The sequence below is a fragment of the Rhinatrema bivittatum genome, chromosome 8 (assembly GCF_901001135.1).
Source record: "Rhinatrema bivittatum chromosome 8, aRhiBiv1.1, whole genome shotgun sequence".
Classification (NCBI taxonomy): domain Eukaryota; kingdom Metazoa; phylum Chordata; class Amphibia; order Gymnophiona; family Rhinatrematidae; genus Rhinatrema; species Rhinatrema bivittatum.
Window position 1 is genome coordinate 230,249,591 of NC_042622.1, and position 266,126 is coordinate 230,515,716.

The window sequence follows — 266,126 nt, forward strand, 5'->3', positions numbered from 1 at the left end:
AGATTCCGAAGAAGTAGCCGAGACCTCCTGAGGTGCCTCAAACCTCAGAGGTCTCTGCACCTGTGGGCAACCTGTCTCCTCCACATGCTTCACCTTCTTCTGTGGCCTGGCCGTAGGGTCCGAAAATCCCGAGGCATCTCTGCCCCTCTTCTTGCCTGTTCTTCTGGCTTTGAAAGCTTTGTGCATCAAAAGCACAAAGTCAGAATTAAACGAATAATCTAAGGAAGTATCCTCAGCATCTCCTGTCGGGACTTCCCCCAAATCATGTGGGCCAGGACCCCCCGAGTCGCCCCCCTCAGGGGCTATCTTTTGTGGGGATAAGCGTGGCGGGAGATTCCCTTCCCCCACTGCTGCATTCGCTGACGCGAGCGAATTCAAGATGGCGCCTGCCCTCAGCGGGAACGGGCCGAAATTCGGGGCCGGCAGGGTTCCGAATGCGCCGGAGACAGCCTGGACCCGCATGATGACCCTGGGTAGGGTTGCGGAGGCTCCCTCTCCTCCTGAGAGGCACGAGGCACAAAGTCCTTCTTTGGACAACCGGGCGTGTGCGGCGCAGCAAGCTTTACACGTGGTTCTCCTCGGCATGGCCGAATACTCATACCCCCAACTTCCCTTCAGCACCTCCCGACAACGGTGCGGCGAAAACGGCACAAGGAAAGCCCGAAGAGATCGGAGGAAAAGGCGAGCCCAGAAAAAGACAAAAAGAAAAACTTTTTTTTTTTTAAACTTGCCACAGAGCCTCCGAGTCCCGATCCTACTGGGGGGCAGTGAGCCGGGCTCCCCGGTATCACCCCCAGTACAGTGAGTAGCTGGAAATACGGTTCTCAACCCTGAACATCAGCGGTCTCGAAAACCAGAGAGGATGGTCCCCTCAGAACCTGGCAACCCTCTGGGAGGCGAAAGACTGTCTCCTGATTCTGACCATTTTTTTTTTTTTTTTTAAACACTGAAAATGAAATACTGCTAAAAAACTGTCTATGCTAGCCCTAATCCTAAGCCAACAATAATTCACTTCACAGACTATAGGTTTTGCATCTGCCATCTGCTGGAGACAGAGTAATACTGACGGACTGTAGGTGGCATCCTGGTATTTATGGCAGAGTCCATCAAAATTTCTCTGTCTCCATCTGCTGGAGGGGAGGCAAAATCCAGGGGTCTGGACTGATCTGGGTACATACAGGGAATTAGCCATACATGTGGGGAGCATTTACTGAATAAGCAACCCAAACTTCATAAAAGTATGAACTGATGACCAGGCTATAGCTGGAATGGCCTGCTGGAGGAGGTGGTGAAGAAAACAGGGGCATAGGATAAACACTGTGGATCTCTAAAGGCTAGAGGACAGAAATGATATGAGCGTGCAGGGTGGTAACTTGCTAGTACAGCGGTTACTACACTTAGCAGAAAGCATGGGAGCACTGAGAGGAGAGGATCACCTTGCTGGTGGCTGAAAGGAATCAGTAAGTTTTGCTTGGGAATTTTTTTTTTTTTTTTTAAAGTATTGGGGCGAAGTTAACTATTGGGGAATATTATTTAGTGTGTTTGTGCTTTTAATAGTCAGTAAGGCAGGGAATAAACAGAAGTTAGTATGTTTGTATTTCCCAACCCTCCACCCCTCACCCACCCCTAGCTCATCCTTTAATTTATAGGCAGGTGCCACTTTCACACAAAAAACAACAACAAAAAAACAGCCTTTTAACTTCACTTCACAAATTCCCCACACCTTATTGAGTTTGATCATTCCCCTGTAAGCCACTACCAGACATATAGTGAATTCACTAATAAATTTAAAGGATGCTAATTAGACACATTCCTACTCCCATTGCAACCTAAAACTTAACTAGGAACTGAACAAATTTGAGATGAAGGCAGCAGTCCAGCAGCAAGAGGGGGGCTTCCCAGTCTTTTGCATCGAGTGTCACATGTATGATTTTTTTACCCGCCGGTGAGAAATTGTACATGTGCATGTGATGCAATGGGCTCCTGTCTCTCAGAGAACAAGTCCAATCTCTGGAGGCTAGAGTGGCAGACCTGGAGTGGCTGAGGCAGACAGAGAGGTATATAGATGACACCTTCAGGGACATAGTAGCCAAGTTACAACTTCAGACTGGCAGCCCTGGTACTGCCTTGGAGGAAGAAGGTCTCATGATCGGAGAGCATCAACCTGGTGCAGCAGGAAGGGATCCTGTAGCAAGGACCTGCTCTCCAGGTGATGCATTGTCCTTTCGCACCGAGAATGTGTCTCCAAGGACTACTGCCCAGGAGAGAAGGGTTAGGTCGGCTGTCATAGTTGGTGATTCGATTATTAGGAATGTAGACAGCCGGGTGGCTGGTGGGCGTAAGGATCGCTTGGTAACATGCCTACCTGGTGCGAAGGTGGCGGAGCTCACATGTCATCTAAATAGGATTTTAGACATTGCTGGGGAGGAGCCGGCTGTTGTGGTACATGTGGGCACCAACGACATAGGAAAATGTGGGAGGGAGGTTCTGGAAGCCAAATTTAGGCTCTTAGGTAGAAAGTTTAAATCCAGAACCTCCAGGGTAGCATTCTCTGAAATGCTCCCTGTTCCACGCGCAGGTCCCCAGAGGCAGGCAGAGCTCCAGAGTCTCAATGCGTGGATGAGACAATGGTGCAAGGAAGAGATATTCAGTTTTGTAAGCAACTGGGGAACCTTTTGGGGAAGAGGGAGTCTCTTCCGAAGGGATGGGTTCCACCTTAACCAGGGTGGAACCAGACTGCTGGCTCTAACCTTTAAAAAGGAGATTGAGCAGCTTTTAAACTGTTGCGTCGGAGGTGGACCCGTGGGCTGAGGTGGGGTTGACGCAACCTGTAGGTAAGGACCTACGGGTCTCCACCGTCAGCAGGTGGAGTGGGCTGATAGGCAGAGGCCGATGGAGCTTCACCTATACCAGCCCTCGTTCCCCGCAGGTTGAGCCTTTGGATGCCGGAGCCGGCAGGACTTAGGTGGGCCTCAAGATAGAATAGCAAGAGAGGTTGGTTCAGCCCAGAAACAGCAGGCGAGGGATGGTGTAGTCCTATTCTGGACTGGATAAGGTTCTGGAAACTCGGACGCCAAAGAAACAAAGGCTGACTGAGGGCGCTCAAGCAAAAGTAGACCGGAGCCTGATAAGTCCAGGGAATAGGCTGAAGAGGAATCCAATGGTGGGCTGAGTCAGGACCAGCGGCAATCCAAGGGCTGTGGCAAGCGATGCTGAGGTTTGAACACGGAGATAATCAATAGCGTAGTCAATCAAAGCTGAGGTCTGATCACGGAGATAGTCAAAGGCATAATCAATCGAAGCTGAGGTCTGATCATGGAGAAATCAATAGCGTAATTGGACAAAGCGAAGGTCAGGGTCTGGAGATAGGCGGACCACGCGGAGAGGCCCGACGAGCAATGGCATTTTGACTGGCAACACTGGGGTCCATGGCAGAGCCAGAGGTACCGGGGTGGCCCAAGGACAAAGTCGGCGGCCCACCGCCGCCAGCGAGGAGGAACCAGGAACTGGAGTCCATGTAAGGTGAGGGGGCCGCGCCGTGGGTCTGCTACGGACGGCACGCGTAACACCTTTATTTACTTTCCTAACAAAAAGATTTGTTGTCTTATAACATCTCCTTTTAGTTTTGCCCACTGTTCTTCTGCTTCCCCTAGATTTTCCTATCCAGATAACTCCTTGAGTTAGTTTTCCTAAGTCTAGGAGTCTCGTCTTTGAATAAACCTTAATTTCCTGTGCCCCAATATTGAACCACACAATCCGGTGATTACTGGATCCCAGATGCTCGTCCACTATTACATAAGAAATACTGTCATTGTTGGTAAGAATCAGGTCCAGTACTGCCTCCTCACATGTGGGTTCTGTTACCAGTTGACATAACAGTTCCCCCTGTAGAGAATCCAGGATCTCCCTTCTTCTAGAAGACACTGCAGCAGGATGTCCCAATCAATATTTGGCAGACTGAAATACCATAGTAATAGCACCTCCCCTTTCATAGCAATTTTGTGAATATACTGTTAAATATCTATTCATTTCTTCTGTCTGTGATGGCGATCTGTATATACATCAATAAGCAGAGACACTAGCAGCAGTGGGATTCAAACTCATGCTCCAAAAGAGACTACCCTACACTATTTTAAATGCAAACTTGAGATTCAAGGCAACTAATTGTCTACTTGGTGAAAGCTGTCATCTCTCCAAATAATTAGATTTGAATTCAAATAGTGAGTTAGCTAATCTTTAAAGTGGCCTTCTGTGACTGCTGAGAGCATCCATTTTGTGCACTGACGTAAGAAATCCCTCCATTGTGGGAAATTGTTTTCCCTTGTTTTGATGTAAACCGGTACGATAAGACCTGTGTCTTGAATATCGGTATAGTAAAAAGAATTAAATAAATAAATTTGGTACCTCTGAAAACACTCTATTGCTGGTTTAAAAATTCTATAGTGTAACTACAATCCACTGAAAACACCATGTATCCCCTCCAAAACATTGAAGTAATACTGTACTATTAAGCACTTGTATTTTTATTTTGTGCAAGTGACATAGGACCCACTGGATATGTTACCAACAGCCTCTGAACCTTTCAATTGCTTGAAAACAGATGTTTTTTTTATCTGCCTAACAAAGGACTACTATATCTATCTTTACAGCTAAAACTGTGCCTATTTTGTTTATAAAAGCTAGTCAACACATACAAATGATAAAGAATCACAAATAACTATTTAATTCTGCAATGTTCTAGCTCCAGGCTTGTGCAGAGCAGAGGAGGGAGGGAGTCTCAGACACTATAAATGAGGAATAATGTACTTTTCCAAGCAAAATAATGAACATACACAGGTAATGCTTCTAGTTATTAATTTGCTCAATCCTGCAAAGAATTAGGGTTGGAAAGGCAGAAAGGAAAATTAGTTCTTACCTGTTAATTTTCATTCCTGTAGTACGATGGATCAGTCCAGACTGTGGGTTGAGCCTCCTTTCCAGCAGGTGGAGACAGACTAAAACTGAAAGGATATCCTATATGAGGAGAGAGCCTATCCTCTAAACCTTCAGAATAACCATTGTCAAAGCACAAAATAGCAAAACCAGAATAGGATCAAGCAAGTAACCATAAAGCTCAATGGAGCAACTGTAGAACAATGTAAGAAACATGGTATAACTATATGCTCTTGCATATACTTGGTATTCAAAACGACCAAGGCTTCCGGTGTAATCGCTCAGTATTCTTGCACAAAAATGAAGTATTAGAATCTGCGAATCTGCAAGAAACAAGCTTCGAGAGGACAGAAATAAAGCAGACAGGGAAGGGCATCTGGACTGATCCGTGGTACTACAGGAACGCAAATTAACAGGTAAGAACTAATTTTCCTTTCCCTATACGTACCCGAATCAGTCCAGACTGTGGGATGTACCAAAGCTTCCCTAAACCGGGTGGGACCGAGACAGTCCCGCTCAAAGCACTTGCTGCCCAAAAGAACCAAAAACCGGAGCTTGCACATCCAGACATAGTGTCGAACAAAAGTATGCAAGGAAGTCCAAGTGGCGGCCCTGCAAATCTCCTGCGGAGAGACAGATTGACTCTCCGCCCAGGAAGTAGCTTGAGAGCGCAATGAATGAGCCTTAAGGCCCTCGGGAACCGCCCGACCTTGGCAAAGATAGGCCGAGGAGATCGCTTCCTTCAATCACCGCGCAATAGTGGTCTTAGAAGCCGGCATACCCCGACTGGGCCCACTCCAAAGGACAAAAAGATGATCCGAGACCCGAAAGTCATTGGTGACCTGGAGATAGTGAAGTAGAACTCGTTTGACATCTAGCTTACGGAGATTGCCCCCAGCCGTACCCGAAATCTCCTCTGGGGAAAACGCAGGGAGTTCCACCGACTGGTTGACATGGAAGTTAGAAACAACCTTTGGTAAGACGGAAGGGACAGTCTTGAGGGATACCCCGGAATCGGAAAAACGCAAAAAGGGTTCCCGATAGGACAACGCTTGGATCTCGGAGATCCGGCGAGCGGAGGAGATAGAGACGAGGAAGACAGTCTTGAGCGTAAGATCCTTTAAGGTAGCGCGATGGAGAGGTTCGAACGGAGCCACACAGAGAGCCCGGAGGACCAGGTTAAGACTCCACGATGGGTAAGTGGACCGGGAAGGTGGACGTAGGTGCTTGACGCCCTTCAAGAACCGAATCACGTCCGGGTGTCCCGCTAAGGAATGGCCTTCTACCCGACCCAGGAGAGAGCCGAGAGCTGAGACTTGTACGCTCAGAGAACTAAAAGAAAGCCCCTTGGAAAGCCCTGTCCGGAGAAAAGAAAGGACCAATGAGACCGGGGCGGAGCGCGCTGAGACACCCGACTCCGCACAAACAGATTCAAAAACCTTCCAGATACGCACGTAAGCCAGAGAAGTCGACTGCTTTTGGGCAAGGTGTTGATGACCTCTTCCTTGTAGCCCTTACGCCTCAGGTGTCGCCGTTCAAAAGCCAGGCCGCTAGACAGAAGCGATCAGCCTGGTCGAAAAATACGGGCCCCTGCCGGAGAAGCCGAGGAAGGTGGCCTAGCCGCAGAGGTCCGTCCGTCGCCAGGTTGACAAGATCCGCAAACCACGGCCTGCACGGCCACTCGGGTGCTACCAGACCCACGGGTCCCTGATGGAGTTCTATTCTTCTGAGAACTTTCCCCACCAGGGGCCACAGGGGGGAACACGTACAGAAGGACGTCCACCGGCCAGGGGAGAGCTAGAACATCCACGCCCTCCGAGCCGTGCTCCTCCAGCGGCTGAAGAACCGATTTGCCTTGGCATTGCGGAGGGTCGCCATGAGGTCCAGGTGGGGGGAACCCCACCTGTCGACGATCAGATCCATGGCCGCGGCCGTGAGTTCCCACTCTCCCGGATCGAGCAACTGACTGAGAAAATCGGCCTGAAAATTCTACTTGCCCGTGATGTGGGAGGCCACCAGATACTGCAGATGTCGCTCGATGCAGGCAAAGAGACGGCTGGTTTCTAGGGCCACCAGCGGATTGATGTAAGCCACGGTGGTGGAGTTGTCGGACAGAACCCTCACCGCTTTGCCACGGATGAGGGGAGAAACTCCTGAAGGGCCAAGAGCACCACTCGAGTCTCCAATCGATTGATGTGCCAGCGAGACTGAGCTGTCAACCAGATCCCCTGGGTGGATTGGGAAAGACAGACCGCACCCCAGCCCGAGAGACTGGCGTCCGTGGTTACTATCATCCACTGTGGGGCTTGGAGAGGCATTCCCTGTAGGAGATGAGGAAGGGAAAGCCACCACTGCAAGTCAGCAACTGTAGAGTCCAAGAACGGGAGGATTATGTGAAACTGTTCTGACACCGGCTGCAAACGGGATAGCAAAGCTTTCTGTAACGGTCGCATATGAGCAAAAGCCCAGGGGACTAGGTCGATGGTGGACGCCATGGATCCCAGGACCTGTAGGTAGTCCCAGGCCGTCGGAAGAGGTAGCGAGATCAGATTCTGAATCTGGTCGATCAACTTGAGAGCCCTCGCATGCGGCAAGAAGACCTTGTCCACCCGGGTGTCGAAGTGGGCTCACAGGAACTCTAACTCCTGGGAGGGCTGAAGGTTGCTCTTGGAGAAATTCACTATCCACCCGAGAGACGCGAAGAGAGCCAACACGCGATCCACCGCCTGCCGACAAAGAGCCTCCGACTTGGCCCGCACGAGCCAGTCATCCAGGTAGGGGTGAACAAGAGTTCCTTCCCTGCGGAGAGCCGCCGCCGGCACCACCACCATGACCTTGGTGAAGGTGCGAGGCGCGGTCACGAGGCCGAAGGGGAGCGCCCAAAACTGGAAATCCCGATTGAGGACATTTATTTATTTATTTAAATTCTTTTAATATACCGATGCTCAAGTCCAGGTCCTATCGTACCGGTTTACATAAAACTAGGGGGAACCAATTAACAGAGCAAACAAAAACAAAAGTTACATTATAACAGGGAATGTGGAACTAGGCTGTTAGAGAAAAGATAGTTTAAACAAATTCTAACTGGAGAGAAGGGCAAAAGCAGGAGAGGGTGCTTACAGTATAAAATTATGTACAAATTTACATAGTGTATATGAATTAAGCAAGTTATAAAATAGTGCAATTATTCGTTCAACAACAATAGTTCCTTTGCGTTGCGGAAATGGACACATCCATGGGGTAAGACTGTGTGGGTGACCCTGAGGCTTTTCAGGGGTAAGCTTGGGCGAACAGCCAGGTTTTTAATTTTTTTCTGAACGTGATATGGCAATGTTCCTGGCGGAGATCTGGCGGGAGGGAGTTCCAGTGATGCGGACCAGCAGTTGATAGTGCCCGTTTTTCAATAGAGTTGTGGAAAACGGATTTTTTTGGGGGAACCTGGAGGGAATCTTTATATGCAGCTCTGGTGGGTCTTGTAGAGGAGTGTGGTTTGAGGGGTATGGTAAGTTGGAGCGAGGATTCTTGAAATAAGGTTTTGTGGATAATAGTGAGTGTCTTGAAGAGAATTCTGTAGCGAATGGGTAGCCAGTGAAGTATTTTTAGAATTGGGGTGATGTGGTCCATGCGGCGGGAGTTTGTGAGGATCCTGGCTGCGGCGTTTTGCAGCATCTGAAGAGGTTTGGTAGAAGAGGCCGGGAGACCAAGTAACAGCGCATTACAGTAGTCTATCTTTGAGAATAGTATGGCTTGAAAGACAGAACGGTAGTCATGAAAGTGAAGGAGAGGTCTTAGTTGTTTTAATACCTGTAGTTTGGAAGCGAAGATACTTCTGGTAATCACGGTGAATCGGAATATGGAAATACGCCTCTGTCAGGTCGAGCGAGGCGAGGAACACTCCGGGGCGAACTGCCGCGATAACCGCTCGCAGGGTTTCCATGCGGAAATGCAGGATCTTGAGGGCCCAGTTGACTCTTCTGAGGTCTAAGATCGGACGAAAAGACCCGTCCTTCTTGGGGACGACTAAGTAAATAGAATACTGGCCTGCGCCAAGCTCCTTCTCCGGAACCGGGGCCACTGCGCCCAAACTCAGGAGCCTGGCGAGGGTTTGCTCCACCGCTTCCCGCTTGGACCGCCTGCATGGGGAAAAAAGAAAAAGATCTGGTAGGTCGCGATCAATTTTGAAGGCGTACCTGTCTCTGATAATGTCGAGGATCCACTGGTCCGACATGATCTTGACCCATTCCTCGAAAAACAGGGAGAGGTGGCCGCTGAGGAAGGGGACTGAGGAATGAGCCGCCGAGGCCATCGCCTTAGACTGAATGCGAATGAGGTCGTAGAGCGCATCAGCCCCATAAGCGACTACGGCTTCGAGACGCTCAGCCTTTCCGCCTCTGCCGACGGGAGGTCCTGGTTGCAGATTAACTGTTGAACCCACCTGAGCCCTGCCCATAGCATGAGACTGCTGCAAAAAGTCGCACGAACCCCCAGCGCCAAGACATCAAAAATGCGCTTCATATGTGCCTCAAGCTTGCGGTCCTGGGCGTCGTTCAGGGCCGTCGATCCCTCCACAGGGATGGTGGTATGTTTGGTGACTGCAGAGATGGAAGAGTCCACGGAGGGATTTTTAAAAATTTCCAAACACTTCTCCGGGAGGGGGTAGATCTTATCCATGGCCCGCGCCATCCGGGGGCCCGCTTCGGGAGCCTCCCATTCCCGCAGGAGCAACAGCTTGTGCATGGGATGAAACGGGAAGGTGGTAGCCGAAGCCCTGAATCCCACCAGGACCGGGTCCATATCTTTAGGCAAAGAGGCCGTAAGGGTGTCCACGGGGGGCCCCTCCAACCCCAATTCCTGGAGGACAAAAGGGATGAGGGGTTCCAGCTCCTCCCTGTGGAACATCCGTAGGACCCTGGGGTCGTCCCCCTCCAGGGAAGGAAGGGTACCCTCTGCATCAAGGGAGGCGTCAGGATCTGGGAGTACCGGGTCCACCTGGGGGGCACCCCCGGAACCACCCACATCCAAATAGGCCCCGGAGGCTCTGCAGCCGGGCCAACAGTCAACGGCGCAGAGTGGGGAATTTTTGCCGTGGGGGGGGGGGGGGACGACCTTCCTCCTTTTCCTGCAGGCTGGCTAAATAAGATTTATGCAGGAGGACAAATTCCGTTGAAAAACGGGCCCTAGATTTCCTGGGTGGGGGAGGGGGGAATCAGGGAATTCATCCTGGGGGCCCGCGGGGCTCAAATCGGGGGGAGACTGAGAAAAATTCAGCCCCCCCCCAGCCCCAAGCAGCTCCAAAAACGGAGCGGCTGAAAAACTGGCCTGGCCATGCTGTGGGGACTCGATCCCTGGACTAAATTTGCCTGCCCTGCCGAGGAGGGACCTTCCCCACCCGGCAGGCAAGCAGAACAGAGGCCCTCTCGCAAAAATCACGATAAAGGCTGACCACAGGAGAGGCAGGCAGCCTGCCTTGGCATAAAGAGTTGCTGTGAAGAAAAAAAAAGTTTGATTGGCAGCTTGCAGGCCCGGAGTGAAGCAGGGGGGGAATCCTGCTGACTCCTGCCTTTCTGGCTGCCGGCTGAAGCCCTCTGAAGACCAAAATGAAAAACAAAATGGGTCTACTGCTGTAAGGTAAGTTAAAAAGCACTTTGAATACTTTTAACTGTTTGGTTTTTTTTTATACAGACTGAGCACAGCAGTGGGGAACTAAGCCCCTTCGGCAGCCAGAGGAGGAGGAGACGAGACCTGGACCACCAGACTCGGTCCCCACACCTGGAAGCGGCTACGGACTCAGGCTATGCAGCGCACAAGGGGGCAAAGCCCCCCAGAGTCCTGCAAGAGCCAGGAGACGGACTGTCTCCTGCACCAAAGAACAACTACAACTTCCTGTCAGTTTTTTTTTTTTTTTATAGGAAGAAGATCACACTAGATCCCTAAGGAATAAGTACTTGCTTGATCCATGAAGAAAAGAAAAGGCTGACTAGCCTAGAGCAGGAGACCGAAGAGTGAGCTGTTACACCTGCTGGAGTTAGACGAATACTGAAGGGTTACAGGATAGGCTCTGTCCTGATATAGGATATCCTTTCAGTTTTAGTCTGTCTCCACCAGCTGGAAAGGAGGCTCAACCCACAGTTTGGACAGATCCGGGTACCTACAGGTAACTAAGGTTTTGTACAGCTTTAATTATTCTTCTAGATGGGATTTATGATAGAATGCTTTTTTTCTACGATAAAGTCTTTCCTTGTTTTTCAACAAGATGAAACAAACACTTTTTCTTTATTCCCACTCTGTCTTAATTAGACTGTAAATTCCACGGAGCAGGACTGCTTCTTATGTGTATCTGAATAGTGCTGTTATGTCTAGTTGCACTTTAAAAGAAATGATAATAAATAATAGCGATACGAACATTCTACAGGTGCAGTTAACATTATTAAATTTAAGATATAACATAAAGGGACTCATTTAATAAATATTTCTTTCTTCCGTAGGTACAGAATGGAAAAAAGTCATTTTTTTTTCTTAGTAAGGCTTAAATAATTTGTATTTGTACCTACTTCAACACCACTCCCTCCCCCACTTCTTTACTTTGTCCGGGAGAAGGTTGTCTAAATGATGCTATGTGCATATATATTTTGTTCACGTGACCTTCTTCTAAATTAAAGCTATCAGAAAACAAGACTCCGGTCTGGGCATAGCCCGTATTCTGATCAGGTTAAAGTCTTTTCCCAGTTTGGATGCTGCTGCGAATGAAACACTAGCCGAACAACTGGAAAGCCTAGGAGGGGTACCGCTTTCAAGACCTGTTCATTACGCCTCAACTCCCTTAACAACGTACGCAGCAGGAAGCCACATTAGGAACCAAATAATTTTTCAATAAAAATAATAAAAGTAGACAGAGAACAACGTCTGCAAGTATTAATTCTTTTTAGTCTGGGCCTAAACCAGTCTACTTCTCTCCTCCCACCCTTCGGTTACCATGGCAATCGCAGCGTTTAACCACGCCTTTTGTGCGGATTATTTCCCGTCAGGCGCTGCGCGCGCCGGTCTCGTGACGTCATTGCCGGAGCTGCGCAGACGGGCCGCTCTCTCTTCTAGGCGCTGAAGAGGTGCAAGATGGCGGCGCTTTTGTTGTCGTTGGGGTGGTGAAGGGGGCGGGGAGACGTGGAGGAACTTGGGGAGGGGGTGGGAGGGGAGAACGAGAAAAAGAAAAGGGAGGCAAAGAAAGAAGGAAGGGGAAGTGGGGACCCGCCTCCACCGAGCCAACAAGCCTCGGCCATCCCCCCCCTCCCCACCGAAGGGTGATGAGCGTCCGGGGCGGAGGATGCTGAGGTGTACTGGCTTCTTCCGAGGTATTGACTGTCCCTTCGATAACAGCCCGGCGGAGGGGAGGTGCTCGCGGCCCTACTGTCACTTCAGGCATATCGGAGGAGGAGGCTGGGCTGGCAACAAGGCCTCGTTATATAGTGACAGCAGCAGCAACAACAGCAGCACCAGCACCAGCAATAACAGCAGCAGCACCAGCAATAACAGCAGCAGTAGCAGCAGCAGAGAGGGGAGCAGTGGGGCCAAGGCCAACACTGCAGCAGGTGGGTACAGGTGTGGACACCAGAGCCTATAGAACTGAATGCCTCCTTCTAAATCACGAACTTTTTCCGGATTGTGGTGAAGCGGAGAATTACAGTGTGAGTTGCTTTCGCACCCTCCGCTCCATTCTGTCATCAGGGATAGCCTGAGCCTCTCCTGATTTTACTCTCGTTGCTTTCAGTAGACATAAAACCAGGACTGTCTCAGCCTTTCCCCTTTGGCCAGCAGCCATCAGATAACGCGATTTATCGTAGCTTACAGGAGCTCATTGAAAGAAAACTTTACTGTTAGTATTCGAGAAGGTCATATACCCAACTACTAAAACCACGTCGCCCTGTTCAGGTTCATTAACATTCCTCATTCTGATCATCTTTTCTCTTCACAGTTATTTGAAAAAAAATATGACTTTGGTGTATAAAAGCTACCTCTTTGTTACAGTTGCTGAGGCATCTCAGTGGATCAATGGGAATACAGCTATTCTGGAGGCCTGGGTTTAGTTCCTAAGCAAAAGCTAAGAATGCTGAAAGAGTGATTATAGTCCCTCAGAGGGAGGCTTAGCCCTGAGCCAATTGTAATGGCTGCTTATTTATTCCAGGGCAAATGTGTATCTGGTTCCAGTGAGGGCCACTGCTTATGTCTCATGGCTAATGAAGTACCTCTATGGTGGCAGGGCTGTTGAGGGTGCGGCTGGGAGGAAACACATCTGCTGTGGATTAAAGCCCATAGAGCCTCTGCTTCACAAGTGTGGGTGAAGCAGATTCAACTTGGAGGTCAGCTAGCCAGGCTCTGGAAAAACTATTCAGTGATATCTGAAGTGGGGCCACCTGAGAATCTAAGCATTAACTTCTGTAGGAAGAGTTCTGAGCTGCAGCCCATTAGTGAAGACCTTCAACTAATGAACTAGGGTTTAGCATATCTGCTAGATGGTTTATCCCTGTAACCTCATAATTAGGAAAAAGTTCATAGCTTCTTATTTGCCGTAGCTCTCTACTTATCAGTAAATCGAAGACACATCTTCCCATAAATTGCTCTTAATAAATGTCAAATACTGGCAGGTATGTTTTGCTTTTTGTGGAAGTAGCCTCTTCCTTGATCTTCATGTTGTCCAGCTGAATCTCTTTTGGATAGCATTATTTTGTTTGGTATTAGAACAAGGATTAACTTTCACATGTCTTCAACTCCTCTTTATTTCTGTATCTTAGCTTTCTTAGCATCCATGCCAGACCAGTCCAGACAAGTGAGTTATGTCCTCCTGCCAGCAGATGGAGACAGAGAAAAAAAAACTCAAAACTGACTTTACTCTCCCTGTAAGGTCTGGTGCCACCTTCAGCTCTTCACTATTTTTTCTGTTTCAGTAGATGGTAGCAGCTATCTCTGCTGGTGCAGCAGACAAAGAAACTGTATTATGGAGGTGCAGCAGACAAAGTAGCTGGGTTCTGGAGGTGACTGCCTTGGGCTGATCTCCCCATTCTAAGAGCTAGGGGTGAGCAGAGGATAGTTTATAGGATGACAGGTGCTGGCTGAGCTTCCTTCCCTTTCAGAAGTGGTTCCTTGCAGGGGATCTTAACATTTCTTAACAGTGGAAAGCACACTCTGTGTGGCTATACTGGTTTTGCTTCCTTTCTTTATGACACATTTCGGCTTGGTGGTGGTTAGTCTGCATAAAGGTAAAAATGTAGAGAAGAGCCAGAAGTGCAAACGGAAGACTACATTGAGCCTTAGGTTACAGTGGGGTCATTTGGGCACTGTGAGGTCAGCTTAACCCTCTTGAGTGGACAAGCTCCAGGAATGGGCGCAGGAGCAATTAGTACCTCTGGGGATCAACATCAGCTGGTGGTACAAGCTTCCTCTGTGAATGAGGTCTGGGGACCTGGGGCTGTACTTTTTTTTTTTTTTCTTTTAGTGTTCCACACACAAATCTTGGGCAGCAAACTGGAGTCCCGACCACCCGGGCAAACAAGAAACATCAAGGCCAACAGGTCTATTATTTGGTGCGGCAGCCATGTTACCTGTGCAGTGTGCTGCATCAACAGAAGGTCCCATATGCTCCCACCATTCTCCAATAAGTCAAGTCTCGCAGGTAAAACCCCTGAACCTGTTGTGGCCTGATTCGGCCATGGAACAAGCTTGGCCCCAAGTAGGTTCTTATTTAGAACAAAGCCTTCAGTTTGGTGATGGGCATGGAGGGGGGAGTGGGGGGGGGGGGAACTAAAGAGCAAAAAACCAGTGAAACCAGGGATTAGATCCCATTTCCCTTATTGACACTCTTCCTTCCCCGGGGCTCTTTTGGGACCTGTCTTGGACAGGGACTGGCCATAAAGCAACACAGATTTGGCCCTGGAGGGTGCTGTACTCCACGGGACCTTTTGGTGATGACCTGAAAAAATGAAGGAGAACCAGGAATTAGGAAGCCTCCTAGACCTTTTTTTTTTCCACTCTGCATCAGGCCATTTATGTTAGGGTTGTGATAGAATGGGAGGTGCCATAAATATTCTTCCCTACCGCCTATTAATGTCAGTAACTCGTAAGAGGTCCATTTCTGTGGAGGGGAGAAAAGCCTTTGGATTCATCCTTAAGCCCTTCTGAGCAGAAGATATTTAGATTTTTTTTTTTTTTTTGTATACACTATTATTGTTTTAAACTGATTTTATGTTATACTGTGAATGTAATGTTGTAAACCGCCTTGCTCAATATTTCTTGAAGGGTGCGCTATATAAAAACTTTTAAGTAAATAAAATAGATTAATCTTGGTAACATTTGGGGATGAAAGAACTTTCCCCTGGCTGGGGCAGTACTGGAGAATTGCTGGACTAGAAGAGGAAGAGATGTCTAATCCTGGTAGACAGGAAAATTGCCAGTTCCCTGTACGTACCAGGATCAGTCCAGACTGCTGGGTTATGCCTCCCGTCCAGCAGATGGAGTCAGAGAGAAACTGAAAAGGCACCACTGATATACCCTGGTGCGCCCCCTGCGATCCTCCAGTATATCTCTGACTCCAGCAGATGAGAGAGCATAACCTTGCGGTCCTGATCTCCTGTAAATTGAATTGTGAAGGGATTTCCCTATCAGGTTTGACTTAATATAGAGGAGAAATCCTGTGACTAGATCAATTAGTGATTTGTACCTAATTTGGTAATAATAAGTGGAGCCATAGCAGGCCAGGCAGGGCACTGCCCTACAGCCTTTTCCCGGGGTTTTTTTTCAGTCTTACCCAGTGAGAGGAGGGGAGGATTAATCGGGCCGGTCACTCTCCCTATCCGCCTCCTGAGAAGTTTCATTCCTCGGAGAAGAAAGTTTAGTCGGGTGTGCTACACCCCCTGCAGGCTCCACCAGCCACTTGTCTGTGAGGTACTTTAGCTGCCGGTGGCAGCGCTATTAAAAAAAAAAAAAAAAAAAATTTAAAAACGAGGTAATTGTGTCCACTGCCTGCGTTCCTCACTGTGGTCTCCGGAAGGGGTGGCTTGTCACCCAGCCCTTACTCGCGCCGTTTTTCGCGCCGTTTTTTGGTGTTAAAAAAAAAACAACAAAAAACCATGCCCCGAGGCACTGTTTGTACGGCATGTGGGGAGCCGGGCCGTCGGCTCTCCCGCGAGGGCCTTTGCTCCCGGTGCCTTCCCGGGGGTGAGGGTTCCTCGCGGGGGTCAGCCGCGGCCGGGAGCTCCCCTTCCCTGCGGCGTGGGGCACGGCCAGCGTCGGCCAAATCTCGGCAGTCCGCGCTGCCGATACCGGGGGCGGCGGCCATTTTAGAAAATTCGGCGGCCATTTTAAATGACTCGGATCGCGATGCGGTTTCGTCGGAAGAAGGGGATGACTCCCCCCCCCCCCCCCCCCCCCCCCCCTGTCCCCACCGGATCTTAGCCCCCGCGGGTTACCAGGGCCTGTTAATTTGCCACCTGTGGGAGCAAAAGGAGGTTCTTTGAAGAGGCCTCATCCCTTTTCCTCACAATTTGTACTTTTGCTCCACAAGGCTTATATGGAGGCCGAAGCGGAATGGGAGCAGGGTACTCCTGCCCCAGATAAACGGGGGAGACTTTCTACTGGTCTCTTTGGCTTGGGGGATGCAGCCCCGGCTCCTCCTCAACCTCCGCAGCAGGCTGCTCCAGCTCCTTCGGCTCCCCCTCCAAAACCTCCTCAGCATGTAGCTCCGGCCCCCCTTTCACAGGATCCGTCCACGCCGGATCCTGATATGGATGTAGGGGGTACGGACCCGGTTGAGGGGGATGATCCTCAGATACTCCGCTTATTTCATAAGGAAGAACTGGATCCCTTGATTGCCCATGTTCTTCGGGAACTAAAGATTCCAGTACCCCAGGTTGACTCCAATTCCCAGCCAGGGGATTTTGAATTAGACGGGCTCCGCACGCCTGCGCATGCCTTTCCTTTTCATAATAAACTGTTTCAGCTTGTATCCCGGGAATGGGATAATCCGGAGGCAACTCTTAGGGTCAGCCGCGCTATGGATAAGCTTTACCCTCTCCCTGTGGATTCCTTGGAGCTCCTTAGGGTGCCAAGGGTGGATTCGGCGGTCACTGCCATGGCTAAACATACCACCATTCCCGTAACAGGGGGTACGGCCCTTAAGGATCTTCAGGATCGGAAGCTGGAGACGTTGCTTAAGCGCATCTTTGAGGTTTCGGCTTTGGGAGTACGGGCGGCCGTTTGCAGCTGCATGGTACAAAGGGCTACCCTTCGTTGGGTACAACAGATGTTGACATCTCAAGATCTGCCTCCGGATGAAGCAGAGCAAGCAAACCGTATAGAATCCGCGGTGGCTTACGCCGCGGATGCCTTTTATGACCTCCTCCGCACTTCGGCCCGGTCTATGTCTTCGGCTGTGTCGGCACGGAGGTTACTCTGGCTGCGTCATTGGGCGGCGGACTCTTCCTCCAAGGCCCAACTCGGTTCCTTTCCCTTTCGGGGCAAGTTGTTGTTTGGCACCGAGTTAGAAGACCTTATCCGATCTTTGGGGGAGAATAAAGTGTTTAAGTTGCCAGAGGACAAGCCTAGATTTTTTCGCCCTTCGGGTACCTTCCGCGGACGGTTTCGCGGGCAACGCCGTTTTCGCTCGGGAAGGGGGTCCTCTTTTGCTACCCGACAGCCGTCTCCGCGTTCCCAGTCATGGACTCCTTCCTTTCGTGGTAGAAGGCCGGCACGCGCAGGGGCGTCTCATACCTTCGCCACCTCTAAGGCGGCTCAATGAAGGGACGCCGGTCCATTCCTCTGTCCCGGAGGTAGGAGGACGACTCTCTTACTTTCGGGAGGAATGGGCCACAATTACCTCAGACCAATGGGTCCTCGACATTATATCTCACGGCTACGCCCTAGATTTTGCAAGGCCCCTGCGCGATTTGTTCCTTATCTCTCCCAGCGGTTCTCAGGTAAAGCAACAGCGAATTGCTCAGACCCTGGAGCGATTGCAGGCGCTGGGTGCAATAGTGCCTGTGCCGCCCGCCGAGCAACGCACGGGCCGTTATTCCATCTATTTCATCGTTCCCAAGAAGGAGGGCACATTTCGGCCGATTCTGGATCTCAAGCGAGTCAACAGGGCGTTGCGCATACCGCGGTTTCGGATGGAGACCCTGCGCTCGGTCATAGCGGCGGTACACAAAGGCGAGTATTTGGCTTCCTTAGATCTCACGGAGGCTTACTTGCACATAGGGATACAAGAGTTCCATCAAAGATTTCTGCGCTTTATGGTCCTGGGATCTCACTTCCAGTTTTGTGCTCTTCCGTTCGGTCTGGCGACAGCTCCGAGGGTGTTCACCAAGGTAATGGTGGTGGTGGCGGCGAGTCTTCGGAGAGACGGAGTGTTGGTACACCCGTATTTGGACGATTGGCTCATCCGAGCAAAATCGCGACGTCTCTGCGAAGATGCGATTCAGGCAGTCCTTCACCGGCTCCACTCCTTGGGGTGGGTGGTCAATTACACCAAGAGCCATCTGATCCCCTCCCAGAATTTGGAATTTCTGGGCGCCTCGTTCGATACGAAAGTGGGAAAGGTTTCTCTCCCACAGGCAAGGATGGAGCGTCTGATGGCGCACGTTCGCCGTCTCCTTGCCCTTCCCCTGCCTGTGGTATGGGATTACTTACAGGTTCTTGGATATATGGCATCCACACTGGATTTGGTTCCGTGGTCATTTGCGCATATGCGGCCGCTACAGAGGGCGCTTCTGTCTCGTTGGGACCCCAAATCGGAAGAGTTTCAGATACCTTTGCCACTCTTACCCCCAGCGAGGACCAGTCTACAATGGTGGTTGGATCCGGTCCACTTGCTCCAAGGCACCGATTTGGATCCGCCTCAATGGATCATTGTCACGACCGATGCTAGTCTGACGGGCTGGGGAGCAGTCTGTCAGTCTCAGTCCGCTCAGGGACGTTGGACGCCTCCTCAGACCAAGTGGTCGATCAATCGTTTGGAAACAAGGGCGGTTCGCCTAGCATTACAGCACTTTCTGCCTTTGATTCGGGACAGAGCATTTCGGGTTCTGTCCGACAACGCAACCACGGTAGCGTATATAAATCGGCAAGGCGGTACACGGAGTCTACCGGTAGCAACCGAAGCCAGCCAGTTGATGGTGTGGGCAGAGCAGCACCTGTCTCGGATTGCGGCGTCCCACATCGCAGGAGTTGACAACGTTCAAGCAGACTATCTCAGCCGGCAACGACTAGACCCGGGAGAGTGGGAACTATCTCCCGAGGCACTCAGACTCATCTGTCGCCGGTGGGGAACTCCCCGGTTGGACCTCATGGCAACTCGTTTGAATGCCAAGGCAGCTCGCTTCTTCAGTCGCAGAAGGGACCACGGGTCGGAGGGCGTAGACGCGCTAGCTCTTCCCTGGCCTGCGCACGTTCTTCTGTATGTGTTTCCACCGTGGCTGTTGGTGGGGAAAATATTGCGTCGCATAGAATCCAACACGGGACCCGTCATTCTCGTAGCTCCGGAGTGGCCGAGGAGGCCGTGGTTCGCCGACCTCATCAATCTAGCGGTGGACGGCCCCTTGCGGCTCGGTCACCTGCCTCGACTCCTTCGGCAGGGTCCAGTATTTTTCGACCAGGCCGATCGCTTTTGTCTAGCGGCTTGGCTTATGAGAGGCGGCAATTGAGAAGGAAAGGATATTCCGAGTCGGTCATTACTACTCTTCTGCAGGCTCGTAAGCCCTCTACCTCGGTTGCTTATGTCAGGGTATGGAAGGTTTTTGACTCCTGGTGTCAGGGTCTGGAAGTGCCGTCGCGGAAGGCTACGGTGTCTCATATTCTGACTTTTTTGCAAGAGGGTCTAAAGAAGGGTTTATCCTATAATTCTCTGCGTGTGCAGGTAGCGGCCTTAGGCTGTTACCGCGGTAAACTTGACGGAGTTTCCATTGCCATGCATCCGGACGTTGCACGATTTTTAAAGGGAGTTAAACATTTGCGACCCCCGGTGCGACCTATCTGTCCTTCTTGGAGTTTAAATTTGGTTCTCCGGGGTCTTTGTACTTCTCCGTTTGAGCCTCTACGAAGGGCTACTCTCAAGGATCTCACTCTCAAAACTGTTTTTCTCGTCGCTATTTGTTCAGCTCGCCGAATCTCGGAACTTCAGGCGTTGTCTTGTAGGGAACCTTTTCTCCGTATTTCTAATTCGGGGGTTTCTCTACGTACCGTTCCTTCGTTTTTGCCTAAGGTAGTTTCCGCCTTTCACGTCAACCAGACGGTGGACCTACCGGCATTTGCGGTGGACGGGGCTGAGGCGTCGCGGCAACCGGAACTTCGCACGTTGGATGTTCGAAGGACGCTCTTGCGGTACCTGGACGTTACCAACCACTTTCGGTTGTCTGATCATCTGTTTGTCTTGTGGGGTGGTCCAAAGAAGGGAAATAAAGCTTCAAAAACTACGATCGCACGCTGGTTGAAAGAGGCGATTGTGTCTACTTACATTTCCCAAGGTCGCGCCGTTCCGGAGGGTCTTAAGGCTCATTCTCTGCGCTCCCAGGCGGCGTCATGGGCAGAGAGTGGGTTTATTTCCTCGCAGGAAATTTGCCGAGCGGCTACTTGGAAGACATTGCACACCTTTGCGAGACATTACCGTTTGGACGTGCGCGCTCCGGTGGACTCATTCGGCAGTGGTGTGCTTTGTGCGGGACTGTCAGGGTCCCACCCCGTTTAGGGCAGCTTGGGTACTTCCCAGCAGTCGACTGATCCTGGTACGTACAGGGAAAGGAAAATTAGGACTTACCTGATAATTTTCATTCCTGTAGTACCAAGGATCAGTCCAGACGCCCGCCCATTTCAGTGAAGAGTGTAGAGTCCCGCAACTGTTGTTTTTTCGTGTTTTTCGGGTTCCGTTTTTTACGGGCACTTGCTTGTTTTCATGGTTTCCTCGTTTTTTCCACATGTTCATATACGTTTCATCTTTATATTGAGCTAGTCACAGAATTTGCCATTGTTTTCTAATTTCATACTGCTTTGTTATGGATTATACTGGAGGATCGCAGGGGGCGCACCAGGGTATATCAGTGGTGCCTTTTCAGTTTCTCTCTGACTCCATCTGCTGGACGGGAGGCATAACCCAGCAGTCTGGTCTGATCCTTGGTACTACAGGAATGAAAATTATCAGGTAAGTCCTAATTTTCCTGTAAGCTCCCCAGTCTTCCCTCAAAGAGCTTACCAATACTTCTGTTGGAGATGAGATCTCTGTAATAACCATATGATTCCAGCCTTAAAGTGCCCAAGATAATGAGACCTATATCTTAAATTTCTTATTAACTGCTTTCCCAGTTCTAAAAAGAAGAGTCCAAAGCACCATACAACCTTCTCAAGGAAGAGAAGGCCATCTTAGGTGGGGGTTGTCTTCCTCTTTTAAGACTACAGTTGGGGGATGATGGAAGCAAAACATTCACGGACCCCCATAATAGAAATAAGAGTCCCTGCTTAAATGTTCTTTCTTTTTACTATAGTCTCTCTTTCCAGGAACTGACAATAGATTTAGGAATGTAGGCCAGTACAGGAATGACATTCTCAAGTCCATTATAGGTCACCTTTGAGTTAGTTGTACGTGATCAGCTTCTTCTTGGATAGCTGTTTGATGTGTTCTATTAAAAACAATGGTTTCTAAGGCATTGAGTTCAGGAAGAAATAAGGGCAATTTGGCCTGCTCCAACAACAGTTTGCATGCCCCCTGAGGGCTGGCAAGCCTGCCCAGCAAGGGTGTAGGCCAAATCAAAAATGGTCTTTTCAGAGGGTAATAGCAGGGCAGCACCCTTGTCTCTATTGTATCCCTTCTGTAAGCACCTTAGTTTGTGTGCAGGCTGGAAGAGGCTATGCCTTGAATGAATGACTCCTTAGAGCTAGCGTGACTTCAACCTTGGTCAAGGTGAGCTTTCGTTCATCCCACTTTTCTGGAGTGATCTGGCATGGACACTTTAACAGATAAGCTCAAATTTTATCTTCCTTATTTCCTTTCCTTTGGTCCTGCTAGACTAGTCCATGACCTACCCAGAAAAGCCATTGCAGTCAAGGACTCGCTGACAAATTCAGAAAACTAACAGCAAGCATGTTTTGGCTTATCTTGAAGGCAGTTGGCCTAATCATGACCTTTGCGCAGGGAATATCTAATTCCTGGGTTAATGACCATGGAGTGAAGTTGTTTGGCTGCATCAGGTGCTTTGGTGGAGTGTGGTGGTGATTTGGAAACCAAATCAGCAATATGATAAGGTGGTAGCTAAGGCCAGAGGGATGCTGTGTTGCCTAGAGAGAGGCATAACCAAGGAGGTGGTAGTGCTCCTGTATAGATGATTGGTGAGAATACAGTGTTCTGTTCTGGAAACATCATCTCAAAAAGGATAAGGACAAAATGGATGCAGTCCAGAGAAAGGCAAGCAAAATGGTGTTGGGTCTGCATGGAAAGCCATACGAGATGAGACTGAAGGATCTTAATATGTATATCCTGGAAGAGAGGAGAGAGAGGGGAAATATAATATACACATTTGAATATCTAAAAGGAATTAATGATGTGCAAAAAAATCTCTTCTGATAGAAAGGAAGCCTTAAAACTAGAGGTCATGAAACTCCAAGGAGGAAGACTCTGGAGCAATGTCAAGAAATATTTCTTTACGGAAAGGGTGGTGGATGCATGGACTGCTCTTCCAGGAGAGGTGGTAAAGAAAAGAACGGTAATGGAATTGAAAAAGGCATGGGACAAACACAGAGTACTCCTGCTGGCTTGCAAATTTAAATGAAGAATTAAGGTAACCTTTCTGCTACACATATAGTACGTAGAGGATTGGGGGTGGCTTGCACAGAGCAGCAGTTGCTACTACCCTTGACAGAAGGCAAGGGTAGTAGCAACTGTCGCTCTCCACTTTGACAATGGTGGGGGCAGGAAAAAAGGCGAACAGGATTCAGAGAAGGCCAGCACTGGGCACCAATTTTTACAGTCCGGGGTACTAATATATAGACATTAGGGAAAAAGCGCAGGACTGCTTCTATGGCCAAGTCCAAAAGCAAAGTACATTCAAGCAGCATTGTCTGAATTATCAAGAAGACTGCTCACCCTGTAAAAATGTTGCTAGCAGTAATTTTGTTATGAGTTTGTCAGTTGCTTGGTTTTGAATGTAAATATTACTTCCTTAACATAAGGCTTGAGGGTAACCGTCAAGGAGGGGCAGTTATTACCCGTAACAGAGAAACTTGCTGGGCAGTCTGGATGGACCATTTGGTCTTTTTCTGCCATCATTGTTATGTTATATTACTATCAGGCCGATTATAGTACAGTGTGCTCCAGTGGAGCGCACTGTTAACCCGCGATTGGACGCGTGTTTTGGACGACCTAGCTTTACCCCTTATTCATTAAGGAGTAATAGCGCGTCCAAAACGCGTGTCCAACCCCCCCGAACCTAATAATGCCCGCAACTTGCAAATGCATGTTGATGGCCCTATGAGGTATTCCCGCGCGATTCTGAAAGCAAAATGTGCAGCCAAGCCGCACATTTTGCTTTCAGAAATTAGCACTTACCCAAAGGTAGGCGCTAATTTCTGCCGGCACCGGGAAAGTGCACAGAAAAGCAGTTTTTACTGCTTTTCTGTGCACCCTCCGACTTAATATCATGGCGATATTAAGTCGGAGGTCCTGAAAGTTAAAAAAAAAAAAAAAAAAAAAAAATTTGAAATAGGCAAAACCGGACGCTCGATTTTGCCGGCATCTGGTTTCCGAACCTGTAGTTGTCAGCGGGCTCAAGAACCAATGCCGGCAAAATTGAACGTCTGCTGTCAAAACTGCTGACAGCCGCCGCTCCTGTCCGAAAAGAGGCGCTAGGGACGCGCTAGTGTCCCTAGCGCCTCTTTTTACCGTCTGCCCTAATTTAAATAAATTTATTTACTGTATCGCACGCACAGGAGAGTGACTTGTGCTCCCGCTCTCCTGCGATTTTTACTGTTCGGCCCGTATGTTATGTAACTGCTAACATAGTCTGATGGATGAAGAAAAAAGTCACTTACAAATACTAACTCCTCCAAAAGATATAAATCCAAATATAATATGCTGTGAAAATACACTATAAAAATTTAAAACCAAAAACTTAATGTGTGTGTGTGTATATGAATAAATAATCAATTTGCTTTTTATAGCGGAACTTTCATATTAACAAACTAAATGCATCAAAATTTGCTCAATGGCAACTGTTGTTGCTAGCCCAAGGGAATATAATCAGTGGTCCACTGTATGTTCAAAAGAATTTTTATGAATTTTCTATTTGCAAATAAAATATACTTATCTTGATCAAAAGACTTAGTGTTTCTGTGCCGCACTTCTCAGCACTAAATATCCAACCTGTTGGTAAATATTTGTTGTAATTGTTACTGTGGTCCAAGAAAGCAAACCGGTAGCCGATCCAAGGTGGCTGTCAGCAATGAAAACAAGTGGATGGATCGGTGTAAAACAGGATTTATTGAAGCTTGCCCGGCTCTGGCCGAGTTTCGCTCAAAGAGCTGCCTCAGGGGCTTACAAGCCACACGAATTGGCTTAAAACATCACAAGGTGAAGTCAAGTAGGAATAACACAGCAGGTTTCTTTGAAATAATATTCAGATCAAGTACTTTCAAAGCAGATCTTTAAAAGTATGGGTATTGCATACCGAATCAACGCTCAGCAATGGATTAACAAATAGCAGCAAAATACAAGATTGCCCAGTTCCCCTGAAGCAGGATTTCTGAAACATGTCTGGGTATTGGATTTGTGGCATAGCGTGTGGTTTTAAATTTTTATAGTGCATTTTCACAGCGTATTACACTTTTGGATTTATATCTTTTGGAGGAGTTAGTATTTGTAAGTACTGTTTGATGTAAACAATGGCCTTCATTTGTCTTAGCTTTGACATAGGACTGAAGAGCAGAAGGCAGCACTAAACCTCTATGGGGAACTGAAGTCAGTTTTGAAGTGTTCTTTTTTTTTTTTTCCCCCTCTATCTCCATCTTCTGGCAGGAAGACACAACCCACTTGTCTGGACTGGTGTGGTGGGACTAACAGGTAAGCTCAGATTTCACCATAGCCAGGAAAGGGAGAACATAAGAAGTGCTGGGTCAAACCAAGGGGGTCCATCTGTCCCAGCATCCTGTCTGTGACAGAGGCCAGTCCAAATCTCTAGAACAGAGCTTTCCAAACTTTTCATGTTGGTGACACACTTTTTAGACAAACATAATTTCGGGACACAGTAATTCAGTTTACTAGCAAACCAGAGATTAAAGGTTAAACGAACTAAATGTATTTCGACAATTTATGTATGTTTCCTTAAATATATACATAATAAAATGTTTCACGACACAACCTATCTTGTGAAAACCTCTCATTTATACTAAAAATATATAATATTCCAAGATTAATGTTATTGTTCTAATTTATTAATAACAATAATAAAACAAAGTTATTGTGTTATTCAATTTACCTCTTTAATGAGATATATGAGCTTGATGGGATGAACACAGATTTTGAATATTTGGTGTTAATAAGAAAGTCCAAAGGGTCTTCTGTGTAACTTTAAAAAGCTGGCCAGTTTTACACTATATAATTATTTGATAGCCTCATTCAACTAATTCTATATGGCTATGAGAGTGAAGACTGGAATTTATAGGAAGGGACAGAATGTCAATATAAATTCTGCACCTCCAGTTCTGTAACTCTGTGCATCCACTGAAATTCCCCCAAACAATGGAGCTTGGATGTTTCCCTTACAGCTCATCATACTAAAAGATATTTTCAAATTCTGGTGTCACCTCACAGTAACAGCAGCACAAACACCTTCCACGGCCAGGCACATTGTGAACTAACACAAAACCTCGCAAAGACACTCAATCTATACTGCAATCCCATCGTAGCATAACAGTAATCATCGTAGCATAACAGTAATAACACCAAGGACTCAAACAACAATAACCCTACCTGTGAATAAGCAAGGGTAAATATTGCACTGGGTCCTAGAATACCAATACACCACCTACTGAGGAAACAAAACAAACCCAATTGCTATAGATCCCTATGCTAGCAGAATCTCTCATCATGGTCACACACACAGAGCAGAGACAGACCCTCACCAAATACAGAATAAAGGAGCACAAATTTGACACAAACTGACATGGAAACCGCAAGAAGCCAGACTCTGGGGCGGATTTTCAGAGCCCTGCTCGCCTAAATCCGCCCGGATTTAGGCGAGCAGGGCCCTGCGCACCGGTGCGCCTATGTTCAATAGGCCTACCGGTGCGCGGAGACCCCGGGACTCGCATAAGTCCCGGGGTTTTCCGAGGGGGGCGTGTTGGGGGGCGGGCCCGATCCGCGCGGCATTTTCGGGGCGGGACGTAGCGTTTCGGGGGTGGGCCCGGGGGCGTGGCCGCGCCCTCCGGACCCGCCCCCAGGTCGCGTCCCAGCGCGCGGGGATTTACGTCTCCCTCCGGGAGGCGTAAATCCCCCGACAAAGGTAAGGGGGGGTTTAGACAGGGCCGGGCGGGTGGGTTAGGTAGGGGAAGGGAGGGGAAGGTGAGGGGAGGGCAAAAGAAAGTTCCCTCCGAGGCCGCTCCGATTTCGGAGCGACCTCGGAGGGAACGGAGGTAGGCTGCGCGGCTTGGCCCGCGCCGGCTATACGGAATCGATAGCCTTGCGCGCGCCGATCCCGGATTTTAGCGGATACGCGCGGCTACGCGCGTATCTACTAAAATCCAGCGTACTTTTGTTTGCGCCTGATGCGCCAACAAAAGTACGCCAAATCGCGCTATTTGAAAATCTACCCCTCTGTGTATTAACAATGGAAAAACAGAACCACCATTCCTCATAAAACAAATAAAATCAAGAAACATAAAGCATCAGTTATAATAGTAAAACCATACTAATAAAAGAATATTTTAAAACTACTGATAAATAGAATTTCTATTAATTAAAATCATATACATTTTTTACAATTTCCCAAATACCAATAAAATATTTAAAAACAGCACATATATCAAATAACACCCAATAATTAAAACTAATAAGGATTTTAAAAAGCCCCTGCTGTCCATACGTGGGAGCTCTTGATTTCCAGTCACCCTGATATTGTCAAGGATTAGGAGGTTATCCTCTCTCTCTCTCTCACACATACTCACATGTTCATTCTCTCTCACACATACACTGTCGCATACATACATATTCATGCTCTTATACCCACTATAACTTCTCGCTCTCGCAGACACTGACACACTCTCAGGCTCTAAGACACTCTCTCCCCCTCCACACACCCCCCCCCACACAAACTCTTACTCCCCTGGATTTTCTCATACACACTCATGCTCTCACTCTCTCTGGCTCCCTCACATACACACAAACACACACACCCAGGCAAGTTCCCAATCACTCTCACACCATTCCCTCACCATCCCCCAGGCATGCACACATTCATTCTCACACACAAAGACCCCCAGACAGGCACCAATTCATTCTCACACACACACACACATACACCACACACAGGCAGGCACTATTCTCACACATACAAACCCCAGGAAGACACCCATACATTCTCATACACAGACACACCCTCAGGCAGGCACCCATGCATTCACATGCACACTAAAGGCAGACCCCCTCTCTTTCTTTTGCCAGCAACCTCAAGAGCCTCTCTCATTCCTCTGCTGCCACTATCACTGTCACTGATGCCGCATGGCTATTTGGGAGGCGCTGATTGCTGCTATTGGCACTGAAGCCCATTCTGTTGCCTCCTCTGTGTAGGCCCCGTGGGTTTCCACTTCCTCCATGTTGATCTCGTACATTGTGGGATCCGCATAGAGAAAATGCTACTTTTCACATTACCAAAAATTACATGTGCCAATCAGTAAAAAGTAATTTTTTTTTTACCTTTGCTGTCTGATCTTAGTTACATAAGAACATAAGAAAATGCCATACTGGGTCAGACCAAGGGTCCATCAAGCCCAGCATCCTGCTTCCAACAGTGGCCAATCCAGGCCATAAGAACCTGGCAAGTACCCAAAAACTAAGTCCATTCCATGTAACCATTGCTAATGGCAGTGGCTATTCTCTAAGTGAACTTAATAGCAGGTAATGGACTTCTCCTCCAAGAACTTATCCAATCCTTTTTTAAACACAGCTATACTAACTGCACTAACCACATTCGCTGGCAACAAATTCCAGAGTTTAATTGTGCGTTGAGTAAAAAAGAACTTTCTCCGATTAGTTTTAAATGTGCCCCATGCTAACTTCATGGAGTGCCCCCTAGTCTTTCTACTATCCGAAAGAGTAAATAACCGATTCACATCTACCCGTTCTAGACCTCTCATGATTTTAAACACCTCTATCATATCCCCCCTCAGTCGTCTCTTCTCCAAGCTGAAAAGTCCTAACCTTTTTAGTCTTTCTTCATAGGGGAGTTGTTCCATTCCCCTTATCATTTTGGTAGCCCTTCTCTGTACCTTCTCCATCGCAATTACATCTTTTTTGAGATGCGGCGACCAGAATTGTACACAGTATTCAAGGTGCGGTCTCACCATGGAGCGATACAGAGGCATTATGACATTTTCCGTTTTATTCACCATTCCTTTTCTAATAATTCCCAACATTCTGTTTGCTTTTTTGACTGCCGCAGCACACTGCACCGACGATTTCAGTGTGTTATCCACTATGACAGCTAGATCTCTTTCTATCGATTGGTCACAGGCTTTTTTGTTCCACCTTTCCTTTCTTATTTTTTTTGCCAATTCCTTTCATATTGTCTTTTTTTTTTCTATTTCTTTTCTCTCCATCTATCTTCTTCCCTCAAACATACAGTCAGGTTCTCATTCTCACATGCTTGCTTTCTCTCTCTCTCTCTCTCTCTCTCTCTCTCTCTCTCTCTCTCTCACACACACACAGGCTCTCATATGCTCTCTCTCATACAATCATTCATACACAGTCTCTCTCTTGCACATGCTGTCTGACTCAACCCAGGCGCTCTCTCACTCCCACATGCTGTCTTGCTCAAGCACAGACTCTCACTGTCACATGCTCTCTCTCATACAATCATTCATACACACACTGGCACATGCTGTCTCTCTCACACACACAGGCTCTCACATGCTGTCTCTGCAAACATTCAGGTCCTCACTCCCACACTCAGTCTCTCAACTCATCACATAGACGCACTCTACGGGCCCTCAGCCTCTCTCTTACCTCTGGGCTCCTCTTCACGGGTCACTGCAGGATGGGCTCTGCAGCGGCCCTCTTCTTCGCGGGCCGATCTGCGGCAGCGGCGTCCCTCTTCTTCGCGGGCCGATCCGCGGTGGGGACCCTGCTACCGGGCCTCCTCCTCCTCTCAGCCCGCTGCTCCTCTTCTGCACGTGGCTGATGCTCCACCTCCTTCCTGCCCGTGCGGCTCCGGCAACATTTTTCTTCCGGGGCCGCGTGGGCAGGAAGGAGGAGCACCACCTGCGTGACCTTTTTCTTCGAGCCGTGGTGACGTGAGCTCCACCACGGCCCTGCCGATCTTCATGCTGTGTCTCCGGCACAGAGCCCAGCACAGCGAAACGTCACTGCTCAGCCGCCAGTGGGATGAGGTCCACCGGCGGCTGCATTGGTTCCCACTTGCCGGTGTGTCGCGTGCACCGGGCTTGCGCGACACACTAAAGTGTCGCGACACACACTTTGGAAAGCTCTGCTCTAGAAAGTACTTGTGAGATCCCAGAGTAGATCCTGTTATTGTTGTCCATTCCTAGAGATAAATTGTGGCTTTCCCCAAGTCTCTGGCTAATTGTTTATGGACTTTGCTTCAGGAACCGATCCAAACACCTTTTAAACTCAGCAATGCCTTGACCACATCCTCAAGTTATAAATTCTATAGCTTAATTGTGTATTGATTTGAAACAAATATTTCTCCAATTTGTTTTGTGCTCCTTTCATTCTTAAAACAATAATAAACAGACTTCAAAATAATGTTAATTTTATGTTTCTCCCAGGACAAGCAGGATGGTAGTCCTCACAGATGGGTGACATCAACAGATAGAGAGAGCCCTGTCACGGAACACTTTTGTCAAAGTTTCTAGAACTTTATTTATTTATTTTTTATTTATAATTTTTCAATTACAATCAAATTCAAAGTTATCCAATTTCCATCGAATATTTTTAAGGATACAGGTTTATAAAAAAAAAAAAAAATTACAAGTTTAATCAATACAATTACCGTAATCACCATTCAAAAAAATACTTCACCTGTTTTCCAGTTACCAAACTAATGGGAGCTTACTTGAGCAAGTATTACATCATAAAAAAACCCAATAATAATACTACAGAAACGCAGACATCATTTAATTCCAATTATAAGGTTAGGTACCACCCTCTTCTCTTTGGTTCTTCCTCTCTTCCAAGTACTTCCCTAACTGATCTGGATCATAATACACATATCTGACTCCTTCAACTCGCATTACGCATTTACAAGGAAACCTGATCAATATTTGTATCCCAAATGTTCTTGCCATTTTAGCTAAGGCTATGAACCTTTTCCTTCTGTCTTGTGTTTCTTTAGACACATCTGGATAAATCCAGATTTTTTGTCCCAGGTATAGGGAGGCCCGTCTAATCATAAATGCTTTTAAAACTTTCTCTCTGTCAAAAGGCAGAGCAAATTTAACAATAAGGGTACCTCTCTTCTCTACCTGAGAACTGAAAGAAGATTCAATTAACTCAGTAACATTTAACGATATATATTGTATGGCTTGATCTGTTCTTTCATTTTGTTTCCTATCATTTATAAAATAGGCATTCACTATTTCAGGAAGATTATCAGGTTTCCATAGTAATATTTCAAGAAAATAATTTCTTAATTGCTCCCTAGGGAAGATCATCTTACACTTTGGAAAATTAACAATTCTTAAATTTGGATATCTAACAATATTTTCCAAAGACTCAACTTTTTTTGAAAGAGAAAGCTTACCTTGAATTATTGAAGCTTGAACATTCTTAATAGAGCCTATATCATCTTGTACCTTCGCTAACACTGTAGGTTAATTAGTTATCATAGGATTTAAATTCAATATCACATTTTGCATTTCTAGAACTTTGATTGGCACACTGTTAGTGTTTGATATAGTTGTGGGTGGATCCTTGGGCCGGTGGCAGATGACCACACCCCCAGGGGAAGATCAGGCTCAGAGTTTGGAGACAGACACACACTACCGTGTTTCCCCGAATATAAGACAGCGTCTTACTTTCTTTTTACCCCCAAAAGTCCCACTATGTCTTACTTTCAGGGTATGTCTTATATTGGAAAAAAAACCTGAGTGTTCAAAAAAAAATTATTTTTAAATACCTGTCGGAGGGCCGCGTGGGTCTAGGCGGCTGGCGGCGGGAGCCGGGTGGTCGCGTGTTAAATCTAGGCCGCGGGCGGGTGGGCGCTTGTTCCAGGCGGCGGCGGGTGGACGCGCGTTAGTTCGAGACGGCCGGCGGGCGGCGGGTGGTCGCGTGTTAAATCTAGGCCGGGTCGCACAGGCTCGCATTCATTCACTGCCGGTGGGGGCTGCCTCGGCAGCCCCCACCGGCAGTGAATGAATGCGCGCACAGGCCCACAGCGCCTGTGCGACCCCTGCGATTCGGCGCTGGGGGCTGCCGGTGGGGGCTGCGGCAGTGAATGAATTCATTCATCCAGGCGGAGGAGCCGGCTGCTTTCGCCGCTGCCGGCTGCTTTCGGCTGCCGCTGCCGGCTGCTTTCGGCGCTCAAGGCAGTCACATGCCGTGACGTCACAGCATGTGACTGCCTTGAGCGCCGAAAGCAGCCGGCAGCGGCAGCCGAAAGCAGCCGGCAGCGGCGAAAGCAGCCGGCTCCTCCGCCTGGATGAATGAATTCATTCACTGCCGCAGCCCCCACCGGCAGCCCCCAGCGCCGAATTGCAGGGGTCGCACAGGCGCTGTGGGCCTGTGTGCGCATTCATTCACTGCCGGTGGGGGCTGCCGAGGCAGCCCCCACCGGCAGTGAATGAATGCGCGCCTGTGCGACCCGGCCTAGATTTAACACGCGACCACCCGCCGCCCGCCGGCCGTCTCGAACTAACGCGTGTCCACCCGCCGCCGCCGCCACCTGGAACAAGCGCCCACCCGCCCGCGGCCTAGATTTAACACGCGACCACCCGGCTCCCGCCGCCAGCCGCCTGGACCCACGCGGCCCTCCGACAGGTATTTAAAAATAATTTTTTTTTTTGAAATGACAGGTACGTCTTACTTTCGGGGGATGTGTTACATTAGCCGACCCCCCCTAAAATTCCCACTACGTCTTACTATCAGGGGTGTCTTACTATCGGGGAAACACGGTAGTTCTTTTATTAAACAGTATATTGAACCACCAGAGGTGGCAGTAGTGAGCTGGAAGCGCCCAGCTGGGCTGTAGTCCCTCAGATACTGGAACAGCGATCCTGGATAACTGAGCTGTAGAGAAACTGAACAGAACCTTGATGGTAAAACTCACACAGTAGTCTCTTAGAAGCAGCCCAGGCGCTGGAAACTAATTAGGCCTTCGAGGAGCGAGTACCTGGCTCCAGGGAACGCTCTGAGAGAGATGGTAACTCACTGGTGTTGTAGGCAGCGAAGACTTCCTGGCAGAAGTGGCATTCAGTAGCAAGTCCGGGAACGTGGGCCCTCGAGGAGCGAGTACCGGTTCCAGACTGTGACCTGAAAAACAAGAGAGAGAGCGAGGCCCCCGAGGAGCGGGTACCTCTGGTAAAGTCCGAGGAGGCAGAGTAGCAAGGTATGCGGAGAGCGAATCCCATCCGCAGTGATACCTGGAGGAAGCTAGGTAAACCTTTCCTTTCCGTTGTTAACTTGATTAATTAGCGAATTCAGAGACCTTAAGTATCCAGTGAGGATGACGTCATCTAAGGGGGACGCCACTGAGGTTCGTGCCACTGTTGGTACTTGAATCGGGGCCGCGCGTGCGCCCTTAGGCTTCTGGGAAACATGGCGGATAGCATTGTCTAGCCGGTCCGGGGATGCTGGAGGAGGTCGGCAAGATGACGCCACGGGGGCCAAACTTCCATCAAGCAAAGAGGGAGTCGCCAAAGATGTAAGGTGGGCGTAGTGGAGACGGGCAACGACGGTCACAACACACACTGAGCATGCCCAGCATGCCGTTAACCCTGTGGCCACACGGGGTCCCCCTTCAGTCTTTTTTTCTGCGCAGCAGTTGCCTCGCAGGTCTAGGAGCTCTGAGATTTCTCTCACATTTTTTCCTCATGGAAAATTCGACATTTTTTCTTCATTTTCACCCTATCACCGGGGTCCCCCATCCCCTATCGCACACCTCCATCGTCGGTAAGTTAGTACCGTTTGGTTCCCGGCAGTGTAATTTTCGGTGCCCGATGGCCACCGACCGCGCGCCTCCAAACATTTTTCAAAAAATGGCAACCCGTTTTCGAAAGTGCCCTGAGTATCCGAGGACTATGTCCATAATGGAGCTGCACGAAGTTTGTGTGTTATGTCTTGGGGCCTCTCAAGACGTCCGGTGCCTGAGTTGCATGCAAATGACCCCTAAAGGCCAGCGTGCCTGACTAGAAAAGATGGAACACTTGTTTGCCTCCAAGCAGTTGTCTCCATCGACCTCAGGTAAGGCTGCGCCGAGTCGAAGGGATCCATCTCCATCGACAACTCGTAAGGTCACAGGAGCGGGTGACCGTCCATCACTGGGTCGACCCACTTTAAAACATCATTGTCCTCTGCGCCGGGGAAGGACCGGGCTGAGCACCGAGGGACACCGGCATTGGTAATCACCATCTGCTACCGCCACCGAAGCGGCATCTGTCTTCACCAAGCTGCCTTCGAAGAGGGCCCTAGGAGAGGAGCCTCCATCCTCCTCTGGAACCGGGACCCCGAGGCTTTCCCCACCAATATTGGTGCTGGGCACAGGGGCTCCACAGACCCCTATGAATGCTCCGATAAAGCCTACCTGCCTCCTACTCCAGGTGCTGTACCACTCACAACACCTTTTTGAGAGGAACCGGAATGGATGGTCCAAGAGGCAGTGTTGAATGCTCTTCGTGGCTTCCAGTCTGCACCGGCTCCCATGCCTCCGCCGGAACTGGCGCCTTCAGAGCCCTCGAGCGTTTAGACACCATAATCGGTGCCTTGCCATCGATACCCGCTCTATCAGGTACCTTGCCACTGAGCCAACTGCTGATCCCTACTCCGATAGCAGTATCTTCGGAGGAAGAGGATACAGTCCCATCTCAAAAGCCACCGGAGCTGATGCCAGGACCCTCAGGTCTCTCAGTCCACCAACGCCCATCATTGACACTGCCATTTGTGCCGGCGCTGGCGGCTTCGATACCAATACCACACCGTTCATCGGCGCCACCTTCCCGCCCACTTGGGTTTGGATTTCTCCCTCCATCTGGAGGTCCGACGTGTGAGGGGGGAGCCTCCCTATGACCCATGGGATGATGCTTCATCTGAACACTCCTCACAAGCTTCTGAGGAACTTCTTTCTGAGCCTTCGCCCCGGAAGAAAGACGCCGTTCCCTTCCAGAAGACCTCTCCTTCGCTAGTTTCGTTAAAAAAAAAAAAAAAAATGCCCGAAACTATCCCATTCCAATTGGAGACTGAGGAGGATGCCAGGCACAAAAATGCTGGAAGTCCTACAATTTGTGGACGCTCCAAAAGAAGTAATGGCAATTCCTGTGCGCGAGGTCCTTTTAGACCTCTTACATCGCCTCTGGGAGCACCCAGGAACAGTGTCTCCAGTTAACTGAAAGACTGATGCCACATACCTGGTACAGCAAAGCCCAGGGTTTCAGAAAAGCCAATTGCCCTATCAATCTGTGGTGGTAGAATCAGCTCAGAAGAAAGCCAAAAGGTCCCACCCTCATTCCTCTGCCCTACCTGGAAAGGAGCAAAAGGCACTGGATGCCTTAGGGTGTTTCAAGGGTCAGTGCTAATGGCTCGCATAGTGGCCTATCAGCTTTATATGACCCAATACAATAGGAATCTCTAGAAGCAAGTCTGGGAATTTTCTGAAACCCTGCCTGAACAATTCCAGGAAGGCTTGACCTCCATCCTACAGAAAGGATTAGAGGCTGGAAAACATGAGGTCAGAGCAGCATTTGATGCTTTTGAAACAGCATCTAGAGTTTCAGCAGCTGGGATTAGTGCCAGGCACTGGGCTTGGCTTAAAGCCTCTGACCTCCGCCCAGAGATACAAGACAAATTGGCTGTTCTCCCCTGTACAGAGGATTGGGGACAAGATCCAAGAGGCAGTAGCGCAACTCAAGGATCATCACGACACCCTGCGCCAACTGTCCATTGTCACCTCAGATACCCCTGCTCCAGCCCGAAGGGGCATAAGAAGGGATACCGGGAAGCAAATTTACAGGCCACGCAGGGATTACCCTCCTGCATCCCATGCTCATAGAGGCCAACCTCGTCAGCACAGAACCCCTGAACACAGCCAGCCCCCCAGACTGGACCTGCAGCCGGATTTTGACTCCTATCTAGAGAGCAGAAGTCACCCTCCCTTGTACCCCCCAACCAGTTTACCGGTGGGAGCCTGCCTGTGCCACTTCGCCAATAAATGGCACTCAGACACTACCGACCGATGGGTACTGTCTGTTGTAACCCACGGTTACCATCTCTGTTTCCTCACTGTGCCCCCAGACTTTCCCGCCTATCCCGGTGTGGAGCCTGAGTGATCACACAGTACTCCTCGAGACAACTCTCTACCCTACTGCAGTCCAGAGCTGTAGAACCAGTTCCCTGGAAGCAGCGAGGAAGGGGGGGGTCTACTCTTGATACTTTCTGATCCCGAAAAAAATCGGCAGCATACGTCCTATCATGGACCTCCGCACCCTAAACAAATTCCTTCGCAAAGAGCCGTTCAGGATGATTTCCTTAGGCACTATGTTTCCGCTTCTGCAACAAGGAGATTGGCTCTGCTCTCTAGATCTGCAGGATGCTTACGCCCATCTTTCCTCCTCATTGCAAATACCTGCGATTCATAGAGGGACATAAACACTTTCAATACAGAATACTACCGTTTGGCCTTGCCTCAGCACCTCGAGTTTTCACGAAGTGTCTGGCAGTCGTGGTGGCACAGTTAAGACGCGAAAGTGTCCATGTCTACCCATATCTGGACGATTGGCTTCTCAGAAGTCCATCCAGAGAAGGGCGCACTTCAGCCTAGGGGGAGGGAGGAGGAGCGGCCTGAGCAACAGCTGTGGTTGGATGTGCTTTCCCTGCGGGGACCCAGGTCTTGGTCCATGGAAAGCTTTTCATGGTTTATAAGTATCATACCTGTCTTGTAAGTTCTTAGGCAACTCCTATACTTCATTTCTTTGTGGTCTGCACAAACAGGAAGATTAAGAAGGGCAACTGAGGCTCCATGGAGAGCTTTCCATGGACTAGGATTTGGTTTTTTGTGGGGAGGGCATATCTAGTTGCTGCTGTTGTTCGTGCTGCTCCTCCTCTTTCTCTTTCTTCTTGTCTCCTTCCTACACCTCTGCTTTTCAGATAATAGAAGGACAAGGGTGCATTCCATGAAGTTGGCAAGTAGCACATTTAAGACTAATCGGAGAAAATTCTTTTTCACTCAATGCACGATTAAGCTCTGGAATTTGTTACCAGAGGATGTGGTTAGTGCAGTTAGGTTCAAAAAAGGTTTGGATAAGCTCTTGGAGGAGAAGTCCATTAAGTGCTATTAATCAAGTTTACTTAGGGAATAGCCACTGCTATTAATTGCATCAGTAGCATTGGATTTTCTTAGTGTTTGGGTAATTGCCAGGTTCTTTTGGCCTGGTGTGGCCTCTGTTGGAAACAGGATGCTGGGCTTGATGGACCCTTGGTCTGACCCAGTATGGCAATTTCTTATGTTCTTATGTACCATACAGCTTCTCCAGTCATTGAGATTTCTGATAAATTATCCCAAAACCCACCTGACTCCATCACGTTAGCTCTCTTTTATCGGAGCAGACCTGAACACCACCATGGCCAGAGTGTTCCTCCCTGAGGACAACGCAAAGACACTGTCCAACATGGCCAAGGCAGTACAGAATCGGCTCATCTGCTCCTAACCTTGTTGGGACACATGGCATCCACAGTACACGTCACTCCAATGGCTCGTCTTGCCATGAGAATGACACAATGGACCCTAAAATCCCAGTGGTCCTGAGCCACTCAACACCTCTCACAGGTGATCCAGGTAACCAACCAGCTTCGACAGTCCCTTGCTGGGTGGACACAGTAGTCCAATTTATGCAAAGGACTACCCTTCCAGCCACCAGAACCTCAAATAACGTTGACCACGGATGCCTCCAACTTAGGCTGGGGAGCCCATGTCAGCGGACTACAAACACATGGAGTTTGGACCAAAGCAGAAGCAAACCACCAGATCAATTTTCTGGAACTCTGGGCGATACGGTATGTCCTATTCGCATTCCAGGATTGCCTTTCCAACAAGGTAATCCTGATTCAAACAGACAACCAGGTAGCGATGTGGTATCTAAACAAACAAGGGGGCATAGGCTCTTTCCTGCTCTGCCAGGAGGCAGAGCAGATCTGGGCCTGGGCTCTATCGATTTCATACTACTGTGAGCCATCTACTTGATGGGCACAAAGAATGTGATGGCAGACCTCAGCCGGACCTTTCATCCCCACGAGTGGTCCCTAGATCCCTCTGTAGCGAACAGAATTTTCCATCAGTGGGGTTAGCTAGACATCGGCCTCTTTGCGTCCTTTCACAACTGCAAAGTGGACCGATTCTGCTCTCTACACATCAGCTCCAAGACACCAATGATGGATGCCTTCGCCCACGCATGAGCACGGGTCTGCTATACACGTACCCTCCTATTCCACTCATCAGCAAGACTCTCGTGAAGTTACGTCAGGACCGTGGCACAATGATCCTCATAGCCCCGTACTGGCCGCGACAAGTCTGGTTTCTCATTCTTTGCAACCCCTGTCCAGCAGCCTCTTCGCCTGGGCACGGCACTATCTCTCATGTTGCAGAACCAGGGCGCGTTACGTCAACCGAACCTCCAGTCTCTGTCTCTGGCAACCTGGATGTTGAAAGGTTGATTTTGCTATCCCTTGACCTTTCCACTGATGTCTCCCAGGTCCTCATAGCTTCACGGAAGCCTTCTACTCAGAAATCTTACTGATCAAAGTGGAAGAGGTTCTCCTTGTGGTGCATGCCAAAAGGTCTAGATCCCTTCTCCTGCTCCACGGCAAGACTCCTGGATTACCTCTGGCACCTCTCGGATTCTGGCCTCCAGATTTCCTCCATCCGGGTACACCTAAGTGCCATAGCCGTTTACCATAAAGGAACAGCGGCTGCCCCAATTTCAGCACAACCCCTTGTAGGACGTTTTATGAGAGGTTTATTACAGCTGAAGCCTCCACTACGTCCCCCAATTGCAGCCTGGGATCTCAATGTTGTCTTAGCACAGTTCATGCAGTCTCCGTTTGATAACATCTGCTTGCAGAATCGGTGAGCTACAGGCACTGGTAACGTACCCACCTTATATAAGATTTCTCCATGACCGGGTAGTGCTCAGCACTCACCCTAAATTCTTGCCAAAGGTAATGATTGATTTCCACTTGAATCAATCCAAAATCCTGCCCACTTTTTTTCCGAGGCCATATTCGCACCAAGATGAGCGGGCTCTGCACTCCTTGGACTGTAAATGTACATTAGCCTTTTATTTAGACCTCACTGCAGTCCATAGGCAGTCCACCCAACTCTTTGTCAAAAATAGACTGAGTTGCAGTGGGCAAGCAGACCCTGTCTGTCTGGTTGGTGGACTGTATTTCCTTCTGCTTCCAGCAAGCAGGCCTTCCGCTAGAGGGACGTGTGAAAGCACATTCAATCAGGGCCATGACAACGTCAGTAGTGCACTTCCATTTAGTACCCATTACCGACATCTGCAGAGCTGCAACTTGGAGCTCTCTCCATACCTTCGTAACTCATTACTGTCTGGACAAAGCTGGCAGGCAGGACAGCGTTTTTGGCCAGTCTGTACTGCGTAATTTGTTTCCAGTTTAGGAACCCAACTCTTCCTACCTACAGCCCACTGTGAATTTCAGGCTGCCTTCATTATTTATTTATTTGTTTGTTTGTTTATTTAAAGGCTTTTATAGACTGGTATTCGTGAGAACATCATATCGGTTTACATGGAACTTAAACAGAAGTATATAGAACAGGGTGCAATAACTGGGAGGGGGGAAAAACAAGAAGGAATAGGAAACATTGCAGATATAACTTGATTAAATGTCGAATAAGAAGACAATAATTGTACAAGCAGGCTAAAACTCAGAGAGGGAAACAAAGTTTGCATGTCATCTTACCAATATAGCTCATGGTATCTTACAAATAATAGCTCTGAAAAGGGTAGGTGATCAGGGTCTAAAAGGGGGAGGGGGGGGGTGAAGGAGAGGGAGGAGGGAAGGGTGCAGAAGGAGGGGAAGGTCACTATTTAGGGACAGAGGGGGAGGCACTTATTCCGGGAAGACCTATTTAAACAGCCATGTCTTTAATTGGTTTTAGAAAGTGTTCTAAACATCAAAATCACAGAACATATAGAAAGCTATGGCTTTACCCAAGGCAAGTCTTGCCTCACAAATCTGCTACACTTTTTGAAAGGATTAATAAACATGTAGATACAGGTGAACCAGTGTATTTGGATTTTCAGAAGGCATTTGACAAAGTTCCTCATGAGAGGCTTCTAAGAAAAATAAAAAGTCATGGGATAGGAGGCGATGTCCATTTGTGGATTACAAACTGGTTAAAAAACATGAAACAGAGAGTAGGATTAAATGGACAATTTTCTCAGTGGAAAAGGGTGTACAGTGGAGTGCCTCAAGGATCTGTACCTGGACCCGTGCTTTTCAATATATTTATAAATGATCCGGAAAGGAATATGACGCGTGAGGTAATCAAATTTGTAGATGATTCACAATTATTCAGAGTGGTTAAATCACAAGCGGATTGTGATAAATTGCAGGAGGACCTTGTGAGACTGAGAAATTGGGCATCCCAGTGGCAGATAAAATTTAATGTGGATAAGTGCAAGGTGATGCACATAGGGAAAAATCACCAATGCTGTAGTTATACGATGTTAGGTTCCATATTAGGAGCTACCGCCCAGGCAAACAGAATGTTAGAAATTATTAGGAAGGGAATGGTGAATAAAACAGAGGATGCCATAATGCCTCTCTATCGCTCCATGGTGAGACCGCACCTTGAATACTGTGTACAATTCTGATTGCCACATCGCAAGAAAGATATAGTTGCGATGGAGAAGGTACAGAGAAGGGTGACCAAAATGATAAAGGGGATGGAACTGCTCCCTTATGAGGAAAGACTAAAGAGTTTAGAGTTGTTCAGCTTGGAGAAGAGACTGCTGAGGGGGGGATATGATAGAGATGTTCACAATCATGAGAGGTCTAGAACGGGTAAATGTGAATCGGTTATTTACTCTTTCGGATAATAGAACGACTAGGGGGCACTCCATGAAGTTAGTATGTAGCACATTTAAAACAAATCTGAGTGAGAGAATAAATACGGACAATATGAAGGGAAGGGTAAGCAGAATTCTCTAAGATCATTTGTATAATTAATTATTACCTTGAATTATCAATGCCGCATACGAAAAGAAAGGGGAAAATTCGTGAGGGAACCTTGACCCCACGTTTATCTAATCCGGGGCAGACAACGATTAGAGAATTCTATCCCATGGTGGGGGTTTCTCCAGGAGGGTCGGCTGGGATGATGGAACAGGAGCAGTTACCTGAACCCCTCGACGAGACATCTTTGAGTCCTGGAGCTCCAGAGACTCCCTCCCCTTCAGCCCATGATAGAACAGTAGGTTCTGCAGAGTCCTCGGGTACGATGTTGTCCCAGAGGGAGGAAGCGATCAAGGAAGGACCTTCTGTTAAGATAGCTGGGCAATCTCAAGGTGACAGTTTTGTCTGCCTTGAAGGAAATAAATATCGGGATTTTTAGTGGATCAGGCAGTTCGCTGCAACTGTCCACGGAAGGGAGAGATCAGACTAATTTGGGCAGAATGGAAAATACGTTTCAGAGGTTGCCAGTAAATATACCGGAGATTACATTGCAAAAAAACCCAGATATAGTGACTATGGATGTGTTGTGGAATGCTGTATCAGTAATTGAGAAAGCTGTAATATCTTTGACCTAAGCATTTCAAAGCTTCCATCATCAATCTATAGTTGTTAATCAGGGGGTGTTGGCTAATTCCAATAAGATACAGGAATTAGATAATCAGGTTTTACAGATGAAAGGAATACAGGCTGGCCTAATTCAGGGGAATTGAAGACAGATAAACGAATTGAAAATCTGGAAAACAATCTCAGATATAACAATCTGAGATTGAATTTTCCTAAATGTAAAATTATTTCACCCAAGGAACAATTAAATAATTACTTGCAGGAGGTGTTATCTTTCTCATCTACTAATTTACCTACAATTTCAAAAATATATTTTCTTCCAGAATTAATTAAGAGAGGAGATAGGAAAGTGGATGGAGAATTATCTGGGGAAAACCCAGAGACATCTTCCTTAGAAGATGTCTCTGGGTTTTTGAAACTTCTCAGGAAGAGCAGATTGAGAGGAGGGGAATACTACTAGTAACATTTAGTATACCAGCTGAAAGAGATAATGTCCTAAGAAGTTTCTTTAGAAATAGGAATAAATTGTACCTGGGTGAAAGGATATGGATGTACCCGGATATTATTAAATCAACCCAAATCCGTAGGAAGAAATTTTTGAATTTATGTCCTAGAGCCCGCTCTTTAGATGCGCAAATTTTAATAAAATTTCCCTGTAAATGTATCTTAACGATTGAAAATACAAGGTATATTTTCATGGAGCCAGAGCAGTTGGAGTTATTTCTGAAATCAAGAGGAATCAGCCCAAACTAGCTGAATACTCAGGTATTTAAGTATTATCCCCTCCACCCTTTATTTTCTTTAATATTATTTAAAAGGAAAGATGTATTTTTACTGCTGCTATGTTTTTCTCCATTTTGTTCTCTCTAATTTCATAGTATATACAGGGCGAGAGCATATTATAAGAGTAAGATGTTAAATTTCTCTTTTGCTTCTTTTTTTTCTTTTAAATTGTTGTATTATTACTCTCTAATATGCTATACCTGAATTGTAAGGTATGTAATCCTTATTTTGTATTGGTCAAAAATTAATAAAGAGATAATTAAAAATAATTAGAAATAAAAAAAAACAAACAAACCCAAATCTGAGAAAATGTTTTCACTCAGCGCACAATTAAACTTTGGAATTTGTTGCCAGGGGATTTGGTTGTTGCAGTTAGTGTAGCTGGGTTTAAAAAAGGTTTGGATAAGTTCTTGGAGGAGAAGTCCATTACCTGCTATTAATCAAGTTGACTTAGAAAATGACCCCTGCTATTACTAGCATCAGTTGCGTGGAATATACTTAGTTTTTGGGTACTTGCCAGGTACTTACTTGTAGCCTGGATTGGCCACTGTTGGAAACATGATGCTGGGCTTGATGGACCCTTAGTTTGACCCAGTAGGCAACGTCTTATGTTCTTATGAAAGACTCCTTAGGAAATTACAAAGTCATGGGATAAGAGACAGAGTTCTGTTGTGAGTGGGTTACTGGTTAAAAGGTTGGAAACAGAGGGTAGAACTAAATGGTCAATTTTCCAAATGGAGAAAGATCATTAATGGAGTACTACAGGGATTGATACTGGACCTGTGGTGTTTAACTTTCCTAGCGTGTAGCAGATATTCTCGGGACCAGTGGGTATAGTGTGCTTCTGATAGCAGTTGGAGACGGAGTCAGATTTCAGTCTGACGTCAGCACTACATATACCCGTGCAGGAAGCTCTGCTCTTCAGTATTTCTCTGTCACCTTAGCAGTTTGGGACTATAGACATGCTTGCACAGCGTTAGAAAATCCAAACCAAAGAAGAAAATTCCAAACAAATAATCTTACCTCTACAGACAAGCCCCACTCTCCTGCAGTGATACCTAAGGGTCCCTCCCCCAGTCGAGAATTCCTGAGGTGATTTTCGAGATCCCTCCGAGGTAAGCCTTGGTCCGGTAGCCGGTTCCTGGCGTGAACTTAGCCATCAGGAACTGGAGTGGCTGAGAGGTAGCGGGTGCAAGACCGAGCACAGTGGTGAAGATAAATTCCCTCTCCCCCCACAGCCAGAGACTGCCCGGCTCCAGACCGGGAAACGCCGAGACAAGGTAAGGTAGAAAACTTTCTTAAGTCTCCGGTCTCCGAGGCTCGGATAACTGTACAGATCACCAGCTGGCGTCTGTCCCATCGGGTTGATCAACCCAGTCCGGGCTAGACCTCAATCCGGCTCGAGGGTCCTCCCCCGTGGAGACCCTCCGGGGGTGGGGGGTGTCGCCTTCTTGCGGTCGTGGTCGCCAACACCATTGATCGCCGTACTGTCCACCTAACTGAGCCATGCGCACAGCGAGGCGCGTGCATAGGTGCCGTGTGCACAGCGAGGCACACGAGGGTGCCGGGCGCATAGTGACACGCTCAACAGCACCGGGCACACAAGTTCGGCTGCGTGCACAGTGGCGCGCGCATCTCCGTAAGCGCACATACCGGCCTGCATGCATACCTTCGCAGCCTCCAGGCACACCTTCGGCGCACCCGGAGCGCACATCTAAGCCTCCCGGCGCGCGCATATAAATGCACAGACTGGGTTTGAACGCCCTTACGTGCACAAACCATGGCACCACTGGCCAAGAAAGCCAAAGCATAAGCCCTCTGCCCAGCCTGCCACATAAGAGTTGTGCAGCATGAAGAGGCTACTGCCCTATGCCTACAGTGCGAGACGGCTCTGGGAGAACCAGGGCAAGTTCTCCCCCCCCCCCCCCGCTAGTACAGGAATCCGGATCCACAGATAGTACCCTGGACCTCTCTATCCCCAGCTCGACCCTCCAGATGGGGCCCTCTGGGAACGCTGCTGGGTTCAATATAGACCTAGGAACCTTTTCCTAGGTGGAATTCTTTAAAGGTCTGCAAACCTTTGTTCAGGCACAATCGGTGCCACCGGTGACACAGCAACAGCCCCCACCAGAGGACCCAAACCTAACAGGCCCTTCTCGGCCTCCCAGAGACGTGCCTCTCCCGGACAAAAGCCTAACCTTAGGGGACACGGACACCTCGGAGGAAGGGGAAATCCCTCCAGGAACGGAACCATACCGAACCATGATGCGTTTTTTCTCCTAAGACGAGCTACCAGACCTCGTGTCCCTGAGCCTGAAGGAGCTGGCCATCACAGGCACAAGCGCCACAGCGGAGCCAAAGACTAACCCACTTCTGGTCAGGCTCAGTCAGGCCTCTGCCATTTCCCACTACTGCAAGCCGTACAACAACTGATAGACCTGGAATGGAATGCTCCTGAGGCCAGTTTCAAGGGAGGACGGGCCCTAGAAGCCCTATATCCACTGGAACCCTCAGCCAAAGAACTCCTGGTGTTTCCCAAAGTGAATGCCATGGTCTGCGCCGTCACAAAGCGCACCACCATTCCAGTCGAAGGAGGAGCGGCATTCAAGGATGCCCAAGACAAACGTCAGGAATCCACCTTTAAACAGTCATTTGATGCAGCAGCTATGTCACTGCAGATCGCTGCCTGCTGTGCTGTGGTGACATGCGCATGCTTGTCACTGGCCAAGAACACCACATGCCCGTCGAAACATTAGAACCAGCAATATCCTTCCTCACGGATGCGACTTCAGACATGTTGCACACCTCAGCCAGGGGCGTCTCATCCATTGTGGCAGGCAGAAGGCAACTCTGGCTCCGAAGCTGGTCAGCTGACGCAACTTCAAAGACGAAACTCACGAGAATGCCTTTTAAAGGAACCCTCCTGTTCGGAAGCGAACTGGAGAAGTTATCTGACAAATGGGGTGAATCTCCAGTACCTCGGTTACAAGAACAAAAGAAGCCAACACCCCTCTCCCCAAACATCCAAGGGCAGAGGATCACAGCGTTTTAGACCGTATAAGAATACATACCAAGCACCTCGCCCCGCAGGCAGGGGCCTGTCCTTTCGGAACAAACACAAGAGGGGAGCCAGCTCAGGTCCAGGCCCCAGCCGCACCCCACAATGAGAATCAACAGACCCATCCACAGGAAGAAGCCATAGGGGGCAGGCTTGCCCTATTCTACCAAAGATAGGTCGAAATAACATCGGACAAGTGGGTCCTAACCATCATTCGAGAGGGATACTTTCTGGACTTCCACAGCATCCCTCCAGACAAATTTGTGAAATCTCCTTGCCACTCCCCCTCCAAGAGGATGGCAGTGGAAACCACACTGACCAAATTGCTCGCCTTAAAGGCTATAGCACCCGTGCCCACCCACCAACGAAATACTAGGCACTATTCCATCTATTTTATCGTCCCAAGAAAGAGGGACCGTACCGGCCCATCCTGGACATCAAGTTGGTCAACCGCTACCTGAGGGTACCACACTTCAGCATGGAAACCCTACACTTGGTCATAAGGGCGGTACAGCCAGGAGAATTTCTGACCTCCCTGGATCTGTCAGAAGCCTATCTGCACATCCTATCTATTACGATCATCAGCGCTTCCTACGCTTCACCATCCTGGACCATCACTACCAGTTCAGAGCGCTACCCTTCAGGCTAGCTACAGCCCCGCGGACGTTCACCAAAATCATAGTTGTAGTGGCGGCGACACTGAGGAAAGAAGGAATCCTCGTACGTCCGTATCTGGATGATTGGCTGATCAGGGCAAAATCTCCAGAGGAAAGTCATCAGACGTCCACCAGAGTCAAGAATCTACTGGAGAACCTCGGATGGGTCATCAACGCAATCAAGAGCTGTCTGCAGCCCTCCCAATCTCTGGAATACCTGGGAGTCCGGTTCGACACCCAACAGGACAAGTTCATTCTTCCCCCTACAAGTAGAAGGAAATTGATGGACCAGTTGAGAAAACTTTTGAACGGCGCTCGCCCCTCGGTATGGGACTACCTCCAAGTCCTTGGACTCATGACATTAACCCTAGAAATCGTACCATGGGAAAGGGCCCACAAGCGACCACTACAACGTTCCCTACTGTCACGATGGAACTCGATGTCCCAGGACTACACCGTCTGCCTCCAGTTGCCGGCGGAGATACAGATACAGCTCCTGTGGTGGCTACAAGAAGATCATCTGAGCAAGGGAGTAAGGCTATCCCCACCAACCTGGGTGTTGCTCACCACTGATGCGAGCCTACGAGGGTGGGGAGCTTCTGTCGGGAACTGACGGCCCAGGGGCAATGGGACAAGGAAGAGTCGGGATGGAACATCAACCGACTGGAAGCACGGGCAGTCCGACTAGCCTACGATTCAGTCACAGACTCCGAGGAGAAGCGGTCAGAGTCATGTCAGACAACGCCACAACAGTGGCCTACATCAACCACCAGGGAGGAACCAGAAGCCAACAGGTGTCCCTGGAAATAGACCTCCTAATGACGTGGGCGGAAGCAAACCTGCACGGGATCTTGGCCACCCACATCGCGGGAAAAGACCACGTCACTGCTGATTACCTCAGCAGAGAAAGTCTAGACCCGGGAATGGAGGCTGTCCACCACAGTCTTCCAGATGATAATAGACCGCTGGGGAACCCCAGCCATGGATCTTCTGGCAACCGGGTCCAACACCCGGGTTCCCAAGTTCTTCAGCCGAAGACGGGAACCGCCGTCCCAGGGAATCAACGCTCTCGTCCAGACCTGGCCACAGGAGGATCTACTGTATGCCTTCCCTCCATGGCCACTACTGGGCGGAATCATTCGCAAGAGAGAACACCACAGAGGGCTGGTACTTCTAGTGGCCCCGGACTGGCCAAGAAGACTGTGGTACGCGGATATGCGAAGACTTCTGGCGGGAAACACTCTACGCCTACCTCCACACAGGGATCTACTCCAGCAAGGACCGATCCTCCACGAAGACCCAACGAGATTCTCGCTTATGGTCTGGCCATTGAGAGGTCTCACCTGAAAAGGAGTGGATACTCAGGACCAGTGATTGACACACTGCTCCAAGCACGCAAGTTCTCCACCTCCTTAACAGATATACGAGTATGGAGAATATTCAAAGCCTGGTGTGAGGACCACGACATCCTTCCACGGATAGTCAAAATCCCCATGATTCTTGAATTTCTGCAGGATGGCGTGAACAATGGGTTGTCCCTCAACTCCATCAATGTGCAACTGGCTGCCCTGGCCAGCTTCAGACCCAGGGTGGACGGCACCAGCCTAGCGGCCCACCCAGACGTCTCCCACTTCTTAAAAGAGGTCAAGCACATTCGGCCACCTCTAAAGTAGCCGATACCCCTATGGAATCTCAATCTAGTATTAGACTTCCTAGCGGGAGCTTCGTTCAGACAAACTCGCGATCTGTCGCTACGGCTCCTGACCTTGAAGACGGCGTTCCTCGTGGCAATCTGCTCAGCCCGTCGAATCTCCGAACTTCAAGCACTATCATGCCGGGAGCCATTCCTCAGATTCACGCCGGGATCCATACAGCTGTGCACTGTACCCTCCTTCCTGCCAAAGGTGGTTTCTCTCTTCCATCTAAACCAAACCGTCTCGCTGCCATCTCCAGACGAGCATAAGGACTCGGAAGACTCACGCCTTCTTCGCCACGTGAATGTCGGCAGACTCCTAGTCTGATATCTGGAAATATCAGAACCTGTATGAAAGATTGACCATCTGTTCGTCCTTCACAGCAGGAAGAAGCAAGGGGAAGCGGCCTCGCGGGCAACCATAGCCCGCTGTATCAAAGAAGTAATCAAGGTGCCCTACGTAGAGGCAGGCAAGCTTCCACCTCTACAAGTCAAGGCCCATTCCACAAGGGCCCAGGCAGTATCCTGGGCAGAAACCAAGATGCTGTCACCCACAGAGATCTGTCGGGCAGCAACGTGGTCCTCCATCCACATCTTCTCGAGATTCTATCGCCTGGATGTTCAGGCCAAGGAGGACACGGCATTTGCAAGGGCAGTACTTAAATGGGCCACGGGCAACCTCCCACCCAGTTCGGGAGTAGCTTTTGTACATCCCATTGGTCCTGAGTCCATCTGCTGCACGCTAGGAAACGTAGAAATTACTTACCTGATGATTTCATTTTCCTTAGTGTAGACAGATGGACTCGGCATCCTAGTTCAGACACCCATATTACCAGGTGTCGGCGCTTCTCGTTTGAGTGCCCTGGCGGTCTCCAGCTAGAAACCACGTCAACCAATCAGAGGTATCAAGTTACTCAAAATTATCCAAACACACATATATCCATAATTGCTTTTCGAGGAGAAAACTAGATAGTAAAGCCTCGTGCATGGGTATATGTAGTGCTGACGTCAGATTGAAATCTGCCTCAGTCTCCAACTGCTATCAGGAGCACACTATACCCATTGGTCCTGAGTCCATCTATCTGCACTGAGGAAAATGAAATTATCAGGTAAGTAATATCTACACTTTTCTGTCATCTGCAGTTTTGATCATCTTGGTCATTGCTCCCTTTTCCATATCATTAATAACACTGGTCCCAGTACAGATTCCTGAGGCACTTCAGTATTTAACTTTTTCTACTTGTAAAACTGACAATGTAGCCTTATTGTTTCCCATCTTTTACCAGTTATCTAACTAATATCTAAAGGACAGTGTAATTTTCAAATTCTTCACAGAATTGTTGTCGTTTGTGCACTAAACAGTTTTTCTGTAGACATAAGGAGAAAAACATTTGAGAACATCTGGCCCTAAGTGAGACAACTTGAATATTTTTCATGGTTCAGAATAGATCCTAATGGGTCCTTGAAGTCTTAATTGTCAAGGTAACTCTTTCTGTACCCTACAGTTCTACCACTGTTATCTTTGCAACTCAAAAAGGGTTGTCTGAGTATAGAAAGGTCAGCAGCAGAGCATTAGACCAGCCCTTCTACAGAACAGCTGTTTGTGTCTCTAGCAAGATATGACATGAACAAATTCTTTTATTTAGTAACCAGAGATCAAGTAATTTCATGTTTTTTTAATGCTATATATCTGTTTTCTATCTTCAAAACTTTATTTTGTAGTTTTATATAGTTTATTTTCAGGGCTGGTGCAAGGATGTAAGGCATCCTAGGCGAATCTTACAGCCTGGTGCCCCCCTCCCCCCTTACCAGCTGCATTCTCCCCCCACACACAATTTAAACAATTGTGCATTTATAATACTGTAGATTTTACACGAAAAGGACAAAGTACAGTCTGCTAAGGTAAAAATATTGCTTACAGCATGTGCATTATATTTACATGCACTGCTGTGGTGCCAACCAGAAAACCCTGCAAAGACACTTGAAACTCGTAGTATTAGACTTATTGTAACACATGTTTGGAATGGGCTTGGCCCTCAGAAAATCAAGAGTAAGCAGAATTATAATTACAATATAGTAAATCTCTCTTACCAAAACAGCACTAAAGCTAGCACTTGAAGATTAACAATGAGAAGTCAACACTGCAAATGTTAACAGCAGGCCCTAAAACAGATGAAGCTAGGCTGCTATAGATCCTTACACAGAAACTACATGCTAGCAGAAATCCTCACCTTGGTCACACATGCAGAACACAGACTGATCCTCACCAAATACAGAATAAAGAAACCATGAAGTATAAATAGAAACATGCAGAGAGCGACTGAACTGGAAATCGCAACAGTGCAGTACAGCAATGGAAAAGCAGAAACTTCACCATTCTTCGTAAAACATTAAACAAAATAAAGACACAAATCGTTAATCAGAATAGCAGAATCATACTAATAGAATACATATTTCAAAATAGCTGACAAATAGTTTTAATTTTTAGATGTTATTCTAATAAGGATAAAAATAATCATTTTCTTTATACATGGGAATGTTTGATTTCCAGATGCCCTGAGATTGTCATGGTGGCAGCAGCAGCCTCTTCCTCCTTCAGTCCTCACGGCCCATGGGACTGTTACTCTTTTTTTCTGACGGTGGGGTGCTTCCGATGCTGTACCTCCTGCTCCATGCTGCAGGTGCTTCTGATACTCTGCCCCCTGTTCCTGCTGCTTCTGCTCTTGACCACAGGGGATGGTGGCTGCTGTGGCCCCACTGCATCTCCTCTAGACTCCTGCTCTGGATAGCGGCCTAGCTGCTGCTGCTTTGTCTGATTGAGCACCACTCGGGCCAAATGCTAAGCCTTCTGCTCCTCACTGCCTTGCCAGCCAATGCTCCAACATGTTTGTGTGTTTCCACTCATAATGGAGATAGCATCTCCTCCCAGCATGCGTCCTCACTACACTTCTTCCTCTTTGGGGCCTCAATACAGATGGGAAGAAGGAGATTTCCTCACGGTATTGCTGTAGGTGACTGCCTAGTTTGCTTAGTGCTTCCATTGGCCCTGCTTATTTTAAGAGTTGTGGGAGGAAAGGGGTACAGTAGTGAGAAGAAAACGACACCTGCAACTAAGTTTTTTTTTGTTTTTGTTTTTTTGTAGTGTTACAGCACATATCTGTAAATTTTTTTTAACTGAAATCCGTTTAAAGTAAAATAATATCCATTCCCATTTGCCAATAGAGGTAAAAGGAGTTTGTTTAGATGTGTTTATTTCCATTTTCTTTATAAAAGCTAGTTTATATGAGGACTCTTTGCTAAATCATATACCTTGAATCATCCACAACTCTTATGGGCAGCTTTGAATAGTTTAAGCTTCACTTGTTTTTGTTTTAAAGTAGGATTTGAATTAGAGAAGTGTTTTGTATTATGTTTTATCATGTTAAGACTTGTGTTAATAATGCTTTTTTTTTTTTTTTTAATTTATCTTGTACTAACAGAGCATTGTTTTGTTTTCCGTCAATAAACAGGTTGAATTAGCCATGCTGTCTGGGTGACGTCATCTGAAGGCACTCATGCAGACTGACTCTCACCAATAAGTTAGAGCTTTGCTCTGCTGCGCCTGCGCGGCATCGGTCTCCTCAGTCGTCTTTTTTCTGTGCTCATGCACGGACATTTTTTTTCTCTCCTCATTGTGTCTCCTCAATTCTTGGAGTTTCTTCTTCCTTTTTCGTGTCAGCAAATCCCCAGAAAAGCACTTTTCAATGCTAGCCAGCCATGTCCAAGAAGCCTGGCTTCAAGTATTGTTAGTGTGAACACATAATATCTGTCACTGACAGCCACAATTATTGCTACCTTTGCCTAGGCCCAGATCACAACCAGGCATCATGTCGAGACTGCAGCCGCATGTCACCATGGGCGCAGAGGGCAGCGAAAATAGCGCTTCTCAGAGACAAAAGTGGGACGGCTTCATCTTTGGGCAGCTATGTGCCCTCACAGAGACGCTTAACACACTCTTCCCCGGGCCTTAAGATTTCCGCCTATGATGGCAAAGGAGATCGTCTTCGATGGAGCCACAGGGTAAAGTCGAGCAAACACTTGACAACAAAGGGTCAAAAGGTTGCTTAGGCACCTAACAAACTCAAGCCAAGACCTGTGGGGCACCCTAAGTATGATTTTGGTGCAGATGTGCCGTCGTCGTCGTCAAAGACCTCGCTTCAACGAACTGACCAGGCGGGAGCATTGAGTTCATAGCAGCTGAGGCATCTCGGGGACACGTCCACGCAGTCAACTCCGAAAAATCATATAGGAACGACCGCGTTGCTCCCATCTCGACCCACAAAGCATCGATGCAGACGACCAAAAAGGTGCTGATGCATGAGGTCTCAACACAAGCTACCACACGCCAGGACTCATGGCACGTCAACACAAACATGACGTATGGGGTCGTCCAACTACCACATGATTCAGTTGTTGAATCAGCGATGAAACGTGCAAAAAAAAAAAAATCAAAGCTACATGCGTCTGCTCCTCCGGGGAAGAAACACAAGCTTCTTGACGACTTTGCACTTTGAAAAGTTTTCTTGGCACTGTTAACATCCCAGATCCAGCAGTACCAGTTTTACATGGTTCAGTATCTTTATGAATGCTTATAATTATTGAAGCCATTCTTGCATTCATAAATGGGCCAGCAACTAATGCCTCAACCTTTTTTCGACCTGGAGGAGGGCTTATGTCATTTTGTTGAGGATGGTCTATGAGTCCTTTGAAACTTCTTCCTGTACCTCCATCACCACTATTGCTGCTCGATGAATAACTTAGCTCCATTAGGGAAGACATACACGACAGACTAGCAAATCTACCGTGCTCAGGCGAGAATCTGTTTGGCGACAAGCTGAAAGACACAGTATCCCAAATTAAGGAACAGAACATTGCGGTGCAGTCCTGGTCGGCGACGTTGGATTCTCAGGCCACGGCAAAGCAGTTCTATCATCAATATTGTAAACCTTACTATTATCGGAGGAAGCTGTTCAAGCAGTTTCAGCCAATCAGGTCTCGGTCCTATCAGCAATTTCAGCAATCTCACCCACAGTCCCAACCAATTCAGCCTAGAGGTTGTCAGAGAGACCACAAACAGCAGAAACCCTCGCAACCATCAATCTTGAAACTACCTTGGTCTTTTTGAAGACAGCCCAGCCACAGCCTCACTTGCCAGTGGGAGGCAGGATACGCCATTTTTCCTCGGAATGAAATCAAATCACGTCAGATCAGTGGGTTCTAAGGATCGTCAGTGAGGGTTATCATCTGAATTTCAGGATCAAGCCTTTACTTCCCCATCATACCAGCCCTTTTGAAGGATGCTTCTCAACTACCTCTATTGGAGCAAGAGATCCAATCGTTGTTCCAACAGGAGGCCATCCAATCTGTAATGAAGCACCAAATTAATACCGGTTACTACTCCCAGTATTTCCTTAATCCGAAATGCTCGGGAGGATACAGGCCCATTGCAGACCTATGATCCCTCAGCAAACACCTTCAGAAGGAAAAGTTCAAGATGATGTCTCTCAAGTTGATCCTACCATTCAGAAGAGCGATTGGATGTGCTCTTTTTGAATCTCAAAGATGCCTACACTCACATTCCAATACACCCTTCCTTCTGGTGATTCCTGTGCTTCCAGGTAGCATTGAAGCATTACTAGTACAAAGTCCTCCCCTTTGGTCTTTCCTCAGTTTCCAGAGTTTTCACCAAATGTTTAGCTGTGGCAGTGGCTCATCTAAGATGCCAGGGAATCTGTGTTTTTCCCAAACTGAATGACTGGCTGATAGTCTCCCCCAACCAGATCTTCCTACAAGCTCATCTGCAAACAACGATCACTTGCCTGGAATCTCTAGGACTCCTCATCAACTACGAGAAATCAGTATGCAAACTGACCCAAATATTGCAATTCATAAGAGCCAGGGTAGACTCCATACAGTCTCGCACCTTTCTTCCGGAAGAGTCATAAGGATCCATCACCTGGGTTCAGAATTACTCCACAGATTGGTTGTCACAGTGTTCCAGGTGCTTGTAATCCTGGGACACATGGCAGCAGCCATTCACCCTCGACTACATATGCAGTGTCTTCAGTGGGGCTTGAAGTCTCAATGGACCCAATATTGCCAACCAACAAGCAAAAAAGTAACCTTATCCGACTACATGCAAAAAGACATTCATTGGTGGTTACAACTGGGGAACTAACTATGGAATCCCCCACCCTCCACAGTCTTGTCCTCACCACAGACTCATCCATTCAGGGTTTGGGGGGGGGGGGGGCCTAATCGTCTTATCTTTATTTATTTGTTTTTTCTATACTGACATTCAATATGCAATATCACATCGATTTACAGAGTAACTCATAGGATATGGCAATGGTGTCTTATTATTTTTACATCATAACAGAATAAAATAAGTAACAGTTTGGAACTATTGTATGATATACAAAGAAACAAAGTGACTTAACTTAACCGTTTGGAACATAAGGGAGTATGAGATGCTGAAATAGCGGTGCCTTCTTCTTGAAGGGGTAACTAATAAATTACTGGCTGTTTAGAAACTTTAATAAGGGCTCAGTGGCTGGGGTGGGGAGGGGCTGTTGGGGGCTTAGAGGGGGTGCTGGGGGTGTGTGTGAGGAAAGGAGTGAGTTTAACCATGGTTGTAGAGTGGGGGGGGGGGGGTGAAGTTAACTCGTTGGCTGGAAGGCTTTCTGGAATAGCTGTGTTTTTAGGATGATCTTGAATGTCTGGGTTGAGGGTTCCGTTCTGATTCGTGTCGGGAGTTTATGCCACAGTGAGGGGACTGCAGTTGAGATGGCGTGTTCTCTTGTTGTGGTAAGGTGGACCAGTTTGGGGGAAGGAATGGTTAGTAGTCCGGTGTTTTTGGATCGGCAGTTTCTTTGCAAGTCGTGTGGTTGGAGGGTGTCCTTTAGCCAGTCTATCTTTTCATTGTTGGTCTTATGCATGAGGGTTTGGGTTTTGTATTGTATTCTGTGGGTTATAAGGAGCTAGTAGAGGTCTTTAAGAATGGGAGTGATATGGGTGGAGCTTTTGCTGTTTGTGAGAGATCTGGCAGCTGCATTTTGCAGTAGTTGCAGAGGATTGAGTGTGGATGCTGGGAGCCCGAGGAGGAGGGAGTTGCAATAGTCTAGCTTGGAGAATAGGAGGGCCTGGAGCATTGACTGGTAGTCATGATTGAATAGATGGGGTTTGAGTTTGAGGACCTGTAGCTTGAAGTAGCTCTCTCTTATTATTGCGTTGATGTATTTTTTTAGGTTTAGTTCGGAGTCTAAGGTGACGCCTAGGTCTTTTACGATTGATGTGAGTTGAATGTTAGGTTGTGTGATCAAGGGGTTTTGAATGCTTTTTGTGGAGGGTTTGTTTGATATGTATAGTATTTCGGTTTTCTTATGGTTGAGGGAGAGCAATATCTGAGTTAGGAGTTTTTGTATTTGATATGAGAGAGACTCCCATTGTAGTAATGTTCTCTTTCAAGGGCAGTAGGATCTGGATGTCGTCTGCAGAGACGTAATGGGAGAGGCCCAGGTCCGAGAGGAGCTTGTAGAGGGGGAGCATGTATATGTTGAAGAGGGTGGAGGAGAGTGATTCTTGTGGGACGCCGTGTGAGAGGGGGAATTGCTTTGATTCACTGGTGTTGAGTCCTACTTTGTATGTTCTGTTTGATAGGTAAGAGCCGGACCATTTTATGGTGGTGTCTCCTAATCCAATCTCCCTTAGCCTGGTTAGAAGGATATCATGGTCGATTGTGTCGAAGGCCGCAGATATATCCAGTAGTATCAGAAGGTAGGAGTGGCCAGCGTCTAGTCCTCTGAGTGCTGTGTCAGTGAAGGTTAGAAGGAGTGTCTCTGTGCTGAATGACTTCCTGAAGCTGTGTTGTGAGGGGTACAGTATTTTCTGGGTTTCAAGGTGTTCAGAGAGTTGGTGGTTTACGATTTTTTTCCAGAATCTTTGAGATGAATGGTAGATTGGATATGGGTCTAAAATTGGCTGGGTTGGAAGCGTCAAGATGTGGTTTTTTGAGTATGGGTTTGATTACTGCGCATTTCAGGGCTTCAGGGAAGTTACCTTGTTCGAGGGATGTGTTAATTATGTCTGCTATAGGTCTGGCAATAAATTTCTGGGATTAGTTTAAGGGTTTTAACTAGGATAGGGTCGAGGGGATGGGCGGCTGGGTTTATTTTTTGTATAATTTTTTTTTACTTCAGTTGAGGCAATGAGTTTGAAGTTGGTCCATGTAGGGACTGTTGCGCCCAGAGGGTTCAGCATTTCATTGCTTGGAGGATTGATGTTATTAATTTTGTGATTTTCTCAGAGAAGATATTGGGCTAGTTCTTCACAAGTTTTGGAGGGGGGGGGGGGTCTTTGTTGTTGGTGCGAGTGGTTTGGTTGCATCAGTTTGGAGACGAAGGCGAAAAGGGCTCTGGGGTTGAATTGGTGGTCGTGGATTTTCTTTACATAGTATTCACATTTTGCTTTCTCTGTGTTTGTTTTGTAGATGTATAGTAGTGTCCTGTATTTGTCCAGTTGGCATGAGGTTGGGTCTCTTCTCCATTTTCTTTCGGCTTGTCTGAGTAGTCGCTTGATGTTTTTCAGTTCAGGTTTGTACCATGGTGCTTTGTGCGGGTTGTCTGATTACTTTGGTGGTGATTGGACATTTGGATTTTGCGACTTCAGAGTTAATGGTGAGCCATGAGTTGATGGCTGAGTGTGCTGTGTTGAGGTCCAGAGATTTTAAGGCGGTGGGGAGGACTTCTTTAAGGTCTTCACTGGAGCAAGGTTTGAGGAATTTGATGTATTTTTTGTTGTTGGTTTCCAGTTGAAGTGTGGCCTGAATGAGTTTGTGATCCGACCAAGGAATGCTGGTTGCTGTAGGTGGGTTGTTAGTGTGTGATATTTTGTCGTTGATAAATATGAGGTCGAGGGTGTGGCCTGATTTCTGGGTCGGTGTGTTGATTATTTGTTTAAATCCAATTGCTGTCATAATATCAAGTAGGAGTTTGCATGAAGGAGGTAGGGGAGTTGTGTATATGTGGAGGTTGAAGTCCCCTAGGATAATTGCAGGTATGTCCATGTTGATGTGGGAGGGAATGGCTTCTATGAGAGAGGATAAATGGAGTTCTAGGCATTTTGGCGGGGCATAATCCAGCATTATTTGTAGGTTTGTTTTGCTTTAAAGAGGCCTATTTCCAGTGGAGGAGGTAAGTTGATGGGGTGTTCCCTGTACGTACTAGGATCAGTCCAGACGGTGGGTTATGTCCCCCGTCCAGCAGATGGAGTCAGAGCAAACTTCGGAGGGTGCTGGCATATAAGCTGGTGCACCCCTCCTGTATCCTCAGTATCTCTCTGACTCCAGCAGATGTGAGAAGGGGAACTCATGGTTCCCTCTACTGAGTGACTCGTCACTTGTTTTTTCTTATTATTCTATCTTCCGGTGGATCAAGTTATTAAATCTTATTAGTTTGAAAAAAAAAAAAAAAAAGTTTTGTTGTGGTGAGCCGGCTCGGCTGGCGCCACGTTTGTTTCTGTTCAGGCTTGCCATTTGGACTGCCTCTTCCTTCCTTTCCCCCCCCCCGTCTCGCTTCCTATCCCGGAGGGGCACAGGGTAAGTGTTTTTGGGGGGGAGTTTTTGTATTTCTTTCCTTCTAGCTCGCTTTGGCGTTCTCCGACGGTGGATGCTGGTGGGGCCAGCCTCTCCCCTCACTCCAGTCACGGTCTTTCGCCCTCTCCCCGCGGTCCCGCGACGTCACATTCCCCGGGACTGCAGGCGGCAAGGACGTTTCATTCCCCTGCCGCCCCCGGGGCTGTTGGGGCGGATTTGAGTTGAGCTCGGGCGCGGCGCCCCGCTCCTCCCGCAGCGAGTTCTTCGGCGTTGCTGCCTCGTGTGCATTGGCCCCCCCCTCCCCGGACGTTCGCGATGCAGCGCGTCCGTTGTTCAGCCTGTGGCGGCCCGGGACAAGCCGCATCGAGGGACGGTCTCTGCGGCAGGTGCCTTCCTGGAGGGGAGACTAGCACCGCTCTCCTGCCCACTTCTCCACCGCGAGCAGAGCGCCGCGGGCCTCGGGGGCTGGGCCCGCCCCCGTCGTTGGCGGGAGCGGCGGCCATCTTGGAGCTGGAAAGTAGCATGGGCTCTGACGCAGAAGAAACCTCGGGGGATTTTTTACCTCTGGCGCCCACGAGCCTGGATCCGGGGCCTCTTCCCTCCCCCTCCTCCTCCGGGCTTTCCAAGGACCCCCTTCCCACCCCATCAGCGGGCCCATCGGGTTTCTTGGCGGATTTTGTGGTGCTCATGCACCAAGCGTACCTACAGAGCCTGAATCCACAGGGGGGCTCGGTTCCCACTCCTCCTCCCGCTAAAGCCCCAAGACTGGCAGGTGCGTCGGTGGCAGGATCAGGGGCCGGGGGAGGCAGCCCCAGGGCCCCCCTGATTACGCCCGCGCCCCTACCGGGGCTGGGGGGCGACCCGGCGTCGCAGGCGGACGACGAGACACTCTCAGCTTTGGGGACAGGGTCCTTCGAGCAGGCTTCCCGGGGACCCACCCGGTTTAGGGAAGCTTTGGTACATCCCACCGTCTGGACTGATCCTAGTACGTACAGGGAAAAGAAAATTACTTCTTACCTGCTAATTTTCGTTCCTGTAGTACTATGGATCAGTCCAGACGCCCTCCATGGACGTCTCTTGAGATCTAGGAGGGAACCTGCTCGTTCGTCTCTTCTGTCTTCCTATTCTCCTGGTTATTCTCCCTTCGGGGATCTGAACCTGTGTGTCTGTGTTTTTCCCTGTTTGGACAGTTCTTATTGCACGTTGCATAGTTTTTTTCACGGTTTACGGTTGATTGTTCAGGGTTTTGCTTGATCCACCTGCCTTGGTCTGTCCAGTACTCTTCCTTGGCTTTGATATTCTCGATACTGAGGATACAGGAGGGGTGCACCAGCTTATATGCCAGCACCCTCCGAAGTTTGCTCTGACTCCATCTGCTGGACGGGGGACATAACCCACCGTCTGGACTGATCCATAGTACTACAGGAACGAAAATTAGCAGGTAAGAAGTAATTTTCTTATATGTGAGCTTGAATTTCTTTAAGGCCAGGAAGAGTAGGCCACCTCCCTTTTTTTTTTTGTCTAGGCGAGGAGACGATGCTGTATACTGAGTGAGGTAGTTGGTTGATTAATGCTGTGTCTGAGCTTTTGAGCCAGGACTCGGTGATACAGAGGATGGGAGGTTGTCCATTAGGAGGTCATGTAGTATGGGGATTTTCTTGGAGACGGATTGGGCGTTAATCAGGAACAGTGTTAGAACTGAGATTGTTGCCATGTGGGCGTTTGGGTTTGTAGGAATGGCTGTCAGGCGTCGTGGGCATTGGGGTATGTTATGTTTCTTGTTAATGAAGCAGATGCAGTTTGATGTTGGTGATTTCTGTAAGTATCCATGGTGTGGAGGGAGTGTGGAGGTGTTATGGATGGTGTGTGATGTCTTGTGGTGATTGCTGCGCCAGTGAAATTATTGTAAAGGCGGTGGGTTTGGCTGGGAGGGTTGGGGTTGTTTGTGTGAGGAGGTGCTGTGGCGGGCAAAGGGTACCTTGGGTATGGGGTGGGGGTTGGGGATTGTCGAGGGCCAAGGAGTGGGTCTTGTGGGTAGGAGAGTTTGTAGGGGTTCCTAGGAGGTGAGGGGAGGGTGCATTGGTGGGGAGGCATAAAGGGGCGCACTAAGGGACAGGCCCCTTTGTCGTGCGACGCCTGTGTCTGGCGTAGGCCCTTTAAGGGCTCTGGTCATGTAAGGGACGCTGCTGACAGTGGGTAGGGCTTACTGCTGCTGGATGGAGGTCGTGTTGGGCCGTTTGAGGGGCCGATGGCGAGCGAGTCGGTAAGTGGAGGTGAGCCCTTGTCCCCGACGGGTCTGCGCAGATCGCGCGACTTGTAGGTGTGGCCGAGTGACACTACAAGACACATGGCCTGTGGAGGAACAGTCCTACCAGATCAACCTGCTTTAACTCAGAGCCATGAGATATGCTCAAAGGGCCTTCCCTCATCTACTATAAGGCCCACACCCTTATGATTTACACGGAAAATCAGGTGGCTGTGTTCTGTGTGACCAAGCAAGGAGGCTTGGGTTCCTGCTTCTCCGCAGGGAGGCAGTATGGATATGGGCGTAGGCCATTGAAATCTTGATGACCCTACGTGCAACGTATCTACCCAGAGTGGCAAATACGTTGGCATGGAAGGTGATTCTTCTTGTGGCTATCACCTCAGCTCAACGAGTAAGTGAACTCCAGGCCTTGGTGCACTTCTCACCTTTACTTGCAGTTTTATCATGAGAAGGTAGTACTCAGGGTGCATCCATATTCCTCCCAAAATAGGGTCTGCTGCTCACATCAATCAAGCCATTTTACTCCTTATCTTCTTTTCCAAACCACATAATAGTCTAGAGAGATTATTACATTCTTTGGACTGTAGGAGAGCAAAGAATAAACAAAGAATACAGCCTCACCAGTACACTTCACAGTTGTTCTTCTCATTTAATCCTAATACACTGGGAGTGGCAGTCTCCAAGAGGATAGTGTCCAACTGGATCACAGATTGCATTCAATTCTGCCACAAGTCAGCGCATTTGCCATTGTCAGGATCAGTCAAGGCACACCAGGTGCGAGCCACACTGTCCTCAGTAGTACATCTTCGGAATGTGCCAATTGAAGATATTTGTAAAGCAGCAACATGATCATCTATCCACACCTTCACCTCTCAGTACTGCCTAGACCAACTTGCAGCTTCAGATAGCATCTTAGGGCCAACAGTTTTGTCAAAGTGTGGTTAACCAGAAAGACATGTCGACCAAGGGAGTAGGTTAAAAAAAAAAAATAGGAACAGACAAAGGAAGAACTGGAATGGTGAGATGGTACACACAAGTTCCACCCTCATCCTTTTACCTTTCCATTCAATTTTCCTTTTTTGTAACCTGAAGCTTGGGACTCCCAGACAGCATGGCTAATTCAGCCTACTTATCGACGGGGGAAAAAAGCAAGTTTGCTTACCATAAACTGTATTTTTCGTAGATAGCAGGATGAATTAGCCATGCGTATCCTCCCTCCTCCCTGGACATGCCTCTCTAATCCTTCCAGACCCCCACGGTACTGCCCTCTGCTTTTCTAAAGACTAGGAGACCAATGACGCGCTTTGCGCGGGAAGTGCCAAGCAGTCATAGCAGAGCAAATCTCTAACTTATTGGAGAGAGAGAGTCCACATGAGCGCCGTCAGATGACATCACGCAGACAGCATGGCTGCTTCATCCTGCTATCTACGGAAAACACTGTTTACAGTAAGCAAACTTGATTTTTCCAATGCTTTATCCAAAGGTCAGACTTTTGGGTTTTCTACTTCAATTTTTCAAAAACAATAAGAAGCCGTGGCAAATAGCTTTTCTGAGAAAATGAGGGCAACTTTCAAAACTATTCATGTAAAAAGTATTTTGCCCATTTAAATCTTCTGTTTGAAAATTGCCCTCCCATGATGCCACTAAAAGTCTGCATGTTGGAGGAAAATGTGTAGAATTTAGCTGTATTGAAAGGAGGCATCTCCTGGGTTGTTTGATCAAGGCATGAAAAGTATCTAGGCATCTACTTAACCATCAAGTATAACTGGCACTGATTGACCCTGATGCAGCTTGTATATCAATGATGCCCATGGTTTTGTGCAGTCAATACTGAAAATGTGTGCATTGATCCCAAAATCTGGTAAAAGTCTGAGCATGGTCCTCAGCTTCTCTCTTGGTGCCACATTTCTTCACAATAGGCATATTCCTTTTACTGTATTTGAGGACATCTCTTCATAGTACAAATAAGAAACATCACACTTGGCATCTTTTAATATATACATGCACAATAGGACTTTGTTTTCTCTTTAACCTAAATTTTATATTGTCAGCAATGCAACAGCATGTCTACAGCACTTTGAAACTTACATTGTCCACTGCAGTGAACAATAGTGCTGTTATGCCTCTCTCTCAGCTGTACAATTTTCCATTCATAAGTGAAGCCGAAAGGAGACCATTTTACCCTGGTAAAATCTGAGAATATTAGCTAATCACATCCTTACCCTTAGAGTAACCTGCATAGAGTGGCTTTTACAACACTAAACACCTTGTGGGCAGACTGGATGGACCATTTTGGTTTTTATCTGCTGTCATTTACTATGTTAGTGATTTGAAATTAAAAAAAAAAAAAATAAATAAATAAAAAAAAAATATATATATATAACTTGCAGTTCACGTTCCTAGCAAAACTAGTGAACTGTATTCTCAGATGTTTTTCATATGGGAATTATCTGTAGGTATAAAAAAATTTTAAGTTTACTGATGTGCTGTTTAAGTTTGATACCATTTCTTTTAAACAGATTTAATTGTTTTTGTGAATTTTAATTTGTGCTGAGGGATGCTGTATTTAAATAGAGTGGTGCTTTTGGATTGGTCCATTCAGCATGCATTTGGTCATTTTTAGGTTGCTGAATTAAATCTAGTCCTAATCGGTATGAAAGAAAAGTCATTAATCTCTGGTGGCCATTAAGTAGCAGGTGTCTTAGTGACCTAAGAAGTAGTTGCCCGCTGGTAAGCAGACACAAAAATCTACTCATTCAAGACTGATTGGTACCTGTACATCGAGTAGGCTCTAAAAATATGATTAGTAGTAGCCCAGGACTGAATTGGCATGGACATTGAGCTGATATCTTGCTGCTAGAGAAGGTCAGGGATTGACATGCCTTATGAGGACAATATATGGTAAGCTTACTTTATTGCTACCATTGAATAAATGAAATAATTTGTTTTAAATGCTGTCAGATTTGGCACATTCATATTTTGTGTGTATATTTTATGTATGTATAAACATATATATTTTTTCTTAACTAAGTGGCATCACAATGGGGCAGATTTTAAAACCTTAGCGCGGGCGTACGTTTGTGCGCACGACCTGGCGCGCACAAATGTACACCCGATTTTATAACATGCAACTCGCAGTGGCGCGCACGTTATAAAATCAGGGGTCGGCGCATGCAAGGGGAGTGCACACTAGGGAGTGCGCAAGTTGCGCGTACCGAGCCCTCTGGGAACCCCACTGGCTTCCCCCCCCTTCCCCTCCCTATCCCACCCCCCAGGCTTAACTTGCGTGCACCAGCCGATTGCCAGCGCGCGATCCCCCTGTGCCGGAGGCCTTGGCCACACCTCCCGGACCGCCCCCTGCCCGCCCATTCAGAAAAGCACCGGGACATACACACGTCCCGGGGCTTTACACGTGCTGCCGGCATAACCCCCCCCCCCCCCCCCCCCCAACGCGCGTAAATCCTTGGAAATCTGCCCCAATATTTGGACTGCCACACCAACTGGCATTTAACACCAGCTTCCTGTTTCCCCCAGTATTGATAAGACAACATCAGGAGAGAAGCTGATGTGTGATCCACACATCTCAGCTGACATAGTTGAGATCAACAGTCATCCACCAGTCATTGTAAAATAGCAATTTACAGTGTTATTTTAGAAGTAATATTGAACAGTACCCAGCTGCACAATAATAACTTCTAAAGAGCCTGCCAGTTACTGAATATTGTGCCCAAGGGGTGGACTTTTCTATCCTTAGTAAGTTATTGCAGACCAATAATATGGCATTTGGTTTCTATAGAGGAGCAGCTGGCTCTTTAAAGGCAGCACATTAATAAATTGATTAGGATTTATAGCCAATTCATTTGATGCCCTGCTTGTATATATGGATGCGTTTCAAAAGTTTATTCAGACCCAGGTATTCCAGGAATTCAAATTAGTGGGGGTCAGGATTGTGTGCTGAAAATAGGGTTAATGTGACTGGAAAACAAAACTGTATAAAAAAATACTTCTAAAAATAATTGGATATCAGCTTCTTACTATTGCTGTCCCTCTTCAGCAGATCTGACTAACCCTCTGCCTGTTGATTTCTGGTTGTTCTCATGTGCACAGTAAGAGGCCAGCACTAAAATGAAAAAGATTTTTCTGTTGTGTTTGATACATTTTTCCCCTGTTCCCATTGAGAAAAGTGTTTGTGGAAGTTTCTTCCTTTACCAGTTCTAAAATGCCTTTTTATTTTGCTCATTTTGTAAAAAAATGTATTCCCTGTACGTACCAGGATCAGTCCAGACAGTGGGTTATGTCCCCCGTCCAGCAGATGGAGTCAGAGCAAACCGGAGGGTGCTGGCATATAAGCTGGTGCACCCCTCCTAGATCCCCAGTATCTCTCTGACTCCAGCAGATGTGAGGAGGGGAACCCGTTGCTTCCCCTAACTGGTGGCTTCTGTTCCACATTTTTATTCTTCTCACTATTCTTCTCCTTAGGTTGGATCAAGCAGGTTTCTGTACAAAAAAAAGAAAACCAGTAGAGAGGCGGTTAGGGTTTTGCACTCCCTACCTTTTCTTGCCATCAGGGCTGCCTCCTCTCTCCTCCCCCCCCCCCCCCCTCCCCTCGCTCAGTCTTCCTTGCTGTCTCTTCGGGGGTAAGTTTTGGTTTTTTACTGTTTCTTTGCTTTGCAGCAGTGGATCTTTGGCATTAGGGGGTGGATGCTAGTGGTACCAGCTTCTCCCCTCCTCTCAGCCGCGGTTCCTCTCCTCCCCCCGTGGCCCTGCGATGCGCCATTCCCCGGGGCCGCAGCGGCACGGAGGTCCCATTCCCTTGCCGCCCCCGGGGGGGAGGGGTTCCCGAGTCGAGCGAGGTGGGCCCGCTCCTCCCGCGGTGTGACTCTTGGCTTGGCTGACTTCAGCGCCGTTGTTCCCACCCCCGGACCCACGCTATGCAGTGCACTTGTTGCCCTTCCTGCGGCGGCCCGGGACTGGGCGGGTCACGGGAAGGCCCCTGCGGCAGGTGTCTCCCTGGGGGGGAGACATGCGCCGCTCCCCCGACAACTTCTCTGCTGCGCTCGGAGCGCCGCGGGCCTCGGGGAATAGCCCCGCCCCCTCCTTTGGTGGGAGCGGCGGCCATCTTAGAACTGGAGGGCAGCATGGGATCCTATGCTGAGGAGATTCAGCATGATTTTTCGCCGCTGTCACCGCCGATCCGGGTCCACTCCTACCCCCCCCCCCTCGGTTTTTCGGCGGACTTCGTGGTGCTCATACACCAGGCATATCTCCAAAGTCTGCATCCGCCGGGGGGGGGGTCAGCTGCGGTTCCCCCGCCTGCTAAAGTTCCAAGGATCGCAGGTGCGGCGGGCTCAGTAGCGGGGGCTGTGGTGGGGGGGTCCCAGGGTGCCCCTGGGCCTGCCGCTGCCCCTGGGCGGGACGTCTCCTTCGCCGGACCCAGGGGGTGACCCGGCGTCGCCGGCAGATGATACGACCCTGGCAGCGCACTTGGAATGTGACGACCCGAGGGTGCTCCGGATCTTCCGTAGGGAAGAGTTGGCGGACCTCATTCCTCACGTTCTTCAGGAATTGGACCTCGATCCTCCCGTCGAGCCCCCAGGTCCCCCGGCTCCCTCCGTAGCCTCCTCTACCAAGAAGGGGGATCCAGTGTTGGCGGGCCTGTGTCCCTTGGCGCACGGACCTTTCCTATTCATGATTCGTTTCTCCAGCTTCTCGTGAGAGAGTGGGACACTCCGGAGGCGTCCCTCCGGGTCGGCAGGGCTATGGACAAGCTCTATCCTCTACCTGGAGACTTCCTGGAGCTCCTTAAGGTCCCCAAGGTTGACTCGGCGGTCTCCGCCGTCACGAAGAGAACCACAATCCCGGTAACAGGGGGCACGGCCCTTCGGAATCTACTGGACAGGAAGCTGGAGGTCGCCCTCAAGAAGATCTTTGAGGTCTCGGCGGTGGGGGTCCGGGCAGCCATCTGCGGCTCCCTTACTCAAAGAGCCGGTCTTTGATGGGTTCAACAGCTCCTCACTTCGCAGCAGTTGCCACCGGATGAGGCGGCTCAGGCGGACTGGCTGGAAGCAGTCATCGCTTACGGGGCCGATGCTCTACACGACCTGCTGCGGGTTCTTGCGAGAACTATGGTGTTGGCGGTTTCCTCCAGATGTCTCTTGTGGCTTCGGAACTGGGCAGCGGACGCCTCCTCCAAATCAAGCCTGGGGGCCCTGCCTTTCAAGGGCAGGTTTCTTTTTGGCGAAGACCTCGATCAGATCATCAAGTCTCTAGGGGAAAATTCGGTCCACAGGTTGCCCGAAGACCGTCAGCGATCCTATCGTCTGTCTTTTTCGGCTCCCAGGAACCGTTCCCGCGCCCAGCGGCGTTATAAAGGTGCCAAGCAACAAGGCCCTAGGGCGCCCTCAGCCAGATCAGTCGTGGCCCCGGCCCTTTCGGGGTCGCAGATCCCCCAGGGACTCCTCGACGCAGGGAGCCTCTGGCAAGCCGCCTCAATGATGCCAGTCCACTCCTCGCTACCCCGGATTGGAGGTCACATCGCGCTGTTCTACGAGGAGTAGACAAACATCACCACGGACCAGTGGGTCCTGGACATACTAAGACACGGCTACGTGTTGGAGTTTGTCCGGCTTCCCAGCGACAGGTTCATCTTCTCTCCCTGCGGGTCAAGTCCCAAGCGCCTGGGGGTACAGCACACGCTAGACAGGCTTCTGGACCTGGGAGCCATCTCGCCCGTCCCCTCAGGAGAGGTGGGCTCGGGGCATTATTCAATTTACTTCGTGGTTCCCAAAAAGGACGGCTCCTTTCATCCCATTCTGGATCTCAAGGAAGTCAACAAAGTGCTCCGGATCTCCCGGTTCCGCATGGAAACTCTTCGCTGTGTCATTGCAGCAGTGCATCAGGGGGAGTTCCTAGCCTCTCTCGATCTGACAGAGGCCTATCTGCACATTCCGATCCTACCGGCCCATCGGAGGTTCCTTTGCTTCAAAATCTTGAGTCAACATTTTCAGTTCCAGGCTCTACTCTTCGGGCTGGCGACCGCGCCCAGAACCTTCACCAAGGTCATGGTAGTAGTGGCAGCCGCACTACGTAGAGAGGGGATCCTGGTCCATCCTTACCTGGACGATTGGCTCATTCGGGCGAAGACTCTTTCGCAGGGACAGGCGGCAGTCGACAGAGTAGTAACCTTCCTCCAGACTCTTGGCTGGGTGGTGAACTTCAACAAGAGCAGTCTGCTGCCTTCCCAGCAATTGGACTTCCTGGGGGCGCGCTTCGACACAGCGCAGGGCAAGGTCTTCCTTCGTCCGGACAAAGCTCAATCCCTGCGAGATCAAATCGTCCGGTTTGCTTCTCTTCCGGTACACACGGTGTGGGACTACCTCCAAATTCTAGGATCAATGGAGTTCGCGATAGACCTAGTACCTTGGGCCTTTGCACACCTGAGACCCTTGCAAATGGCCCTGCTCTCGAGGTGGAAGCCAGTCTCTTGGGATTACCAGGCGGTACTCCCCCTTACTCCGACCACCAGGTACAGCTTGCGGTGGTGGCTGGACCCCAGGAACTTGGCTCAAGGTTGTCCTCTGGAGGCACCGGATTGGGTAGTGGTCACTACCGATGCCAGTCTGTCCGGTTGGGGGGCCGTTTGCCTCAGGAGCTCGGCTCAGGGTCAGTGGACAAAGGAACAGGCGGCCTGGCCGATCAATCGTCTGGAGACCAGAGCGGTGCGTCTGGCGCTCATACATTTTCTGCCCCTGATCAGAGGTCAGGCGGTTCGTGTTCTCTCAGACAATTCGACAACGGTGGCTTACATCAACCGACAAGGGGGTACCAGAAGCAGTCAGGTAGCTCTCGAAGCCGCTCGCCTGATGGCATGGGCGGGACGTTTCCTCGACCGCCTGGCGGCCTCGCACATTGCCGGGGTGGACAACATTCAAGCGGACTACTTGAGCCGTCAGGCGTTGGATCCCGGAGAATGGACTCTCTCCGACGAGGCGATGGCTCTCATCACCCGGCGCTGGGGGATGCCCTCTATGGATCTCATGGCAACCTCCTCCAACGCAAAAGCCCCCCGGTTCTTCAGTCGCAGAAGGGAGTGCGGCGCAGAAGGAGTGGACGCCCTAGTTCTCCCCTGGCCGCCCCGGCTCCTACTCTGTCTTCCTCCCCCTTGGCCTCTGGTGGGCAAGGTGCTAAGGAGGATAGAGTTTCACCACGGAACGGTAATCCTCGTGGCTCCGGAGTGGCCGCGTCGGCCATGGTGCGCAGACCTGCTCAACATTGCGGTGGATGGTCCCCTTCGGCTCTCGCACCTGCCTCGACTGCTCCGCCAGGGTCCGGTATTTTCGGACCAGGCGGAACACTTCTGTCTTGCGGCCTGGCTTTTGAGAGGAGGAGTCTCCTGCGCAAGGGCTACGCAGTCTCCGTCGTAGACACCCTCCTCAAAGCGCGCAAGACTTCTTACGTGCGGGTGTGGAAGGTGTTTGAAGTATAGTGTTCAGCACAAGGTGCCCACGCGACCGCAGCCTCCTTACAGCAGATCCTGGCGTTCCTCCAGGAGGGCCTGGAGAAAGGCCTCTCCTACTATTCTCTGCAAGTGCAAGTCTCGGCACTGGCTTCCCTAGCTCGCTCCTCGGGAAGACCAGATCCATCGGCCCATCCGGACATCTCACGGTTTCTCAAGGGGGTCAAGCATCTGCGGCCGCCGGTGCGTCGTCCTTACCCTTCCTGGAATCTCAATCTGGTTCTGCAGGCCCTCGCGGGGCCTCCCTTCGAACCCCTGCATCAGTCCTCTCTCAAGGATATCACTCTGAAAGCGATTTTCCTGGTGGCCATAGCCTCGGCGCGGCGCATTTCTGAGCTTCAAGCTCTCTCCTGCAGGGAACCCTTCCTTCGGTTCATGGACTTGGGTATCTCCATACGGACAATCCCTTCGTTCCTGCCCAAGGTGGTTTCGTCGTTCCACTTGAACCAGACAGTGGAACTACCGTCCTTCCCGGCGGACGCCCCTAAATCACTCAGGCGCCTGGACGTAAATCGCATCCTCCTACATTACTTAGAGGTAACTAATGAATTTCGTGTCTCTGATCATCTCTTTGTACTCTGGTCCGGGAATAGAAATGGCCACCAAGCGTCGAAGACTACAATTGCGCGATGGCTCAAGGAAGCGGTGGCATCGGCATACATTGGCACAGGTAGGGATCCTCCGGTAGGGATCAAGGCTCATTCCTTGCATGCCCAGGCCACCACCTGTGCGGAGTCCCAGTACGTCTCCGTTCAGGAAATCTGTCGGGCAGCGACTTGGAAGTCCCTGCACACGTTCTCCAGACATTACCGGCTCCACTTGCCGGCAGCTGACTCAGGCTCCTTTGGGGACAGGGTACTTCGAGCAGGGTTCTCAGGGACCCACCCAGTTTAGGGAAGCTTTGGTACATCCCACCGGCTGGCCTGATCCTGGTACGTACAGGGAAAAGAAAATTATTCCTTACCTGCTAATTTTCGTTCCTGTAGTACTAAGGATCAGTCCAGATGCCCGCCCTGGTCTTGTTCGGGTCTAGGGGTTAACCTGCTCATATATTCTCTCTCCTGTCCTACTGTTTAGCCTTCTCTCTTTCTGGCTTTTTGTCTGTGTGTTTATATCGGTTCGACAGTTCTCTTTGCAAGTTGCATTGTTTTTTCAAAGTTTGCAGTTTCAATTGCGAATATGCTTGATCCATCCTTCTCGGTCTGTCCAGTGCTCTGGCTTGGCTTTGATATTCTCGATACTGAGGATCTAGGAGGGGTGCACCAGCTTATATGCCAGCACCCTCCGAAGTTTGCTCTGACTCCATCTGCTGGACGGGGGACATAACCCACTGTCTGGACTGATCCTTAGTACTACAGGAACGAAAATTAGCAGGTAAGGAATAATTTTCTTTTTATTTATTTTTAGAACTTGGTTATGATCCGTATAACCCGGACCTCCCCAAAGTCTCCTCACGGGCAAACGATGGCCCTCTGGGGGATATGGCAGAGTCGCATCTCAGCATCTTGGAACTGGAACTTGTTAACAAGGCCATTGAAGCGGTCAAAAACGAGGTGGAAAGAGAACAGAAAAAGTATGAGGAGCTCTTGGAGACAAGCAAAGAATATGGCACATCTGAAACTGTTTTGCTGACTTCTAAAAGCCCCACCAAAGGATCCTTGGCAACACAAGAATCTTTTACCTCTTTAGAATATAATCCTAGTGGCTACCGGCAAAATAATAGGGCAGACTACAATCCCACCCCTCTTGCTGCTGTTTCTGCAGTTAAAGGATCTAGCAAATATACTTTGGATGGTCCTGTTGGCCACAAATCTAAAAGCTCAATGGAATATGTTCCCACAACTGTAACTCATTCTGCAAAATACACCCCAGTTGCCAATAAGTATGTGATTGACAACTCTAGACCCCACACTGACTTGGAATATGACCCTCTCTCAAATTACTCTGCCAGGCTGTTGAGCAAAGCTAATACCAAGAACCAGAAGGGAATCAAAAGAAGTAGGGCACCCAGTCAAGAGTCTTATATGCCTTCACTGAAGAAGCATTGCAGTGACATTGATGCTTTTGTGAAACATGCAAAATTTTCTGACTCTGAAGAGGAAGTGGGTTCTGAGTACCAGCCAAGTGCTCTTAACTCTTTGCCCCCAAAATTGGACACTGACAGCAAATTAAGTGATAAGTCATCTTCAGCAGAGAAAAATTCCAAGCAGGAGGATCTGAGTTTACGGGAGCTGAAAGAGATAGCAGTACAGTGTGATGTAGAGGACATTGAAAGTTCTGAGAAAAGTACCATAAACACCAGGAAAGCCCCCAAATCATCTTCCAGTAAGAATGAAAAGAGTAAGGATGCTATGAAGGACAAAGTGAAAGTGCGAAAATCTGAATCTACAAATTCTCCAGGCCACAGAAAGATGGAGAAAACCAAAAATCTGGGCAAAGAAAAGCCAGAAAAGAAAGAAAAAGTGAAAATGAAGAATGGGGAGAAAAACAGCAAGGAGAAAAATGCCAAAATGGATGATCGTTCTGGGAAATCTGAGAAATTGAAACCAGAAAAGCCATGCTTTGAGAAGAAAGAAAAATCCCAGTCCAACATAACCTTGGGCAATTCGCGGAAAAGTAAGAATGGGAGTATCAGAAGGACAGCCAGTATGGAAGTGCTGGCAAACAGCAAAAAGGACTCTGAGCATAAAGCAATTAACCTCAATAATGGAAAACAAGTTATCAGTGGGAAGCACAACATAAGGAAAGAGAGAAAATCCTATGATGCCAACATGCCAGAGGACAATAAGAGTAGCGCACTAGTGGGTGGAAAGGCCAGAGGCAAGCAGAAGCCAAAACCATGCGCATTGACTCATATCGATTTATTCGGAGATGAGAGCGGTGATGAAGAGGTGAAGGCTACTCAGTCCCTGCCAGTCTCTGTACTCTCTGTTAGTTCAGATTCGAACAGTGGTGGTAACTCTGATTCCCCCAGTGATGACGAGAGGACTAAAGGTCTGAAGCCATCCAACTCAAAATTGTCTTCATCCTCAGTGGATGCTGAGGACATCGATTACTCCATTTTGGAGAGAGATGTGGATTATGACTCTGATCCAATGGAAGAGTGCCTTCGAATTTTCAATGAATCAAAAGATGTTAAAACTGAAGACAAGGGAAGATTTGCAAATCAGGTAAAGTTTACTCCAGAAGATGGAGTCAGATAGTAAGCACAGTGTCTGAAAAGAATTAATATGTTAAATTGCAGTCTGTAGTGACCAGCTAATGCCACTTAACATCAAGTTGTAAACATTTTCATCATATCAATATTGTCAATTAAACACAATTGATATTAGTGAACTTTGTAACAATAAGAAACTATGAGAAAACCACACCAAATGCACGTGTTGCATGCAATAAAGATCATAGTCTGGCCCTTATTACAGTTATCCCACTTTGTTATGATATTGCAAATTTTCCTTTCATGCACATTTTAAAGGCTTTAAAATATACTTTAAAATGATGTGTGCTGGTGTCCAAATGATGGGCAGGAGAGGCATATTTCTTGTAGGTGCCTCTGTAAGCATCTAAAAGTATATAAAAATACATTAGAACCACCATTAAAATCAAACAAAAATATGCACATTCATTAGTGTTGATCCAAAAGTCCAAAGTGATTTACATGAGTTACCTGTGTGTGTTTCCGCATAAAACAAGCTTTTGAAAATTGCCCATCCTTAGTATGGTAAAAGTATATATGCATACTTGCAAGAGAGAAGGGCATTCCTGGGGTCAGGGGGCAGTTAAACGGAGGGAGACAATGCAAGGGGATTTGATTTTCAAACCCTTGCATGCACTTTTCACTGTGGATCTGGTGTGCACAAGTAGCAGATGCAAAGTCCCCAGATATTTGTGTTCATGGAAATTGCTGGGTGAATTTTCAAAGGGAAATTCCCTGGGGAGTCCAGTTTGAAAATGAGCTTGTATCTGTGGACTTGCAACCTCCACAGGAAAACTGATCCTCCCAGCCTTTAATAACAAGCCAGTAGCATCTCTGGGTTCCTGCAACTGAAGGCAACTGTCCAATATGTATTTTGCCCAAGCTTCTTCAGTTTGGGTAAAGCGTAGCACCGTGTGTTTGATTTCAGATCCAGACACACTACTGTCAGTTTGCTGCTTATGATGTGGTTTTTCAATGTTGCTCAGTAATTTACATTTTTATATATTTATTGGTACTGTAAGCAGAAGTTTTAATAAAATGAAATATATTAGAAGAAATTTGGACCTTTTAGAAAAATGTTTAATTATTAGGAAGTGTAACTGAGTCACCATTTTGTATCCTAAAACCTAACCATAGGCCACCCTCATTTTATAAGATGCCCCTCCCATATATTAGCTGCAGGTTTCTATTGCCAAAATCCAATTTTTAGGTAATCTCCAGTCATGGATCTGTTGTCTTTTACCATAGTCCCTAATCCCAATCTTTCTCATATTCAACACCCATGACAGTAAAAACCAGGGTCAGTGTATTAGATGGGGAACTGGCAAAGAAATTGATTCATCATCTGTTGCTTATACTTGGAGAGTGTGTAGGTTAATGTTTTTGCCCGTGTGGCACATTTTAAAGAGAACAGGAGTTCTTTGGAAGATGTTGCACTGGCATTCAGGAGACTGTCATCTTTGCACCACCATACCATTCTATGAAGTGCAGCATTCTGGTCCTAGAGAAAGTCATGTTTTTTCAGAGGACAAGCAGGATGCCAGTTCTCACAAGTGGGTGAAACCATCTGATGTCAAAGTTTCTAGAACTTTGTGCGTAACTGTGCATGTGCAGCATGCCATTAAGCCACACGTTCATATGGAGTCCCCTTCAGTCTCTTATTTTCCATGGAGGCACTAGTCTCAAATCTTCGCTTCTGCCTTTTGGAGGATTTTCAAGTCCTAATTTCGGGCAAGAATAGTTTGTTGTGGGGGCCCTATTTTCTTTTTACCATTTCTAGTGTCCTTAAGTAGGTTTTTTGGGTCATTTTTGTTTTCTTTCGTTATCACACCCAGGCATCAGTGCACTAAGAACATAAGAAATTGCCATGCTGGGTTAGACCAAGGTCCATCAAGCTCAACATCCTGTTTCCAACAGAGGCCAAACCAGACCACAAGAACCTGACAAGTACCCAAACATTAAGAAGATCCCATGCTACTGATGCCAGTAATAGCAGAAGCCATTCCCTATGTCATCTTGATTAATAGCAGTTAATGGACTTCTCCTCCAAGAACTTATCCAAACCTTTTTTAAACCCAGCTACACTAACTGCACTAGCTACATCCTCTGGCAACAAATTCCAGAGCTTAATTGTGCGTTGAGTGAAAAAGAATTTTCTCCGATTGGTCTTAAATGTGCTACTTGCTAACTTCATAGAGTGCCTCCTAGTCCTTCTATTATCCGAAAGTGTAAATAACCAATTACATCTACGCGTTCAAGACCTATCATTATTTTAAAGACATCTATCATATCCCCCCTCAACCGTCTTTTCTCCATGCTGATAGCCCTAACCTCTTCAGCCTTTCTCCATTCCCTTTCTCCATCCCCTTTATCATGGCTTTACCCAAGGCAAGTCTTGACTCTCAAATCTGCTTCACTTTTTTGAAGGAGTTAATAAACATGTAGATAAAGGTGAACTGTAGATGGTAGTGTATTTGGATTTTCAGAAGGCATTTGAAAAAGTTCCTCATGAGAGGCTTCTAGGAAAAGTATAACGTCATGGGATAGGTGGCGATGTCCTTTCGTGGATTACAAACCAGTGAAAAGACAGGAAACAGTAGGATTAAATGGACAGTTTTCTCAGTGGAGGTGAGTGGGCAGTGCCTCAGGGATCTGTATTGGGACCCGTGCTTTTCAATATATTTATAAATGATCTGGAAAGGAATACGAAAAGTGAGGTAATCAGATTTGCAGTTGATACAAAATTATTCAGAGTAGTTAAATCACAAGCAGGTTGTGATAAATTGCAGGAAGACCTTGTGAGACTGGAAAATTGGGCATCCAAATGGCAGATGAAATTTAATGTGGATAAGTGCAAGGTGATGCATATAGGGAAAAATATCCCATGCTATAGTTACATAACGTTAGGTTCTATATTAGGAACTACCACCCAAGAAAGAGATCTAGGTGTCATGGTGGATAATACATTGAAATCGTTGGTTCAGTGTGCTGCGGCAGTCAAAAAAGCAAACAGTGTTGGAATTATTAAGAAAGAATGGTTAACAAAATGGAAAAATGTCTTGATGCCTCTGTATCGCTCCATGGTGAGACCACACCTTGAATTCTGTGTACATTTCTGGTCACCACATCTCAAAAAAGATATAGTTGCGATGGAGAAGGTACAGAGAAGGGTGACCAAAATGATAAAGGAGATGGAACAGCTCCCCTATGAAGAAAGACTAAAGCGGTTAGGACTGTTCAGCTTGGAGAAAAGACAGCTGAGGGGGAGATATGATAGAGGTTTAAAATCATGAGAGGTCTAGAATGGGTAAAAGTGTATCGGTTATTTACTCTTTCGGATAATAGGACTAGGGGGCACTCCATGAAGTTAGCATGTAGCACATTTAAAACTAATTGGAGAAAGTTCTTTTTCACTCAACGCACAATTAAACTCTGGAATTTGTTGCCAGGGGATGTGGTTAGTGCAGTTAGTGTAGCTGGGTTTATAAAAGGTTTGGATAAGTTCTTGGAGGAGAAGTCCATTACCTGCTATTAATTAAGTTGACTTAGAAAATAGCCACTGCTATTACTAGCATCGGTAGCATGGGATAGACTGTTTTTGGATACTTGCCAGATTCTTATGCCATGGATTGGCCACTGTTGGAAACAGGATGATGGGCTTGATGGACCCTTGGTCTGACCCAATATGGCATGTTCTTATGCTCTTATTTTGGTCGCCCTTCTCTGTACCTTCTCCATCGCAACTACCGTATTTCCACGACAATAACCCGCCCACGTATATAACCCGCCCACACACATAACCCGCAGGTTTTCAAAATTTTTGTAATAAAGTTTTAATATACCCCGCCTCCTCATATAACCCGCGCTTGTCCGAGGGGGCGGGGCCGCCGGCACACTGACCTTGCGCACTCTGCGCGCCGTGTACAGCCGTGTACAGCCTCACATCGCCGGCGCTTTGTCGCGGCAGCCGCAGAGTATACGGTGCATGGCTGCCTACCCCGGGTCCCCGACGCCGGCGCCGACGCTCCTTCTCCCCCTCCCACACATGAAGAGCAGAGGCTATCTCTAGACAGCCACGTCGCCGCGGACCCACAGGCCCGACAAGCTGCCTGCCTCGGCATGCTGTGCCGCGGAGCAGGAGAGCCCGCGAAGACCCAAAAACAGGCCCTCCCCCTCACATCGCCGGCGCTTTGCTTCCCGAGGGAGTTTGACCCTCCTCTCTCGTTGTCCCCTCGTTCCTTCCTGACCAATCAGGAAGCGGCCGGGCGCAGGGATAGGACGGACTCCTCTCAGCTCCTTGACGCTTTGTTTTGTTTCCTCCTTCGCGGTTAACATCTCTCTCCCCCGCTGCTGTAAAATTTTTTCTGCATAACCCGCCCACGTTTATACCCCGCGGGGGGCATGCGGGGTAGGTAAAAACGCACATTACCCGCGGGTTATGTGCGTGGAAATACGGTATATCTTTTTTGAGATGCGGTGACCAGAATTGTACACAGTATTCAAGGTGTGGTCTCACCATGGAGCGATACAGAGGCATCAAGACATTTTTCCATTTTGTTAACCATTCTCTTCTTAATAATTCCTAACATTCTGTTTGCTTTTTTGACTGCCACAGCACACTGAGCCGATGATTTCAAAGTATTATCCACTATGATGCCTAGATCTTTTTCCTGGATGGTAGCTCGTAATATGGAACCTAACATTGTGTAACTACAGTAAGGGTTATTTTTCCCTATATGAAACACCTCACACGTGTCCACATTAAATTTCATCTGCCATTTGGATGCCCAATTTTCCAGTCTTGCAAAGTCCTCCTGCAGTGTATTACAATCCGCTTGTGATTTAACTACTATGAATTATTTGCATTGAGGGCTCACAATCACTGAGTTCGATTTTGCTTTGTTGATTTTTTTTTTGGTCCATCATGGATAAGCGGAGTGGCTTTAAATGGTGCCCCCTGTGTGACAGGGTAATATATATCATGAATCCTCATAAGTGTGTCCTGAGTTTGGGGCCATCACATAACGTCCTGGAGTTGACAACATTGCGTGGCCATGATCTCTAGGGGATACTAGGCCTGGTTGGATCTTCTGGAAAAGAATTTTGGGCCTCATAAGACCGATCCATTGGAATCTGCATTGAGGCATCAACATTGATGGACCCAGGAACTGCACCAGATGCTGTTAATGCATAGACATCGGAAGGGCATCGAACCCTCTTGACATCGAGCATTGGGAAGGACTGTGGAGACAGGCTGTAGGCCGCCGCCTCTCATCTAAAGAAGGTGAAGGGTTCCGCCTCTTTGGTTACAGCATCAAGGATTTCTGATTTCCAGCACTGAGCAAAGCAGAAGAAGCATAGACATTGGTCTCTGTCTGTGCACAGTGCCAAGAGTTGGGGACATTCTGTCTGCGGCCATGAATCCCTTGAAATGGTCTCATGGAGAGGATATCTCAAGTTTCGATGCAGACCTGGGACCCATAACAGTCTCCATAGGTCCTAGTGTCTGCTATCAATGCACCTCTGACTTCCCAATAAGATTTGGCCACCCCTCCCTGCCTCCCAGTTGGCATCAGTAATATTTGAGGAAAAGCTGGGACAGGAAGATCCAGCAGGCCTTGGACAAAGCGAAATAGAGCATTGGTACCTGAACATAGCAAAGGTATTGCAAGTCCTTGAAGCTGCCTGGCAACCTTGTACTGGTGTTGGTACTGATGCCGGTTCTTGGAGGGGATTCAGCATCCATGGTGGCTGTGATCTCCAGTCCACTGGGGGAGGAAGCTTCTCCAGAGGTGCATGAGCTCCATGGGTTCCAGACCCCAACATACAACTGCTCCTCACTCTAAGGCCTTGTTTGTGGGATGGGCACAATCTGGGTCTTCGCCTTCTGCATAGCAGCCAGGTTCTGACTCTGATTACTAATGGGGTTGTTACAGATCTAAAGATTTTTGTGAAGAAGATAGTCCCTCTCAACCCTCTCCTCCACCAGAGAGGAGGAAGTCCTCACTCAAGGACCTCTGCTTTGCTGGATTTGTGCAGAGAATGGCAGAGATCATTCTGTCTTGTTTTGCTGAAGGAGGATAAGTCCAGGAACAAAAATGTTGACATCCTCCCATTCCTGAAGCCTACTAAGAAGATCACGGCAGTCCCAATACATGAGATCTTTCACGATGTGCAGATGAGGATGTGAGACAAACCTCTCTGTAGCTTCCATTAACAAGAAGGTGGATACAATTTTATCTTGTCTAGAAGGCTCCTGGATTTACAAAACGTTAGCTGTGAAACCAAACTGTAATGGTCTGATCCACTTTGAAGAGAGCCAAGAGGACTTAGAACCCATTCCTTGGTGCCCCCAGGAAAGGATTCCAGAACTCTAGATGCTCTTGGGAGAAAGATGTTTCAGGGAGGTATGCACAATGCTTACATAGCTTATTCCCAGCTCTTTATAGGCCAGTATATGTGAGATCTGCTGAAGTAGATACGGGGAGGTAGCCAAGCAACTTCTTCAGAAGCAGCATGATAATCTCCAGTCACTAGTGAAAAAGGGAATGGAATGTAGAAAACACATGGTCAATCTTTAGATTTTTTTTTTTTTTTGAGATGGCATTCAGATTCTCTGCTGTAGGTAATTTGTGCCTGAAGACTTACCTGGCTACAGACCTCAGACCTGATATCTAGGAAAGTTTCATTGATGTGCCATGCCCTGTAGAGAATCTCTTTTGGAGATAAGGTGAAGGAAACAGTGGCGGAAATCCATGAATATTGTGCAACATTTCGGTTCTCCACAGCCACTTATCTTTTTCAGGAGATACCCAAGTATAGGGCTGAAGAGACACTTCTTCCAACTGAGGAAGTGTTATCCTCTATCTCCAGCCAAAACCTAGGAAGGGGATTTGACTGGATTGTGGAGATCATAGCTGGAAACCAGGACTCATACCAGAGGACCAACCTGCTGAAGCAGGCTAAAGTTTTATGTAAACTGCTTGCCCAGTGTAACTTCAGACTTGTGGATCCTCAGCATAATAATGAAAGGGTACAGATTACATCTGTTGGGTGTCCCTCCAGTTCTGCATCCAGTCCCTGCTTGGGGGAAGGCCCCTCATCAAGAATTGCTACAGAAGGTGCTCTCCTCTTCCTGTCTAGAGACAAATGTAGTCAAACCTGTTCCACCAGGGCAAAGAGGGCAGGGATTCTACTCCAAGTACTTTCTAATTCCAAAGAAAACAGGGCGGCCATCCCATTCTAAACCTAACAAGTTTCTGATGGTTTCCTTGGGCGTCTTAGTTCTTGTTTTACAAAAAGGGGACTGTCTATAGTCTCCGAAGGATGCTTGCATCTATGTAGAGAGATTTCCAGGTCACAGAGGATATCTTAGATTTGTTGTAGGGAATTGCTGCCTTTCGGCCTAGCCATTACCCCATGTGTCTTCACAAAATGTCTTGCCATGGTGGCGGCATATCTACACGATCTGAGGATGCACATGTTCCCCTACCTGGACGATTGGCTAGACAAGAGCAAGTCTTAGGCAGGTGCCACAGATTCAGTGTGTGTGCAGAACCATCCAGGTTTGGAGTTACTAAAATTTGTCATCAGCTACCCCAAAACACACTTGAACCAGTCATCTCATTTGGAGTTTTTTGGTGCGCTGCTAGACATAACTCAGGTAAGAGCCTTCCTTTGACAATAGAGGGCTATTACATTTATATATACAGTAGAAAGGATCCAAGTGAGTCCGCAGGCATCAACGTGGGAGGTTCTTGGGCTTCATAGTATCAAAAATGCATGTTACTCCTTTTTGGCATGTTTCTATATGAGTAGATTTCATTGGACTCAGATCACAGTGGCTTCAAGCCACTTATTTATTTTTTATATACTGACATTCGATCTGAGATATCACATCTGTTTACATTCAGGTACTGGTAGGTATTTCCTTGTCCCCAGAGGGCTTAGAATCTGTTTGCACCTGAGGCAACGGAGGGTAAAGTGACTTGCCCAAGGTCACAATGAGCGACAGCAGGACTCGAACCCTGGTCTCCTGGTTCATAGCCCACTGCTCTAACCACTAGGCTATCTTAAGGACATCATCCACAGCATGCAACCGCTCAAGAATTCCTGTCCTGGTGGTGGATCAATTTCAATCCAATCAGAGACAGGCCCTTCAAATTCCACCTGTTCAGATTGTCCTGATCACAGATGCAGCCAACCTGGGGTGCAGAACCCATTCAGGGGGGCTTTGCACCCAAGGCCTATGCTCTGCTCAGAGACAGACAATCAACTAGGAATGTTTTACATCAATAAGCAGGAAGGCATCAGATCATACCTCCTGTGTTGGGGAAACAGTCCAGATATGGGACTGGGCCATCTTTTAAGGAATAGATCTGAGAGCCATATATCTGGCAGGTGAGAATATTGTGGATAGCGTGAGTCAGGTGCTAGAATGATCCATGGACAAGACTAGCAAACCAGGTATTCTGCAAGTGGAGAACAGTCATAGTAGATCTGTTTGCCTCTTCCCAGAGCAGGAAGGGGATGCAAGGCATACTAGCTTTTGCCCTCAGTTAGAGCAAGAGCCTGCAATACATGTATCCTCAGATTCTGCTCATCATAAAGGTTTTATTGAAGCTAAGAGACGACAGAGAAACCATGATTCTCATGGCCCCCTTTTGACCGAGGCAACTTGAGGTTCCACTCCTGAGGAAGAATCCATCAGGAATCTGACCATATTGGGGAATTCCCCAACTCTGATCACTTAGGATTGAGGGTGGATGTGCCATTCCAGTGTCAAATCCCTGGCTCTCACAGCCTGAATGTTGAGATTCTGCTACCCCTAGATCTCTCAGAGGATATGTCTCCTATAGTATTGTGTATAGTTCTGGAGAACATATCTTGATAAGGATAGGATGGAAGCGATCCAGAGACAAGCAATCAAAATGGTGTGGGGTATACACCAAAAGACTTATGAGAAGAAACTGAAGAATCTAAATATGTATATTCCGGAAGAGATGAGAGACAGGAGATTATGATACAGACTTTCAAATACCTGAAAGGAATTAATGATGCACAAAAATCAAACTTTTTCCAGTGAAAAGGAAGCTATAAAACTAGAGGTCATGATGTGAACCTCAAGACTCAGGAATACTAATAGGAAATATTTCTTTAAAAAAAAGGGTGGAGAATTAATAGAATGCCCTCCCGAAAGAGATGGTAAAGACAAGAACGATAATGATATTCAAAAGGGCATGGGGCAAACTCAAAGGATCCCTAGTGGCCAGAGAATGTAAAGGAAAAGAAATGGGATAACCTTATTTACACCTAAAGCTAATGTTTCTGTATGGGAGTATCTGAGTGGAGCAGCAGTTATTACCCTAAGCACCTTGCTGAGCAAACTGGATGGACCATTTTGGTTTTTATCTGCCATTTTTTTTGCTATCTTACTATGTTCTTTTAGCTTCAAGAAGAGTCCATGAAGGAGTCCTATGGATAAAGTGGAGAAGATTTGCCTTGTGGTGTGAGCAAAAAGCCTTAGATCATTTCTCTTGTTACACATAAAAACTGCTTGATTATCTTCTCCATTTGTCCAAGTCAGGTCTCAAGACCAACTCGGTATGAGTGCATCTTGATGCAATTGGAGCCTGTCACCAGCATGTAGAAAGTAGTCTTATCTCTGTACAGACTGGCTGTCTGATTTCAAGTGGAGCCTGCTTCATTTGAAGCATCCCATTGGGCCTCCTGCTGTGTCTTGGGACCTCCTTGTGATACTAACCCAGCCAATGTGCTCCTTTGACCTGAAGTACCTGACCTGGAAGATCACATTTTTGATGGTAGAGACTAAAGCACAAAGGGTTAGTGAGCCCCAGTCTCTAGAAACTTATCCCCTTATACTAAGTTTTTTATCATGATAGGATGAGTAAGCAGAACCAACCTAAGTTTCTTCCTAAAGTGGTGTCATAATTCTATCTTAACTAGTCAGTTGTCCCTCCAACATTTTTTTCTTAGGCCAAATTGAACAATCACTGCAGTTTGAACTACAAAAGAGCCTTAGTCTTCTACCTGGCATGGACTGATGCCATAGAAAGTCCACACAGCTGGGCTTTTTTTTTTTGGAGGGGGGGGGGTGACATCAGGAAACTGGAGATTGCCATTGCCAAACAGGCTTTTATCTGGTTGATTAACAGATTGTATCTCCTTTTTTTTCCCAAGTGGGCCTGAATCTAGTGGGTCATGTCAAGACTCAGTATCAGAGCCATAATAGCAGCATTGGTAGCCCACCTAAGATCAGTTTCCATTCAGGAGATCCTCAAAGCAGTGATGTGGAGTTCTCTAAACATTCTCATCACACTATTGTTTGGGCAAGGACTCCCAAAAGGACAGTAGAATCAGCCAGTCTGTCCTGCAGAATGTGTTTGAGGTGTAGAGCACAGCTCATTCTTTCCTAGGGCCCTTTGTTTTTGCTCCAGGCTGCCTCTTTACAAGAAAAAAAAAAAATAAATAAAAAAAAATATATATATATATAAAAGGCCTGTTGCCAGCAAAACAGTTGAGCCCATTGGCACTGTTTTTTGTTTACCCTTTTTTTTTCTTTCAGGGCAGTCTGTAGCTAGGGATTCTCCATATCTGTCTTCAGAGAAAGCCATTGCTTACCTGTAACAGGTGCTTTCAGGGTACAGCAGGATGTCAGACCTCATGAAACCTTCCCACTTCTTGTTTCTACTAAGAAAGTAGACTGACTGGGACTCTGCTTGAATGTGTGACATAATGGCATATTGCACATATCCTGTGAGGCACAGTCAGTGTCACCCACATATGAGGACTGACATCCCACTAACCGCTGAGAACACCTGTAGAGATAAGCAACTGTACAAACTTAGATTATAAGCTCTCTGGGGACAGGGAAATACCTACAGTACCTGAATGTAATCCACTTTGAAGTGTCTGAAAGGCGGAATATAAATCACATAAAGCAACTGCTTTCCTCACGTTGTAATACCTTTTTTATTGAGCCCATATAAGAATTATCTAAAGAGGAGTATAACTGGGCAGACTGATAGGCTAATTGGTCCTTGTCTGCTAGCAGCTCCTGTATTTATAGCATCATGACCCTTGAAGACCACTAATGCTCATTCAGCTTATATTCAATAATACTTTTTAGTAGGTTAATTTAAGATTATCACAGCCTGCAAAGAATCCAACCAATTCTGTCTGCATACCTCCTGTATATCCTCCTTCCACTTAGAGTATAACCTCTTTGGGAGGGGAACTCCTTGATCCATTCTACCCTAACTCTTCTTACTTGATAATGAATGATAGTGGTGATCACACTTTTTTCCTGTTTTTGTAGAACTATGAAGTTCTTGGAGTTTATTTTTGTGGTAGTATAGCAGAGAGGCTCAGGGTTAAGCCAAGATGACTCTTGGAAGCTGAAATCCCCAAGAATGTTTACAGCCTGTAAATTAAAGAGAAGCAAAGTCCTTTCTCTGAGGACAAGCAGGATGGTAGTCTTCACACATGGTTGACATCATCAGATGGAGCCCCAATGTGGAAAACTTATGTCAAAGTTTCTAGCACTTTGACTAATGCCCAGCATGCCCTATACCATGCGTCCATGCAAGGTCTCTCTTAAGTATCTTTTTTTGCACAGCTGTAAGCCTCTTGTTATGAGTGAGCTCTTTCGTTTTTCATAGTTTTCCCTTGTTCCTTCGCCGGGTCCCTCTCTGTGCCCTCCCGTGGTATTTCCTAGTCAGGGTTTTCGGCTATTTGCTGTGATCATCTTCAGTTTGTGCCCCTTTTGTTTTGTCCATCATGGCCACGTCATGTTTTTGTCGATGCCCTCTGTGCCTGAGGACCATGTCCATCACTGATCCACATGAGGTATGTGTCCTCTGCCTGGGGGCATCACATCACATTTGGGGTGCCTCGTAGGCGTCCAGATGACCCCAAAGGAATGTTTACTTCGACTCGAGAATATGGAGCAGATCTTCGGATCGAATAAGTCTGAGCCACACCGCTCTTTGGCATCGAAGGACCAAGGAGCCTCACCGAGCCATCGACATCGGTGGGCCCCTCGGAACTGTTGTTTATAAGAAGGCAGACGGGTCTACCTTGTCCAGAAGGCTGCCGGATTCGATAAGTGTCATCTGCCCCACCAGTCAGTGGTTGAATCCATCCTCAAGAGGGCCAAATGCTCTTGGACTCATTCCTCGATGCTCCTGAGGAAGGACCATAGAGTGATGTACACTCTTGGGAGGAAGGTGTTTCAAGGCGCCATGCTCATTGCCTGCATGGCTGCTTTACCAGCTCTACACGAGCCAGTACTCGTGGAACATCTGGAAGCAGGAGGTGGCCAAGCAGCTGCCTCAGTAGCAGCAGGACACCCTCATGTCGCTGGTGCATAAGGGCCTGGAGTGCAGAAAATATGAGGTCCGTACAACCTACAATGTTTTCAAGACGGCATTGAGAGTTTCTGCAGCGAGAATTAGCGCCCGCAGAATGGCATGGCTATGGGCCTTGGATCTCTGATCAGAGGTACAGGAACAACTCGTTGACATGCCATGTCAGGAGAGAATCTCTTCTGAGAGAGGGTGAGGGATGCTGTGGCCCAACTTCAGGATCACCATGAAACCCTCCAACAACTCTCCGCCAGTACTCCAAACCCGTCCTCCTCTTCTAGGAGGCCGGTGAGACCGGAGCCAAGGAAGTCTTTCATTAAAGGAAGAACTAACCCCTCCACCCCCTTGCTCCCGTCAACACCATCAGGGCTCCCGCGGCCATCCTAGGTAGCAGAGAGCCCTTGAACCCAGGCCAGCTCCTTGGTCATCTCCAGGGGCGGGGTTTTGACTGGGCTGCAGGGAGCATATGCCAGTTAGCCATACCTGGAAAGGTGGACCTTCCATTCAGGGGAAGGTTGTGGTTCTTTGCAAACCAGTGGCCTAGTATAACTTCAGATCAGTGGGTTCTGTCCATCATCTGTCAGGAGTACCAATGGAACCTATTGAGTGTCCCACCAAATTGCCCTCCCTGCCCGTTTTGGGGAGTGGTAGCGTATCGGGAGGTACTACTAACAGAGCTCTCCTCCCTCTTAATGGCCAAAGCAGTTGAGCCCGTATCACCAGGGCAAAGAGGGCAGGGATTCTATTCCAGGTACATCCTGATTCCAAAGACAGTAGGAGAACTCCATTCCATCCTAGACCTAAGGGCCTTGAACAAGTTTCTAAGAAAAGAAAAGTTCAATATGGTTTCCCTGGGCACCTTTATCCCTCCCCTTTTTTGCAAAAAGGGGATTGGCTATGCTCTCTCGACCTAAAGGATGCATACTCATATGGAGATCATCCCCAGTTACAGGAAGCATCTCTGATTTGTCATGGAAAAACAGCACTTCCAGTACCGGGTGTTGCCGTTAGAGCTTGTCAGCCCTATAGGTCTTCACAAAATGCTTGGCTGTGGTAGTGGCACATCTCTGCAGGCTGGGAGTGCATGTTTTCCCATATCTGGACAATTGGCTGTCAAGAGCACGTCTCGGGACCACCAGGACCACGCGCTTGACCATCCGGATGTTTGAGTCACTAGGGTTCATTCTCAACTACCCAAAGTCCCATCTCAGCCCATCACTTCAATTGGACTTCATAGGAGCCCTGCTAGACACAGCTAAAGCCAAGGTCTTCCTACCTTGCCAGAGGGCTGTCACCTTGACGACCATCATGGCAGAGATCCAACAGAGCCAGCAGGTGCCAGCCTGGCACATGTTGAGGTTTTTGGGCCATATGGCCATAACTGTCCATGTCACTCCCTTGGCACGTTTACACATGCTCAGAGCCCAATGGACCCTGAGGTTGCAGTGGTTCCAGGCCACTCAGAGCTTCCAGGATTGCATCTAAGTCACCCTGAGTCTCTGGGACTCATGAGCCTGGTGGGCGGGTACTTTCAAATCTGGCACAAGGGATCTCATTTCAAAGTCCCCCTATCCAAATTGTCCTAACCATGGATGCATCCACCATTTATTTATTTAACAGTTTTTTATACCGACCTTCATAGTAAATTACCATATCGGATCGGTTTACAGATTAACAAAAGGGAAAAACAACAAGAGTAACAAATCCACGTAAACGAAAGATAACAATAAGTAGGAATAAGTCAAAAATTACAATCAACAAGGGGAGAGAACTTGGAAGCTTGCAACAAGCTGGAAGGAAGATAGGCCGGTAAAAGAAATTTTACCATAGAAAGTACAAATTAAAAACTTAGACGGTGTTTTAACCTTAATGAGTCAGAGTCCATTTATTCCTTCATTGAAAAATGGAGTGCCAGACCGAGTAGCAATGAAGGCCAACTATTGATTGTCTGGTTCAGGGAAGGCTTGTTGAAAGAGCCAGGTCTTAAGTCCTTTTCTGAAAGTTAAAAGGCATGGCTCCAGTCTGAGGTTTGATGGGATACTGTTCCAGATCGATGGGCCTGCTATTGAAAAGGCTCTGTCTTTGGTCATAGCGAGGCGTGAGGCTTTAGTGGGGGGAACATTCAGAGTGCCTTTGTACATGTCTCTAGTTGGTCTGATAGAAGAATAGAGTTTAAGAGGTATTTCCAGGTCATGGAAAAACAGCACTTCCAGTACCGGGTGTTGCCGTTAGAGCTTGTCAGCCCTATAGGTCTTCACAAAATGCTTGGCTGTGGTAGTGGCATTACATGAGCCCATCTACATGAGCTTCCCACCATGGGGTGGGAAGCTCATGTAGATGGGCTCAACATTCAGGATCTCTGATCCACCCAGGAATGCTCTTGTCAAATCAAATTCCTGGAGCTTTGGGAAATCAGGTACAAGCAATGGGCTTTCAGAGATCAGCTGTCCCAACAAAGTTGTCCTAAGCCACATTGACAACCAAGTAGCAATGTGGTATGTCAACAAGCAGGGAGACATGGGATCGTACCTCCTGTCAGGAAGCGGTCCAGATCTGGTCGTGGTCTCTGTCCCACTGGATAGTGCTCAGGGCCATATACCTAGCCAGGATGGAGAACATGGTAGCATTCAGGCTGAGTTGAACCTTCTGAACCCATGAGTGGTCCCTGGACCGGGTGTATCGAATCTGATATTCCGCCTCTGGGGGAGCCTGGACATAGATCTGTTAATGTCCCCCTGCAAGACTAAGGTGCCTCTGTTCTGCTCCTTGTACAGGTCAGATGTCAAACCAGTCTCTGATCCCCTTGCCCGTCATTAGGGCAAGGGTCTTCTGTATGCATATCCTCCGATTCCCTTAGTGGCGAAGGTTCTCTTGAAGCTTCACGAGGACAGGGGGACTATGATCCTCATAGCCCCTCATTGGCCGAGAAAGATCTGATTTCCACTCCTACAAGAGTTGTCCATCCAGGGATCGATTGGTCTAGGGACTTCCCCAGATCTGATCATGCAAGATCAAGGCTGGCTGTGGCATCCCAACTTCTAGGCCCTATTGCTCACAGCCTTTTATGTTGAGAGGTTAATCCTGCAGCCACTCAATCTTTCAGAGGATGTATCTCAGGTCCTGGTGGCTTCTAGAAAGCCTTCCACTAAGTCCTATGGACTGAAGTGGAGGAGGCTTTCTGTGTGGTGAGAGCAGAAGGCCCTAGATCCATTCTCCAGCCCCACACAAAAACTGCTTGACTGCCTCCTACACCTATTGGAGGTTGGCTTAAAGACCAACTCCGTTAGAGTTCATCTCAGTGCAGTTGGCGCATACCACCAAGGTGTAGATGGTTCACCCCTCTATGAAAAATCTATAGTTCTATGCTTCATGTGGGGTCTGCTTCAACTGAAGCCTCCTGCTGTGTCTTGGGACCTCAGCATGATGTTAGCTCAGCTAATGAAAGCTCCTTTTGAGCCACGGCGCACCTGTGACCTGAAGTACCTGACCTGGAAGGTCATATTTTTGGTGGCGGTCACTTCAGCATGCAGGGTCAGCAAGCTCCAGACCTTAGTGACTTATCCACCTCATACTAAGTTTTATCATGACAGGGTGGTCTTGAGTACACACCCTAAATTCCTACATAAGGTGCTGATGGGATTTCCATCAAAACCTGTCAATTGTCCTGCCAGTATTCTTTCCCAGGCCCTATTCGCACCAAGGCAAATGAGCACTGCACAGTTTGGACTGCAGCCGAGCCTTAGCCTTCTATCTGGAGCAGATAGAAACCCATAGACAGTCCACCCAACTTTCTTTTTTTTTTTTTTCTTTTGACAAGAATAGGTTGGAGGTTGGGTGTTGCCATTGCCAAACAGACACTATCCACTTGGCTAGCAAATTGCATCTCCTGTTATGCCCAGGCGGACTGCACTTTGGGGGTCATGTCAAAGCTCATTCAGAGCCATGGCAGCATTGGTTGCCCACTTGTGAGCAGTTCCCATGGAGGAGATCTGCAAGGCTCCAACATGGAGTTCTCTTCACAGATTCACATATCATTATTATCTGGATAGGGATAGCAGACGTGACCATAGGTTTGGCCTGTCTGTTCTTTGGAACCTGTTTGTGTAAAACCCAACTGTCCTGCCTAGGGCTCTTTGTTTGGGTTCAGGCTGTCTCCTTCTCTTGTCATTCACACCGGTGTTATTGTGCCCTTTGGCACCTGGTTGGGTCTCTGTTGGTCCCCTTTTGTGTTGGGGAGCAAACTGTAGCTAGGGATTCACCCATGTATGAAGACTGTCATCCTCCTTGTCCTCTGAGAAAGCAGAGTTGCTTATCTGTAACAGGTGTTCTTCAAGGACAGCAGGATGTTTGTCCTCACAAAACCCGCCTGCCACCTCATGGAGTTGGGTTTCTCCTATTTTTTATTTTAATCGTAATTCTGCATTACAAGACTGGAGAGGGACCTTGCGTGGACCAGTGGTATAAGGCATGCTGGGCATGTTCAGTGTGCCTAGCCAAAGTTTTAGGAACTGACAAAATTTTTCTGTAGTGGGGCGCCATCTAATGATGTCATTCATGTGTAAGGACTAACATCCTGCTGTCCTTGGAGAACACCTGTTACAGGTAAGCAACTCTGCTTTACATTGTGCCATTCAGAAACTGCAAAGAATTTCAGTGCAGGGAAAACTGTCCATACTAAGTTATGCTCTAAAATCTATTTTCTAATAAATTGGGTATCACGCTGTCAGTTTAAATGCTGATTTTCAGTAAGGTGTCTGTGATTCCCAGGGATGATATCTTTGTTGTAGAATAGCAGCTGCAGTTGGCTCACTTTAGTAAATTGTGGTGTTTTTCTTTCTTATTTAGAGCTCCAAGGAGGAGATCCTAGAAGAAAAGACAGAGAATGCTTTAACAACCTTGTTTCCTGGTCAGAAAAGGAGGATCTCTCATCTCACCAAGTCAGCGAGTGTAAGTTTAATTGCCGAGCTGTTAGTTTCTTTAAGAATTAATAGAGAAATTACATCTCTTGATCTTCAGTCAAAAGGCAGAAGTAATTGATTATTTTATTGTTGACTTTCTTTGCTGAGGATTGTTCAGAGACATCCAGCACTGCCATTAGGTTTAATTAGGAGACAGAGGACTTTGGATACCCCAGAGGTAAACTGTTAGGACCACCAGCTGCAATAATACTAACACATCTAAAGAAAACATTTTAATACTTTGTGAACAGCACAGACATTGTAGGAAATACAACAGATTGGGAGAGTCTTTGCAAAAAAGAATGTGTAGACTGCTTGTGCCTGACATTACAGGTACATGAGGAAAGATCCTGTTACTGACTCTATGTTGACATGAGAATACTTATTAGCTTTCTGAAAAGCTCCTGCAGTGATAGTCACTTTCTTGTATCTTGGCTTCCCTGTGCAAAGCAGTAACTATTCAGGGGATGGAACAGCTCCCTTATGAAGAAAGGGTAAACAGGTTAGGGCTCTTCAGCTTTGAGAAGAGTCTACTAAGAAGAAGATGATGATAAAGGTTTATAAAATCATGAATGGGTGGAATAGGTAAATAGGGAGTGGTGGTTTATCCCTTTAAATAACACTAGAACAAGAAGACACTCATTAAAATTAACAGGTAGTAGATTAAAAATAAATCTGAATTTCACTCAACATCAATCAAGCTATTGAATTTGTTGCCAAATAATATGGTCAATATATCTAGTATAGTCGGGTTTAAAAGAGGTTTGAAAAGTTCTAGAGAAAAAGTCCATAAACATTTATTAGCCAAATACATTTGGGAAAGTCACTGCTTATTCCTGGCAGTGAGCAGCATGAAATAGATTATTCCTTGGGATCTGCCTGGTACTTTGATAGTGTCCAGTCTAAGTCACTAGAGAGACAAGATGCTGGGCTCAGTGGACCTTTGATCTGACTCAGCTTGACACATCTTATGTTCTTACATTCATACATGACTATCCACTTTATAGATAACTTTTATAGATGGCTGCTTTCTGTGTGTCTGAAAAGTACAGTATCAGTATCACTCAGGGGAGATCATATTCTGAAGAAATACTTTAAATTTGAAATTGTGGGACATATTTTCTTCTAGGACAAGCAAGTCCTCACTTTGAATTTCACACTGAGCGTGGCCAGCATGCCACTATTGATGCATTCACGCGGGGTCTCTTAGTCTCTTCTTTTCTCCGGAGCTACTGCCTCGCAGTGTTGGAGCTCTTGCTCTCTTTGTGGTAAAAGTTTGGTTTTTGCTCTGAGCTGGGTCTCTCTCCGGTTCCCCGTCTGTTTTTCTAACTAGTCGGTGAGTTTTTCCTCTCCTTCGGTGACTGCTGGTCGTCATGCTCTTGCAGCCCTATGGCAGCGGAGGGCTTCCATCTGTGCCCCCAGACTATGTCCTTATCAGATCCCCATGAAGTGTGCTTCCTGTGCCTGGGGGCATTGCATGATGTTCAGGGCTGTGATCTGTGCGTGCAGATGACTCCAAAGGGCCATTGGGCCAGGCTGGATAAGATGGAGAAGGTTTTCTGTTCAGGTAAGTCCGACACCCCCCCCACCCCGGCATCGATGCCATTGACACCCAAGTACCGGGGGGGATCCTTTGGAGGCCATGCTTTCCCTGAGACTTTCAGTGGAGAAAGGCTCCGGGGATCGATCCGTGTTGGTCTCCTCAAAATTGCGACCTCTGAATCATTGTCCTCGACCTCGATGCCGGGGAAAGACCGGGCCAGGTATCGTGGGAAGTCTTGCAAACACCGCCACCAGTCTCCGTTCTCACACAGTGCCAGATCCGGGCTGACCTCAGCGCTTGCCGCCTTGCCCCTGAAGTGGCACTGGCAAGAGGAGGCCCTATCCTCCCTCAAGACTGGTGGCCCAAGGCCGTCCACACCAATCCTGGTGTTGGGCATTGACCTCCCACGGCATCCCGAGGAGGAGCTGGCCTCTCCTCTCTCCTCTCCCCTCTCAACCTCCCCTTTCAGGGGAGGCTGAGCTGGAGCATCGGGTGCGTCTGGCGGTGGAACGCACTTTGCACGACAGGAAGACTGCGCTTCCGCCACCAATGCTGGTGCCTTCCCCAACTCTGGTGTTATCAGCGATGCCGGTACCCGTATAGACGCTGATGCCTGCGCCACTGTCAATGCCTGTGGTATTCAGCTTGGAATCGTTTGTTGGATCATCTCAACGTCCTCCTCTGTATCCTCCTGACACAATTATTGCCAGCGCCTCATGATTCCTTGGTGGCCTGGCGGGCACAGAAGCATAAAGCATCTGAGCCAGTCCTTGTCTGGGACTCATCCAGGGATGAGGGACAGTCTGTGCTTTCCACACCACTGGAACCCCTTGTGCCCTGCCCTGTGCTGCTGGGGCTGTTGCTTAGTCCCTCCGGTCCCCCTTTCGCCCTGGGTCCCTCTGTGCCTCCCCCTTCGGGCGGCCTTGACGAGCCTGAGGACCCTTACATTAAATATGTGCCTACATGTAAACAGTTGCGACGGTATTTAACTTAGCAATGGTATAGAAAAGTTTTTAAATGAAATAAATAAATTATGACCTTTGGGGAAGGGATACCTCTGATACCATCGTTGGTGGATTCAGATTGTCTTCCATCGGAACCCTCTTCCTCAGAGGAGCGGCATCTGTCCCCACCGGAGGACCTGACCTTCGCAGGGTTTGTCCAGGCTATGGCTGAAGCCATTCCCTTCCAACTTATGACAGAGGATGCCCTCCACAAAATGCTGGAGATTCTCCAGTTTGTGGATGCCCTAAAGGAAGCGGTGGCGGTCACCATCCACGAGATTCTCCGTCCCTGGTGAGCCAGAAGCGTGATGGGGTGCATCTCTTGCAACAAGCTGTAGGCTTCGATAAGCACCAGTTTCCTCACCAATCTGTGCTGAAGAAAGCAAAGAGGTCAAACTCATTCCTCTGCTCCACCTGGCAAGGAGACTAGGTCATGGGATAACATGGGTAGGAGAGTGTTCCAGGGCTCCATATTGGTGGCCCATATCGCTTCCTACCTGTTTTACATGTCATAATACACCCGTAATCTCTGGAAGCAAGTCCAGGAGGTTGCAGATGGCTTTGCTCAGCAGCCTCAAGAAGCCCTTATAGCTACTGTCTGCCAGGGCCTTGAGTGTGGGAAGTACGAAGTGCATGCGGCCTACAACATCTTTGAGATGACTGACTGTGTAGCTGCCGCCGGCATCTGTGTCTCGCTTGGCTCCATGCCTCGGACCTTTGCCCTGAGGTTCAGGACCAGCTGGCTGACCTGCTTTGCACGGGGATAACCTTTTTGGTGACAAGGTGAAGGATGCGGTCGCACAATTGAAGGATCACCATGAAACCCTCCAGCAGTTGTCAGCTACTGTCTCGTCCTCTCCATCGGCTTCCAAGTGGTCTTCCCGGCCTGGGCCAAGGAGGCCCCTTTACAGGCAATGGAAGTATTCCCCTCCTGCCCCTCACTCTTGATCACAGCAGACCAGCGCTAGGGGCAGATGTCAGCCATGGAGCCCCAGGCCCTAGCCAGTGCCCCAGGCTAGCCCTGCTATGGGGTTTTGACTGGCTGCGTGGGAGTATTAGCCAGTGGTATTGTCCAGTACCGGAAGACTCGCCAGTCGGAGGCCGGCTCTGCTTTTTTGTGGATCAGTGGCCGTCCATGACTTCGGATCAATGGGTCCTGTCAATCATCCAGCACAGCTACAGGTTGGATATTATGGCTGTCCCACTGGATTCTCCCCCGTGCCCACTTTGGGGTCCCATCTTGTATCCAGACTTGCTCGTAGCGGAACTCTCTACCCTTCTAATAGCCAGGCAATAGAGCCCATTCCTTGGGAGCAACAGGAACAAGGTTATTTCTTGATTCCAAAGAAAACAGGAGGCTTCCGTCCCATTCTCGATCTGTGAGCCTTGATTAGGTTTCTCAAAAGAGAAGAGTTCAAGATGGTATCCTTGGGAACCCTAATTTCTCTCTTCCAAAGAGGGGACTGTCTTTGCTCCCTCAACCTGAAAGACTTACACCCACATCAAGATCTCTCCCAGTCACCGGAAGTATCTCCGCTTTATGGTGGACTGCTGGCATTTTCAATATCACATACTCCTGTTTGCCTGGCCTCCGCACCAAGGGTCTTCACAAAGTGCTTGGCCATGGTGGGCACCTGTTTGTCAGCTGGGGATCCAGGTCTTTCTATACCTGGACTAGTTGGTTAAGATCGGCACTCAAGCTGGAGTGTTGGGGTTGATACGCTGGACCATTCGAGTATTGAAGCACCTGGGGTTTTCAATCAATTACCCAAAATCCCATCTCCGTCCGTCATCACGGCTGGATTTCATAGGAGCCATGTTGGATGCGACACAGGCGAAGGGCTTTTTGCCCCATGACAGGGTCTGCGCATTGCAGTCCCTGGCGGGGCAGATCTAGGAGAGCCAACTAGTGTCAGCACAACACATGTTGCAGCTTTTGGGGCACATGGCCGCAACTGTCCACGTTACTCCATTCACCCGTCTGCACATATGCTGAGCCCAGTGGCAATAGGCCACTCAAGATCTCCGGGTTCGCATCCAGGTTTCCCCCACTCTGAGATTTCCTGGCTTGGTGGAGATCCCCATCCAATCTGGAGTGGGGTATGCCATTTCAGGTTTCCCCAACCGAGATTATTCTTATCACAGATGTGTCTCACCTAGGTTGGGGAGCCCATGTCGACCGCCAGGGCCTCTGGACCGCCCAAGAAGCCCGGTGTCAGATAAACCTCTTGGAGCTGCGGGCGATTCAGTAAACACTTGGGCCTTCTGGGATCGCCTGGCCAACCACGTGGTCCTTATTCGGACAGACAAGCAGATTGCCATGTGGTATATCAGCAAGCAAGGAGGCACTAGATCCTTCCTCCTCTGTCAGGAGGTGATGCAGATCTGGTCCTGGGCTCTGGCTCAGGGAATGTTGCTCCTGACAGTGTACTTGGCCTGGTGGACAGGCAGAGTCTCACCTTCTGACCCCACGAGTGGTCCCTGAAGCAGGAGGTGGAAAAACGGATCTTCTGTCTCTGAGGAGCCCTGGACATAGATCTATCGAGTAAGAAAAGGGAAGTGATAATCCCCTTGTACAGGTCCTTGGTGAGGCCTCACCTGGAGTACTGTGTTCAGTTCTGGAGACCGTATCTACAAAGAGACAAGGACAAGTTGGAGGCGGTACAGAGAAGGGCGACCAGGAAGGTGGAGGGTCTTCATCGGTTGACATACGAGGAGAGAATGAAGAATCTAAATATGTACACCCTGGAGGAAAGGAGGAGCAGGGGTGATATGATTCAAACTTTCAGATACTTGAAAAACTTTAACGATCCAAAGACAATGACAAACCTTTTCCAACAGAAAAAAATCAGCAGAACCAGAGGTCACGAGCTGAGGCTCCAAGGAGGAAGACTAAGAACCAATGTCAGGAAGAATTTCTTCACGGAGAGAGTGGTGGATGCCTGGAATGCCCTTCCGGAGGAAGTGGTGAAGTCCAAAACTGTGAAGCACTTCAAAGGGGCATGGGATAAATATTGTGGATCCATCAGGTCCAGAGGACGCATATAAAGAGCAGGTAGTAAAATACTGCACGGAGCGGCAGTAGCCACAGAGGCATTCACGGAGCGGGATGCCAGTGGCCAGTGGTAGGTGTCCACCTTCATGGAGCGGAAGGATGTAGGGCTGTCATCTCCCAATTAAATAAAAAACAAAAACAAAAAACAAAACAGGGATGGGATCCATCAGGTCTAGAGGACACATATAAAGAGCAGGTAGTAAAATACTGCACGGAGCGGCAGTAGCCACAGAGGCATTCACGGAGCGGGATGCCAGTGGCCAGTGGTAGGTGTCCATATAAAGAGCAGGTAGTAAAATACTGCACAGAGCGGCAGTAGCCACAGAGGCATTCACGGAGCGGGATGCCAGTGGCCAGTGGTAGGTGTCCACCTTCACGGAGCGGAAGGATGGAGGGCTGTCATCTCCCAATTAAATCAATAATAAAAAAACCCAGGGATGGGATCCATCAGTTCTAGAGGACGCATATAAAGAGCAGGTAGTAAAACACTGCATGGAGCGGCAGTAGCCACAGAGGCATTAACGGAGCGGGATGCCAGTGGCCGGTGGTAGGTGTCCACCTTCACAGAGTAGAAGGATGAAGGGCATCCATCTCCCAATTAAAAAAAGAAAAGAAAAAAAGAAAAAAAAACAGGGATGGGTTCATGGGCTTATAGGTATTACCAATTATTAGGCTTTTCAATATTTGATGATAGTTAATGTGACTTTCAAGGCATTCTTCACTTTCGGTGCATGTCCGGCATGACTCCTTGCTTCAATGACAGGGGAAAAGAAAAACTGATACTTCACACATTTCCAGCATTGCCCTCTGCTTCATGGCAGAGAGCTATGCTGCCGCTTACCCAACTAATCAAACTTAATATTTCACTTGGAAGCAGCTCCAGCACTGCTCTCTACATTAATGGTGGGGGTGAAAAGGGAATTAGAACATAAGGTTACTAAGAGCCAAGAGAAACAGTTAAGTATGAGAACAAATGTGTGAAGCTTGCTGGGCAGACTGGATGGACCGGTTGGTCTTCTTCTGCCGTCATTTCTATGTTTCTATGTTTCTATATTTGCCGCCCCCTGCAACAGGAAGGTGCCTCACTTCTTCCTGACGAGGACAGATGGCCAGCCAGCTAGGGATGCCTTTGCCCTCCACTGGGAGACGGGTCTCCTCTATGCATATCCTCCACTCCTGTAGGTAGAAAGACTCTCTTGAAGCTTCGCAAGGACCAGGGGACCATGATCCTCATAGCCCCTCATTGGCCGAGACAGGTTTGGTTTCCACGCTTGTGGGAGCTCTCCCAGCGGGACTCAATCTGTCTTGGGACTGTCCCAGACCTTCTCTCGCAGGATCAGGGTAGGCTGCACCACCCCAACCTCTAGGCTCTGTCCGTCACTTGGATGTTGAGCGGTTGATCTTGTAGCCTCTTGACCTCTGAAGAGGTATCTCTAGTCCTTGTGGCTTCAAGAAAGCTTTCCACGAGGAAGTTTTATGCATTGAAATGGAGGAGGTTTACCGTCTGGTGCGAGCCAAAGAATCTTGACCCCTTTCCTGCCCGATCTGGAACCACCTAGTTTTTCTGCTGCACCTCTCAGAGGCTTGGCTTAAAACCATCTCCATTCAGGTGCATCTCAGTGCCATAGGGGCTTCCACCAGGGGGTGGATGGTTCGCCCATCTTGGTGCAGCCGTTTGTGGGACAGTTCATGCATCGGTTACGTCAACCTCATCCTCCCCTATGGACCCCAGCAGTGTCCTGGGACCTTAACGTAGTGTTGGCCTGGTTGATGAAACAAACATTTGAGTGGCTGCACTCCTCAACGCTCAAGTATTTGACCTGGAAGGTCATATTCTTGGTGGCAATCACGTTGGCGTGAAGGGTCAGTGAGCTGCATGCCCTAGTGACTTATCCGCCCTACACGAGATTTTTTCCATGACAGGGTGGTTCTGCATACCCACCCTAGGTTCCTGCCGAAGGTGGTGACAGATTTCCACATTAACCAGTCTATCATCCTGCCTACCTTCTTCCCTAGGCCTCATTCCAACCAAGGGGAAAAGGCACTGAACACACTCTATTGTAAGAAGGCGTTGGCTTTCTACCTGGACCGGATGGCAGGCCATAGGCAGTCTTCCCAGCTCTTTGTCTCTTGACTCCCAACAGGCTGGGGGTGCCTGTGACTAAGCAGACTCTTTCTACCTGGCTAGCGGACTGCATCTCCTTTTGCTATGACCAGGCAGGACTGCAGCTGGGGGGCCAATTCATGGCTCATTCAGTTGGAGCCATGGCAACCTCGTGGCTCATCTGCATGCAGTTCCAATGGGGAAGATCGGCACAAGTCTCTTTCTATATTAAGAGTCCTTTTAATTTTATAAAATTTGTTCACTTTGATTGTTTACCGATTTTGTGTAATTTTTTATTCTTTTTTAATTTGTTTGGTTTTACATTATCTTTGTGAACCGTTTTGATAAAACTTCCATTTGTAAAAACTGTATATAAATACTTTAAAATAAATAAATAAAGGCTGCAATGTGGAGTTCTCGCCATACCTTCGCAGCTCATTGTTGCCTGGACAGGGACAGCCACCGGGATAGCAGGTCTTCAGGAATCTCTTCCAGCTGTGAACCCAACTCTTCCTACCTAAGGCCCATTTTTGGGTTCAGACTGTTCCCGTTGTGACCACTAGCACCTCTGTTGTTGTGTCCATTGGCACCTAGTTTGGTGTCTATTGGTTTCCTTGGTTTTTGGGTCGAGTCTGTAGCTAGGGATTCACTCATGTGAGAGTTACCATCCTGCTTGTCTTAGGAAAAAGCAAAGTTGCTTACCTGTAACAGGTGTTCTCCTAGGACAGCAGGATGTTAGCCCTCAGGAAACCCGCCCGCTACCCCGCGGAGTTGGGTTCTCCTAGTTTGTTTTATTTTTTTGTCATCTACTTAACGAGACTGAAGAGAAGACCCCTCGTGGACGCATGGATAGTGGCATGCTGGACATGCTCAGTGTGCCAGTCAAAGTTTACCATGCTGGGCTCCATCTGATGTTGTCACCCATATATGAGGGCTAACATCCTACTATCCTAGGAGAACACCTGTTACAGGTAAACAGCTTCACTTTTATATTGCTAATGTGTTTTATGTTTGTATAGGCAGAAGCCCCCATCAGACCAGTAATCAGGCCATATCGACGGCCAACAGCCCAAGAGGTCTGTTACCAGAGAACCCTGAATGCGCAGCAGCAGGCAGCACAGCTGGAAGCAGTGGTTCAAAAGTCCACTCTGACTGTTCCAGGAGAGAGGCGACGGATTGCCCACGTGCCAAGTGCAGCACTGTCTGCAGTAGTGAGGCCGACTTGCTCACCCGGTATGTGTGATCTTAGCTTCTGGCTCATTGGAAAGCATAGAAGTGGTATAGGAAGCAAAAACAGAAAGAAGTTCAGTGGATTTATAATCCATGTAGCATTTGGAAGCTTTGGGAGAAACTCCATTATATGAATGATGAAAGCTGTACTATCATATGTCTAGCTTGTTACAGACAAAAGATTGAATAGCGTATCTATGAATGTTTGTGCAATACTTAAAAAGAAATGTATTTATCATGGAGGGAGCGTGGTATCATTTTGATGACATCTGCATGCTTAGTGCTTTCCATAAATTACTGTAATATTTTTTTTAACTGAATCTTCTTTTTTTTCTTTCAATTCTGCAGTCATGACAAACACAGCAGCCAGCAGTGTGGTGTCTTCAAATGGCTGCAGTGCCAGTAATATCGCTCTGAAAGCCCGAACGCTGTCAGGGATGGCATCCAAAACCACCACCACTACTGCACAGAAGAGAATTGCACATGCCCCTACGCTCCAGGTAAAACTTCTCCTCAGTGGGCCACAAGCTAGCATGTTGATCTTGCTTGCTTTTCTGGTCAACAGAATTTTGGCCCCACCTCTGGTGTAACACAGTTTTGGAAGGCAGAGGTATTGGCCTGCAAACTGGTAAAGGATAAAAAAAAATCATCCATAACTATTAAAGAAAAGATAACCAATAGAAGATCCCATGTTCTAAAATCTAAATTACTCTTGCACTCCTTTCTGCACAGAGTGTTTTCTTATAAAAAGAAGCTCACAGGGGGGGTGTCCCTAGATTATATAGAAAATGGGAGAAGGTTTTCTGTGACTAACTTGAGTGTCTGGCCGGAAGGTTTCTGATGTCAGTCTCACCGACCAATCAGCACAAGTACTGAGTGGCTGCTCATGTTGATTGGGCAAAGACTCCAGCAGGACAGACAGGGTTGCTAACTTTTAGCACCAGTTAGAACCAGCACATGATAACATACTCGCAAAAACACCCTCATATGACTATGAAAGTTTTCAGAACATACATTGTACCACTTTCATGCTTCTTACTGAAAGAAAAATTCAAAACCATAGCTCTAACCTCTCGATGGACTTTGGAGCTCTGCAATATAACCAACACACTGCACTAACCACTAAGTTACACTCTCTCTTTTTCCCCTTATTCCCTCCCTGTATCCCTCTGACTTTTTCAGTCGATAAGCAGGGCTGAATTAGCTATTACATATGGGTGATGTCATCCAGTGAAACCAAACAGACCTCTCTCTTAGCTAGTAGAGCTTTTTTCTCTTCTTTGATCTGCTGGAATTCCCAGTCGGGCGTTGCTGTGTGAGCTCCCGCTATCTTTTTTTTTTTTTTCGCACTAGCACGGACATGAGCTTATATTGATATTGATTTTTTTCTGTGAATATCTTAAAAACTTTTTCTTAGAAGTTTCCTTGCAGCCTCAGCAGCCCCCAGACAGCACTTTTCAGCGCTACCAAAGCAAAAGGTAAAATGAGTTCCCTGTACATACCAGGATCATTCCAGACCTTGGGTTATGTTCCATGTCCAGCAGATGGAGTCAGAACACAAAATTCCCAGGGGAGGACCCATATAACCACGCCTCCCCTGTAACAGCTCTCAGTAATGTTCTGACTCCAGCAGATGTGAGCTGGGGACTTGTGGTCCCCAGCTTGTTAGCTTAGGGCTACCTCCTCAGGGGGATCAAGTTTAAAAAAAAAAAAAAAAGTTTTAAATTTACAGTTTAGGTCATTTTGCTAAGGCTCCTCTTACAGCAGGGGGAGAGCTCTCTGCTGGTGCTGGCTCATCGCTCTCTAGCCTGGTGACTTGCTGACAGGCTGTTGCCTGTTTTCTTTCTTTCTTTTCTCATTTTCCTCACTGAGGGCTCAGTTGGGGTAAGTGTATATTTTGTTTCATCTTCTTTTTCAGCGGCAAGCGTCCGTAGAAGACTGCAATTTTTTGGACTCCGTTCGGCTCTCTGAGGTGAAAGTCGGTAGCGCCGGCCTCTCCCTCCTGACCCAGGTTTTCCCCCCTCCCTTTTGGGGAGCGACAGACGTCCCGACCTGCGGCCCCGCGAAGCACCATTCCCCGGGGCCGCCTGCTGTCAGGAGGGTAATTCCCCGTCAGGTCGGTGGGGGACCGTGGCAAGCGTCCGATGCCGGGTCGGCGCTCATTTTAGGCGTGAGCCACCTGTAGAGCCTCCACTCCCCCCCTCTCCTTGCGGCGATGCAGTCCGCGGCGCCTTGTGAGGGCTCCGACAGGGCCGGATTATTTTCTGAAGAGGGTCTGTGCTCAGGCTGTTTCCCCGAGGGGGAATGTGCGCCAGCTACTAACAAGGACGTTCGAGCTACAGACCGCGTGGGAAGGAAGCGCCAGGCCCCGTTCCCTCTCAATGCGGGAACGGCGGCCATTTTGTTGCAAGATTCTGATGCCGCGCTTTCTGAGGAGGACACGGATAATCCGTTCCCCCACTTCTAGGCCCGTTTTAGACCCTTACTCCGAGTCTAATCCTGGTAGGCAGAGGGGGGATCCCCCAGAGGGGGATCCCCCCTCTGCCTACCAGGATGCCAGGCCTGCCAGGATGCCAGGCCTGCTGCTGCGCATTCAGGGTGACCCCTCAGGATGCCAGGCCTTTTCCCCTGAATTCATAGTCCTGATGCACAGGGCTTTTCTTCAGAGCAGAGACACGACCTTTGGGAGACTTCGTCGGGGGAAGGACAATCCCAGGACCCTGACGTGGACGACCCCACCTTGGCAGCCCAGGTGGAGGGCGACAACCCTAGGGTCCTCCGCATCTTCCAAGCGGCGGAGTTAGATGACCTCATTCCCTACATCCTCCAGGAAATGGATATTGATCCACCTCCGGAACCGGTGGGGCCTGACCCGGCTCTCAAGAAGGGGGACCCCCTCCTAGCAGGACTGCGGCCTCTAGCCAAGTCGTTTCCCACTCATCACAAGATCTTGCAGTTGATCACTCGGGAATGGGATTCCCCGGAGGCCAACCTTAGGGTCGGTTGAGCCATGGAAAAATTGTATCCTCTACCGGCCGATTTTTTGGAAATTCTCAAGGTTCCCGCCGTAGATTCTGCGGTATCAGTGGTCACAAAGCATATCACTATTCCTGTCACTGGAGGGACGGCGTTGAAGGATATGCAGGATCGGAAGCTGGAGGTTTACCTCAAGCGTATCTTTGAGGTCTCGGCCTTAGGGATGCGGGCGGCTATCTGCAGTTCCCTCGCACAGCGAGCGGGTCTTCGGTGGGTGCAGCAGCTTCTCACCTCCCAGTCCTTACCAGACGCTGAGGCTCACCAGGCGGACAGACTGGAAGCCGTGGTTGCCTATGGAGCGGATGCTTTATGTGATCTTTTAAGGGTCCTAGCCCGAACCATGGTGGCGGCGGTCTCAGTGCGTCGGCTCCTTTGGCTTCGCATTTGGTAGGCTGATGCCTCTTCCAAGACACGTTTGGGGTCCCTTCCTTTTAAGGGTAGGTATCTTTTTGGTGAAGACTTGGATCAGATCATCAAGTCCCTTAATGAGAACGCGGTGCACAAGATGCCCGAAGATCGACCCCGTTCGTCAAGATCATATAATTACTCCAGAAACCGTTAACGTAACCAGCGGAGAGCGCGTCCTCAGAGGCAACAGCTACCTCGGGCTCCCTCTTCTCATTCGCACTCCTGGAACCGGCCCTTTCGTGGGCACCGCCAGGGTAAGGCAGCGCAGGGTGCTGGTACATCCGCTAAATCTACCCAATGATGCCAGACGGACCCGCGAGGTGGTCTCTCGACTGGGGGGTCACCTTGCTCTCTTTTACGAAGAGTGGGTCCAAATCACGTCGGATCAATGGGTTCTGGATATTCTAAGACGCTGTTACGCTTTGGATTTTGTTTGCGCTCCTCTGGACCGGTTCCTGTTTTCCCCTTGCGGGTCCTTAATCAAACAGGGAGCCGTGCGGCAGACCCTCAATCGTCTCCTTCAATTGGGGGCCATAGTGCCGGTGCCAGCCGCCGAACTGGGCTGGGGGCATTATTCAATCTACTTTGTGGTTCCCAAGAAGGAGGGTACTTTTCGTCCTATCCTGGACCTCAAGCAGGTCAACCGGTCCCTCAGAGTTCCTCGTTTCCGCATGGAGACACTCCGTTCAGTGTTAGCGGCAGTTCATCCGGGAGAATTCTTGGCTTCGTAGGATCTCACGGAGGCGTATCTCCACATACCAATTTGTCAAGCTCATCAGCGTTACCTACGCTTCAAAATTTTGGGTCAACACTTCCAATTTCACGCTCTTCCCTTTGGCCTGGCCACAGCTCCACAGGTTTTCACGAAGATCATGGTGGTAGTGGCGGCAACCTTGCGCAAGGAAGGCATCCTTGTGCATCCTTACCTAGACGATTGGCTCATCCGTGCAAAGTCACGAGCGCAGTGTATCCTCGCAGTCGACAGAGTGGTACAACTTCTCCAATCTCTGGGATGGATTGACAACTTCACCAAGAGCAGCCTGGTCCCGTCCCAGTCGTTGGCTTTTCTGGGAGCTCACTTCGACACCAAGAATGCCAGGGTTTTCTGCATCCGGACAGAGCTCATTCTCTGCGTCAGCAGATTCAAGGATTTATGGCGCTCGAGACGCCCACTGCCTGGGACTACCTGCAGGTACTGAGGACCATGCCTCGACCATCGATCTGGTTCCTTGGTCATTTGCGCATCTGAGGCCTCTGCAGAGATCTCTACTCTGTAAGGGTTTAATGGTGGAGTATGGAAGGCCTAGAAGAAGGGAGTTGCAGTAATCCAACTTAGATAGTAGGGTAGTCTGCAGGACTAGGCGAAAATCATGGGCATGAAGGCGTGGCTTCAGTTTTTTAAGGATGTGTAGTTTGTAGAATCCTACTTTAAGGAGTGATTTGATGTGGGATTTAAAGTTGAGTTGTTGATCTAATGTGACACCTAAGTCTCTTACAAATGGTGGGTGGGGGATGAGGAGGGGGGTGGGAGATGTGATTTCGTGTTGGTTAGAGATGATGAGGATTTTTGTCTTTGCTGTATTGAGCGCAAGTTGGAAGTTGGATAGGAGGGTGTTGATGGAGACAAGGCAGGATTCCCAGAAGAGCAGGGAGTCCTTGATGGATTTTTGGATGGGGATGAGGATTTGCACGTCATCCGCATAAAGGAAAAAGTTAAGGCCTTGGTCGGAGAGTAGATGGCAGAGGGGTAGAAGATAGATATTGAAGAGGGTGGAGGATAGGGAGGAACCTAGGGGGATGTGTGCAGATTCCAACTTGTCTATTTTTACTAGGTATTCTCTGTGGGAGTGATATGAGGTGAACGAAGATAGCACTGTGTCAGATAGGCCTATCTCTGCCAATCCTGAGAGGAGGATTTGGTGATTTACCATGTCAAAGGCTGCAGAGATATCTAGGATGGCGAGTATATATGATTTCCCTTGGTCCATGCCTATGAGGATGGTATCTGTGATTGCTAGCAGAAGATTCTCAGTGTTGCGTCCTTTACGGAATCCAAATTGGGATGGGTGAAGGACGTCATGGTCTTCGAGGAAGTCAGTGAGTTGCATGTTGACTACCTTCTCGAGAATTTAGAAGATGAAGGGCAGGTTGGAAATGGGCCGGTAGTTTGTGGGGTCTGAGGGGTTGAGGGAGGATTTTTAAGGAAGGGCTTGACGACTGCAAGTTTAAGGGGGTCTGGGACTTTACCAAAGGTGAGTGAACAATTGATTAAATCAGCTAATGGTTTTACAATGGATGTGGGTATGGCGAGCAAGGTTTTTGAGGGGATGGTGTCTGCTGTATGGGATGCTGGTTTCATCTTTCTCAGTATGGATTCTATCTCCAGGGTGGTTGTGGGGTCAAAGGGGTAAATAAAGTGGGGTCAAACCCACTTTATTTACGCGGACGACGTCCAGATTCTCATCCCAGTCACCGAATCTCTTTCAAAAACCCTCGACTTCTGGAACAGTTGCCTACAGTCCATCAACCTCCTATTATCCAGCCTTAATCTAGTGCTCAATACATCAAAAACCGAACTCTTGATCATCTCACAGAATGATAATAATCTGGCTTGCAGCAACCTACTTGCTTCATTTCCATCCTCCATCACCCATGTGAGGGACCTCAGAGTCATCCTTGATAATAGGCTAAATCTAAAAACATTTATCAATAACACTACAAAGGAAGGCTTTTATAAACTTCAAATCCTAAAAAAGCTTAAACCCCTCCTGCACCTACATGACTTCCGCTCGGTTCTGCATGCCATCATATTCTCAAAAATTGACTACTGCAATTCCCTCCTACTCTGCCTTCCTGCTTCCTCCACCAAACCCTTACAGATGCTACAGAACTCTACCGCAAGGATCCTGACGAATACCAAAAGAGAAGAACACATATCTCCTGTTCTAAAAAATTTACACTAGCTCCCCATCAAATTCAGAATCCTTCACAAAACTCTAATGCTAATTCACAAGTCCATTCACATGCAAACCGCTCTTGATTTAATCAGCCCTCTTCGGCATCACACAACTGCCAGACCTATAAGATCAGTATACAAAGGTTCACTCTATGCTCCCCCTGCCAAGTCCTCTTTCAGAAAACGTGCCCTCTCCACAGCGGGGCCCACACAATGGAATGCTCTACCACCTGATCTTCGCCAAGAAACCTGCCAAAGGACGTTAAAAAAAAAAACTTAAGACATGGCTCTTCAGCCAGGCGTTTCCCTGAAGACCTGCGGTATGCTATCAGACTCTTTTTACACTTCACAGCACCACTTAATACAGTTTAAAGGACCTTTATCTCTATTTGGTTATGCTGTACTTAAACTTATATTTTTATCACTATTCTTTCTCTTCATGTTTTTTATTTTTTTTATTTAACATTTCTTTTATACCGATATCCGTTCGCACATCGTATCGGTTCACAGTGAACAAAAAACCATTGGGCAGTGCCCGTACATATAACATATAACAGATAACATAATATAATATGATGAACTAGGCAACATATAAATAAATTTTTGGGAGGAGCCCTTACATATAACAGGCATCAATGGGTAGATGCTATGGAATATAACTATAACTATATACATGAAAGTGCAAAGTACAAAATCATCAGACATAAAGGCGTTTATACCAAGTTATCAGTATAACATTCATAGGGGGGTTTTATGTAATAGGGGGTGAGATGGAGTAGGCTTGCTGAAAGAGCCATGTTTTAATTTTCTTTTTGAAAGTGGGGGTATAGGTCTCTATGCGGATATCATGGGGCAGTGAGTTCCATATGGTGGGGCCGGCAAGAGAAAAGGCTCTGTTAATAGTGGAGGAGAGCTTAAAAGATTTAATAGATTGGGCACGGAGTGTTCCTTGGAGAGCTGGGCGTGTAGGTCTCTTGGAGGTACGAGGTAAGAGGGGGGGGGGGTTAAGCCAGTTGAGGTTGGAATTTACTAGACTCTTATGTATGATCGAGAGTACTTTTTGTACTCATATTTGGTTATATTGTTCATATATGTTCTTGTTCTTATATGTTGTATTCTTCTTCCTCTTCTCTGACCCCCTGTCAACTCGTTCTGTAGTTGTTTATCCTGGTTAAAATCTCCCTGTTTTTTATCATTCTAACTTCAGTTATATGTAAACCGATGTGATATGATTTCCATGAACATCAGTATATAAAAAGCTTATAAATAAAATAAAGGACTGGAAAGTGATTCCATTGTTGTTTGGTAGGGGGGAGATAGGTGGGGGATTAGTAGGGCAGCGAAGTAGAATATTGTCAATTTTGTTTTTAAAATATTTTGCTAGTTCATCACATTTCTTATTGGTATTTTCTTCGTGGGAGGTGGAGAGGGGGGACTTTGTAAGTTCTGCAAAGTAGGAGAAAAGAGCATTTGAGTTAAATTGATAATCGTGAATTTTGGAAGAGTAAAAGTCCCGTTTGGCTTGAAGGGTGGCCTGTCTGTAATTGTACAATGTTTGTTTGTATGTTGCTTTGTGCGCGGGGGAGGGTTGTCTGCGCCAGGTGCGTTCTTTTGATCTAAGATCTTGTTTTATCTTTTTAAGATTGTTGGTGTACCAAGGTTTCTTGTCTGTGAGAGTGGTGGGGATTTCGTTGTGTACTATGGGCATATTTTATCGGCTATCTTGCTGGTGGTGGTGTTCCAGGATTGTAAAGCAGCGTCTGGGTTGGAGAGGTCAAGGTTCTTGTCTACTTCCTCAAATGCAGAGGAGAAGATCCTCTGAACAGGGTTTGCGGAGAGAGAGAATTTTGTTTTGTAGTTGCGGGACTTTGTGGGGGGTGTTTGTAGAGAGGCAGGTATTGATGAGGAAGTGGTCGGACCAAGGGATGGGGGTGGCTATAGGGGGATTAGTTACAGTGACATGCGAGTTAATAAAAAGGAGGTCAAGGGTGTGACCTGCTTTATGTGTGGGGGTAGTGATAAGTTGTCTGAAGCCTAATGCTTTAAGGGTGATCATGAGGGTTTCACAAGCGGGTGTGGCAGGGCTGATGTCCACATGGAGATTAAAATCTCAGAGAATGATTGCAGGGGTTTCTAGTTTGAGATTGTCTTCGATACATTCAACAATGGGAGACGGGTCATATTCGAGTAAACCTGGGGGGGCGTAGATGAGGCAGATCTGAAGGGCGTTAGGTGTAAAGAGACCAATTTCTAGTCTGGGGGGGCGGGTTGGGGTTTGAAGTTGAGGTGTTTTTTGGTGGCCAGGAGTAATCACCTCTTTTTTTTTTTTTTTTTTTTTTTTTTTTTTTTTGTCGCGGGACCGAGAAGATGTCATAGGACTATGAGGGGAGCTGGTTAAGGAAAACATGATCAGTGTCTTTTAGCCACGTTTCAGTAATAGCACATATATCTGGATTGTCATCTGTGAGTATGTCGTAGAGGATGGGGGCTTTCTTGAGGATGGATTGTGCATTGAAAAAGGATAATGCTAGCGTGGATAGGCCTAGAAATTGGGTGAGAGGGGAGATCATGATGGGCACTAATGCTTTATAAACACTAATGCTAATACACTGTGGATCCATAAAGTCTAGAGGACATGAATGAATGTGGAAAAAAGGATTTGCATTCACAAAAAAAACGGGGAGTAGCTTGCTTGTTTCAGCGGTTACTACCCCAAACTAAATAAGCCTGGTACTTCACTTTCAATGCATATCCAGCATAACTCTCTGCTTCAACGGCAGGGGGGATGAAGAAAAGTGGATCTATATACAGACAACCAACAAGGACTGAATTAATAGTCTGGGTAAACAAATAAGCATGGGTGTAGCTTGCTTATTGCAGCGGTTACTACCCCTAACTAATTAAGCTAGATATTTCACGTAGATGCAGCTCCAACTCTGCTCTCTGCATTAATGGTGGGGGTGGAAGGGAAATAGAACCAAAAGGTTACTAAGAGCCAAGAGTATGAGGGGGAAAAAAAAAAGTGCGAAGCTTGCTGGGCAGACTGGATGGGCCGTTTGGTTTTCTTCTGCCGTCATTTCTATGTTTCAAAAGGGAAACTTTGATAAAATGAGGAAAATAGAAAGAAACTGAAAGGTGCAGCTGTAAAGGTTGTGTTCAATAGGCTTAGACATTGTTAAAAATACAATCCTGAGGCGCAGTCCATATGTATTCCACACATTAAGAAAGGTGGAAAGAAGGCAAAACTATTACCATCATGGTTAAAAGGTGAGATGAAAGAGGCTATTTTAGCTAAAAAAAATTCTTCAAAAATTGGAAGAAGGATCCATCTGAAGAAAATAGGATAAAACATAAGCATTGTCAAGTTAAGTGTAAAACATTGATAAGACAGGCGGAGAGAATTTGAAATGAAGTTGGCCATAGAGGGAAAACCTCATAATTTAAAAACGTTTTTTAAATATATCCGAAGCAAGAAACCTGTGAGGGAGTTGATTGGACCATTAGATGACCGAGGGGTTAAAGGGGCTCTTAGGGAAGATAAGGCCATTGCAGAAAGACTAAATGAATTCTTTGCTTCAGTGTTTACTAATGAGGATGTTGGGGAGATACCAGTTCTGGAGATGGTTTTCAGGGGTGATGAGTCAGATGAACTGAACGAAATCACTGTGAACCTGGAAGATGTAATAGGCCAGATTGACAAACTAAAGAGTAGCAAATCACCTGGACCGGATGGTATGCATCCTAGGGTACTGAAGGAACTCAAAAATGAAATTTATGATCTATTAGTTAAAATATGTAATCTATCATTAAAATCATCCATTGTACCTGAAGACTGGAGAGTGGCTAATGTAACACCAATATTTAAAAAAAGGCTCCATGGGCAATCCGGGTAACTATAGACCAGTGAGCCTGACTTCAGTGCCAGGAAAAATAGTGTAAACTATTCTCAAGATCAAAATAGTAGAGCATATAGAAAGACATGGTTTAATGGAACACAGTCAACAAGGATTTACCCAAGGGAAGTCTTGCCTAACAAAACTGCTTCATTTTTTTGAAGGGGTTAATAAACATATGGATAAAGGTGAACCGGTAGATGTAGTGTATTTGGATTTTCAGAAGGTGTTTGACAAAGTCCCTCATGAGAGGCTTATACGAAAACTAAAAAGTCAGGGGATAGGAGGCGATGTCCTTTCGTGGATTACAAACTGGTTAAAAGACAGGAAACAGAATAGAATTAAATGGTCAGTTTTCTCAGTGGAAAAGGGTAAACAGTGGAGTGCCTCAGGGATCTGTACTTGGACCGGTGCTTTTCAATATATATATAAATGACCTGGAAAGGAATACGAAGAGTGAGGTTATCAAATTTGTGGATGATACAAAATTATTAAGAGTAGTTAAATCACAAGCGGACTGTGATACATTACAGGAGGACCTTGCAAGACTGGAAGATTGGGCATCCAAATGGCAGATGAATAGTGGAAAGTGTTCTAAACATCAAAATCACAGAACATATAGAAAGACATGGTTTAATGGAACAAAGTCAGCATGGCTTTACCCAAGGCAAGTCTTGCCTCACAAATCACTTTTTGAAGGAGTTAATAAACATGTGGATAAAGGTGAACCGGTAGATGTAGTGTACTTGCATTTTCAGAAGGCATTTGACAAAGTTCCTCATGAGAGGCTTCTAGTAAAAGTAAAAAGTCATGGGATAGGTGGCGATGTCCTTACGTGGATTACAAACTGGCTAAAAGAAAACGGTGAGTAGGATTAAATGGTCAATTTTCTCAATGGAAGGGAGTGGGCAGTGGAGTGCCTCAGGGATCTGTATTGGGACCCTTACTTTTCAATATATTTATAAATGATCTGGAAAGAAATACGACGAGTGAGATAATCAAATTTGCAGATGATACAAAATTGTTCAGAGTAGTTAAATCACAAGCAGATTGTGATAAATTGCAGGAAGACCTTGTGAGACTGGAAAATTGGGCATTGAAATAGATGAAATTTAATGTGGATAAGTGCAAGGTGATGCGTATAGGGAAAAATAGCCCATGCTATAGTTACACAATGTTAGATTCCATATTATGATCACTATTGCCAAGCGACCCCACCACCGTTACCTCTCTCACCAAATCTTGTCCTCCACTGAGAATTAGATCTAAAATTGCTCCCTCTCTTGTCAGTTCTGGACCAATTGCTCCATAAAAATGTCATTTATTCCATCCAGGAACATTATATCTCTAGCATGTACCGATGATACATTTACCCAGTCAATATTGGGGTAATTTAAGTCTAATAACAATAATTTGTGGAAATCGAAATAATTATAAATATTAGCCTAAGAAGGTGTCAGCAAGCCTGACGTTATATGTCTTTATGATAGACACTAACCGGTCTACTCAATCATTCACCTTCATCATTTTTTAATTCTGCAAAAATATTTTTATGAAACTTTTTTTCTTTTTAATTTAAAAATCCTCCATCCATGAAATTCAAGATGAAGTAGACTCTTATCACGCAAAACATTCTTATCGCCCTACACAGGCCGGTGTTTCGCTAACTCAGCTTCATCAGGGGCATTTTCAAAGATTGTTTTAGCAAGAGTCAGTTACCATTCAGACAGGGACGAACGTCTCGACCATCTTGTCAACGGGAAAATGGAGGGACGTTCGTCCCTGTCTGAATGGTAACTGACTCTTGCTAAAACAATCTTTGAAAATGCCCCTGATGAAGCTGAGTTAGCGAAACACCGGCCTGTGTAGGGCGATAAGAATGTTTTGCGTGATAAGAGTCTACTTCATCTTGAATTTCATGGATGGAGGATTTTTAAATTAAAAAGAAAAAAAGTTTCATAAAAATATTTTTGCAGAATTAAAAAATGATGAAGGTGAATGATTGAGTAGACCGGTTAGTGTCTATCATAAAGACATATAACGTCAGGCTTGCTGACACCTTCTTAGGCTAATATTTATAATTATTTCGATTTCCACAAATTATTGTTATTAGATTATTATTGTGGTTTTCCACCGACTCCTTTATTTTGTGTTGTGGTAATTTAAGTCTCCCATTATTAGCGCACTACCAATTTGGTTAGCTTCCCTAATTTCTCTTAGCATTTCACTATCAGTCTCACCATCTTGACCAGGTGGAAGGTAGTATACTCCTATCACTATAGTCTTCCCCGACACACAAGGGATTTCTACCCATAAAGATTCAATTTTGTATTTAGTCTCATGCAGGATGTTTATCCTGTTGGACTCTATGCCATCCCGGACATAAAGCGCCACACCACCTCCCGGGCGCTCCTCTCTGTCATTGCGATATAATTTGTACCCCGGTATAGAACTGTCACATTGGTTGCCCTCCTTCCACCATGTCTCTGAGATGCCAATTAAGTCTGTCATCATTCACTGCTATACATTCTAATTCTCCCATCTTACGTCTTAGACTTCTGGCATTAGCATACAAACACTTCAAAGTTTGTTTTTTGTTTGTATTTTCATTCTGCTTTTTTAATTAATAGGGATAAGTTAGAATTTTTAGCTCAGCTTCAGGCAGTTGGCCTACTAGCTAGTTACAGGCACTTGGACTACTTTTCTTATAATTGGAACCTTACTGTCGGGATGCCCTAATTCTAATGCATCATTAGTATCCTTTGAAGATACCTCTCTCCGAACCGTGCGCTGCTGAGTAACTGTCAGCTTTCCCCTTTGTTCTAGTTTAAAAGCTGCTGTATCTCCTTTTTAAAAGTTAGCGCCAGTAGTCTGGTTCCACACTGGTTAAGGTGGAGCCCATCATAATTAAAATAGATTAACAATAATTAACAATAGAGTGACATTAGAATAACAGTAATTAATATTAGATAAGGAGTAGACAGAATAACAATAATTCACATTAATATAACAGTAATTAGCATTAGATACGTTGTATCAGAGCTTGTAATGAGACCTTAAATATATGTAGTATCAAAGACAGTGAAGAGGGACTTATGTTGGACGGATCATGATGGAGAGGAAAATGTGTTGAGGGAAGCTTGGTGTCTATTGTGTGGATGGATAGATTTGTTGGTGAGGTGGTGGAGGGCGGTGTTTACCCTGACTGCAGGGTTGGGACCTGATTTTGGGTTGGTTCGCGTGTGTTGGGAAAGCTTTGCAGAATAGCCATGTCTTAAGATTTTTCTTGAACGATTGGGTGGATGGATCTGTTCTTAGTTCCGTGGGGAGTTTGTTCCAAAGGATGGGGCCGGCAATTGTAAAAGTTCGATCCCTTGTAGATATCCAGTGAGTGGCTTTGGGGGGCCGCATTTGTAGGAGTCCAGAGTTTTGAGGAGCGAAGATTCTGTGTGGGGGTATGGAGGAGAAGGGGGGAGGACAGCCAGTTGGTTTTGTTGTTGTGGAGGATTTTGTGAATGATGGTTAAGGTTTTGTACTGTATTCTCTTAGGGATTGGAAACCGGTGTAGGTCTTTAAGGATGGGTGTGATGTGGTCTGATCTCTTGCCGTTTGTGAGGGCTCTGGCGGCAGCATTTTGGAGTAGTTGAATGGGTTTGAGGGTGGAGGCTGGGAGGCCCAGTAGTAGGGCATTACAGTAGTCGAGTTTAGAGAAGAGCCTGTAGAACTGTTCAAAGGCCTTGTGGGTATAGCAGTGGCTTGAGCTTTCTTAGGATTTGGAGTTTGTAGAATCCGTCTTTTAGTAGGTTGTTGATGTGTTTTTTGAAGTTTAGTTGATTGTCTAGTATGATGTCAAGGTTTTTGACTGTAGAGTGTGTTTGGTTTGTGAGAGGTTGTGTGGAGTGGTTGGTGGAAGGTGGTGGGAAGGGTTTGTTGGATATGTATAGAATTTCAGTTTTGGTGTGATTGAGAGTAAGGGATAGTTGTGATAATAGGTGCTTTATTGAAGCGAGGTGTGCGTTCCATCACTCTAGGGTGTGCGTTCCATCACTCTAGGGTGTGCATTCCATCACTCTAGGGTGTGTTCCATCACTCTAGGGTGTGTTCCATCACTCTAGGGTGTGTTCAATGGCGTCTTTGGGAGTAAGTTTTGTACATCGTCGGCATATACGTAATGTAGCAGTCCTGTTTTTTTGAGGAGTTTGCATAGTGGGGTCATGTAGATGTTGAATAATGTTGAGGATAGGGAAGAGCCTTGTGGGACTCCGTGGGGGAGGGGGATTTGCTTTGATTCGGTATCGTTGAATTTGACCTTGTATGACCTGTTTGATAGGTAGGATTTGAACCAGTTGAGCATTGTCTTGAAGTCTGATTTCCTTTAGTCTGTATATTAACGTTTTGTGGTTTACGGTATCAAATGCGGCTGATGTGTTGAGGAGGATGAATAAGTAGGAGGTGTTGTGGTTGAGTCCTTTAAGGATTGTGTCTGAGAGGGAGAGTAGTAGTGTTTCAGTACTGAGGGAGGTCCTGAAGCCGTGTTGCGCGGGGAAGAGAATATTGTGAGAGTCCAAGTGTTCGAGTTGACGGTTTACAATTTTTTCGAGAATCTTGGCTATGAAGGGTAGGTTTGATATTGGTCTAAAGTTTGCTAGATCAGTTTCGTCGAGTATAGGTTGTTTGGTGCATTTTAGTTTTTCGGGGAAGATGCCTTGGTCGAGTGAAAGGTTGATTATGGTAGCTATTGGTTTGGCTATGTGGTTCGGTATTTGTTTGAGAAATTTTATGGGAATTGGGTCTATGGGATGAGCTGCAGGACTGATGTTTTGTATGATTGATTCAATTTTGGTTGATGTGACGAGATTGAAGTGAGACCATTTTGTTGTTAACTGTGTGTGGGTCTGTTGTAGTCTCGATGTTTGGGTTAAGGTTTTTTGCTATTAGGTTTAGTATTTTGTTATTGAAGAATTGAGCCATGTGGTCACTGGTGTTTGTCTGATTGGCTGTTCTGAGTGTATTTTGGATCGGTTGAGTGAGGTTTTTGACACATGCAAATAGGGTTCTTGGGTTGTATTGGTGGTTGTGGATTTTGGCGGCGTAGTAATTGCGTTTGGCTTTGTCTATATCTGTTTTGTATATGTATAATATGGTCTGGAAGCTGTCTTTTTTTTAGTTGGAGTGGGTTGTCGTCTCCATTTCTTCTCAGCTCGTCTTAGGAGTTTGGTCTTCCTCAGTTCAGGAGTGTACCATGGTGCTTTCTGTTTGGTGGATGTTTTGAGTTCTTTCTTGATGAGTGGACATTTGATCTTGGCGAATTCAGCATTGATGTTGAGCCGTGAGTGTTGAAGTCACCCAGTACTATTGCTGGGATGTTCATGTCGATGTAGTTGGCAATGGTTTCTATTAGCAGGGATAGATTGTTTAAAGTGACCTGGGGAGAGTAGTTGAGGATTTGTAGCTTCTTTGATTTGAAGAGCTCTGCTTCGAGTGGTGGAGAGAGGTTGGTGGGATGAATTCAAATTTCTTTGAGGCAATGAAGAGCAAGCCACCTCCTTTCTTTTTAGGTCTGGGGAGTGAGAATATGTTGTTGGCTTTTATGGGTAGTTGGTTGATAAGCACTGTGTCGGTGGCTTTGAGCCATGATTCAGTGATGCAGAGGAGATCAGGGTGATTCTCAGTTAGGAAGTCCTGTATCAGTGGTAGTTTTTTTGTGATTGTGCGTTGATGAGTGTGAGGGTGGTTAGGGCTGTGAGGTATGAGTTGTTGTGGGTTGGGATTTTGGTTAGATTGTCATGTCAACACGCTCACTATGTAAATGATTCTCTGGGTAGTCACGCACTGTTACAATATAGTACTAAGTTAGAAATTCTATTTTACCTATAAAAGAAGGATCAGTTCATGTATACAATGAGATGCTGGTGGTCAGTTTGTCAGAGAAGTGGCATCAGCATCTCCCAAGAATACTTATATTGATCAATAACAAATTATACTTTCTACAAAATCTAAGTGTTCTTGTATCCCTGGGTAAGCATCATAAAGTGTAATTTGGCGCTTAACACTATCGCCTCGTTCTGGATCTGAAGGAGGTGCATGCAGCTCTGAGTGTGTCCGATGGGAATCATTATGCTCTGTAACTTTAGCTGTCTGCAAATGAAAGTTCCTGGCTTCTCTGGATCTCACAGAAGCATATTTACATTTTCCCATCAGTGAAGAGCATTTTTTGGGTCCTGCGCTCCCGCTTGGGTTGGCAACTCCTTCTCGGACATTCTGAAAAAAGATGCTCAGATCATATTACACCCACATTGATCCAGTTACACTGGTTATCTATAACCGAACGAATCAAATATAAAATTGGCATGACTATACACAAGCTCATTAACGATGACTCCAGCCCTTGGACAAATTCCTTGCTTAAACTCTACCAACCTACTCGCTCTTTATGCTCATCACAACATTGCCTTCTGGAAGTCCCCTCACCAAAAGTTGCTCATCTCTACATCACCCATGAATGTTCCTTCTCCGTTCCTTCTCCGTTGCAGGTCCTGAATTCTGGAACTCATTCCTTTTTGAAATGCGGCAGTGTAACTCTGTTAAAAACTTTAGAACCCTCTTAAAAACATTGTGTTTTGTGATGATACATGATTTTATTTTGTTATATTTATTAGTTTTAGTATTGCTGTTTTTATGCTCATTCCTTTGTAAATTGCCTAAACCTTTTTTGTGTTAGGCGATCCATAAATTTAGTAAAATGTAGAAGGGTGGTAGAGTATGGCATGAGGAGGATGGCTTATTCTCTCATCTCACAGATTTCTGAATGTTGTATTTAAGGGACCCATCTGGCCTTATCTTCCAGTTAACATATGAATGTTGCTGTTTACATTATTTCAATTAATTTTGTTCAAGTTCATTCATGATGACAGTAGGGAAGGGGCAGTCTGCTTACATGCTTGCTTAGATGGGGGCCTCTTTATTATGAATACAAGAAAACATTTGAAACAGTAAGGCGGTTTGGCTATTGTTTTTATGGCTCGGATGGGGCCTCCTTACTCTTGGTGAACATACAGGCTAAAGTTTGAAAATGGAAGGATGTCTGGCTATTCCATGCTTCTATGGCTTGGATGCGGCCTCCTTACCCAATGACGTAAATAAAAATAAGGGGAGGCCAGACTACTCCATGGTCCTTGGTGGACAAGGATGGTGATTTCCTACCTTTGGATGGTGACAGTAAAGAACTGTACCTCATAACAGTTTCACGAAAATGCCCGGATGGACCCAGTTTATCATGAGAAATTGAATTGTAATATAGAATAAAAGCTGTGGCCATATCATTCTCCAAATCAGTCTTATTTTCGTTCTTGGTATGAGCCAAAAATCTAAGAAGGAAAGGGGTAATGTGTGGTGGGGAGGGAATAGGGATGGAGGCTGGATCTGCAAGTTGCAGCTGGGCAGTGTAGTGAGTCCCTCCTCTGAGGTAGGAATTCACTTACACTCAGTTTTTTCTTTAATGTTGGCAAGCCAGTTCTTCCATTTCTGTCTGGTGTGCATTTTCCAGAGTACAAGCTTAAAGAGACCAGTCATCCCTACTGAGTTTGGTGCCAAAGTCCCCACCAATATCCGCCAGCGGTACCTCAACCTCTTTATTGATGAATGCCTGAAGTTCTGCTCCTCTGCCCAGGAAGCCTTTGATAAGGTCTGTATCACGCCTAGTAATAAAAACAGAGCAAGATTCAACAATTGGATTAAAAAAAAAACCTTGCAGAAACCAAAAGGTTTGATATACTGTGAAGAATGTCAGGACTTTGCATCAATTTTAGGTAGCACATGGTGTACCCCTTTAATGAGAAAAGTTAGTTAATTATTAACCATGCCATAATAATTATGCTTTGTAATATGCCTGATTTCTTTCCTGTGTTTAATTCTTGAGTGTTGTGATAAATGATGCTTTACAAATTTGCTCTCTACCCTTCCCTATCTTGTTCCAGTGGCCAGGAGCATTGCTAGCATACTCTGCTGTGATATACAGTTCTTGTATATGGTGGGATTTTTTAAAATATAATACTCAGATAAAGATTTATAACTTGCAGCCAGCTTTTCCATCGCTGCGAAACATACGTTGTGATGTTGCCGCAGAAGTTCAGATATTGGTTGAAAAAGCAAAAGGTGCATCCCACTATTTTGCTTCTTAATTGCAGGCTCTCTTGGAGGAGAAGATTGCCTATGACCGTAGCACGAGCCGCAACATTTACCTGAATGTGGCTGTGAACACACTCAAGAAATTACGGACTCTGACACCCAGCTCTCCATCTTCCATAAACAGTGGGTACCACACAGATCTTTTTCCTAGGTGGGGGTTCAAATTGTCACGGGCACTGTGAAAAGAAAGAGAGTTTCCAAGCCTAGTTATCTAGCAGAAAATAACCCAGAAATCTTGTAGGGAGACTAGAAATAATGTCCCTAAACGGACAGTTGTACATAGAAAGATTGAAAAGGGTTTTTTTCCAGCTAAGTTTAGGACTTACCCAAACAAACCCCAATTTTACATATCCTTCCCCAATGAACAGTAAAGTTTTAGCTGGGTAAGTCATTTAAAAACTTAACTGGATAAAGAAACAAGAGGCAAGACGGAAGCGTTCCAGGGGCTTAAATTTACCTAACTAGTGCTGATTTTCAGCACTAACTGGATAAAGTGTTATCCAGCTAACTCTGGTGGTTGAAATCTCAGGCCTAAAGTTAGCCGGCTAACTTGTTAAATATTAAAAAGTTACCATGAGGGGGGCACAACAGCCCCCCACAGAATACCATTTTTTTTTCTGGCCTAAAGACAAAGTAAAATATACGGTGCTGAGATAAACTCCCCTCCTGCCCAACTCTCCAATGTTAAGGTAAAAGCTATTGCCCTGGTAACCCTTTCCAAGCCTGTATCCCCCTGCCTCCCAGGTCCAAGGCCCCTTCCTGCCCACCGTCTATTTGGATCCAGAACTCCCCAAGCCAGAAGGTAGTAGAGTCTTATTATGCGCTCGGTTGTGAGCAGTCAGCGACTCTGAACACCAAAAGCATGATAAGTCTGTCACTTACTGGCTTAGGCTTTAAAGGTTTGGGGTATTCAAGGTGGGAGCGGAGGGGAGAGGAAGGGCCCCTGAATTATATCTGCTTTCATTTAAATATCTGGGGGAAGTGGGGCACAGGTTTGGAAGGGGTGACTGGGGCAGAAGATTTTACCTTAACATCTGAGGGCTGGGCAGGAGGGGAAGTGATCCAAGCACTGCACATTTTATGTTTTGGTTGGAAAGAAAGTAGGGATCTTGTGGGAGTCTCTAGGGGCCTCGTGTGTAAACAATAATGAGTAAGCTGGTGAGCGGCAAGTTTTCAGAGGACAAGCAGGATGGTAGTCCTCACACATGGGTGACATCATCAAATGGAGCCCCGACACGGAAAACTTATGTTGAAGTTTGGCACATTGAGCATGCCCAGCATGCTCTGTACCATGTGTCCATACGGGTCCCTCTCCAGTCTCTTTCTGCGAAGCTGCAAGCATCGCGGTGTGAATGAGCTCACTTTAGCATTTTTGGCCTTTGTAGAAAACTTTTTTCTCTTTTCTTGCGTTTTTCGCAGATTTTCTTTGTGGTGTTTGGCGCTGGGTCCCTCTTGGTGCTTCTCTGTAGTGTTCCTAGTCAGGGTTTTTGACACTTCTGATAAATTGCCTTTCGCATTCAATTCCCCACAGTGGCAGTGCTTCGGTGCCTGCCGGCTTGAGGCCCTTTGCATTGAGTTTGATGTTTTCCCTTTCTTTCATCCAGTCATAGCCACATCCATGTTTAAGCGATGCCCGAGGACCACGTCCACATGATGGATGTGTCCTCTGCCTGGGAACATCACATGATGTCCGGGGTTGCTGCAAATACGCATTGATGACCCATAAAGGACATCTTTGTTGCGACAAAATGGAACGCCTCTTTGGGTTGAAGACCAAGCCCGTGGCATCACAGCATCAGTACTGAAGGACCATGGAGCCACACCAATGGACACTGAGCCATTGACATTGGCAGGACTGTCGGTTCCCGTCAGTGCTGCTGTGGATTGGGGGCCAGAGATCGGCTAGTCAGGCTCCTCCAGGCTGAGGATGTCAGGTTCTCGTGTTCAGCCTCAGCACCAGGGAAGACCGTGCCAAGTATCGAGGGAAGCCAAAGAAGCATTGGCATCAGTCTCCAGCAATGCATGGTGCCAGGCATGGGGATGCGCCAGCTAATGCTGTGATGCTCCTGAAGTGACCCCATGGTGAGGAGAGATAATCCTCCATCGGTGCCCGGGGTCTGTGATGGTCTCCACTAGTCTTGGTGCTGGTCACTGATCTTCCTCTTGGTTCCGAAGAGAATCTGGCCACCCCTCCTTCCTCCAGTTGGTGTTGGCGTTGGCAGTGTTTGAGGAGGAGCTTGAGTGGTGAGTCCAACTGGCAGTCGAGTGGGTATTGTGGGACATAGGGCCAGTGGCACTGACTGCCCCGGAGCCGGCACTGTCCATTCTGGAATAGCTGTTGGCGAAGCTCCATGTGCTCATCGATGCATTACCGACCCAGCTGGCATCTGTTCCCGGGCTGGCTTCGGTGCCTATCGGGGCATTGCAGCCTTTCCTTGCTGATCCGGTGGTCATGGCCAGTTCCTCCCCCAAGGAACCTCCACCGAGGCTGGCTGAGACACAGAGGCCTGCAGGTCCCCATCCAGCTCCACCGGAGCTTGCACCTTTGGACAAAGGCTGAGCACCCAGGGTCCCATCCCCTGTACCTTTCAGTGAGGATTAGGGCCCCTATGACCCCTGGGGGGATGACACCATAGAGTCCTCTACCAACATGAGGTTCACGCAACCTACAACATTTTTGAAATGGCATCAAGAGTCTCTGCAGCGGGAATCAGTACAGGAAAGATTCATGGACATGCCGTGTACTGGAGAGAATCTTTTCAGAGAGATGATCCTCACAGCCCCTTATGGCCGTGACCGGTCTGGTTTCCACTCCTACAGGAGTTGTCAGTCTGGAGACTGATCAGTCTGGGGACTTCCTCATATCACATCACACAGAATCGAGGCAGTTTGCGACATCCCAATCTCTAGCCCCTGTCGCTCACAGCCTGGATATTGAGAAGGCCCTTAATCCATTCTCCTGTCCCAAACAAAAATTGCTTGTTTACCTCTACACCTAGAAGCTAGCTTAAAAAACAATTCCATTAGAATTTATCTCAGTGCACTTGGCACATACCATCATGGTGTAGATGGTACGCCCATCTCTGTACAGCCTTTAGTTGTATGAGTTATGCGAGGCCTACTTCACTTGAAGCCTCCTCTAAGGCCTCCCTCTGTGTCTGGGGACCTCAACATGGTGTTATCTCAGCTGATGAAAGCTCCTTTTGAGCTGCTGCACATCTGTGACCTGAAATACTTGACCTGGAAGGTCATATTTTTGGTGGTGGTCACCTCAGTGAGCAGGGTCAGCGAGCTCCAGGCCTAGGTGACTTATCCACCTTACACTGTTTTATCATGATAGGGTAGTTTTGCGTACATGCCCGAAGTTCCTGCCTAAGGTGGTGACCAGTTTCCATCTTAATCAGTGCATTGTCCTGCCAACATTCTTTCCCAGACCCCCTTTCGCATAAAGGCGAACAAGCACTGCACAGTTTTGATTGAGGCAAGCCTTAGCCTTCTATCTGGAGTGGACAGAAGCCTATAGACAGTCCACCAACTTTTTATTTCTTTTGATAGGACTAGGTTGTGCATTGCCAAACTGACACTATCCAATTGGCTAGCAGATTGCATCTCCTTCTGTTATGCCCAGGTGGGACTGAATCTTGGTGGTCATGTCAAGGTTCATTCTGTCAGAGCCATGGTAGCGACTGTAGCCCACTTGCGAGCAGTTCCCGTGGAGGAATTCTGCAAGGCTGCGACGTGGAGTTCTCTCCACACATTCACATTTCACTATTGCTTGGATAGGGATGGTCGATGTGACAGTAGATTTGGCCAATCTGTCCTTTGGAATCTGTTTGAGGTGTAGGACCCAACTCTCTCTCGCCTAGGGCCTGTTTGGGTTAAGACTGTCTCCCTCTCTTATTACCAACAGCACTATTGCAGTTGTGCCTTTTGGCACCTGGTTGAGTGTCTTTTGGTCCCATTTTATGTTGGGGAACAGCCTGTAGCTAGGGATTCACCCATGTGTAGGGACTATAATCCTGCTTGACCTTGGAGAAAGCAGAGTTGCTTACCTGTAACATATTCTCCAAGGACAGCAGGATGTTAGTCCTCACAAAACCCGCCCGCCACCCCGCAGAGTTGGGTTTCTCCTGACGTTTGTTATTTGTCTAATTCTATGTTATAAGACTGGAGAGGGACTTAGCTTGGATGTGTGGAATAGGGCATGCTGGGCATGCTCAGTTTTCTGTGTCAGGACTCCATCTGATGATGTCACCCATATGTGAGGACTAACATCCTGCTGTCCTCTGAGAATACCTGTTACAGGTAAGCAACTGTGCTTTACCCAGATAACTTTATCCAGGTATCTTTAAAGAGTATATTTAGTGAGAGACTTGACCTGCTGAATCTATCAGCTAAAGTTACCCAGTTAACTTTAAACAGGTAACTTACCATTCACCGTCCTACTAATATGGACCATCTAGTGACAAATAGTGACATGAGCTAGTGGACTGATGATGAACAGTGTTTTATAATAATCATGGGATAGAGGATGCCATGTATTTGATCCCCCCCCCCCCCCCCAGGTTTGTTTGTTTTTTTTAATTCTTCTTTTGTTTTCCTTCACAGAGTCTGGAAACAAAAAATTGGTATCACATGAGGCTGTACTGGGAGGAAAGTTAGCAGCTAAAACCAGCTTTTCATTAAACCGTTCCCCAAGCCTGCGCGAAGAGGATTTGACAGGTAGTTGTCCAAGTTGTTAAATTACAAGTGGATTGGGAGAAATTTCAGGAGGACTTTGCAAGACTGGGGGACTGGACATCCAAATGGCAGATGAAAGTTAATGTGGACAAGTGTAAAGTGATGCATATAGGGGGAAATAATCAAAACTGTAGTTACACAATAGGATGTGCATTTGTTTTTAACAAATTGTACATCTGAACTGGAAAAAAAAAATTTCGTTCCGAATGAAATGAATCGAAAATTACCTTATCTGAAAATACACAAAGATTTTCTGATATTTTTGTTTTGGTTTAAAAAAAAAAAAAAAAAAAGAGCTGCCTCATATGACTATACAACAAACTGGCACTGGCCATCCTTTAGTTTGGGCACCAACATGACAGTGCCATTTTTAAAGCACAGAGCATGAGGGCAGGAGTGAGTGAGCATTGCTCCTGCCCTTCAGACCTCAAAAACTTCTATGGTTGGTGTAAGTAAGAGATGGTGATGTCCCTGGCCCCAGTAAATCTCTGTGTGGCAAGAGTGGAGGGTCAGATGGGCCCGGGAAGGCCCGAAGGTTGCTTTTGTGGGGTAGGATGGGAATTGGAGATCCTCGGGGAGGCCCATTTTAAATTTTTTGTGGGGATTTGGTTATGTAATGTTTTTTCGGTTCAGGGAATGAACTGAACCTAAAAAAAAAAATCATTAAACTGAAAAACGAAATTTTCCTTTTTCCCCCCATCTCACCTTAGGAAACAAAACAACAAACTGAAACAAATATTTTTGACATCCCTATTATATAATGTTAGATTCCATATTAGGAGTCACTACCCAGGACAAGGATCAAGGCTTCTTAGACAGTATGTTGAAATCCTCAGCTCATTGTGTGGCGGTGGTCACAAAGCAAACAATGTTAGGAATTTTTAGGAAAGAAATGGAGAATAGTATCATTGCTTCATGGTGTGGCCACACCAAAGTTTAAGAAAAAAAGAAGCAATCTGGCGTAAAACCCCTTGCGACTCCACTATCTCCTCATACAAATCTATTCTATACCAGTACAAATCCCTCACCTCAAAGTCAAAAAAAGACTATTATGCATCTAAGATTCACAACCTGGTCTTTGACGCCAAAGCCCTCTTCACTTATGTCTCCAGCCTCACCCAAGCCTTACCGCGAGAAATCCCCGGCAACATGGCTCAATCCAAAGCTGAAGAACTTGCTCAGTTTTTCCAAAATAAAATCACCAATCTCCTAACACAACTGCCTCCTGACACCGCTGCCCTCCAGACATATCAACAACCTGCCTACAAAAACGTCAGCTTAAACACCTTTGAACCCGTCTCTTCCATTGAGATACAAGCCATCCTGAAAAGAATGAAACCCTCGTCTCATCCTGCAGACCACATCCCCTCCAAACTACTTCTATCTATTCCAGACACAATAGCCACATCATTGACAAATATCATCAATTGCTCCCTAGCCCAAGGAACCTTCCCAGATGATCTCAAAATGGCCTCAATCTCACCGCTCCTAAAGAAACCTAACCTTGACCCGAAGGACCCCAACAACTTCCGCCCCATCGCTAACCTCCCATTCATTGCCAAGATCATGGAAAAACTAGTGAACTCTCAACTTTCAGATTTCATCGAAGACAACAATCTTCTCTTCACCCCACAACACGGCTTCCGAAAAAATCGAGGCACAGAATCCCTCCTCACCTCGTTGACAGACCTTATCTTATTGGGCCTCGACAAAGGAAACTCTTTCCTATTGATCTTATTAGACCTATCCACAGCGTTTGACACGGTCAACCACGCCATCCTCCTAAACCAGCTGTCGTCCATAGGAATCAGCGGCACTGTCCTATCCTGGTTCAAAACCTTCCTCAACAACAGAGGCTACAAAGTTAGACTCCAAAACAAGGAATCTTCAAGATTTGACGCCGTCATAGGAGTCCCGCAAGGTTCTTCATTATCTCCGACTCTTTTCAATATTTACCTTCTTCCTCTCTGCCAACTTCTCACCGACCTCAATCTAAAGTATTTCCTATACGCAGATGATATTCAAATCATCATCCCCATCAAAGACACATACTCTAAAACTCTTGACTTCTGGGAATCATGCCACCTGAAAATCAAACAACTACTCAACAGCCTTCACCTCATCTTAAACTCCTCCAAGACAGAAATCCTACTCATCTCTCCTGAGAACAATAGCTCTAACTCTTCTCTTCCTACCAACCTACCTACCTCACAAGTTAGAGACTTAGGAGTGATAATAGACAACCGGCTAAACTTCAAAGCACATATCAACAAAACAACCAAAGACTGTTTCTATAAACTCCATGTCCTGAAAAGGATAAGACCTCTCTTCCATGCTCAAGACTTCAGAACGATCATCCAAGCAGTCATCTTCTCAAAATTAGACTATTGCAATTCCCTATTGCTAGGTCTGCCCTCATCCTATTCCAAACCATTACAGATGGTTCAAAATTCAGCAGCCCGACTACTAACAGGCGCAAAAAAGAGAGACCACATAACTCCCATCCTGAAAGAGCTACATTGGCTACCCGTATACTTCCGTATCATGTATAAAGCCATGTGTGTCATCTTCAAAACTATACATCAACGCATCTCCCTCGATCTTCAAATCCCCCTCCAAGCATACAATTTGACAAGACCTACCAGAGAAGTTTACAGAGGCGCCCTCCAAGTTCCTCCCACGAAAACGACCAGACACATTACCCTCAGAGATCGGGCCACCTCCACAGCTGGCCCTTCTCTATGGAATTCCATTCCTACAGATCTCAGACTAGAACCATGCCTCCTAACTTTTAGGAAAGGACTTAAGACTTGGTTATTCAAGCAAGCTTTCCCAGACACAATCTAATGACACAATCCAAGGACTCAATCCAAGGACTCCCCAAAACATTCAACCATTAACAATACCATTTGTACATAGTATTTAATTAATTTAATTTGTATTTTGTCTAACCAGTTATTCTTTCCTATCTCTTCCTTCTTCTCCAAGTTCTGTGACCCTTGTTAATTGTAACTGTTTCCTTCGATCACCACAGTTTTAGTTTGATGTATTTAATGCACCCCGTTTCATGTAAACCAGCAAGATATGTCCTCATGATTGCCGGTATATAAAAACCTTAAATAAATAAATAAATAAATAAATACTGTGTACAACTCTGGTCTCTGCATCGCAAAAGAAAGATAGGAATAGAAAAAATACGGAGAAGGCTGACCAAAATGATGACAAGGATGGAATGGCTCCCCTTACAGGAAAAGTTAGAGGTTGGGGCTCTTCAGCTTAGAGAAGAGACAGGGGAGAGGAGATCTAATGGAGGACTATAAATTCATGAGTTGAGCAAATTGGTTGTTTACTCGTCTTAAAAAAAAAAATACAAAGACTAGTGGAAACTCCATGAAGTTATTAAATAGCACATTTAAAATAAATAAATAAATTGGAGAATGTTTTTTTTCACTGAACACGCAATTACGCTCTGGAATTAATTGCCGTAGGATGTAATAAAGGAAGTTAGCATAGCTGGGTTTAAACAAAGTCTGAAAAATTTCCTGGAGGAAAAGTCCATAAAGTTAACCAGGTAGACTTGGGGAAAGCCACTGCCTATGTGAGGCATAAGCAGCATGGAATCTTCTCTATTTGGAATCCTGCCAAGTACTTGTGACCTTGATTGGCCACTGTTGGAATCAGGATACTGGGCTTGACAGACCCTTGATCTGGCCCTGTGTGACCATTCTTTTGTGGCCCTCTTTCTAACCATGGTTCTGCTCAAGCTATTGTGTGGATCTGGAACTTTGTGCATGTTTTGCACCAGTTGACACAAGCTCTGTGGAAGCAGCAGCAGTCCGAGATACTTTTGAGTTTGAAGTGCACTTAATTCAACAAATTTACAAACTATTTAACCAAAATCCAAGCAGGCTAACTACTTGTAAAGTACAAGCGAAATCCAGTTTATTGTCATGAAAATTAAAAAGATGTTGATCTTGTGGAATTCATCTTCTGGTGGTGTTTAACCTCCATAATTGTGACTCCATCTGTACAAAGCCACACAGAGGTTCTGTAGGACTTTTTTGCAGTTCACATTCTCCATGGACAAGCAATACAATTCAGCCAAGTCAGGCTCCTCCTCTCCCCAGCTGAGAGAGTTTTTTCACTTTCTGAGCATGCATGGAACTTTCCACACTGGCTTTGCCACACACCTTCTCAGTCTGTTTTTGTTTGCTTCATGAGCAATCAGACAATCTATCTCGTTCTTAATATGTCACCGCTGTACTAAAAAAAAAAATTTAAAAATGTTTTGACAAGACAGGAAAGAAGGGAAAAAGTCTTTTTAAGGCATGTGGATAAGGCAAATTGTGGCCCCTGTGTCAAAATGTCCCTGAGTCTTTAGCTTTTCAAGATATGAAACGGAAATATGAATTATTCAGTTCATCAGGGAAGGATAAGAAAAGTTCCTCTTCACATTGCAAAAAGAGACCAATCGCTGCCATTGGACTCTTCCTCAAAAAACAAAACAAAACACTGACCGGTTCATTGGTGCCAAAAAAACTCGGAAAAAGATTCTATGGTGCCAGTATCATCAAAGACCAGCGCCAAAAGAGAACATCAGTATTGAAGAATATTACAGCACTGATGAGCCAGTGCTGAAGAAATATCATGGTGCTAACAAGCCAGCATAAAAAAAAACATCATGGTGCTCACATCACACCACTAGGGCATCAAAGCTCAAGCACTATCATAGTGCCAAATCAAAACAACCAAAATACAATCAAGACTTTAGGTTCTCAAGGCCAGTGCACTATAAAGATGCCAATGCTTCGGCACCAAGTCAGTCCAGAGATGGATTGTTAACAGAAAGATGGTTGTCGAAAGACAACTCTGATACGGAAGGAAGACCAAAACAGTTTTCATCGAATAACAATTTGAGATCGCCTCCAGTAGTATTGGAAGCAGAAGTACAATTATCCATAGGAAACAGGCAACCAGTGCTGCCTCTACTTCCTTACCTGAAATGCCATTCCTTCGTCCAAAAATTGACAGATTTCATAACCCGCTTATATGAAATAAAAGCCAATGCATAAATCTGGGCAACAGCATCCAATTCTAGAGAAACTGGAGGAGCAATTAAGATTTATTTTAGATTTTTATATTCTGCTTTTCACTTTTTTCAGCACAACGGAAAAGAAAACTTTTCCTGGAGGAAAAGTCCATAAAGTTAACCAGGTAGACTTAGGGAAAGTCACTGCTTATGTGAGGCATAAGCAGCATGGAATCTTCTCTATTTGGAATCCTGCCAAGTACTTGTGACCTGGATGGCCACAGTATTATAAGGTCATTTCTCCAGGTTTCTTTAGAGCTCACTTGTCTGTGCTAGAGACTAGACCATACTTATCAAGCTTGAACTCATCTGCCAGATTGAGAGATTAATCACACGGTAATCGCATAAGCCATCAGGTTGTCTTGTTGAAGATTCTAAGAAACTGTCCTGCCCGGAAAATGACCAGTTATCTGCTGCTGGAGGCTTTCACAGGATACTCCCCCTATAAAGATGTTATATGTACCAAATTTGAACATAGGATGCAAAGGTGTGCAGCAGTCTTCTTGAAAATCGGGCTGGTCAAGTCATTCTGGAACTGCAAACAGGAATAGTACAGGAACAGCAGACCCAAATAACCTACAGAACAAAGTTGACAAGTTTCAAGACATCAATGCATACCGGTAGGACCTCTGAAGGCAAAGCGGCACATGTGCAACAAACAAGGTAAATCACAGCAGGCAACTGGTGCCTGGATGACTGCTAAAGAAAAGAGAAAGAAGAATGATACAAAAAATGACATGCAAGTGCATGAGGATCCCCTGATTGAATGAATGGCCACAGGCACACCTGACACTGTGCTTGACTGACCTGCTCTGAAGAAATATACCTAATCTGGAGTGTTCAGCAATCTTCTTCCAAGATGGGATAGGTAATGTAGGCAGGCAACTCACTTAGGAACTGCAAATAAGGAATAATACAGATGCCTGCAGACCAAATGCCTCAAATACAATAAATTAACTTACAGATCAAAGCTTTATAACATTGACAGTTCAAGCTCTAACATGTGCAGGTTACAGGTGTCTGTATACTACAAATGGGTACTTGCCAAGTACTTGTGACTTGGATTGGCCACGGTTTGAAACAGGATACTGGGCTTGATGGACCCTTGGTCTGACCCAGTATGGCAATTCTTATGTTCTTATGAAAGATGCTGTGCAGAGATGCTGATATGCAAATGCTAGAGATGAGTCCCTTGGTTCTACCTAGCCCAGCAGCAGTGATCAGTCATTAGCTGAGGCAATAAATCAAGTAATTACAGATGTCTAACCTGAGAAATAGAGTTGTGGTGGGGCGGCATTTCTTATCACTAATGGCTGCCCAGTGACACACAGAATATGTCTGAGCACTCACAAAGCAATTGAATGTGAGCACCTCTGCCACAGTCCCCAGCGAACCCTACCTGGGTTCATGAGCAGGGATGAATAACAATGCAGAGGAGATGAGAGAAGCTGCAGGACAAAAAGATATAAATTAATTCACCGGAAAACCAAAATGACTATTTGATTATATTAAATGGACCCAAAAGATGAAACATCGGCCAGAACATAAACACTGGCAAGCTAAATGCAGAAAACAATTAGGCAAGCCAAGAGAGAGTTTGAGCAAAAGCTAGCTAAAGAAGAATAGCCGGGGACTGTTTTCTGCTGAACAAGATGCAGCGTAGCCGAAACGCTTAAAACTCTGCCTTCTTGCTGCCCTTTAATGTTTGCCACCCTTAAGGCACAGACTTAATAGGGTGTTTATTGAACAATCCAGGGCTGAATGCAAATGAACCATCCCCGTTTCACTGCATTCGGACACCGAGGCAAATGGCTGCAGCCAAACTGGCCACCACCATATAGTGCTCACATGGACACACATGTATGCATATCTTTACAACAATGCTGACGCTGTTCATCCTTGTCCCTGGCAAAGCACCCAGCTGCACTGAAGCGATATGCAGCCCTAGTGACGCAATTTGCCACTGACCAAAATTTCTTGCTCAATAAACTCACCAATGCAACAACTCTGGAGTCAGCATTGCTGTACTATTAAGAATCACTTCTGGCAATAAGGAGCCATCTTGGCCTAGCCAGCATCCTGTAATGGCCCTCACCTTGCACTATGCCCTCCTCTATCTACAGTATTGTGCTGCACATTTAATTATCAGCCAGTTGCTTTAAGAGCTTTTTTTTTTTTTTTTTAATTACCTAACTGGGCTTGTTACTCAAATATCATGTGCCAATGAACACTGCATGGTGGACCAATACCAACTTATCTTTGCCCCTGTACCTAAAGCATAGAAACATAGAAATAACAGAAGAAAAGAAACAAATGGTCCATCCAGTCTGCCCAGCAAGCTTATGGTAGTATCTGCTGCACTGTGCAGGTTACCCCCATGCTTATCAGTTTCTAGACCGTAAAAGTCAGTGCCCTCGTTGGTTGCTGTTTAAATCCAAATCCCTGTTACCCCTTGCCGTTGAAGCAGAGAGCAATGTTGGAGTTGCGTTAACAGTATGTAGGCGTATTGCTTAAGGGTAGTAACTGCCGCACCAGCAAGTTACCCCCATGCTTATTTGTTTCCCCAGACCGTAAAAGTCGGGGCCCTCATTGGTTGCTGTCTGAATCCCATTCCCCTTTTCCCCTAACCTTTAAACAGAGAGCACTGATGGAGTTGCATTAACAAAATGTAGACTTATTGGTTAAGAGTAGTAACTGCCGCAACAGCAAGTTGCCCCCATGCACTCTTTTCTTCATTTCCATCTTCTAGCCTTTAGGGATCCACAGTGTTTATCTCATGCCACTTTGAATTCTTTCACTGTTTTCGTCTTCACCTCCTCCTCCAGAAGGACATTGCAGGTATCCACCACCCTCTCCGTGAAGAAATATTCCCTGACATTGGTTCTGAATTGTCCTCCCTGAGGTTTCATTTAGTGACCCCTAGATCTACTGATTTCTTTCCAGTGGGAAAGGTTTGACGATTGTGCATCATTAAAACCTTTCATGTCACCCATATGTGAGGACGAACATCCTGCTGTCCTGTGAGAACACCTGTTACAGATAAGCAACATTTGCTTTCTCTGTGGACTGCAGAGCAATCAGCCACACAGTAGCCTCCCTCATCTCTGGCAAGTTGAATTCAGCTATGGAACAGACTGAGGAGAAGGCACGTGGCAAACACAGTGTAGGAAGTTCTACACATGCTCAAAAAGTGAAAATAAAATTTTCTGAGCTATAAAAAAAAAAGAGAGCCCAACTCTCTGCTGTCGGATTATATCACCCCATACTGTGTGGCTGATTGTTCTACCGTCCACGGAGAACACCTGTTACAGGTAATCAACTTTTGTTTTCTCTCCCCACCCAAACCCTGATTTTAAGATGGACTTTATTATTCTGTTAAGGTGTTAGTATTTCTTTTGTTTCCACAGGGGCTGGCTTATATCGAAAACTAAAAGAATACCTTCTTACTGAGGAACAGTTGAAAGAGAATGGCTACCCCATGCCGCATCCAGAGAAGCCAGGTCGTGCCCTTCTTTTTACCAGCGAGGAGAAAAAGGCTTCGGACTGTAAGACTGTCTGGCATATTAGGCTTGATGGTACCTGGCTCAGGTCTGCTCAGAAGACTGTGGTCATGCCTGACACAGTCTCCTTCAGCAGTGCAGGAATATCATGAATGATGGTTTTCCTTGACAAACCTTAAAGCATTGAACACTTGCTGAAAATTTCAAATATGTAGCATTTACACCACTTGATAGGGCCTTCAGATTGCAAATTAATAGCCACACCTCCTTTTATAGACTTCGAAGATCATTTTTATAATTCTACTTTGGCAAATTAGGTCTCTTTCCTTTCACCAATCTAATCTGCCAGTAATTAGGTGGTGCTTAAAGATGAGACAGATCCAAGCAGTCCGATATAAAGCAGGTCTCCAGGAGTTCAGTTAAAGGCAAGGGAGTTCACATGCAGAGCTAGTAGAGCACAGGCCTACATTGGGCCATGACTGCCAGCCTAGTGCCAGGCTGAATGTGGTGTAGTGCTTAAAATTTTGGAACTCCTGAGTCTGAATTCTCTCTTGCTAGTCTTCTTAATCTGTCTATGAACTTGAGAAAGTTATTTATCTATTTATCTTTCTCACATTATTAACATATTGTTGAACAGTAATGATAACATCATTGTTAAAATTGCTTTTATTTTTTATGGAAGTTTAAAACACTATAGAAGTACAAAATTATTATGCTGAAATTGCAGACTGATGTTCTAGAGGTTTTGGACGTGTTTATTCTATTAATGTGTTTTTTTTTTCTCATTTTTAAGCTTTCTGCAGGATCTGCTGTCGTTGTGGCTCTGAGTACATGGTCTCCGTTAGTGGAAATTGCGTTCGGAAGGAGGAATGTTTCTATCACTGGGGGAGACTGCGCAGGCAGAGAGGTGTGACTTGACTTTACCCCCCACTTCCCAAGAGACTGGGCTTACTTTTTTTCAGTAGGTTACAAAAGATCTGTGATTGGGGGGGGGGGGCGGTTGCCTGAACCCACGACATCTGTTGGAGGAAAGGAATGCTAGGACTGCTGTGCCTTCCTGTACATACTCAGGTCATTCCAGACCAGTGGGTTGTGTTTCTCTACCAGCAGATGGAGTCAGAGAACAAAAACTTTGGACAATGCTACATAAGAGAGAGTGCCACCTGCAGTCCCTCGGTATCTCTCTGACTCCAGCAGATGGTAGAGATGCAAACCTGGAGTCTAGGGTTTAGTTTTTAAAAAACAAAAAAGTGTAGTTCACTGTATGTACCAGGATCAGTCCAGACTGCTGGGTTATGCCTCCCCTCCAGCAGATGGAGTCAGAGAAAAGCTGAAAAGCACGCCCCAGATATACTGGTGTGCCACCTGCAGTCCCTGCGGTCCTGTTCTGGTTAGGTTTGTGGTATGAGAATCCCCAGTTTTCAACTGATTTCGTTGCATATACTGGCAAGATCAACTGGTTTCTCCTTATATTCTTAAAAAAAAAAAAAAAGAGTAAGATTGTATGTTTGTTGTGTTTCGTGTAGTGTTCGCAGCGTGCAGGCAGGTCAGTTGGCAGGCGGAGAGGGCATTGCCCTCTGACTTACCCGGAGCTAGGGTGTCCCAGTAGCTTGGGGGAGAGCTTACCGGTGGGCCGGTCACCCTCCCCCCACGTTCCAGGGTCTCGTTCTCTGAAGGGGGCTTCCATTTGGTTTTCTTGAAAAAAAAAAAAAAATTGACGCTTAAGCCCTGTTGGGGACAGGCAGTGTCTTCAAACTTATAGCCCCGGCCTGCCGCGCTTTAAACTACTGTGGACTCCGGAGGGGGTGGCTGGCTCACCCAGCGCGCGATCGCTGCTGCATGCTGCTTTGCTTTTTGGCGCGTTTTTCTTGTGCCTGCCGGCCGGTCCCCAGATGCCACGATCTTCGGCCTGCACGGCCTGTGGGGGGGCGGGGGCGCGACTCTCCCGAGAGGGAGTCTGCTCCCGATGCCTTCCCGGGGGCGAGGGACACTCTCGGGGGCCGAGCACTGCCCGCAGCGGATCCTCTCTCCCCCGGCTCGACTGGGCAGTGCAGGTGCCCCGAGCTTCGGCCCCGCCTCCCATCGTCAGGGGGACAGCGGCCATCTTGGCCACGCGGCAGGCAGGGGAATCAGCATCAGAGGAGGAAGTCTCCTCTCCTCCTTCACCGCCTGCCTTATCGCCACGGAGCACGCCCGATTCGGAGGCGCATCGGCCCCCCCCCCCCTCCCTCCCGGCCCACGTCAGACAGCCTAAAAAGGTCAGTTGTCCCTTTTTCTTCACGGTTTGTGCTTTTAATGCACAAAGCATTTTTAGAGGCTGAAGCTGGTGTGGAGGTGGATGGTCCCCCTCCACCAAAAATCCCCAGGGCAAGTTTAGATGTGGGGAAGGCTGGGGCTCGCGGCCCTCGCTCGCAGGGGGGTGCCGGTGGTCCGGTGGTGCCGGACCTCGCTCCAGACTCCCCGGAGGCTCCCGGGTTGGATGGCACTGCCGGGCAGGGGGCTGTGGAAGGGGATAACCCCCGGGTGCTCAGATTATTTAGTAAAGAGGAGTTAAGCTTTTTAATCCTTCATGTTTTGAAGGAGTTGGAAATCGCTGCCCCGCATCAGGAAGCTGACACGTCCACAGGGGATGTGGCTATGGCGGGCCTGCGGGCGCCCCCGCAAACTTTTCCATTCCATCATAAAGTGTTTGTTTCAGATTGTGTCTAAGGAATGGGATCTCCCAGAAGCATCTTTGCGGGTCAACAGGGCTATGGATAAGCTGTATCCCCTGCCGGCGGAAACCTTAGAGCTTCTTAAGAACCCTTCAGTAGATTCAGCGGTTACGGCCGTGGTAAAACACACTACCATCCCTGTCTCGGGGGGCATTGCGTTGAAGGATGTCCAAGATAGAAAGTTAGAGGTCTTATTGAAATGCATCTTTGAGGTTGCGGCATTAGGTGTCCGGGCAGCGGCTTGTAGCAGCCTCGTGCAGAGGGCAAATTTGCGCTGGGTCCAGGAATTGCTTACAACGCAGGAGCTTTCTCCTGACGAGGCGGAGCAGGCCAACTGCGTGGAGGCTGTGGTCGCCTATACAGCTTACGCCTTGTATGACCTGCTGCGGACTTCGGCGCGAATCATGTCGTCTGCGGTTTCAGCCAGGCGGCTACTATGGCTCCGTCGTTGGTCAGCGGATGCATCCTCTAAGGCATGGTTAGGTTCTTTCCCCTTCAAAGGTAAGGTGTTGTTTGGGGATGAGCTGGATCAGCTCATTAAGGACCTAGGAGATAATAAGGTGTATAAGTTGCCCGAGGGTAAGCCCAGTCAGTCTCGGTCCTTCGGGAATTCCAGAGCGCGTTTTCGGGGTCAGCGACTGTTCCGCATGGGGAGAGGCGGTTCCTTTTCCCAAAGACAGCCAGCGGCACGGTCCCAGTCCTGGACTTCTTCCTTTCGCGGCAGGCGGCCGCAACGTTCCGGACCTTCGCAAGGATTTGTTCCTAACAAGACTTCGCAATGAAGGCGCGCAGACCCATTCCTCTCTTCCGTGCATCGGGGGTCGGTTGTCCCGGTTTTGGGATGAATGGGTCAAGATAACCTCGGATCAATGGGTTCTCGATGTCATCCGCCACGGTTACGAGTTGGATTTTGCTCGTCCCCTCTGGGATCTTTTTATGATGTCGCCTTGCGGTCCTCCGGAAAAGCAGCAGGTTATCGCCCAGACTTTGGACCGCTTGCGGTCTCTGGGGGCGGTATTGCCGGTCCCACCGGCCGAGCGCAAGACGGGCCGGTACTCCATATACTTCGTGGTTCCGAAGAAGGAGGGCACGTTCAGGCCGATCTTGGATTTAAAGGTCGTAAACAAGGCGTTGCGCGTTCCTCGCTTTCGCATGGAGACGCTGCAGTCTGTTATTGCGGCCGTCCACAAGGGAGAATTTTTGGCTTCTTTGGATCTGACCGAGGCGTACCTGCACATAGGAATCAGGGAGCATCATCAGAGGTACCTGAGATTCATGGTGTTAGGGAACCATTACCAGTTTTGTGCCCTACCGTTCGGCTTGGCGACTGCTCCGAGGGTGTTCACCAAGGTTCTAGTGGTCGTCGCAGCCTTCCTGCGCCATCAAGGAATTCTGGTCCATCCTTATCTCGACGATTGGCTTATCCGGGCGAAGTTGGAAGCATTGTGCACGAGGGCGGTTCGGCTGGTGGTACAGCAATTGCAGGCGTTAGGTTGGGTAGTCAACTTTGCGAAGAGCCGGCTGGAGCCGACCCAACAGTTGGAGTTCTTGGGGGCCTGATTCGATACCTTGCTGGGCAAGGTGTTTCTACCGCATCAACGTATGGTCAATCTGATGACGCAGGTGCGGAACCTGCTAGATCTCCCAGTACCTATGGCCTGGGACTATTTACAGGTCATTGGTCATATGGTTTCGTCTCTGGAAATGGTGTCGTGGGCTTTTGCGCATATGCGGCCTTTACAGAGAGCACTTCTGTCTCGTTGGGATCCCAGGTCCGAGGAGTACGGCATGGAGTTACCATTGCTGGAGCCGGCCCGTTCCAGTCTCTCTTGGTGGCTAATTCCGGACCACCTCCTGCACGGGGTGGACTTAGAGCCTCCGTCTTGGATGGTGGTGACCACGGATGACAGCCTCTCCGGCTGGGGGGCGGTTTGCCATTCCCGAGCAGTGCAGGGGACGTGGTCTGCCCACCAAGCCACCTGGTCCATCAATCGGCTGGAGACCAGGGCGGTACGGTTAGCCTTGCGACTCCTCCTCCTGATGTTGCGGGGACGAGCGGTGAGAATTCTGTCAGACAATGCGACCACGGTGGCGTATATCAATCGACAAGGAGGCACAAAAAGTCATCCCGTGGCCGATGAAGCGTCGATATTGATGGCCTGGGCGGAACGTCATTTGTCCCGCATCGCGGCCACCCATATTGCAGGCGTGGACAACGTACAGGCGGATTACCTCAGTCGCCAACTCCTCGATCCAGGGGAGTGGGAGCTGTCGGCCGAGGCGATGTATCTCATCACCCAGCGTTGGGGAGTCCCGCATCTGGATTTGATGGCGACTCTGTTAAATGCAAAGGCGGCGCGGTTCTTCAGCCGAAGGCGAGAGCACGGCTCGGAAGGCGTGGATGCTCTGGTGCTGCCGTGGCCTCCTCACGTCCTCCTATATGTGTTCCCTCCGTGGCCCCTGGTGGGAAAGGTTTTGAGGCGCATAGAATCCCATCGGGGACTAGTGATTCTTGTGGCTCCGGAGTGGCCGCGGCGTCCGTGGTTCGCGGATCTGGTTAATCTGTCAGTGGACGGACCGCTACAGTTAGGTCATCTTCCGAATCTCCTTCGTCAGGGTCCGGTATTTTTCGATCTGGCGGATTGCTTTTGTCTGGCGGCTTGGCTTATGAGCGGAGGCAGTTGAGACAAAAAGGTTATCCGGACACGGTCATTGCCACTCTCCTTCGTGCGCATAGATCTTCGACCACGCTTACTTATGCCCGAGTGTGGAAGGTGTTTGATGCTTGGTGTGGTGCTTTGAAGATCTCGCCACGGCGGTCTTCGGTGGGGCATATCCTTACGTTCCTGCAGGAGGGTTTGAAGAAAGGTTTGGCCTATAGTTCCCTTAGGGTTCAGGTAGCGGCTCTGGGGTGCTTGCGAGGTAAGGTCGAAGGGGCCTCTCTCGCCAGCCACCCGGATGTTGCTCGTTTCTTGCGTGGTGCTAGGAACTTGCACCCTCCGGTGCGGATGCCCTGTCCTTCCTGGAACTTGAACCTGGTGCTCCGTGGTCTCTGCGCGGTGCCATTTGAGCCCATTAAGTTCTCCTCGCTGTCTTCAGCAGATGGAAAGGGAGCATCCCATGCTTTGAACTGAGGTCTAGTTAGGCTGGGTGAAAAATACATTTTTTTTATTCTGAATAAGCGGTTCCTGAGGTGAAAGTTCCCTCAGTTGATAGAGCTCTAACTGAGGGGACTCCTACATTTATAGACAAGGGTTTAGCAAAGCTTCAGTGGTTACCCTTGTTTTCCTGCACCCCCGCCCATCTCCCTTTTTTAATTTCTTCATCTAAAAAAAAAAAAAAAAAAAGTCTTTGCTGCATTAAACAATCTTATTTTTAATTGTTTTGAACCTAAAAAAATTTGAGGAAAGTAAGATTTTTCAGCAGTGGAAAAGGAGTTTGCAATACATATTTCAGTGGTCTAAAAGTGAGTGGCAGAATGTGAACAATCTTTTTTTTCTCCTCAAACCAGGACAGTTTTTTTTTGTTTTGTTTTTTTAGAAGAGTGTGATGGCTGCTTCATCTGACCATGGCAAAAATCCTGCGCTCTGCAAGAGCTACAGATCACATTGGCAGCTTTTTTTTTTGTCCCCATTTTGTTTTTGGGTCTGAGGAGGGCTATTTCGGTCCATGCCCCAGATCAGAAAACCTTTCTTTCTCTTTCTGTGGGAACCCCCCCTCCCCAAAAAAACCCCATCCCAACCCTTTAAATTAACAACCCCCCACCCTCCTGACCACCCCCCCCCCCCCCCAAAGACCTGCCAAAAGTCCCTGGTGGTCCAGCAGGGGTCCGGGAGCGATCTCCTGCACTTGGGCCGTCGGCTGTCAGTAATCAAAATGGCACGACGGCCCTTTGCCCTTGTTATGTCACAGGGGCTACCGGTGCCATTGGACAGCCCCTGTGACATAGTAAGGGCAAAGGGCCATCAGCTGCCAGTAATCAAAATGGCGACGACGGCCCTTTGCCCTTACTATGTCACAGGGGCTAATGGTGCCATTGACATTATGACAAGCCATTGACATTATGACAAGCCATTGAATAATTGAGACTGTGTTAAATTTTTAGTTTATTTTTTTTTTTTTATATTCGCTCCATAAGACTCACAGACACTTTCCCCCCACTTTTGGGGGGAAAAAAGTGCGTATTATGGAGCGAAAAATACGGTAATTGTTCCATATACTCACAGAAGCTACGTGGTTTAGAGGGAGTGGGAGAATGGAGAATCATTTTTTTAGCTTTTGCATGCAGAGGCCAGCATGGGATTCTAAGGGATAACATCTACTGGTTGGTGAGCATTAGACATGTCAGGACATAGAATATGTATGCATCTGGACTAGTCTGGCTAGAATCAAGGAAAGGAAATTATCAGGTAAGAACAAATTTTTCCATGGTCGCCTCCATGAACAATTTAAGGCTGCTTGTGTTATATAAAGCAAGGTGGCATGCATCTCAAACATATCAGACTGAACACATTTATGAGAGAAAATAAGTAGAAAATTCCAGCTAATTTTAGGACAGAAACCTTATGACAAGCCATTGAATAATTGAGACTGTTTTATATGGGCCTAGTTTGTATAAAAAATTCTGTAGAAATTGTTAGATTTTAAGCAGCTGATATATTGTACTTAGGGGCCTTCTCTTTCAGTTTTTATTTTATTTTTCATGGGAATTTTAATGTTCTAACAAAAAACAATTGTGGAAAAATGACTTACTAAACACTGGAGAAGTCATTTTTTTCACTGATTTTTTTTAACTTTATTAATTTCTGAATAAATACAAAGAATAAACTTTGCACAGAAAAAGTATGACAGTATTTAAGCAACAATAAGTAAAAATAAAAAAAATATTCACAAAATTTGGTCCAAACAATATGTAGAGTGGGGAGTAGAAAAGAAGAGGAAACAAGGTAAACATATAATAAGCCACAAAACTTGCAGATATAAAAAATGCATTAACATAAATAATATCCACTTTTAAATTCTGAAATGACAACATTCAAATGATTAAGTACTGGGGGACAGTGTCCCAGACCTCAACATCCAAAAACCCCCCCAAGCTGTTCAGGAGAAAAAAAAAACTATCTGCATTGAGCTTAAATATTTACACTGTTATCTGAGAAGAAAAGAGGCTTCAAGAGTCTGAACGTCCTATACATATTAAGAGACACTCTTCTCCTGACCTGAGTGTTAGAATCTATTCAAGTCTGAATAGATTCTAACAGGAACATCAAGGAAATTTACATTTAAATATTGAAATAAGCTTTCATTATAAAACTCACATTTTGCTCACTAAAGAAGGAAAACAGTGTCACTCTCTGTCTCAACCTGAATATCTCCAAAAATGCAGATAAATTTCTCACATCTAAACCAGGTTGAGGAGAGCTTAGTTGACTAGTCCGTGATCTATAGGTAATGAAGAAAACTTTATTTAAAGCTAGAATTTTCTCTTCAGGAAGATATAAAACCTCTATCAAATATTATTGCAAAGTAGCATGTGGGAATTCACCCATAACTTTGGGAAAATTAGTAAATCTCAGGTTTAAATGTCTAGATTGATTCTCCAAATTCTCAGCCCTCCTGGATCAAAAAAAACCCCATTCATGTATAAAAGCCGTATTCACAGCTTGAAGTTGCTATATACTTTGTCCCAAGGATTGCAACTTCTCAGAATGTTTTGACAGAATGTGTTGGTGATCCTGAGTAACAGAATCTAATTTCTGAGACACAACCTTAACCCTATGAGAGTGGTCAGTCAATGGGACAAATTGGCTACCCATAACTGTTCAAGCGTTGCAGCTGCCAGTTTAGGAGGTACAGAAAAAGCCTAAGCAGCGGGAAACTCGCCCTCTGCAGGGCTGAATTTGATGGCAATACCTTCACTGTATAAAGATTCTGGAAACAATAATTCCACCAGAATCCTCCTGATCAGCACAAACCAACAAGGAAACAGATCCACGCTCTGAAGCATCCAAGCCCTCCGTGGCATCTTTGGTGAGCTCATTGCTGCATGCCTTAGCAACTCCAGTGTCATCTTGCAAGGCAAATGGCAGCTGTGAGCAGGTGTCCAGTGGGCTAAGCAGTATCTCCCCAGGGAAGAGCAGAGCTCCTCTCCCCACCAATGGGGCTCAAGGCCTGCAGTGCTTCAGTGGGTGACACCAGCTCCACGAAAGTTTGCTGATCTGGAGGGATTGAGGTCACAGAGGAAAATACCTTTACCCTTCCTTTCCTTTTAGGCGACATCTTGAAAAAGAAACGAATGAACTGAGGCAACAGGGAGAGCAGGGGAGAAATGTCAGTTTATGCTGCTGTGTTAAGTCCTCCCCTTTTTTTCACTGATTTTTATGACATTGAAATTCCCAGGAAATATAAAATAAAAACTGAAAACTATAGTCCCCAATTATGTTTGTTTCATTTCCTTATGGACTGTGTGTGTTTTGCTTCTTTCAGTGCCTGGGGGCTGGGAAACTCATTACAGCTGCTGTTCAGGAGCTGTTGGCACACCTGGGTGTCAGCTTGCTAAAGTAAGTTTGCTCTAAATATTTTTATTTGCTCCTAGGGGGAGGTTGGTTAGCAGGAGGACACCACACCAGCCTGGAGCTTCTATTGATAATTTGGAACCACAGTGGGTGCATGTTGAAGTTGCTTGTGTGCTGGGCACGCATGATCACATGGATTGGACGTAGAATTACGTGCCAAGTAAATCTAAAATGCTGGAGGCCTGTGTATGGCCTGGACTGCAGTTCCTCACAATACAAAACACTTTTGAATGAGCCACTAGACACTAGTTCAAGAGTATTAACATTGTCCTGCTTTTTGCTATTGGCTTTTCTATGGAGTATGTTTTCTACTCTTCCCCTTTTCATCATTGCTAGTTAATAATTAAAAGGCTTATAGATCTACCCCAGGTGCTGCCTTGTGCAGTCAGCACTTTGCTCGCACCAGCTTTCTCTAAAGATATCATAGTTCAGTCAGCAATTTTATTATGGTGGGAGGAGGTCTCAGATGGTCTCTGCTTGTGACTTCCTATTGCATGGAGTAGGTGAACAAATAAAACAGCAGAGGGCAGTCTAACACATCTGTCATTTTTGTAGTAAGGTCTGATGAGAGGTGATTGCTCAGGGAGAGAGTATTTATTTATTTAAACAGTTTTATATACCGTTGTGCGGATGATGTCCATCTCGACTGTTTACATTACATCAAGAATAAAACAGGAAAAGGAAAAAAATACAAACTTCTCATAATTATAGTTATCACTAAAACTATATTAAATTAACAATAAAACTATAAGACTATAAAATTACCACAAACTATAAGTAAGTAAGTAGCAGAAGCTTCAGCAACTTTTAAGACTTCTTGCCAGTAAAGGGCCTCCTGTATGCCAGCTGTGCTCATTGCTTTTTCCTCTCCCTCCTTCCATCTCTTCCCAGCAGTGCCCATCTGGAAGCACTTGGGTCAGTAACCACTGTCAGTTGTTTTCAAATGTAGTGGGGTGGTCATTTTTCATTTATCTTTTTCTTTCCAAGTTTTCCTCATTCAGAGCCCAGTAGAAAATGAAGTCTAACATATCTCTCTTGCAGTGTTTTAAATAGCATGTATGTATGGGAATTTAAATACACGTATGTGCATGTTTTATTTTCAAAGCAACATGTCCAGGATGGCCGTAAAGACAGCCTGGAGGGTTTTGTGAAGACATTTGAAAAGCTGCCTCCTGCCGATGGATATCCTGGGGTGTATGCACTGGACTGTGAGATGGTGAGTCCCTACATTGCTGCCAGCTTTAAGTCTGGAGGAGAAGAGGTGTGCATACATCACTTTATATATGTATTTAGGACTTAATGGGTGGGTAAACATAGACCACCAAACACATTGAGAAGATAAAGGCCATGTCTAGCTATTTCTCATTACTGGTCACTGTTAAAGAACTGGTGTTTTATTAGGGAGGGGTGGGGTTCCTTCTGCTTCTGAAAGATAATTTAGTACTGCCCTCTCCCTGTTCTCCACAGACACACACATGGTGGCTGCCAGATGTTGCATTCAATGCATACTACCAGCCTAAATGGGCAACCAACCTGATGAACCACTTTCTTAATGTTGGTTTTCCCCATGAGTACATCTCTCTGGCGATGAGCCCTAGCATAAAAATGACTGTCATGTCTGCCAATTTCTTAGTTAAAATGTCATTATATATTTTACTTAGTACAGTCCCTGCAAGCCAATGCTAAGGATGAATGGCGTTCATATTATTAGATACTGTGGTATTATCTGTTTTATACTTAAAAGCTTTACAGTGCCTGAGTGCTTTTTTTTTTTTTTTTTTTTTTTTTTAAACAAAAGTTCAGTCTATAAAGTAAGTTGATGTGAGTTTGAGGTCATGGATCAGCCTCTCAGATAAGAGATCTCATTTTCACACAATGACCCTTATTCCTTTTGGGGTACACTAAAGAGACATTTTGCTGTTTGCCCTATTTGAATGTCTTTTGGTTCTGGGTAGGTTTCGGGAGATCAAAGATGGTGGCCCAGTCCCGTTCTGCTGCTCTGATTTATGGTTTGTGGGTTTTTCCAGTGTTACACCAAGCAAGGGCTGGAACTAACACGAGTAACCGTCATCAACTCTGCGTTGACAGTGGTATATGACACCTTTGTCAAACCAGACAACAAGGTGGTTGACTACAACACCAGGTGAGTGCAACATCCCAACCCATGCTCTGAGCCTCCTAGTTTTTGCTGCTTCTACTGGGTTTTGCTAAACCAAAATGCAGTTATACGGGTGACTTAAGCTACTAAGTGCTGAGATGACCAGACTCTCTCATTTTCCAATACAAAAGACATTTGCAGCCCAGACATGGCTTATTTCTAGTCATCAGTGGGTGACATCATGCTAACATAGATGTTATATTTGATCTGGGCCAGCCTACTCGACAGACCTGTGGGTGACCTAAGAAGGAGAGAGGCCTTAGCCTGATTCTCAGCTCTGGCTCCTGCTCCACCTGGACAGTGTGTGCTGCTGCTAAGAGACATTTTTGTAGCCTGGGAGGGTACTGGCAGAAGACACTGCTGTTTTTTCTGTAGTTACTAAGAGGCTTGTTGAACAACATCCTGTTCATTCACACAGCAGCTACAGAACCAGGGCATGGTACTGAAAAGTAAGTTTGAGAGGAAATAAACAAGTTCCAGCATGTAGAATGCAGAGGATTTTGCATCTCATCCCATAACTACTATTGAGTTGGACCTTTTAGCAGAAGCCTCTATACTTGTGCTGCAGGTTTTCTGGGGTGACGGAGGATGATCTGAAGAACACAAAGATCACATTAAGAGATGTCCAAGCTGTGTTGCTCAGCATGTTCAGCTCTGAAACCATCTTAATTGGACATAGCCTGGAGAGTGATTTATTTGCACTAAAGGTATTCTTAGGACTTTTCCTCTTTGTATTCTGCATTTTCTAGAATCATTATTATTATGGAACAACTTTTAAAAATTGTGATTAAGGCATGAGTAGGAAAAAAATGATATATAGTAATAGATGCAATGTATTTGACAATTCCAAAATTTGCAAATCTGAAGGGCAATGTGTTCTACCTGCAGAAATGTTTTTTGTTTTTATTTTAATTTCACAATGCACATACTTTTACCTGCATATTGGGAGGCATTTATATAAAGGGGGATTGAAGGAGGCTACAGCACACAGTTTTGCCCGAAAAAAGCAGATGCAAATCTCTGTTGGTACCTGTAACAATAATCAAAGCAAAACTATGCATGTAATTGTTTCCTCTTTATCCAGTCAGACCAGTCCAGATAGCTGGATTGTCGTCAATGACCAGCAGATGGAGACAGACCAACAGATTCACTGTGCATACATTGGCCTGCCAGTATTCTCTGTCTCCAGCAGATGGTAGGCAGGCATCCCATGCCGTGGACTGTCTTGATAAACTGAAATGGAATTTGCTATTGGACTCCTGAGATGAGAAGATTTTCTCCCTCCTTTATACTAGGAAAAATAAAGAATGAAGGATTGAGTGAATTCTGTTCCTGAGGAGAAAGCCTGGTGCTCCTGCCTTCAGTGGAGCGAGGCAGGACCATAGGGCTTCCAGGATGGCTGGTGGAGGCTACCTTTCTCTTGTCTTTTCTCCTTTGTTACCTCCTTAGAGTGCTGTTCCTTTAATATTCAGCTGAGTGTGACAGTTTAAAAAAAAAACAAAAAAAGTCCTTACTGTCTCCATATCAGTCCAAACAACTGGGTTTTTTTCTTCCCTATCAACAGATGGAGACAGAGAAGAAAAGCTTTACAATACTGATATATAAGATGGTGTGCCACCTGCAGTTGCCCAATATTCTCTGTCTCCAGCAGATGGTAGAGGTGCAGAGTCTGCAGTTGATCTGGAGAATCAAATTGCTTCCAGGGGTATTTAGGATCCTTCTGGTAGAGGAGTGGCAAGCAGGGGGTTGGTGGACCTTGGATGCTTGATGCCCTATTCTAGAAGAGGACTTAATAAGCAATGGTCTGGCTCCCTTATTCTTTGCCTTCATTCCTCTCTGGCTCCTTTTCATGCTTTTCCGCAGGGAAGTATTTCTTTTTGCTTTCTGTGATTGCCTGCCTTTGATTCTGGAAACGTTGCTCCTTTAACTTCATATTTAAAAAAAAAAAAAAAAAAAAAAAAAAAAGGGGTGGGCGGGAGGCCGCTCTGCATTCAACAGACAGGGAGCCATCTGAGGGCATAGCAGGCCTTTGTTCTTTCAGAGGAAGGTGCCTTGAGGTAGGATCCAGTCTGTGGGGCAGACTGAGGGCAAACGTGCCTTTATTGTTGATGCAATAAAGAGGGTTTTGCTGGGGTTTCCTGTGCAGAGGCATAGTTTTTGGCGTACCGACAAGATAATGGCAGCTCATGCTGAGTGTAGAAAGTGCTGCCTTGCATGTGGAGACTGTAAAGGAAAACTTTTCACATTGGGGATGTGTTCATTTTGTGTGAATGATGGAAACTGTGGTACTGGTGTTCTCTGGTCTGCTGCCAAGGAGAGGAAGTCAGTGGCAAAGTACAGCAGCCACAGAATGCAGATCTTAGCAGTATTGGGGTGCCCTGCAGCATGCGAACCACTGCCATTTTACCTGCAACTCCTTCATTGCAGGGGATCACAGGTGAAAGGCCTACTATTCCTCATTTATCCCCAGAATTGGAGGTGTCAGATAGTGCCTGGAGAATTTTGAGAGGGCACCTGATTCACTGGGCTTGGATTCAGACTCTGAAGAAGCCTTTTCCACAGGGTTTGTTTTGTTGATGCACAAGGCTTATTTGGCTAGGAAAGGGGATGGTTCTAATTGCTCTTTCCTTAGGGAACTTTGCAGCGGTTAGTTAAGGGATGGTATTTCCCCCAAAACAGGTTCTCCTTAGGTCCTGTCCTGGCGAAAAAGAAGGAAGGAGATGTCTGAACCTGTCTTGGAACTGGACTCTGTCAGTTCAGGGGATGATAAGGAGGGGGGGATCCCTTGGATGACCTCCTCGGGAATGAGGACAGAGATAAGAAGCCCTTAAAAAGGTGGGAAATACAAGTTCCCTGTACGTACCCAGATCAGTCCAGGCTCCTGGGTTTTGCCTCCCTTCCAGCAGATGGAGACAGAGTTTTGCTGACACTGGCGTATAACCTGGTGTGCCACCTGCAGTCACTCAGTATTTCTCTGTCTCCAGTAGATGGTGACAGTGCAAAACCTGCAGTCTGAGGATTGATTTAAAAAGAAAAATTAGGCAAAGTATAGGAGTGACAAGTACCTCCCAGAAGGTTGGCAGATCCTAGTGGGCCCATCCTTTCTGGTTTGGAGGAGGATGAGCAGGGGGTTGGGAACCCTTGTGAGCTTGGTCCTTTTCTCCATTGGAGGTGGATAGCTGGTTATGCCAGTTCCCTCCTTTCCCCCAGGAGGATGCCCGGAGCCTGCTACTAAGCTTCAGGGAAGTGGTCTGGTGCATTTTCTTTTAAAGTTTTGGAGTTTAAAAAAAGAGTAGTTTCCTTTTTGTTTGTTTCTCCATTGGGGTGCTCTGTTCGGGTGGCGGGGTAAGGAGCAGGCGGCCCGGCAAGGCAGTTTGAGTTTCTCAGCTTCCTCTCAGAAGTGGTGCCAGCCGCTGTGCAGCGTGTGGGGAAGTGCATGCATGGCTCACTCTGACCAGCCTTTGTTCCCGCTGCCTCTCCAGAGGAGAGAGCAGCGCAGGAATGCCGGGGAAAGCATCGGGCCACCACAGGGATTGCAGATGAGGCTGATGCTGCAGCCGACCTCTTCCCGGTGCACACAGGCACAGCAGCCATTTTGAATTATCTGGCAGCAGCGGTTGAGGCTGCAGAAGGAGGAGAAGCACTTCCCCCACCACTGTCCCCAGCTAACAGGAGACCCACAGAGGCCCGGGGGGCTCAGGATCCTCTGTAGAGGATGAAGACCTCCTGGGAGAGGACCCTAATGATCCAGCCACTTTTTTCTCTAGACTTTGTGTTTTTTGCTTTCCAAGGCATATCTGGCTAGGAAGGTGCAGGACACCATTTTCCCATGCACGAGAATGTGCAGGACCCATATTGGGCCACCATGGTTCGGCGAGTCCTGAGTCAGCCCAGGCATTTAGAGGATGCAAGCGAGCCCTTGGGAAAGTTGGACTTTGGAGAGCCTCTGGTCGAGGATCCCCCCGGCGCTGGACTCTTCTCCGGACCATCAAGGCTCGAATGAGGGGCAGGGACAAGCCCCGACTGTGGATGGGGACGATCCTAAGATGATTCATCTTTTCCACAGGGAGGCATTGTGGCCCTTAATTCTGTATGGGATCAAGGAGCCTCAAAAAGATTCTGATCATGAAGTGATGGATCCTGTCATGGAGGGCTTACGAGGTCCGGCGAAGGCTTTCCCATTCCATAAATTGGTAAAGAAGCTTGAGTTCTGGGAATGGGAGACTCCGGACACCGGTATGAAAGTCAGCAGGGCTATGAGCAAGCTGTATCCCTTATTGCAGGACACGGAGTTGTTACGGCTGCCAAAGGTGGATGCCTCAGTGTCAGCTGTCTTGAAGAAAACTATTCCTGTGACTGGTTCGGCTGCGCTGAAGGATATGCAAGACAGGAAGTTGGAGGTCCATCTCAAAAAGATATTTAAGGTATCTTCCCATGGCATTCGGGCTGCAGTGTGCAGCAGTTTTATGTTTCAGGCTGGTCTATCATGGGTTCAGCAGTTGCAGTCTGATAAGCCACTGTCAGCGTCAGACACCAAACAGGCTGAGCGGCTGGAAGCCATGATGGCCTATGGGTGACCTCATCAGAACCTCCTCCAGGACTATAATGTCGGTGGTCTCGGCCAGGTGGCTCCTTTGGTTGCGGAAGTGGTCGATAGACATTTGGTCTAATTGCAGCTAGGAGCACTGCCTTTTAAGGGGAAAATGCTTTTTGGCAAGGACTTGGAGGAGCTTGTGAAACTCCTGGGCAAGAACAAAGGACATAGGTTGCTGGAGAGCAAGCTGAAGAGCGGCAAAGAGTCCTTTTCTGTGCGTCCTCTATTTATTTATTTATTTAACAGCTTTTCTATACCGACTTTAGAGGGCACATCATATCGGTTTACATCTGAACAAAAGGTGGAAAATACAAAAGACAGGGAGGGGGGGAAAGGGGATCAACAAGAGTAACAATTTGCAACAAAGGTGCTGCAGCTAGAAGGAGGCTCTATATGTGAGCCTGAAAAGTTGAAACTAAAGGGTTAAAGATATTTACATATTAATATATTAACATAGTGCTTAGGGCGCTGAGGGTTAATTGCAAGGTGAGGAGGTGAAGGTGGCAGTGGTAAAGGGAACTAGTCAGGATATGCCTGGTGGAAAAGCCAAGTTTTCAGCATTTTCCTGAATTTGTATGGGCAGGGCTCGAGGCGGAGGTTTGTCGGTAGATCTTTCCAGTGAGTGGGACCAGCAATTGATAGGGCACGGTCCCTTGTTGATGTGAGGCGGGCTTTTTTGAGGGGTGGGATGTGTAGTGTACCTTTACGGTTTGTTCTGGTTGGGCGGGAGGAGTGTGTGAAACTGAAGGGTTCGCTGAGCCAGGAGGAGTTGCTTTTGTGGATGGATTTGTGTATGATGGTGAGGGTATTGAATAGGATGCGTGATGGGATGGGGAGCCAGTGGAGGTCTTTTTAGGAGGGGGGGTTATGTGGTCTGATTTGCGTGCGCTCATGATTATTCTGGCGGTGGCGTTCTGTAACATTTGAAGGGGTTTGATAGAGGAGTAGGGGAGGCCTAGATACAGTGAGTTGCAGTAGTCCAGTTTGGAAACTAGGGTGGCTTGGATGACTGTTTTGAGGTCGTGAGTATGGAGTAGGGGTTTGAGCTTTTTAAAGACTTTGAGCTTATAGAAGCCTTCTTTTAGGACGGAGTTGATGGTTTTTTTTAGGTTTAGGTGTGGATCAATTAGAACACCTAGGTTTCGTACTGGAAGCTGTGAGGCGAAGGTACTGGCAGCAGAGTCATTGGGAGATGGAAGTTTGTGAGTTTGGTGGTTGTGGATGAGGAGGAGTTCAGTTTTTGAGGAATTAAGGGCAAGGTGTAAATTGGTAAGTAGGGAATTGATGGATGTGAGGCATTTCTCCCAATATTTTAGCATGGTGGATAAGGATTCTTGTATTGGTATGAATTGTATTCTTGTATTTGTATGAATCTTTAGGGTGAATTGGCAGTTTCGGCAGAATCGGGCTTCAGGAAGGGGCCCAGAGTCAAGGCATCGGAAGGCAGGACTCCTTGTGCCAATCCTTTTGATGGTTCCAGGTCATGGAGCATCTTGATCCAAGTCCACCCAATGAGGCGAGGCAGGCCCACTCCTTGGTGCCAGTTACAAAGGGTCTGTTGACTCTCTTCTTCAAGGAGTGGGCCAAGAGTACATCGGACCAGTGGGTCCTAATTGTGATAAAACATGGCTATGCTTTAAAGTTTGCTTGCCCACTAAAAGATTTGTTCTTGGTGTCTCCTTCCGCACATGCAAACAAAACGGGAGACTATCGACCGTCTACAGATGCTAGGAGCCATTTATTTTGTGGTCCCAAAGCAAGGAGAGGGACCTTACGCCCAGTCCTAGATCTGAAAAAAGTGAACATGGCTCTCAAAGTTCTGCGCTTTCAGATGGAGAATCTACATTCAGTTATCGTGGTAGTGTGTAAGAGGGAGATTTTGGCATTTCTGGACTTAACTGAAGCTTACTTGCACATAGCAATCCAGCCGGATCATCAAAGGTTTTTGAGGTCCATGATTCTCAGGACACATTTCCAATTTTACGTCCTACCCTTTGGGTTGGCAATGGCCACGAGAACCTTTACCAAAGTGATGATTGTGGTGGCGGTTGCTCTCAGGAATGAAGGCATCTTAGTTCACCTGTATCTGGATGATTGGCCTATCTGGGCAAAGTCAGAGATTCTGTGCAGACGGGTGGTGGCAGTGATATCAAGGCAATTTTCGGTCCCTGGGTTGGATTGTGCATCTGTCAGTCAGTTAGCCCCTTCTCAGGTGGAGTTCCTGGGGGCGCATTTCGACAGCTGGATCGGGAGCGTTTTTCTTACCAAGGAATGGATCAACAAGCTGCAGAGGCAGATTCACAGCTTGTTGGAGAATGCAGTTCCCAGAGTTTAGGGTTACTTGCAGGTTCTCTGTTCCATGGATTCCACATTGGAATTTGTTCCATGGGTGTTTGCTTATATGAGACTGTTGCAGAGCATGTTGTTTTCCCAGTGGGACCCATTATTGCAGGGGTGGGCAATTAATTTTCCCATGGGGCCGCATGAGAAATTGGGATGGTTTTAGAGGGCCGGACTAATATAATTAACTCAGTTCTCAATAGCCCTACTTATGAAAAGACAGCAGTTTACCACCAATGCATGTCCTCTGAGAAAACACAACAAATAAGACCGATACAAACGCTTACATGCTAGCAAAATATCTCATCTCGGTAACAGACACAGAACCGACCTAACATACTCCCAGGATCTGTAGTAATGCACATAAACTAATCCGCACACAGTTACACCTGTATTATGGAATACACTCAAACAGGAGCAACCCTATCTATGAAAAGGCAACACTACAAATATTAAATCAGGTCCTAAAAACCAATACACCTCTTATTAGGAAAACAGAACTAGCAAGCACTATAGATCCCCACACAGAAATAATTGTAAAACTATACTAATAAGCAGAATAAATGTTTCAAAACAGCTATGAACAGAATAACATCCAACAATTAAAAACTCATAAAAACTATTAAACATTCTCCAAACACCAATAAAATATTTCAAAAAAGCAGACATCACACAATTAAAATGGCAGTCAAGAAAAATAAACTTAAAGCCACCTTTACTTACCCCCTCCAGCAGCAATCCTACTCCCCTTCCCTGCAGGCCGTGGCACACACCAGAAGCAGCAGTAGAAGCTAAGCTCTATACTTATGGTCCTCTTCCTTAGTGCCCATGTCTCTCACACACACACACCATACCAGTCATGCCCCCATGACCAGTTTCTGTCTCTCACACACCAATCATCTCCCAAACAGTCTTTGGCACACACACACCAGTCACCTTCCTGAACAGTTTCTCTCATGCCATACACACACACACACACAGGCTTCCCACTCCCGTGTTCTACTTACATATATGGTCTTCTCACTCTCATAATCACTTTCTCTGTCTCTCTCTCTCACACACACACTCACCAGTCTCTCACTCCCATGCTTGTTCTCTCCACATGCACAGGCTTCTCATGCCCAAAATCACTTTCTTTCTCTCTCACACACACACACACACCAGTCTCTCACTCCCATGTTCTCTTTCAGATATACAGGCTTCTCGTGTCTCACACACACCCGGGTTTCTCACTCCCATGCTCACTCTTCACAGCACAGGCTTCTCATTCCCATAATCACTTTTTCTCTCACTCACACACACACCAGTCACCTGATCTCACTCATGCATACACACACACACAGGCTTCCCACTCCCAAGTTCTCTTTCAGATATACATGCTTCTCCCTCCCATGCTGTGTCTCACACACACCCAGGTTTCTCACTCTCATGCTCACTCTCTTCACATGCACAGGCTTCTCATTCCCATAATCACTTTCTCTCTGTTACACACACCAGTCTCTCTAATTTCCATGCTCACTCTCTACGTGCACAGGCTTCTCATTCCCTGAATCACATTCTCTCACATTCACACACACCAGTCTTTTTCTCTCACACACACAGTCTCCTTACCAAGCAGTCTCTCTCTCTCATGCATGCACACTCACCCAGGTTTCTCACTCCCACAACTCCAGGCTTCTTACGCTCATGCTTTCCCACATACCCAGACTTCTCACTTCCATGCTTTTTCTCACACACACACACACACACACACACACATCAGTCACCTCCCTGACTAATGTCTCACACTCTCACATACACATCAGTCACCTCCCTGACTAATGTCTCACACTTTCACATACACATCAGTCACCTCCCTGAGCAATCACTTTCATTGTCTCTCACATACACACACACACACATCAGCTCTCTGACCAGTTTCTCTCACTCACACACATGCTCTCAATCACACACAGGCTGGCTGGCTGCTTCTCACTCTCTCTTACTCACTTCCTCTTCCCCCCCCCCCCCCGAGCACAAATGGGAGCTGCAGCAGCCCCCGCAGGCCAAGAAAGAAGAATCCCATCGGCCGTGGGAGGCTTCTGCTGCTGACTCCTTTCTCGATTACCAGCTGCTTTAATTGCTCGGGGACCGACGCTGCAGCCGATGCGGCACGGCTCTTTCTCCTTCCCGCGCACCGCTCCGAGTATCACTTCCTGTTCCGGGTCACGGGAGGGGGGTGCAGGCGCGGGAAGAAGAAAAGGCCAGCCGCGGGTGCCACACTTCTAACACCGCTGCCGTTACCACTGGGCTTGAACGTGCTGACAGCCCAGCGGCAATGGCAGTGGAAGAGACCGGGAGACCGCGGACCGGCAAAAAACTCCCGCGGACCGGTGGTTGGGGACCCCTGAAAAAAGACCACGAAAGGCGGAACTGTGACATACCGGTATGTAGGAAAGAAACTCGAGCGAAGGCACGCTGCCCGATTGGCCGGTGCTGGGCAAGGCTTGCCCAGCATCGGCCAATCGGACAGCGTGCCTTCGCTCGAGTCACTCCCTTCCCCCACCGGACGCTGTAAAAAAAAAAAAACAGTTCATTCTCCGCTCCCTCGCTCCCCGATTGGCCGGCAGCTCCCTCGCTCCCCGATTGGCCGGCAGCAGTTCATTCTCCGCTCCCTCGCTCCCCGATTGGCCGGCCAATCGGGGAGCGAGGGAGCGGAGAATGAACTGCTGCCTTCCCTCTGCAAGGGAAGGCAGCGTGCCTCATTCCCCGTCTGCTCTCAGCAGAGGGCGGGCCGGATTCAGACCGTAGGCGGGCCGGATTCAGCCCGCGGGCCGCCCCTTGCCCAGGTCTGCATTATTGGAACAGAACACAAGAACATGCCATACTGGATCAGACCAAGGGTCCATCAACCCCAGCATCCTGTTTCCAACAGTGGCCAATCCAGGCCATAAGAACCTGGCAAGTACCCAAAAACTAAGTCTATCCCATGCTACTGATGCTAGTAATAGCAGTGGCTATTTTCTAAGTCAACTTAATTAATAGCAGGTAATGGACTTCACCTCCAAGAATGTATCCAAACCTTTTTTAAACCCAGCTACACTAACTGCACTAACCACATCCCCTGGCAACAAATTCCAGAGTTTAATTGGGCATTGAGTGAAAAAGAACTTTCTCCAGTTACTTTTAAATGTGCTACATGCTAACTACATGGAGTGCCCCATAGTCCTTCTATTATCTAAAAGAGAGTAAATAACCGATTCACATTTACCCGTTCTAGACCTCTCATGATTTTAAACACCTCTATCATATCCCCCCGAAGCTGTCTCTTCTCCAAGCTGAAAAGTCCTAACCTCTTTAGTCTTTCCTCATAGGGGAGCTGTTCCATCCCCTTTATCATTTTGGTTGCCCTTCTCTGTACCTTCTCCGTCGCAACTATATCATTTTGTGAGATGCGGCAACCAGAATTGTACACAGTATTCAAGGTGTGGTCTCACCATGGAGTTATACAGAGGCATTATGACATTTTCCGTTTTGTTCACCATTCAATTTCTAATAATTCCCAACATTGTTTGCTTTCTTGACTGCCGCAGCACACTGAACCGACGGTTTCAATGTGTTATCCAATATGACACCTAGATCTCTTTCTTGGGTGGTAGCTCCTAATATGGAACCTAACATTGTGTAACCATAGCATGGGTTATTTTTCCCTATATGCATCACCTTGCACTTATCTACATTAAATTTCATCTGCCATTTGGATGCCTAATTTTCCAGTCTCACAAGGTCTTCGTGCAATTTATCACAGTCTGCTCGTGATTTAACTATTTTGAATAATTTTGTATCATCTGCAAATTTGATTACCTCACTCGTCGTATTCCTTTCCAGATCATTTATAAATGTATTGAAAAGCACGGGTCCCAATACAGATCCCCGAGGCACTCCACTGCCCACTCCCCTCCACTGAGAAAATTGTCCATTTAATCCTACTCTGTTTCCTGTCTTTTAGCCAGTTCGTAATCCACGAAAGGACATCGCCACCTATCCCATGAATTTTTACTTTTCCTAGAGGCCTCTCATGAGGAACTTTGTCAGATGCCTTCTGAAAATCCAAAAACACTACATCTACCAGTTCACCTTTATCTACATGTTTATTAACTCCTTCAAAAAAAGTGAAGCAGATTTGTGAGGCAAGACTTGCCTTGGGTAAAGCCTTGTGACTTTGTTCCATTAAACCATGTCTTTCTATAAGTTCTGTGATTTTGATATTTAGAACACTTTCCACTATTTTTTCTGGCACTGAAATCAGGCTAACTGGTCTGTAGTTTCCTAGATCGCCCCTGGAGCCCTTTTTAAATATTGGGGTTACATTAGCCACCCTCCAGTCTTCAGGTACAATAGATGGTTTTAATGATAGGTTACACATTTTAACTAATAGATTTGAAATTTCATTTTTTAGTTCCTTCAGACCCCTGGGGTGTATACCATCTGGTCCAGGTGATTTACTACTCTTCAGTTTGTCAATCAGGCCTACCACATCTTCTAGGTTTACCATGATTTGGTTAAGTCCATCTGAATCACTACCCATGAAAACCTTCTTGAACGGGTATCTCCCCAACATCCTCTTCAGTAAACACCGAAGCAAAGAAATCGTTTAATCTTTCCGCAATGGCCTTATCTTCAAGATCATCTAATGGTCCAACTGACTCCCTCGCAGGCTTTCTGCTTCGGATATATTTTAAAAAGTTTTTACTGTGAGTTTTTGCCTCTACGGCCACCTTCTGTTCAAATTCTTTCTTAGCCTATCTTATCAATGTCTTACATTTAACTTGCCAAAGCTTATGCTGTATCCTATTTCCTGGCGTGTAGCCAGATGGACTCAGAACAAATGGGATAGTATCCGCGTGCTAGCAGTTGGAGACGGATCTGACGTCAGCACGGGGGCGTATATATCCCCACAGGAAGTGTAGCTATTCAGTAATTTCCGTCTCCAAAGCAGTTTGGAGTGCCTGCACGCTAGTTGAGCGTGCTTTCCAAGACTACTTTAATTTTTCTCTTTTCTTATCATTCTAGATTCGTTTTTCCTGTCTATTCGACTTAGAGCCCCGCGCTCCTGCGTAGATACCCACGGGTTCCTCCCCCAGCGAGCTCCCGGGGTGATTACCGTGCTCCCCCGGTGGGAAAGTCCTCGGTCCTGCCGAAGCTCGGCAGTGACGCAGTCCACGTGAGGTATACGAGGCCCTCGGTCCCGGCGTGGACGAGGTAGCGGGTGCATTTCCTCAAATTGCGGTGGTGAGGTGATCCCTTCCCCCGCAGCCGGAGACCGCCTGTGTTCCAGCCGGGAAGCGCCAAAGCTGGTAAGGAGTACGTCTCTTCCTACGGGTCTCCGAAGCGCAGAGGATCGGCGGCGTGGCACGCCGTGGAGGACGCCCTGGTTGGACCTTGCTCAGGTACTCCGCGCCCGTAATAGGCGTGGCTTTCTTCCTCCTTGGCTTTGTTTCGGTGTATTGCTGGCCGCTTATTACTGAAAGCTTATCGAATGCCTATTAAGAGCATATTGCTGACCGCTTATTACTGAAAGCTTATCGAATGCCTATTAAGAGCATATTGCTGACCGCTTATTACTGAAAGCTTATTGAATGCCTATTGAGAGCTTATTGCTGACCGCTTATTACTGAAAGCTTATTGAATGCCTATTAAGAGCATATTGCTGACCGCTTATTACTGAAAGCTTATTGAATGCCTATTGAGAGCATATTGCTGACCGCTTATTACTGAAAGCTTATTGAATGCCTATTGAGAGCATATTGCTGACCGCTTATTACTGAATGCTTATTGAATGCCTATTAAGAGCATATTGCTGACCGCTTCTTACTGAAAGCTTATTGAATGCCTATTGCGAGCATATTGCTGGTCGCTTATTGCTGAAAGCCTATTGAGGGCACATTGAGCGCATATTGCTGCCGCATATTCCTGTTGAGCGCCTGTTGTATTAAGCGCCTATTGCTGCCACTTATTATTATTGAGCGCCTGTTGTATTAAGCGCCTATTGCTGCCGCATATTGTTATTGAGCGCCTGTTGTATTAAGCGCCTATTGCTGCCGCATATTATTCTTGAGCGCCTATTGTTCAATGGATCAGAAAGCTGCAGAGTCTTCAGCGACGGCGCCGCCTGCTTCAGGCATTGCAGCCCTTGGCCTCTGCTCAGCATGCCACCTTAGGGCCACGCGCAGGGATGAGCCAGATTCTCTGTGTGCCCAATGTGAGGGGGCCTTGCGACCCTCGGGCCAGGACCTGTCTCAACCACGATTTGTGGACAGTTCCCCAGGGGCTACCCCGGAGTTAGGGGGCAGTCTCGACCAATCAGGCATCCCGGGGGAGCTTGTACCCCGGCAATTAGAGGCTGCTTCCATTTCCTGGGTGGATCTCTTTAAGGGAATTCATGCTTTTGTACAGATGCAAACGGCTGCCCATCCAGGCCCTGCGGTTCCTGCTGTTTCTGTAGTTCCTGCGGTGGCTGTGCCTGCGGCGGCTGCTGCGGTAGCAGCTCCTGCGGATCCGGTTCCTGGACCATCACAACCTTATCGCGAGCGGGACTCCCCACCGATGGATAGCCCAGATCAGTCAGACCAGGAGGTCTCACAGGATGAGTCCGAGCTCCCGGACGAGGGGGACCTCCCTCCAGGGACTGAGCCATATCGAACCATGAGGCGGTTCTTCCCTAAGGAGGATCTCTCCGACCTGGTGTCTCAGTGTCTGGCAGAATTGGATATTACAGGTCCCAGCGCTTCGGTACCTTCTGCTCAGAACCCCCTGCTGGAAGGTCTTCGTCCTACGGCCCTCCATTTTCCATTCTTACAGGCGGCGCAACAACTGATCGATTTAGAATGGGCGGCTCCAGCGGCTGCCTTCAAAGGGGGTCGGGCTCTGACTAGCATGTACCCATTGGCACCGGCTATCCAGGATCTGCTGGCGTGCCCTCAGGTGGACGCCTTGATTAGCGCTGTGGTCAAGCGCACTACCATTCCAGTTGAAGGGGGGACGGCCCTCAGGGAGCCGCATGATCGGTGACTGGACGCCATTCTGCGTCAGGCTTTTGAGGTGGCAGCTTTATCTTTACGGATCGCCACCTGCTGCACGGTGGTGACGCATGCCTGTTTGTCACAGGTTAGAAACAACGCTCCAGCGGCAGACATGGAATCCGCGCTTTCGTTCCTTACGGATGCGGCATCTGACCTGGTCCGGACAACAGCTAAAGGGATTTCATCCTCCGTAGCCGCCAGGAGGCAGCTCTGGATCCGAAGATGGTTGGCTGATGCGCCTTCTAAAACCCGCCTCACCAGATTGCCCTTCAAGGGCTCTTTTCTATTTGGCAGCGACCTTGATAAACTGGCCAGTGCATGGGGCGCCTCTCCAGTGCCCAGATTGCCGGAAGATCGGTTCCAAAGGGGCCAGCGCGCCTTTCCAAGGTCCTCCAGGGGCAGGAGTTCCCAGCGTTTCGTTCCTTACAGGGGTAGCTACCAGGCACCACGTCCTCCGGCCAGGAATCAGTCCTTTCGGACCAAGCAGCGCAAGAGGGGAGCGGGTCCGGGCTCGGGTCCCGGCCACACCTCCCAATGAGAATCCGCCGATTCATCTGGGGGACGGAGCCATAGGGGGCAGGTTGACCCTCTTCTACCCCAGATAGGTCGAGATTACATCGGACCAGTGGGTTCTCGCCGTTATCCGGGAGGGATATTATCTGGACTTTCATCATCTCCCTCCGGACAAGTTTGTGGAATCTTCGTGTCCCATACACAAGAAGGCAGCATTGGAAGCTACCCTGGCAAGGCTCCTGTCCTTGAAAGCCATCATCCCAGTACCTGCCTGGGAAGTGAATTCTGGCCATTATTCCATCTATTTCATGGTACCCAAGAAAGGGGGTACCTTTCGGCCTGTCCTGGACCTCAAGTCGGTCAATCGATACTTACGGGTCCCGAGGTTTCGCATGGAAACTCTACGCTCCGTCAAGGCCGCAGTACAGCCAGGGGAATTCCTCACGGCATTAGACCTGTCAGAGGCATACCTGCATATCCCGATCCATCCGGATCATCAGCGCTACCTATGTTTCAAGGTTCTAGGCCGCCACTTCCAGTTTCGGGCTCTGCCCTTTGGGTTGGCGACATCGCCACGGACATTCACCAAGGTGGTAGTAGTGGTAGCGGCGGCACTCAGGCGGGAAGGGATTCTGGTCCATCCCTACCTAAACGACTGGCTGATCAGGGCAAAGTCTCGAGAGGAGAGCCTTCGGACCACCGACAGTGTGATAGCCTTTCTGGAAAGCCTGGGCTGGGTTATCAACCTCGGCAAGAGCTGCCTACAGCCTTCCCAGTCACAGGAATACCTGGGAGTACAGTTCGACACCCGGGCAGACACGGTCAGTCTCACCACCAAGAGGACGTTGAAACTTCAGCAGCGTATCCAGTATTTGATGGGAGCCAGTCGACCCACCGCCTGGGATTATCTGCAGGTTCTTGGTCTCATGGCATCCACCCTGGAAGTGGTGCCCTGGGCGAGGGCCCATATGAGACCTCTCCAACACGCCCTGCTCTCTCGCTGGAGCCCCCGTCTACGAACCTACTCCACGCACCTACCTCTACCAGCCCGAGTGTGGACCCAGTTACGGTGGTGGTTGCAGTCCAACCACATGAGCAGGGGATCGAAGATGTCCTCACCCACGTGGATCTTGCTCACCACAGATGCCAGCCTAAGCGGCTGGGGTGCACACTGCGAAGAACTCACCGCACAAGGGCGGTGGAACAGAGAAGAGTCGGCGTGGAACATCAACCGTCTAGAGGCCCGGGCTGTCCGATTGGCATGCCTTCAATTTGCCCACAGACTGCAGAACAGAGCAGTCAGAGTGATGTCCGACAACGCCACCACGGTGGCATACATCAATAGTCAGGGCGGAACCAGAAGCCGACAGGTATCTCTGGAGATCGCCCCTCTGATGACTTGGGCAGAGGTGAATCTTCAGGACATCTCCACCGTCCACATCACCGGGAAGGACAATACCACAGCAGACTTCCTCAGCAGGGAAAGCCTAAATCCGGGAGAGTGGCAGCTCTCACCCACGGCCTTCCAGATGATTGTGGATCATTGGGGGTTTCCGGACATGGATTTACTGGCAGACAAGTCCAATGCTCAAGTACCCAGTTACTTCAGCCGCAAGCGCGACCCGTGCTCACACGGAATCGATGCCCTGGTTCAGCCGTGGCCTCCAGGGACTCTACTGTACGCCTTTCCTCCGTGGCCTCTGCTAGGCGCTGTCATCCGCAAGATTCAGAGACACCGGGGCCTAGTCCTTCTAGTGGCGCCAGACTGGCCAAGACGACCCTGGTACGCGGACATGAGACTACTGGCAGGGGAGCCCCTTCCCCTGCCTCCTCTCCGGGACCACCTACATCAAGGTCCCATTCTTCACGAGGATCCGGCTCAATTCTCTCTTACGGTATGGCCCTTGAGAGGGCTAGATTGAAGAAGAGGGGTTACTCGGAGCCCGTGATTGATACCCTCCTCCGAGCTCGCAAGTTTTCCACATCCCTCACATACATCCGGATCTGGAGAGTTTTTAAAGCATGGTGCGACCCTCACGGCACCAATCCACATGCAACCACAATCCCTATTGTGTTGGATTTCCTGCAGGATGGCCTTCAGAAGGGTCTCTCCCTCAGCTCCATCAAGGTTCAGGTGGCTGCGCTGTCTTGCTATGGTCCCAGGAGGGATGGCAAGACCATCGCCAAGCACCAGGATGTTTCTCGCTTCCTGCAGGGAGTCAAGCATATTCGTCCGCCACTGAAGTGGCCTGTACCTTTGTGGAACCTCAACCTTGTTTTGGATTTCCTTGCGGGATCCACCTTCAGACCCCTTCGGGGCCTGTCTCTTCTTGCTGGCTGTATGTTCAGCCCGCCGCATCTCAGAACTACAAGCATTGTCCTGCCGTGATCCCTTTCTCAGAATCACTCCAGAGGCTATCCATCTTCGTACGGTTCCCTCCTTTCTACATAAGGTGGTTTCACAGTTTCATCTTAATCAAACCATATCCTTGCCTACCACGGCGGGTCTGAAGAAATCTGAAGAAGGGTGTTTGTTACGCCATCTCGACATTGGCAGATTGCTGCCCAGATATTTGGAACTTACACAAGACCTACGAAAGACGGACCATCTGTTCGTCCTGTACAGCGGGAAGAAGCTAGGTGAAGCGGCCTCGCGGCCCACCATTGCCCGCTGGATTAAAGAAGTTGTCAGAGCAGCGTACGTAGAGGCCGGGAAGTCTCCGCCTCTACAGGTCAAGGCTCATTCTACCAGAGCACAAGCAGCATCTTGGGCAGAATCCAGGATGCTATCGCCTGCGGAAATCTGTAAAGCGGCGACTTGGTCTTCCCTCCATACCTTCTCCAGGTTCTATCGTCTGGATGTTCAGGCCGGGGAGGACTCGGCATTTGCGAGGGCGGTACTACATGGGCCTCAGGCAGCCTCCCGCCCAGGCTGGGAGTAAAGCTTTTGTACATCCCATTTGTTCTGAGTCCATCTAGCTACACGCCAGGAAATGTTGGGATTACTACCTGATAATCCCCTTTTCCTTAGTGTAGACAGATGGACTCAGCATCCCGCCCAGCTGCCTGCGTACATGGGTTTCACCGATTCAAGGTAAGCCATGTCATCTGTTTCCATAAGAGCGTACACTCTACCGGGTGTCCACGCCTTCCGGTTGGCAATGCTGGCGGTCTCCAGCTACTATCAATCGGTCAGGGGAATCCTGTTTCACTTTTTAACTGAGCGTCAGTACACACATCTATAACAGCTTTTGCAAGGAAGATTACTGAATAGCTACGCTTCCTGTGGGGATATATACGCCCCCGTGCTGACGTCAGATCAGTCTCCAACTGCTAGCACGCGGATACTATCCCATTTGTTCTGAGTCCATCTGTCTACACTAAGGAAAAGGGGATTATCAGGTAGTAATCCCAACATTTTCTTTTGTTGGTTCCTTCTTCCAATTTTTGAATGAAGAACTTTGGGCTAAAATAGCCTCGTTCACCTCACCTTTTAACCATGCCATTAATCATTTTGCCTTCCTTCCACCTTTCTTAATGCATGGAATACATCTGGACTGAGCTTCTAGGATGGTATTTTTTTTAACAATGTCCACACCTCTTGCACACTTTTTATCTTTGTAGCTGCTCCTTTCATTTTTTTTCTAAATATTTTTCTCATTTTATCAAAGTTTTCCTTTTGAAAGTTTAGCACTAGAGCTGTGGATTTGCTTACTGACCCCTTCAGGTCATTAATTCAAATGTGATCATATTATGATCACTATTGCCAAGCAGCCCCACCACCATTACCTCTCACCAAATCTTGTGCTCCACTGAGAATTAGATCTAAAATTGCTCCCTCTCTCGTCTGCTCCTGAACCAATTGCTCCATAACTCTGTCTTTTATTCTATCCAGGAACTTTATCTCTCTAGCATGTTCTGATATTTCAATTACCCAGTCAGTATTGGGGTAATTTAAATCTCCCATTGTTACTGCACTTCCAGTTTGGTTAGCTTCCCTAATTTCTCTTAGCATTTAACTATCCGTCTCACCATCTTGGCCAGGTGGACGGTAGTATACTCCTTTCTCACAGGACAAGCAGGATGGTAGTCCTCACGTATGGGTGACATCATCAGGATGGAGCCCTCACGGAACACTTTGTCAAAGTTTTTAGAAATTTGACTTGGCACACTGAGCATGCCCAGCATGCCACCTAACCCTGCATCCAGCAGGGGTCCCCCTTCAGTCTCTTTTTTTTCCATGCAGCAGTAGCCACGCGGTTTGAGGCGTTCTCACAACTATTCCTGACAGGATTTTTCCTCAAGGAATTTTTTTTAAAAATGTATCTAATTCACCCCATCCAGGGTACCCCTTTTGACTATCGATACCCACTAACATATAAGGTAAGGCTTTACCTCGTTTTCACGGTTCCCCTTTTTAGGCCCGATGGCCACTGACTGCATCGCGGTTAAAGTTTTTCAAATTCGATGGTGACGGGTTTCGGCGGTGCCCCGACTGTCCACGGACGATGTCCATTACGGACCCGCATCAAGTATTTGTCCTTGCTTAGGGGTTACCCATGACGGCGCAACCTGTACCAATTGCGCCCAAATGACACCCAAGGGCTGCCATGCTCGCTTAGAAAAAATGGAGTTCTTGTTCCAGATTAAGCAGCCTACCCCTTCAAAATCATCAGCATCATCGATCCGTCGCCGTCGATGCCTCGCACCGACCGGCCTCCGGAGATTCTCGGCCACGTGGTTCTCTGCCGAAGAAATCCACCTCGATGTCCTCTGTGCCGGACCAGCCTGAGCACTGAGAATAGCATCGGCATAGACACCGGAAGGCTTCATCTGCCGATCCAGCTAAGGCATTGACATTGGCATCGACGGAACCACCAATGAAAAAGACCCGCACAGATGAGCCACCATCCTCCTCCAAGCAAGGGTCATCAAGGCATTCCCACCTCCAGTGGTGCTGGGAGCCGAGATTCCACTTTTACCGGTGGACCCCTCCGGCGATGCCAGTGGCAGCCTCCAACTCCGGAACTGGTTCTCCAAGCACCAGCCTTCCGTGAGGAATTGAACTGGATGGTTCAAGAGGCAGTCATCCAGGCACTGCAAGGACCTCCGCCTCCATCGGCACCGACTCCGGTTCTGATCGCTGGACAGGTTGGATATGCATATTGGAGCGCTTTCATCGGTGCCTCCAAAGGCACCGATATACCCATAGACACAGATTCCCCTTTCATCGGAGGATGAAGAAACACCGATGCCGGACCCGGTCCCAGGACCATCATGGATTCCTCCACCGAAGCGTCCATCGAGATCACCGATACCACCAGTGCCTATCCCTTCTCGGTGCTGCATCGACCTTTCTTCGGATCCTCCTCCGATGCCGTTGGTGCCACCTCAGATTCCCTCCGTGCCAAGACTGGATCCATCGGGGATAGGCCTTTTCCTGCCTTCAGGAAGCCTGCCTGATGCAGGGGACCCAGCCATATCAGCCCTGGTCTGATGATCACCTCGGATTCCCAGGATACTGAGAATATTCCTTCTGAGCCATCTCCTCCTCCTGAAGAGAGATGTTCTCCCCCAGAGGATTTGTCGTTCATTAGCTTTATTAAGGAAATGTCCGAGGCCATTCCCTTTAAGCTTCAGAGTGAAGAGGACACCAGACATAAAATGCTTGAGGTTCTCCAGTTTGTGGATGTCCCCAAGAGGTGATGTCTATACCTGTGCACGAAGCCCTCTTGGAACTTCTTCCAACAAAACTGGGAGCATCCAGGTACGGTGCCCCCAGTGAATCGTAGATCGATGCCACCTACTTAGTTCAGTCTACTCCTGGGTTCCAAAGACCCAGCTGTCGCACCATTCTGTGGTGGTGTAGTCTGCTCAGAAGAAGGCAAGAAGACCTAGACCTCATTCTTCTACACCTCACGGGAAGGAGCAGAGGTTCCTGGATGCCCCTGGGGCGCGGGTATTTCATGGCTCCATGTTCATTTCTCGTATTGCAGCTTACCAGCTTTACATGACGCAGTACACGAGAAACATTTTTAAACTTCTCCAGGACTTTTCAGACTCCTTGCCAGATGAATTCCAAGAGCAACTCAGTGCTATACTCAAAGGCCTCGATGCTGGAAAGCACAAGGTCTGGGCAGCATATGATATCTTCGACACATCTTCTAGTGTAGCTGCAGCTGGAATAAGTGCCAGAAGATGGGCATGGCTCAAATCCTCAGATTTATGACCTGACGTTCAGGAGAGATTGGCAGACCTCCCCTGTACTGGTGATAATCTTTTCAGGGATAAGATTCAAGAGATTGTCACACAGCTCAAGGACCACCACGAGACATTATGCCAGCTCTTGTCTGTGCCCTCTGATTTTCCCTCCACTTCAAAACGGCCGTTCAGAAGGCAGACTAAGAGGACAACCTATAAAGCTCGTAGGTATTATCCTCCCCCATCTCACAGTCGCCCAGCCAGGCTATACCAGAAGGGTCAGATTCGCCAATCCAGGACTCAGAAGACCCAACCAGTTCCACTGCCTGGACCCGCGTCGGGGTTTTGACTCCCGGCTAGAGAGCAAGTGTCAACCTCCATTACCATTTCTGCCAGTAGGCGGCCACTTGTGCCATTTCACCACCATCTGGCACACAATCACAACGGATCAATGGGTCCTCTCAGTAGTGTCTCAAGGTTACCAACCCAACTTCCTTTCAGTGCCATCGGACTCCCCACCTCAGCCGGGGTGGGGTTTATCCGACCACACACCACTCCTGGCGGAGGAAATAACCCTCCTCCGATCCAATGCTATAGAACCAGCGCCCCCTCTACAACGGGGAAAAGGGTTCTATTCTCGATATTTCCTAATACCAAAAAAATCAGGAGGCATTCGTCCAAATATTGGTAACTTTGGGCTCCCTACTCCCTCTTCTCCAGAAGGGAGATTGGCTTTGCTCTCTAGACCTACAAGACGCATACACACATATAGTGATAACACTGTCTCATCGGAAATACCTCCGTTTCCTGGTCTAACGCCGTCACTTCCAGTATTGCCATTCGGCCTAGCATTGGCACCTCTTGTATTTATGAAATGCCTGGCAGTAGTAGCAGCATACCTTCGACAGAGCATCCATGTCTACCCCTACCTAGCCGATTGGTTGCTAAGGGCCCCATCAGAGAAGGAAGTACTACATTCCTTCCATCTAACCCTACAGCTACTACTGTCACTGGGATTTCTAGTGAACTACCCAAAATCCAATCTGGTTCCATCACAGATCCTCTCCTTCATTGGAGCGGACTTAGACACCATTCAGGCAAAAGCTTTTCTCCCAAGGAATCGTGCGCATACTCTAGCAACCCTTGCATCACATGGCATCCTTGGTACATGTGATTCCAATGGCTCGCCTGGCCATGAGGTTAACACAATGGACTCTAACATCCCAATGTTCCTAGGCCCATCATCTAATGTCCAACATTGTCCACGTCACCAGAAAGCTTAGTCTCTCGCTAGCATGGTGGATTCAGAAGTCCAATCTTCTCAAGGGACTGCTCTTTCAATCTCCAGAACCTCAGATGATACTAATGACGGATGCTTCCAACCTCGGTTGGGGAGCCCATGTCAACAACCTGCAAACTCGGGGTACCTGGTCTGCAGAAGAGTCACAACTCCAAATACATTTTCTAGAGCTCAGGGCAATAAGATATGCCCTAATAGCTTTCCTGGATTGCCTATCCAACAAGACAATCCTAGTCCAAACAGACAACCAGGTAGCAATTTATTTATTTGTTTTTATATACCGTCATTCGGTTTAGCCATCACAACGGTTTACAGGATCAAAACAATCAGATAAATTATACATAGTTGCAAAAGAAGAAAACAATAACAATAATGAAATGATAGGTAGAGGAAGATGGTGAGGTGAAAGAGGGGGGAGAAGGGAAAGATGTAAAAAGGAAAGTAACAAATAGTATTAATTCTTCTTAAAGGAGGGCTTCATATTAAATATTAATATTCATATTGTGGTACATCAACAAGCAGGGTGGAACGGGCTCATATCTGCTATGTCAAGAAGTTGCACAGATATGGGCCTGGTCTCTCTCCCACTCCATGTTTCTCAGAGCGACCTACCTGGCAGGCGTGGACAATGTACTGGCGGACAAGTTGAGTCGGACCTTTCATCCCCACGAATGGTCCCTGAATCCCACTGTGGCAGAGGAAATCTTCCAACGGTGGGGCTTATCTGCACATAGATCTCTTTGCATCATGTCACAACCTCAGAGTGGACAATTACTGCTCCCTGCATCGCAGTTTCAGGACTCCACCGAGGGATGCTTTCGACCTCTCGTGGTCCCAGGGCCTCCTATATGTGTACCCTCTACTTCCACTCATCAGCAAGACTCTCGTGAAGTTACGGCAGGACAAAGGGCTTAATGATTCTTATAGCCCCTTACTGGCCATGGTTTCCCATCCTTCGTGACCTCTAGGTCTGTCCGTCTCTGATAACTCAGAACAACGGGCAGCTCCGTCATCCGAACCTCCAGGCCCTGTCACTGACGGCATGGATGTTGAAAGGCTAATTCTACAGTCACTAAACCTTTCGGACACTGTATCCCAAGTCCTCGTCTTCCAGCCCCTGCTTGGGACCTCAATGTTGTATTAGCAGTGCTCATGAAACCCCCGTTTGAGCCTCTCCACTCCTGCGAGCTGCGTTATCTCACTTGGAAAATGCTTTTTCTCCTAGCTATAACGTCGGCTCGCAGAGTTAGTGAACTGCAAGCCCTGGTAACATACCCACCTTACACAAAATTTCTCCATGATCGAGTGGTGCTTCGCACTCATCCTAAATTTTTACCAAAGGTAGTATCTGAATTTCACTTAAAACAATCCATTATACTGCCTACTTTCTTTCCAAAACCCCACTCACATCCAGGTGAGCGAGCACTACATACCTTGGACTGCAAACGTGTGTTAGCCTTTTATTTGGAATGCACGGCAGCCCATAGGACGTCCACCCAGTTGTTTGTCTCCTTCGATAAAACTTTCGATTTATTTTATTTTTTCGCTCCTTCTTTTACTATAAACGACTGAAGGGGGACTTCTGCTGGATGCAGGGTTAGGTGGCATGCTGGGCATGCTCAGTGTGCCAAGTCAAAGTTCTAGAAACTTTGACAAAGTGTTCCGTGAGGGCTCCATCCTGATGATGTCACCCATATGGTGAGGACTAACATCCTGCTGTCCTGTGAGAACATCTGTTACAGGTAAGCAACTCTGCTATCACTATACTCTTCCCCAACACACCAAGGGATTTCTACCCATAAAGATTTGATTGTCATTTAGTCTCATGCAGGATCTTTATCCTGTTGGATTCTATGCCATCCCAGACATAAAGCGCCACCCCGCCTCCCAGATGCTCTTCTCTGTCATTGTGATATTATTTGTACCCTGGAATAGCACTGACCCATTGGTTATCCTCCTTCCACCATGTCTGAGATGCCAGTTAAGTCTGTCATCATCCACTGCTATACATTCTAATTTTCTCATCTTACTTCTTAGACTTCTGGCATTAGCATACAAACATTTCAAAGTGTTTTTTGTTTGTATTTTTATTCTGCTTTTTAATTGATAAATTAAGGGATAAATTGGAATCTTTTAGCTCAGGTGAGTTTTTAATTACAGGCACTTGGACTACTTTTCTTATTGGAACCTCACTGTTGGGATGCCCTAATTCTAATGCATCATTAGTATCCTTTGAAGATATCACTCTCCAAATCATGCACTGCTGAGCTGCTGTCGGCTTTCCCCTTTGTTCTAGTTTAAAAGCTGCTCTATCTCCTTTATAAAGGTTAGTGCCAGCGGCCTGGTTCCACCCTGGTTAAGGTGGAGCCCATCCCTTCAGGAAAAAACTCCCCCTTCCCCAAAAGGTTCCCCAGTTCCTTACCAAACTGAATCACTCTTCCTTGCACTGTCTTATCCACGCATTGAAACTCCCAAGTTCTGCCTGCCTCTGGGGACCTAACTTCTGCTTATTAGCTGCCTTACTGACCATTAAAAGCACAAACACACAAACTAATATAATAAACCCCAATAGTTTACTTCTCCCCAATACTTAAAAAAAAAATTCCCAAGCAAAACTTACTGATTTGCTAAGTGTTCCCTCGTGTCCATCGTGGGGTTCATCCGCCCATTCAAACGGAATGAGCGGATGAACGGAACCCATTCAAACCCATTCAAACGGAACTCTTCACCCTCCTTGCGGGTGCAGTGGAAACGGTCCCTTGCCAACAATAGGGCCTAGGGTTCTACTTGAGGTACTTCCTCATCCTGAAAAGGAATGGCAGCTTGCACCCCACTCTTGACCTCAGGGTGCTGAACAAGTTTCTCGTAAGAGAAAAATTCAGGATGGTCTCTCTGGGCACGCCAACCCCCTCCGAAGAGGAAACTGGCTTTGATCCTTCAACCTGAAGGAGTCATAAACACACATTGCGATTGTCCCCAACCACAGGAAGTACTTCCGCTTCATGGTGAGGAATTCACATTTTCAATACAAAATGCTGCCCTTTGTGCTGGCTTCAGCCCCCCACATCTTCACCAAATGCTTGGCAGTGGTGGCTGCCTACCGCAGGCGTCGCTCAGTCCATGTGTTCCCATACCTGGATGACTGGCTGGTCAGGAGTGACTCCCACTCCGGAGCTTTACAAGCTCTGGCCCTGATGGTTCAGATCCTGCAGACTATGGGGTTCATTATCAACCTCCCAAGTCGCATCTCTGTTCATCCCTTCAGCTAGACTTCATAGGCTCCAGGTTGGACATAGCACAAGCAAAAGCCTTCCTGCCTAAGGACCGGGCGATTGCCCTCGCCTCGCTGGCCACTCTCATCTGCAACACTTGGAGTTGGTGAGGGTGGTGAGGGTCACCCCAGGTGACCCTCACCACCAACGCTTCTCCTCAGGGTGAGGAGCCCACTCGAACGGCCTACACACTAAGGCCTTTGGACCGCCGTCAAAGCACGTTCCCAGAAACTTTCTGGAGTTTCGGGCGATACGGTATGCCTTGTGGGCATTCTGGGATCAGTTGCCATCCAGATCAGAACCTCCCTGGATGACAACTCTGTCAAGATTTGGTACATCAACAAGCAGGGTGGCACTGGCTCATTCATCCTCTGCCAAGAGGCAGTGCAGGTCTGTAACTGGACCCTCTCCCAAGGAATATATCTGTGGGGACCTACCTGCCAGGTCACCTCAATATGCTGGCAGACCGCCTCAGCCAGTCCTTCCAGCCACACGAGTGGTCACTCAACCCTGCGGTAGCGACCGGACTATTCCGCCGCTGGGGTGTGCCAAATGTGGACCTGTTCACATCCCCCCTCAATCACAAGGTGAGCAGATTCTGCTCCCCAGTAGCGGGGAATGGCTATCCAGCCTGTGATGTCTTCTCCCTTCGCTGGGGCAGGACCTCCTGTATGCATACCCGCCTCTCCCGCTCCTCTCAAAGACTGAGTCAAAGCTTCAGGAGGACGGGGGGGGACCATTATTCTCGTGGCATCCTCCTGGCCTCGGCAAGTTTGGTTCCCACTTCTCCAGGGCCTGTCTGTGCGTGTGACCATCCCATTAGGGATGGCACCCAACCTCATATCTTAGAACTAATGCACTCTGCACCACCCGAACCTCCGGGCATTGGCACTCATGACTTGGATGTTAAGCAGATAATCCTCCAGCACTTATTTATTTATTTATTTACTTTTATATACCGGTGTTCGATTTTACATATCACATCGGTTTACATTTAAACAAAATTTGCAGGAACTTATGCGTTACCTTTGTCAAATACATTAAACATTTAAATATGGGGATTGTTAACAAGGGATATAAAAGAACATGGGGAATGGCTAACACTACGGGATGCACGAAGGGATGCACAAAGGGGAGTGCCCCTTCAGCGCGTGACGCCTGGTGTTCTGGTGCCGTTTAACGTCCGTCACAGTCCTCAGTGACATCAGAGGGGGCGGGTCTCCCAATCAAGGATCACACACCGCCCCTCCCTTCTCAGTTCCAGATGGATTCTTTCACTTTTTTTTCTTTCTTTCTGTCTTTCTCATCACTGTTAGTTATTTCAGGGAGCCCGGTGGTGATGGTGTGTGGCATCCCTGTGCGCAGGCACCCGGTGTTCTGGCGCCGTTTAATGTCCGTGTCAGTCCTCAGTGACATCAGAGGGGGGGCGGGTCTCTCAATCAAGGATCACACACCGCCCCTCCCCTCTCAGTTCCAGATGGATTCTTTCACCTTTTTTTTTTCTTTCTTTCTGTCTTTCTCATTACTGTTAGTTATTTCAGGGAGCCCGGTGGTGATGGTGTGTGGCATCCCTGTGCGCAGGCACCCAGTGTTCTGGCGCCGTTTAATATATATATAGCTTATAGCTCTTGGAAGGTGTTTCCTGGGGCCTCATCGAAATCTAGAAACCTTCGACCAGGAAGTTCTACAGCTCAAAATGGAAACGTTTTTCCATCTGGTGCGGAGGACATTTGTTGGACCCCTTCTCGTGCCCTCTACCCTGGCTGCTGGACTACCTGTGGCTCTTGTCCGAGTATGAACTCCAGACCAGTTCCATCAGAGTGCATCTCAGCACGGTCAGCGCATACCACCGAGGTGTCAGTACGCCCATTTCGGACCAGCCCCTCGTTGGCTGTTTCATGTGGGGTCTCTTCCAGCTGAAGCCCCCTCTTTGGCCTTGGCAGCATCCTGGGATCTCTTGCCGAGACTGATGTCTTGCCGAGACTGATGTAGCCTCCCTTTGAGCCTCTGCAGCCCTCACTTGGAAAGTCATGTTCCTGGTGGCGATCACTTCCGCTCGCAGGGTCGGTGAACTTAAGGCCCTGGTTACGTACGCACCATACATGACGTTCTTCCACTACCATGTGGTTCCTGCCCAAGGTGGTGACTGATTTTCCACATCAATCAGTCTATTGTTTTACCCACCTTCTTTCTGAGGCCACTTTCCCATCCTGGGGAGCATGCTGTCCACACGCTAGATAGTAAACGCTCGCTAGCCTTCTACTTAGATCAGACGGCGAACCACAGACAGTCCACCCAGCTCTTCGTGTCCTTTGACCCCCAACAGGCTGGGTACTGTGGTGAGTAAGCAAGCCCTATCGAACTGGCTAGCGGATTGCATTGCTTTCTGCTATACACAGGCAGGCCTTCAGCTAGCCAGCAGACTGAAGGCTCAATCTGTGCAGGCCATGGCAGCTTCTGTGGCCTATTTGCGTGCAATCCCTGTTGCCGAAATTTGCCGGGCTGCAACCTGGAGTTCTCTCCACACATTTGCAGCTCATTACTGACTTGACAGGAATAGCCATCAGGACAGTGCCTTTGGTCAGTCTGGCCTGTACAACCCGTTCCAGACCTGAACCCAACTGTCTCTACTCATGCTTTTTGTGGGACCAGACCTGCACCTGTTTTCACCACAGCGCCGCAGTTGTGTTGTTCCTGTTGATACCTTGTTTGGCTGCTGTTGGTCTCTCTGGTTGAATAGGGCAGTCTGGAGCTCTGTACTCGCCCACATGTGAGGACTACCATCCCGCTTGTCCTAAGATAAAGTGCAGTTGCTTACCTGTAACAGGTGTTCTCCTACAGCAGGATGTTAGTCCTCAGGAATTCCGTCCACCTCCCCACAATGTGATGAAGTAATGATCCCCTTGTACAGAGCATTGGTGAAGCCTCACCTGGAGTACTGTGTTCAGTTCTGGAGACCATATCTCCAAAGGGACAGAGACAGGGTGACCAAAAAGGTGGATGGGCTACATAAAAAGACTTATGAGGAGAGGTTGAAGAACCTTAAATATGTACATCCTGGAGGAGAGGAGGAGCAGGGGTGATATGATACAGACTTTCAAATACTTGAAAGATTTTAATGATCCATGGTCAACAAACCTTTTACGTTGGGAAAAAAAATCAGTAGAGCTAAGGGTCACGATTTGAAGCTCCAGGGAGGAAGACTCAGAACCAATGTCCAGAAGTATTTCTTCACGGAAAGGGTGGTGGATGCCTGGAATGCCCTTCCAGAGGAAGTTGTGAAGACTAAAACTGTGAAGGATTTCAAAGGGGCATGGGATAAACACTGTGGATCCATAAAGGCTAGAGGATGGGAATGAAGAGAAGAGCAATGGGGGTGGATTACTGGAGTGGAGGATAGTACCAGGTGATTACTACCCTTTACTCAATAAGCCTTCGCATGGTTAATGCAATTCCAACATTGCTCTCTGCTTCAACGGCAAGGGGAAATGTGGAAAAGAGGATTTGCATTCAGATGATAACCAACAAGAACTGAACTTCACAATCTGGGTAAACAAGCGTGGGGGTAGCTTGCTTATTACGGCGGTTACTACCCTAAACCAATTAAGCCTGATACATCCCTTTGAATGCATATACAGCATTTTTCTCTGCTTCAACGGCAGGGGGAAATGTGGAAAACAGGATTTACATTCAAGGCATTGATCTGTGCAGTCTGGGTAAACAAGCATCGGGGTAACTTGCTTGATGTGGCGGTTACTACCCTTAACCATTAAGCCTTATGCTCACCTTTGATGCAACTCCAACATTGCTCTCTGCATCAACGACTGGGGATGGCAGGAAATTTGAATCAAACAGTTACCAACAAGGGCCCTGAACTAGGTGGTTGATGTGAAACAGATAAGTATGGGAAAATAAGTGTGGAAGCTTGCTGGGCAGACTGGATCGGCCAAGTGGTCTTTTTCTGCCGTTATTTCTATGTTTCTATGTATGTTGGGTTCACCTCCGGTTTCTTGTTTTCGTTTTTCGTTCAAATTTTTTCTATGTTAAGAAACTGAAGGGGGGCGGACCTTGCGTGGACGCACAGATAGTAGCAGGCTGGGCATGCTCAGTCTGCTGGCCAAAGTTTCTAGAAACTTTGACAAATTTTTCCGTGCCTGACTCCATCGGATGATGTCACCCACATGTGAGGACTAACATCCTGCTGTGTTAGAACACCTGTTACAGGTGAGCATCTGCGCTTTCTGCAATATCCTTCTGCCATTTTGTCACAAGCGTTTCATGTATTGAATATGATTTTATATTTTGGAAAAAAACATTCAAATTAGACAGAGACCCCTGTTTGTTAATACACAGTTTCAGCAATGCGGATTAAGAAGAGCTTTTCAACTCCCCAACCTCTGCAGACGTGAGCTCATGAAAAAATGCCCTAATTTTCCCGCAAAATAAAAAAAAAAAAAATGCCCCACTTGGAACCCCAACTTCTCTGCACTCTTCAAATGAGTTCATTTTCCCTGAGCCTGGGTTGACAGTGTTGTAGAGTCCAATCCAGGGACAACCACAGGCTCTCTGTGCCAGATAGGGCCAAGGGAGGGGAACCCAGGATTCGCCCGCAAATGCAATTGTAGGGATGCATGAAGTCGCAAGGACATGAGCTTTTGGCGTGACACCCATGTCCACCGAGCTACTTGAATTAATTTAGAGGGAAAAGAAAAACTCTGCAAATCCACCGATCTAGCATGCATTACAGCAGACGGATGTAATGGGGCACAAAGTGCTGCTAGAAGGCGATAATCTGTATTATCAGAAGTAGCATTTAACCAATCACCTAAAAAAACACAGCTGGGCTGCCCAAGTTTACAGCTTAAAATCTGGGACCTCAATACCCCCTTTCGTCTTCGGGACCTTTAATGTAGCATAAGAAAGGCATACCTTTTTCCCTCGCCAAATGAACGCCCCTAACATTTTTTATGGCATGCTGCTCTTGAACCCAAAGGTAACAAGGAAGCATGAGTAAAAGATATACTAATTTAGGAGCAATAATCATTTTGATAACCGCAATACGTCCCTGAAGCGAAAGGGGAAGTGCCTGCCAGCTCACCAATTTTTGGCGCAGCTTCTCTATAGCCGGCGGGATGTTGAGAGTACCACAAGATCGGATTTTTGTGGATTCAAATACCTAAATACTTAATAGTATCTCTGGCCCACTTGACTGGAAAATTTCCCCAGCTCTGCTGTAAAGCACCTGAAATATCAAGCACTTCCGTTTTTATCCAAATTGAGCTTGAATCCGGAAAATAATTGAAATGTTGAGAAAATTTGAAGCGCAACCGTAGCATTGGACAGCAATAAGAGAATATCATCTGCAAATAGTTTTTATTTGAAACAAGCCCAAAGGTATCCCAGTGACATCTGCTGTCTGGCGCAGTTTAAGAATAAGGGGTTCAACAGTCAAATTAAACAATAACGGAGATAGAGGGCACCCCTGCCTACCGTGTTTCCCCGAATATAAGACAGCGTCTTACTTTCTTTTTACCCCCAAAAGTCCCACTATGTCTTACTTTCAGGGTATGTCTTATATTGGAAAAAAAACCTGAGTGTTCAAAAAAAAATTATTTTTAAATACCTGTCGGAGGGCCGCATGGGTCCAGGCGGCTGGCGGCGGGAGCCGGGTGGTCGCGTGTTAAATCTAGGCCGCGGGCGGGTGGGCGCTTGTTCCAGGCGGCGGGGGGGCGGGTGGGCGCGCGTTAGTTCGAGACGGGCGGCGGGTGGTCGCGTGTTAAATCTAGGCCGGGTCGCACAGGCGCGCATTCATTCACTGCCGGTGGGGGCAGCCCCCACCGGCAGTGAATGAATGCGCGCACAGGCCCACAGCGCCTGTGCGACCCCTGCGATTCGGCGCTGGGGGCTGCCGGTGGGGGCTGCGGCAGTGAATGAATTCATTCATCCAGGCGGAGGAACCGGCTGCTTTCGGCTGCCGCTGCCGGCTGCTTTCTGCACTCAAGGCAGTCACATGCCGCTCACAGCATGTGACTGCCTTGAGCGCCGAAAGCAGCCGGCAGCGGCAGCCGAAAGCAGCCGGCAGCGGCGAAAGCAGCCGGCTCCTCCGCCTGGATGAATGAATTCATTCACTGCCGCAGCCCCCACCGGCAGCCCCCAGCGCCGAATCGCAGGGGTCGCACAGGCGCTGTGGGCCTGTGCGCGCATTCATTCACTGCCGGTGGGGGCTGCCTCGGCAGCCCCACCGGCAGTGAATGAATGCGCGCCTGTGCGACCCGGCCTAGATTTAACATGCGACCACCCGCCGCCCGCCGGCCGTCTCGAACTAACGCGCGTCCACCCGCCGCCTGGAACAAGCGCCCACCCGCCCGCGGCCTAGATTTAACACGCGACCACCCGGCTCCCGCCGCCAGCCGCCTGGACCCACGCGGCCCTCCGACAGGTATTTAAAAATTTTTTTTTTTTGAAATGACAGGTACGTCTTACTTTCGGGGGATGTGTTACATTAGCCGACCCCCCTAAAATTCCCACTACGTCTTACTATCAGGGGTGTCTTACTATCGGGGAAACACGGTAGTTCCTCTCCGCAGAAAGAAGGACTCAGACAGTTGGCCATTTACTAAAATTCTGGCTGAAGGGTTAGTATACAGAAGAGTAATATATTGATAAATGCTCCCCTCAATTCCGAATTTTCACAACACAGCAGAAAAGGCCATGTCACCCTATCAAAGGCCTTTTCAGCATCACAGCTTACTAATAAGGGGACCATCGTAGGTCTGGGCATGCAGCTTTCTAAAGCAGCATACACCTTATGCAAATTGACTGTCGAGCATTGGCCATATACAAATCCCACTAGATCAAGTACTTCAGATGGTTAGCCAAAACTTTAGCATAGATCTTTATATCTAAATTGAGAAGCGGAATAGGGCGATAGGACAATGGCATCTGTTCATCCCAGCCTGGCTTTGGAAGTACCACAATGATAGCTTCCTTCATTGCCTGCAACATTTTACCCTCCACAGACACAGCTTCATATATCATATATATCCTTAATTAAGATTTTGTAGAAAGTGGCTATCAGGCCCCAGGAGCCTTCAGAGAAGGCAGAGATTGTTTGGCTTCCTTAATTTCTTCCAGCTCTGTTGGGTGGTTTAACTTCAATAGGACTTTCTCTGTAAGGCTGGGAAACTGTAAGCCATCTAAAAATGTAAATATTTCATCAGGAGCTATGGGTTCGGCCTTACAGAGCTGCTGATAAGTCATGGAACACTTGCGCTATGTCCGCAGTAGCAGTAACCACTTTACATCTTTAGTTTTTATGGAGGAATTAAATTTGGGAGGGTCCTGTCTTTTCAATAAGCTAGCCAGCAGGCACCCTGATTTGTTTCCATATTGGAATAAGCGATATTTTAAATACCGCAGGGAGTCCATCATCCTTGCTTGGAGGTGGTTATTTAAGGCACTCTGCATACTTTTATATTCCTCAATTAAATTCCTCAAGATTTTTACGCTCTTGAAAAGATAGCATGCTTAACCTTACCCTCCAGAATTATGATTTCCATATTTCGCTTCTTACGCATATAACTAACATAACTGATTGTCACCCCTAAGTATCGTCTTAGCAATTTCCCAAAATAACAACGGTGTGTCCAAATGCTGCCAGTTAAATTCAACAAACTCCTGCCACTTACACTGCAGGTATGAGGGGAACTTCGGGTCATTAAACAAAGTAGCAGGCATTCTCCAACTATCTCTTCCCCTAAGGTCCCCCACCTGAAAGCTACCCAAGACAGGGAAGTGGTCTGAAATAATCAAGTCTTCTAGCATGGGTTCTTCTTAGTGTTTGGGTAATTACCAGGTTCTTGTGGCCTGGTTTTGGCCTCTGTTGGAAACAGGATGCTGGGCTTGATGGACCCTTGGCCTGACCCAGCATGGCAATTTCTTATGTTCTTAAGAAACCAAGGTAATAAAACCTCCGATATCAGCAAATAATCCTGGTCCTGGTGGAATGAGCCCACGCAACTTGGGTGAAGTCTCTTTCGCCCGGGTGTAGGACCAGCCAGCAGTTTTAAGCTTTTACATAGAAAATGGGGACCTTTATTGTCTAAAATCCAAAAACAACAGAAGCAACCTTGCACATAAGCAAGTATCCACATAAACAGGTGCAGGAAAGACGATAAGGTCCCATTCAAGATTTTACCATGTATTTATTATATGTCCAAAAAGATCACAGTTCGTTCAAAACGGCAACTCCTTCAAGTAAACAAAAAGGTTTTTTATAAATCTGTCATTCTATCGATGCTCTCTCCTTCCTGGTCCTGGAGGTGGTCGCCCGCCCTCCACGGGGGGGTGATTTCTCCGGGATACTCGGTCGGAGGGAGCAGCGCTGGATTTTTACGCTTGATACGGTCCTTCCGAACGGCCTTAATAAGGAGATAGAATGGTACCAATTCTATTAAATACCTATTAATTCTACATGTGTGTTGTTGTGCGCATTCGCTGTTCCAGCATCTCGCGAGAGGGTATACCTTTCGCGCCTTTTTCCCCTTTAAATGGCTGTCAATTTGATAAGGCGCTCGCGCTCCTGTGAAACCACTATTGAGGTATGTAATAGCTATGTTATATTTGTTTGCAGCCTATTTGTTTCCATTCCTGATATATTTATTTTATTTTATTTTAGATTATAATTTTGTGGTCCCTCCTGATGCAGTTAACACGAAACACGGACTGTGTCGGGGGACAGATTTATAAAAAACCTTTTTGTTTACTTGAAGGAGTTGCCGTTTTGAACGAACTGTGATCTTTTTGGACATATAATAAATACATGGTAAAATCTTGAATGGGACCTTATCGTCTTTCCTGCACCTGTTTATGTGGACCTTTATTGTCTCCCATAGGGCGCCTGCCCAGAGGCAGCTATCTGTCTAACTCCGGGTTGACTATACAATTCACATCACCCCCCAGTATCACAGGGTATCCACCTAATTGAGAAATATGAGACAACAGGGAAGTGAAGAAAGTATGGCTGTACTGGTTAGGAGCATATGACGACACCAACGCCTCCACAGAGCCCATTAATTTCCCCAGAACAATAGCATAACTCCCATCCAAGTCAGCCACCTGTTGCATCATCTGAAAGGACACCACTTTATGGATAAGTATAGCAACCCCACGACTCTTGGTATTTCCTGCAGCAAAAAAGACTTGGGCCACCCATCTTCTTCGTAACTTAATGGCTTCTTTAGAGTTTAGGTGAGTTTCCTGCAAAAACACCACCTTTGATTGTAGGTTATTCAAGTTATTCAAAACCTTCTCCCATTTAACCAGGATCCCCAGACCTGCTACATTCCAGGTTACAAAATTAATAGCCATAAAAACAGGCATAAGTAATGAATTTACCAGGCAACCCTAACCAGAACCTTGCAAGAAGACTCCTTGCTCCTCCCAAATTGGAAACTTTACCCACCGTCTGAAAGTGAGAATAATTGAAGCTCTCCCAAATGGAAAAGGATCTCACTGTTGTAACAAACAAAGCAATTGTAATACACCAGCGTGCCCCTTCACCTTCTCTCCAACTCTCTGCCTCCCTTAAAATCCTTATAGTTACTATCCATTCTATTAACAAAACTCCATGCCTTCCCAACCCCTCACCCCTCCCTCGTACACAATATAACAGGTCTCCAAAATAGAGACTGGAGGTCATGGCTGACACTGAAGTGCTCAGCCTCCACTCAAATGAACCACATTTGAAAAGCACATAAAACATTTCAATACTGCATAGCAGTGAATTGAGAGCAAGTCCTTGCGCTGCACCTGTGAGGATTGACTAATCACCCTTGAAATGAGAGGGGACTCACAGAAGCCACATAGTGCCAGAGCACCACTACTCACATGGGTGTACAAGCAGGAAATGGCCAGGTTTTAAACAGAAAGACATCCTGAACTCAGCACACTCATAACATAGCCACTTGGCCCACGAGGCAGCAGCCATTAGCCTTCATGTGGCCGACTCATCACCCGCCATCATGCCTTTAACAAACTCCGCCTTCACTTCTTCAAACACCTGGGGACTTCCTCGATGCCAGATCCGCAATCGGGTAGGGTAGAGCAGAGAAACGAATATGCTTGCATGCCTTATCGGTTCAAATTGGAGAAAACTCCTTGCGGAGGTTAGAGACCCACAGAGAGAAGTCCTAGAAAATTAATATTTTCCTATTTTCAAATTGTAATTCCCTCTGTTTCCAAAAGTGTTGTAAAATCTCCACTTTCAAGGCATAGTGCCAGATAACTACACGTGGTTTCTGATCTGTCGCTGGCTTAGGGCCCAGCCAATGTGCCGTTTCAACGAGACCCACCGGGGCTGCTGCCACAAAGACAACCATAGCCTTCAGCCAGGTTTCCAATGTGCATCCCCAGGTCTTGATCAAGAATACTCTTGTGAAAGCCCATGAAATGGAGATTGTTTAGTCAGGCTCGATTTTCCAAATCATCCAACTTGTCATCACATATACGGGCCGCTTTCTCTAGGGCTGTAATCTTTTGCTCCAGTGTCTCGACGTCATCCTCCACCACTGCAATGCAGCCTTCCACGAGGTTATGTGGTTCCTAAATTCCGCTATGGAAGAGTGCACCTTCGATATCTGTTCCAAGATTTGGGTGAGTTTTAGTTGCCATGTAATTTGGAAAAACGGCAACAAAGGCAACTCTGAAACTCAGGAACGAAAAACTCTGTGCCCAGGCTTGCGGAGTGGTTGAGTAATAGCAGATAAAGTGCAGATTTATCGAGATGGTTGCTGGAGCTCGATCTCCTCACGTCCTATCGAGCCCACCACATCACGTGACCTCTCTCGCCCTTTTCTTTAATGCACATAGATCCCCAAATCGATTTTCAAGGAGAGGTTTACATGCAGAAACTGGGCGTTTTACTCAAATCCTTCTTGAAGTTTTTCCTCCAAAATTTTTAAACTAGGTCCAGTATAATGCAGGAGTGAATTTGCCCTTCCAACTTTATTAATAAAACTTATTAATCAAAATAACTTGGCAAATAGTGCTATTTTTTTGGCCACCACATCTTTGGGAAAATATAACCTGTATCTATTAGGATACCACTTGGGGTAGTTACGTAAGCAGTATATCACGAGGTGGGTAAATTTACCAGCATAACCATGTGGAATATATATCTGTACAGATTGGAGCAGAAATTATTTATCCGTGTAGAAGAGGCGATGTGTACAAGTCCTGTTTGCTGCCATGGCACATCATGCATCTGTTATAGCTCATGCTTTCTGGAAGTAAAACCCCAAAATGTGATGAAGAGCCAGGAGCATGAGCAACTGGGTTGTCTAGTTAAGTAGACAGAATTATTTTATCTTCCATTATGTTCAATTTCATTGGTAATCTATGAGTTTAACATGACCTGGAAAAGTCATGCTCCCTCTGGAGAAAGAAGAATTGCAATCAATAATAAAGCCTGGAAGGTCCGCCTACTCTGCCCGGTTTGCTTCTTAGTGTAGTGCTGGCAGCACTGATGTAATTTGTATATATTATTTTAAAATGTCTGTCTTCACTGAGATTTTGCACATTAAGGGATTTGCATTATTTATCCATTTAAAACTGGGTTGCTTAACATCTTCATTGGATCAGCATAAAAGCATTCAGATTCCTTCAATGCATTCTGCATTAGGCATGATACTTTATCAAGTTTGAGGCTGGCTTTTTTTTATTAAAAAAAAAACAAAAACATACAATTATATGTTGGCCCAGCAAAAGATATGAAGAAACTAATTTGCTTTTTTTTTTGCCTCTCTGCCAAGCAGTGTTGACATAAGACATGTGGCCTGGAATGGGCAGTAGCTGCAGAGAGGTGTGCTTGGCATGACTTCAGTGGTATAGGGTGTAATTTAGTCCAGCCCACCTTGCCAAATTAGTGGTCATAAAATCTAAGTGGCACTTGTCAGTGGGGAATAAATCACAATGGCTTATGGGTTTTTCTATAATAAGCTCTTGACCCTGCTGTGTTATGACTTGAGGCACAGTTGTGTAAACCACAAATCCTGGGGTGTTGTCATCGTGCTTTCACGTATGTGTCTGACAAACTGGATTCCAGAACAATCTGAAAGTTCAAACCATTTTGACTGTAATTTGCCATTTTAGAATAATAGATGAGGACCAGAGAAACCAAGATTCAAATTCCATTTCATCCAGCTACATCAGTCCACATGAATCCATATAGATGGGTTATGTCCCCCTACCAGCAGATGGAGGCAGAACTTTCTACTGTGACATACATAGAGATGGTGCATCTCAGAGGAAAACAATGTTCTCCTACTCCAGCAGATGGTAGGACTCACTGGTATTGCCCTTGGTCCATTTAGGAGAGTGAGCCCACTTAAATAGAGGTTCCCAGTCCAGAGGCGAATTGGTTGAGCCATAAAGGGGGAGGTTCTTTAAAAAAAAAAAAAAAAAAAAATTTAAAAAGTGCTGCTCTTCAGATACTCCTCTGTTGACTTCCCGCCCCCCAACTTATTGGCAGCCTTCTGTTAATATAAAAAATAATAAGACAACCAAACAAGACTGCAGAAGAGCCTTCTAGGTAGACTGGGATCTTGGGCTAGGCGACTGTTTTCTTCACAGGCTTCTTGCCCTTTCGGTTAAGTGCCTCTGGTGGGAGAGAGGGATTGCAGCAGTCTTCTGTTGGTACATACCAAGCAGGAGGCCTACTGCGCAGTTATGGACAAAATGAAACACGGCATTCACTGTGGAGTGTGCAGCTCAAAAAAGTCGTCTTTGGCTTCAGAGTCTCTTTGTGCAGCCTATCTACGTGTGGGGAAAGATCCCTGGGGAGAGTTCAAAAGTCTCAAGTGGCATAAGCATGGCCCCTGAGACCACAGGGAAGGTTACATTTTCTGAGCCATGTTCAGAGCATGCTCTGGAGGAGACTGCAGGCTCAGAGTTTTGGCGAAAGTGTTGGCCATTTTGGGCCTTTCTCCCACAGATGCTTCAGGCTCACAGCAGCAGTGAGCTGACTTGGCAAGGATTTTTGGGGATCCTCCAGTGCTGGATGCAGTGGATGTTCCTCCGGATTGGGGTTTTATGGCCAATTTTGAGGGTTTGACAATTTGTCCCTGGATTTTTAATTTTTTGCATTAGGCCTTCTATGCAATCCAGAGGCCTAAAGGGAAGCACAGGTCTTCCTTGGGGATCAGTAGACTAATCCCAGGGGAGCCTGGATTCAGCAAGTGTCCCATGGAGGTAGGCAAAGCTTCCATTCCCTAATGTTGAAGAAATATAATACGATACTGAGGAGCATTTGGATTTTGCCAGTGGTATATCTTTGGAAGAGGGGAAAGTTCCCTCAGGATGATTGTTCATATTTTTCATAGAGACAGGATCTTGGCTTTAATTGACCAAGTGGCCCCTGTCTCCGGATAGTGCATGTGAAGGCAGAAGAGGTCACTGTTTGGGATCCAACCATCAGGGGGTCTGCAAGACCACCCAACTTTCCCTCTACACTCCAAGGTGGAGGAAATGGTGCTGGCAGAGTTGGAGTTTCCTGAGAGTGGCCTTAAGGGAGTGAAGAATTTTAAGTTGTATCCTATTTCACCTGTTGAGGGTACTACCGTGTTTCCCCGATAGTAAGACACCCCTGATAGTAAGACGTAGTGGGAATTTTAGGGGGGTCGGCTAATGTAACACATCCCCCGAAAGTAAGACGTACCTGTCATTTAAAAAAAAAATTATTTTTAAATACCTGTCGGAGGGCCGCGTGGGTCCAGGCGGCTGGCGGCGGGAGCCGGGTGGTCGCGTGTTAAATCTAGGCCGCGGGCGGGTGGGCGCTTGTTCCAGGCGGCGGCGGCGGGGGGGGCGGGTGGACGCGCGTTAGTTCGAGACGGCCGGCGGGTGGTCGCGTGTTAAATCTAGGCCGGGTCGCACAGGCGCGCATTCATTCACTGCCGGTGGGGGCTGCCTCGGCAGCCCCCACCGGCAGTGAATGAATGCGCGCACAGGCTCACAGCGCCTGTGCGACCCCTGCGATTCGGCGCTGGGGGCTGCCGGTGGGGGCTGCGGCAGTGAATGAATTCATTCATCCAGGCGGAGGAGCCGGCTGCTTTCGCCGCTGCCGGCTGCTTTCGGCTGCCGCTGCCGGCTGCTTTCGGCGCTCAAGGCAGTCACATGCTGTGACGTCACGGCATGTGACTGCCTTGAGCGCCGAAAGCAGCGTCCACCCGCCCCCCCCCGCCGCCGCGTCCACCCGCCCCCCCCGCCGCCGCCGCCTGGAACAAGCGCCCACCCGCCCGCGGCCTAGATTTAACACGCGACCACCCGGCTCCCGCCGCCAGCCGCCTGGACCCACGCGGCCCTCCGACAGGTATTTAAAAATAATTTTTTTTTGAACACTCAGGTTTTTTTTCCAATATAAGACATACCCTGAAAGTAAGACATAGTGGGACTTTTGGGGGTAAAAAGAAAGTAAGACGCTGTCTTATATTCGGGGAAACACGGTATGCTTGTTTCAGATTCCTCAAGTAGATGCTCTTGTTACTGCAAATACCAGATGTATGACTATACCAATGGAGAGTAGCCCTTCTCTTAAAGACTTCAGGATGGAAGGATTGACTTTCCCTTGAAGGCATCCATTTATTTTATGGCTCTGTTGATCCAAATTTCTATTTGTGGTGGCTTTGTGGTTTGGATGCTTCTGCACTAGATTCAGCAGTTCCCAGAAGGGGAGGAAGTGTCCAGGATGGAATAGGTTGCAGCCTTTCTGGCTGATGCCTTGTATGATCTGTTCCAGACTTTCTCTTGGTCAGTGGCTTCTGCTGTAACAGCCAGAAGACTCCTTTGGCTTTGCAAATTGGCTGTGAATTACTGGTCAAAGTCACTGTTGGGGAAACTTCCTTTTAAAGGGAAGATTTTGTTTGGCAAGAATCTGGAGCAGCTGGCCAAAAACCTGGGAGATCCAAAGCCGCAGAGATAATCTAAGGACAGAGTTTAGTCCTTTTATTGAGCTAATGGAAGTCAGAGCCACTTTTGGGATTTTAGACACTATAGGCTTGGTAAGAAATTGTATTATCCCAGGGCAAGCAGGATAATAGTCCTCACATATGAGTGACATCAATGGAGCCCTGTACGGAAAACTTCTGTCAAAGTTTCTAGAAACATTTGACTGGCACACTGAGCCCACTGAGCATGCCATGATCCCTGCAGCCATCTCCCTTCAGTCTCTTTTTTTCTGCGTTGCTGTAAACCTCACAAATTAGGAGCTCTGTGAGTTTTTCTCACCAATTTTTCTTAGGGAAAAACGCAAATTTTCTGTCATAAAAAAAAAACATATTCGGGTCTCCCTTCAACATCTCGTTCGGTGAGTACTAAAATTCTCAACATTTTTTGTCTGTTCCTGTTACCTCACTCGGTATCCGCGGGCCACCAACTGTTACCCGGCCTTCTTTCAACTATGGCCACCGGTTTTAAAAATCTGAGTTGCCCCCGAACGATGTCCATAACAGATCCGCACATCTGTGTACTTTGCCTGGGATCAGGCCACGATGTCCGAGCATGTTCTACCTGTGCTCAGAGGTGGTGACCTGGATTGCAAATTGGTTGACGGACAGAAGACAATGTGTGATGGTAAATGGAACCTTCTCTGAAGAGAGAGCGGTTTTAAGTGGTGTACCGCAAGGATCGGTGTTGGGACCGGTCCTGTTCAATATCTTTGTGAGCGACATTGCGGACGGGATAGAAGGTAAGGTTTGTCTTTTTGCGGATGACACTAAGATCTGCAACAGAGTGGACACGCCGGAAGGAGTGGAGAGAATGAGACGAGATCTAAGGAAACTGGAAGAGTGGTCGAAGATATGGCAGCTGAGATTCAATGCCAAGAAGTGCAAAGTCATGCATATGGGGAGTGGAAATCCGAATGAACTGTATTCGATGGGGGGGGAAAGGCTGATGTGCACGGAACAGGAGAGGGACCTTGGGGTGATAGTGTCTAATGATCTGAAGTCGGCGAAACAATGTGACAAGGCAATAGCTAAAGCCAGAAGAATGCTGGGCTGCATAGAGAGAGGAATATCGAGTAAGAAAAGGGAAGTGATTATTCCCTTCTACAGGTCCTTGGTGAGGCCTCACCTGGAGTACTGTGTTCAGTTCTGGAGACCGTATCTTCAAAAGGACAAAGACAAGATGGAGGCGGTACAGAGAAGGGCGACCAGGAAGGTGGAGGATCTTCATCGGATGACGTACGAGGAGAGATTGAAGAATCTAAATATGTACACCCTGGAGGAAAGGAGGAGCAGAGGTGATATGATACAGACTTTCAGATACTTGAAAGGTGTTAATGATCCAAAGACATCAACAAACCTTTTCCGTAGGAAAAAAATCAGCAGAACCAGGGGTCACGATTTGAAGCTCCAGGGAGGAAAATTCAGAACCAATGTCAGGAAGTATTTCTTCACGGAGAGGGTGGTGGATGCCTGGAATGCCCTTCCGGAGGATGTGGTGAAGACCAGAACTGTGAAGGACTTCAAAGGGGCGTGGGATAAACACTGTGAATCCATAAAGTCAAGAGGCCGCCAATGAAGAGTGGGTGACTCGCCAGAATGATGGCTACTGCCTGGAGACAATACCCTTATTAAATAAACATACGCATGCTTATTGTGACTCCAACATCGCTCTAAGCTTCAACAGCAAGAGGAAATGTGGAAAAAAGGATTCACACTCACAAAGAGGGGAGTAGCTGGCTTGTTACGGCGGTTACTACCCCAAATCAAATAAGCCTGATACTTCACTTTCAATCATATACAGCATAGTTCTCTGCTTCAACGGCAGGGGAGAAGAAAAACTGATAGTTCACACATCCAGCAGAGCTCTCTGCTTCAACGGCAGGGGAGAAGAAAAGAGGGTTCACACTCACAAAGCGGGGAGTAGCTGGCTTGTTACGGCGGTTACTACCCCAAACCAAATGTGCCTGATACTTCACTTTCGATGCATATCCAGCATGGCTCTCTGCTTCAACAGCATGGGAGAAGACTGATACTTCATGCTTATCCAGCATAGCTCCCTGCTTCAACGGCAGGGGAGAAGAAAAACAACCGATAAGGGCTGTATAACATAGTCTGGGTAAAACAAATAAGCATGGGTGTAGCTTGCTTATTGCGGCGGCTACTACCCCTAACTAATCAAGCTAGATATTTCACTTGGATGCAGCTCCATCACTGCTCTCTACATTAAAGGTGGGGGTGGAAGGGAAATAGAACCAAGAGCTAAGAGAAACAGATAAGTATGAGAGAAAAAATGTGTGAAGCTTGCTGGGCAGACTGGATGGGCCGTTTGGTCTTCTTCTGCCGTCATTTCTATGTTTCTATGTTTTTATGACGCCAAAGAGCAGGCGTGCCCAACTAGATAAGATGCTGGAACTTTTCAAAAACACAACTCCATCGACGTCTTCACAGCCGTCACCGAGGAAAAGTCTTGCCTCCTCTGAAAAACATCGAGGAAAGAAAAGATCTGGTGAACTTCAGTCTCCGGCCCCCTTGGGATCATCAATCGCATCATCCTCTATGTCAACTAAGGAGCATCGAGAGAAGCGACATCATCATCGTCTCTCAGGTGCACCAGTTGCCGCATCGGCATCGATGGACATCGAGTCGATGATGAAGCAGGTCCGGGTACAAGAGCCATTATGCCCCTCTGTACCTGAGACATTGAGGTGCTCTCCACCGGGATCTGTGTTAGTCTGTGCCACCACATTCAAATATGGAAGAGCCAGTAGCACCAGTCTTTCCTTCCCCGGTGCCAGTGGAACCTGTCCCGGTTTCCAGGGAAGAAGTGACTTCCATGATTCAGCAGGCTGTCACCGAGGTTTTTCAAAAACTACAACTTCCACCGACATCGACACCGGAACCGCTGGTGCTGGCTCCTCTGCTCAGCAGACTCAATGCCTTAATCCGTGCCTTTCCACAGCCTGCACCGTTGATGGATCCTCAGATGACTCCTTTCATGCCATCGATGCCAAAGGACCCACCAATGCTTCCAACTATACCTATACCAGGTTCATCGGAAGAAGATGCAGAGGATTCCGATCCTTTACCGGCTCCATCGGGTTTGCAAAAACCCCATAAACCATCGATGCCCTCGATGCCAATTCTGGGTCCGTCGATACCCTCTCATCCTAGTCCATCGGGCAGTGCGCACCATCGATTCCCATCGATGCCATTCGATTCTCCATCGATGCCTTTTTTGCCTCCATCGATGCCAAAACATAACCCAGGAAAATCATCGAAATCTACATCGATGCCAAAACGAGCTTGTCCACAGGACCCACTGAATCCACCAGGGTCATCTTTCCAACCCCACTAGGAGGACGTGGACACAGACACGGATACTGAAGAACTGGTATCTGAACCTTCTCCACTAGAGGAAAGAAAGAAGTCCCCGCTAGAGGACCTGTCTTTTTCAAATTTTGTCAAAGAAATGGCAGATACCATTCCTTTCGAATTGGTGACTGAAGAAGACAACAGACACAAGACACTGGAGGTTCTACAGTTTGTAGACACTCCAAAGGAGGTCATGGCCATTCCAATCCATGAGGTGTTACTAGATCTCCAACATCGGTTATGGGAGCATTCCTGTTCTGTGCCACCAGTTAACGGACGGACGCAACGTACCTGGTACAACATACTCTAGGTTTTCATAAACCTCAACTGCCCCACCTGTCAGTCGTTGTAGAGTCAGCGCAGAAAAAGGCAAGGAAGCAAAAGCCTCACTCTTCTGCCGCTCCAGGGAAAGATAAAAAATGTCTGGATGGATTAGGATGAAAGATCTTCCAGGGGTCTATGATTGTGTACCGTATTGCGGCATATCAATTATATATGACGCAATATCCGCAAAATCTGTGGAAGCAGGTACAAGACATGGCTGATACTCTTCCTCAGCAACAACAAATAGCACTCAGTGCCCTTGTGCAGAAAGGTATGGAGTCAGGCAAGCATGAAGTACGAGCAGCCTTTGACTCTTTTGAAACCTCCTCTCGTATGTCTGCTGTTGGCATCAGTGCAAGACGGTGGGCCTGGCTAAAGGCTTCAGACTTAAGATTGGAAGTCCAGGAAAGACTGGCAGATCTCCCATGCACTGGAGACAATCTTTTCAGAGAAAAGATTCAAGACACAGTCTCCCAATTAAAAGAACACCATGAAACGCTCCATCAGCTTTCTAAGTTGCCACCAGACCAACCTCCCTCGGTGAGAAGACCCACCAGAAGGGATACCAGAAGGCCTTTTTATAGACCTCGTAGGTACTATCCTCCGGCATCCAATACCCGTCCTTTCCGCCCAACACAGAGAGGACATCCACGTCAGCCAAAGCAAGTAAAAGCTCAACCACCTCCGCAGACTGCACCTGCATCTCGTTTTTGAGTACATCTCCAGAGAACAGATCTACTTTCGTCAATCCAAACGTTCACCTTCCTGTTGGAGGCTGGCTCCATTACTTTGTACACCATTGGAGCCTTATAACCACAGATCAATGGGTGTTGGCCATTCTAAACTGGGGATACTGCCTCAAATTCATGACTATTCCCCCGGATTCCCACCCACTACACTGTGGAGAACCAACGTCGTAACATCTCAACTTCGACTAGAACTCTCTTCCCTGCTGGCTGTCGAACCCATTCCCCGGTCTCAACAGGCAGAGAGTTCTACTCCCACTATTTCCTAATTCCAAAGAAAACAGGAGGTCTCTGCCCCATATTAGACCTCCGCAATCTCAGCAAATTTCTTCAAAAAGAGAAGTTCTGGATGGTATCCTTGGGAACCATCCTTCCCCCTACAACACCGAGGAGATTGGCTCTGTTCTCTGGATCTTCAAAACACCTACGCTCACATCCCCCCATTTCCCCACAACATCGAAAGTATCTATGATTCGTAGTGGGGAAAAAGACATTTCCAATACCGAGTCCTACCATTCGGACTGGCCTCAGCACCTTGAGTGTTCACAAAATGTTTAGCAGTAGCTGCGGCACATTTAAGAAAAAACAGCATTCATGTTTTCCCCTCCCTAGACGATTGGCTAATCAGGAGTCCATCCAGACTGGAAACTCTAACTGCCTTGGAAAGCACCATAAGACTGTTGCATTCCCTGGGATTCCTGATCAACTGTCCAAAATCCCATATGAACCCGTCTCAACTCCTCACTTTTATCGGAGCAGCCCTCAACATCACAGTCGCAAAAGCTTTCCTTCCAAGCGACCGGGCGTACAATCTAGCACATCTGGCAAACTCTCTCATCAACTGCGAGTTTACATCTGCCCATCAATTTATTTATTTATTTATTTAAAATATTTAAATATCGTTTTGCCAATACAAAATTGACCAAAGCGGTTTACAATGATAGTAACAAAAAAATTCAAATAAGATAAAAATAATAAAACAAAGTTAGAATAAAAATACAATCTACTTCATGATCAATATAAATAAAAATTAAAAAAAATTATAACAAGAGAAACACATTTCAATAATTTACTATTATTTTAAATAAAAGTATAGAAAGAAAAGAAGACATACACAAACATAGCTATCAAGATGGTAGTCTTCTGATATTAATTGAAGTTTAAGTACCCATAAATGAAGCTGGGCTAGTGACTACTGAGTGTGATCAATCTTCCCGAATGCTTCTGTAAATAAATAGGTTTTTAGTGCTTTCTTAAATTCATTTCTGCTTGAAATTTGTCTTAGGGGGTCAGGCAATGAATTCCACAAAATGGGGCCGGCCACTGAAAAGGCACTTTGCCTGGTAATACTTAAAGCAGCCTTTTTAATTGATGGAATTTCTAATAAATTTTTTGTTGCTGATCTAAGTTCTCTGGTAGGTTTATATACTCTTAGTGTAGAACATAGCCAAATAGAATCTGAGTTATTTAATAGAGAGTGTATTGTCATGAGAATTTTGAACTGGATTCTGAATCTGACCGGTAACCAATGCAATTTTTGTAAAATGGGGAAAATGTGGTGTCTCATTGGAGTAGCCGTAAGAAGCCTTGCCGCCGAGTTCTGGATCAGCTGAAGAGGTCTGATTACAGTTTCGGGTAAACCCAGATAAAGCCCATTGCAGTAGTCTAAACCTGAAAAAATCAGTGTCTGTAATACTAATCGGTAATAGCGAAAGAACAGAAGAGGGCAAAGTCGTTTTAGTACATGTAGCTTGAAAAACGAATTTTTTACTGTTTTAGATATGTGTTGAGTTAATGTTAAGATGGTATCAATCCAAACACCTAAGTTTCGTGCTAGTTTAGTAATTGGAATAACATCTTTGCCTAAAGTTATGTTTGCAGGAGGGGCGTTGCTAGGATTATCTATATAACTGAGAAATAATATTTCTGGATTTTTTTGTATTCAATTTTAAACAATTATGAGCCATCCATTGTTCTATAGTTTTGATGTAAAGTTGAATCAAAGAGAAAGTCTCAGACCAAGATGATTTATAAGGAACAAATAGTTGAATGTCATCTGCATAAATTTTTATATTGCACATTTAGTGATGATAGAATTTGACAGAGAGGTAGAAGATATATATTGAATAGTATAGGAGATAGTGATGAACCTTGGGGAACATGTGTTGACTGAGTGTAGGGTTGTGAAGAACAGGAACCGATATTAATTTGACAGCTATTGAACCTTTCTCATGTCCCACTCCTTCCCTAATAGACTATCTGTGCCACCTCTCAAACTCTGGTCTCCAGACTTCTTCGGTACGTGTACACCTGAGTGCCATAGCAGCATACCACAAGGGAATAGGGGATACCACAATAACAGTGCAACACCTAGTAAGTCGCTTTTTGAGAGGTTTGCTTCATCTTAAGCCTCCCATTCGACCACCGGCTACTGAATGGGACCTAAATGTAGTGCTTGCAAAGCTCATGCGATCCCCTTTTGAGCCTTTGCATTCCTGTGCTGTGAAATTTCTTACATGGAAAGTCCTTTTCCTAGTAGCCATTATCTCTGCCAGAAGGGTCAGTGAGTTACAAACCCTTGTCACATACTCAACCTACACAAGGTTCTCATCCCTTCCTTCCTAAATTGGTAATGGATTTTCACCTTAACCAATCCATAGTCTTGCCTACTTTCTTCCCAAGGCCCCACTCTCACCAGGGCGAGAGTTTTGCACACCTTAGATTGTAAACGTGCGCTAGCTTTTTATCTGGACCGCACTGCAGTCCTTAGGAAATCCAACCAACTCTTTGTTTCTTTTGACAAATATAAGCCTGGAGTTGCAGTGGGAAACAAACTCTCTCCATCTGGCTAGCAGACTGTATCAAATTCTGCTATGAAAAAGCAGGCCTTCCTCTCCAGGGACGAGTGAAGGCGCACTCAGTAAGGGCTATGTCAACATCAATAGCACACTAACGCTCAGTGCCAATTGCTGATATCTGTAAGGCTACAACTTGGAGTTCTCTACACACCTTTGCAGCACATTACTGTTTGGACAAAGAAGGATGACAAGATTCAGCCTATGGCCAATCTGTCTTAAAGAACTTGTTCCCAGTTTAATACCCAACTCCTTCCACATCCAACCTGCTGTGATTTCAGGCTGCCTCATTTTTTCCAACAGTACACCAGTTGTTGTGCCTGTTGCACAAGTTGGGCACTGTTGGTCCAAGACAAATATGACTCAGCCTCTAGCTTGCTAATCACCCATATATGAGGACTATTATCCTGCTTGTCCTGGGATAAAGCAAAATTGCTTACCTGTAATAGGTGTTATCCCAGGACAGCAGGATGTAGTCCTCACGAAACCCAGCCGCCACCCCACAGAGTTGGGTCTGAAACGTTTTATTATTTTATTTTTTCGCTCGCTCTTATTGCTACACACGAGACTGAAGGGAGACCACTGTGGCTGCAGGGATCATGGCATGCTGGGCATGCTCAGTGTGCCAGTCAAAAGTTTCTAGAAACTTTGACAGTTTTCCGTACAGTGCTTCTTCGATGATGTCACCCATATGTGAGGACTGTATCCTGCTGTCCTGGGATAACACCTATTACAAGATAAGCAAGTTTGCTTTCTTACTTCTTTCAGAGATTGCATGGTTCCAGGGGAAGGAGTTAGTCCTTCTGAGGCTTCTGCAAGCTGCAGCCTGACTCAGCTGTTTCCTTAGGAGCCAGTCACACCCCTCATTGGAACGCAGTGAGTCCACTCTTGCTCATCCAGTAAGAGGTTGCTTACAGCAGTTTTACCAGGAGTAGACCCAAATAACTTTGGTTGAGTGGTCTTAGAAATGATCCGTTTAGGATGTGCCTTGGAGCTCATTGATCCATTGCATGACACTTTCATAGTGTCTCCCTATTCTTTGGTGGCCAAGCAAAGTGCAATCCCAAGACTTGCTGTTAAGACTTCAACTTTTGTAAGCAGTGGTCCAAGTTCCACAAGCAGAAAGGGGTCTTGGTCAGTATTAATTTTAGTTTATCATTCCCAAGAAAGATGATACTTTCTGCCCCATTCTCAATCTGAAAGGGTTGAACAGCAATCTCCGGATTTCTCATTTCAGGATGGAGACCCTTCACTCAGTAGTCTGACGAGATTATATGTCTTCTCTAGATCTATCAGAGGCTTATTTTCATATTTCAGGTGAGATGATCAGATGTATCTCCAATTTTACATTTTATAAGAGCCTTTCTAGTTCAGAGCACTGGTTGAATGCAGATGTGTGGCTTACCTCACATGGATTTAATGGCAACATGCAAGAATGCCAAAGTCCAACCTGCCAAACCCCCCCCCCCCCCCCCCCCCCCGCCCAGCTGTCACAGTTCAGTACAGTGTGCAGACTTGGTCAGAAGAGGGACTTTTTAATGTTTTTCCTCCTTGGCCATTGATCTGGAGATTTCTCTGCAGAATCGAAATGGAACGCAGTCAATGAGCTCTGATAGCTCTGGATTGGCTTCTGAGGCCATGGTATGCAGATTGCGTACACCTTCAGATCAATTTTTCCCTGTGTCTCTCAAGTCCCTGGGGCCTTCTAGTGCAGGGTCCAATTGTACTGGAAGATTGTCTCCATTTTATTTTATGGCCTGGCTCTTGAGTGGTTGCATTTGCAGAAAAGAGGCTACGCTTCTTCCGTGATCTCTACTCTGTTAAAGGCCCGTAAGACTTCTATGTCATTGGCCTATATTCAAGTTTGGCACATCTTTAATGCATTCTGTAGGAACTGGTCAATTTTTCCCGGGCAGTCTGATGTCCCTTGTATTTTGGCTTTCGTTAGAGGACTAGAGAAGGGGTTGGCATAACTTTGTCATAGCTATTTTCTTTATGGTGGTGGATTCATGGAATATCTGTAGTTACTCACCCAGACATATCCCAGTTTCTTTGGTGAGTGAAGAGGTTGTGGCCTATGTTTTGGCATTTGGTTCCTCAGTTTGGTCCTTAAATTGTTGGTTGTACCTCCCTTTGAGCATCTCAGGCAGGTTTCTCTCAAAAACCTTATCTTGAAGATGGTTTTTTTTTCTAATTGCAATCTGTTCTGTCCTCTGTATTTTAGAGCTGCAGGCTTTGTCTTCCAGGGATCCTTTTCTGGACATAGCACATGATTCTCTCTTCAGCCTGTATCTTCCTTTTTGGTGGTGGTGATGTCAGTATTTCATATTATTCAGTTTATTTCTCTTCCAGCCTTCTTGAAAGCTGAGTGTCCTGGCAGTAACTGATATTTGAGATTCCTGGATGTTCAGCGGGTTCTCATCAGGTATTTGGGAGTCATTAATTGTTTCCACAAAACAGGCTGTGTTTGGCAGTCTGCGTAAAGGAGAGCCAGCATATAAAGCTACTCTAGCATAATGGATCAAAGATACAATCTCTTTGGCGTATTTGATCAAAGGCAAACAGGTGACTGTCATCCGCAGTCATTCTGCTAAAGCCGGTGGGCATCTGCAAGGTGGCTACTTGGCCATCTTTGCAGTCATTTGTGAAGCATTACAAGACTGGATGCGCTTGCTAGGGGTAACTCTGCTTATGGGGCTGGGGTTCTCAAAGTACCCCTGACTTCCTCTTCATCTGTTACACCAATCCAGAACGCTCCCCGGAGGTTGGGCTTCTTACGGAATTCTGATATGTGTATATACTTCAGAAGGTAGGTAACTTTCAGTTTTGCGTTTTTCCTCCTGTTTTATTGTCTTTCCACAGAATTGGTCAGGTCTTCACATTTCAGAGGATTTTTTCTCCAAGTGTTTGAAGTTTGTTTTTATTTCTCCAGATTTTTGGTTAGTCTTTCAGTGCTTTGACAAGAGAGTACTGATTTTTCTCTGTGCTGCACTACCTCTATGTAGTGGCGATATCATCAGATGAAAGCTGTGTGCACTTTTTTCATCTGCTGATAGGAGGATAAAACCTAGCTGTATGGATTCATCTGAACTGATGTAGCAGGATTAATGGGAAAAAAATTAACAAGCAAATATTTCTCTTTACACTTCTCTTTGATACTCCTTGTGATCTTGTGCCTCGGGTACCTATTTAGATTGTAAGTGCTTTGAAGCAGCGACTTAGTGTATCTGAATTACTCATATTATTTGGAATGGAGGCTAAAGATCCAAAATGTTATGATTTATACTGTCTGGGGCTCTCAGGAGAAAGGTTGGGAAATAACAGCATTTATCTTTTCCCATTAGCTCATTCACCTCACGGTGGTGGATACTGCCATTGTCTTTCCGCATCGGCTTGGTTTGCCATACAAGCGAGCGTTGAGGACACTAATGGCGGATTACCTCAAGCGTATCATCCAAGACAACAGTGAGTTGGCTGGGGGAGTGGGGGACATTGTGCTGGCATTAGGAAAACAGGATGATGAACTTAAACTTTAAAAAAAAAAAATTGTCTGGGAAATGCTGAGTCACTCAGACTTGTACAAATCATAAAGGGATTGGTGGAGGGGAGCATGAATTTAGTCTGTTTTGTGTGTGTGTGTGTGTTTTGGGTTTTTTTTTTTTTTATTAAAGTTTGACACTGTGGTAAAGTGGTAATTCTATATGCACATGAAAATAAAAGCTACCATTTGGAGGTTTAAAAGATACAAAGAAGAAGGAGCAAGGGAGGTGCTTGTACTTACCAAGTCCCAGGCTTTGTTGGCTTCCTAAACTGTCTTTTAAGAGCAGACAAATGACAGGGTGATACTTCTGGATGCTCCTCACTACCCTCCACCCTTTGATGTAAAAGGTGTCTGCCATTCAGTCTGAAGGTAATTGCTTTTCACCCAGTCACTTTTATGTCCTCTTTCTCCCTCTCCCCCCCTCCTCCCTACCTCCGACAGTGGAAGGCCACGACTCGAGTGAGGACGCCTGCTCTTGCATGGAACTGATGATCTGGAAACTCAAAGAAGATGCAAAAGTTAAAAGATGACCTCTTCTCCCCACCTCGCTGCCTGTGCCCTTCTTCCCATGCCTCCTGGAAGTAGTACAATAAAGACAGAGTGCTCGCTGTTACCCTTGCAGAAATGGCAGTAGTACTTAACTCTGTGACTTCTTCTGCAGTCCAAGAATCTCGGAGGGCCATCTCTCTCGGGACTGGTAGGGTACATCTATCCAAAGGTGACCATTCTGCCTGTAGTGAGGCCAGCAGGTGCATTTCATGCATGGCAAGCATGCATTACATAGAGCAATGAAGTGCCTGTCCCCCAAGGGGCTGGGGGAGCAGAAAGTACTTGACTGTAGGCTCCTTGTATTTTTTTTTTTTGTTTTGTTTGTTTTAAGTGAAGCAAAGGTAGATAACTTTATTTAAAATGGAGAGTTACACAACTTTGGCCTCCTTACACCCAAGCACAACTGATGGATGAGAAAAGAAAAGGGTTAAGTAAAGCCAAGAGAAGGATGATGTTGAAAAAGGGCCAGGTCTTGATGAGTAGCCATGGGCTGTGCTCCAGATGGCTGCTCAGTGGATAAGGTTTATGAGATGGGGCAGGAAGGAAGGTCCTAGGGGAAGACAGAAGGTTTGGATAGCCTTGTGGGGGAGACAGCAGAATTCCTAGCGTTGTCCGGAAGCTTGCAAAACTAGCCTGTAACTGGGGAGACTGCAGAATATCCATAGGCCATGCCTCAGCGTTAGAACGATTGTATGAAGGTCAAAGAGCATCATCAGACAGGCCACAGCTTCAGCAAAGTTAAAAATAAAATGGTGGTAATGTTCCCCCTTCCAGGATGCACCAGCCTCCACTTCCTAAGTGCCATGTGTTCAAGGAGGCTGCAAGATTGGGTTGATGCAGTATTCTACAAGTCTGAAAATGCTGTGCATAAGGAAGAGCCTGGTAGATGGTTTAAAGAGCAATGAATGTAAATGGGTGCTGTGGGCCAAGATTTGCTGCACTAAAATTAGTGCAAAAATCTGGGCCACTGGACTGGGTCTGTAATGTTGGATTTCATATGAAGCCTCAGTAGGGATGATTTTTTTTTGTGGGGGTTTTTTTTTAAGCGCACATGATCACATGGCAGCCACAACCCCTGAAATGACTAGTGACAACATAAAGTAGCTTGGCTTCTGATTCTTAGCATCCTAGCCTTAGTTATTCTCAGCACAACAAAATTTGCACAAAATTGTTTCCACCTTATAGTCTCTACTAAGCTGACTGCTTATCCATGAATTACCAAGGCCGGAATCAAGCCTCTTCCAAAATATGTTTGTGGCGAAAGTTGGTTATACATATATTCAGGACTACCTATGTCATATTTGGCTTAATGCAACAGTATTGCTCCATTATTTATATTTTTCCTGTTTGTTCATTTTATGTATTGTCAGCTCTCTCATTTTAAACCCCAAGGGGTTAAAAACAAAAAACCCCACCTTGCTACAGTATGTGATGTTGATCACTACACTACCTCGAGTTTTGGCCCTGGGAAAATAGTGTGGTGTTTCACAGGGAAACACAGAAACTGTTTGTATAAGCACACTGCTAGCGGCCTGTGCCTGCAGCTCACTATACTTTGAGGGCTTCTGCCCTGCCTTCCTTGTTAGAAGACTCCCTGCATTGTAGTGATCCCTGAAACAAAGCTGCTTGTTCTGTTTACGTCCTTGATACACTTTCCAAAGGTCTTACTCCTCTATATATATATAGTGAAGATAGCTATATCTGTCGAGACTACATATTGAGCTCTTTCTCGTTTTGTATATTAACCTGGCTCAAATTTGATGCAATAAGCAATAACTATAAAAACAAACTTAGTTAGTAGATAGGATTGACTAGCAGGTTACAGAACAGGTATTCCCCAAGGGGGGGGGGGGGGGGGGTTGTTGTCCTGTGGCCGCATAGGGTGCCACCATTGTAAGGCCTCCAAAGGAAACCTACCATGGTGCTTTGGGTCTCCCTCCTCCACCCCATAACCTGGCTTTTCAGATCTCTGTGGAGATTCCTCTCCACAGCTGTACAGGGTAGCACTGGGGCTAAGGGCCTGCCTTCTCTTCCCCCAAGAAACATAAGCAGCATTATTTATTTATTTTTATTTTTTTTTTTACTGTAAAAATGACTACAGAATTGTTGTAGGGCTGCCTCTGTAGTGTAGGCGTCTCAGTTCTGTAAATGTGAGAACAATTAGAAACAATTTTAAGATGTGGGGTTTTTTAACCCAGCACCACCTTCCTGCTCCCTTGTACTTCTAGCTGGGGTCCATTTACCAGGGCTCCTTCTGGAGCGCTGTATTCATGGATCCTGAATCCAGACACTAGGTGTCACCCTTAAACAATGACCCGGACTCCCTCCTCTTCTGGGGTTGGCTGGAGGATTTGAGGATCAAACTGGAGACCACCTGAATGGACATGCACAGCATTGCCACGAGCCAACACTTTAGAATGTTTTAATTTACCATTTGTGCAAATGCATTAATTACTCAACTTTCATGATTGTCTGTATCCCTGTCATATCTGATACGTTCCTTAGCAGACAAGTTTGTTGCTTAGTTTCTTTTGAGGTTGTGGGTTGAAAAGGTACAGCTTGATCTTCCAAATACATTTTGGCCATGCAGGAGCTGAGTGCTTGAAGCTTTTTTAATTTAGGAAATTGGGGGAGCTACAGTCTGAAAGTCCTGGAGCAGCCACACATCCATGGCAAACAAGAAAGGTCTTATTTTTACAAATTGTTATCCATATAGCAGGAATAGGGTGTACCTTAATAGCCTTTGCTGAAATAGAGTATAAAAGGGTTATGATCAACTAGCTCTGCTCCGTCCTGTTGAGAAAGTTCTTTCCTAAATAAGCCAAATAGCTCCCTAAAATGGTTAAACAAAATGTTTTATATTCATTTCATTCGTTAATATTCAGAAAGAATAAACTTTTAATTTTTGGTTTTTTAAGATAAGGCAAACTGCCTGAGTGAAGTTTCAAAGTGTTAGCACTAGTACTATAAATTTTGATTTCTGCTCTCCAGCATCCATGCCATTTAGCAAATAACTTTGAAATTAAAAAAAAAAAAAAGCCTCCAGGTTGGGAGGCCCCTGTGGTAGCACTGCCCACTCTAATGCAGCAGACTCTGCAGGGTGACCTGCTCAGTGCCAGGGAAGGAAGGCTGCCCCTGTTGCTCAACAGTAAGAGCCTGCCATTATGTTGAAGTGCCGGTCTCGAGAGGAAGGGGTTCTTATTTCTTTCCTCCTTCGCAGGATTGTGGTCAGGTCTGTATGCATGAATAGCCTTCAGCTAGTGCAAGAACATTCATGTGGCATCTGGCATTCCACATGTCCATAATGACTAAGAGAAGCTTTGTAAGTGTTTGCTATAAAACATTGTGCAATTTTAGTCTTTCCAGAGCAGAACTGCCATCCGCTCTTGGTAGATCTTAGTTCCAGATCAGCCTGCAAAAAAGTATCTTGCAGCAAGTGACCTAATCTGCAAGAGAGAGCAGCCTTGCCCTTTTGGGGTTTTGGGTTATACCTGTTAAGCTAAGTGGATGTGGCAAATTATTTTGGAAGGTCTTGTGCACAGAATGAGGTAGAATTAAACAGTGATGTTGAAATGTTAAGAACTGGATAAACGAGTCATGTATTTGAGTGGACAGCTTTACAACTGCAGCTTGGGCAGGTGTAAAGGTGCAGTTCCCCGACTCCACTACTCTCCCTTTTATATTTATCTGCACCAGCCTTTATAAGGCTATTAGAGGTCGAAGCAGAGACATGCTACCACTGGGGCTCTCAGCAACTCTACTCCATGCACACTTCAATGTCATAAAATTAAGGGGCCGCTGCTGACTTTTAGTCAGAAGATTGGTCATGGAGAGTTTTGTTGTCTTCAAACATTCCAAGCTTTCTATTCTTCTAGCATTTCAAATGCTTGTGTCTTTGCACATAATACAATCCCTTCTTTCTTTTTCTCCTGTTGTAATGATCAGCTGTGAAGGCAAAGTTGCATTTAGTACTGTAATAACCGAAGATTCGTTGTGTTATAAGTACTCACCAAATTGGATAATTCTTTTTAAATTTTAATTTTTAATTGCAGCTAAAGCCTGACTTGAAGATATAAAAGGAAACTGCAGGTAGCTCTGCCGGCAAGCTTGCTGGAACCTAGCGAAGGCGATGGTGTCAGTTTGAGTATTCTTTGGGGAGTCAAAATTAATAAAAATAAATGCTGTAACTCTGTAAACTCAGTTTTAGTGCTAGAGATTAACAGATAAATCTGACTGTACATAAATACTGTGACCTGTTACTTTTTGTAAATTTTTTAAATAAAATGTATAAATACAGTGTGTATTTACTGTGTATATGAGATGCACGATTTGAGTGCCTAATTCTGTTAAAATTTTGACTCTGCAGATATTTTTTGTTCTAAAGCACAGTTATAAAAACAGAAGAAAAAGCCACAATTTCAGACATGAAAAATTGTGGTTTACCTACTACTACCACCTCCATATGAAACATATTGAAAGAAGTAGTAGTACAGTTTCCCTTAATGTTGACAAAAGCATTTTCTGAAGGATATCTGATTTTTCCAGTTTTCAGCAATCTCTAGGCGTTAAGCAATTATACTGCACAGGAATTTTTGATAGTGATCTTGTAACTGATCTGTGAACATGAAATTCCCCCTAATACTTTCCATAAGTTACTTAAGGGTTATGAACCACTGTTTTTCTATAAAGCAGACATATGATATTTTTTCTTAAACTTAGCATGGCTTTAAAAGTATCAACCAACCAATCTGCTATTATATAGTAATTTCCTCTTGTTCTGTTGGGCTTCCAGCTTACGGGGGCTATAATCCAATGTTTGTCCCTATCCTTAACCTCAAGTAGCCCAGCCATTGCAGCACCAGCCCTTGACCAGAGAGCATGACTCCCTCCATGTGTGCATGCTGAGTATGGTTACTAGGTATCACCCTTGTTCAAATTCTTGGACTCCCTGTTGGGAGCTGTGACTTCTGTCTCTGCAGCATCCCTCCAGCCTCAGATCCAGTCCTAAGAAGCAAAAGCCTTGCTCAAAAATGTAGCCCAGGTCTTCTACATGGCAGCATACAGTATTGCCATTGAGCTGGCTTGAAATCCTCCTTAAAAAAAATAAAATTGGGGTCTGGTCATAAAGACACTCCTATTTATTGCAAACAAAATAGAATACTTTTGAACAATAAAAAAACAGGAAAGGAACTGCAGTGGGAGTACTGAGAGGAGAGGATCACCTTGCTGGTGCCTGGAAAGAATCAGTAAATACTGCTTGGGGAAATTTTTAAAACTATTGGGGAGAAGTAAAACTATTGGGGTATATTATTTAGTGTGTCTGTATTGAATAGCTAGGCGGAGGGCAGGTAAAAACCAATTTTATGTTTTTTGTATTAAATGGTCAGAGGGCAGGTAAAAAACTAATTTTATGTGTTTTGTATTAAATAGGTAGGCAGAAAGGCAGGCAAAAAAACAGAAGTTTGTATGTTTTGTATTAAATAGGCAGACAAAAAACAAGTTTGTGTGTTTGTATTTCCCAACCTTCCCACTACTTGCTCCTCCTTTAATGTATAGGCCGGTGTCACTTTCACACCTAAATAAATAAAATAAAATTAATTAATTAGCCTTTTAAGATAAATTCAGAAATTCCCTTATAGATCATTACCAGATATATAGTGAATACACTAATACATTTAAAGGACCCTAATTTTATGCAGTCCTACTTCCATTGCAACCTAAAACTTAACTAGGAACTGAACAAATTTAAGATGAAGGCAGAAGTCCAGCAGCATGAGTGGGGGCCTCCCAGTCTTCTGCATTGAATGTCACATGTTTGAATTTTTTTATCCACTGTGAAAAATTGTACGTGTGCATCCAATGCAAAGAGCTCCTGTGTCAGAGAATAAGTTTGATCTCTGGAGGCCAGAGTGGCAGACCTAGAGAAGATGAGGCAGATAGAGAGATAAGACCTTCAGGGACATTGTTGCCAGGTCTCAACTCCAGTCTGGCAGCCCTGGTGCTGCCTTGGAGGAAGAAGGTCTCGTGATCGGAGAGCATCAACCTGGTGCAGCAGAAAAATGATCCTGTAGCAATGACCTGTTCTCCAGATGGTCCATTGTCCTCTCGCACTGAGGATGTGTCTCCCAGGGCTACTGCCCAGGAGGGAAGGACTAGGTCAGCCATCGTAGTTGGTGATTCGATTATGAATGTAGACAGCTGGGTGGCTGGTGGGTGTGAGGATCACCTGGTAACATGCCTACCTGGTGCGAAGGTGGCAGACCTTCCACGTCACCTAGAAAGGATTTTAGACAGTGCTGGGGAGGAACCAGCTGTTGTGGTACATGTGAGCACCACGGACATAGGAAAATGTGAGAGGGAGATTCAGGAAGCCAAATTTAGGTTCTTAGGTAGAAAGCTGAAATCCAGAACCTCTTGGGTAGCATTCTTTGAAATGTTCCATGTGCAGGGAAGGGAATGGCAAATAAAATGATGGATGTCATAATGCCTCTGTATCGCTCCATGGTGAGACCACACCTTGAATACTGTGTGCAATTCTGGCTGCCGCATCTCAAAAAAGATATAGTTGCACTGGAGAAAGTGCAGAGAAGGGTGGCCAAAATGATAAGGGGCTTGGAATGGCTCCCCTAAGAACATAAGAAAATGCCATACTGGGTCAGACCAAGGGTCCATCAAGCCCAGCATCCTGCTTCCAACAGTGGCCAATCCAGGCCACAAGAACCTGGCAAGTACCCAAAAACTAAGTCTATTCCATGTTACCATTGCTAATGGCAGTGACTATTCTCTAGGTGAACTTAATAGCAGGTAATGGATTTCTCCTCCAAGAACTTATCCAATCCTTTTTTAAACACAGCTATACTAACTGCACAAACCACATCCTCTGGCAACAAATCCCAGAGTTTAATTGTGCGTTGAGTAAAAAAGAACTTTCTCCGATTAGTTTTAAATGTGTCCCATGCTAACTTCATGGAGTGCCCCCTAGTCTTTCTACTATCCGCAAGAGTAGATTCAATTTATCATAATCTGCTTGTGATTTAACTACTCTGAACAATTTTGTGTCATCCGCAAATTTGATTATCTCACTCGTATTTCTTTCCAGATCATTTATAAATATATTGAAAAGTAAGGGTCCCAATACAGATCCCTGAGGCACTCCACTGTCCACTCCCTTCCACTGAGAAAATTGTCCATTTAATCCTACTCTCTGTTTCCTGTCTTTTAGCCAGTTTGCAATCCACGAAAGGACATCACCACCTATCCCATGACTTTTTACTTTTCCTAGAAGCCTCTCATGAGGAACTTTGTCAAACGCCTTCTGAAAATCCAAGTATACTATATCTACCGGTTCACCTTTATCCACATGTTTATTAACTCCTTCAAAAAGGAGGAAAGGTTAAAGGAGGAAAGGTTAAAGAAGTTAGGGCTATTTATTTTGGAGAAGAGATAAGGGGAATTATGATAGAGGTCTACAAAATCATGAAAGGACTTGAACAGGCTAATGTAAATCAGTTATTTACTCTCTCAGATAAACTGCAGGAAGACCTTGTGAGGCTGGAAAATTGGGCATCAAAATGGCAGATGAAATTTAATGTGGATAAGTGCAAGGTGATGCATATTGGGAAAAATAACCCTTGCTATAGTTACACAATGTTAGGTTCCATATTAGGTGCTACTACCCAAGAAAGAGATCTAGGCATCATAGTGGATAACACATTGAAATCGTCGGTTCAGTGTGCTGCGGCAGTCAAAAAAGCAAACAGAATGTTGGGAATTATTAGAAAGGGAATGGTGAATAAAACGGAAAATGTCATAATGCCTCTGTATCGCTCCATGGTGAGACTGCATCTTGAATACTGTGTACAATTCTGGTCGCCGCATCTCAAAAAAGATACAATTGCAATGGAGAAGGTACAGAGAAGGGCTACCAAAATGATAAGGGGAATGGAACAGCTCCCCTATGAGGAAAGATTAAAGAGGTTAGGACTTTTCAGCTTGGAGAAGAGACGGCTGAGGGGGGATATGATAGAGGTGTTTAAAATCATGAGAGGTCTAGAACGGGTAGATGTGAATCGGTCTTTTACTCTTTCGGATAATAGAAAGACTAGGGGGCACTCCATGAAGTTAGCACGTGGCACATTTAAAACTAATCGGAGAAAGTTCTTTTTTTCACTCAACGCACAATTAAACTCTGGAATTTGTTGCCAGAAGATATGGTTAGTGCAGTTAGTATAGCTGTGTTTAAAAAAGGATTGGATAAGTTCTTGGAGGAGAAGTCCATTACCTGCTATTAATTAAGTTGACTTAGAAAATAGCCATTGCTATTACTAGCAACAGTAACATGGAATAGACTTAGTTTTTGGGGTACTTGCCAGGTTCTTATGGCCTGGATTGGCCACTGTTGGAAACAGGATGCTGGGCTTGATGGACCCTTGGTCTCACCCAGTATGGCCTGTTCTTAAGGACCAGGGGGCACTCCATGAAGTTAGCAAGTAGCTTATTTAAAAGAAATTGAAGAAATTTCTTTTTCACTCAGTGCATAGTTAAGCTCTGGAATTCAGTGCCAGAGGATGTGGTTACAGCAGTTAGTGTAACTGGGTTTAAAAAAGATTTGGGTAAGTTCCTAGAGTAAAAACCCATAAACTGCTATTAATTAATAAGCAATAGTAGCATGAGATCTATTTAATGTTTGGGTACTTGCCAGGTTCTTGTGGTCTGGATTGGCCACTGTTGAAGACAGGATGCTGGGCTTGATGGACTCTTGGTCTGATCCAGTATGGCAATTCTTATGTTCTTATGCAAGAAGAAGGCCGAGTGCTGTAGGAACAACCACGTGTTGGAGGAAAAAAGTTGATTATTGAGAGAGCTGTTGCACATCTGCTAAACTGTGACTTTGCAACACCATCATGGGAGGAATTAATGTGATTGTACTTAGAACAGCTTGAATACATTTCTGCTTGGGTCTCTGCACCAGCCCTAGCAGCCTCATACCTGCCTGTGCCTCATGCAGACCACCAGTGCCCTCTCCTTAAATATATTTTACTAATGCCAAAAATATTGACTGGTAGCAACAAGGTGATGCACTTCTGACTCTGCTGTTTAGGGAGCAGTCCTTCAGTCTCTTGCACTGCGAATACCATGACGTATTCTGCTATTGGGAATGGACAAATAGGCTTTATGGTGAGTTGGTTAGTTGTGGTGCCCTGGGGTCAGAGGTGATCTGAACTGGTCAGTTTTATTGACTGGAGAGCAGTCAGGTTCCTTTGTTCTTCTTTTTGTCTTCCATGTGTGGTGTGTTTTGTTTCGTTTTTTAATCGGACACCTCGAGCCTCTATTGTGTAATATATTGAGCACTGGTTAAGCCTATCGTCACTTAATTTCTCAGTGTAAGCTCTTTATCAGGGAATCCGTGTCCTCACATCCCCGTCTCAAAAAATGATAGCCAGCTGGGATGAGACAAAAGGCTGTAAAGCAGAAGAGGGGGCATGAAAAGTATACAGTACCCTGAAGATCCAGTCTCTTGCACCTTTATCAGTCTCCATAACCTTGTTTTCTCTTTAAAGTATTCTCAAGGATAACAACTGATGCTAGCTGGGCATGTTTACTATTTAAAATGGCTGAGAAAAGGTGTTAAAAAGAGGGCAGACTTTAGGTAGGGGGGGGGGGGCGCAAATATCTATCTTGTGTTTTTTGGTGGGGGCAGCAATCCGATGACTGCATTCTGTTTTTTTCACTGTCCTGCAGAATGATTTATCCAATGTGTTTCAATGGTGTTTTGCAGTATGTCAAAGCCATGCATCTTGGCACACACCTCAAAATAGCATGTGGAAGTTGGCTACCCTAAGGAAGAGGTGATATAGGATGTTGACAGTTCAGGAAGGAGTATGTGGGATATTGATTCTAGTCCTTCCGAAGTTTTCTTTTTCTTGGGAAATGAGGAAAGTTATCCTGCATAAAGATCTCAAGTGCTAAGATGGGATAAACATGCTTAACAGGGGGAGAATGCTTCAGGAAGTGAATACATTAACTCTGAATTCTCCCCTCTGAGCCTATACTGAACCAGTGCGCTGCCTCCAGCATGGGAGATCTAAAATGGACCCATTAGGGTTGCTAGCTCCTGTCAGGGCAAACTGATCCAATCTTGTTTTTCTCATCCCCTGCATTGATGTAAAGTAAATGAAGACTCATAGTACCCAGCTCAGTAGAGCCTGGTCTGACTGAGATGGAAGAATCTGCTGGGCAAATAAATAAATACACCTATAAAATAAATGGCAAATCCCACATTTCCAAAAAGAGCATTGCAAAGCAGGATCAGGAAAAGAAAATCAAGAAGCAGGAAAGCTGACACCAAAAGGAACTGCTAGGGTTGCCAACTGTCCTGATTTTTTTTTCCAGGTTGTACACATTTTGTAGATCCTGTATGGGAAAAAAAAAAGAGGAGGGCTGAAATTTTCAGAAATGTCCTGATCTTAGCCCTCCAGTTCCAAGCTAGCAGCCAATCCTCCCCTGCAAAGTATACAATATAGTGTGCACGTTGGTAGCTACTCTATACCGAATATGTTTGGATACATTTATTTTGCATCACGTACATTTGACTTTATTCCATGATTTAATCAGAAGCCTAAAACAATTTTACAGAACAGTAGTTTGGCCTCTGGGTTGAAAAAAGGCAAACCTCTTGCAGAGTAAAGGAGTTTGAGAACTGGTGATCATGATAGGCTCCAAAGGAGTAGATTCAGGAGTGACATCAGAAAATATCTCTTCATATAGGGCAGTGGATGCACGGAACAACCTCCCAGGAGGCAAAAACAATAACAGTTCAGGAAAGCATGGGACAAGTACAGAGAGTCGGTAATTGCAAACAAGTTGGGGTTTATGGCACGAGCAGGAAGTAAATTGGGCAGAGCAGATGATCATTATTTGCTATTAAATTTTATGTTTCTGTGCTTTTCTAACTGAAGAATGGCAAGAAAAGTTGATTGTTTGTAAACTTCGTCAGTGAATATATTAAATAGCATCTTAAGTGTCTGGAAATCTGATGGCTGCAAGTTGGCAATCCTAGAAGCAGCCTGCATTGATCCTGGGACAGCAGATGTGGCAGCAGCCGCGGATCAATGGCCGAACGTACAAGGACACAGCTCTCTGTCCCTGACTGAGGGGCTTACCCCTTCCGCTTTGCAGAGGGGATTTGCAGTGAGGCCCCCGATTTCTGATCAATATCCTCAGCTCCAACCCCTTTCATAGAGTAAAAGAGAGAGAGAGAGAAAAAATAGGACAGACTGAGAGTTAAAGACTTTTTAAAAGAAGGGGGTCGATTGTGCCAGCCCACCTCTGACCCCTCGGCGTGCTTGACACTATGGAAGAGGTCGGCTGCACCAGACGCCGGGTGAAATCGGCTCTGCGGGGTCCCTGGCTCCACACTGTGACCGCGTTCATCTGTGGAGGCCAGTGTGAATAGCAGCCCCCTACCTACTTTTTGAAGGGAGACGGTTATCTATTACAAAAGAGGCTAAGATAAGGGGTAAAAAAAAAAATTCCTTAAGCAAGAGGAATATTGGGAGAAAGCCACTAATACCGCTCCTTAACATCCTTCTCAGCTTTCCATCATCCCTTTATCTGCTAGTTGTAATAAGGAACTACCCACTCTCTGTACTTTACAAAGCTGGACCAGGATGTCCACGTTAGTCATCTGTATGCAGCTAACATTAAAGCATTTTACAATCTTTTACTTAAAAATTAGAATATCTTTGGAATCCAGTTTCTCACCAGGTTTGTAAAACACATTTTGTATCTGCCCTAATTAAGGGTCTGTAATGCTTCTTGAGCATTCCTAAATCGATTTAAAAGATGTATGTTCAGGATGCTAGGAACAGAGCAGGTAGAGGATTCCTTTAGCACAATCAGGCACCCAAGATCCCAATGTGTTTTATGATCACAGCACATCAGGTGAAGAGGTATAGCTATCTCTTAACTGTGCAGGATGACCGGACATCCAGATCAAAGGGCATGTTCAGCTGGTCCTAGTTTTTCACCACTTTTCTGCAGGGAAATGTTGGCCTCTTTTTATTAAGGACTGTAAAAGGAAAATCAGGATTACATCTCCCCCGGCATACGATGGGGTAAAAACCAGGAATGGCGCAACCTATCATTTTTTACATTGGAGCTGTGGAGAGCGAGGGGAGTGGGCAGTCTTATTTTTATTTTCCAGTAGATCTACATGAAACTGGTTGCAGAGCAGGGATTCCAGTTTTGGCACTAGAGCTTCCTTTTTCATTTGCATGATCTTACATGGTGCTGTGAGCCTACTGAGCTCTGTGCAGCTAGAAATGACAAGGCAAGAAAAGCATACACATTGTGCCAGCACTATATGATATCACATAGCCCATAGAAATTGCTTTATGACATACCTGCTCTGCTTCCAGTAGCAGTAGTGAGTCCACCAAATGTATTGTGCAGCCCTGGGTGGGAAGGTCCCAAAGGGGATATTTCTCTCACCCAGAAAGAAAGTTAACTACCTTGAAGCCTAAACCTGGACTTTCCCTTTAAGAGCAGTAATATCTAGTGTTACAGACAGCATTACAGCTTCTGGTATCCAATCAATTCACACACAGCATGTGATGTCATCAGTAACATCCTTGGATTAAGTGAATCTGAGGGGTGACTCTGACAGTGGCCCACACAAGAGTCAAGGAACCTTAAAAAAAAAAAATCTTTGCTGTGTCTATCTTGAAATACAGAACAGGGCAGGGCATGGTTGGGAGAAATTTCATTTTAAAGTTCTTCATTCGCTAGTTTTGTTCTCTGTCTTTCATTGTCACTGCAATCTGGGTATGTGCTCTCTCCTCTCTCTCCCCTTCCCTCCTCTTCCCTCCTCTTCTAAAAACATAAGAAATTGCCATGCTGGGTCAGACCAAGGATCCATCAAGCCCAGCATCCTGTTTCCAACAGAGGCCAAAACCAGGCCACAAGAACCTGGCAATTACCCAAACACTAAGACGATCACATGCTACTGATGCAATTAATAGCAGTGGCTATTCCCTAAGTAAAATTGATTAATAGCCATTAATGGACTTCTCCTCCAAGAACTTATCCAAACCTTTTTTGAACCCAGCTACACTAACTGCACTAACCACATCCTCTGGCGACAAATTCCAGAGCTTTATTGTGCGTTGAGTGAAAAAGAATTTTCTCCGATTAGTCTTAAATGTGCTACTTGCTAACTTCATGGAATGCCCCCTAGTCCTTCTATTATTCGAAAGTGAAAATAACCGAGTCACATCTACTCGTTCAAGACCTCTCATGATCTTAAAGACCTCTATCATATCGACCCTCAGCCGTCTCTTCTCCAAGCTGAACAGCCCTAATCTCTTCAGCCTATCCTCATAGGGGAGCTGTTCCATCCCCTTTATCATTTTGGTTGCCCTTCTCTGTACCTTCTCCATCGCAACTATATCTTTTTTGAGATGCGGCGACCAGAATTGTACACAGTATTCAAGGTGCGGTCTCACCATGGAGCGATATAGAGGCATTATGACAATTTCCGTTCTATTAACCATTCCCTTCCTAATAATTCCTAACATTCTATTTGCTTTTTTGACTGCTGCAGCACACTGAGCTGACGATTTTAAAGTATTATCCATTATGATGTCTCTCATAACCACCCCAGCCCTCCTTGCCCCACATCCATCCCCGCACCCCCTCCCCCACCCCCCACCTCAGCTCTATCTCCTTCCCCGCTCCCTCCCTCCCAGCCCCCTTTTACCCCCTGCCATCATTTGTACATAAGTTCATATATCTACCTAATATTGATTGATTATAAGTTCATATGTTTATTTAATTTTAATATGGATAACCTAAAAATCCATTTAGTTCAACCAAATTTTATTTTGCTTGTTGACCTTCTATAAAAATGTACTTTCATTTGTTATCTATCTTTCCTGCTATCATCGTTCATTGTAATTTCATCATCATTCATTATAATTTCCTTTCACCGTTACCTGTAAACCGACATGATGTGTCCTATGAATGCCGGTATATAAAAAGCTTTTAAATAAATAAAAAAAATAAATAAATAACATAAGTCTTTGTAAAGACTTAATGCCTTCCATACCCTTAGGACCAGCAGAGTTCCAAACATGAGTTGAGCAGAGAGAAGTTTGGATGAAATAACTTTTTTTTTTTTAACATAGTAAATGATAGCAGATAAAGACCCAAATGGGCAACAGCAACAAATCTTTGTTAATCCCTTAAGGCAGGTGACAAAGCTCCACCAGGCCTCTAATCCTGCCTCTTCCCAAGGGTTTTCATGAAGGGCTCAAATAAGTGACTCCTTTTTCTTGGACACTAATGTGCTTTGACAGCCAAAACAGGAGCTTCCAGAATGGACTTCATCAAGACCCACTTTGGGAGGAATCACTTTCCAGGACAGCGAGCTGCTGGCTGTGTCAAATAAAAGATGCTGCTGTTATGTGATTCCATTGAAAAGCAACAAAAGTCCTTCCCAGACAGATATTAAAAACCACTGTGGTGTGTTTTAGAGTGACAACACAGTAGTGTATATTTTCCAGTTTTCATCCAAAGTTAGAAGGTGGACCTGCTTCGCAACAGACATGTCAAACGAGCCTCCACTGGCGATTTGCTAACGAAAGGTCCTGATGTAAGAAGGAGCGTGGTAAAACTGCGCTGAAATTGGTGACATTCAGTGCGTGTGTTTTTTAATGCCCGATGCAGTAAGGAAGTTTTATGCGAATGTGTTGGGAGTTAACAAGTGCACAAATGCAAGTTAAAATGGGTACTCAGTCTTTTGCATAGATTGAGTGCACATTGTAACTCTCCTGCAAAAAAAAGGGGGTATCTCGGGGTCATGATTAATGCACACAAAAAAAAAACCCCAAGCACGTTTGTGTACATAAAAGACGAACACTATTTGTTCATCTTAAGTTCCAATCCCAAGATCTTTTGCCAATACCACGGTCTCAAACCTAATCATAGCCCTACTAGCCTTTTAATATATTTTTGAGTTATACCCATGGTTTTTTCTTCAGTTTCATGATCCTAGTTTTGTAATCCCTTGTTCAATGTAATTGCACTCTCTGAGGCACTGTTACTGTTACAATGTAAACCGAATTGATTTGTAACTTCTTACAAGAATTTTGGTATATAAAACTGTTAAATAAATAAATAAATAAATAAATAAATAAATATAAAAGTCTTTTTTTGCACAGAAAATATGATTTATGTGCACAAAAATGTTTTCAATGCAGAAAATATTTTTGGTGCACATAAATTAGAAGTTATGCACGAATACACATGCTTTCTGTGTACAAAATCCCAACTACAGGTCCCGGCACCAGAACTCCAATTTCTGCCCATAGACTAACATTAGCCCTGGTAACTACTCCACTTCTGATTAGGAATTACGTTTCCAGCTCTAAGAAATCACAAGCCCACACACCTAATGCTATCATTAGCATGGGATTTGCATGAGAGGGCACTAACCTGTACACACAGGGTTGTGCTCACATGTTTTATATGCAAAACTTGCAGCACTGCCAGTAAATTTTCTTTTATTTATTATTTTATATTCTGCAACCTCCATATTATGTTCAGTGCAGAGTACATAACACAAATTAATCCACTAAATAATACAAACAAGATAAAAAGACATACAAAACATTCATAAAATATAAAATGTAAATCATAGGGAAAATAAATACAGTAAAAACAGCATTAAAATAGAACGCCTTGACCTGCTCCCTAAATAGCTTAATATCTTAATAACACACAAGTCACCTGGCAAGGCATTCCATGGTGACGGAGCCACAAGAGAAAATGCCTTTGCCCATGTAGTTTGCAATTTACTCTCCCACTCTGATGGTACAGACAGCAAACTGGAATCCTGTGATCTTAGTATCCACCTAGGAACATACAATTAAAAGGCATTTGCTAGAGCACAAGGGTAACGAAAATGACAGCAGAAAAAGACCAAATGGTCCATCCAGTCTGCCCAGCAAGCTTCTTATGGTAGTAACTGCCGCTCCGTACAGGTCATCCTTATGTTACTGTTAAGGGAGGTAACGGCCGCTCCATGCAGGTTATCACCATGCTACTGTTAAGGGTAGGAATTGCCCCTCCGTGCAGGTTACACGCAAGCCTTATGTTAAGGGTGGTAATATTTACAATTAAAATCAAGTAACTATCAAACACATAACAAAATTACTGCTAGCAACAGTAATGCCCAAATTTTAAAAGCCCGGCGCATGTAAAAACCGGGGGATACGCGCCTGGCTGGGCCTTGCGCATGCCGAGCACATTTTAAAAACGGCCCGGCCCAATACGCGCAGAAATGCCGGGTTCGATCAAAGGGGTGGAGGCTGGCCGGAACAGCGGTCACTAGGCCCTATCCTGGGGAAGCGCGCACCAGCAGCCGGCCGGTGCGCAGAACTTACTTCATCTATTCAGATGAAAAAAGGTCCGAAATAAAAAAAAAAAAAAAGGTAGGGAAAGAGGTTTTAGGGATCAGGGAGGAGAGGGGAAAAGGGAGGCAGAGTAGGAAGGGGTATAAGGAAGTTCCCTCCCAGTCCGCTCCTTAATTGGAGCGGACTGGAAGGGAACTGGGGAAGCCCTAGTCGCATCGCTGTGCGTTGTCTTTTAAAATCCCACCCGCACCCAAGGATGTTAAATCCTTGGGTGCGGGTGGGTGGCATCTGCCCAACCGCGGATGCCACCCACCCGCGGTGGCAACCACTCACCATGCGCCCAAGGATGTTAAAATCCGCCATGCAAGTACACGTGGATATTGTATTTTATAGCATGCACACACCGACACGCACATGTTAAAAAAATAGCCGAGTCCATGTATGCGTGTGCGTTTTTAAAAAATCTACCCTTAAGTGAGCAGGCTTCATTATAATTCAGACAATGCTTCCTGAACACGCTTTGCTTCTGGACTTGGCCATAGAAGGAGTCCTGTGCTTTTTCCCTAATGTCTGCATATCAGAACCCCAGACCGTATAAGTCGGGGCCTAGCGTTGGCTGTCATTGAATCCAATTCCCTTTTTTGCACCCACCATCGAAGATGAGAGAAATGTTACAGTTGCTTCAAAAGCATCAAGGCTAACTGGTTAAGGATAGCAATCTCCATGCCTTCTGTGAAGAGTAATACCTGCCACTGTGTGCAGGTTACCCCCATGCACCCTTTTCTTCATTTCCAACCTCTAGCCTTTAGGGATCCACAGTGTTTATCCCATGCCCCTTTGAATTCATTTACTGTTTTATCTTCACCTCTTCTGGAAGGATATTCCAGGCATCCACTACCCTCTCCATGAAGAAATATTTCTTGATTTTGGTTCTGAGTCATCCTCCCTGAAGTTTCATTTCATAACCCCTAGTTCTACGGTTTCCTTTCCAACAGGAAAGGTTCAAAATTTGTGCATCATTAAAACCTTTTAGGTATCTGAAGGTCTCTGCTATATCCTATCTCCCCTGCACCTCTTCTCTTCCAGGGTATATATATTTAGATCCTTCAGCTTCTCCTCATAGGTCTTCCGATACAAACCCCACATCATTTTGGCCGCCCTTCTCTGGAGCGCCTCCATCCTGTCTCTGTCCTTTTTGAGATACGGGCTCCAGAACTGAACACAGTACTCCAGGTGAGGCCTCACCAAGGACCTATACAAAGGGGATTATCACCTCCTTTTTCCTACTGGTTATTCCTCTCTCTATGCAGCCTAGCATTCTGGCTTTAGCTATCGCCTTGTCACATTGCTTTGCCATCTTCAGATTGCCAGACACTATGACCCCAAGGTCCCTCTCCCAGTCCGTGCACATTAGTCTGTATTCAGGAGTTTAAAAGCAATTATAAGTATCTTAAATTGCGCTCTCAATTTAATCGGTAGCCTGTGTAAGTCTAAAAGCACTGGTGAATTGTGATCAATCTGACTTATGCCTGTCAAGATTCTTGCAGCTGCATGCTGCACTAGTTGTAATACTTGCAAATCGGTTTTTGGAAGCTATTACAATAATCAATCTGTCCAAAGAGGATTGATTGCAATATTCATCTAAATAAACTTGGTGTCAACACTGCCTTTGAAGGCATCAACAGTTTTAATTTATAAGATGCTTTCTTCACCATCTGGCTGTTCTGAGGCACAAATGTTAATTTTGAGTCAATGATTATACCCAAGTTTTGCACTTCAGTATTAATTTGCAACAAAACTCCAGCATAGGATACAGTAATATTAAAAACAAGTGGTGACATCTTACCTATCCATAATATGAAAATCTTAGCCACATTCAGGGCTAAATAATTGGTACATAATCAGTTGTTGATATCAGTCATGTGGTGCTGAAAAACAGCATTGGAGAAGAACCACTTGAGTAGGGAATATGAAGTTGTATATCATCTGCATCTAGAAAGTACTCCATGCCCAGCTGCTTGAAGATGGCGCACAATGTTTGAAAATATATATTAAATAAGGCAGATGACAGCACCGAGGCTTATTCATTTATTTATTTGAATCATTTATATTCCGCTGATCCACAAATCTCAGCAGGTAACAACATATATACATAATAATAATAAAATACAAAAAAACCCAAACATTCAGAAAATCATAATTAACAGACAGCATAGATGTTGCAACAAGCAGAACACTCATCACAGAAATTGCATAGCTGAAATGTGAAAAGTCCATCATTACATAATCCAGAGCGTCAGATCAAACATCAGACAGAAAATGCAAGAGTAAACAGAAGAGACTTAAGAAGTTTTCTGAATTAAAGTAGATCATTTTCAGTTCCAGTCTTCCATAACACAGGGCCAGCTGTGCTAAAAATCCACTCTCTGGACTGCTTTAGAGACAGAATCTCTAACAGATGCTTAGAAGACAATCAAAGGCAACGTGTAGGTTGATGTCTCTGTATTGCAGAGGAAATGCAAGATGGAGCAAGATCACGAAAAGCCTTAAAAATCAGAGTGAGGGTTTTAAATTTCACCTGCTAAATAATAGGTAACCAATGTAAATCAGGCAAAAGAGGTGGAATGTGATCCCATAATGAGGATCCAGAAACTAGTTGAGTAGCAGAATTCTGGACCAGTGGTAAGGCTCTTACATGTGAACATGGCAAGCCTAGAAACGGCGCCTTACAGTAGTCCAGAGAGGATAAGATCAATGATTGCGTGACAAGGCAAAAGTGAGAGCAGCAAAGGAAAGGCTTCAATGAGCACAGAAGATGGAGCTTGAAATAGGAGGTTTGAACTAGTGAGCTAATATGTGGACATGGCAATAAAAATGGATACAGCAAGACTCCCAAATCACAGGCTTGGCATCTGATAGGGCTAGAGTGTTCAATCAAATAGAAAACCTGAAGGAGCATCAGCAGGCAGAGCTTGAGATACCACCCACATCTCAGTCTTCTGGACATTCAACACCAGTTTATCATCAAACAGCCAATCTCCAATGTGAGACAAACAAGAAGATAACTTTATGAAAGCAAGTTCAAATGTAGAGGAAAACGGGGGGGGGGGGGGGGGGGGGGGGGGGGAATGTATGTCATCAGCATATAGCTTAAAAGAAACATTTAAACAAGAAAGAACTGAACAAAGAGGAGCTAGAGAAGTATTGAATAAAGTTGCTGAAAGTGAGGAACCTTGTGGAATACCTGAGGGCAAAAGGTACAAATTAGATGAAGCATTGCCAATCATAATCCCATAAAAGTAGTTGGACAGGAATGAAGAAAACCAAGAAAAAATAATAGAAGAGGTACGTAGAGCCCCCAGACAACCAAGCAATATGTCATCGTTAAGAGCATAAGAACATAAGAAATTCCCATGCTGGGTGAGACCATGCTGGGTGAGACCATCAAGCCCAGCATCCTGTTTCCAACAGAGGCCAAACCAGGCCACAAGAACCTGGCAATTACCCAAACACTAAGTCTATCACATGCTACTGTTGCTAGTAATAGCAGTGGCTATTCCCTAACAGGCCGATACAGCTAGCTTTACCCCTTATTCAGTAAGGGGTAACAGCGCGTCAAAAACGCGCATCCAACCCCCCCGAACCTAATAGCGCCTGCAACATGCAAATGCATGTTGCGGGCGCTATTAGTTATTCCCGTGCGATTCACTAAGTAAAATGTGCAGCCAAGCCGCACATTTTACTTTAAGAAATTAGCGCCTACCCAAAGGTAGGCTCTAATTTCTGCCGGCACCCGGAAAGTGCACAGAAAAGCAGTAAAAACTGCTTTTCTGTGCACCCTCTGACTTAATATCATGGCGATATTAAGTCGGAGGTCCCAAAGTAAAAAATAATTAAAAATTAAAAAAAAAAAATTTTAAATCGGCCCGTGGCTCGCAGGTTGAAAACTGGATGCTCAATTTTGCTGCTGCCCGGTTTCAGAACCCGTGGATGTCAGCGGGTTTGAGAACCGTCACCAGCAAAATTGAGCATCGGCTGTCAAACTCGCTGACAGCCGCCGCTCCTGTCAAAAAAGAGGCACTAGGGATGCACTAGTGTCCCTAGCGCCTCTTTTTAATGCAGACACTCATTTAAATACTGAATCACGCGCAAATACTGAATACACGTTCAGGAGAGTGGCCTGTGCATGCACCGGGAGAGCGGGCACTCACCAGCTCTCCCGCGACTTTTACTGAATCGGCCTGTAATTAAACTTGATTAATAGCCGTTAATGGACTTCTCCTCCAAGACTTATCCAAACCTTTTTTGAACCCAGCTACACTAACTGCACTAACCACATCCTCTGGCAACAAATTCCAGAGCTTTATTGTGCGTTGAGTGAAAAAGAATTTCCTCCGATTAGTCTTAAATGTGCTACTTGCTAACTTCATGGAATGCCCCCTAGTCCTTCTATTATTCGAAAGTGAAAATAACCGAGTCACATCTACTCGTTCAAGACCTCTCATCATCTTAAAGACCTCTATCATATCCCCCCTCAGCCGTCTCTTCTCCAAGCTGAACAGCCCTAACCTCTTCAGCCTTTCCTCATAGGGGAGCTGTTCCATCCCCTTTATCATTTTGGTTGCCTTCTCTGTACCTTTGTTATGCTCAGGCTTGTGAACCCTTGGCCGACGGGAGGATGGTATACCTTTCGGAGGATCCGTAGGTTCTCTCGTCGGGTGGCGAGGCAGAGCAGGAGACGGGACCGGCTGACCCTGGGCACTGGAGACGGATGCGACTGCGGAGGCGGATGAAGAGACGAGAAGAGGAGCTGCGTCTTCACCACTGGAAGTCTGTGGTCCCCCCAGTAGGAGCCCATAGGGACCCAGACCGCTGGGACTTAGGCAGACCTTGGAGAGGTCAGAGTGACGGTGCAAGGGCTGACTGGAGCTTCGCCCTGGAAGCCCGCGGTCCCCCCCGGGAGGAGCCCATAGGGACCCGGGCCGCTGGGACTTAGGCGGGCCCTTGGAGACGGTAGTCTGGAAGGAGTTCTAGGTCGAGTGCCAGAGGGTCATTGCTCACCAGTCCGAGGTCACACACCGAAGGATTACCGCTTGCCAATCCGAAGTCGTACACCAGAGAATCACCGTAAGCCAATCCGAAGTTAGGAACCGGGAACGTCAAGATGAAGCAGGAACAAGATCCAAAGCTCAAGGAACTCACCGAAGCAAGCAGACTAGACAGCGCTGAAGGACGTTGCCAAGTCACTGGATGAGCAGAGGAAGCTGCCTTTTATACTTCCCCTGCTCTGGCTGATAGAGAACAGGTGAAGCCATTTAAAGGGATTAGGTCCCTTTAAATCTGTGGAGGAGGCGCAGCCTCGTGCCTAAGGATGGCGGTGGCCATCTTGGATTTCCCCCGCGGAGGAGAGATGCCGCTGGACGCCGCAAGGGGGGAGCAGGACGGCTCCCCCTGCAGCAAGCAGCCCCGGAGGCCGCGCGAGCGAGATGGCCCGAATTGGAGCCCTCCCCCGGGGTTCCTGCGGCGAAGGAACGCCGCGGATAAGGTAGAGGGCCGCGGTCGTGGGGTGCCACGGCCGCGGAACACAACAACCTTCTCCATCGCAACTATATCTTTTTTTGAGATGCAGCGACCAGAATTGTACACAGTATTCAAGGTGAGGTCTCACCATGGAGTGATACAGAGGCATTATGACATTTTCCGTTTTATTAACCATTCCCTTCCTAATAATTCCTAACATTCTGTTTGCTTTTTTGACTGCTGCAGCACACTGAGCTGACGATTTTAAAGTATTATCCACTATGATGCCTAGATCTTTTTCCTGGGTGGTAGCTCCTAATATGGAACCTAACATTGTGTAACTACAGCAAGGGTTATTTTTCCCTATATACAACACCTTGCACTTGTCCACATTAAATTTCATCTGCCATTTGAATGCCCAATCTCCCAGTCTTGCAAGGTCCTCCTGTAATGTATCACAATCTGCTTGTGATTTAACTACTCTGAATAATTTTGTATCATCCACAAATTTGATTACCTCACTCGTCGTATTCTTTTCCAGATCATTTATATATATATTGAAAAGCACCAGTCCAAGTACAGATCCCTGAGGCACTCCACTGTTTACCCTTTTCCACTGAGAAAATTGACCATTTAATCCTACCCTCTGTTTCCTGATTTTTAACCATTTTGTAATCCACGAAAGGACATCACCTCCTATCCCATGACTTTTTAGTTTTCTTAGTTAAAGGTGTTGAAAGCTGAGGATATGTCAAGTATACCAGAAAAAAAATTGGTGCGAGAATTGAATCTCTGGCAAACAACATCAAAACTCGGCAACAGCAATGATTCAGTGTTGTGAAATTAGCAAAATCCAAACTGAGAGCTTCAAGAAAATTATTGTCATCAATGCACGCATCTAATGGGTCCAGAACTATTTTTTCAATGATTTTGGACAGAAAAGGTAAAGAAGAGATAAGGGAGTAGTTAGATGTTCGGAGACATCTATATTGGTCCTTTTTTAATAAGAGGTGAACAGCTGCAACTTTTAATGCAGAAGGTAACTGACCTTCAGAAAGAGAGACATTTACAAGATTAGCTATAAAGCCACCAATAACAGAACGGAATTTTTTTTTCCTAAACTCTTTATTTTAATGTTTTCGGCATACATTTCAATGAATGTTGAATACATGCAAACAAATATGCTCAAACATGAAACAACTGACCACAAAGCACAGAATGCAAAATTTTAATCAAGGTAGAAAATCAAGAGTTGAAAACACAATAATTTTCCTTCATCCAGCAATATAGAGACAACCTCGGAAGAAGAGGTAGGTGAAAAATTGCATCAGGAAGAGGTAAGTTGTTGCTCAGAAGAAACAACCGGCAATGAAGCCTCCACAATCTGAGATGTCTTCCTAAGATAAAAGGATGTAAATTTCTCAAGGATGCCTTATCTTTATCTTTAACTTTCTTGGAATTTATATACTACTTTCTGCTGTAGATCAGAGCTGTTCACATCTTAAAACATTCATAATTATAAACAGACTAAAAGAACGCATGATAGCAAACTAAAATGCACATATCCTGCGAGGCATTTAAAGAATTACACATAGGAGTCATAGCTAAAGAGTGAATGATCCTAAACAATTCGTGTGGATGAGAGGCAGCAGCAGCTATAATATAGGAGGAGTACCATCCCCGCTTTGCCTGGTCAATAACATCCTTATAAACTGTCAGTTTGACACGGTAGGAGGAAAGATTATCATCGGATTTATTCTCGCTCACACAGTGTTCTCTGCCTTTTGAAGATCATGCTTTAGGGCCCGAACAGTGGTTGAAAACCAAGGGGCACCTTTCCAGTGCCAGATAAGCACAGGTTTCATAAGGGCAAGAATATTAAAGGCATCATGAAGAGATGCTTGTCACACCAAGCTAGTGGTATTCTGAACAGGAGCCTGAGAGAGACCAGGCAACCACAAAGTGTGCAACTGATTAACATCTACAGGAGGTTTCCTCTGGATCCTATGGGGGATAATAGCCCCGTGAAAAGAATGAACTGGACGTTGTGGAATGCCTGTCAACACCGGCTTCCAAGATGAACAAGTCTCTCTTATTTGAATATGTTGCTGCCTATCTGATAAAAATGGAATCATGATAAAACTGGCCCTCCTAACCCATTTGTGCTAAGTAGTACATTAAATGGCCATGATTCATGGTATCAAATGCAGCTGTTAAATCAAATTAGTTAAACACTCTTGATTTTCCCTGATCCAGTTCTTGATGTAACATATCCACAAGAGAAAGTAACAAAGTCTTGGTCCTATGATATTTATGGAATCCATATTGTTGTTCATCCAAAATGTTATGTTCATCCATAAACTCCTCCATTTAGTGAAGGACACATGCCTCTACAATTTTGCCCACTGCTGGAATATTGGGTGAAAATTAGAAACCACATCAGATGCTAAAGCCAGATTCTTTGGCAGTGGTCTTACTGTTGCTACTTTAGGCCTGGACTTATCAAAATGTGGTAAGTATTGCATGTGATAGCAAAAGGGGTGTGGTCTATGCAAATATTTTCCCACATATAACCAGAGAGAGAGAGAGACTGGCCATAATGTCATCTTCCTAGAAAGGTATTTGTATCCCTATGGTAGGCCCACCTAGTAACTCGAGGTGAGGGTTAGGTATCAGTGTAGGGGGTTAGGGGCCCTTTTGACATTCAATGTTAGATGTACGAACAGAACAGTGCTCTCTTGTGAACATTTGATGACCCTTGGAGTGAGGAAACTCACTCAAAGATGAGATTTGGGCAATGTTCTCTCAACCTAGCTTGATGGACTCTCTACATGGGTAACATCAAGCTAGGTTGAGAGAACATTGCCCAAATCTCATCTTTGAGTGAGGAAACTCACTCCGAGGGTCATCAAATGTTCACAAGAGACCACTGTTCTGTTCGTACATCTAACATTGAATGTCAAAGGGGCCCCTAACCCCCTACACTGATACCTAACCCTCACCTCGAGTTACTAGGTGGGCCTACCATAGGGATACAAATACCTTTCTAGGGAGATGGCCTAGATCTCTCTCCCTCCCTCCCTTCCCCCCAGCTAGTTGGATGCTCAGGGAGCTTCAATTCACCTAAATAGGCCTCACAGGAGACATCACACAAGGCAATAAAACCTTACCACACAGTCACAGCAGCTAACACAATTTAAAAAGGTATTGTTGAAATCAGCATTAAGCCTGTGCAATAGCTCTTCACAGACCCAGCCCACTCTCCACCCCTAACACCTCCTACTTTCCTTATTTGCATCGCACCATACAATATGGTGAGATCGCATGCGTTAAACACATTTTCACATGCAGTAAGGGCCTATCGCATGCACTAAGCCCTTAACGCATGCAAAAAAGCCTTAGCGCATTTTGATAAATGACCCCCTTAATTTGGGAAAACTTCTGTTAATAAAACAAACTATAATTTTATACTAAACTCCTTTGAGTCCTTTCATAATCCCAAAAGGACACAAATCTAATACTAATCAGGTAGAATTCAGTTTACTCTGGCATCAATATACATCGAAAAGAAGGCCACTTATTTGCATGGGCAAAATTACATGTGGCACAGAATTATCTGCTTTATCGTTACAAAATTGTGCTTGTATTTTAGCCACCTTATCCTGAAAAAGAGCTGCCAAAACTTCACAACTTGGGAAAAATTGCTCATTAGGCCTTGACTTTGTTGTTAATTGCCATACAATATGGAAAAGTTCCAAGGGACGATTTAATGAACGTTCGGTCCTAGAAAGCATCAAATACCTCTTTTTTTTTTTTTTTTTCACAGCATTGCTGCCTACATACTTGCAAGTTTAAGAGATATTGCTTTTTAAGCATCTCCTCCTTTGTTTTCCTCCGTTTCCTTTCTAGTTTTCTCAATTGCCGTCCCTGTTCTAACAAATCAGCAGTGTACCAAGGTGCTCTCTTACTCCCTGAAGTGATTTATCTTTCGGAGACACTTTTTCATATATGACTCCCAGAATAGTGTATAGCCTCACATAAACGTTCTGCATTTAACTTGTCATCCGATTCGTCGAAAAAGAGCAGAGTTTCAAGCTTCTGCAACACCATTGGCTTAACGGTCTTCCTATAATTTGAGTTCTGACAGCACCTGTCCGCTGTCTGATCCACTACTTGAAATACAATTTTAAAGAAATGTGCACATAACTGCAGGTTACACCATGCGCTCTGCTGTGCGCACCTTACCTCATCCATCTCAGAGCGAGAACAAATCAGAGAAGCCCTGTGGATCTCCCTATCACTTAACATCAGCCTTACAAACAGCCTCCTAACTTTCAGGAAATGACTTAGAACTGGCGATTTGAGGACCAGAAGCTGACATAGGGCCTGCTGCTTCCCGAAACCCAAACGCCTCCTCCCCCCCTCCCAGCACCTAGGAGATCTCTCGATGTGCTGCAGAAAGTGCAGCGGTCACTTTTAACTCTAACTCATTGCTCCTCCCTATCCAGATGAAACTGCCTCACATCATGAGCCCTCCTCACCTAAAGACTACTTCACAAAGCAGGACTGCTCTCAGCCTCCCAGAAACAGCTTGCACCTTACCCAGCCCACCATCCGGAAACAAATCCCTCCTTTGACACGGAGCACAACTACTCCCAGCCTCCTAGAAATCAGCTTGCACGCACCCCTACCTCATTCTGCCTCCTGTTACCTCTTCCTTACCCCACCTCCTGTGCCGTACTTTCCCATCGCCCTGGTACATTATCTTACGTGCCTATGTCAGAGACGCTTACAAATTCTGCTGTACATCAGAACGTGCTGTAACTTGCTTTGCACTCTTTTGTTGGAGAAGCCTGCGTAATAAAACAGTGACAATGACGATGATGATGGTGATGAAAAGTATAGGGAATATAGCACACACCCTGCGATTGCAAAAAGGGATGCCAGGTGCCAAAATGTTTTCTTCTAGACGTTTATCAGATCAGAAGGAACAGGTTCAAGCAGTCTTGGATTTCCCTAATTTAGTTCTTCTGTGACCTTTCAGTTTTACTTTTCTTAAAAAAAAAACCCAAAGTTGGAACTACAAGTCCATAGATACAATGGGAAGGGTGGGCAAGAGTAGGCCTGGCTGGGCCTGGTTCTGATGGACCTGGAAGTATCTGGTAAACCTCATTGTCACTCTTTTGGGAAAGGCTGCTGTTCATCGAATCGGTTGACAAGTTAAATGCAGAACGTTTATGTGAGGCTTGATACACTATTCTGGGAGTCATATATGAAAAAGTGTCTCCGAAAGATAAATCACTTCAGGGAGTAAGAGAGCACCTTGGTACACTGCTGATTTGTTAGAACAGGGACGGAAACTGAGAAAGCTAGAAAGGAAACGGAGGAAAACAAAGGAGGAGACACTTAAAAAGCAATATCTCTTAAACTTGCAAGTATGTAGGCAGCCCAATGCCGTGAAAAAAAAAAAAGAGGTATTTGATGCTTTCTAGGACCGAACGTTCATTAAATCGTCCCTTGGAACTTTTCCATATTGTATGGCAATTAATAACAAAGTCAAGGCCTAATGAGCAATTTTTCCCAAGTTGTGAAGTTTTGGCAGCTCTTTTTCAGGATAAGGTGGCTAAAATACAATGGAATGCATTAGGTGGAATAAAGGGCTTCTAATGTCTTATCCCCTATGTATTACTGCAAGCATAGCGGTCCGATGAGGCGTCTAGGATGAGCCATTGGGGGCAACTAGATTATTTGCTTTAAAAGTCCCTGTTTGAGACGAGGAAACTCCCTGTTGGTACATCTGCATCCAAGGGAGCTGTGGAGGGCAGCGAGGAGGAGAGAGGGCTCTCTCGCATTCTTTTTGCTCGGGCCAAGCCATTAATCCTTAACTTGAATGGCAAAGAAATGGCTGGGAGCTGTTGATCTCAGTCCTTCTGTAGCATTAAGGGATGTTAAGCTTTTTCTTCTCCCTTCCTCTGAAATTCTTAATCCAGTCAGAGGATGCCCCCTTCCTCTATTGGCCACAGGCTCCACAGGCATGAGATGCCGGGGGAAATAAGTGGGAGGGCCTGCAGCTTTTAAATAGCCTCAGGGAGTGAGGTGTTACAAGGCATATTTGGCTTCTGGAAGCGGCCTGGGGCTCTGGTCCTTTGACTGCAAGCACCGACCCTGTCTTGGAGGAAGACGAGGCTTGGACACTAGGCCCTGCAGGTGAGCCGCTGCTCCCCCTCCGGAGCCCGGTAAGTGTAGCTTTGCTGCTCAACTATTCCAGCCAGCCTTTCCCTCATCTAGCAGGTGCAAACGCAGGGAGAAGATGGAGAAAGAAAGAAAACTAGATGACGATTCACCTGCAGCCGTTCAATTTGCTGTAGCACGCAGAGGAGATTAAGAGCAATTTATTGTCCCCCGATGACTCCAGTGGAGATGTTATGCTTAACAAGAAATAAAGACAAAGAGAGAGAGAGAGAGAGAGAGTTTTTTTACTGTTTATATTTAAGGAATTGTTTTAATTTATGATTTGAGTTGGAATTATGGTCTGATGAATATGTTGCACACAGCACCAGTCAGGGCTCACCTGCCTGTGCGGTTAATAAGAATGAATGAATACATAAATAAATAGGGTCAGAGCTGTATTTGATGCAAAGAAATAATGCATCTCAGGGCATAAGTTCACGGGAGCATGGGAAAGAGAAGCAGGATGTGCTTTAGAGGAAGAACAGTGGGAGGGCATTCAGATAAACAGGAGGAAGACCTCAGTCCGTACAGGAACAGTGGAAAAAAAGATTATAAGGTGATGTGTTTCACACCTGGAAAGCTACCTAGGATACAGTCTGTTGGCAGGGCTGTGGGGCGGTGGGTTCCATGTCGCACATTTGGAGGTGGCCTCTCAAAACGGTCTGTATACTGGAAAAGGTCCAGGAGTGGTAAAAGACGCTCTACAGATTAACATTCCTTGTAAACCAGAGTCCTCTATGTTAAGCATGTCTGCTCCAGAGTTGTGTCTCATCTGCTTCTAGCAGCGAGATGTTGTATAGCAGTAAAATGGGGGGGGGGGGGGAAAAAAGGAGAACCACTTAAACAGATGGATTGGTTAAAGAGACTCCGGAAGATACATAACCAGGAGAAAGTGGCTCGCCAGCTGAAACAGAAGGAGCTCAGTGGTGTGAGGGGAAAAGTTCTGGCAGAATGCGGGAAGGAAAATATGTGGGGGAGACACTCTGAGAAGGGACACAATGGCAATCAGAAGGATTACACAGCTGAGGGAAGGAGGGGGCAGAAACAGAGAGAGCTCCAGTTTTAGTTTATTATATGGTATTGTTCGGGTTTAAGCTCTTTTGGTTGACCGAGTTTCGTCTTAAGGGAAGCTGGGCTGAAAGGGACAAAATGTCCAGTGAGGGGAGAATATTTACTGGGCAGGAGTGCATGGAACACTTTGCATACGTATTTGAGAAGTTTGATAGAATTTTTAAAGTAAAAAAACAAAAATTGCTGTAGCACTGACGATCGGAGCTAGGAGGATGTTGGTGCTTTCAGAAACTCTGATATACAGAAAAGAGTACAAATAAGACCCTTTCTTTTTCTTTTTTTTTTCTCCCTCTTCCCTCTCCCCATCTGCTCTTTTTTCTCTGTCTCTGTATGGTGAGCAGAATAAGCAAAAACCATCAGTGCTACATGCGGAACATTTCTGATCCTTACAAGCCAAGAAAAGTGTCTGAGGCTAACAGGCGGGTTCTCTTTCTGCTTGGCTTGCTCAGGGTTCGCCAGAGTCGTGCTAAAGACGCTCCCAGGCTTCCTACGATGTATTACTTGGGTAACGGCTGTTATCCAGTGGGCAGTGCTGCTGGCCCCTTGTTTCTGGTTTACAGCCTCCAGCAGCAGGTACCCCATCCCTTCTGGCTGACACAGAGCACGGGACTCCAGGCACCCCCTTTCCAAGCTATCACCGTGGTGGATCATCTAGCAGGTAGGGGGAAATCGGAGGGAGCCAAGAGACTTTCTACAGGTTTTGGTTATCAGATGACGCCAGCTCTTCGAGGAGAAACCTTGTCTAGTCTTGGGTTTGTACTTCAGCATTTTTCCCATAGAATCAAAATGGGACAATCCCTTTAGTAATTTTGGTCCTATGATTTCATGGGTATTGGCGATCACATGAGAAATTTCACAGTATGCTTACAGATGTTCATAGAAGCTTTAAACAAATTGTGACATTTTAAGATAATTTACCAAGTCAAAACAAGTCCATGTCTTTCCTATTTATGGCTAGTCAAGTCATCCATAATGAGTGTATACTGTATATGTGTGTGTGTGTGTATATATATATATATATATATATATATATATATATATAGAATAACTACAGGAACAATGAAAATGTTAGTGTACAAAAATATATCAAAGTGTTTATTGATTTTTTTATTTTTTTTATATAAACAAAATAGAGCCCTAGGACATTATATATTTGAAATGGAATTCAAATCACCGCATTGTAACACAATTTTTACATGTCATTAGAAAATGATTAAAATGAAGTGTATGTCTCTTAGACAATAAGATATTTTAAATATTCTAATATCCTGAAAAACTATTGAAGCTATAAAATGACCACAAATTACAAATATAGAGACAGAAACTGGGATAGAAACCCCAAAAAGTCACTCTGCATACAGTACAAAACTGGAGAAATGGAAACAGAAATATAGCTCCTAACATAATACCAGGATTTGCAATAATGCACACAAACTAATCCGCACAAAGTTACACCTGCATTATGGCATGCACTCAAATGGAACAACCCTACCTATAAAAAGGCAACACTATAAATATTAAACCAGGCCCTAAATACCAATACACCTCCAATTAAGAAAACAGAAAAAGCCAAGCTGCTATAGATCCCCACACAGAAATAATTATAAAACTATATGAATAAATGTTTCAAAACAGCTGATGAACAGAATTAACATCTAACAATTAAAAACAATTAAACTCTTAAAGTATTAAAATTCTCCAAACATCAATAAAATATTTCAAAACAGCAGACACATCACATAATACCCAATAATTAAAATGGCAGTCAATCAAGAAAAATTAACTTAAAAAGCCACCTTTACTTACCCTCTCCAGAAGTTCTCCTACTCCGTTCTCTTGCAGGCCACACCAGAAGCAGCAGTAGCTGCTGAAGCTGCCCTTGTGGTCCTCTTCCTTAGGGACCACAACCAGTCTGTCTCACACACCCTCAGGATCAGTTTCTTTCTCTTATACACCAATCATCTCCCCGACCAGTCTCTCTCACACACACACACACACCAGTCACCTCCCTGATTAGTCTTTCTCACACATAAACGTCACCTCTCTGACCAGTCTCTCTCAATCACACAATGCTCTCTCTTTCTTACTCACATAGGGTCTCAATCACACAATTACACATATGCTCTCTCTCTTTTGCTCTTACACACACATGCTGTTAATCATAAATATGATTGCTGTCTCTCATACATACAGGTTCTCAAGCACACTTACCTACATACTGTTTCTATCACACACAAAGGATCTCAATCACACACGCAAGCTCTTAATCACATACTTACACATACAGGCTGTCAATCATTCACTTACATACATGCTGATTCACACACACACAATCTCTCAAACACATATGCTCGCTCACACACTCTCTCTCCCCACCAAACTGAACAACATTCTCCTCTTCCAGCCCTTGTAGCCTCGAGAAAGGAGTCCCAACAGCTTCAGGGCTGATGATTCTCCTCTTTTTGCTCTGGGCCACGCTGCTCTTCTTTGGGCCGATGCTGCACACACTTTATCTAGCATGATCTCTTCTTCCCACACTCGCAGCTGCTGCACTCCACTTCCTCTTCTAGGCCGCGGAGGGGCAGGAAGAAGAGACCATGCTGGTGTCGCTGACTCCAGCTCTCCTGTTGCGTTCCACCTGGGCTATCAGCATTTTAAGCCCGGGCAGAGGAAGTGTTCCTGGGGCAGGAGGAGCAGCTGGGCCAGCAGGGGACCGGGAAGTGTGCAACACACCTGCATATGCTTGGCAACACAGTGGTGTGTCGTGACACACTGGTTGAGAACCTTTGCCTTAAGATACTTAAGTCTACCTTAAGGCACCTGAAGGGAATCTTGGTCCCAGGGCATTTCCCTGAGCAGGAAGATAAGTAAGCAGGTCCCAGAGGCAACAGGGAGGCCCTGGAGAGGAGAAGGAAGAAGGGACTATGCCAAAACTGCTAATGTATAAACTGCTACATTCTGTTCCAAGCACTGCTGAGGTAAGCAGGCCTTTATGCTTATTTTGCCGTGTAAATAATAAAAGCTTTGTGCAAGAACAGCTGGAGTCCAGTCTCTTCTGTCTTCCAGTACTTGTTACAAACTACAGACTACTCACAGGCTTCACATATGGTGGCAGTAATGGGATATCTACACTAAAGTGCTTGCACAGATAGAGACCCTTGCCAGCAGAAAAAAAAAGTGAGATTTTTTTCTTCTTTTTTCTTTTCTCTTGGGCCTCGCTGCAGTGGCAGCCAAGTGTTAAATACAGCAGGCTAAAAGTCATCGTCCTGTCTGGGCAGATAGAGAATAGCAGTCAGTTAGAGCCAGATGGGCTAGGGTTTTTTTTCTTTTTCTCCAGAGCAAAGGGGAGAGATTTTGTTTTCTGTGCTTTTGAACAGGGCAGCAACCCTTAGGAAGAGAAGCCTTGTAGAACCGTCCACAATGAAGTGAATAATACAGACTCTCACTGAGAAGCAACAGCAACTGCAGATAATGATACAAGCCCTGTATATCCTGTAGCAAGTGCTACAAGAACAGTTTAATCAGCAACTGCCGACACTGACCAAGATAGCACAAGCAGTGCAAACTGCCACAACATGGGTGGCCGCCATTGTCTTCAGTGATATTTAAAATGATAGCAGGAGAAGTTCCTGACTGTTTTTTTAGGAGTTTTGAGAGAAATATCCTGTGGCAGACTAGCCAAAAGCCACATGGACAACTTACCTGAGTAATCTGCTTACAGGCAGCAGCCAGGCTGCCTTTCAAGTGGCCAACCCAGATGGAAGAGCCAGCTATACATATGTCAAGGCTACCAATCTCAAAAGAGCAGGGTGCATCCCAGAGATATATTGGCAACATTTCCAGCAGGGAAACCTCCAGCCCAGCAAAAGTCCACATAGCCTTTTCTATCAGCTAAAAGATGTTGGTTGGCAGTTGCTGGAGCCAGAAAAGAAAACAGGCCTTGAAGTAGCCAAGTTAGTCCTCCTAGAGCAGATCCTGATTAAGCTAGACCAGCTTATGTGAAAGTGGGTATGTCAGCACCCGAATTCAGGTCTGTCAGCACCACTTTTATCAGGCCTAGTTGATGCCAGAACAACCGAGAATGCTAGAGAAGCAGGTTTCACAGTTCCACGGATGCTGCAATGTAAATGCAAGACTCCTGCAGCAGACCTGTTATGACGCTGCTTGCGGGCCTAGCCGCAAGCAGCCTCTCACCTCCACTGCCTGGATGCCGCCGCCAACCAAGCCTCTCTCCACTGCCAGGCTGCCGCCGTCTCCACACGGCCTAGAGGCTGCCGCCAACGCTGTCACCCTCATGGTGAGCATTACCGCCGCTGTTGGACCTTCCCACGGCAGAGAGCTGCTGCTGTCTTGCCTTCTCTTCACAGCATGGAGCCACTAACGCCAGGGCCTCGCTTTGTGGCCTAGTGCCACTCCTGCTCTACTCTTGCAGCATGGACGCCGCTGCCCTGGTCCTGACCTTTCTTCTAGGTGTGTGGCTGCGCCTCTTTTGAAAATTTAAAGGGCCCACAGCAGGAAAAGCCTCGCGGCCCCACCTGATGATGTTTCCAAGGCATTTCCTCTTCAGCCCTATAAAAAGGACTCCTCATCAGTCCCTCGTTGCCTTCGCAATGGAGCCAGTCTGCTCCTGTATTCTCCATTGTTCCTGCTCATCGATCCAGGAGGCTTCTGAGGTCAAGCTCCGCTTCTGCTAGGCATTCTGTTCTTCATGGGAATTCCCTTGTCTTCATCTGAGGTTCCTGGTCCTTTGTCTCCATTTTCATCTGTGCTTCCTGCTCTCGTCGGATCCCTTGTCTTCGTCCAGACGTTCCCGATGTCCTATGTTCCAATCCTGATCCCGATGAATTCTCCGCCACCTCTTCGTCCAGCTTCCAGGTTCCTTTTGTCCATCCTTCCTGGCATGCTTCTGTCGTGGTCCGTGACCAGCCCATGGGGGGCTGTGTACGGTGCTTCATAGCACATGGCCTTCCTTCACCCCTGCAGCGCAAGCCTTCAGAAGGTCCTTGTTTTTAATGTTCCTGAATCCGAGTTCTGAGTCTTGAATCCAGTTCTCTGTCTTTGGAGTACCTTGTGTCTGCTCCTGTCCATGACCTAGATTCAAGCCAGAACCTGCTCCGCTTCAGCATGGTCTGCGACCAGCCATGGGCGACTGTGTAGGGCGCACCTCGATGCAGGCTTCTCCTGAATCTTTGAGATGTTTCTGGATCCAAGTCTTCACGTTCTCCCTGGATTCTGCTTCGCTTTTGGCATGGTCCATGACCAGCCATGGGCGGCTGTGTAGGGCGTGCTGCGGTGCAGTACTCAACCCGTACTAGTACCCGTATCCTGTGTCCTTGCCTATGTGAATCCTGAACCCTCATTTTCATCTGAGTATCCTGAATCCTCATCCGAGTATCCTGAGCCCTCGTCCTCGTCTGAGTATCCTGAGTCCTCGCCCTCGTCTGAGCATCCTGAGTCCTCGTCCACGTCTGAGCATCCTGAATCCTCGTCCAAATCTCCTAGTGCCTTGTCTCGTCCAAGTCTCCAAGTATCTACGTCTTATTCTTGTTCCAGTACCATCGCCTGTCCTCAACCTCTGTCCGGGCTGTCGCGCCTGCCATTTCCAGACGGCGGGTCTGAAAGGGTTATCGAGTGGCTGGAGGGCTACCCCAGAGACCAGCATTGCGTTGTTGGGTCTCTTCTGGTGTGTTCGGGTTCGGCAGAGGTCAGGGCCCCTGGTCTTCAGCCTGTCCACCCGTGCTCGGACACCTCTTGCCTGCCTCGGTGCTCCTTTGGAGCTTCTCTGGAGTCGTGCCGTGGTCCAAGGACACACCAATCTCCCTGGAAACAGAACTGCTCCCTAGCGCTTCCTAACAAGACCTCAGAGCAGGACAGGCCCAATCACTTACCCTGGTCACAAGACCCAGGCCTGCCACTCTGCTTTAACTGTGAAAAGAGAGGTCATTTTGCCAGGGATTGTTAACATGTGGGGGATGAACTGATGGATATCAATTTGATGGTCCCACATTTTTGCAACTTTGTGGATATTCCCCACTCAGGATTTTCAACCTTACTGGTTTCAGTAGAGCTGGATAACTTCAAACCCAGACTATAGTGGACTCAGGAAGCATTAAAACTCTCATGCAAAGGGAACTGATCAAGAGAATACAAATAGTTTATGAGAAGACGGTGACCCTCACCTGTATCCACAGAGACCAACGACAATATCTGACTAGCCAGGCCTAGCTGAAAACTCCAGTTGGACAAGTTAAGATAGAAGTTGAGTGCTCCCCTCGTTCCCCTCCCTCATTGTACTGACATGGAATTGTCCAGACTTTGGGACTTTTTGGAGCCAGCTTATGATTGTTCTGGCAAGATCTGACAATGCTGAAGCATCATTCCTGAAGCTCTTCCAGTTGGAAGATACAAATTTATACATTAGACACTCTAAAATGCCTAAACACCATAGACACCACTAGCAAGAGAAACATAACTGTTCTCAACACTTAGGAGTTGCTGTGGGTGGAGGGACTGAGTCAGTGGCGTAGCCAGAACTGTTTTGTTGGAGGGGCCCAAAGTTAACATGGGTAGGCAGTAGCCATACAAGTCTGAACCCTTCTAGTTGTACTCTTATCAATAAATAATGCCTTAGCGTGTACCCAAAAATGGATATCTAAATAGCCTGCAATATCTGTCATGCATCATGAGTGACACTTTAAAATATTTTAACTCGGCAGTCATTTGCGAACGGAGACCTTACCTGTTGCCAGAGTTCCAGCTGACTCCATTTCCGGGCTCCTCAGACGTCATCGGGAGGGGCCTGCGCCCATATAACCGGCGGTACTGCAGAAGGAAAGCTGCAGTCATTTGCGAACGGACACCTTACCTGTTGCCAGAGTTCCAGCTGACTCCGTTTCCGGGCTCCTCAGACGTCATCGGGAGGGGCCTGCGCCCATATAACCGGCGGTACTACAGAAGGAAAGCTGCAGTCATTTGCGAACGGAGACCTTACCTGTTGCCAGAGTTCCAGCTGACTCCGTTTCCGGGCTCCTCAGACGTCATCAGGAGGGGCCTGCGCCCATATAATCGGCGTCACTAGGCGCGCCTTAGTCGCCGGCGCGCCGCCAAAGCCGCGCACACCTAAGGGGCGCGCGCGGCTTTGTCCGGCTTAGTCCGGAGAAGGACGGAGAGGCGACGGAAGACTCCGGAGACCTTTTGACTGCCAAGTGAGAGTTCAAGGTAACAGTTTTTTGTTTGTGTGAAAAGGACCGTTGACATATTTTCTTTGCTTAGATGCCGCATTCAAAGAGGAAGGGGAGAGTGAGAGGGGAACCCCCGACCCCAACCACTCCTAGTTTGCCTCAACCTACCATCGGTTCCTTTTTCACACGAAGTGGTATATTAACTCCGGGAGGGCTTCCAGATATGGGATTGAGTGTAGAGCAATCACAATTCCCGCTGGACTTTAACACCTCTTTAAGCCCCGGAGAACCCGATGCTCCGAAGCCACCGAACCCTGCTCAATCTCCAGTTTTGGACATGCGGAATCTACCTAAGATGTTTGAGGAAGCCGTCACTATCGGAGGGAATCTAGAGAATTTAGGGGCAAGGCCTAAAATCAGGGGAAATTCTAATGGAATGATTGAATTTCCCCTGATGTCTACACCATCGGGGCATGAGGGGAGAACAGAGGCCTCTGGCGAGAGGATTACACCGTGTTCTCCAGGAACTGTGAATCTATCTGTTAACTCAAAAGTGCCTCAATCACAACCTGTAACCCTAGAAAATGTATGGTCTACTTTAACTGATGTAAAGGCTATGATTTCATCGTTGAATAATATAGTAGTAGATATACAGAATCGGGTAATGAAAGTTAAGCCAGAAATGTGTAAACATGAAGAGAAAATTGTTAGGATTGAAAATCGATGTGAGCAAATAGAAAAGGTCCAATCAGGGCTGATTCAAGGGGAATTGATAAATAATAAGAAAATTGAAATGATTGAAAATACAATCAGATATAACAACTTAAGAGTTCTTAATTTTCCTAATGTTAAACTTATATCACCATTTGAACAGTATAAAAAATTTATGTTAGAAAATTTAATGCTTGATATAACTGAGTTACCTTCTATTGAAAAAATTTTCTTTATTTCATTGGGAAAAAGGAATAATGAAATGCAGGAAGCAGCTCAGCAAAATATAACATCACAAGGTGAAATTAATAATCTAACTGCCTTCTTAGAACAAACTATGTTAGAACAGGTAGAATTTAGGGGAACTCTATGTGTAAAGTTTACAAAAAATTCAGAAAGAGATAAAATATTGAAATTGTCTTTAAAGAACAGAGATAAACTCTTCTTGGGTCAGAAGGTATGGACCTTCCCAGACATAACAAGGACCACCCAAATTCGCAGAAGGAATTTCCTTCAGATGAATCAAGAGTTAAGAACTATAGGTGCTCAGAGTACAATTTATTATCCATGTAAATGCGTTGTGAAACATCAACAGCAAAGGTATGTGTTTTTGGACCCTAATGAGTTAAGGAAATTTCTTGATGCCAAATTGCCTATACAGATTCCTAGCATTGGTAATGAAAGTGTTGTACCACAAATTTCTTAGTTAAAATTTTTCCTTCAAATTGCTCATAATGTATGTTATCTTGGCTCTTTAATTACTTTATAACAGGGATTGATTCCTTAAACAATGATTATTATTTAGGTTTGTGAATTTGCTTGCACCTGTATATTTAGCAAACTGTTATTGCTGTTTGTTTTGTAAAATATTTGGCATAAATAAAAAATTAAAAAAAATATATATATTTTAACTCAATTATTTCAACCACTTACTAACATTAAACCTTAAGGAAACTATTCCGTTATATTTAAAGTTGTCTCAAGAAACAATACCCCACAACTTAATTTTTTTTTAATGCATTTTCCAATTTATATTCAAGAAAATACAACTTGAATTTGCAACTACAGAGAAGATAGGGGAAAAAAATATAGGAAAAAACCAAAACCAATATCTTGAACATAAACTTCCCTGTACTATCAAGTCCACAAAAAAGGGGGAGGTCCAAATACAACCCCTATAATATACTTTAATATCAGGAAATAAGATCTGACTATACAGGAGGCTATATTAATATATCATATAGAGCTACAGGCATAATATATTTACTCGTCGGTTGCAAGAGTGGAAACAGGTACAGAAGGAATTTTATCTAACAGAAAATTAGACAGTTGTGCAGGTGTAAAAAAACCATTAGTATTATTCTGAAATTTAATTACACATTTGCATGGGAATTTTAACAAAAAGAAAGCTCCTATTTCAAGCACCTTAGGTCTTAATGTCAAGAACTGCCTTCTTTTTAACTGTGTGGGTCTAGAGAAATCAGGATAAATACTAATTTTAAGACCCAAAAAAGTCTCTGACCGATGACTGCAAAATAACTTCATTATCCATTCCTTATCTGATTCCAGAAGAAAAGAAACAATCAACGTAGAAGGTGTCATAAGGTCTTCCTGCGTAGATTCCAAAATATTTGTTATATCCAAAGCTGGAGAAACTGGGGCAATAACTTGTAAGCCATTTTGATTCAAAGATTCCTTCTTAAACAGAGAGATATAATAAGCCCTAGAAATAATAGGTAGGGCTTGCTCTGAAATTTTTCAGACTTGAATCATGTATTTCCTCCACATATCTGTAGAAGAAACCAAAGGATCTTTAGGAAAATTTAAAATACGGAGATTTCTCCCACATATTTGGTTTTCTAATTGCTCCATTTTACAAGATAATGACTGATTTTCTTTAATGATATTCTGATGAATCCCAGAAAGACCAGCAATTTCCTTCTTCATAGAGGAGCAGGATATCCTATTCTCATCCACAGTTTTTTCAAGCAATTCCAAACGCTGTTTCATTTTTTGAAAAGAGTTAACTAAGGGATTAATTTGAAGAAACAAAGGACTGAATCACGTCCCAAATAGAATCTAAGTTAATGCAATCTGGTCTTACCAGATGAAATTTCTGAGAGGAAATTGGAACTGTTCCACTCTTCAGCCGGCGAGTTCCCCCGTAGCCTTCAGCCTCCCTGGATCCGGCAGAGATTTCAGGTAACTTCACAACAATTCCAGCGTTGCTCGTAGGTTCTGAACTCAGGGCAGCATTTTCCAACATGCGGCCCTGCTCCATACCGCGGCATTGTTCCACGTGTCTTGCTTTGGCCGGATTCTCCGGGGCCCTACGATCCGCCGGGGACAGAGGTGTTTGTAGTTCCTGGAGGGCAGAGAGTTCTGCTTCCTCTCGCCCACCCCGCTGCGAACTTTCTCCCAGCGTCTGATCCTCCCGGAGCAGGTGAGCGTCCATTGGACCATAAACTTGAGAGGAAAGAGACGAGGATGTCATGTCGCGTTCTTTAGCACGGCACTTCCTCACCGAAAGCGGCATATTGAAGACAGGGGAAAAAGTCAAACAAAGCTACTTCAGCTACATACTGTCGGATCAGCCATCTTGGATCCTCCCCGCCCCACAACTTAATTTAAAGTTGACCAGACACAAGTGTATTATAAAGACAATCTTCTCAACACACATCACGATATCCTGCAAAGTATTCTAAAGCTCCACCTGGTGTTATGACAAAGGAATTATTATAATTTAGCATATATCCATCAACTCCAAGCAGAATAGCATTACTTCTTTATTTAAATTCTAATACTAATAAAAAGAATAAATATTTCAAAACTGCCGTCAAATAGAACATCCAATAATTTAAAACTCATACAAATTTTTAAAATCCCAAGCACCAATTTAATATTTCAAAACAGCACACACCAAATAACACCCAATAATTAAAACTAATAAAGATTAGTAAATTCTCCTGCTCTCTCAGGCTCACAGGCTCACGATTCTCTTTCTGGCTCACATATATGCTCATTCACACACACCTATGCTTTCACACTCACACAATGCTCACTGCTTTATAACATAATATACCTTTGTACTAGAAGATCAAATTGGAAAAAAAAAAAAAAAACACTCTGAACGGATACAGATCCTGGCACAGAAACTACAGGCTAGCAAAACACCTCGGATCCACATGTAAAACACAAACAGACCCTCACCAAAAACAGAATAATTGACCACAAATTAAAAAGAGAAACATAGAGACAAACGCTGAACTGGAAACCCAAAAAGCCAGATTCTTCCTGCAGTAGTATAACACCAGAGAAATAAAAACAAGTGCATTTTCCCTGTACTGTAAAAAATAGACATATTGAGATGCACATTTCCCAAAATGACACACAAAAACCAAATTATTCTCAGTTCCCATCTCAGAGAAACAGAAGCAATAGTAGTCTTACTCTCCTACTCCTCCCAGTCCCCAGCAGTGTTGATCCCCAGCCAGGGTCAGTGCTAGCTGTTGTGTCTCCCGGCTGCGGCAGGCCCGTGGCCGGCTCCACTCACCCCCGACGCCCGGGTCCCGGACCTGGCCCTTCCTCCTTGGCAGCGGTAGGTAGTCGCCTATGCGCTTGCGCTCCTGCTACGCTCCCAGGCTCCTCTGGCAGCTCCGCGGCCTCCTCCGGTCCCGGTCGGGTCTCCCCACGTGCGTCGAGCGGAGACGTCGCCATCTCCTAGTTCCGGCCTGCCCGCCTTAGGCGCGCGCGCATCTTCGCTGACTTTAAAGGGGCCACGGCGGGAAACCCCGGATAATGACGTCTCTCAGCCTTGCTATATAAGGCGGGCTCCGCCATTCAGTCTTCGCTTTGGCAACAGGTCTCCACACTTCCTGTCGTGTGCTTAGTTGCTGCTTGTCATGTTCCTGATCCAGTACCTGTTCCTGTTCCAGTGTTCCTGTTCCAGTACCTGATCCTGTTCCAGTCCTTGTGTTCCAGTTCCAGCTTCCTGTTCCTGACTACTATCTGGACGGATTCCTTGGCTTTGACCCTCGCTTGAACCTGACCTTGTCTCCAGCCTCCTGCCCTGACTTCTGCCTGAATCTGACCTTGTCTCCAGCCACCTGCCCTGCCTTCAACTTGTACCTGACCTTGTCTCCAGCTGCCTGCCCTGACTCCAGCTTGAACCTGATCTTGTCTCCAGTGGATTGTCTTTGGACTTGGCCTACTTTAGGCGCCTGCTTGCTCACAAGCCTGGACTTAAGCTTGTTCCTAATCTTTTACCTGCTCCTGTCTGTCCAGGCTTCTGGAACCTGGCCTTGTCTTCGGACCCTGCGTCTCCACTGCTCCCTGGCACCCTGCCTTGGACACTCTCTCCGGGATCAACCACGCAGAGGCCCGCCTAAGACCAGCTGGCCCCGGTACCCAAGGGTTCAACCTGCGGGGAACCAGGGTTTGTATTGGAGAAGCTCCAGTCGGCCTCCGCTTCCCATTCGGCCCTGCCTCCCGACGGTGGGGACCTGTGGGGGTTTCCCCACGGGTAGCACCAACTCCACCTCGGGCCAAGGGTCAACCTCCACAACAGAATGCCAAGGCCATGGACCTGGCGGAGCCCTCCACTCTCCAGGCCATCCCGGGCCTGGCCTTGAAGATCCAGGAACAGCAGCTGTTCTTGGAGGCATTGGCTACCTCCATCGAATACCTCGACGCCAGCCTGGACTCTCATTCTGGTTCCGCGGCTTCCACGACCGCACCATTCATTTCTCAGGCACTGGCTACCTCACCCAAAGTTCTGCTCACCCTGCCTTCTCCACTCCGCTTCAATGGGGACCCAAAGCTCTGCAGAGGCATCATCAACCAATGCTACATGCAGTTTGCTCTGCAACCCTCCGTCTTCCAAGACGACCTCATGAAGGTGACCTTCATCTTGTCTCGTCTAGAGGGCAAGGCTTTAGCATGGGCTTCTCCCTTATGGGAGTGTGCAAACTTTCTTCTCCAGGAATTATCACGCTTTGTGACTACCTTTCGTCAGACCTTTGATGATCCAGGGAGGCAGGCTACAGCTAGTTCGAATATTCTGCATCTGCGGCAAGGTCACTGAGCACTCAATGAATATACTATAGAATTCCGGACTCTCGCAACGGAGTTGGGCTGGCAGGAGGATTATGCATTTATAATAGATTTTGCATGAAAAAGAATATTCACAGGACAGACTTATGAGGTAAAAAAAATATAAGTATTTGCAATCACTTCTTTGGTGCCAACCAGAAAATCCTACAAAAAACCCCACTTGGAACCATATGGCATTAGGGCTATTCTAATGCATGTTAGGTGTGGGTTTGACCCTCAGAAAGCCTTGAGTAAATTACAATTACAATATAATAAACCTCCCACACCAAAACAGCACTAACTGCCAGCACTTAAAAAAGTAACAACCTTACACCAGGCACTAAAACACCAGTACACCTCCTTTAAGGAAAATGGAAGAAACCAAGCTGCTATAGAGACCTACACACTAGCAGAATACCTCTCCTCGATTACACATGCAGAACACAACTAGACCCTCACAAATACTGGAAAATAAACCATAAAATATAAATAGAAACATGCAGGCAAAAACTGAATAGGAAAACCACAACAAGTCATACACTATGCAGTGCAATAATGGAAAAACAGAAATCACCAATCCTCAGACATTAAACATTAAAATCAAGAAATAATAAATTAATCATAATAGTATAAACATACTAATAAAAAGAATATTTCAAAACAGCTGGTGAATGGAAGATCCAATAATTAAAAACTCAAACAATTTGTTTTACATTTCTCAAACATCAATAAAATATTTCAAAACAAGACACATAAAACAGCATCCAAAAATTAAAACTAATAAGGATAAAATAATTCACACTCTCCACACCTAGAAACTTTTGATTTCTAGATATTCTGAGATTGTCGTGGATTAGTGAGAGAGAGATGCATAAACTTTCTCCTCTCTCTCTCTCAGATATATTTCCATACATACACATACATACATACATATGCTGTCTCCCTTATGCATGCACATGTTCCCTCTTACATACACATGCTCACATGCACATTATTCCTCTCTCACACACATTCTCACACAAATGCTCACAGATACTCCCTCCTACATATACATGTTCACACACATGTTCCCTCTTACATACAAATACACACACAAAGATCCCTCTTTCTCACATGTACATGCTCAGACACACATACACACGCTCACAAACGCACATATGCTCAGACACACACACGAAGAGGACACCCTATGCTTCAATACCTCAACCTTTCCTGTTAGAAACTGAAAAATTTACTGCTCAAAAAGAACTTACTACTATTTAGAGCTCTTATTCCATCATCCTTAGAGCTTGCATCTGTCTCAGTGCTCTCTCTCTCTCTCACACACACACACAAACACACACACACACACAAACACACACACACACACATGCCTCCTCTCACATGTACATGCGCAGACATCCACACACACTCTGCTTCTGCTCAGACACCCACACACACATACATGCTCAGACACACACAAACTTGGACAAACACAGGTTTCCTCCTGCTCACACATACACCAAGGCCTCTCCAAGCAGCCCTGGCCCTCCACTTCTTCCACGAGGCAGGTTGCGAGCTGCATGGTGGCTTGTTTTTTCCTTCTGGCCACCTAGCATGTGTTCCTGCAGCTCCTCGTCTTGACCTTGCAGCTCTGCAACTCTTCACCATGCGGCAGGTTTGGAACTGCTGCACAGCCCTATGGCTCCTCCTCTTCTTTGTTGCTTGGCCCTGCAAATCTCTCATCTTTGCCGCATGGCGGGTTGTGAATCGCCGCACGGCCCTAGGGCTCCTCTTCTTCACCATGTGGTGCTACGGCTCCTCCCCTCCTTTGCCACGCAGCCCTCTGCCACCACCTCATCTTTGCTGTGTGGCGGGTTGGGAACCTCCATGAGGCCCTACAACTCCCTCCTCTTTGCTGCTGCGGCCTGCGGCTTCTCTTCTTCTTTGCGGCGTGGCAGCGCCAGCAGCTGACTCAACTCGGTCCTGGCCCTGAGGCCGCCGCCCCCTTCAGGCTGCCACCCTGTGCAAATGCACAGCTTGCACAGTGGGTTGTACCAGCCCTGTCCCCAGCTTCCTCTCCCCTTCCAGTCCCCAAGTCTTGCTTTGCAGACCCCTCAATTTTCAGCCAGACTCATTCAGTGCAATAATGCAAAAACAGAAACATCATTCCTCATAAAATAAAATCAAGAATAAAAAATCACTCATAATAGTAAATCATACTAAGAAAACTATTTCAAAACAAATGAATAGAATACCTAATAAATAAAAAGAATGAGGATAAAAATACTTTAAACATTTCCCACAAATTAATTAAATAATTCAAAACAGCAGGCATATCACATAACTCCCAATAATTAAAACTAATAAGGATAAAAAATTTTCCCCACTCCATACCTGAGAGCGTTTGATTGCCAGTAACCATGAGATTGTTATGGGTTAGTGGAAGGCACACACAAACTTTCTCCACTCTCTCACATACATACATAAATATATATTTATATATACACTGTAATGTTACTCTTCTACTCTCTCTTCTTGTCCCTCTTTCCCCCTTCCCTTCCCACTCACTCACCTCTCAACTACTCATCCCCTTCTCCTTCCCTCTCAATCACTCAACCCCCTTTCTCCACTCTCACCTCCTTTCCCTCCCACTTACCATCTTCCCTTTCCTGCCCCCAGTCACTCAAACCCCCTTCCCTCACTCTCACTCACCCACTTCTTCCCACTGCATCCCTCCCCCTACTTCCCTCTCAGATCCCTCAAACCCCCTTCTCATTCTCTATCCTCCCTTCCTTCTCATCATTACTCACTGCTTCATTTTCACTCCCACTCTCTCCCCTTCCCTTTCAGTCACTCACCATCCTCTCCCCTTCCCATCCCTCACTCTCACCCCTCCCCTTCCCTCTCAATCAAATGCCATGTGACTCACTTCTTCCTCAAGGTGGTCCTCCTTCCTGCCAGCGAGGTGACTGAGGGATGGGAACCCCCACCAGTGCATCAGAACCCAGCGCCACTGCACGGAGATTCTGATCACTGGCGGGAGGTGTAAACCCCGACAACACAGCACCTACTACTTGCGGGTGGGGAAAAAAAAAAGATGAGACCCTGCGTGCATGCCACTTTTCAGCTCAGCACCTTTTATTGGCCCATACCTTAATTTATCCCTGCTTGACTCCCAATTGGGTGGACTGAGCTCAAAGTGGGTGGGCCATGGCCCACCCACAGCTACGCCACTGATCTGAGCCAGAGGAGGGTCCCTAAGCATTTCAGGAGTCCATAGTTGTCCCTCCCCCAGACTGGGCAGAGGAGGGGAACCCCAGTAACTTTAGATGGGCCCAAAGAGAAGACGATACCCTTAAGTTTGCCTAAGAACATATACAAATGGTAAAAGGAGTGTTAGTCTTAGGGGCTGAAGGCAATAACCCAATTTCCCCCTTCTTCATACTGAAGAAGGACTTAGTATAGCGATAGCAAAAGGGAATCTAGAGGGGAAACTTTTGAACAATGCTTGGTACCCCAGCCTTACCAACAACAAGTATTAAAGTTTATGCCTAGGTGCACAATGAGGTCTACAGACATGAATTTATTAACGCCAGTTGTCCAGGAATATAAATCACAATTGACATGGAACAGATCTTTTTCTTGTGTAGCTCCAAAACTAAAGAATAGTTTACCAGTAGAGCTTCGTGCAGAGAAAAATATCAAGGTATTCCGAAAGCCGTTAAAGGCTCTGTATTATAAAAATGCTTTTATTTAAATTAGCTTTTGTTTATATGATATTAATTATGGATTTTACATGTATTGATTGTTACATTTTTATTTGTTTATAATGTTAAATAATATTGAGGTCGATATTCAAAAGCCAGAGAGCAATGGTGGAGTCGCATCAGAAGTGTAGTATCAGGCTTTTTTAGTCAAGGGTAGTAACTGCTGCATCAAGCAAGTTCCCCCATGCTTATTTGTTTTCCTAGACTGTACAGAAAATATCCTTGTTGGTTGTTGACTGAATCCATTTCCTCTTTTCCTCTTTTCCCCCTGCCGTTGAAGCAGCAAGCAATGATGGAGTTGCATCACAGTATGAAGGCTTATTTGTTAAGGGTAGTATCCGCCACACCAGCAAGTTACCCCCAAGCCTCTTACTTCATTCCCCTCCCCCTTGCCTTTAGGGATCCATAGTGTTTATCCCATGCCATTTTGAAATCTTGCACTGTTTTTGCCTTCTCCACCACCTCTGGCAAGGCATTCCAGGCATCCACCACTCTCTCCGTGAAGAAATGTTTCCTGACATTGATTCTGAGTCGTTCTCCCTGGAGTTTCATTTCATGACCCCTAGTTCTATTGGATTCTTTCCAGTGGAAAAGGTTTGTTGTTGACATTGCGTCATTAAAACCTTTCAAGTATCTGAAGGTCTGTATCATATCTCCTCTGCTCCTTCTTTCCTCCAGGGTATATATATTTAGGTCCTTCAACCTTTCCTCATAAGTCATTTGATGGAAACCTCCCACCATTTTGGTCACCCTTCTCTGGACTACCTCCAACCTGTCTCTGTCCCTTTTGAGATACAGTCTCCAGAAATGAACACAGTACTCCAGGTGAGGCCTCACCAAGGACCTGTACAAGGGGATTACCATTTCCTTTTTCTTACTGGTTATTCCTCTCTCTATACAGCCCAGCATTCTTCTAGCTTTAGCTATCACCTTGTCACATAGCTTCACTATCTTTAGATTGTTAGACACCATCACCCCAAGGATTTCTCTCCTGTTCCATTCACAGCAGTGCTTCACCCTCCATAGCATACAGTTCCTTCATATTACCACATTCAGAATGCATGACTCTACACTTCTTGGCAATAAATCCCAGTTGCTATAGCTTCGACCACTCTTCAAGCTTCCTTAAATCACACCTCATTCTTTCCATGCCTTCCAGCGTGTCCACTCTGTTGCAGATCTTAGTATCATCTGCAAATAGACAAACTTTACCTTCTATCCCTTCCACAATGTTGCTTACAAAGACGTTGAACAGAACCGGTCCCAACACCGATCCCTGAGGCACTCCACTTAACACCGTTCTCTCTTCAGAGTAAGTTCCGTTTACCATCACACTCTGTCTTCTATCCGTCACCCAGTTTGTAATCCATGCCACCACCTTAGCGCTCACTCCCAAGCTTCTCATTTTGTTCACAAGTCTTCTATGCGGGACTGTGTCAAAGGCTTTACCTAAATCCAAGTAAATCACGTCGAGCTCTCTTCTCTGATTCAATTCTCTAGTCACCCAATTAAAAAAATCAATAAGATTTGTCTGACAGGACCTTCCCCTGGTTAATCCATGCTGTCGCGGATCGAGCAAGCCACCAGATTGTAGGTAGTCCACTATCCTTTCTTTCAGCAGAGTCTCCATTCATTTTCCCACCTCCGAGTTGAGGCTAACCGGTCTGTAATTTCCAGCCGCCTCTCTGCTCCCACTCCTGTGAAGTGGGACCATGACCGCTCTTCTCTAGTCACTCGGCACCACTCCTGTTTCCATGGATCTATTGAACAGGTCATGTAGGAAACCCCCAGTACATCTCTGAGCTCCCTCGGTGTCCTCAGATGAATCTCATCCAGCCCCATGGCTTTGTCCATTTTCAGTTTTCCTAGCTTTTCCCATACATTCTCTTCTGAAAACAGGGTTTCGTCAAATACACCCCCATTCACAGCCTTGTTAACAAGCGACGGTCCTTCTCCAGGGTCTTCCTTAGTGAACACCGAACTGAAGTATTTGTTTAATATTTCCGCCTTTTCTTTGTCTTCTTCCACACATTGATCCTTGTCACCTTTCAATTTCACTATACCACTTCGGACCTTTCTCCTTTCTCTGATGTATCTGAAAAAGTTTTTTTCACCTCTTTTAACTTCTTTGGCAATCCTTTCTTCCACCAGACTTTTTGCTTATCTGATTACTTTCTTCATCTCTCTCAGTTTAACCAGATATTCTTCCCTGAGTTCCTCTTTTAGGGATCCTTTATATTTCTCAAATGCTGCTCGTTTTATTTTAATTTTATCAGCTACCTCCTTTAAGAACCAGGTGAGTTTCCTATTTCTCTTGCTTTTGTTTACTTTTCTAACATAAAGATTAGTTGCCTTTATAATTGCTTCTTTTAGTTTGGCCCACAGTTGTTCCACCTATCTCATTTTCTCCCAGTCTTCAAGTTCCATCTCCAGGAATTTTCCCATTTCAACAAAGTCCATATTTTTGAAGTTCAAAACTCGGGTCTTCATGTGACTTCTCTGTATCCAATTTGCGATATCAAACCATACCATTTGATGGTCACTGGTGCTAAGGTGGGCCCCCACCCAAAAATTTGAGATGCTATCCCCATTGTAAGAACTAAGTCAAGAATTGCACCCTCCGTCATGGGTTCCCATACCATTTATTTGAACAGAGCCCCCTTGCAGGGCATGCACTATTGCTATTCCTCCCCCTTTTATGTCCTCTCTGTCCTTCCTTAACAAGTTATAGCCCGATATTGCCGTATCCCAATCATGAGAATCCGTGAACCAGGTCTCTGTGACAGCAACAACATCCAAGTTTGCCTCCACCATTAGGGCCTGCAGGTCTTGGATTTTATTACCCAGACTATGAGCAATTTGCGCTCATAGGGGCGGATTTTAAAAGCCCTGCTCGCGTAAATCCGCCTGGATTTATGCGAGCAGGGTCTTGCGCGCCAGCGCGCCTATTTTCCATAGGCCTGCCGGCGCGCGCAGAGCCCCAGGACTCGCGTAAGTCCCGGGGTTTTTTGTCGGGGGCTTGTCGGGGGTGTGTCGGGGGCGGGGCCGATTGACGCGGCGTTTTGGGGGCGGGACGCGGTGTTTCGGGGGCGGGCCCGGGGGTGTGGTTTCGGCCCGGGGCGGTCCAGGGCGTGGCCGCGCCCTCCGGAACCGCCCCTGGGTTCCCTCCCAGGCCGCTCCGATTTCGGAGCGGCCTGGGAGGGAACGGAGGCAGGCTGCGCGGCTCGGCGCGCGCCGGCTGCCCAAAATCGGCAGCCTTGCGCGCGCCGATCCAGGATTTTATAAAATCCAGCGTACTTTTGTTTGTGACTGGTGCGCCAACAAAAGTACGCGAACGCGCATTTTTTAAAAATCTACCCCATAGCTCTCCAGTTTCTCTCATTCTGTTTACTGTTTTTCTTGTATTTGTTTTTTGCCTTATTCAGCTGACTTTTGTTATCCCCTTCACCCTTTTCCTTTGTTTGGTTTTGTTTTTTTTGTTGGGGGGTGACATTCCAATGTCCTCCTGCCACCCCCATCATTTAGTTTAATTGTCTTATGGCATAGGATTTGAATTTGTCCTTTAGTATCCTTTTTCCTGCAATTCATGAAGATTTTTTTAATTTAATTTCAAAAGTAACTGCAAGTGATTGAGAAGACCGAGCGCTCTCCTGAATTCAGGAGAGACACTGACTGGCTTGCTGATGCAGTTTACTTAAATATTTATATATACAAAAATTTGAAAAAAACAGCAAAAATTAATAAAAATTAATAAAAAGATGTAAGTGAGCAATTTTTTGATTATTACACAATTGTTTTCCCCTTTTCTCTTTGGATTTCCCATTTTGTGGGTGAACTTTGCTCTTTTGCTTGTTGTACAGAGAGATGTAAGCCATCTTTGACACAGAGTCCTTTTCTGTTCCATATATTACCCCAGCTTCCAATATATATATATATATATATATTCTAATAATGCTAGACTTATCAGCAGCCTTTGACACAGTAAACCATAAAATACTACTAAAAAGACTAGAAGAAATCGGATTACACAGCAAAACAATAAACTGGTCCAGTTCATATCTAAATAATAGGTTCTTTCAAGTTCAGATCAACAACGTATTATCAGAAAAAGTCAATCTCAAAACAGGAGTACCACAGGGATCAGCCCTGTCTGCAACCCTTATGCCATCTGCTAGCAGATGATATTCAACTAATTCTACCAATCGAGGACACATTAGAGAAAACGTTAAACCTAGCTAACATGTACCTAGACATTACAAAACAACTGCTAAACCGAATGGAACTTGTGATTAATATTGAAAAAACAGAATTTCTACACTTGGAACGGAAAAATATTGAAATCATCCAAACTCCAATAATCCTCAAAGACAACCAGAGTATTGAACTAGCTGAAAAAGTACAAAACCTTGGAATAATAATGGACCCAGAAATCAATCTAAAACAGAACATATCACTAAAAGTAAAAGAAGGCTATGCAAAACTCATGGAACTCAGAAAACTAAAACCACTACTAACACTAGCTGATTTCAGAATAGTACTTCAGGCATTAGTTTTCTCCAGCACGGACTACTGTAATGCACTTTTACTAGGACTCCCGAATACAACATTAAGGCCACTTCAAATACTTCAAAACACAGCAGCTAGAATACTAACCGGAAAAAGGAGGAGGGACCATATAACTGAAACCCTGGTGGAATTACATTGGCTACCTATTAAACACAGAATAAAATACAAAGCCCTATGTACCATACATAAACTAATACATGATGAAAAATCGGACTGGCTAAACACAGCATTACAAGTACACGTCCCACACAGAAACCTTCGATCAGCAAATAAAGCACTCTTAACCATTCCTTCAGTAAATACAGTGAGACTAACCCATGTGAGAGAAAGGGCCTTATCTTTAGCAGGCCCTTCACTATGGAACACAATGCCCCTAGAGATCAGATTACAAAGGGATCTCAAAACCTTTAAGAAAAATTTAAAAACATGGCTTTTTAAACAAGCTTTTTATAAAGAGACCGGAGAATAGAAAATATACAATAGGCAGAAAAGCACCAGCACACAGCACTTTTCTCAGAATGTGCATTAAAATAGTCTAACAACTCTATTTCACAACAAACATAATTGTAAACACTATTAATATGAATTTTACCCATGAACAGTACCTTATAGGTACACCTGGTCATGACCTACTTCACTAAACAATTGATTGTCTTTATCGATTTATTGTAACTGAACCTTTTGTGACACCTGTTAGAATGTACTATAGTACGCATCCACCTACATTAATTTATGTGCCTACATGTAAACCATTGTGATGGTATATAACTTAGTGACAGTATAGAAAAGATTTTAAATAAATAAATAGATATCCAAAACTTTATTCCTTGCACCAAGTTTTGAGCCATCCATTGAAGTTATGTATATGGCTTAGCCTCTCTTTCCCCTTTCCATGAACAGGTAAGACTCTGAAAAGGCAATTTTCTTCACCATGTGACTAATCTGCTTCGCCAAATTCTTTTTTTCGCGCATATATTTGTGACGAAACCAAAAGTATGTGGGTATTTTTTATGCTTATAAAATAGTGATTGTGCAAGTACAGGCTACTTACATGCGTATATGCTAATTTTTACACATGTAACTCTTTGAAAATTTAACAAGTCCTTTTGTACCAAAGGCAATGGAGCACAAACTGACTTACTTAAGTTAACAAGGAGCATTAATGGAGAAGCAGGATTTGAACCTGCTTTCCCTTGTTCTCAACCTGCCAGGGCTGGTGCAAAAGCATTTGGTGCCCTAGGTGAACTTTTGGTCATACACCCCCTCCTCCAATTTATCTCCAGCACTGTGCTCCCTTCTTTGGCAGTATTGATTCTGGCACAGCACCCCTCTGGGTCTCATGCTAGCGGGATTTTCCCATCTCTCAAATTTTGGTGTCTAGGCGACTGCTTTATACCAATTTTTCTCTTTTTGGTGCTGCCTATTACTCAGTGGAAATAAGCCACACACACACACACAGTACCGAATATTTATCTCTATACATATGTTTTCTGGTAAAAGCAATAGTTATAATAAATGAAATATATGCAAAGATAATATTCTGATAAGCATACTTATGATTCTATAGGGCCACTTATGAGAATGGCCCAAAGAAAAAGAGAGAGAAACAAAACAGAGAGAAAATATTTACAAGGATATGTATCTTCAGTGATTACTTTGCAAATAATCAAGTGAGTTCCAGTCCCCTTCGATCAGGTATGGCAACTCCGAGGGTTCCCTCTGAGAGAAGGTGTGACTTTCTCTCCTGAATTTTGAGGACTCAGCGCTGGGGATCAGATCAGTTCAGGGTGTCATCCATCTCTTCTGAAGCACTATTGGAATTCACCCCATTTTTATACTTTATCAGACTAAATCTTGCTAGCACATGCCCTTTTCTATTTTCTAAATAGGCCGATACTATAAAGTGTGTGGGGAAAACGGGCGCTAGGCATTGAGCACCCATTTTCCCAATACACGCACAGCCACTTCTCCTGGGCGTATGGTATTGTACTTAAATGAGGGGTCGCGGTAAAAAGGAGGTGCTAGTTTCAATAGCGCCTCCTTAGCAGCGGAAACCCAGGACAGGTAGCTGTCAGTGAGTTCAGAAAATGGACGCTCAATTTTACAAGCGTCCGTTTTCTGAACCCACTAACGGTCACGGGTTAGGAAAATGCACCCTCATAAAATTGAGCCGCCTGCATATTTTTTTTAAATTAAAAAAAAAAGTTTTTTAACCTTTTTGGTTCCTATGACTTAATATTGCTAAAATATTAAGTCAGAGGATATACAGAAAAGCAGTATTTTCTGTTTTTCTGTACACTTTTGGGGCTGCTCAGAAATTAACGTCTGCCAGCCTGTTTGTTCTTTGCATCTCAGCCACCATGTATGTCCCTGAAAGCAGGATGAGTCCTTATCTCTAAACTAAAATGTTCCTCTGGCTTTACTTAGTGAAAACAGTTTCTTGTGAAAATTACTTGTGCTCAAACTAAAATATGTCTTTCCTTACAGCTTCAAGATATAATATTTTCTTTCAGATTAACTAAGCAAATCAGCTTTATATACCTAACTGTAATATATTCCAAAGCAATGTAGTGTCTCATATCTCTCTTGGCAGCATTTCATTTTTATGCGGTTTACATGGGGGGGGGGTTACCTGTCCCTCCCCCAGTGTATATCAACATGTCTTCATGTTTACTGTCCCTATAATCTAATGTGTGCCTATTTTGCTTAACTGAATCACAGTCCCTGCAAACTGCTGCTCTAACCACTTGGCTTCTCCTCCGCTCAAGATTAATCCATCAGAGCCACGCACATGGTAATGGTAATGCAATGACGCAAAGTCAGGCCTGGAGCCATTTGGTGGCAGCCCTATGTGTGCTATGTAAGCATGCATGTATATTTCTGTGCACACAAGAGTATTCCTCCGGTTCATGCAGTCAGTATAATCATCTGCATACTGTTAGCCAAGGCCTCACATCTTCTTTTGGCATTTTCTTGATATGCTTACTGTTATCCACGTCTCTTTGCAGTTCAGTACAGCAATACTATATTTAGTGGGAGTCAATGCTAAGACCTAAAGAGTCAGGCAGATTCCAGCCTTATCAAGATACTATGTCTAAACATAATAGGTATGGGAAGAGGATTGGGAGAGGGGTTGCAAATGTCTTCTAGTTAACACAATGCATGATAGAATATTGAGTAATGTATTGTGTTAAATTTCTAATGTACATGTCACTCCTACATGGATTGTGTATATGTGTATATAAAAGAGGCACTGAGTGAAGAGGTGGACCATGCACACAGACAAATACACATTTCTTTTAGTAATATAATACTTTTATTTCTAGGTTTAGACTGATAAGATCTTCAAAGCACTCTTAAGACCGTCCACCGTTGCCCATTTCTATCTTGCAGTATTTATTTATTTAACGTTTTGGGTTTTTTTTTTTATACCGACATTCGTTAATAACATCACATCGGTTTCCATGAGACAGAAATGCAGCATAATAGCTTTACAATGAACTCATTTTGGACTGGGGATGAGAGATACTAAATAACAGAAACTAGGGAGGGGGAGGGGGAAGCCGGAGGTAAAATCGGAGATATTACAACATTCGCCTTCAACTTATGTACAATCAATAAATATGTGATACTGATATCACGGGGGGGGGGGGGGGGGGGTATATGATGTTAGTAACACGCAGGAGATATGAGATGGAATAATTAATCATGCACAATGAATTGGAATAATCTTACATTACAAGCAAGGCACTTACATTTTATAGTTAATTTGTGAGGTTCAGAGATAGAATAAGTAGTAATACGTTGCTAGCAAGAGAATTTATGTTTTATAGTTACATCAGAAAATTCAGTGCTTTGTTTGATACAGGAGGGTAATGTGGGAGTTGCAGTAGGTGTGGTTGGGAGGGTCTCAGGGCTAAGCTTGCTTGAACAGCCAGGGCTTGAGTTTTTGTTTACATTTTTTTTGGACAGAGTTCTTGGCGTAAATTGGTGGGCATGGAGTTCCAAAGCGCAGGTCCTGCTATGGATAGTGAGCCTTCCTTGGTGGAAATAAATATCCATCTAGGGAATTAACTCGCTCTCTAAAACTTGGACCCCAGCGCTGCATACCATTGTTTCCCTACTCCTTCTGTGCTTAGCTACTATCTGTCATTTCACTAGTTAAATGCTGATATCACAAAGTGACACACACGAATCCTGCAAGCCCTCCTGACCTGATGGTTTATTCCTCTCAGCAGTTCACTTTTTTTGGTATCTGCTAGAGCTCCTGCTGGACGTGCAATGTAATGCCCACCAAAAACACCGCCGCAGCCGGACAGCATTCACTGTTCAGCAGCTGGAAGCGCTGGAAAAAGCTTTCCAGAGAACGCAGTATCCAGACATGGTGACAAGGGAGCGTCTGTCTATTTTTATCAACCTGCCTGAAGCCCGGATCCAGGTACGTCACTGAAATATTTATTTATATTTAACTCATACCTTTTCATTGGTAACTCAAGGCAAGTTACAATCAAGTACTGTCCCCAGAGGTCTTACAATCTAAGGGGGAGATTCATCGAGCTGCATTAGGAATATAACACTCATTAAACAGTGTGCATTGCGTGATATTCATGATATTGTACTCAAATTAGACCTGATTCCCTTCCCTATTACAATGAGCTGCTTTGCATGGTATTTGCATGCATGAATTTTGCAAATATATGCAAAGCAGGTCAAGCAAAGGTAATCCTATGTAAATAAAATAACGTGGCTGACTTAGAAATTTGTCAGCCATGTTATGTTAGCTACAGCTCTCACAAAAATACTAATCTACTGCAGGAGCACCAAAACCCTCACGCGAGTCCCGATGGTCCTGGGATAGATTTAAAAGGCTCTACAGTCCAAGAAGTGAGCCCCTTACAAGTAACATGTTAACTGGGGATCTTCTTAGCCTCCCCCATGCCCACCCAAGGTGGCCTGGCAATTTAAATCCTCCATTTAATAAAGTTAAAGAAGCCACAGAATGATGTAACCCCCCCAGCTTCTTATGTGTGGTAACCCCCTCCAGCATCCTCTTTTCAATGCAAAAGTAGGCCGGTAGGGCCTTTCCTGTCAACCCGCCCAACCCAAAATAGCAAATAATTCATAGGTAATATAGTGGCATCCCAGCCAATACCCTCAAGCCCCCTCCTCAAAACCCCCCCATACTTTTAAAAGAGCAAATCTGGAAAAGTTGAAGGCCCTGGGATGCTCCTTAGTCCCAGGCCTGGTCGGCACTGTAATCCGTTCCCTGGATCTTACAAGACAGAAGCAAGGTCAGGTCGGCACTATTTGTTTGCCTTTTGGAACTGGCAGGGTTGACAGAGAGGGGGGGGCCCAACCAGTCTACATCTATCTTTAAAGGGGGGGGGGGGTCATGGGGGGGAGTCCTACTGAACTACTTTTACATTGAAAAGGGAGTGCTGAGGGCGTGTCTGTTTACATTGAAAAGGGAGTGCTGAGGGCGTGTCTGTTTGGCAGAGGATTGCCACACATAAGAAGATGGGAGAGAGGGTGCTGTTGCATAGCTTCTTTAACTTTATTTTGGGGGGGGGGGGGGGGGATTCGAGTTGCCATGCTGCCTCAATCGGCGGGCCAGGGGTGGGAGGGAGGGGACTAAGAAGACCCCCCCAGTTGCTTTTTTTTCTAACTTGTAAGGGGCTCACTTCTTAGGCTGCAAGGCCCTGTAAGGCAATGGCAGCTCTGGGCATTGGGGCCACCATCGCATGGTACAGGCCTCTGCTGCATTTTTTTTTTTGTCTCACGGACTTTTACCATGAGACAAAACAACGCGGTGATACAGCTACGATATTTTCTCCGGGAGAGGGGCACTATATTGCGGGAACGACATCCCCTTGCGATATCGAACCCCCTCCTGTGATAAAATATCACAGTTTAGTGACTCCCCATCTAAGTTAGTACCAGAGGCAACGGAAGGTGAAGTGACTTGCCCAGGAAGAGTTAGTGGGATCTGAACTTTGGTTGCCGTGGTTCTTCGTCCACTGCTGTAACCATTAGGCTACTCCTCTGCTCCATTGAGAGATGGGGAGAAACAGCAGCCTAAATCTCTTCCTCTCTCCCAGATAAGGGTACAGTAATGGTCTTTAGTGCTAAGATGCTCCCACTGACCACTTGTAACACAGCTTTTAGGGCCTCTCCCTCATACACCCAGGGTCCCATCCTGAGAACTCCGGCTTAGTTCTACAGAAAAATAGAAGGCTGGGGTTGGTGGGGAGGGATTATTCCCATATGCCAAGGGTTTCCAATGACTTCACACACCCTAGAATATTTTCTCTAGTCCTGTGTTTATATCATATGCAGTTTGGGCAATGGAGTTGGAAAACTAGAGTATTATAATGGTATCATCAAAGCCTTATCATACAATATTCCTTTTGTTTCCTGCCTGGTGGTTTCCTTCTGCTCCTTGTGGGCTTGCAGTTCAATCAGAACCAACCTCTAAATGGGGCGACAAGGCCCTGAGTCTTCATTCACAACAATCCAGGTTATATCCCCTTTTCTAATCACACTCCCTGCACCCCGTACCCTCCCATCATCCAGTCCATCTATCCTAGACATTGCAGAAATAGTCCTACCTACAGGCCACTGACTGCAGCTCCCTCTGGAACCTAGTGCCTGTGGAATTTAATTCTAGCCACTAGGTGTCATCATTGTGCAACGGTTGGGACTCTTGATGGGAGCAGCGAGCACTGTCTCCGTAGCATTCTTAGTCCCATTCAGCCTGTGTTCAGAAATCAAACCCAGATTAATGTCTAGTTGCATAAATTGGTTGTGTACTTTCGACTAGGTCTGGTTTAAAAACCGCCGAGCCAAGCTCCGCAAGGGGCAGCGGAGCAAGCTGGAAAGGAAGACAAAGCCCAGAGACATGCCAGTGGCTACCAGGAGGAAACAGAGACAGAAGGGAGCAGATCCAGAGCTGGAGAGACAGAATCCGCCGTCCATTGCAGGTAACTCTCTAGGCTCTGAAAAATCCCTTATCCCTCCAGAGAAGTCGGAGCATCAGGTGACACCATCCCTCCAGAGCTTTTCCAAAGGAGAAGCTGGCGAGACTCTTGCAACTGGGAAACCTCCAGACCACGCCTGGCTACAGTCAGGCTTCAAAAGCAGCCATTTGACTATCCAGAGAGGCTGCAATCAGAGACTGAACTACTTACCATCCTTGCCTTTCCCATCTTATCCCTGGCATTCATCCTCTGTGGGGGCCGGTCACGACTTCAGCTCCTGTGCAACAGAAGCCCCTATGACTCGGCATTAGAAGATTCAGTGACAACAGTGGACATATTTTGTTTGACATGTGTTGCCTATTTGGTTGACTGTGATGATGTGAGTAAGGATAGAGATGCACTAGTATAGTTGTGACGGTAGTGCCACGGGTCAGGGTGTGAAATGCATTAGTGGAACTGCTTGCGGTGTGACTGATTCCTTCGCTGCTGTCAGCTGCTGTTATTGTAGGAATAGGCTGGCCCTTCATGTCCACAGTGTTATTTCGCACGTGGCAATTTCGTTGTCTGACACACAAAATTTGATTTTGCTTCCATTCAGCCTAAGCCTTTCATCATTTTGTTAGGTCTTTGTGGATAGCAGTGCTGATAAGATAAATAATCTCGGCTGTTTGCCAGTGGCTGAGGTTTATTGATTCTGTAAAAGTGCTTTTCTCAATGGACAAGCAGAACAGTCATCAGCCACATAAGTGTGTGACATCATCTGATAGAGCCGAGAGGAAAAAGCTTCTCTCCAAGATCAAAAAGGCTGAGAAGGTCTTTACGAATATGTTCGAGGGTTCCTGTGCAGCCCAATACTGCCTCTTAAGTCTCCTCCTTAACTCTTTTTTATTTCCCCTCTGACAAAAGGACACATTTTTTCTCTCTCTTCAGACTGAGCATTTGTCATATTTTTTTCCTGGTTGTTATTGTTTTATTATTTTCTTCATATTTTTTTTAATGTTGTGCTTGGGGTTTTTTTTTTTCAAGTCTCCTAAAAAAAAGTTTTTGTTGTTTATCTCTCAGTTTTCCAAAACTGAAATTGACTTAGCTTCAGCCGTTTTCACTATGATGTGCAAGAGACTCAAAAGGTACCCCAAATGCTCTTTATAAAAAGTCCATAATTGATCTTCATGATCATTCTGTTACCCAGGCAAAATTGCTTGAAAATTGTTCTAGCGGAGTAGGGGGGGAGGGAAACAAATTTTAGAACCGGCACAGGAATTGCAGGCTCACGAGTATTTTGCACCCATGGGCCTATGAGTGAATGTTCAAAGGAAAGTTCCTAATGGAGTTTCTCTTTGAAAATCTGAGGAGGGCTAGCATCACGGGTATTTCTGTACTCACAGACCTTACGCCTACTTTACAGCAGGTGCAAAATCTGTGCCTTAACCATGTCCGCCAGCTCTGCCCTCTCCCAGCTCCCTTTGAGAAACAGCTCAGGTGCTTTTAACCACAGAGGGGGAGGGCAACTTTCAGCTTCTAGCTTTACTATGGTAATGCTTTAGTTACCCGGGTACAATCTGTGGAAAATTGCCCTCCCTATGTATGCAGTGCTGGGTTCTGTACTAGGAGTCACCACCTCAGCTCGGGGCGCGGCGGTGGCCAAAAAGGCAAACAGATAACAGAACGATAAGCGTGATCTGAAAATGAATGGCGAATAAAACGGAGAATATTATATTGCCTCTGTATCGATCCATGGTGCAACTGCATCTTGAGAATTGTGTGCATTCTGGTTGCCCTATCACAAAAAAGAACAAGCCGAACCAGAAGAGGTGTAGAGGAAGGGAATACATATGATAAAGAGGATGGAATGGCTGTACTATGAAGAGAGGCTACACAGGTTACAGCTTTTCAGCTTGGAGACGACTTAGAGGGGACATGATAGACCAGGGATGGACCGGTCCGGTCCTCAAGAGCCACAAACAGACCAGGTTTTCAGGTTATCCATAATGAATACACATGAGGTATATTTGCAGGCTCTGCCTCCACTTTATGCAAATATTCCTAAGAACATAAGAAATTGCCATGCTGGGTCAGACCAAGGGTCCTCATGCATATTCATTGTGAATATTCTGAAAACCTGACCTGTCTGGCTCTTGAGGATCAGAGTTGGTCACCTCCATGATTAAGGTTTATAAAATCATGACTAAGGTATAACAAGCTAATAGGGAACACTTTTTTACCCGTATAAATTAGCACCCAGGGTAGGCAACTCCAGTCCTTGAAAGCCACAAAAAAGGCCATGTTTCCAGTTTATCCACAATGAAGATGCATGAGATAGATTTGCATTCAGTAGAGGCAGTGCATGCAGATATATCTCATGCATATTCATAGCGACTATCCTGAAAACCTGGCCTGTTTGTGGCTCTTAAGGACTGGAGTTGGCCAGCTCTGCACTAGAACTAGGGGGACACCCTATGAAACTAACTGGTATCAGATTTAAAACAAATTTAAGCAAGTATTTTTTTAGTTAAGGCACAGATATGCTGTATTTGTTGTCAGAGGTTATGGTCAAGGTAAGTAGTACAGCTGAATATAAAAAAGGTTTGGACAAATTTCTAGTAAGAGGTCCCTTAACAAGTATTAGCCCAGAAGACATTAAGGTTGTCATCTCTTACTTTTGGGAGTGAGCTATAGGTGAGTGATCTCTGCTGGTACTTCCAAGACATAGAGACAGGGTGCTGGGCTCGATGGACCATTGGTCTGGCCCTGCCATGGCACAATTTATGGAAAAGGTATCATGGCCTGTGGAGAATCCAGGGACTAAATTGCAATATTCCCAATTCAGTTTCCAACTTTTTCATTTTATTCCTTCACTTCATGGGACTTTATCTAACCCCATCTGTGGCCATGATACAATAAACCCGAACCAGGAACGAAATTCCCAGGTCATGAGCGGGGCTGGTGAACATGGATTTTAGCTCCTTTCCAGTGGAAAATTCTGCTTTGTACCATTTGTCTTGATTTGACCAGTAAATTAGCATCTACCTCTCCTTCAAAGGAGCCAATTTATCAAAATTATTGGGGGTGCAAATTCAACACATAAATCACCCCTCTCTGGACTCAAGAGCTGGCATCTAGGCCCTCCTTTGCTAAGACAGTGTGTAAACAGAAAACATGCTAAACTTGTTTTGCAATTAAGTTTTCTCCTTCTGCCTTGCATTTGTCTTTTTCTCCCGTACTTATTAACTGTTTCTTAAGCCCTTATTCCTCTTTCTCTCTCCAGACTATATGGTGTTGGAAGATATATGCCAGTGGTAGATAACTCTGGTCCTCAAGTGCTGCAAACAGACTTGGTTTTAAGGATATCCACAATAAATATGCATGAGATATATTTGCATACAATGGAGGTAGTGCATGTAGATATCTCATGCATATTCTTTATGGTATCCTAAAAACCAGACTTGTTTGTGGTACTCCTTCCTAAAAGAAAGATACTTCAAGGTCACCGTTAACAACAATTCATCTAATCCCCTCCCACTTGATACCGGGGTACCACAAGGCTCCGCCCTATCTGCCACCCTCTTTAATATAACACTCTGCCACTCTGCCACTCTGCCACTTCATCTCTAGTCTTGGCATAACATATTATATGTATGCAGATGACATTCAACTACTCATCCCTGAATCCAACACCATCGAAGAGACACTGAACACCACAGCCAACCACCTAATCGCCATCAGAGACAAGCTAAACCAACTAAAACTTTGTCTCAATATGAATAAAACCGAATGCATCCTCATAGGTAAACACAATTCTGGTTTGACAACTCCTTCACACTTCCTACAAATTGACAACATCTGCATCCAACTGAAAAACACTACAAAAGACCTCGGAATTTGACAACAAACTCAACTTAAAAAAGAACATCGCAGCTAAAACGAAAGAAGGCTTTCATAAACTCCACATCCTGAAACACCTAAAACCACTTCTCCACCATCAAGATTTCCGAACTGTGCTGCAATCCCTCATCTTCAACAGCCTCGACTACTGCAACTCTCTTATGATCGGCCTCCCAAAATCCACTATAAAGCCTCTCCAAATGTTACAAAACGCCGCTGCCAGAATCCTTACCGGCAACAAGAAATCAGATCATATCACCCCCCGTTCTGAAAAATCTCCACTGGCTACCAATAGCACAAAGAATTGAATTCAAAGCTTTGACAATTGTCCACAACGCAATATTCAAAGAAACCAACTCCGCCCTCAATGACATGATTCACCTTCACAAAGCGCAACGTTCTACCAGAACAGCATGCAAACTGAATCTAGACATACCTTCCCTCAGCATAGCTAAACTGACCAACATGAGGAACAGAGCCTTCTCCATCGCAGGACCCAAATTATGGAACACCTTACCACACTACCTAAGTTCACTTAGTGACATCAAATCTTTTAAAAAGGAACTCAAAACTTGGTATTTCAACCTAACTTTCCGTGATGGCGAGGGTTAAGCCGCACGCAACTTCCTATCTCATTCTTCTCCTTTGCACTTCACGCTATATCCTCCCCGAATGTCCTCCCCCACCCCCTCCACCCCCGCCTTCCCTTCCATCTCAATACCGATCCTCATCTCCCCGTGTCCCACCCCTCAGATCAGCCTATCCGATACAATAAGTCCTATTATCCCCATCACCTAACAATGAACTCTGCTTAAGTTCTCCCCCTTTTTTAATTAATTATTTCGTCTGTTGTAAAAATGTTCTTTTCCAGTTTGGAAACGTTGTTCTCTTTAAACCTATGACCCGAACACCGTTCCTAGTATATTTAGTTTTTCCAATGTTATTAAATTGTATTAAGTTGTTACCATGTAAACCGGAGTGAAGGCAATCTGCTATTCTTCGGTATATAAAAGCCTCGAAATAAATAAATAATAAATAAATAAATAAATACTCAAGGACTAGAGTTGCCTACCCCTGATATAAACCATGCACCAATTGTTGATTTTTATGTCAGAAAGTAGTCCCTTATATTATTGATATTAGAGGAACCATTCTCTCCTGGATACTCGCACTCTCTTGAGAAGTATGCCTGAACAGAAAACCAACATGGAGAAAGAAAAATGTCCCAGAATCCTTGGGCTTTCTTAGCCTGTCTGGCTATATGAACTCTAAGTGACTTCTTGAGAATGACTTGCAGTTTTCTCAGGACAACGGGACAGGCTTGCAGTCAAGCTGGCTCCAGAAAGGTGATGCCTATTCATAGGATCACAAAGAAGAAACCAACGGAGGGAGCTTCAGGCACTATTCTCAGGAGTATCTATAAACACAGCCTCAGATGTGTTAATTACCTTGACCGGTAAGATTTTAACAGAACAAAGGACTATCTCGAGAGTCATGGTAAATGGGCCCCACCTCCTGGGAAAACTAATCAGGGCAGTTCAGGAATAGTCACATCATGCTGTTGACATGACAACCTATGTAAATGATTCTTTGGGCAGTCACGCAACTCTCTAGAATCTTCTACCCTTGTTCATTATTGAATGTTATCTATAAAAGAAGGATCACTTCCTGTATATGAAGAGATGCTGGTAGTCAGTTTGTCAGAGGCATGGTATCAGCATCTCCCAAGAATACTTATACTGAATAATAAAAAATTATGCTTTCTACCATAAATCTAAGTGTTCTTGTTTCCCTGGCCATAAGCGTCATAAAAAATGGCGTGGCTCTTAACACTCTCTAGCTAACCTTATCCTATTTTGATCTTATTACAGTGCCTTATAAAAGTCAAGATCACACATTTGTACATTTTTCACATTGTGCTGTATAAAAAATAGAAATAAAAATGCATTATAGTAGGAATGTGTTTAATTGCTCTACAGTAAAAGTTCCAAACCTGTCCTGGGGGCCCCTGGCCAGTTAGGTTTTCAGGATATCCACAATGAATATGCATGAGATAAAATTTGCATTCTTTGGAGGCAGTGCATGCAAATTTAGCTCATGCATATTCATTGTGGATATCCTGAAAATCCAACTGGCTGGGAACCACTGCTCTACACAACATGTGCTACACTTTCATTGTGAAAGAACAAATATTGAAATATTACAAAAGTAATTAAGAATAATAAAACAAAAAAAAATCTTGATTGCACATGCTCTTACACCCTTTGACTCAATACTTGTTGGAAGCCCCTTTTGCAGTAATAACAACCATGAGTTGTTTAGGATAAGTGTTTACCAACTGTGCGCAGTGGGATGGTGCTGTTATTGCCTATTCTTTTTGGCAGAAGACCTCAAATTCTTTCCAGTTGTCTGGGGCTTGTCTGTTGACTGCAGTCCTCAAGTCTTACCACAGAGTTTTTCTTGGATTCAGGTCTAGGCTCTGACTGGTCCCCTTGAAGACATTCACTTTCTTTTTGCCGAGTCCCTCCATTGCTGCTTTTGCTAAAAGGTGAAGCTTTTCCCCAGTCCCAGATCTGTAGTAGACTGGAACAGGATTTCCTCCAGGATCTCCCTGTACTTTGCACCATCCATCTCTCCCTTGGTCTTCACAAGCCTCCCCACAACCAGATGCTACCTCCACCATGCTTTACTGTAGGGATGGTGTTAGCAGGATGGTGTGCTGTATTTGTTTTATGCAACAGATATCACTTAGCACTGAACCCAATTTGGTCTCATCAGAACACAAAAATCTTCTCCCACGTGTGTGAAGTATTCCCTGAGTGTTTCTTTGCAAATGCTATGTGGTACATCATATGGCTTTTCTTCAGCACCCTCCCATACAAGCCATGTTTGTGGAGTAATCTTGAAATTGTTGAACAGTCAATAGTATCCCAGTTCTCAGCTAGAAACCTCTGAAGTAAGTAATCTTAGGTCCAACAATGACCTTCTGCAGCAGTTTCCTTAACCCAGGGCAACTGATTTCAGAGAGATGGCCTGATTGCAACAGTATCTTGGTGGCGCTAAATTGCCAGTGCCTCATGAGATATTCAAACCGATTGAAATTTTCTTATAGCCGAACCGCAATGTGTAGCTTTGAATAATGTTATCTTGGAGTTCTTTTGTTCAACATGTTTTGACCTTTGCTTCCGATTCACTTCATACAATAGAAACCACTTGATTCTTCATCCAGGAGTATTCAAATCAGCTCAGCAACCGACAGAATACAGGTGGCCTCTATTTAAGTTATTATGGGCCTTGCTAAGGCAATTTTTGACCTGCTAATTTGGGTTTGCTAAGGCAAACAGTGTGAAGACTTATGTAATCAAAACTTTTATTTTTATTCTTAATTACTTTTGGAATATTTGCATACATTGTTCTTTCCCGATGAAAGTGTAAATTATGTTGTGTAGACGAGTGAAACAAACCCCCACTTTAATGCATTTTGATTTGTATTTCTTAGACAGCAGAATATGAAAAATGTACACAGATGTAAAGATTTTTACAAGGCACTGTAAATAAAATTAAAAGGTCAGAAAGTAATTTATACTAGAAATAGTGTTTGTCTTTGTTTTCAAACAAAGAAGTCATATTGAACTGCTCTCTGGTTTTCTGCTGTTTAAAATTAATTTCAGGACCCAGAAGCACCAGCGAATGGTAGCATGCAAGGGTCGCCAGTATTGACTGGACACTTGCCTGGCTAGGAATGCATGTCATAGGGGAGCCAAAATTGCTTCCTCTCATGCAGAAAAATGTGTGTGCGTGTGTGTGTGTTACAGAAAGTCACACGCATAACTGATAAAGAAAGAAAGGTCAGGTGTACCAGAAAGGAAAATATATTATAGAAAATTCATCCTGGAAGGAATCATCTGGTAAAGAAGTACCACTGCTGCTATAAAACATTCCTGTAGCAGTATAAGCTGCACGCAGAGCTGTACAGGCACAGAGAAGAGGCCGACCCTGCTCTGTGGCGCTACAATCTGGTCACGGCAGGCAGATGAGACAAGCAAGAGAATTCAGGAACTCGGATGCAGGAGCAGTTCTATAATGAGGCAGGGTGAGGCGGCCACTTCAGGCGGCAAGATTTTGAGGCAGCAAAATTGCCCCCTGAAACCTTCCTGCCACAGCCACCTCACCCTTCAATCAGGCAAACTCTTTGTCCTGGGGGAATTCTGCACTACTATGGAGCGCAGAATTCACCCCCCCCCCCCCCACCCCCCGCTCAGACATTCCAGTTTCTACACAGAATTAGGAGCAGACACCACCGTGCCGCAAGCGGAACCCATCCTATTCGAGGCAAACAGCAAGGAGGTTCCGGCGTGCCACATCGCAGCAAAGAGAAAGAGGCCCTGGTGTGCCAAGTGGCAGGGAAGAGAAAGGAGGCCCCGGCTTGCCGTGCGGCAGCTAAGAGGAAGGAGGCCCTGGTGTACTGCATCGCAGTGAAGATGGAAGTGCAAGTCCCGGCATGCTGCGAGCAGAGCAGGCCCTGGTGAGAGACTGAGAGGCTGTCTGTAGAGGTATGTGTTTAAGACTGAAAGCCGGTGGGTGTGGGTGTGGGTATGTGTGGGTGTGGGTATGTGTGGGTGTGGTATGGGAGAGCATGAATGAGGGTCTTTGTGTGGGTGCCAGAGAGAGAGGGAGTCTTTGTGAGGAGATTGTGAAGGAATGGGTATGTGTGTGAGAGATTGGGAGCTGGTGTGTTTGAAAATGGGAGTGTGTGTATGTGAGGGAGTGATGGTTTTTGTGAGAGAAGGAGCCTGTGTGAAGGGATATGTGTGTGTGTGTGAGAGAGAGAGAGATAGTAGCCTGTATGAGGGTGTATGCATGAGAGAGAAAGGGAGTCTGAGTGAGGGTGTGTGTGTGTGCAAAAGAGAGAGGGAGCCTGTATGAGGGGATACGTATGTGCACGAGAGAGAGAGGAAGCCTGTGTATGTATGTGAGAAGAGAGAGAGGGAGCCAATGTGCAGGGGTGTGTGTATTAAAGAGAGAGATAGGTAGCCTGTGTGAGGGGTGTATGCATGAGAAAGAAAGGGAACCTGTGTGAGCAGGCGGGGTGTGCAAGAGAGAGAGAGGAAGCCTGTATGAGGGGGTGCATATGTGTACGAGAGAGGGAGCCTGTGAGTGTGAAAGAGAGGGACAGAGGGAGCCTGTAGGAGGGGCAGTACTGAGAGAGGGGTCAAACTTTGGAAGTGGAGATAGAATGGAAGGGGTTGAGCCTAGCAGGGAAGGGGAGAGATAGTGGAGGGTGAAGGAGTTGGGGGGCCTGAGAAGGCAAAGTGAAAGGAGACTGGCCAGGGTTTTCCCCGCAGCCAGAGGCAGGAAAGGGTCTGAGATGCTGCCAGTATTTTCCCTGCAGCCGGCGACAGATGAGGCCTTGCTGTGCAGCCAGACAAAAGGTCCAAAATATGTGTGTGAAAGAGACTTGCCCTGTTAGAGTGATTTTGTGAGTGTGTATGAGAGGGTGGGGGTGTGTATGTGTGTGTATATATGAAAGGGTGGATGTGTGTATGAGAAGAAGGATGGGAGGGTCTGTATGAGAGGGTGTGTGGGGGTGAGTGTGTGTGTGTGTATATATGAGAGGGTGGTGGTGTGTGTGTGTGTGTATGAGAGGTTGGTGTGTGTGTGTGTGTATGAGAGGTTGGTGTGTGTGTGTGTATATATGCGAGGGTGGTGGGGTGGTATGTGAATATGAGGGGGATGGTGGTGGGGGTGTATATGTATGTGTATATATGAGAGGGTGGTGGGGTGGTATGTGAATATGAGGGGGATGGTGGTGGGGGTGTATATGTATGTGTATATATGAGAGGGTGGTGGGGTGTGTGTGTGTGTATGAGAGGTGGGTGTGTGTGTGTGTGTATATATGCGAGGGTGGTGGGGGGTGGTATGTGAATATGAGGGGGATGGTGGTGGGGGTGATATGTATGTGTATATATGAAGGGGTGGTGGGGTGTGTGTGTGTGCATGAGGGTTGGTGTGTGTGTGTATATATGAGAGGGTGGTGGGGTGGTATGTGAATATGAGGGGGATGGTGGTGGGGGTGTATATGTATGTGTATATATGAGAGGGTGGTGAGGTATGTGTGTGTGTATGAGAGGTTGGTGGGGTGTGTGTAATATATGAGAGGGTGTTGGGGTGTGTTTGTGTGTATGAGAGGTTGGTGTGTTGGTGTTGGTATATATAGAGGGTGGTGGGGTGGTATGTGAATATGAGGGGGAGGTGGTGGGTGTTGTATCTGTATGTGTATATATGAGAGGGTGGTGGGGTGTGTGTGTATGAGAGGTTGGTGTGTGTGTGTGTGTGTGTGTATATGAGAGGGTGGTGGGGTGATATGTGAATCTGCGGGGGCTGGTGGTGGGGGATCTCTTGTGTATTATGGGGTGGTGGGGTGTGTGTATGCCGGTTGGTGTGTGTGTGTATCTATGAGAGGGTGGTGGGAGTGTGTGTGTGAGAGGTTGGTGTGTGTGTGTGTATATCTATGCGAGGGTGGTGGGTGGTATGTGAATCTGAGGGGGATGGTGTGGGGTGTATATGTATGTGTATATATGAGCGGGTGGTGGGTGGTATGTGAATATGAGGGGGATGGTGGTGGGGGTGTCTATATGTATGTGTATATATGAGAGTGTGGTGTGTGTGTGTGTGTATGAGAGGGTTGTGTGTTCTGTGTGTGTCTCTGAGGGTGGTGGGTGCTCTGTGCCTCTGCGGGGCTGGTGGTGGGGGAGTCTCTGTATGTGTCTATGAGGGTGGTGGGGTGTGTGTGTTGAGGGTTGGTGTGTGTGTGTGTCTCCTGCGAGGGTGGTGGGTGTGTGTGTGTGTATGAAGGTGTATGTGTGTGTGTATATATGCAGGGTGGTGGGGTGGTATGTGATATGAGGGGGATGGTGGTGGGGTGTCTGTATGTGTATATATGAGAGGGTGGTGGGGTGGTATGTGATATGAGGGGGATGGTGGTGGGGGTGTATTGTATGATGTATATTGAGAGGGTGGTGGGGTGGTGTGTGTGTGTTGAGAGGTTGATGTGTGTGTGTGTGTGTGTATATTGCGAGGGTGGTGGGGTGGTATGTGAATATGAGGGGATGGTGGTGGGGTGTATATGTATGTGTATCTCTGAGAGGGTGGTGGGGTGTGTGTGTGTGCATGCGCTTGTGTGTGTGTGTCTATGCGAGGGTGGTGGGGTGGTCTGTGCCTCTGCGGGGCTGGTGGTGGGGTGTATCATGTATGTGTCATCTCGATGGGTGGTGCGGTCTGTGTGGTGTGTCTGAGAGGTTGGTGTGTGTGTGGTGTATCTATGCGCGGGTGGTGGGGGTGTGGATGTGTGTCTGCCGTGATTGGTGTGTGGGTGTCTCTGAGCGGGTGGTGGGGTGGTATGTTATGCGGGGGCTGGTGGTGGGGGTGTATTGTCTGTGTCTCTATGAGAGGGTGGGGGTGTTGGTGTGTGTCTGCGCGGTTGGTGTGTGTGTGTGTGATGTGTCTCTGCGCGGTGGTGGGTGCTCTGTGGCCTCTGCGGGGGCTGGTGGTGGGGGCGTCTGTCTTGTCTCTCTGCGCGGGTGGTGGGGTGTGTGTGTATGCGCGGTTGGTGTGTGTGTTGTCTCTCTGCGCGGGTGGTGGGGTGTGGTGTGTGTCTGCGCGGTTGGTGTGTGTGTGTTGTCTCTCATGCGCGGGTGGTGGGTGTGGTGTGTATATCAATGAGTGGGTGTGTCTGTGTATCTATGAGAGGGTTTTTGTGTGTATGTGTGTGTCTATGAGGGAGAGTGCCTGCACACGTGTGTGTGTGTGTGAGTGAGAGAGAGAGTACCTGTGTATATGTGTGTGTGAGAGGTTGAAGTTTGTGCACCCTCCTCCAATTTATGACAATCTCAGGAGGACTGGAAATCTAAAGATCCCAGGTATAGAGTTGGGGTGATTTTTTTTTTTTTTTATCCCTGTTAGTTTTAATATTGGATGTGCTGTATCTGCTGTTTTGAAATATTTTATTAGTGTTTGGTAATATTTTAAACATTTTTATACGTGTTTTTAATTGGCTGAATTTATCAGCAGATTTGACATTCTTTTTATTAGTATGTTTAATGTTTTATATTTCTTGATTGTGTTTCCATTGCTTACAGAGTTTGGCTTTTTGTGATTTCCAGTTCAGTTTTTGTCTGCACGTTTCAATTTATATTTCATGGTCTCTTTATTCTGTATTTGGTGAGAGTATCTGTGTTCTGCTTGTGAAACTGAGGCTTTAGGTGTTCTGCTAGCATGTAATTTCTGTGTAGGGATTTATAACAATCTGGCTTTAATCTGTTTTCCTAATAGGAGGTGTATTGGTGTTTAGAGCCTGATGTAATATTTGCAGTATGGCTTTTTCATAGGTTGAGTACTGGCAATTTTGATATGGAAGGCTTACTCTTGGCACTGTAGTTCATTTTTTTCCTGGCTTACTGTGGGCCAAGTCCACACCCAGTGCACTTTACCATAGGCCTAATATTTATTTACACATTTTATATACTGTTGTTCCATATAAAGATCACAACGGTTTTCAAAAGTAACATTCATAGCTATAATCATCAAATAATGATCGGTTAAAGAGGTACCTATGAGATCTAGTAAACCATCTTGATGACTATGAGAAAGGTAGTTTATTAAGTCTATTAAACTGTTATTATTGAAAATGTGTTATTTTTTGCAGTGTATGCCTATATAATATATATGTTGTGTAAGTGATATTTTTACTTCAGAAGATTGTACTTTGAATTGCTGTTTTCCATATGCAATCTGCCTTTTTAGGTTAGGAAGTTAATACATTTTAAAATGGAAAAGAATGCATACGTTTTAATTATGTGGGGAGGGGAGGGGAGGGAAGGGGGAATGAAAGGCTGTAAGGTTTGTCTAGGGCATCTAATACCCTTGTATCAGCCCAAAGAGAGAGAGTGTGTCACACACACACAGACTCCCACTATTCACCAACCTCTCACACCCCCAGGGGGCAGACCCTGGAGAAGGGTGGGAGGCAGGCAATAGGGAAAGGACCCAGGAGGTGCCCCGCCCCATTAAGCATTTCTCCGGCGCCCCCTAGTGCGGATGCAGATGACTGAGAACAAAAAAAAAAAAAACCAGGCCCAAAAACTGAGTGGCCTGAGTGGTTAGAGCAGTGAGCTGCAAAAAAAGGGTTCAAATCCTATTGCCATTCCTTATGACCTTGAGCAAATCACTTCACCCTCCATTGCCTTCCCCCCTGCCCTGGCTCTCGGTGATTTCACCTGTACTGGGCTATGCCATTTAATCCTTTGCCTCAGGCTGCAGATTGCCTTGAGCTGCCCCTGCTTGGATGTTATAGAAACTGGTTCCAGGCCTCAAGACCGGAAACACGGAGAACCAGTTTCAGGATCTGAAATCTGTCTCAGAAAGGGCAGGATTTCAGTGGGCCACTTTAACAGAACAAAAGCTCTCTCTGCCTTCTGAAAACAGGCTGGGGAGGGAGGGAAATTAAATAGGACACATTAACCTTCCGAAACCAGATTTAACCAATGGTGGCAATTGAGGGAAGCTAGAAAGAAAAAGAAAAACCAAAACCTGCATTAGACGAAACCAAAGCCTTTATCCCACAGAAACAGAAGCCACGTATAACTTCACCAGTTCCAGGTAACGCTGAGTTTTATTTCATATGTTTTGCTCATGGCTTTTGCAATAGGAAAGAATTACAGGGATAAAGCTGGATGCTGTTTGATACACAGAGATCTGCTGCGTACTGCACATGTAGAAGGAAAGATCATGCAAACGTTACCCCTTTAACAAGCCAGCTAAGGAGAAATGTTATACTTCACCACAGGGTTACATAAGGTTTCTAAAAAGTACGTCTGCCATTTATATTCATGCCAATTCATGTCCTGGGATAATTGGCCTGTGAAACTGGGAGGTGTACAGGTACAAGTACTCTAACTAAGTAAATCAGCCGCACAGAGAAAATGAATTGTAACCAGTCATGAGTAAAGACAGAGTGGCGAGCATAAAGAGAACTGACTGCCAGCTGTGTCCTCAAATGTGTTCGCCTGAGAGACAGAAACCAGCGTTAAAACATCTGGAAATATTTAACGTGCAAGGTGCCTTTTGCTCTTTTCTTTTGCCCTGTGCTGCAACTGCACAGTTCCTGTTGTGACTGCATTGAAAGAAAGATTCTGGTGCTTTTCTGCACCTCTCGGTGCAGCACTGTGACAGCCAGGCCTGGATTTGTCAATAGGGCACACTCGGCCTGGGCCTGGGGAGGGCAGCAGCCTGGGTGAAGATTTACTGCCTTCCAGCCTGAACCGACTGTCACTCAGCCAGGGAACAGCCCTCTGCTTCCTGATCCAGCCCCTCCCTTCCCAGGCTGCAGGCAGGGAACCAAAGGGGAAGAGAAGGGAGCCTGGAGCCCAGAGGGCAAAGGGGGATCGTTTTGGTAAGATTAGGAGGGGCTGAATGGGGGATCACTGGGAGTGAGGGGAGTGTTTGCCGTGTGTGGGTGAGGGAGAAGGGATTGATGCTGGAGAGTGTGTGTGTGCCAGACTGAGAGGTTAGAGAGGAGCTGTAAGGGGGAGCAGGAGCAGAGCACAGTAGGGACCTCTCCCTCCTCTTCTTCCCTCTCCCCCACCCACTGCAATTCAAGTTCTCTCTCCTCTGATCCCAGATCCTGGAACCCCCCCCCCACACACACACACACACACACACACACACTTTTCCTATGCCCTTCCCCCTACCTCAATCCCAGAACCTCCCATCCTCCTCCTCTTTTTCTCCCATCCCAAATTCCCGATTTTCCCCTTTCCTTGACCTTCCCCATCTCTCCTTCTCTTCCCCATCTCTCCTTCTCTTCGGACCACCCTTGAGATCTCCTTCCTGTGCTGATAATTAAGATCCCTTTTCCTCACCCAATAAAAAAATAAATTACACAGATGCAAACAAGGTAGGAAAATGTACTTAAGTTTTATAATATGAAAGATGGAAATGTTTGCCAATGTGCTTCAGGTTTCTCTGGGTTTTTGCCCCAGAATTTTGCCCCCCCCCCTCACTCCCAGTGATCCCCAGTGACTGTGGCTTGCACCTCCTGCTCACTGGGGGCACAACAGGAGCAACAGTGTCTGGGGGCGGCAAACTCCTAAATCCGTCTCTGGTGACACCAGAAGTCTTGCCCGCTTTCCCATCCACGGGCTTAGCTTGCTTTTCGTGGTGGTGGCGGCAGTGGGCTGGGCATTGGCTCAAGTGTGGGATCTTGTATGGCGTCAGCAAAAAAAAAAAAATAAAAGTGGAGATGTTGAGCGGCTCACTAAGTGATAACCAAAAATGAAAGTGGTAGAGCCCTAAACGTTCACAGGTCCTGGTGATGAACGCATCAATAAATGAAGAGAAGAGGAGAGTAATTTAAGGGGGTTCCACCTTTTATTCACAAATTGTTGGAAGAAGGTTTTGGTGTGTCCCCCACCCCCGACACGGACCGTGTTTCGCCACGTGGGCTGCATATGTGTGGTATACGTTCTGCAGGGTATTTGAAAATGTCCCTGTACAGGAGCAACATTAATGGTTTGTTTTTTTTTTAGCCGGGAGCAGTTATACAATTCAACCCTTTAGGAAGGGAATGAGAAACCAGGATCTGTCCCCAGTGTAGAGGCTCCTCAGAGCTTTGTATACAAAACCAATTGAAAATGAGGAAAACATTCTTTGTGTATTGCTTTTTTTCCCCCCTGCAGTTTCCTCCTGCTTTTTTGGGAGGTCTCCTCAGCAAAATTTAAACTGGCCCCGGTTAGGTTACAGAACAATAAGCCGCCGTTCACAGCTATCTAGGGATCTTTCCCATGGTTGTTTATCCTCCCACCCAATTCAGCCCAGTCAGTGAGGCAAGGGTCAGTGGCCAGGGGGGGCTCACAAACTGGAAAACCTTCTGGACTCCAAATCCGGTCACTAGGTGTCGCTGTCAGACAGTGCTTGCGCCTTCCTCCCTTATCCCCCCCTCCCCCCGGGAGCTGTGAACACTGCCCCTGCAGCATCCTCCACCCCAGCTGACCCAGGGAGCAGAGTGGGCCGGCCCGAGAATCACGCCCGGGTCCTTCGCATGGCCAATGCGCAGCAGAGCACTGGGCTGGCTCTCTACTGGCTTCTAAGTATTGCAGAATCAATTATCTTAAGTAATTTCTGTCAATATTTAGTCCCTGGTCGGTGACTGCCGACTATGCTTTTATTTGGAACGCAGAAAGATGGCCTAGATGGGGATGCGTTTCCCGTCTATAGTGGTGGTGAGGGCTGCGTCATTTCAACACCTGTAGTACTTGAAGGACGATAACACGTTTATATCAGTGTTAGCTGGAACTTTGCTCGCATTTTAGTACAGAAACTGTCTTGTCATGTCTCTCTTTGATGACTTATTAGGTTCCTCAGGTAATAATAAAGAGATGCAGTAGTTATACCTGTTAGGCCTCAGGGTAGCCTCTGACGATCACAGCATCCTGTTAGGACTCTTGTGGCCGCATTGGTTTGTTAAAACTGGTCCGAATCCTTCCTTTCGAGTCGCTTGCTGCTGGTGTTTTTCACTGAGAG

At 46.2% G+C, this 266,126-nt stretch overlaps 1 protein-coding gene across 4 annotated transcripts; it reads left to right on the forward strand.

Moving 5' to 3' along the window:
• The first annotated feature begins 12,069 nt into the window (after positions 1-12,069).
• REXO1 (RNA exonuclease 1 homolog) lies at positions 12,070-196,449 on the forward strand. Of its 4 annotated transcripts, XR_003858346.1 has the most exons (17): positions 12,071-12,515; positions 69,162-70,924; positions 88,182-88,283; positions 97,020-97,233; positions 97,579-97,730; positions 115,070-115,207; positions 115,710-115,833; positions 120,319-120,432; positions 128,947-129,084; positions 129,833-129,946; positions 138,240-138,313; positions 139,434-139,544; positions 140,356-140,471; positions 141,055-141,193; positions 191,408-191,528; positions 192,046-192,322; positions 196,206-196,449. XR_003858346.1 is itself a non-coding variant. In XM_029613957.1 (16 exons), exons 1-16 carry the CDS (start codon positions 12,251-12,253, stop codon positions 192,132-192,134), a joined length of 3,774 nt encoding a protein of 1,257 aa, XP_029469817.1. In that variant the 5' UTR covers positions 12,071-12,250; the 3' UTR covers positions 192,135-196,449. The 4 variants fall into 4 exon arrangements, 3 of the variants coding, with proteins under 3 accessions (XP_029469818.1, XP_029469819.1, XP_029469817.1); XM_029613957.1 differs by having other exon boundaries at positions 192,046-196,449; XM_029613958.1 differs by lacking the exons at positions 191,408-191,528; positions 192,046-192,322; positions 196,206-196,449 and adding an exon at positions 176,953-178,252 and having other exon boundaries at positions 12,070-12,515.
• The last annotated feature ends 69,677 nt before the right edge of the window (positions 196,450-266,126 follow it).

Excerpts from the sequence above, each read along its gene's own strand:
- REXO1 (XM_029613957.1), top strand. The coding sequence starts at position 12,251 with ATGCTGAGGTGTACTGGCTTCTTCCGAGGTATTGACTGTCCCTTCGAT. Across the intron at positions 120,433-128,946 it reads GCGCGAAGAGGATTTGACAG|GGGCTGGCTTATATCGAAAA; the intron begins GTAGTTGTCCAA and ends TTGTTTCCACAG. Across the intron at positions 138,314-139,433 it reads CTGGGTGTCAGCTTGCTAAA|CAACATGTCCAGGATGGCCG; the intron begins GTAAGTTTGCTC and ends TTATTTTCAAAG.